Below are 220,561 nucleotides of genomic sequence, written 5' to 3'. Positions count from 1 at the left end.
ATGCCATATTTACTACTCCTTACTTCTATTACTCCCCAGCTCTTTTTCAAATTAATAGAATATCTACACCTTTTTCCCCCCCAAGGGCTAGGAGGAAAGCTACTTGTCTTTTCTCCCTCTTCAGAAGATGTTTCCCCACTACCAAAACACTTGAGTATTTATGTATGCCATCTATGAAATATGAAATCAAAGAACTGGAAATCCTTCCTTTTCACCATAACTTGAATACTTCAAAGGAGCACAGTAGGAGCACTTCTCCAATTAACATTTAGCCAGCACATTCCACCTCCTCATTCCCTTAACATGTCTGAGTCACAACCACCAGCTCAAGTGACTGGAAATTAACCTACTAAAGCAATGATTTATAAAGTTACATTAATTTGGCACACAACTTCACAGAAACCTACATCTGGGAAACCAGAGATTCCTCCAGAAACAAGGGGATTTTACTTAAGCCAGAGAGGACCTAAAAAACCAAAAGCTTTCACAGAAACAACCTCTTTTATTAGATTTAGTCCTTAGAGAGCTTTAAATGTTATCAGACCATTTAGAGTCTCTCCCTTTTTCCAGCAGAATTGTTCTTTTCTAGGAAAACAAAAAATAAACTCAGTTCCCTTGGATAATTAGGGGTTGGGCTTGTAAGCAAAACCAGGACAGAATATTGCTGCCCTCCTGCTCATGAGCTGTACCTTCTCTGCCCATGTCTTATTCAAAGTCAAAGCCTGGCCCATAAAATAATCCCCCAAATCAGGATCTTACAGATGGGAAGAGTTCTGCCTACCTGTTGAGTTTGTGTTACACACAAGTTCTGTCAAACTCCACCTGGTGGATAATCTTAAAAAAGCCTAGGAAATAAACTTAAAAAGGCTTTAGCTCCACCAGAATTGATATACCACTCAAATACTAGGATAAAACTTCTAGAACTGTATATTTGGTTGCATAGACTTCATCCTTTCTGTTTCTCCCCAACTCTATGAGTGCTACAACCAAGAAAAATCTCTGGGCAGGTATTTTTTCTAAATCTCTTATTAATGGGTCATAGTTACAATTAATATCAATTTCTGGTAATGCAGTTATAGACAGGAAAAGTCACAGCTCCATGCACAGCTAAAGAGAAAATTACTCTTCTTGCTCTTTAGCCTCTGACATAGAAAAGTGGAAAGTAATGTGTTAATGTAATTTTCAACTAGCATTTAGATAAATTATCACTTAATTGTTCAAATCTTTTACAGTAACTTTTTACCCATATTTCCCAACTCAAAAAACCATAATAATTTGTATCTTTGTATTTTCTGATAGTTTCTCTTACAGGATGTCTCAAATACACCTTTACTTTTACAATACACTATTATTTATTATGATCTACTATCCCTGAGAAATAATTCAAAAATGCATTCAAGACATGTAAACCCTACCTGGAGCAGCCTGTGATACTGAAATGCTGAAAGAGGCATTTTTGAAAATAATAAAAGAAAGAGTTGAGAGTTGAATTGCTCTCTCAAAGATTTCAGAGAGCAAACTGCTCAAATATTTATCTAGAAAAATGTGGCACAGTACAAAAACCTCTATAGTGCATACTTTATTTTCATTTCAGGATGTTATCACTAAATAAGCACAAGTGAAGACTGTCTGCAATTAAAACTTTTATAGAAGTTTCAAGACAATTATTATTTCTGAAGAATAACTATTTTTTTCCTCTTTTAAGAAGTCCTTCTATTTTTGCCAGATCTCCAAATGAAACTGTTGCAGAACCTCGCTGGGCTGGTTTTGCCTAGGGAAAAAAAAAAAACCATATAGGGCTAATTTAAAATAAAGATATTTTGTAAAAAGCTTTTAAAACATCACTTATTTAAACAGTACCCTCAAAGACAAAAATAACAGCTCCACATTACCTGTGATTCATGGTATTTCCAGCCAATCATGTAGTAGATCTGAAAGGTGGCAGGTACAGAGCCATTGCTGTTTCCATACATTTCTGTTAGGGCAGGAAGGGAGAGAAAGTACAGGATGTCAGCTCTAGGAAACACTCAGTTCTCAGAATATCATATTCATCATAATGACTCCTGGTGAAAGATTTGGGACAATAAAAATATCTCATACTAGTGCATCAATACAGTTCAAATCCTGGCATTATAATTAAGGTTAAAAATAGCTTATGATAATGGCATTTGGTCCTGAAGTATTTGGGGTTTTTGGTTTTGCTATGGGTTTGTTTAGGTTTCTGGGTTTTGGTTGTTTTTTTTTTTTTTCCACAAAGGTCATAAAAAAAGACACAGAAAAAATGTTCTTAAAGTCATTTTAGATGAACTCATTACTCTCAAATACTGACCTTGGTATATTGCAGCAGCTGCCAGCATTGTCTCCCTGTGCAGCAGAGGTTTTCTATTCCAAGAGCAATTACTCTCCCCCATACCTAAAAATATGTTTTAGCTTTAAGAAAAAGAAGATATTGCAGATGCCATGAGTTAAGTGTCATGCACTAAGGACAGTTCTTACAAAACCACAGTACAGAATCCTCTGCTATTCACTGTAAGAGAGAATATACCACAGATCATTAGGTGAGTTTCTTATGTGTAAGAACCCAGAACTTTTAATTCCTATGCTTTGCAATTTACAGTTTGCATTGCTAGGAATCATTTCAAATTATTCCTTCTTCTTTGAACATTTAGGATTTTAAGCATAACTGATTTTAAGAATGAGTACAAAGGGTTTCTTCAGACACATGGCTATACTGTTTTAACAGATAATCATTACAATTACTAGTCCAAGAGATTTAAAAAACAAAGTAACCACAATTCTAATCTTTTTAATCACTTACTGCATCTCAATGTTTCTGCTCAGAATAAGAGTTGCCTTTCCATTAAGGAATTACTCCATACAGAAGTGGATCCAGATAAGAAATGCCCTGAGTTGCTGTCAGTAACAACAGACTGCATGTGAATGACTGCTTTACAATCCATGGCAAATGCAATCAGAGTATTAACAAAATTCATTACTCAATTGTTGGCTGTTCCTCAGCATATTCCAAATTAAGAATATATTTACTCTCATTCCAAAGCACTTTGCTGATTGCCCTAGTAATTAGAAAGGCTCACAGGAAAAGTCAGTGTGTGGGATATGGGCTTCTGTCTCCCTTTAAGGGCTTTTCTGCACCTTACACTGAACAGGCTCATGCAGAACGGGAACACCAGGGAAGCACAACATTCACAGCAGACCATGAAGTAGCAAATCTTTGACTCGGGCTTCCCAACACAAATCTCCTGACAGGCATAATCTCCTGACTCATTAGATAGCAGGAAAAAACCTAATGCTTCCCCTGTTGCAATAAGATTTATTTGTATTTTTTAAAGAAATAAATTCTTTGTGATGAATATGGTGAAACAATTGCTAAGAGAGGTGGTGGATGACCCACACCTGGAAACATCCAAGACCAGGTCAGATGGAGCTCTGAGCAACCTGATCTAGTTCAAGATGTCCCTGCTCACTGTAGAGAGTTGGACTAGAGGGCCTTTAAAGGTTCTTTCCAATCCACACCAGTCTATGATTTGGAGTTAAGAAACACACAGTAAAACAGTTCTGTGTCTGGTCTACCGATACAGAAAACATTTATGTTTCCACAAAGAATATACTTGCCTTGTAAGTCTTCCATAACCTCAAATAACCCTGGGTAGTTCACTTGGATTTCATCAGTATCCTAGAAGAATTGAGAAGTTCAATTTTAGAGCACATCACACTAAACCAACAGCATTATTTCAACCTTGCTGTACTACCAAACTATTCCCTGCCCATTATCATATTTGCAGGGTTCCCAGACGAAGGAAAGAATGATGAATCTGACTATGTTTTCAGAAGGCTAATTTATTATTTTATATTATATTAAACAATATTAAACTAAACTATACTAAAGAACACAGAAAGGATACAGAGGCTAAAAAGATACTAAAGAAAACTTGTGACTCTTTCCAGAACCCCAACACAGCTTGACTCTTGATTGGTCATTAAGTCAAAACAATTCACATGAAACCAATGAAAGAACCACCTCTTGGTAAACAACGTCCAAACACATTCTAAAGCAGCAAAACACAGGAGAAGCAAATCAGAAAATTGTTTTCCTTTTTCTTTGAGGCTTCTCAGCTTTCCAGGAGAAGAAACCTGGGCAAAGGGATTTTTCTAGAAAATATGACTGTGACAGCCCATGGCAGGAGGGTTGGAACTAGATTATTTCTAAGGTCTCTAACCCAAACCATTCTACAATTCTATTCATCTGCCTCTTCTGCTCAAATAATGTATTTCTAGGAAGAATGTACTATTTTAACATTTCTAACAAGTTTTGCTTAGTAGCCCAAATCAAATCAAATTTTAATTTAAATGCCATTATTTTCTTCTTGGTTTTAGAAGAAAGAGCAAGTGTCTATAAATTTTTCATGCAAGTGTAACATTCTCTGACATTCCTCCAAGAAAACCATCCAAATTCTACTGGGCCACGAGCCAAAGGTACACTTCAGTGTACACTACAGTTAATCCCATTAATTACCACAAAGCCAAAACCAGTAGCAGTCCAGGCTATTTCTGCAGCCCCTTCAGCGAGATGCACCACATGCAGAAGGAAGCAGTATGTCATTACTACATCAGCAAACAGTGATTTTCACATTCCAGCAGCTCTGATGTTCTGGATTGTTCTCCCTGATGGCTCTCTTACTTATAATTACCACAGTGAGGGTGTTGAAGCCAGCCCTGGAGAGGAGATGTCCCAGATCAGCGACGGCGGTGAAGGGCGACACGTGAGGAGAGAAGCCCCCTTCCCTCTCCAGCTCAGCCAGCTGCAGGGAGCAGCGCAGCTCATACAGAGTGTCCCCCCCAAACATGGCTCCAATGAACACTCCGTCAGGCTTCAGCACTTGGTGGATCTGCAACACACACACACACAGGGCATGGCTGTGGGATCACATTCTCTGAGCCTGGGAGAAGCAGTGAGAAGCAAAGAATGATCAAAACAACTCTTATCTCATTTACTGCTCCTGTGTTGTTCACAAGTGGAACGCATTGTGGAAGATCATTTACCTGAAGGGAATTGGTAGTTGGATTCTGGGAATTGCTAATTGGATTCTGGTGTGTTTTGAGTCACTGACCAATTGAATCCATTTTTTGTGTGTGTGTGTGTGTGTGTGTGTGTTAGGACAAGATTCTGTGTAGTTGAGTGCGTGGCAGATTCAGTTTAGATGTAATATACAATAGATTCCGTTTGGATGTAATATAGTATAGAATAATATAGTATTATAAAGTAATTAATTAGCCTTCTGATGAGATTGAGTCTTCCTCATCATTTCTCCCTGCCACGGGGGTCAACTTGTTTCTTATATGTAACTAAGTGGTTCTTAGACTCTTATCATAAAGAATTCAAAAGCAATCATTATAAGAGCTATGAATGGCTTTTAATATTGACTGTATTCTGCAGGGCAAACTGTGACAGCTTCTGGTCACACTGCAAACAAATACTCTGGCTGAAGAGAGACCACTTGATTTTTAAGAAGAAAACCTCAAATTACACTTACAGTCAGGAATCATGGAACAAACCGTAGAAATTGAGGGTAAAACTATTTTCAGCACAATAGTCCTAAAACAATATTCTAAATTAATTTACTTCTAAAAGGAGGGCAGATGAAGTAAGTTTGCTATTTACTTTTACTTTCTGAGAGCAGCAAAAGCACTTTTTAACGGCTTGATTTAACTTCAGTTTCCAGTACTGATCTCTGCACTTCTGAGACAGAGTAATGCCATTTTTATTATGTTTACAATGACTAATTATTAACTTGCCAAAACAGCAATTTCATAATTCAAACACCAAGGCTGACAAGCTGCTTTCTGGTCTCCTAAGTTCTAGCCCTCTTCCTAGTGAGGAATAAATTCATTTCTTTCTTTCTCATTTCTTTAAGAGCTGGAAATGATCTCTGGTTTAGACATCCAGAAGAGCCTGATTATATAACTGGGCTAACAAGACAGCAAGCCTTTCCAATGCCTTTGAAAATAAAAAACGAAATTAAACACTTTTAAAATGAAGTATTAATCAAGCTACCTTTTCTGTGTTAGTAAAAACCCTTTAATTGACAGGCAGGAAAATGAGGCAGTTAAAGGCAGTTTCCTTTGGTTAAAGGCAACACAGGAGATCATGAAAGCTGGCTAAGAAACCCAGTTCCCTTGCCATTGTGAGACAGCATCAGTTTTATTTAGTGTGGAAGAAAGTATTTGACCCTCCATGAAATATTTAAATTCCAGTGAAAATTGTGTATTTATTTCAAGTTTTTTTTTAAGTACTGAATGCATTTCACTTGATCTTTATTTCAGTAACAGTAGAGTAGTCCTATTCCTACCAACAGGTGATAGGACAGCACTACAATGACTGATCAATTTTAAATAAATGAAAGAACAGCAAACTGGTTAACATGTTTGACTTGACTGAAGTTTACACCTGCAGGAAAGAGCTGAAGTAATCCAAAAAACCCAAAACTGTTAGTGAAAATATTTTTCTGTCTTAAACAAGTATTTGTTTAATTCCAATACCAAAAAGTCTTGGTCAACGCAAGTAATGGCAAGTGCTAACTTAAGAGTATTAAAAAACAATTTCTTACCTCTTTGAAAGCTTTAGGAAGGTCATTCACCCAATGCAAACTGCAATAACAGAAATGTACATTTTATAATTTCAGATTAAATCCAAATTAGGGAATGCCAGTAACTACCTAATTAGCTAACTAAGTTTCAGGAGCCAAGCCACAAACTGATTTCTGAAGGTGCAACCATGCTGAAACATCTGCTTGGAACCAACACCAAACAAGAACAGAAGTTTATCCACACAGCACTTCTTTTTGGTGAGAAAACACAAGTCCTGGAGACTAGTTTGTCAAAATGCAGGAAAGAGAGAAGCTCCAAGTGTTTTGAGGGAAATTAAACAAACAAAACAGGAAGAATCACCAGAACAGCAGTTTTTCCTAATGGATGCTCATATTAACTATGAAAATACTTTGCTTATTCCTTTTTAATGGACTCATAATCTTTGTTGGATTCCTTTTCTTAAAGCTACTCTGAAAAGAACATTACTAACAACTTAAACAAAACAAAATAAATGAATTATGAATACACACCTTAAGCTGCTGACAACAAGATCAAACGTATCTTCTTTGAAAGGAAGGAATTCCTCATCAGCTACGACCCTGACTGTCGGGATTTCAGATTCTACAGCATTTTTCTAATGTAGGGTTGGAAGAAAAACAGTTCATCAAAACCACACTTCTTTTGCTTCCCAGTATTACAGAATTGAAGCACTTTAGCAGTCAAAAAGCTACTTACTAAAGCATTCTCTGCGATATCAACTTGAATAAGTTTTTCAACTGTTTCCTGAAATAAAATTTTAAAAACCTATTAAATCTGTGAATTATTTTGTAAATGGACGTAAGTAATTTTTTGGCACTTACACCTGTTTATAATAAATTAGAAAGAATCTTTTCCACTCTTGATAGAAGCTTTATTTTCCCCACCCAATGTGGCACTTGCTCCCAGGGAGAACAGCTGAGGCAGAAGTGGTAACAGAAAACACATTCTGTAATTTTAGGCATAAGTTTAGTTCAACATAAACCATGGAAGCATCTTTACTTAGAGTGGTTCATGAATGGTAAACTGTTAATGGCTTCAAGGCCTCTATAATGACACTTCTCTTTAACAACTAACTGTGGCCAATGGATTCACCAAAAAACCAGGCATATTCCTACCCCAAACTAAAAGTTAACTGAATCATCAGAGATAACTTCCCTTGCACATTTGGCCAGTTTTCAGCAGCAATAAATGAAGAACAGCCTGCACAACATGCAGCTTTGAACTATAACTACAGGTATAGGGGGAGGGGGGAAGATTTACCTCATCAAGACTCAAATAATTGCCTTAAGTTGTAACAGAGCCCTATTTGAAAGGGAGGCACACGTATGAACTTCCCCTAAACATTCTCAAGTATGAAGAGACAGTACCTTGGTTAAGTGCTGAGCTATGTAACCTCTTCCAGAGCCAACATCCAAAGCCAGAGGAAACGTTCTAAAGGATAAGATTAGGAACACAAAACATAACCAAGTCTTAAAATATTTTTAATTTTAGACTATATTAAGTTTCCCTTGCTAATCTTTAAAGGCCTTATTGAACTCAGCCCACCGAGCATCCTTTTGGTACCTCGGGGAAAGGGCTCAGCATCCAGCCTTTTCCCCAGGGGTCCCGTTCCCTGGGGATGAGGGGAGGGCTCGGGACTCGGCGGGGCTCACCTGGTGATGTCAAACACCCGGTCCGCGATCCTGCCGCCGACCTGGGGGGAGAGCCGGCGGTCAGAACCACAGGATCAATGAGGCTGGAAAAGACCTCTAAGATCATCAAGTACAACCTATTAGTAACCAGCACCTTGACAACTGTGAGAAATGGTTACTCGCTTTTCGTAATTTGGAAAGGTTCATTAAACCTCATCAAAAATACAACAGAAGACTGAATAGAGAAAAAGGTTACGGCGCCGGCATCAAGGGATTTTCCCCACCCTGTGCTCACCCACACAATGGAGATTTCGCCGTTTAACCCTTTAAGCCCTCCCAAAGTTCTGTCCTTCTTCGCTGTCCAGGGATGGAGATCTTTTCCTCAAATCCTGATTGGAGTTCAGATGTCACCACAGTGACAAGCCGACCCTCCCAGACGTCCCAAACCCAGCTGTCCCTTGGTAACTACGCCAGGGGGTAAAACATAACTATAAATCTATAAAACTTTTTTAACCTATATACAAGCTATTTGTCTGTTAATTGTGAGAGTCAATCATCTCATTACTCATCTATCGCATCAACTAAACCACGGTACTGAGTGCCACGTCCAGTCTTTCCTTAAACTCCTCCAGGGAAGGTGACTCCCCCACCTCTCTGGGCAGCCCATTGCAATGTCCGATCACTTTTTTCTGTGAATAAATTCCTTATGTCCCACCTAAACTTCCCCTGGCAAAGCTTGAGTCGATACCTTCTTATCCTGTCGCTGGCTGCCCAGGAAAACAGAACGACCTCCACCTGGCTACAAGCTCCATCCAGGGAGTTGTAGAGAGCGATAAGGCAAACCCTGACCCTTCTTTTCTCCAGGCTGAACACCTCAGCTCTCTCAGAGGCCTTGTGCTCCAGCCCCGCTCCAGTTCTCAATATCGTCCCTGAGCTGCAGGCCCAGAACCGGCCACAGCACTCGGGGTGACCCCGCCAGCGCCCCCGGCCCCATCCCCGCACCTCCTCCCGCAGGTAATCGCACTTGGCGGGCTCGGCCTGCAGCGCCGCCCAGTTCTTCTGCTTCCGCTTCAGCCGCCGGTCGAAGGGGTTCAGGGCGCCCGGTGAGGCTCCGGCGGGAGGAGGAGGAGGCGAAGCGGCGCTGGCGGCGGCCCTTGCCGGCAGCGCCCAGAGCGAGCGGCACCATTGCGCCCTCAGCGCCGGCCGCGCCAGCCCCCTCATGGACTCGGCCTCGCGCGCCCCTCCGCGCCTGCGCCGTGCGGCAGGAGAGCCGTGTCCCGCCGCGGCCGCCGTAGCGGCACCGGAAGCGGCCGCTCGGTGGCAGCGTGCGGGCAGCGCCGTGAGGGAGCGCCGGCCACGGTCGGTGTGAACGGAGCGGCCTCGGGGCTCCTCCCTGCGGGCGCCGGACACGGTCGGTGTGAGCGGAGCGGCCTCGGGGCTCCTCGTTGGGGTTGGGGACGGAGCGGGTGTGGGGGCTGAAGGCGTCCTGGCGCACCTGGTGCTGCTGGCGGGCTGTAGCTGCGGTGCGCACTGGGTTAATCTTGTGGAAGGACCCGTGCGGAGTTACGGGGGGATGCGTCTGCAGCCCAGGTGTATCGTAGGATCATAGAATGGCCTGGGCTGAAAGGGATGTTAGACACACTCTCGTTGGAAACCCTGTCCCATGGCTAGGGGACCTTCCACGAGGCCGGGTTGCTCAGACCCCCATCCAACCTGGCTTTGAACACTTCCAGGGATGAGGCATCCACAGCTTCTCCGGGCAACTTGTTCCAGGGCCTCACCACCCTCACAGGGAAGGATTTTTTCTTCCTATCTAATCTAAACCTGCCTTCTAATAGGTTGAAGCCATTCCCTTTTGTCCTGTTACTCCAGCCCCTTGTAAATAGTCTTTCTCCATCTTTCTTGTAGGCTCCCTTCAGATGGAAGGCCACAGTTAGGTCTCCTGAAGCCTTCTCTTCTCCAGGCTGAACAATTTCAATTCTCTCAGTCTTTTCTCATAGGAAGGGAGCTCCTGTTATCTTGGTGGTCTCAGGACTTACTCCAACAGCTCCATGTCTTTCCTATGTTGGGACCCTACATCTGGACATGTTGTTATTATATTGCAAAGGTCCCATATTGCTAGAGTTTCATACTGCCTTGATGTTTCTGGTAGGCAGCTCCTCCAAGCACTGACTCTTCCTTCTTCTCACAGCAACCAGCTGACTCCAGTTCACCCTCCACCAACCAATCTACTCCTTTATAACACTCTTCTTATTATTGGCTACAGCTGTGGCCTGTTAAAGTCAGGCCTGTTCCTAATCTCTAATAATTGGCTCAGCTGCTACTCCTTAAGGCATAAGATTACTTTCTATACTAAGCTACTATACTATCCCAAGCAATCAGATAATTATTACTAACATTTCTTTTCTGAAGCTTCTCAGCTTTTCAGGAGACAAATCCTTGCAAAGGGGTTTTTCAGTAAATATCATAGTAACAGTGGCATGTGATGCCATGAAATTGCCATATGTGCTTTTGGAAAGAACTTCTTTGGTATAGGTTAGAAATCTGACTTTGTTAAGGTTTTTTTTAATCAGAAATGTTTGGGTTTTTCTACATTTTAGATGTCTAAGTCTTCCAAAATGGCATCAAGAACGTCAGCCCAGGAGGAAATACTGAACGATGGCCGGTTCAGCTGCGTTGCAAGGGATCCCAGGTTTTGGGAGATGCCTGAAAAGGAACGTAAAGTCAAGATTGACAAACGATTCCGAGCCATGTTCCATGACAAGAAGTTCAAGCTGAGGTACACAGTGGATAAAAGAGGTCGCCCTGTTAACTACACCTCTGCAGAGAACCTCAGGAAGTTTTATGCCTTGTCGGAATCTGACTCTGATCTTTCGGAAGGTGACAGTAAAGAAATCGCGTTAAAGAAAAAGAAGAAGAAGAAAGCTAAAGGTAAAGGAGAAGGAGATTCTGTAAAGGCCCTTGCTGGTGGCCTCCCAAAGGAGAAGAAAAAAAACCAACAAGAGGTGGACCAAACATGTGAAGCGGTGCCTAAACTAAATGACCTTAAAAAAGGACAAAAAAGTAAATCAAAGTTCAGTTTGAAAGAGGACTCGCAGAAACCTGTGGTGGAAGGTGATCCCTCTCGGGGGAACAAGGGCTTTTTACCCAAAGGGGAGAACAAGCAAGGAGGAAGAGCCATTTCAGTTCAAAACGAGGAAAGGTCTTCACAAGGGAGTGCTACCAAATCAGTCAAAGCTCCCAGGACTGACCACTCCCTAGGAGGGAAAATAAAAGAATCAGGTTAGTTGTTCAAATAACAAGGAGAATTCAATTGTGTTCATGTGGATGTTGATGCTTTTGTTTTATCCTTGGAAGATGTTTTGCAAGATGAGTTATAAAATAGCTGGCTGACTCAGATTCACTGCTGCTGAAGGACTGGAATTGGTCAGCTCTGGATAGAATCAGTTCTGATTCTTCAGTAAGATTGTGAACATCCCAGTTCTTTTGATTGTTGGAGCTGAAATGGTTGGTTAGGAAAGTAAAATTCATAACAGCATATACACTGCTATATTTATCAAACTGAAGAGCAAATATATGAACTGATACCATGAAGGCACATCACAGCTTGTGGACTGAAATTGTAAACATGGCAGCAGTGAGCCATTAATATTAGGGGAGATTAGAAAGAACAAGCTTTAGAAGAAAAACTTTTTTTATATTGCTTGTGTGTGTGTAGCCTCTGTTATTAAATTGATTTCTACCTGTTGGTTCTGTAACATAAATAAAATAGAAGAATATTTAATTACAGTTGTAATTGATAGTACAATCCTGGGCCTAAAGAGTAATTAAATTAGATTAGATCAGACCAGACAAAAGAGGAAACACTGATGTTTTCTCTTACTTGCTCCTGCATCATTTCACCTTTCAGGAGTCCTGTAAGTAGGTATGAAAAAGCCCTGAAGTTTTCCTTTTTGTAAAGGGTCATGTGTAATTCTAACATAAAAATGTATCTAATGTTTATCTTTCTGTGCTCAGACATCTGTGACCAAAGTGTAAAATGCAAAAGCCAGTTAGAGGAAGAAACCTCTTCAAGTGAAGATGCAGAATTGGAAGAAGAGGAGCCAGAAGATGATGAAGAAACAGGTGAGGAAGAGGAGCCAGAAGATGATGGGGAAATGGATGAAGATGACAGTGACTCAGAAGATGATGAAGAAAGTGACAGTGGGCCTGATCTAGCCAGAGGCATAGGGAACATTGACACGAGCTCAGATGATGATGAGGATTTAAATGAGCTCTTTCCAAAGGAGCCAGAGATCGAGCACTCGTGGCGTGAGCTGGATAAAGATGCCCCTCGTGGAGATGAGGTATGTGGAAAGCAACTTTCAGAGTTGCTTTTTATATCCTTTGCATGTAAAAAGCATACTTTGAGGTATGTAGCAACTTTCCACTTTGCATGTGGAAAGTTGCTACCTGACAAACTCAGAAATGTTATGAGTTCATTATAGACCATTGTCTATGGAACAGTTTATAGAAATGTTTTTCATAAAGGTTTTTCAGCCTTTTAGTGACAGAATGGAAGTGGTAATGAAATTGTCTGACAGTGAGAGACTTGCAGTTTTCACTGATATCTCCTCTTCCCCTAAGCACTTAGCTATACCTATGAATAAGCTGTCTACAGGTGAAAGGACAAACAAAACTGAGCCTTTCAGAGTTTAAATAGTACTGCTCTTGCTCATTACTGATTTTTTTCACTTTTCAAAAATTTAGTTATTTAACTCACACTTTAGGAAATTAAGGCATCATGAGACAGTGAAATAGGACTTTAGAACAGTCAGTGTGTAAAGAAATCACAGCACTCTAGTGCTGTCACAATAGTGGAAGTGGTTGCTGCTGAGACTAACAATGTTTGATAATAACAAAATCCTAAGTGATGGTGTTGTCACTGCAGTTCTAAATCTGTGATTGTTGCAGTCCATTCTATGGTGCTTCACTATTTATGTCCTTTTTATGTGCTCTGGTAATTGATGCTTCTCATCTTTGCTACTTTCAGTGATAAAAACTCACTATGACGCTGCTGTTTTTATTTTTTTCAGCAAAGTTTATTGCTGACTTTGATTTTTACCACTGAGTTATGCTAGAAAATTGTGTATTCCCCACAATGGTCAACAATTAAACCTATGACTTTTATGTTCTTTCAGATTACAAGTAGATTGGCTGTTTGTAATATGGATTGGGATAGGTTGAAGGCTAAGGATTTGTTGGCTCTATTTAATTCTTTCACACCCAAAGGAGGAACAGTGTTTTCTGTTAAGGTAAGGTTTCTAAAAGGAGTGCTATCTTTTACTGCTAAAAAAAATAGACTACAAAATAAAAAGCAAGACAGTACAGTGGAGAACCAAAAGAAATACTAATGTGTTTAAAGAGAAACTATGTTGCAGTTTAACTGCTGTAAAGGGATGTATTTGGCAGAGTTAGAGGCCAAAGCCATTGACTTCTTGTGTTTATGAGGCTGCCCCTTAGTGTTGGTTTTCTCTAGTAGGAGGAGAATACATTTCCTTGATTAGTTTAATATTCAATGGTCTGTATGGCAGATAACCCAGCCTTAGACCTTACTAATAAATTGGTTGTATTCTGGCCAGTTAAGTTATATTTTTCCATTATTATTGCCTGCCTCAGCTCTCTGAAATTTTAATCAGATACCTCTTTCTGAAAAGGGCCACTGTGTACAATGAACAAAGTCAGTTGTTCTTCATCTGCCTCACAATTCCTAGCAGGCAGTTTGCTTTTCTACTGTCTTTTCCATAAGTTAAAATTAAGCTTCTTAAGCTTATGGAATTGATCCCTTTACTGATCCTAAATAAAAACTTTAAAAGTGTAAAAGCTGAAGATATTTTTTTTTTTCTTAGCATTACACCACATTTAAAAATGAAGTTTTGTGTTGTTGTATTTGTAGATTTATCCTTCAGAGTTTGGAAAAGAGAGATTGAAAGAGGAAGAACAAAAAGGACCTGTGGAACTGTTTGATCTTCCAGAGAATACCACAGAGGATGATGGGTATTAATTTTAATTTTTGTCTTCAAATGAGAGATATAATATGTTTAATTCTTAGTGGAAATCCCAATCAACTCCTGTTTCCAGGAGTTCATATGTGATAGTGTCCTGTGGACACCTTAATTTTTTAGTGTTTTTCAGAGAGTGTTTTACAACAGGCACTGGTTCATTATCAGTGCATTTAATAAATGTATGATGATGAAACTTCAGAAGATTTGCTTTTTAATGTGAGCTCAAAATTTTATGATGTAGCTCATTGGAATAATCAATGGAACAAATATGTGGGTAGCTAAAAACCCAGCATTTCTCCTCTACAAATTTCCATTTGTGCAGTAAACTCCCTTTTGGTGCTCACTGTCAAAATTCTTACCTGTGAATCACCAGGGACCTTCGTCCAAGCATTCCCAGACTGACATTTCTTGAGTGCCACCAGCAACAGCCCTGGCCTCCTAGGCTGAGTTCTTGAGTCCTACCATTGTCCTGGCTTCTTCAGGCATGTCTTTTTTGCCTTTTTTTTAGCTTTTGTTCAAGGTTTTGCTTTAATATTTTTCCAGAATTTCCAGATGTTTGGCAGCCTGACTGGGGCCATATTTGTATAATCCATCCTGCTGGACTGCCCTGTATTTATAAGTGCTTCTAAAATAAGGGCAGATCCCTTTGAAGGCATTCTCTGGTGCATCAGGAGAGTGTAAGGTGGATGTAGAGCATGTTCTGAGGTCACCTGCATTGTGTTCATCAAGGTGCATCCTGGAGTGTTGGGTTTACTGCTCAGTGGGCTTGAGAGCATCTGGAATCCAACACAGAGAAATCCAGGTATCCCAGAGGTGCCTCAGTGATACCTGTGCCCTTCAGATTCACTGCACCTCATCCCTGTGACCTTTCAGTGGAGTCATGTACAAATTTCACACTTAATAAAACTGTCTGAAATAGTCTTTTTACTTGAAGAAAACTCAATATTATTTACTTGAAGAAAACTCAATAAGGTGGAACTTTGCGCTGTTTAACATTTAATCTTACGAGATTAAGAGAGTGGTTGATTGGTGCATGTTTTTAATGAGTTGAATTAAAAGATATTGTGAATAAAAAGCTGTTGAAGCCAGCTCACCTGACTGGTCTTTTCTCCACTTCTGCAGGATTTATAGGGAAAAACTGAGGGAGTACCAGTTCAAGCGACTGAAATACTTCTATGCAGTTGTGGAATGTGATTCTCCTGAAACAGCCAATAAAATTTATGAGGAATGTGATGGACTGGAATTTGAAAGTAGCTGTTCTTTCATAGACCTGAGGTAACTCCTCTGGTGATATTTTTGAATGTTGGGCCAGGGAGTTTATAATAATTTGGAGTAAATATTACTTTATTCTGTAACCAAAACGAGATATGAAGATAAATTGGGCATCCAGTGAGTTGTAAGGTTTCCCTTTGGTTCCTCTTTCTGCTTTTTAACCATTTTTTTTGTAATATGGAAAGTTCAAGAGGATCTCTGCATAGAGAGTCTATTCTCACAGAAGCCAGATAAAAAGTTCTGATTACATCTTCAAGCTTTTGGTACAGTTAAGCAAAGTGATAGGATTCAGCAAATGAAGCTTTTTTCTTTTTCTCTCCCCAAGGGTCCAGAAGTGGATCTTTTTTGTGATTCCTTACCACAGGGCAGGGTTACTGCTGCTGCTGTCACGAAGCTGCAATAGAAATGTTAGTCCTTGTGAATGAGCTGGATGCTCTGATATTTCAAAAGTCATGTTTGGGAAAGAAAGGATTTAAAATTATGGTTTAGTTTATTGTTAGCATTTCCTTTTGTTTCAAAAGCCCCCTTTCATTCTAAGCAGAAAAGTTGCTAAATCACAAAAAGTTGTAACAAAAGCCCTGTTTGTCTGCTGCCTCTGTTATGCAGTGAAAGTTAAAGGCTTTTTGCTTTGCATCATATTATACAGAAATAATAGGTAATTTGCTTTGAACCATTTTGGAGAAGACATCTTTGCTAAGGGAACATGTAACTTTTCATCATTTTAAACACTGATAGTGTTTTAAAACAAACACAGTTGTTTGAAAATCTCCAATGATTTTCCTAATCTTCTGCTTTGTTAAATTTTAATGTTGAATGCTATTTATCAGATTACATTTGCAAAGATTTAAAAAAAAAATCACAAGTAATTTCTCAAGTAGTATATCAAGGGTTTTGGGGTTTTTTTTAAACTAAGTTCTTCAATTGTCACTTTTTAACTTTTTTTTCCTTACTAATTATAATTTTCAAGATGTACCAAGCTTTCCTAAAAGGTTTGGAATTTCTTACTCATCTGTTTCCAAATCCTATTTTATTCACTTTTTTCTTTTTAATTTTTAATATTAAACTTTCTGAAAAGATTGTTCTTAAAACAAAGCCACCAAAAAAGCCACCTGTTTATACCAGACTGAAAATTTAAATATTTCCCAAAGAGGGTGTTGTTATACACTGAAAACCAGTGGAACAGATCTGCAGAAGCCAGGCAATAAATCTTCCATGTGTGGATTACTTGTCCATATCTTTTGTTCCCTCTTCAGGCTTACCCTCTTTTTATTGTAGCTAATTCTTTCATGCTGATATGCCATACTCAGGAAAGCTTAGGCTGTTTATACTATGCAATTTCCCAGTGTATTTGAAGAATAACATGTTTTATTTGCCTTCAAGATTTATTCCAGATAATGTTACATTTGATGATAAGCCAAAAGATGAAGCCTCAGAAGTGAACATAGCTGCTTATAAGCCAAAGTACTTCACATCTGCTGCTATGGGAACATCAAAGGTATCTTTACAGTGTTTTTGTAATGCTTTTCTTAGTTGTTTAGTTTTGCTGTCAGCTTATGAATGATATATGTACTGGGGAAAAGATTCCTGTTTATCTCCACCATTTCAAAATAAAGACATCAAACATATTAAAAGATTTAAGCATGCTATAGACGTACAAGTTGCAGCCCTGGTTTGGATTTTAAAGGAGATTGTGCTTCTCTTTTACAAATTAAATGCTGAATTTTGACCTCAGTTTATCTCTGTGACAAGTTGCACATAAAATTACTTTGTTATTTCCAATCAAATCCTTTAATTTGCCTAAAATGGATGCTCGTGTATAAATCAGTAAGAGCTGTTTTGGTAGTAATGCCAGGCTTCAACAGTTGCTTCCCTTCCTTGTAGCAATTCATTCCTACTCTGTCCTACTGAGAGCCAAAATTTCCATCTGGCCATGAAGTGAACCAGATTGGAGAAGTGATTAGTTGAGAAAGAAGCACTTTGTGCTGGATCGTGTTTCAGGCAGATCTGTTCCACGTTCTGGTCGAGGGCGCAGTTGCGCAAACGCTTTCATTGTCTCCATTGCAATCCGTGTGTGATTCCTGCTGTGAATTGCTGCTGGAAGAGGAAAAGAGAGGGCTTGGTGGCTGCTTCAGCTCAGTATCTGTTGTCACAAAGGAAATTTGGCTCACAGAGGTTTTGTGTTGTGGGACCTGCTATTACAGAACCATTCAGTGCATGAGATTTCTGCAGTTTTTCTTGTAGCTCAAACTCATTGAAACTGACTGTAGAATAAATTCCAAAATGTTATAATTAAATTCATGTTACTAAATGGTTATTATAGTGAGTTACTGTAGAGAGAATTGCTAACAGGTAATTGAATGGAAGGTATAAAACAATTTTCCCTAAAAGTGTTACAGTGCTTAGTTTTAGTGCTCCAGCTTCTACAACTGGCATTCTTTCTTTTAAGGTAGATATCACATGGGATGAGACAGATCATGAGCGAGTAACATCCCTCAGCAGAACTTTCAACAAAGAGGAGCTTCTTGACATGGATTTTCAAGCTTATTTGGCTTCATCAAGTGAAGAAGAGGAGGAACAGCAGCAAGGTACTTTGGTAATAAATATTGTACACAAAGTCATTGCCTGCAGGGTTTTGAATACAAATTATTTACATATTTAAATGTCATATCTATAGAAAATGCTTTGAATGACATTTTTTACAAGGACAATATTATATTTGTTGTATAATGATTCTGCCCCTGAGCAGAATCTTTAAATAGTTCAGACTGGAAGGGACCTTAAAGACCATCTAGCTCCAACACCCTGCCATTGGCAGGGACACCTTCCACTGGACTACAGTAGCTGCTTTCTGAATAGGAGCTTGCACCTCTGAGTGGAAAATCATTTTCTTGCATTTTGTTTCTCCTCCTACTCCCTCCCCCCCCCCCGAGTATCTTGACATCTCTTTGTCAAGTTTGGCAATATCTGCTTTTAATCTGTTCATTTCTGAGATAAGTTATAGGCCCACAAAATTTGAAGTGTTTCCTTTTCAGAGGAAAAGTCCTAGTTTGAAATGCAAGGTGGATAATGACTAAATGAACAGGAACATCTTTCAAATGCTTTTTGATTTACATACTTCTTAAGAATATAAAGATAATTTCATCTAACTTTGTAAGCTACGTGAGTCTTTTGCATATGGTGCAGCAATGTTTAAATTCCTGATTTAAATTGCTTGTTTTCATTCTAAAATTCATCCTGCTCTTAGTAATACATACAGCCTAGATTACAAGGCAAATAAAGTTTCATTAAGCCTTAATTAGGTCTTTCAAACAGATGTTAAAATTGATTTATACTGCATTAAAGCAGGTTGCTGCACTCAGAGATGAGCCTGGAGCATGCAAAAAAACATTACAGATTCTTCTGGTTATAGAGTTGAGAAATCTTGTGGGAGCAAACTCATCTTGGCATTATCTTGGCAGTGATATTGTCCACTTGTTTCTCACCTTAAATAAAACCTCACAAACTGCACTGTAATGCACTTTAGTTTCTCTAGCAATACTTGGTGAAGTCTGTAAAGGGGACCAGAAGATGCAGAGTAAAGCACATCTTCTCTCAGGTGCAAGGCTATCAAGTTGCTAAAGATAAGCATCTGTGATAGGGTGGTGATGAAAGCAAATATTCATGTGAACAACACTTCAGGAATTTTAAAGAGTAAAATTCCATTGCTGGGAAGGAAAAAAAACAAGACCTTAAATAATCTTACCACACTAATAAATTTTAAATCTGGAAATCTCTAGATTCAAATGATGTTTTGAAAAGTAAGTTGCTAATAGAGGAATTATGTTGTCAGGTCTTTAATATGTTCCTGACATTTTATCCATTCAGTTATGTGATACAAAACAGGATTCCATCTGTCAGGGTTCCATCCAGCAGAATCACGTGGTGTTATGCACAAATGGGAAAAATCAATGTCAGCTGCTTGAATGGAAATGTAGGAGTCTGATAAGGAGGAAAAAATGTCCTGGACTTCTATTTGTACTTTTCAAACTTAGTAAAATGTTTTATTTTTGAAAGAGTTTTTGTTGGCCAGTTCTAACATGTTTTTTCATGGAAATTTTTCAACTTAAAATATGTGCATCATGAATGTTAGTATTACTGTTAAACAGCAGTTCTGTAACATCAAGGATTTCAGTGATCTGCAATGTTGTGGTTCATAGCACAAAACTTCTCCTTTACGTTGCTTCTGAATTTTCTGTTACTTGGGTACATTTATCCCAGTTAGGAAGTGTGTGTGGCATTCATCAAATGCAGCCCATAATTGCTATTTTGACAATGTGGACCAGTGACTTAGTGCATGGCATTTTAAATATGCTTCAAATCAGGCATTATGGGGTTTATGTCTAAGCTTTTAATCTGGGTTTGTTTTTTTTTTTAATCTTTGCAAGAGCAACATCTTTTCTCCTCTTCTGCTTTGCACAGCACACAAATAGTGAAACAGACTCTATGCTAAATACTTTTATAGGACTTTTTTTAATTAGCTGGTCTTGATAGAATCATGGAATATCCTGAGTTGTAAGGGACCCATGAGGATCATTGGGTCCAAGCTGTGACTCCACAAAGGGAAACCTAAAAGTTAAACCAAAGAGTTGTCCAAACACTGAACACCACCAGGATTGTAGGAGCTTCATGCAGGTCCCTGCTCTCCTCAGTGGGAATCTGAGCAGGAAGCCCAGTCTCCTGTGGTGTTTGACTTCCAATATAAGACTCCACTAAGTCAGTAGGTCTTTTGTTTTGTGCTGCTGTCCTGACAGCAGAGGTGCACAAGTGCTCTGAAAGGAAATGTAGTGGTCAGGAGGGAGGAATTTTTGTTTAAATAATGCTGCTAAATCTTATTTTCAATAATTAAGGTTAGATAGAATCAGATTAGTTATCAAATCTTTTTACAACTTGGAAATCTGTTTGTTGCAGTAATGCATGACTACATATATAAATTTAAATGCATAATATAGCATTTTATTAGGTAAGGTACAGCCTTTTTCTCTTTAAAATGAACAGTATCCACATGTGTTTATATTTGCTAAAGCTATTACAGAAGGCTAAGAAATGGAGGGTGACACAAGTAGAACATGTGGTTATTTATTATTGTCTGTGGAAAGAAGAAGCAAGAGGTTTTAGCAGTTTATGAGTTGGCCAAGCATGGGTGGAATTTCATGGGAATTTCAGAATCCAAATACCACAACCTGATTATTTTCTTTCTGTGAAACATCAGAAACTTGATACAACTGATGCAGATGGTGGATACTTTACCAAAGCATCTTTGCAGGAGCTGCTGGGTTGGCTTTGGTTTGTAATTAAAGGTGCTTGTAAGGCCAAGAAGGGTCATGTCAGCATTCCTCCCAGGAAGTTGATACCAGCTGTTGGAGGTGTTCAGTAACATGAAGAACACATTTCCCTGTGCTTTTGCAGGCCAGTGAGTCCCTTTTCAGGACTGACTCTGATTACCAGAGGGTTAACCTTGCCTGAGGTCTGGCTGGCTCAGAGCTGTGTCTCCAGTGGTGCCAGCTCACCTCTGCACAGACGGGTGCTTGAAGGCTGCAGCTACAAAACTCACCTGGTTTGCAAGGGCAGGTGCAAAAACTGCACCCCTCAATACTTAGACTACACACACCTGAAGGAAAATGCAAAAAAAATCTTAAGAAAATGCCAGAATTCAATGTTTAGCATTCATTTACTGTTATCTATCTGTTTGAATTCTCTTCTTCCAGTATCTTTTCTCCCTGAAAAATCTTACAAAAAAGGCATCAACTGTGATAGGCTTTGAATAAACTTCTTCTTGTATTCTAATTTTTTCCATTTTTTTACTATCACTGATACGAACTAATGGGATTTGCACAAATCCTTGATCAGGCAGTGCTTTCGAATGTGGGGAAAATGGGGTTAAACCCCAGTGTTTTCTTTGACATTATTTTCTGACTCATGACTGACATCAACACATTTAATTTTTCATAGCATGCTGTAGTGTAAAAACCTCTACCTCAGACTTGATTCTTGAACACTGGAGTGTAAAGTTTTTTGGTTTTAATTCTCTGGGTCTACATGCATTGTATGTATTTTGTTGGGTTTTTTTTTAATCTATCTGAATTTGAGTAACTACCCTGAATAAAATTGAGACATTTAGGGCAATTTTTATGGTATGGCCATCAGCATCCAAGTCAGTAGCTGAATTTTCTTCTTTGCCATTACATCATGGAAAGAAAATTCCCCCCCCCCACCTTTAAAATAATTCAGCTTTGCAGCAGACCTCTTGTCAGATGTTATATCTGCTAAAAGTTTTCTACTGTCTTTAGTTTCTAAGGCTCAATTTTTTAAAAAAAAAGATTCATCTACTCAGCTATTGCAAGATAATCCTCTTAAACTAAGAGCATGATCTCTTCACAACCCCGTGATTATAAGAACATGATCTCAGCTAACTCAGACGCCAGTCACTGATTTAATATATTGAACCTCTGCATTTGGTTATATTTGGTATTAATGTCATCTTTTAAAAACAAATTGTTGTATTGGAATGTTTCTGACCAGCCTCACGATTTGAACTTTCTTTTTTTAAAATCTTTTAGTACTTCTATTGCTACATTCTTTTGAAAACAATAAGAATATGCTTGTATTTTATACTCTAAATTTCATCAGTTTTTGCCTTTTTCTCCTTCCCAGGTTGATTGTATTTCTCTTGCAGTGCAGAAGTTAATGCCCCAGAACTTTTTGGTTTGTGTGTTTTGTTCAAAAAGCCTTTGAACAAGCTGTTGGCAGAAAGCTTTGCTGCCTTAATATCCATCAGAAAGTGGTTCCTGATGTTGTGCAATACAGCTTGATACTTGAAAGTCACTGACAAGGTTATTTGAACTCTGAACAAACTTTGAGAACAAACTCAGCTCACTTTCCTTTCTTGCAGCTGTTGTCAAATGTGCTTTATTTGCTTACAGAATTAAAAGCTCCTACAGTTCTTTTGAAGGCAATGTTGAACATTTGTTTTAAAACTGTTTGTTTTGACAGAAGAAATACAAGTTTTATCTAAATGAGAAGGCAATGCATATTGTCATTCTACTTAAATTTCTCCTAGCAAAACAAGTGATAAAGACAAACTGGTAGCCCCTTGCCTATCCAGGTTTTAGGGATCCTCTTTTAGCTTAAGGATTTTTTCTTTTCCCATGCAGTACAGCCTCTTCTTTCTCAAGGCACTAGGAATAAGAAACAACCAAATGTCTTCTTTTTCTACTTGTCTTCAAAACAGACTTGCCTTCTGCTTTCTGGGTGAGCAGATGCTTCTCTCTTAGATCTCAGCTTCTGATGAGGAAAGTAGAAAAGCAGCTGCTGCTGACTTGTCCCCATGTGCCATGTGAAAGATGAACCAGCAGGGAGCAAGCCTGGCCTGGCTGAACAGAGAGCTTTGGCTGGAACTTAGGAAAGAAAGGAGGAGTTTATGAACTTGGGAAGAAGGGGCAGGCAATTCAGGGGGACTTACCAGGGTGTTGGGAGGTTGTGCAGGGAGAAAATAAGGGTCACAGTCAACCTAGAACTTTACCTGATTACTGCTGTGGAAGGCAAAAATTGTCTATATAAATACATTTGCAATAAGAGGAGAGTTAAGGAGGATCTCCATCCTTTACTGGATGTAGAGGGAAGCACTGTGAAAAAGAATGAGTGAAAGACTGCAGTAATAATGCCTCCTTTGCCTCAGTCTTTAATAGTAATGCCAGTTCTCTGGGTACCTGAATTGGGAGACAGGAACAGGGAGCAGAAAGAGACACAAAAGTCTGGGGGGCCAGATGGGATCCAGGATCCACCCAAGGGCTGAGGGAGCTGGGAGATATCACATATTCTTAGCCACTTGCCATCATTTTTGAGCAGTCCTGGATAATCAGGGAGGTCCCAGTTAAGTGGAAGTTAGCAGAGGTAATGCCCATCTACACAAAGGGCTGGAAGGGCTTTTTTTGGAGATTTACATTCTACTCTGCTGGAAGGGATTCTCAAAATACTAATTTTAAAGTATGGTGAAGGATGTGTGTCCAGTGAGTGATTTCCTTTGCAGGACAAATTGTCTTTTGTCTTTTCAGATACTATTTTATTTCATCTAAATAAGGGAATTCTTAAACTGGCTACTCTGTGGGGTAATGATAGATGAAAATATTTTATATTATCTTCTGGAAATAATGTGTGTGTCTTAGGTTTATTTTGTAAGGATTAACTTCAGTTGCTCATTTTCTTGAGGCTCTCTGTGATAACTTTGCTCTCTCCTCCTAGATGGTGATGTAGCTCATGAAATGGAAGATGACAAACCCAGGAAAAGCCAAAAAGATGATGAAGAGCAAATTGCCAAGTACAGAGAACTTTTGCAAAGTATCCAAGAAAAAGAGAAAAAACAGGAAGAAAAGGATATAGGAATGGAGATTAAATGGGTTCCAGGTAGGGTTTATTTTTTTTCTTTTCCTGCCTTGGCAGATATGCAGTATTGGTCTGCTGACAGGGATATAGTGTAAGGTGCTGAATTTATAGTAGGAGAAACAAATCCTTTTTTCCCCCCATAAATTGAAATCCATATTGTTTACAGTGAGGGAAATAGAAGAAATAACATGACAGGACTCTGTTCCTCAGCTGTAAGTTTCTCTTTATAGATCATTTATGACCAGGATTTTTATACTTGCTTTTTCAATTATCACTTTATAGACATTTTTAAAGTAGAATTCATGTGTTTGCTATAGAGTCATAAAATATACTTACACTTCTAAAAATGAAAATCAGTATGATTTGGAAACATAGTGTATAATTAGAGGAGAGTGGTTTGGAAGTGTTGCTTCATAATGCTAAAGATTTGGGGAGCAAAGAAGAAGAAGTCTGTCCTTCCAGTGAAACTGCTCTGGGAGAAAGCAAGGTACCAGGAATAGTTGGGGAACAGTGACATCCAGATTGACATCTGGAAATCAGTGAAAGGTGACTTCACCATGTAGCATCCCAGCACAACTCATCTGGAGAGCCAAACATGAGTGTCTGGTTCTCTTTTTCCTTTGTGACAAAAAGCCACTCAGACTGAATGTTTTCTGTGAGGTGCACTGGGGCAGTTTAACAGCTCACTACATCCACAAGGGAAAGGTTTGCACTGTGGCATCACCTTGATCCTGGCCCAGAGCTCATTCTGACTGTCTGTACCAGCCCTGGCACTTGGTAGGTTTCTGCAAGCCTAATTTTGTTTGCTAAAATAACAGAACTACTCTGGAAAAGAAAAAATCTGGATCTTTTCCACTGAGGTAGCATGTCAGATGGGCAGATATTCAGAGGGTTAAATGTGCAGCTGAAAGACTAGGGAAGTCTGACATTCCCTTTTTGGGAGCAGCAAGTGCAGGAGCTGTGGGACTGCAGCCTCTGTCAGGACACAGCCCTGTTCTGTTACTGTCTATAGCAAGACCAGACACATGCCAGGATCCAGGCCCTTCCCTGCTGATGGGTTAATATCATATCTAATGATATGATTTATCATCATTTATCAGACCTGTATCATCTTCATCAGACCTGTATTCAAAAGGATACATGGGCAATAAAAATTGTGTGCTTTCAATCATGCTTTTATGATTCCAATGATTTCTGGCATGAATTCTGTGAAAACCTTTTTGGAAAAGCATGTATCATGCAGCCAGGACAAGTGCTCACTGACACAGTGTTGTACTCCATCTGTCCACAGCACGTCAGTACTTGCATTCTCAATGTTGCTCACTCAGTAGTTAATTCATTGTGTCACTGATCATTCAAGGCCAAGGAGTTTTCATAGATAAGTAGCTTTAGAAGACTTCTACAGAGTTTTTTTTTTGCCACCTTTCAGAGTGAAGGTGGAAACCACAGGTGAATCCATTGCTGCTAGGAGTGTGTTTTGTATTTATATATGTTTGTATTTAGGTATTGTTAAAGTAACTGTTTTTTCTGTTGGTTTTGGAAAACAGGTTTGGAGAGTTTTTTGTTTATTATGCATTCTGTTTTTCAAATAATTTTGCAAATTGGATGAAAGAAGTTCTGTAATATTAAAAAAGTTTGAGCTACTTAATGTGGTATACTTATACTTAATACTTAATATTCAGGAATCTAGAGCAAACCATTCATTTTAGGAGATGGAAAATTGTTTTAAGAGAGACCAAAGGAAACTCTTTAGCCTTGCTTGCCCTGAGAGAGCAAAAACTTTTCTGAGGCTGTCCTTGAGACTGTACCTTGCATGTTTTGAGTAGATTGCATTCACATTTAGTGGCAGTGGAGTATTAACTGAGGTAGAGATGGAATCCAGTTCCATGTTGCATGGGCTCTTGTTTCTTTGCAATGGAACTTGACTTCAGAAAATTTATTTCTTACATACTTACACCCAGTCCAACCCCCTCCCTACTGCACCTTCTTGTAGGACTCCTAGGACTTCTGCTATGTCCTTATCTCTTTTGAAGGAAGGATGGTAAAAAACCCAGACAACCAAACAAAACCCCCCTGTCTTGATAAATTTGACTGATTTTGTCTAAACTAAGTTGGATGTCCATGCACAGGGTCAGGTTTGTTCATACAATTTTAGGTTCAATGTGCATGTGTGCACAATGAATTTTATATGGATAGTTTATAGTATTTGATGTTAATTTAGCAACTATGATTTTACAGTATATGTTAACATTTCCTCATTTCTTACCCTGAAAAATGAGAGGTTTCTTGAAGAGCAGAGTTCTGGAAATCATAGAAGTGTTCACTTGCCTTTGTTAGAGACTGTTCCCCTCCAAAGGCAGCAGTGCCACTTCTGGCTATTGACCCCTGCAATACAAGTCATAAAAGTGAAAATGGGTGTTTTAAGTTTGCTTTTGAGTGAAAAATTCATGACTTATTTCAGGCTGCATTTGGAGAAGAGGTCCTGCACACCTGAAGGGGATACTCTTTTATATATTTATTTTTGTATTGTGGAGCACAGGCTGCACATGCTGAACAGTAGTTTATAGCTCTGGCAATTTATACATGCTTGGGGCTGTGCTTCCTCATGGGAGGGAGGATAGTTAGTTGTTGTTATTTTTTCTTGAACAAATGTGCTCTTTTAAATTTCAAAATCATTTCTGTTTAGTTGGAGCATTCTGGGCATTCAAAAATAGTTTTTGTTGTATTCTCTGAAGACTCTTTAATTTTTTTTTCAGAACTAGTTTATGTCTGTTGAAATATTTTTATTATCAAGTTCTGCCTTAATGTGCTTGACTTATTGCAAAATCTTTTTCCTGCCCAAATGTTTAATACATGGAAGAATTACAACAGTTAAATCTAGGAAGTTTTTCAGTTGAAAGGCAGATATTTGAATTAATTTAAAATTTTGAGTTTTGGCAGAGTTATTTACACATGGTTATAGAAAGCATACTTTGTCAGTGATTCAGTTATTCTTGAATCATAATAGTTTTAAATAAACCAGCGTGCCAGCAAAAATAAATTAGATGTAGTTCCAACTCTCTTTGGTCTGTTTCTTCTAGGCACAAACTCAGTGTTATATTCAAGCATCCATCTGTTTTCTTAATCAGATCTGATTTAAGCAACAATTACTATGAATGCTTATCCAGTTCCCAAAGCTCCCCTTAGAAAGTGAAAAGAGAGAAGACCACAACTGCATTTCTTGATGATATCCAGCCAAGTTTTTGGGGGTGTTTTTTGAACTTAAAACCTTGTCCTTTGGGGAGAAGGAGTTGTAAATATTTAGTTAGGCTTAGAGCAAAATTTCAATTTTGTTTTGGTCAGAAGTAGAATAGAAGGCTGTGGTGTCCTCAAAGTGCATAGTAAAGCCCAAGTGTATAGTTAGAGATGGTGCTGAGCACAGAAAGGCTGGTAGGAAATATTTATTTCCATCTGGGTCATTGTGTGTCCCCTTCCTGGAGTGGCCTCAGCTCCTGCAGCATGTGCTGAGCTGTGTGGGGGCTCACACCTGACAGCTGCTACCTGTGGTGGGATCTCACAGGCACTTGTACTGCTCAGGAAAGCTTGGTTGACTTTAAATTTGTTATCTTTGGGGGTGACAAATTCTCATATTATCAGAGTACTTCTATTTGCTGTTCCTTTCAGCTACCTGCAACAAAGTGTTTCATTTTTCTGGTGAGGTATTACAGGCAAGATGAGCTTGCTTGTTTAGGTCTCCTGAGAACAGAAATGTATCTTTCTAACCTCTAATAACAGGGATGGTTGCAGGCTGTTAAACTTCTCTAAGTTTTCAGAACTGAGTGTTTTGGAGAAGTAAAAATTCTGCCTGCACCCATTCCTTGCTGTCCCACAGTGTGAACAGCAGTGTGTTTAGGTTTGCTGTAGTATTTACAACTCATTTCATCCTTTAGCTGAAGTATGATTTTGTTGCATGCTAATAGAGATGACCTTTTTCCTTTCTTTTCTTGCCCTCTTTTGTGAAGATTAAATAAAACTATTGGTTCATTAATTCTAAAAAAAATAATATATCAATAAGGGTATAGAAGTTAGACCTTTCTATGGCCAGCTAATATTTCTACCTTAAGTAGACAATTCCTTTCCCCTTCTGGAATCAAAAATCCTTTTGACCACTTAAATACACTCTTATTCTCGGGAAGTGGTCTGGACAGTAGTTTCTAAGCCATTTTAATCTGTGGAGAAACTCTAATGCCTTTCATGAGACTGCCAAATACCACAAGAAAGGGCTGGATTTTCCTCCAAGTTCTTCAGTGCCAGATGGATCAAATGATTCAATTTTCCAGGCAAATAAATCAGAAATATTGTAACTTCCTTTCAGATTTTGGGTCTCTCTTTTGCTGGAGATGTGACATAGATTTTTTTAAATTCTGTATTTACTATCTTCAAAGAGAATCTGCAAGGTTGTTACCTGACCATAATTTTTCCATAAAAGTACTACAAAGTATTCAAAGTTATAGTGGTTCAGTTTCAAGGAAGCTGATGACTCTGCTTTCATGGACTTTGAAGATAACTAAATATTTGTTCTTGTTGTATGACTGTTTCTTAATGGCATGTTTTTAGTCAATCTATGCAAAATCCTTCCTTTATTGTGGCTCTGATTTGTTTGCTGGTTAAGTACCCAATTTTTGTGGCTGTAACAGTTTGCCACTTTCTGTTCAATTCTGGCACCTTTCCAGAGTAGTAGAAGGATCCTTTATCTTGTTTTTGCTCGACTCTTTTCCTCCTACATTCTATGCTTTAATATGATTTTAGATCTTGTCCACCCTTCGTATTTCAGACAAGTTGTAACCAGCTCCCCAGCCTTGGAATGATTTTTGGAGTGTCAATGAACTCAAAACCAGGGATTAGTGTTTGCAGTTTTTCAGAAAAAATGTTCTGCCTTCTCTTCTGGGGATGACTAGAACTGTCCATGAACTGTTTATTCCACCACAATCATGGTTTTCAGTGCCTCCATACTGAGGAGAGCTGGAAGGAATGATGAGGAATGGGGACTTGGCAACTGAGAAATCAGGGAGAAAGATTGGGATCTAGTCTAGGACATCTGGGGAGGTCTGAGTATGATTTCTAAGCAATAAAACTGGGATGAGGGCTGGGACAGTATAATGTGGTTGGGTCAGGGCTGGACTGGTGTGGCAGAAGAGAATGCTGAAGAGAGACCACTAGAAGTAGGACAGGGGAAGAGACAACAAATATCAGGCTTGGAGAATGAAGCAGAAACAGGATTCCTACAAACTCCCAAGAAAATTCAGTCACTTTGTGGGAGACAGTGTTACCTGTAGGATATCTGACTGATTTGTTACCAAAGTTAAAAGCAAAGTTTTAGTGAATGAAGCAAGGAATTGCAGGTAGGAGAACAATACTTCATTGCCCAGGGAAGTCAATTCCATTTCTTCCAATGAATTGTGCTCCAGTGTATTGCCAGGCAATTAGGTCACTTAATCTCCTTAGATAATGAAATTTGTTTTTGCAAGTGCCCATCTTCTGAAGAGTGGGCTGAACATTTATGAGGTGCATCTGAAATCAGTTTTCATCCTCATAACATCCAAGTGCTCTGTGATAAAATGAACAAAATTTTAGAAAAGTATTCTTGATGTGTATGGAGCTTTTAACCAAAACTAGAAGATGGCTTTTAGATGAAGTGCATATTCTGAATTTAAGTATTCTACATGGGAATGCTTCAGATATTTAATGGATTTATTTTTAAGGTGATGTTCTTTCATCATTGGATGCATATTTTTAGAAAACTTCATTCTGTTGTATTTACAAAAAGCTTAAAGGTTAGGACACACTTGTCTATGCAGATGAAAGTGCTGGGCATGGAAACAGTGTGTGTCTGTGCTAAATTATGGAATTTAATGTAAACCTAATTCACACATCCAAACTTAGTCTGATGCTGTTAGGCCAGAATGATGTGTTGCACTTCTGTGGGGTTTACTTTTCTAGAGTGAAAAATACATTGTTCAGCAGAGATCCTACAGCATTGTCAGAGTATTGTCACAGAGGCAAAGCTTCAGCACTGTAACTAATGGAGAATCTTAACTAATGTACATTAAACAGAAGGGCTCTGTGTGTGTCTGTTGGTTTTGTTGTGTTACTCATCCTGACATCTGTAGGCTGCACAACTGAATGTCTGGAGAGAAGAGACCTTTCTGAGGAACAGCAGGAGTGTTGGGGATCAGACAGCACATAGCAAAAGCTTCTTCTGACTCTTGTACAGTTCTTACTGAAGGAACGTTTTATTTGGAAAAACACGTCCTGTAAAGCAATCTTCTTTATAAAGATTGGTTTTGAAGCAATATTTATGTTGTTTGCACAGACTTGTTGAATAAAAGCTAGATAGCTCTTTTTGCAAAGGAGAAAATAGTTTATTAAAAAAAAATTCGGATTCATCACATTTTTTTAAATTTACTGTGGCTTTTTTCCTAGGCCTCAAAGAAAGTGCTGAAGAAATGGTCAAAAACAGGTTGGAGGGAAAAGATAACCTGACTCCATGGCAAAAATATCTAGAGAAGAAGAAAGAAAAAAGAATTCTTAAGAAAAAGAAAAAGGTAATGTTTATATTGGCCATTTGAGGGGGAGTTGTTGTTTGTTTTCTTATTTGCTGTTAATGTTTGTTTCAGATAAACAAAATAAATGGTCCAGCTGCCAGTGCTATTTTAAGGTTAGAATATGCAGTGGTCACTCATGTGGAAGCACTGGAGTACTACATGAAACCTACAGAGGAAAAGGATATTCAGCATGCTGCTGACCATACATATGCTTACACAGAACATCTTTTATCTATTTGTGCTGCTGTAAAGATAAATTAGTCATAATAGTAATTGGCTTTAATTTGCATTTTTAATGCAAGAAGCAGTCTTTTTGCCACTGTGTGCATATCAATTCAAAGTTGTTATGACAATGATAATTGTAGTTGTTACAACAATGATAATTTGGAAACTTTGAGACTAAAATAATTCAGACTTGTTTCCCAAACCTGTAATAGCAAAGAATTAATAACTGCAAAGAACTATTCAAATTGCAAATTGCAAGAGAGGAAGAAAAGAAGCATGTGGCATGTAGAATCTAGATTCTCTAAAGTCTTAAATTACTCCCAGTTTAATTCACATTGCTGAATTACACTTCTGAGAGTAAACTCTACACCTTGAGTTACTCTGTGCATGTCAGTTAACTTCTTTAAGCTGATAAATGCTCAAAATGGAGCAAACAGCACTGTTCAGTAGCAGAGCAACTTTGTCTAGCTTAATATGCTTGTCCAGTTTGATAAATTAGGTCAAGGAGCAAGGTGTATGACACACTACTACCAGTAAGAAATATGTTCTTTTAAATCTGAACTGCTTTTTGAAATTTGCAGCACAAAATGAACTTTCTTACTCAGATTTGTCCCCAGGTATAGCTTTTGTGGAACATAAAGTAAGGACATAACAGTGCTGATCCTGCAATTTTGTTGGAATGGTTGTCTGATGTATCAGTTTGGGGATATGCCTAATAAAATGTATGAAATAGGGTTGAAATTGTCAATTTGTCTTTACTATCAATTTTTACTGTGCTCTGGTTTTTCATGATCCAAGTACAGTATTTCAGTTTTCATCCTCAAAGCTACTAACATCAGATCATTCCAGCTAGACTTAAATAGTTGATTGATTGAAACAGTGTTGAAATAATGTTTGTGCTTTGTTACAGGCTGCTGCTGAGAAAGAAGAGAGTGAAGATGAACTTCCACCTGATGTTGATCTCAATGACCCCTATTTTGCTGAAGAATTTGAGAAAACAGGTCAGTCAAGACAGGCAACTTCTAGAGTAAATCTGCCCTTTTGTTAAATACTGAGTTTCCAAAACAAAGTCAGGCTGGACTGAACACAGAGCTAGAATGTTCAGAATTCAATGAAGTAGGTGTTATTTGCCTAAAACTGCTATTCCTGTAAAATTGAGTATTGTAATACATGGGATGGTACAGAATATTCTCTTGGCTTTCACCAGAGACCATTAGTTATCCAGGTTCTGAGGATGGCTGTTAAAAACAAGCTGCTCCCCCAAGTATCCTAGGGAAAAGAACTCCATTGCTTTTAAAGTCTTTTTATTTAGGAAAAGCCATATATATATATGTGGCCCTTTGAAGCTTGGGTCAATTACAAAAATGTCAAATGTTTTTGCATCATAAACCAAGTTGTCTTTGAGAAGGAATCACTTTTCTCTTAGTCTGGTACACATTTTTACTGGAGTACTCTTGGCTGCTTAGAAACCCCAATACTGAAATGTAATATTAAAAAAAAAAAAACTTATCCAGTTTAGATTTTTAGGATACCTTTTTTACAAGCTTTTTATTCTGATGTTTAAATTAGCTTTTGCCATGGTAACAGCAAGTTTATTTTGAGTGATTTTGCTGAGTAAAATCAATAAAGGTTAAGTTTCTGATGTTCCATTCTTTTGGGAGCCAGATCCTAAGGGTGGCTCATATTACTGTATAATAAAAGAAGAGAAATGACATGAAAACAAACATAAAGAAGATAGCAACTGATTTACTCATATTGCCAGTCTGTTGTTTGGTTGGGGGTTTTTTGAGCATAGTAGTGCAGATCCACGTTCCATTTAAAAAGGGTTAATTACTTTTAATTTTATGCTTGCCAGCACAGGCTTCTGTCCTGAATATTAAAATCTGTCTTAGGATAAAATAAATAAATAACCCCCCAAATATGGATGATTTTTATGAACAGTGAGTGAGTTCTGTCCATGTTTTAGAAAAAAACACCAGAGTCCAGAGTGTCATGCAGTGCTGTTTTCTGCCGTGCTTTCTGGGTGCCCTGGGTATAGGCTGGAGTAATTAATTGTAGAGATAACACTTCCTTCCACCAAATTGTTTAATTTTTCTTTAATACCAAGATTACCTAGATATTCTCATATGATGTGTGATGTTCTCTGTGAAATCTCTGGAAAAATGTTTTCTTCTGCATTATGTGAGAAGTTGTGTCCTACAGGGGCTTGGCAGACAATGAGCTTATCTGCACATTTTTAAACCTTGTCCATAGCATGGAGAATAGACTTTAATGTTTGTGGAGTCTTTGAGGATAGTTAAATACACATAAAAGTTAAGAAAGTGAAGCTTTTGTCTTCAAGATTACTGATAATTACTGAGATACAGGAGAAAACCAGGACGTGGTTAGCCCTGGAGAAGTTCTAAAGGGACAGTACAGTGGCTGGCTGGGAGCCAGTTTACATTTTAATGGTAATTACACAGCACAACTTTGGCATTCACCAAGTTTACCCAGAACAGCCTCGGTCTCATAGCTGGGGTTGCTTTTAAGCACAACTTATCCAGTGAGGGGAAAATGGGTTACAGTCATCTTTGAACTTGGCTGTAATTCTGCCAACTTTGTATTTAGGGTACAGGCAACTTCAATGACTGTCATTTTTCACCAGCCTTCCACAATTCCCCTGAAAGATTGAAATTTCACCCTTAAATTGACTGTCAGATTATTTTAGATTATGCTGAAAAAGCATATGACAGGGTTTATTTGCAGACTTATGTGGACTAGTGCAGAAACTGAGGATGCAGTAGTGCTGGATTCATTTGTTGGCTGTAACATGCATGGGTCTTGTATAGCTTGGTTTCTGTCAAGCTGAGGCAATTGGAGGGAAGAGCAAGAGTGTAAGGAGATGCTAGACCAAGGGCCTAAAAACTCTGAGTGCTGTGCAAAGAAAACTGGAATTTATGGCAAGTCCACTGAAGCATATGTTCCTCAGGAATGTCTTTGTTCCTGATAAGCAGGAAATGATTCTTACACTGTGGGTGCTTCACCTTGGGAGAGGCAAGGAAGAACCAATTCTTTGTGCCTGCTGTGCCCAAAAGCTGTGTGTGTGGGGTTCATGGTAGTACTTGCTTTGCACAGTTTTCCTGTGACTTTTTAATAGTAACCCAGACTAAAATGTCAGATGCTGCAGATACATGAGCCTTGATGATCCATTCTAGAAGCTTGACTCTAGTTTCATATTGTCAAGAAAAAAAAAAAATTGTCACTTTCATTTTACACTGATGCCCATACTGTTTCAAAAAGCCTGGTAAGACTTGGGCTTGGCTTGGCCAGTTTCACTGTAACTGCATCACCTTCTGTGGGGTTTTAGAAAAGGGAAACAAAATGACTCTTGTAGCTTAAACTGTTGAAAAATTAATGGCTAAATAGTGTAATTGCTTATTAACATGAGAGCAAGGTCCTGCTTTTGGGGATCACTGAGCAGTTTCAGAACACATAAGACCATTAAACTTAGTTTCTGTTGAACCTTTGAGGAATTCTCCACACATTATTCTAACTCCTGTTAGTTCCAAACCATTAGATGCCTTCTCATGATCTAATTTATGATGTATGCAGGAACTGATGGCTCTTTGAAGCTGGAAGGGAGCAGTATGAGTGCAAGGACCTAAGAGCTTAACAGCAAAACCAGAGTATAGCTATAGCTGTAGAACCTGTACTTGAAAGATAAAGTAGATGAAAAGATCCATTTACCATGTGTCTTTGCAAGGCTTCTGAGACTGACTCAAGTTTTTGAATAAGGCAGAGGTCTTGTGAGAGAAGTTTTTAATTTGGGGTCAGTTTTTGAATCTCAAGTCCCAAAGGTATGATTAGCTTTTACTGTCAGCTGGAAAGTTGTTGATGTGCAAAGTTAATGTTGCAAACAAAATTCTTGAGCTGAGAAGGAGTCAAATGGCAGCTTGAGTGGGAATTACAGCAGAAACTGGACACTCCTTGTACTGGCTGGTGGCAGCTACCAATTAGTTCTGTGTCACACTGAAGTGTCTTCTGCTGTAGGTGGGACAAATCTGATTAAAAGATGGCAGTGGGGATGAAGTGCTAGGAAGAATTGCCATCAGTTTGCCATCAGTATGCAACAAGTGTTTGTGGCAGGGCTGGCAGAATGTATGTGGGAAGAGGGACTGTAGCAGGAGTGTGGTAATAATATAGAAAATGATGCATTTGTGAATGTTCAAGCAGAACCATTTTCAGTATGATACAAATTTTTGAGTCCCAAGGGTGATTTTTAGGTCCCAAGCTGGTTTTACTAGCTGCATAGTGTCAATGTTGGAAATAGAGGGTTTACTAATTTATTTAGTTTCATGGAGAAGAGTTCAGTTTGATACCAACTCCTTGTTCAGCCCCATCTGCAGCCTCAGAATACTCTGAAGGCATAAGGATCACTTCTGTGATTCCCCATAGAGTGAAAGAGGAGGGAAGGTGACTTGAATGACTTTCCTTTGGGAAATGTGTAGAAAGAAAAGAAATTTATTGATCTAATTTCTCATATAATTGACTCCCAATTTTATCTCTGTGCTCCTTTTCTGTAGTTTAGCCATTTCTGAAAGATAGATTCTATAGCTGTTGATGGCCTACAGAAGGCATTTACTTCTCCCTTCTACACATTAACTTAAATTTTGTTGTTTAGGAAACAATATCATATCTGAATCTGCTTTTCCTGCACATTTTCTGGAACTACTAAATCAATAGTTTAGTTTTTCAGCTGATGACATTGTGCATCAGGATAGTTTATTTTTTCGTGGTGGTGGTGGTTTGTTTCTTCTGGAAATCCATCTCCAGTTTGGAATCCATGTAGAAATAGTCAAGGGAGTAGTCAAGGCAGAAAAAAAACCTTTCTCAAGAAATACAACCTCTTCCAGAGTATCCTTAGTGATATAGCTTGACATGTGTCTGGCATGTCTGTATTTCTAGTCTGAGTACAAACCTGTCCTAACAAAATGAAGCCAAATATCTTCCCTAAGAGTACCCCCAGTGGACTGCAGAAAATTGCCTGGGAATGTCATTCCAAGCTCAAAGGTCAGAGTGTGTGGTTCAGGTCAGGAAACCTTCTGCTTTTCCTGCTTTTTCTTGATCAAGATCTACAGGCATTCCAAAGAGAACAATTTGATTTTGTAGGATTTATAAACAGGTCTGTTTTCATTAGAAGTGAGGTTTGAGTAATGTCTTATGCTCTTACTGTTCATTATGTCTGTCATTATCAGCACTGTGCATCTGAATGCTAAGGGAGCAGGGGAGCTTCCTCAGAACAATATTCAGTCTGAGCAGAGTCAATCATATTTTAATTTCCACTAGAAAATACCCTGGGAGTGGTGTGATGTCAGGGGTTTGCCTGCACTATTGTGATACTTCTGTCTACTGCTCTATGAAAAATAGAGTAAAACCATGGGTCTGACTTATTTATGCCATTTGGATGTTGCTGCCTCCTTAAATTGAACAACAATCAGTGCATTTTTATGGCTTTAAGTCTTCTTGGTTTTTCTTAACTTTGCAGCCTTTTTCCATATTTGACATTCAAAAACTGAGTGCAAGAAAATGAGATGTACTAAGAAGTTCTAGCTGTAGGGTAAATGATGCCCTCATGCATAAGCTTGGATAAATCTGTTTATGCCCTGTATTTGCACTTAGGTTTAAAGAAGAAGCCAGAATCAGTAGCAAGTACTTCAGAAGATGAAGATGAAGTTGAAAAACAGAAGGTAAAGTGATGTAAAATGTTGCATTGCATGATTTCTGCAAGTATTCGGTATGTGTTTGTGAGTAGAGCTGCAGAATTTCATGGGATGGCAATAGAATAAATCTATAGAATTTTAATATTGAGAGCTTTTGGAACAAAAACTTCCAAGGAGAAGTTTGTGTGTTGGGCAGTGCCAAGTTTTTATTTTTTTAACATCAGTACTGTATGAAACGTTTGTGAGTTCAAACCTTGTCCTGTCTATTTTTGTCCTTGAAGATTGAGTTTTTTGCTATTTTGTGTTTTCTTTTCATCCTTTCTCAGAACAAGTTAACTAAAGGAATTAAATCCAGATATGTTAGTTTTTATTTTGCTATATGAATATCAATATTAAATTGTATCCATTAGTTATTTCTGAGCTGTGGTGTACAATTTTCAGATGAGATTATTACTGTTTTTGAAAATTGAATGTACATATTTGCATTAATTTTATATCTAATAAGAAGGAAATCAATTTGTATTAATACTACACCTCAAAATGTTAAAAGTATGTTTTTATGGATGAAATAATACTGCCCTGATGACCCTATTTCAACTTATTTAAATAAATGTAGACTCATAAAGGCTTTATTAAAAAGATGCTGAATTTTTTAATAGAAAAGTTTCATTGTATACATGGACTTTCTTATTTTGTAACAGGCTGAAATGGCCCTACTGATGATGGATGATGAGGATGACACCAGAAAACATTTTAATTATAAAAAGATTGTAGAACAACAGAATTTGAGCAAGAAGAAAAAGAAACTTCTTATGAAGAGGAAAGAATTACTAGAAGATGACTTCCAGGTAATTGTGTAGTTCTTAACTTTGTGACTGGAGCACTTCCAGGAATCTCATGAGCTGTGATTTCTGAAGCAGTTCATGTTTTATTAGGCTCAAAAGCTTTGCTGTCATGGGAAAAGTTGACCTAAAATAAATGCTTCTTTACTCCCTTCAGGTTAATGTTGCTGATTCAAGATTCCAAGCCATGTTTACTTCTCCCCTGTTTAATTTGGATCCTTCAGATCCAAATTTCAAAAAGACAAAAGCAGTAGAAAAGATCCTTGAAGAGAAAGCTCGTCGAAGAGAAGAAAAGGAGCAAGACCTGAAGGAGGCAAACAAGGGCATCCAGAACAAGATGGCAAAGAAAGGAGAGGTTGCCAAGAAGGCCATAGATCCTGCCCTATCAATGCTAATAAAGTCTGTCAAACATAAAACCGAAGAGTTTCAGGCACGGAAAAAGCAGAAATTCAAATAACTGAACTTTGATTTTACTCAGCCTTTCCTTTACTCCAGGCCCTGCTAACTGGAGACATCTGTTAAAGTTACTGTGGCCTGCTCGAATTCCTGTCCACCTAAAATGTCCTGAAGATTCATGTAACTATGTTGGTGAATTGTGAACTGTTCAGAGTAATAATAACTCTTTTCTTATGCCACAACAAATACTGTTTTGCACATATGGAAGGAAATGATGGTTTTGGGGTGGTTTGTTTTGTATCATGTCATCTCTTAAAAATAATAGAAGCGCTGAAGATGGCTAAAAACATCATAATTATGGGTTTATCTAGAAATAATAAAAACCATTCTGCAGAGGTTTATTGCTGAAACTAAGTGGTTTTAAAGTTTTTAATGCCACAGAAGTCTGTAAAACATACCTGTCCTGATAAAGAAGGTAATAATATAACTACAAATGGAAGAAATTTTGTATACAAGTTTTTTGTAGATTTTTAAAAGATTGCATAAATGCTTTATTCATTTCTCCTTTGAATACTTGAAGGTCATAGAACTAATTCATGGGAATACTGCCATTTAGAAGTATTTCACTGACATACTTTCAAAATAAATATTTTAAATTGGCCTGAAAGAATTTTGTGTACTAGCTGTTTTTTTCTTTCACGCCTAAATGAAATTAGATCAAAATAAACTTTTTGCTATTGTTATTACATTTCCATGAATATAATACTTATGCAAAGTCTTCCAGTGTTGCAAGTCTTAAAAAAAAAAAGGGGGGGGGGGAAGGGGAAAGGAAAAAAAATCAAAGGCAGATCTAGATGATACTATTTTAGAAAACATGTTTCTCTCCACTACTATTTCTACAAACTATGCATTACTTAAAGATTTTGTTATACAGACAAACAGCTAAATAAAGATTATATCTGAATACTTATGATCAGTGCAAAAACTAATACATATAATGCAAAAGCCAATATCCTGTTGCGGTCCTCTTTTTTTTAACAACACCCTCCTTTTCTCTCTAATCAGTCTGTCCTACCTCAAGTGTACCTATTGCCATTTGAGAAAAAAGTACTTTGAGGAACCTCCTTGGTTCAGTTCAACACTGTCAAGAATAACAAGGGCTTGAAATAAAACAACAACAAAAAAAAAGGCAACTTGGATTTGGACCTCAGGTTAAAATCTGTGAAAGAAAGCCAAAGATTTCCTGAGGGTTTACGGAGTGCATGTTATTTCCTTGTAGTTTTGTCCAACAAAATAGGAAGCACCTGGTAATGTGGAAGACAAAAGCTGCTCTCCAAAAGCCACATAGTTTTGTGTGCCAAAAACTTGTGTTGAAAAAGACTTGCATTTGTTCCTGACATATTTTGCATTGTTAAAAAAATGTAAGGCTGGTCTTTGAAAAAAGAAGTCAATGATACAAAAGTGGAAGCACATTTTTATTGGGAAAAAAGCCATAGAAAGGTTTTCGGTGACTATTAGGCAGGAGCCTTCTGAATTCCTGGGGGAGATCCTGTGTAGGGCAATGAGGATGTGGTGGAGATGGAATAAAGTCTGGGGGTGAAAAAGTTAGTTTCCAGATGTCACTATCCACAGCAGGGGGGTTTGGATTAGATGTTCTTTAAAAGCTCCATCCAGCCCAAAATATTCCATGCTTCTACAATTCTTTGTGTGGTTCTTAGCAAGTTCCTGCTAATGTTTAATAAACAGTATAACCTGTGCTCACCACAAACATGAAAGCAAATGACACTTCTCTTGATGAAAGCAATCTGTTACTAGTTCTTTTTTACAACGAAATAGATTTTGGCTAGTGGATGAAACTGGTGTTATTAGGAAGCCCTATGCGTATTGTATAATTGGCTTTTTGCAAATATTAACGTGAGTATTATATGTGTTACATTAGAAAGTTATGTTGTATTAATTTTCTTAAGTAGTGTGTTAAATATAGTTTTAGGTTATAACAAAAGGTTAAAATAGAAACCATGCTATGTAAGATACTTTTTTTAAAGAGAGGACTTGCACTGAGACAGCAGCCACAGGACACCTAAATCTTTCAGAGGGAAAGAATTTATTGTTCTCTTATCAAGTTCTTCCCTCCTCACTCAGCCCTGAAGACGCTGTCAGGATTCAGAGGAAGAAGCTGACACTGCCCAGACAGAACCCTGTGTTTGAATGGAATTTATGCATCATGGATGAGGTGTGTGAATATGCAACAGACTATTGCTTTTAAGGGTTAATCCTCTGTTAATGCAGGTTCTTTTTCGGGCTTATTTTGCCCAAAAAGAGATACCCAGACTGTCTGTAACTCTTTGTTTCTATTGTCTCATATTATCCTAATTGTCCAAATTTTTATTACTCCAATTGTATAACTATTTTTATAACCATTTTATTACTATTAAACTTTTAAAATTTTAAAAACAAGTGATTGGCATTTTTCACACTGCAGAAATATAATTTGTCAAAATTTCCTTTAAAACTCAAGTCTGGCAGGGGAGCTCCCGCCGGCTGCTGGCTGGCAATGAAGGTCGTGGTCCATGGGTCAGCACCATGAGGTGGCCGTGCACAGGCTCTCCATGTGATGTCATGAGCCGCTGAGGGTGACGTCACGGGCCAGAATGAAATTGGTGCTATTAGGAAGTCCTATAGTAAGTGTAGAAATATAATTTGTCAAAATTCCCTTGAAAAACTCAAGTCTGGCAGCTGAGCTCCTGCCGGCTGCTGGCTGGCAAGTCTGCGGCTCACGGGGCAGCGCCATGAAGCGGCCGCACACAGGCTCTCCGTGTGATGTCACAGGGCGCAGAAGGTGACATCACGGGCCAGAATGAAATTGGTGTTATTAGGAAGTTCTATAGTAAGTGCAGAAATATAATTTATCAAAATTCCCTTTAAAAACTCAAGTCTGACGGGCGAGCTCCAGCCGGCTGTTGGCTGGGAACAAAGTCTGCAGCCCATGGGGCAGCTCAGGGACCTGATGGCAGCACCATGAGGCGGCGGTGTGCAGACTCTCCACGTGACGTCACGGGTTGCTGTGGGTGACGTCACAGGCCAGAATGAAATTGGTGCGATTAGGAAGTCCTATAGTAAGTACAGAAATAGAATTTGTCAAAATTCCCTTAAAAAACTCAAGTCTGGCGGGCGAGCTCTCGCCAGCTGCTGGCTGGGAACGACATCCGCGGCCCACAGGGCAGCTCAGGGCCCTGGGCAGTGCCATGAGGCGGCCCGCGTGCACGCTCTCCGGGTGACGTCACGGGCCAGAATGAGACTGGTGTTATTAGGAAGTCCTATAGTAAGAGCAGAAATATAATTTGTCAAAATTCCCTTTAAAAACTTAAGTCTGGCGGAGAAGCTCCCGCCGGCTGGGAAGGAAGCCCGTGGCCCACGGGGCACCTCTGGGACCTGACGGCAGCTCCATGAGGCAGCCCGCGCGCGCACGCTCTCCGCGTGACGTCACGGACCCCTGCGGGTGACGTCACGGGCCAGGCGGCGCCGCGGGGCTGCTCGGTCCGCCCGGGTCAGGCCTGGCTGTGAAAGCTGAACCCGCTCGGGGACAAACTGTGCCGCGCTGCTGCTGCTGCTGCCGCCACACGGACAGCGGAGCGTCGGCCCGGTCCGCCCCTGCATTGCGATCGCTCCGCGGCCACTCCTGCGGAGTCCCCCGGGCTGGAGGGGCCTGCGGGCGGCTGGGCGGCTCCTGCTGCCTCCCTGTGACCCTCGCGTGTGTTTGTGTTTCTCCCGGCGCCTGCTTAGCATTCAGAGTTACTTTTGCAGTGCAGTCAGGGCTTGGGGCAGCTTCCAGGTTGAAGGAGAGCAGGTTGCTCAGAGCTCCATCCAACCTGGCCTTGAACGCTTCCAGGGATGGGGCATCCGCAACTTCTCTGGGCAACCTGTGCCAGTGTCCCAGCACCTTCACAGCTCGGAACTTCCTCCTAATATCTAATCTGAATCCACTCTCTCTCAGTTTGAAGCCATTCCCCCTTGTCCTGTCACTCCATGCTCCAGGGAATAGTCCTTCTCCATCTTTCTTGTAGGCTCCCTTCAGGTACTGGAAGGCCACAGTTAAGTCACCCTTGAGCCTTCTCTTCTCCAGGCTGAACAACCCCAAATCTCTCAGCCTTTCCTCAAGGAAAGCTGCTCCATCCCTCTGATCATCTCCAACAGCTCTGTGTCCTTCCTGTGCTTGACCCCAGATCTGCATTATTATTAAAATAGTTTATTTAGAGAGACACCTTTTATTAGTAGTGAATGAATTCATTGTCAGGGAGGTACCATAGAAATTTTATTTTCAAAAATTGTGGTTTGGCTGAAGCAGGTGATTTTCTGATAACTTGTTTGGAGAGAATGAATGATACTGTTCACTGCTGCAAGAGCCAGCAGTGAACAGTATGATTAATATGTTAACTATATAATATGGTTAATATTACAAGCTACATGCTGGGCTTACTCCTAGGAAAACAAAACTGAGGAGTTAAAATCTACTTCATCTATTATCTTTTGTATAATATATCCTTTCACTTCTCATGGGCAGCTTGAGCAAGAGATTAAGTGAATTCTACAAACAGAACAACCTTATCTTGATGTAAAAAAAGCTTTAAGTTTGAAAGGCTGAGCTTTGCAAATGGGAATTTGAGATGTCAGCTAAAATAAATTTACAGTATAACTAAAGCTATAAGGACATCTGGACTCATTTCATGGTTCTATGAAGAAGAGGAGCAATGGGCTGGAAGTGTGGAGGTACTTTGGGAACATTTCTCTTGGATAAGGAGGGGTCTCACACATGCACAGCTGGTTCCCAGGACTGATGATCGTGACCATCAGAGAAGAAATCATGGAAATGGGCTTCCTTCCTTTACAGATCCTGGGAATGCAGCTTCAGTAAACAATGTGCTGTCTACACCACCTCTACAACAAAGTGGACAGAAATGAATGAAAACTTATTATCTCCAACAGAACACAATAGTTAAATGCTCATTGAAGCAGAAGGATGAAAAATATATGATTGTTACGAGAATTTCCTAGCAAGCCTGTTACGAAATACATGTATTTTTAATTAATAAGGTTAGTTTTGAGCAGCTATCAGAAGTCATATTTGTAGATATATATGTATCCTACATATCGATATGTGTAAATTATATATTGTATTATATAGTGCATACTGTGTTTTATATATGTGTAGTGATATTATACATATGTACATTGCATATTAATATATGTATATTGCCTGTTGCGTGATATATACCTACATTGTATCTTGATACATTTATTTATTTATTTTTATTGCATATTGGATGATATATATGTGTATTGATAAACTGTATCTGCATATTGATAGAAATATGTGTATTGATATGATACATGGGTATGTAGCATATTTATGTATTTGTATGATATATCACACATATATTGCATCTTGTATGATATATATATATCTATATGATATATATGTATATTGCATAGATATAGAGGTACATTGCATATTCTATCATATGCATATTGATTATGTATGGATAGGATATATACGCATATTGATAGGAGATATATATATATTGCCCTGGGGCCCACGGTAACACCACCGGAGGTTACTGTCCACCCCGCTGAGACACAGATGCCATCTCTGGGGCCGCGCTGTTTTGCCCGGAGCCGTGCCCGGCACCGATCGCGCAGCGGGCTGGGAGCGGGACCGCTGTCCCGGGCCGGGCCCTGCCACGGCCCCCGGCGCGCCATTGGCCCTGCCGAACGCCAATCAACAGCGCTGCCACTTCCGGCCGCGGGGCGCGGTCCGGCCAATGGGCGCAGAGCGGGGGCGGGACGCCTCACGCTCACCGAGGCAACGGGCGGGCGAGCGGGCGGTCCCGGATGGCGGCGGTGCAGGGTGAGTGCGGCGCCGCCGCGGGGCTGTCCCGACCCGCTGCTCCCGCCTCTCCCGGCACGGCCTCTCTGCCCGCGGGGCTGCGCGGGCCGGGAGCGGACCTGGGACGGGCCGTGCCGTGCCGCGAGGCGGCCGCGCGCGGGCTCGGGCGGTCCGCGCGTCCGCCGGTGGGGCTGCCCCGGGTGACGTCACTGCCCGCGTGACGTCACGGGCTGGGCGGCAGGAGCGGCGCGCCGCCGGGATCGGGATGGAGGCGCGGGAGCCGCTCCCGGCCCGTCTGCGGCGGCACCCGGGCGGGAGGAGCTGCCTCGCCCCCACCCGACCATCGCGCGTGTCTGTGTTTCTCGCAGCACCCGTTTAGGAGTCCGAATGCCTTTTACAGTGCAGTCAGGGCTGTTTTGGTCAAATCGTTTTGGTTGCTGTTGTCCAGCAGTCACGCTGTTGTGTGTTCTTCCACCGTTCCTGGCGCTGTACGGGTGGGGAGCAGGAAAGGGGTAGCAAGGAGGAATGAAGTCAAGAGTGGTGCAAGTATGACAGCCCAGGAGGGAGAACTGATAAATCCTAGAAGAGGCTTGAGAGGGAAAAGTTGGGTCCGGTGGGAGCTTAACAAGTGGAAGCAGCAGGTTTGTGAATAAAATGTAAAAGGACTTGAGCAGTTTGAGATGGGAAGTGTTTGAGAGAATTGCGTTGGTGTGGAGGAAGTGTTATAAACGGAAGCAAACGAAAGGGACGGGTTGCCTGTGTGTTCTCTGTAGAAATAAACACATCCTTAGACCCAGCTCCATGCAAAGGCCTAGTTAAGATTGTCAGCGTGCAGCTACACTTCTTAGTAAGTCTTCAAGTGACACCTCCATACTTATTTAAAAAAGCTATTTTATCATCATTATTGCTTTCCCTACTACCACACTATTTCTTCCATTCCTGGGAGAGTTTAAATTCCTTACTTGCTCCTCTGTGTCGTTACTGAAGTCTCTGCTGTTCCCTGGTTGAAGCAGAGACTTTCTGTAGGATGTTGCAAGATGCAAAAAAGAGGACCAATGGTGGCTGGAGCCATCTTTACTATTATTGGTAAAAAGGAAGTAAATGCAAGTGATGAATACTTAGCTCTGAAATTTTTTCAAGTGACCATTACAACTGGATGTAATCCATATACACTTTCTCTTTGTAGAGCCTATGTATTGTAGTGGCCTTTTGTTTTGTACCAGGACATATATAATTATAACAATAAGTTCATATTTAATTTTGAAAAGTTAATTTATGAGTGTATGAAGATTAGTAGGTATGTTTACTATTTAGGAAGGAATTAAGGTGAATAAATAACTTCCTGCAGAGCTGTGCTGATTCTTCTTATCAAAAGAATAGTTATGGCAAACCAGCCAGTTTGTTCTGTGGCAGTGCTGAATTATGCTAAAGATCTTTTACATACTTTGGGCCATTTAAGTGGAGTAAGTGGGCCATTTAGTTGCTGGAGTAAGCCATGTAGCATTTGAAGACTCAGTGGTTTAAGTCTTATGCATTAAACATCTCATTTTTCCTGTTCTGTTCACCTTCCAGTGTTCCTGGGTTACAAAGTCCTTTTTGAGATGGTAGGAGTGATAGACGTTATACTGGAATATAGAGGTGGAGACTCAGGGAATGGTTTGGGTTTGAAAGGACCTTAAAATTCATCTAGTTCTTAATATATAAGCTATCTTTATATATTACAGAGATTTTCTCCATTTCTGCATTAGCACTACATGCTCTTCACTTCTTTGAGTAATTGAGTGTGTCTCTGTTTTACCTTCTGAACTAAACAAATGGTTTTGTGTCAGGAGTAACATGTAGTAAGCAGCAGTAAATACAGACAGTTTGTTTGGCAACTCCTGATAAATACATCATTCTGTATTGTTATTTTTTGTTTCATGTACTAGACAATACTGACAATATTTCCATTACCTTTCTATAAGCATTAATTTCCTTAGCACCTTAAGAGTAACCATCAAAACCAACAGAGTTATTAAATTATTGGAGTTTGACTTAAGCATGTTGAGGTTCCCTAGTAACCATGGTAGCTCTGCTTACCCAGACAAACATTATTTGACTGTTTTAGGCTTACTTGGTTTTGTTTCAGAAATAATTTGTCATTTAAAAAAAACCTAATATTTTTTCTTTTCCTGCTGCAAATTAGTGGGGAATTATAAGGAGATGGGATGAAACAGTGTAGAAGAATAGGAGTTCATGATAGGATCTTAAACAGGTATTCCCTGCCTAGAAAGGAAAAGGTGTGGTGTTTTAAAGGGTTAGTCATGTGCCAGTTAGATGTGATGGGTGGAGAAGTTAGTTGTATTGTTGGAGAGCAGGACACCATGGAAAGCAAAACTTACATTAACAGTTCCTTCCAGTGTATGGCAAGATCATAAGGTTCAAGTTATGTTGGAGTGAAAAGGCTGCTTTCAGCTTGCAGCATGAGCTTTGATTATTTTTGGTCTCATTAATGCTGTTGGCTGGGGAAGATGCAGAACTTAGAAACCCTGCTTTGGAGAGGTGTGTTCCCCTTGGTTCAAACTTCTCTCCCAAAAGTTCTTTGGGAGGTTATTTGTGTGAAATTCATCTCTTGAATTCAGTGTCTAACATATATCTCTGATCTGGTTTTAGGATGATTTCTTTCCAGAGTTTATTTTTGAATGGAAGTGTGCTCCTTCCCAGTAGAAGATGGTGATCCTAATGTATGACCATGGAGAAGGGGATAAGTTCAGTAGAAGTGTTACCTTCCAAATCATCTCAGGTTACAGCTGTAAAAGTGGTGGTCAAAGAGCCCGAAACAAAGCAAACCCAAAGAGGGAAACGAGTGGGATTTGTGCTTGTCCATGCAGGTAAGATGAGGAAGCAGAACACCTGGAATGGAAATAATGCATATTTTGATATCAAACTAGATAGTAACACAAATTTTATAGGGGCTTTGGACTGCTAGTGTGCTAATAAAGTGACATTTACTCTGTGTTCACATCTCAGAATGAGGAGTTTGATTGGAAGTTGCACTGGAAGCTCTCAATCAAAATGTTGTTATTCGGGTGCTCTGGATGGTATTTTTGTTCTGCTTGACAAAGAAAACCCCTAAATGTAAATTATTATAAAACATGGTGTTCTGTACTTGTCTGCTAAGCTTGGCAAACCTACAAAATGAGGGAGGTATTTCAGTCTGTTTCTTTATCTATGGAAGGGTCAATTACAGTCCTTTCACAGCTGATGCTTTCTTGTCTAGCTTGTCCATGAGGTCAGTTCATTTCAGGCCTGCTGAAATGTCTTGGGCTGTTTGTTGCAGAACTCTTTTTACCCTTCTGACATTTTTTTTCCTGAGTCTATTTTTCTGATCTTGTTCATGTTTAAGTGAGTTACCATTTGTTCTTTCCCACGTGTAATGAAGGGCTCCTCTACTCAGATCTGATACAAAAATTCTGTATTTTGTGTCTTGCTCATAAATTCTTCTTTCATAGGTTCTTTATTAAATACTATGAATAATGAAATTAACAGTGCTTATATCTGGGTGTGTATTTGTTTTGAGCATCTGTGTGAGTACACAGATGAAATAGACATTTCACACAGGGGTGAAATAGAGCAAAGTGGCCTGGTCATCCCTAAAATATTTGAAAAGCCAACATGTTACTTACTTTATAAAATCATTAAGATTAAAAAAAACAGCCCCAAACCTTAGACAATTTATTCTGGGTTGATATTTGATGACCCTGGTATTCTATTTTAAGGGCAAATGAAATTGCTTAATATAGAGTCCTTTGCTGGGTCACTTTGGTGTTAGTGTTAAAACTTATTTTATTAGAGTTTCTCAAAACTAATATTTCTAAAGGTGAGATAAATACAAGCACTCTTGGTTTTTTTTGATGCTGCATTTAGTTGAATGGTGACATTGATAAACTTTTCAGGTATGGAATAGGGGCAGTGGCTTCAGAGTGGGCAGAATGGTTCAATACAGTGGGATAGATACAAAGACTGAGAATGAGAAAAAGGTGAAAAATCTGAATGATCTTCATTTGAAGGAACTCCTTGTACTAAGTCAGGAGTAACAAGCTCTAAAAACATAGCATAAACTTGAGAAAATGAGCAGAATTGTGGAAGAAAGGAAATCAGAATTTGACTTAAAATTGGGGGTTTTGCTCCATAGTGGACAGTAAGGAAAAAAGCTATGCTGTAAATCCTCCAAGAATGAGTGAAACTGGAATCTCTTGGAAGGTTTTTATAGGAAGAGATTGATGCTGATATTTATTCCTGCATGCTTCTGGATATATGATCTGTATCCTGTATTTTACTGAGTGTGTTTGATTCTGTGTTGGAATGCATAAAGTTGTCAATCATTGACAGAAAAAGGAAATGCCAATGTAATCCAGAGCAAGGAACACTGTATCTGCCTGTGTCTTAAATCTCTATGTGAGCTACAGGCTGGAGTTTGCCAGGTACTATAATATATTTTCCTTTTGTTTCCATTGCAGGTGCAGGTTATCACTCTGAATCCAAAGCTAAAGAGTACAAGCATGTGTGCAAAAGAGCCTGCCAGAAGGTATGTGTCACCAGCTCCACAATCCTGTACTGGGTACACAAGAAATGTCTGGATTTAGCTGCTTGGGCTCCATGTGTTTATAGAAGGAAATGAGGGAGAACAGAGCAGAAACAGTTAAGATGATACAGAGACAGGACAGTGTGTGGCCATGAGATACAGCAACATTCTCATCAGTGCTGGCAAATAGCAGACACCAAATGAACAGTGGGAGAGCAAGAGAAGGTCACAGTGGTACCTACAAGGAGTATTCCTACAGCTTCCTGCTCTTCTGGGGTTTCTGGAGCTAAGTATGGTGTCTGTATATTGATTTTTTTCCATGTCCACTCTTTGGAGTTTAAATAAACTCTAGCGTCCAGGTTCTTCTGGGTTTCTATAATTATTTTATTCTTGATGGCTCTTACCCTCTTAGTAGGAAGGGAGGTAGAAACAGGAAAAACAAAAACAAAAAAAATCAAAGTTGGAAACAGAAATGGCAAGACTTTCATTTCCATTGAAATTAATATGTTTTCATCTCTTCCAAGAACTTTGCTTTGGAACTGGCAGGTCCTGTCTTTTAAGTGTTGAATGAGTAGCTGGAAGACCTCTCTCTAAAATTTTTAATGTCTTTTGCTTTCTCCAGGGAGAAGGAGCTTGGGAGCTTGGCAGGATTTTTGAAGAGTCTCAGAGTTGGTCACTGATAATTATCACTTTGTGTTACAGTTTGTTGCTCAATCCTAATACCAATCTAATTTTGTAATGAGAGGCCTCGCAAATCATCCAAACTTAACACTGGCTTTTTTAGCCCTGGTGAAAGTCATTTTCCAGCTAGTTATGTGAAATGTGCTGTTGAATTCAAGTCCAATTTGAGATTCTGTGTAGCTACTCTTGAGTTGAGTAGCCAACATCAATAACTTCTGTGAAGAACAAACAATTTCATGTTTGTCTTGCAGCCAGAGTTGTTTTCTGGGGTTCCCTGAGAAAGTTTGACTGTAAGGTCTTGTTCAGTATGGATCTAATAAATACTGTTGAGCTCTACAAGTTCACTGTTGTGTGTGTATGTAATTTGAAGGTAACACTATCTTACATGATTTGTGTTGGCTTTTAGATGAGGTGGTGAAATTCTCTTCAATTTTATGGTAATTGCTATATGTGGTACTAGAAATTGTTGTTGAATCTTGGAAGGAAAAGTTGAAACTTGTTGACTGAAACATTTGGTGATTGAGGACATGAAGTATGAGAAGTTATTTTGATAGAAATTTGTCTGTGCAGAAATCTGCTAAATGCAGTGTCACAATGCCATAGTATAGTAAAATCATATCTTCAGATCTGCCCTCATATGGCTCATACTGACTTTTTCCAGTGCCTCTTGTTCTCACACCCTCTTCTATTTTAAACTAATTTGGTGAAGATTTTATTTTATACAGGAGTAGGAAAATGTAGGGCTCAGTCACAGAATAATAGAATTTCCTAATCATCAGCTAAAACTTGTGTTTTACAGGCAATTGAAAAGCTACAGGCTGGTGCTCTTGCAACAGATGCAGTGACTGCAGCACTTATAGAATTAGAGGTATGAATTTCTGACTAGTAGTAAATATACCTCTTGGGTGAATCTTGCCAGACCTTTCTGTAGGGGGGGTATTAAATGGGCTCATGTGGATTTTTGTTTTTGTTCTACACTGATTTTATCTTTTGCTTTTTCACTGTATGTAGGTGTAAATGTGTTTAATTACTTTATTAAAATGAAGACTGAATAAAAGTTTTCTAGTTGGTGCAATTTGGTTGTCATTTTAGATATGCCGTATCAGGTAGTCTTTACCCTTTAAGAATAAATGCAGTGATTAAAGACTTATTGAACACTTTGTAAGGAGCTTCATTTCTGGCATGCTGAGTACAGACAGGTTGTTCTGCTTCTGCTTCTTAGAGAGAGACAATATATTCTACTGGTTCTAATTATTATGACAAAATATGTGTAGAGGAATAGGGGAAGTCATGTTTTTATTTCAAAACAGTACTTGTTAATTAAGATGGAACATCTTGATGAGCAGCTGCTGGGGAGGTTTTTGGAAAAGTGTCTTTTTGGAGTGATGAGGTTTTTATAGCATCTGCCTTCAGTGAAGGTCCCCATGAAATAATGTAGAAGTGAGTAAAGCTAAACATTTCTGGGTGGTAAATGAAGCAGTTTGGTCATTGTCCCAGATCCATTAATCACTCATGACAGTAATGATGGAAACAGGTATTCTTCTTCTCTTGTAAGTAGTAATTGCTTCTTCTCTCCAACTTTATTAGTAAAAAAAAAAAAAAAAAAAGGAAAGCAAGGTACATGTTGTGCTGTAAAAATAATTTCCTGCACTTGGAATTTATGGTAGTATTCCAAGAGGATTAGCAGTGGATTTGCTTCTCCAGATGTTGGCAAAGTGTTCATTAATGTACTTGGTGGGGCTAGTGTAAGGCAGGCAGTAAGTGCATTCTTCAGTATGTGTTAGACATGCTGACTGGGAGCCAAGGCTTCAGTCACACTGTGAGCTTGGCAAGTGCCTTGGCTTTTAGCCCTCCTGTGGGTCTCCCTGAGCTGTTCAAATATGCTTTCATGTGTTATCTTACACATTAGAGTATAGCTCACAGAAAGCAGCGAGTATCTCTCTAATAGAATTATTTACCATGCACTTCCCTAAGCTCACTGAGGTGCTCTCACCCCATCAGACTGGTTTGTGTGTCAGCTCCCTCCTCAGTGGAAAACAAAAATAAAAATCTGCTTTGGGTTGTGATTTTTATCGTGTTCCTGAGCTACAGAGAAAAACATATTTTGAGAGGCTTAACCAAACAGTTGTAGATCTCTCTGTAGCTGTGTCTGGGGTAAATAGTTTGGATGTTTTTGTTATCCCCAAGAGACTTTCCTTTTTCTTTAGTAGATTTGAATACTCTGAAGTAGCTTCTGTAGAACAAGTTATGGCTCTAAGATGAAATGAAAAAGTTTTTTCCAATTACTCCAATCAGAAACCATTTCTTCCTTATCTGTCTTGCCACTACTGTGCTGATGCCTTCCATCATTCCCCTTTCTGGTTTGGCAGTTGTCTTAGGCAGCATTTTTATGTGTTCTGTTGCACAAAACCTTTTTTTTTTCCCCTTTTTCCTGTTTTTAGGATAAAATGTTATTTTGTCCAGGTTGTAGTGCAGTCATTAATGTAATTATTTGCTTGCTTTTATTCATTAAGTGATTTATATAATCTCTTAATTGAAGGTTCTGTCTGTTACTGGGAGTACTGGATTTGGGATGTGGCCTTCTTGTGGATTAAAGTAGTTAGTTATGCAGTTACATTGAGGAAAAGTCACATTTGTACCCCAACCAGAAAATGGTGTGGTTTACAGTGGCAGTTTTTTGGATCTGGTATGAGAAACTCCCAAGTGTTAAACTGTCAGCTTGCAAAATATGGAACAGTTTGTATCTGCTCATACCTCGTTCTGAACAGCACCTCTTGACATCTCTGTCATTCCTGCAGCTGCATCTTCTGCTTTAGTAGGGGTGGTTTTTCTGTTGCTCTATGGAAAACAAACTACACGTGGCAAGTTCAACAAAGCAATCAGAATAGTTTTTCTCATCAATTGCAAGGCTTCATGAGTAAAAATACAGATTTGTGTTGGTCTCTCTAGTGAGCTGTCACTCCCTTTTAGCATTTGAACTTGGCAAATAAATAACAAAAATCTGTGTGAAACTGTTAGTGTTCTTGTCTCCCTGTAACAAAAGAAGATGCAGAACAACAGAATATTGTATTAAATGATAACAGATTTCATTGTCAGGTATACTGACTGTAACTTCTTGATATTTTGGGTTCCACAGGACACATTGCTGTGAGTTTATCTGAAATATTTAATCACTTTTACAGTTCTCTCAGACTTTCAATGCTGTCTTCCAAACATTTGTAATCTTTGCAAGGCACAAATATGTTTTCATGGAAATCTCACAAAAGATGAATTTTTTTCCTCAGTTCCGCTCAATTACAGAACTCCTGTTACAGAGGATTGCAGCTCATCCAAAAGGCATCACTTCAAAGAGTTGTTGAGGCACAAGAGTTGCTCTTGATCTTTTATGAGCAAGCTGACAGTTTGCTTGTGGTATGCTGTCTGTGTTTTATTTTTCCAGGCTCTAAGTGCAGAAAGAATAGCCTTTCTTTGTTGGACTGTGCAACTCTCAAGTGAAATGGTGTTCTGTGAATATAAGAATAATGGTAATAGTTAACTAGAGGAAAAGGTGGGTTTCTTTTGCAAAGGAACAAGACTGACACAGAATATTGTTAAAACAACTGTGCTGGTCTTCATAAGCATCAGCTGTATTTGATGAGGTCATTAAGGCAGGTAGGTTTTGTGGTTTGAGAACTCTGGTATTGCAGAGAAACAAATGCACATGCTACCTCTATCAGCCTTTGGTAATAAAATGCTCTGGACAAGGTATTTCATAGGACTCATTATTTACTATGTTTACTTCCACAAAGACATTATTGCAGTACTGCTAATTTTTGCACTCTTGCTATCAGCCACCATATGATGCCTGGATGTTTCTTGAGACACAATGAAATTATTGAACAGGTGGTTTTTTTTGGGACGAGGAGGCGACCCCATACAACTCACTTAAATCATGCTGTTTTCAGCAAAACCACATGTTGATTTGCATTTATATCTGGCTGTGAGAAAATGATACAATTTCAAGCTTTTCTTTGACTATAGAGCACTTAATGAAGTCTGCTGGTGCTGGGAACATACAGTGGTTGTAAAGAATGACGAATACTTCAAATTATTTCTAAGTTTAGTGTAATCCTTGATTGATATGTATATAGATTACTTATTTCTTTATCTGACTTTAGTAGAACATTCTTTATGAATGTAATTTGAATTGGGAATTAATTGGATTGATGGGGAAGTGGATGTCACATTTTGGGTTCCAGTCTCCTTGCTACTGAAATTGCTCAGTTTACTTTGCATGTTGTTATTGTGGATCCATGGAAAGAATGTTTTGGATCTGTTATACTCAAGCAGTGTGTTTCTGTGGTTGTCAGCAAAATTTTGCAGTGAAAGAACCTTTTTCTTGAGGAATTGGTTTTTTTTTTATTATTATTATTTTCCTAGTAGTTAAGACTTTTGAATATACAATCTTAGTCCCAAGGATTGCTCTTTCAAGGAGAAGCAGTCATTAAGGCAGTCACCATAGATGAACTTGTAATGGGAAATGAACTGGAAGTTGTTAATTCCAGTTAAAAGCATTACTATGATGCTTTGCTGCAGAGTGAGCAACAGTAATTTGTGACAAAAGTGTTGTCTGAAAACATTTTTGCTTGTGTAATTGAAAGGGATGTGACTCATCCTTGTAGACTATTGATTGTCATAAAATTCTCACAGAAAATAACTTCTAAAATTACAGTATGTAGAAAGAAGTGCCTGTAGACTTTGGTTTTGTTTTAGAAGTTAAAAATAAGCCATGGCCAAAACTGTATCAAGGATGGATTGAATGTTTTTTCATGTTCATTGAAAACCAAGCGTTTTAACTGTTTGCCTAGATGTGTTACAGAGCTGAGTAACATCTTCAAGCATTCCAAATTTGACCACAGCTAGAAATTCCAGGATGCCTGTTTTTGCTGCCAGAACATTTATAAATAAATTTTGAAGGATAAAGGATTCTGTAAATAAAAATGATGCCCTCAGAAGCTTGAGAGTTTTTGCAAGATGGGTAACTTGGGAAAACAAAACTCTTATTTCGCCTCTTAAAGCTTTCTCTTACCTCTTTTGCTACAGGTTTACTTGGTAAGTTAGAGGCACTTTGTGGAGTCATTGCCAGGAAGTCTAGTGTTTTTCACATAACTGGAGAGCTAGATTTTGTTGAAATGCTTTGAACAGCCATTTGTTTGTCTTTTATCTCTTCTTACTTAGTGGTCTATGGTGGCAAGGCTTGCTGTTAACGTGCAAAGCTCAGGCTTGCCTTGTTTACTTGTCTTTTTCAGTTTCCTTAAAAACACAAAGGCTGATTGCTTCTGTGGTTTTAAATAAAAGTATATTCCTGAAGATACCTTTTTCTCTTGTTCTGTCCTCCCTTTCCCTGGAGAAGTTCGTTGGCTGGGTTCTTCCCCATTTTATGGTAGTCAGGTCTTGGAGTGCTGCACTTTTCTGTCTGAGGGCATGAAGAGACTTTTACTTAAGTCAGTTTGTTTCTTGCCTCTTTAAAGGCATTCATGCTTCTGTTTAAATGTTTCTGCATTCCTTGTAAGTTCTGAATTTTCATTTCAAAATACACCTTTATGTTCATACATTATATTTTTACGCTTGCATATCAGACTCTTGAAATCTTTTGGTCAAACTTCGCAGAGATTTATGTTTTCAAGTAGAGATTGTATTTGTGTGGTGTATTTCATGTCTTTGCCTATTCATAGAAGTAGGTGTGAAGGTCTTGTTTCCATTTTTTTATAAAGGTTTTCCCCCACCTTGTTTCAAAGGCTTTTATCTCACCTCAGAGAAACTCAGGTAGATATAAAAAATTCCAGGGGTTCACACCCAGTTTCTCTAAAGTTGTTTTCAGATTGTCTTTCAGATGTGTGAAGTTAAACCATCTTCCTCTTAGGAATTTTAAGCCTGTTTTCTTAATTGAATGCAATCTGATTCTAAAGCTAATTGAAACTCCACAGAAATTTTGAACGGATGCTTGGAATTTGGTCTTTATTTCTTTTTACTGGAGAAGTTACTCATGTTGTTGCTGGTAAGATTCCTTCTGAGTCCTAATATCAGTTACCCCACTAAGGAGACACCTGCAAATTGGTGTGGAGTTCTTATTTATCAAAAATTTTGTAGTATTCTAATAAATATTCTGTAGGGAGAAATGGGTGATGTTCTCTTTGTTCTTAGATCCTCTGAGTAAATTATGTCTTGGTGCATCCTTGAGGTTGTGCCAGTGAAGGTGCTATGCCGAAGCATGTAGCACATAGAGATCCTTAGAAATAAAGTGAACTCTGTATACTGTATTTTTTCCCTGGCCTCTTTTGATTATTACCTTTACCAGATGGTAGAGACCTTTGTGCCTTGAGTGCAGAGGGGTTCTGGACAGTGTTACCAGGACTTCTTTCTGGTGGGTCCTTCTTACTCTCTTGATTTGGCTATGACATCTACTCTTAGAGACAGCTGTTATCCTGCTTTGGCAGCAGCAAATCTGTGGAGCACAACATTTTCCTCTTTGCTCATTCTTTTAGGTGTAATGCACTGAGTGAATGTGTTTGGAACAGAACATGAGAGATTTGTCTCCAGACTCACAGGTCTTTGCACTCTGATTACCCAGGGGCAGAGGGCTTGGACAGCCCTAGGAACAAGCATTGGTCATCCTAAGCATTCCTGGTTTTACTGTGTCTTCCAAATACCTTTCACCATTTGCTTTCATTTCCTTCCACCACTTCTCTGCTCCCTTTTTTCCTAAACTTGACTGACTTAATTTTCTTCATATTTGTAGAGCCTGGGGAGCAATGAAGCCAGTTAAGCCAGCAGCTACTCTGAATCTTCTGCTTTTTCCAGACTATCATCTGTTTCTAAACATATTTTCCCCCACCCATCCCCTTTCTACAGAAAATTGTGTGTGCACTCTAAAGTGTCAATGTTTCATTATCCTAAAATCTTTTCAGATTTACTTACTTGCTGTGAGGTGTTGCTGTCATAATAAACAACAAAATGAATATACACAGTGAATTGGAAGAAGTGTTGTGGTATGGGATAAAATAGGATAAAATCTAGGATAAAATCAGCAGCAGCTGCAGAAAGAAAAAGCAGAAAATGAAGGTCAGTTTCATGATTATGTATTAATCAGGGATCTTGTATTCATGATTCCTCACAAAGATAGTGTTTTGGTGACTCAAACACTTAGAACTCTTTACATGTCTCTGTAAATTTGAATCAACATCTTGCAAAACAGATTTTGAATTTACTCACTACTTGCTGATTTGAAAGTTAATAAAAGCTAACTGACACCAGATTTATTTTTCATTTCTATGTGCTCACCCCTTATTTCTTTAAATTCATTGCAAATTCAAATGTTCAAGCCCCATCCAGTTAATTTTAAATGTAAGACAGAACTTTGAGCTGTTTCCAATAATTTGTTTCCTGGTTCAGCTTTTATTACTCATCAGTGAAATGGGATACCATACTTCTACAGTACTCAGGTGGTTTAGACAAACATGTTCTTTGTCACATCAGATTGCTACACTGCTGTAATTTAAACATAGGAAGCTCTGAAAGCATGCAGCATCTCTCTGAAATTTGATTTAGCTATTGTTTTTGTCCTATATTCCTTGCATGTAGAAGAGAGGATTATATTGAGCTGGCACTGAGACTGCTGAACCGTGCTGCTTTGAAATTTTGTGGCTTTAAAGTCATGGGGATGCTCTGATGAAATGGGACTGTAAAAATGGGGTTTAGTTCTAGCATGCAGAACTTACTCTTTGACAACCTTGGGTTTGTTAAAAGCCACAGAAGGTGTTAACAAAAAAGGAGTTAGCTTTATGATGTTGTTAAAATGTTGTTCCATAGTTTGTATGAAATAGGAATTGGTTTTTAGTCAAGAAGATTCCAGACCACAGTCCCTGTGCTAGTGGTCAAAGAGGAATTTTACAAAGTGGAGTTTAGGATGCCAGTTCATCATTTCTGCATGTGGAGCTGCAGTCATGGGCTTAGAATGTTCTGAAAAAGGACAGTTCTGTTTTACTGTAGTGTCATACTTGGGAGTTTCAAAGGTGGACTGGTCTGTGCAGTGATTACAAGATGTTAGTTGTTACATGATGGGTTAAGGACCAAGCCAAGTGTGTACTTTGGGGGAGGGAGAGATTTTCACTTGTGTTGTAAGGCTTTTGCTTGCTTAGAAATGATCATCTTTAATTGTTAGGTGATTGGTTTTTATATTAGTGCTTTATTACGTTTGAGATGTATCACATCCTACAGAGGTGAAAGCTGTCCATGGTAATAATTTTAGATGCTCTGTTCAAATTGCCCTTGTTTTTGTGGTGGAAGATTGAACTACTAAAATAAGAAAATACATTGCACCAAGATCAGTGCTATCAGATCAGTTACACAGAGGTTTGGATCTAATCTCTTATGGATGTGGCCTTATAATGTTCTATTCTTATTTTTAGGATTCTCCTTTTACAAATGCAGGATTGGGATCTAACCTAAACCTTCTGGGTGAGATAGAATGTGATGCCAGTATAATGGATGGAAAGTCACTGAATTTTGGAGCTGTTGGAGCACTGAGTGGTATGTTAATTATGTATTCTAAAACTAAATGCTGATTTAAGTGCAGAGATCAATTCTGGGGTTTTTTTACTGATTTGAAGAGGGGACACATTGTAAATTCTGCTGTGTTTAAATAGATTCTGCTCCTTTAAAAAAGGGGGAGGCATTCCTGCTCCCTGAAATGCTGGTTTGTCTTAATTTCTTTGTGTAACACGTTGCCTTATTAGTTCACTGATAATCCTTTGTTGTAGCACAATTGTGTGATACCACACAGTATTCACAGTGGGACTCAGTTTGCTGAGATGAATTTGAGGAATGATTTTTTTGTAATAAAATTCAATTGTTAAAAAGTATTACAAGTATTTAAATTAGACTTTTTGTTTGTTTTTGTGCTCAGGCAATTTATTTGCCTATGGGACTTATTTAATATGAGAACTTATGTTTTTCTCTCTTTTTTTCTAGTTTTAGCTTTCAGTATAAAACAAATACAGATATGAAGTCCCAAACAGGGATTGTTGAGGTTTCATTCAAAGTATATGAGCAGCCTTAGCTGTTACTATTGAGTAGCTTTTCTGACAAGATTTCAAGCTTTGTTCTTTATCCTAGAGTAGTTCTAAACTGTGATAATAGCTTCCTCATGTAGATCTAAATCTAAAATAAATAGTAAAATTAAGTGTTTCAAGCCTTGTTTGTTACAAAATGTGTCCTTCCAACCAAGGGGAAGGAGGCAGTTGAGACTGAGAGACAGCTAAGCCTGAGTCCTGTAGTTTCTGTTCTGGCCAGATAGATCCAAATGAAAATTCCACCTGGAAAAATTAATGCTTACAAACATCTTTTACCCTTAGATATAATAGATTTTACATGAGATTTCTCTGGTAGGAGATCACTCCCCTTATTTCAATATGGTTTGTTCTTTCTTTTAAAAAAAAGTGGGGGAGGTGTTGACCTGAAGGCTTGTCACTACCAGCAGCATGTGAAGGGAAAACTGAAAATGTTGTTGCTACATTGAAACATAAGGTGTCTCTTAATTACTTGACAAACCCTTGGAAATTAAATGAATCTGAGTTCCACTGCCAAAATGAACTGTATAGTGCTATGAGGGAAAATATTTTAATGTTTTGTTCCCATTTTTTGCTAATTTTTCTTTTTTAGGAATCAAGAATCCAGTTTCGGTTGCAAATAGATTGTTGTGTGAAGGGCAGAAGGGGAAACTCTCTGCTGGCAGAATTCCACCTTGGTAATTGCTTTGTTCTGCTTGACTTTCCTTTGGTCTTTCATCTCTACTGCATGGATGCAATTTTTGAAGGTTTTATCTCACCCAGGAAGGCTGGTGCTGTTTTACATACTAGTGATAGTGTGTCTTTAAAAAGTAAGATAAGCTTTGTTCTCTCATCTTGAAACTTCTTATGCACTCAGTGGAAGGAAGTATTAGATGTAGATGGCAACATCATTTTGTGATAGTTTCTGTCTGTCTGATTATTTCCAGTTGTCATACTTAATTCTTATGTTTGTTACTGTAGCCTTTTGAAAAATCCCCCAAAACATCAAGATTAAATAGAAATTCTACTGCCTTTGCCTCTGACTACCTTTAACAAAAAGCAACAGTTTTTAATAAGTATAGAAAAAATATCCTATTTTACTGCCTTTGTGGCTTTGTGGAAATGTGCAGCATTTAGTAACTTCCTCTTATTTTAAAGATGAATTTAATAGTATTTACAACAAAAATGAGAACAAACAGTCCCTCATTAAAATGGATATAAAACTTAAATGGAAGAGGTAAGTATTAAACACAGAATAACTCTACATGGTATTGCCTCACTTCGGAAAGAATCCAAGAAATGTGTCAGAGTTGATTGTTTTAAAATCACCTTATTTTCATCAGCAGTTTTCATTGACAGGTAGAGAACTCAAATAATTTATTCATATTAATTGCCATAATCAGTTATCATACCTGTGACAGAATTTGCTTCCTTTTGCCAACTGGTGGTCAGTATTTGCAAAAGAATTAAACCAGCATTTATGTAGTTTAAAAAGATGTATGTATTAGATTTACAAATTTTACTTTCCTGACTGTAGTGTTCTGTAAAGTTAGCCAAGTAGCCTATAGCTGGGTGGTGCAGTATTCCAATTTAAACTGTGAGGATTTCAGTGTTCTGTCATGTGCAAAAAAAGTTCAAAAAAAAGTTCATAGATTAAAAAAAAGCCACCTTAAAATCAAACCATCAACAGGCAAATTTTGCCTTTTAAACACTTTTGTTTAATGGATAAAGAACAGAGTAATTGTGGAGAGGTTTACTAAAGAATAGGAACTTTATATTCAATAGCTGTTAGCTGCTCATTTCTTTAGCTGACAGGAGAAAATGAGGCTTTGCTGAGGCACAGTAGAATGTGAAATGAGTGTGAGATGTGTTTTTTAGGTGTTCCAGAAGTATTGCTGAAGTCAGCTACAGGAGCAAGCACTTGGGATTGTGTTACTTGTATCATCAGTGTCTATAGAATTATTGGAAGGAAGAGCACTTGGATTTTATGCTGTGACTTTATGACCTAGTTTATGATGCTATTATTTTAAAAATACTGAGTGGAAAAGGAACTATATCCTCTTGCCTCCAAGGGCAAGACTAAATCTTTTGAGGACTATGCAAGACTAGCAGATGCTTTTAAAGGCAGGGTAGCTCAGATCTCAGGGTGAGAGATGAGCTGTCTTTGGAACCAAGGCATGCAGTTTATTGTGTAAATGTTGTGCACTTGGGTTACCTGATAAATATTTTCATTTCCTCTTTTCCCCCTTCTGGATTTTGAATGCACATCTTATTAAGGCAATTTTTTTATCCTGGAAACAGTCTATACTAGTGGGATATGATGGGTTATGCTTTGGGCTTGCTGTGGTGGATGCTTCTATACACACAGGATATGCCAAGGTCAGAGTGATAAAGTTCATGTGCATTAAAGGTGATGGAATGGAGGATTTCATGTCTTGCCTTTCTGGCTGGGGTTGGCATGACACATTGTTTTGGGACTGAAATACATTCCTGCCAAAGCTGGGAATACTTAGAGTCAATGACAAGAGATTAGCCATACTTTGGATTCCTAGGAAGTGATTTTTAATTGTAAAGAAACACGATTTTCATCTTGTTTCTCATGGCACACAGTGTATTGGGGAATCTTCCAGGTACTGCTTGGCCTAAGAACCTGCTTAAAGAAGCCTATGGTAGAGACTACATGATCTAAGCTAGCTTAATGTTTGCTGCCAAAAATGTTTGGCACATGACCAAACAGGAAAAATTCAGGAGGTGTGAGGTTAGTAAAAGTGGCATTAGGGAGTTCTTTCATTCTAAAAGAAGAGTGGAGATAGTTTGCTTGGCCTGTTTATCCCTGTAAATACATTTTCACAGTGGCAGTTCAAAACCAATTCAAAGTGGTATATTTCTGGTTTTCCAGAGCAGAATTTTCAATGAGTATGAATTAAGTTATTCAGAGATGATAAGCTTTTTGTGATGGAGGGATCAAGTGTCTGAACTGATGTATCTAATGTGCTGTAAATTGCTCTGTAGAGTGTGTCCTTCTGGATCAATCTCTTGTGTTATTTAAAACACAGAATCCCACTATCCAAATAGAATTTAAAGAGTTTAGAGAAACTCTGAATGCATGGTGCAGTTGTTGAAACCTCTGAGGTCCTGACATCTTTCTGTCATACTTTATTCAGCTTGGTGTTGTCAGGATTTTCTCTGATGAAGAAACAGAAAATAATAATGAAGGAAAAGTAAATATTGCATAATCTCCTGTAAGATATGTCTGTTCCTTGTATAACTTTTACAAAAGAAAGTACTTTGGTAATTGCATGGTTACAAATGAGATGAACCTTTGGAAGTGGTGTTTGAGCACAGAGTAATGGATTAGATGTTTTGTAGTAATAAGCTTGAAGAGTTTTTCCCTGCTGTGAAACCTTGACCTAAGGAAAAAGGCTTCTTTTCATCTGTCTGCTCTTAAATGTAAGATTTGGTAAGATTTGCAGTACAGCACAAATGCACCTAAATGTCTCCTCTCTTAGAACTCCTTAGTAGTACTGATCAACATTAAGTCCATGTTCATATCCCTTTCTCATTAATAGCTATATGGGAAAGAATTCCTTCTTAGGTTCCCCCCCTTCTTGGGATATGCAGAGATTTGTAATTGCTGCCCAGATTTACCCTGTTATGTGCAGGATACAAACCTTGTGTAACCAGTAGGGCAGTGCTAAAGTGCCCAGAGGGAATGAAGACACACCACCTTTTATTCCTCTTCTGTGTTTCTTCAGAACAATTTCTTCTTTGTAACACTGATTTCAGAGTGGTTGCTGCATTTTATGATAGAATGTTACAAAGTGTGTTTATTGCCATGCAGATCACCTTGACCATGACCCAAACCTTCTGACTCTTCTGTTGAGCTTGGAGCTGCCTGTTTCCCTACAGCCCATATTAAATGGTCCTGTTTGAAGTATTCAGCACCAGCATAATCATGTTCTTGGAGAAAATTGCCTAAAAATACCATTTTAGGGGCTTTTACTTATATTTTCCATTAATATGGCCTAGTGTGCCTGGCACTGGAAAGCACATCTGAGCAGCACCTCCTTGCTGGGAGGGTGTTTTCATCTTCTGTGTCCTCAGCCTGTAAGAATTCCAGAGTACTCTGTCTGATATATTTGCAAGAAAGATCTTTATGTCCTGTTTGTGCAGACCCAGTTTTCAGAGTAGCAGAGAATAAACTCATTCATCCTTTGTTTATGTATTTGTTTTCCCCCTCCCTTTGGAAATTTGTATTTTGAATTAGCCTGAAGGCTTTTGAAACTTGGGGTGGTTTTGACTGCTTTCTATAGTGCACTGGCTTTATTCCTTCTTCCCTCTCCCCCAGTAAATAAAGCTTGGTGGTAATTTTGTTTTTATGTGCAGACAAAAAAGCATTGAAATCCTGATGCAGTTTGTCTTGTAAACAGTTTATTTTAACTTTTCTGTGATTACAGTGTCCTTTAAAGATCCAAACTGAACAGTTTAAAAAAGGTGGATGATGTCTGTGGTGATATGGAGCCTCAAATAGTTTTCTGCTCTGATTTAAAGAGTCTTTGGAACTAAAGCTGTGTGTGTTCTGGGAGGGAAAGGAATCTAAGGATTAAGGACAGAAATGTGAATAAACTAAAAGTCACATCACATAAGTTAGGAGATGCTCTTGGGTGCTTTTTTGCACTCTTCATAGAATACTAGTGACATTTTCTGGTTTTAAGTATTAAAAAGGCAGCTGTGAAACTGCTTGTGGAACACAGTACTTCTGACTGACCTGTGCTTGAGTTACCATATATCAAACTCCCAATGTTGAGTTTGATGCTCTTCTCACCTAACCCTTCTCTCTGTGTAAATTATTTTATTGAAAAGGAAGTGCTTATTTACTTCCCAAAAATGTGTTGTTTGATAAAGACCAAACCCACCTTCTTTTAGAAAATGAAGAATACTAAATTAGGTTTGGATGCAGTTTGCGTTTCTTTTTAATGTTAATTTTGAAAGTTTTTTTATGTTATGTGTCAGTGCCAGGTTGTTTCTTGAGCACTAACTTATCTAACAGTAGATGCTTGAGTTCTGCCCAAGTACCCCATAACTTATCCTGCAGTATCTTGCAACGTGAACAATTCTTACCTGAAGCTGCACTAACAATGGTAAGAAATATGCATTTAACAATTCAAATTCTCATTTAGATCAACCTTTTTTGAAACTTTAGTAAAGAAGGACCAGGCATGGCTCTTGGATTGGTTAAATCATATAGAAGATAGAAAATATCCCCACAAAATACTATGTCATGAAAGCTTGATGTTGGATATAGCACTGTCAAGAAAACTTATAGCAGCATTAATGTCAACAAATTCACTATATCAATAGTGTTTTCAGAAACTGAGAACTGCATGGCCCCAGGGACTACTTTGGAGCTGGAATAACTTCTTTAGACTCATCTTCTTAACTCTGGCATTTCAGTGAAACACTTTCCAATTTGTTGAACATTCTTAGTCTTTGTTTCTGATGTCCATTAGGCAGTTGTGTTATTCTTAACTTTGTTGTCCATTTTTGAAATAAGATTGGAAGTCGTTGTAATTTCTCTAAGGGGAAACTACATGAGGCTTGCTTTTTCTTCCATCCCTAGAAGTTCCATGTGTGTGTATATTTTTTGCTCTTGTTTGTTGTCATGGCAGTGTGTGCTGTCTCACTATGGTAAAGTGTTCAGTACTGATTAGAAAACAGCTTCTCTGATGGCTGGAGTTTTTTTACAAGTATATGTAAAATTTAGTGGGCTAGTCTCATTTGCACATGATTGATAAAACTCCATGAAACAGACCTTAATCCTTCTAAATCAAGTTAGAAGCTGTGTTGTGCTTCTCAAAATACTGCTTGGTATTCCTTTGACACTGGCTGGCTTTACTGGAAATACCTTACCATTCTCACCTTTGTCATCCCATGTTTTTGGTCTTCAGGATCTTGCCAAGGTGTTATAGAGAGCAAGATTTGAGACAGCTCTGTCCTGTTTTAGCTGCAGTTGAAAGCTGATGCTGATTTTGTATTGAATTTCAAATTTAATAGCACTTGGTTTTTTGTCCAGTAATAAATTTAATGTCAGAGCTGCATAATCTTTTAATGAAACTACGTAAGGTTGCCAAATGTAATTAATAGCAGACAGTCCTGTGAAATATAGACAGCTTATGATTTAAAATTGACCAAACCAAATAGAAAAAATAATTGCAAGCAAAGGGGGATTTGTTATATGGTTTTGTTTAAACTCCCTCTTCTGTGTCTCCTAGCTTTTTAGTTGGTGAAGGAGCTTACAGATGGGCAGTTGATCACGGGATACCAGCATGTCCTCCAGGTATCATGGCTACAAGTGAGTAAACTGGTGGTGTCAGTAGGAAGAACAGGACAGAGTAACTTTAAATGGTGCCTCATCTTTTGAGGTGTACATCACTTCATTGTTCTTAACATTCAGCTAGCTTGTGGTGTTATGGTCTATAAGGGTTGTTTTGGTTTACTAATTTTCTAATAAGTACCTAAATAGAAAAAATTGTGAACTATTACTTTAGCTGCATTTTAGCAACATCTGATTCTATGATTCTATGATTCTAGGACTAAATCCAATGATGGACTTTTTTTTAACCAAAATGTAGGCTCTTTAAAAGCTTAGTGCTACAAGTCTCCAGTTGTGATCCATCTTGGATCCTGACAGCACCAGCTAGTCATGTATCAAAATTCAGCAGGTGCCAGTTTGTCTCTGAGATTGTGTAGTTACACCCATCTCTGGGTCTTTGTCCAGAGCTGCTCTTGTCTAAATGGGCTGTCAAAGTAATTTGCTTTTTTTTTTTTTTCCCCTCCAACCTAAGGCTTCACTTCACCTAATCTGATAGAATAACCCAATCTGGAAAACAGACTTGGATTATAGTGTATATTAACCCTAGTTTCTTAGAAAAGCTTCTTGTCGTAAAAAGAAGTACTTATGTTATATTGATACATCATCTATAAGCTAGGCTAAAAATGAGTGCACTTACCCATGGAAAGGAGGATGTGATTCTCTTCCTCCTCTTCTTCTGCCCCCCTCCCTTTTGGAAAGTGCCAGAACTACCAGTCTGCAGTTTGTTTTAGGTGAGAGCATGCCCTGTGCTGCCTGTTGAGGTTATGCAGGAGAAAAATCAGAAGTTATTACCCAAAGTAGGAGAAGACAGAAGATTAGGAATGTTTATTTTACAGTAAACAGTACTACTACTTCAAATACCTGACTCATCCCTAGATCAGAGGTTGAAACCCAGGGCTCCCATTAAGCCTTTTATTGGGTCTAATTTTAAATGTAGATAAATATCTAGAAACTGCAGCTCAGAATTGTTGATGCTCAGTGCTGAAGTGTAACCCCAGAAACAGTGGCACTGTTTTATTTGATCACACTGATTTTCACACACTTTGACAACACATTTCATTTTGAATAGAAAGTTTTCATCTCTAGCTCCACACAACTGAAACTTCTGCTCTATCTAGCTGCTGTCCAAAACAGCATTTGCAGAACTGCTATTTTGCTGAGTTGAGCAGAACACCTTTATTTCTGGGGCTCTAAAAAGAGTAAAAACAATGCTTTGATGTTTTTTCTTGGGGGTAGGAGGGTTGCCTTGTGTTTTTGGTTTGTTTTTTTTTTTTTTTTTAGGGAAGCATTTGCTACTTACATGCAGGAGATACTTCACAAAGAAGGTGCCTTGACTAATTCTGTTTGCATGCACAGATTTCAGCTGTTTCTAGTACCAGTGTGTTTTGATACATTTGCTAGCTACAGTGTACCCAAGTCAGAACAAATATGCACATTTAAAAATAGGGCTGACCACTGCTAGTTTGGTTTGCCTAATCCATACTAGGAATTTACATTGGAGAAACATCAGAAGAATAATCCCAGCCAAGGTATTTTCACACTCCTGCTCCAATAGACCACTACTTCTATTTAACAAAACAATTTGCATTAAAACAGTTGAAACAACCAGGACTGACAAGTAATTTTGCAGTATAGTTATTAATGGTAGTACATCTGAGGTTTTTTCTTTTCCTTTGACAAAAACAATGCAAGAGTAAACAAGAGCCTGAAGAATCAGTTCCAGATAATGTTACACTGATTCCCATCCCAGTCCTTAGCAAATGTACTTCAATGTACTTCATTGACCTCTGGATTGGAAAATGGGATTGTTACAAGTGAAAAGAAGTTGGAAACTCTCTCACAGGTGACATGTAAGAAGCCAAAATATATTTATCCAATGTTACCATGGAAAGGAAAATTAGATTTGCTTAAGTAACAATCAAATAGAATGTTGTTTCCAAGCAACCACAAAGAGATCTCATCTGAAGTCAGCTGTTTTGTTAAATAATGTTCCAATCTCCAGAAAAAGGGAGACTTTTTTGATTTTGCCTGCTACTATTGCTGTGGTAAAGTGTGCATGGAGAACTGGGAGTAAATTAAGTAGACATCATATCTCTTCTGAATAGCTCTGTAAAAGAAAGAACTGAACTAATTGCCAAACATCAGGAAAATATCTTGAGTAACTTACTTACAAAAAACAAATAGAAATCCCCTCCAAAAACCTCTAATCCAAATTTAGATGTGTACTTGCAGTAAATATTGGCAGGGAGAGCTATGTGCATGTTTTGGATTCTCTGTGCTGCACAAGGAAAATATATTTTTGAAGTTGTCTTACTCTGTTTCCTTTTCTCACACCTGAGATGAGAAGAGTAATGTTCTAGCTGCTGTCAGAAAGGCTGGGGATTGGGTGGTTTGTTTGCAGGGATGGAGCTTCCCTGTGATCAGTATCAAAGAAAGGGCCACAATCTGCTCTGTGGTCATGCTCCATAGTTCTCCCAGAACTGTCCAAGTATCCAAGCACCAAACTGGGAGCATGTTCTAAGCCATGTTACTTGTTGAATTACATCAAGGTTTTGTCAAGGCTCACGTGCTTTGTCATCTTTAGTTTGTCAAGTGTGTGAGGAAATGGGATTTCTACAACTTGTAGAAACCTGGTGACTTTCCAGTGTACAGAGTGGGTGGTTTAAAAAAAAAAAGTGATCTGGCTGTATTGTCCACAGTCTGCAAAGAAGCTGAATTTATTAATCCTTGCCCAAACTAGAGGCTGCCAGTTCAGAGCCCATACTGGCTTTTTTGCCCTGTGCTAGAGAGACTGCTTTGACAGTGTAGTCCAGGTGTTAAGGTGTAATTACAATTCAGAAGTGCTGAATTACTGTACATTGGAGTCTCTTAAAAATATTCAAAGTACATTTTAAATATGCAATGTAAATTTGAGGTCCATCCTCAACTGCCAATATCTGTGCCTGCACTAGTAATAACCAAAACACTTCTATCTGAAATGATCAACTCAGCCTCTAATAGATGTAAATTAGCTTTGACAAAGGTAACATGGTGTAAGACAGCATCTTGCATTTGTTTGCAATGTTAAGTCTTCAGAGGGAAAGAGAAAAAAGGCACCTACTCATGCAGCAAACTTGTAACTCTGACCATGTGGAAGTGACTGTAAGCACCTCAGTGAATAATGTTATAGAAGAACAAAAATAGCAGCAGTGGATCCACAGAATTTGTCAACTGCAGTTCAAGATGCCTATGGAAGGATATAAGAACAGAGCAAGTATTTGCTTCCCTTCCCCTATCCCTTATGTTATTCCAGACTCTAAATTCTGGACTTGTTAGTGAGTTCTGCATACATGGAAAGTAAACAGTTGCATTTTCTGACATGAAATTTTGGTTTCCTTTTGAACCCATATTAGTTTCCAGCACCTGCAAAAACCTTTAGAACTGTGAGTTGTACTACCTCACTGTCATTATTTTGAGACTTGCTGAATAAAAGCTGCTACTTCATTGTCAGAATCCTACTCAGAATCCTTCAGTCAAATTCTTAAATCACCTTGAATAACTTTGTGTTATCAGTAAAATCACATCTTGTTCATCAGACTCGGGTCTGCTGTGGAGTGGTTTGAAATTCTACTTGTAACAAACCATTTCTTTACTTGTACTTTGTTATTTTTTTTTAGCTAACTGTGTACATGCAAGGAAATCCCTGTTTATCCTATGGCTGCTTGGATTCTTTAATGAGGGAGAGACTTTTTTTCTGGATGAGTGTAGTATAGACTGTGCTATTTCTAGTGACACTGTGTCTCCCTGACCAGCAGTATTGCCTGCCTCTCCTCCAAAACCCCAAATCTCACTCCCTGTTCTCTCATTACTTCATTATTGTTGTATTAAGAAAAACATTTTCTGTATTGCTGGAACTGTGCTATGAATTTCAGGCAGTGGCTCAGGGCAGTGGCTCAGACCATGTTTCATTTGTTTTTAAGGGGAGAATGAAAGATTTGGAGAGAAACTCAAGGGTTCTGGGCATTTGGTTAGGAAGCTTGGTTAATTTGAATACATGATATAAATCTTCCCTGGATTTGGAGACAGTATTGTAGGGTCACTTTTTGTTCTGAAATCTGAACAGCTGAGTGCAGCCAGGAGAATGGCTGTAAGTTACCCAGGAAAAAGGTTGGGCCAAAGTGCCCAGAAGATATTTGAATGAAAATCTTCCAGGCTCAGGAAAGGCTGCTTGATGAAAAAGATTTCTTGCAGGAAGCAGTAAGAATTGCTGTGTCCAGCAGCAGTTTACCCTGAGTTTGTGTTGTAAAGAGCAGATCTACAGAGTAGTGCTCTGAGAGATAGATAGGTTATCTTTTTAATAGGCTTTTAAGTGCTTTTTTCCCCCCCATTCATTTTGCTGTTTTTGTCAAAGTATGGCAACATGGAAGCTATCTCTGGTAGTCTTTAGTCCCAACACAAGCCTAAGTGGTGTTAATCTGTCATTTAAAATAGCTTTGTTAAAAAGAAATTTATTTTCATCTTTCTGTTTTATTTTTTGTCATTTGTTTTAGCAACTGCTCAACAGAATTCTTCACAAGATCATTTGAATTCCTGTGGGTTAACTAATTTGTTAGTATATTCCTTTTTAATTCTCTTCTCCAATAGTTGCATTCTCTTTTAATATGGAATAGAAAGATAAATTGCAGAAAGCTTTTGCCAGCTGACTCTAAACATTGTCTGCCAGGGGGTGCTATATGATTGGTCAGAGCTCTTCCTCTACTTTAAAGATTTTAAAATATTCTTGGGGTTTTTGTAGTGTTTTCAATTTATAGTTTGATTTTAAACAAGGATTGCTGAACACTTCTAGGTTGTGTAATATTTAGTTGCATAATAATTTGTAATATGTGTGATTGAAAGTTGGTATTTGGGGTTTGTCTTCCCAGCTTGCTGTTCCACCACTGTAACCAGGAAAGTTTGAATATTGTCCTGAACTTGATTTGTCATTTAGTGGTGCTGAAAATTTGTATTTCCCTCCTCTGTTTGAAAATATAGTTGTTCACATAGCCATTTTCCAAATTTTCAACCTTGCTGAAAGTAAGTAAGGGAATTCATGTGGCTTATAAAAGCATGGGGATTTGAAGGAAACTTGGACTTTGTAGTAAAAATGTTTCGCATTAACTTTGTGCAAGAAATTCACAGTGTATTCTGATAAACAGCCTGTCATCTGCAGTCCTGTTTAAGGTACATAGGGCTAGAATTAACAGGTAGATATGTATCAATTGTACATTATTTAACAGATGGAAAGGTGTCTTAGTAGTGTATTTAAGTCAGTATGTACAATTCAGTAGCTTCAAAGACTCCATACATGGAGGACAAGTCTGCTTTTCATATGCCTGTGCTCTCTGAATCATTTCTACTGGGCTAGGAAAGATGACTGAGAAAAACTTCTGCAGAGCTGTGTGGAGCTGTGGGGAATACAGTTGTGTTTCATTTCCTTAGTCATTGTGTCATTATCTAATAGAACTGTCAAGATTTTTGGTTAAATTTTGACTTTACATGCAGGATAATGGTTAAAGGAGTTAAGGGGATGATCAGAGTACAGGAGGTGAGTAAGGGATGTGGAAGCTTTATGGCAAACAAGTGGCACAGATGAATCACTTCATCATTAGTCAGAGACTAATGATCTCTTCCACTGACCTGCTTGCTGAAAATTACCTTATCTCCTTGTTAGGTGATGATAATGATGAAAAAAGTATGTAAAAAAGGTGTATTTATTGTCTAGCAGTAATAGTTTAGGAGATGAATCTTGGGCTAATTAATGATGTAATTTGTGAGGTCTTGTGGCCTTTTCTCAGCAGGGTATCCAGGTACATCAGAACCTTTGGAACATCCACAGCAGTCTTAGCTTTGAACAAGATGAGCCTGTCAGACTTTTGATCTGCATTTACAGATAAATATTATCAAGTGCATGTTCTGATATCACATCCACTAATGCCAACCTCTCCTGCAGGCAATTGGTGTTGAGCAGGAGCTTCTTCCACCTGTTCTGTGCTCAGCCACTGAACCTTGTCCCAGGCAAACCCCTGCGCTTGTCCCAGCTCTGCTGTGGCCAAATATTCCACCAGAGCTTCCCCTGTCTGGCACAGTTGCACCAGATTGCAGAGTCCATGTGGGCTGCTCATCTTGGTACCTTGGGGGCTGAAAGGAGAATGTGGATGATGAGGAGGGTGTTTCCAGCTCCTTGAAGATTATTTTCTTCAGAGGCAGGGATGTGTGGTAAATACTGTAAATGAGGCTGGATTTATTTATGATACTTTGGTTCTGATGTGCTGTGGTTGTCATTCATTGAGTCTTTAGTCTGGATGAAGCCTGAGAAAGTGACTTCTAAACAAGAACAGTAATTTTGTAAAGCTGTGGGGCTTTTTTCTTTTTTTTTTCCTTCCTCTCCCAGCAGCTCAGAGGCAGTTGTATTTATGCCAGTAGGTGCACAAGTGAGGGAGCAGAAGAGATGGGCTGGTTGTACTCCCAAGACTCAATTCTCAATTCTTCTAAGCATGATGTGGAGTGCACATGCTGTTCCTGAGTAGGGTAATGATTGCCAGAGATTTTAGCTGAAAGTACTTTTTTGAATTAGATCTAAACTTTTAAGTTCTTGAGCAAAACCAAAGGACATTTTACTAAATACCTTTCCATAGATTTCAACAACAGTACCACTGGGCTGTGATCCAAAGCTTTTTCAATCTAAAATTCCATCAGCTCCCTTACCCCTCTACCCAGCTTTCTCCCCAGTGAGTAAGCTTTGCTTCTCTTGCTCTTCTCTTCCTCCTTGACCCAGGCAACATCAGGCTGATGTAGCTATATTGCATTTGTTTTAGGAAAACATGCCTGTCTTCATCACTGTGTTGTGACCCTTTCCTTTTCTCAAGCTTGGAATGCACTGTCTGGTTGGAGAAGGTGAGAGTGGTTTTTATACTGTCATTAAGGACAAATGAAATTTTGTGGTGTCCTTGCACCACAAAATTGAGGTTTTGTTTTAGATTTAATGTGAGCTACAAACTCAAATTGTGTCTAGGTGTTTTCTTTCTGTCTGGAGCACTTACTTGCAAAATAAATTTTCTGTGGGTTGTTTTTCCATGTTGTGTGTGTGTTGTTACCCAAGCATGTTTGAATCCTGGATTGTATTTTAGTTGATGGAATGTTTTAATTTGATGTTTTAGTGTGTTCTTTGTCAAGGACCAAACTTAGAGGGTGTTTTCAGGAAACTCTAGTTTCATCTTTCATGTGTGTAGTTTGGAGCTCACTTGTGTTCCTCAGTTTCTTTTGTCACTAGTAGACCAAGATGAAGCAATGAAAGTACTGTTAATTTTAATGGCATTTATAGTGGTTTTACATGTATAACCACATTTATAGGGGTTAATTTAAATGGCATTTATAGTGATAGAGAGCACATCACAAAGACAGGAATAAACTGAGGGCAGGCAGCCTGTCACTTGCTTTAGTCTTTATTCCCTTATTCTGGGGAGAAAAAAAAAAAAATTAAGATTCAAGTGAGAGTCAAGACTTTTTTTTTTTAACTGAAGTTGGACATAAAACTGTCAGTGGAAAAAATTGCCAGGTTTTGAGTTGTAACCTGGTCCTTTATTTCATGGTAATTTGGTCACTTTGGAGGTTTTATCTGGCTTATCCTACAAAGAGGAATTGAAAATTACTGGTAGTAATTATTTTCCTTAAAGAATGAAAGGCTGTTATTCATAAGTTCTTGCTAAAACAAAATCTTCACCTTTCATCAAAAGTAAATCCTAATAACTATTCTGAAGTTCAATGTAGCCTGAGCACAAGAATTTCCCTTCTAGGGGATGTCTGACTAGACTGACTTTCCCTCACAGGTTTGTGGTAAATGGAACAAGACTAGAAAGTATTAATTAATACCTTATTTATTTAAACCTGAGGTTAATCAAATATTGATGCAGAGGCCCAGAGGAGTTGTGAAATCTGCATTGTTGAAAATACTCAGAATCTGACAAATCCTTTTAAATTGGATTTGGGTTTTTTTTTGGAGGTTGGGCTCCACAACTTCCTAATATCCCTTCCAACCTACATCATTAAATGCTGCTAGAAAGGTGTCCTCATCTGTCTGTCTGACATGGCCCAAGAGATGTGTACTTCTTTGCTCTTAAAGATGTTTTTTTTCTACCCCATATTTGTCAACTTACTGATACCACTTTGAATTAGCAATGCTTATTAGAAGTTACTGTTAGCAGATCCTTCAGAGTAAGTCTTCAGGTTTTTTTCCTGTTTTGAAAAGACAAACTATCTTAAAGCACAGGGTAACCTCTGAAAATTAGTTGCTTAGCTAGGGATTGTGGTCTTAAGTGAGTGAAACATCTCTAAAGCTTGGAGAATTTTGTGTGTTGTGGAAAAATGGCAGGATAAATATGCTACCAAGGTATAGGTGGAGTGGAGATGCTGAGAGGCCATGTAGCAGCACTCTGTGCAGCTGGCAGGGCAGCTTGGAGCTAGTCCTTGTGTTCTGTGCATGTGATGTGATCTTTGTGCATGTGTTTGAGCTGGTGAACATGCAAATACTGCAGAAGCTTTCAGGACACTGCTGGCTTTGGGCTCTGAAATACAAGGAATCTGTTCAGGTTTGCATGTGTGGGCTCCTGCACCCTTTTGCTTCTGTAGGTCCATATTTTTTTCCAGCCTGGCAGGAGGCAGGGGCAGCAGCAGGAAACAGGCTTAGGCATTTTTATCCTGCTTTTGAGGAATACCAAGGCCAACACCATTCTTTGTCACCCCACATGGCTCTGCCCATAGGTGTTTGCTGAGCTTGGTGAACTTGTGTCAACTTACAAAGTTCTCCTGTCTAAAAATTCTCTTAAGAACAATGTGCTAGCTTAGTTTATTTTGGGGCACTTCTGTTTACAAAGTTCATTATCTGTGGGAGATTTTTGGTTTGTTTCTCCCCACTGACAATTGATACTTGACTAAAATGGTTCTTTGTCTGCTCCCTCTTATCAGGTATTCAGGTTTTACCTCTTCATCTTCATTTCAAACATAGAAATGTGTTGTCCTAAGTAGCTGCATTAATCAGCTTTAAATAGGAGAATGAATTCCTTTCTTGCTGATGGCTGATTAATATGGGTTTACATTTTTAAAGAACTGGTATTCATTAGGTTTTTGGGGAGAAATGCCAGCTTTCTCACTACTTTTAGAGTTATATATTTGAACTGACTATAACTAACTGTGTGTACATTAAGGTCCAGTTTTATATACTTTAAACATGATTAAAAGAGAGTTCACTAGGTGAATTTGACAGCTGTGTGGAGAAGTTTCAAAGTAAAATGCTCACTGTTTGTGTACTTTGTGAGAATTGTAAATGAAAGCTTTGGGTTCCATTGGCTTTGTAATACTGGGTTTATTACTAGACTTCATGTAGCTATTCCAGTCTTCTGAACAATAGTGATGTAACTAGGTTCAGAATGTCATTTAAAATGACATTTTTTGAAGTTTATAGAAAAACCTGTGCTTTTTAGTTTCCATTGAAAGTTTAAGTAAAAGGTTCAAATTGCTCTGTTCTCCCAATAGCTTGATTTGGTGTGGTTAAACAAGTGACAAAAGACATTTTCTCCCCACCTCTTTACATTTTACAGAGGATGTTAAAACAGCCTGGGGATGATATTGAGTCAAAACTAATTTAAACTAAATATGTCAATATCTGCAATTTGTTCATGAACTGAAACTTCTAAAATGGGAACATGTCATTTTGGTCTCTTAAGCATAACAATTTTATTTTTTAGTCCACTTTAGAGAGCACTTCCTTTCTTAATGTAGGGCTTAGATGTGGAAAGTAGATGTTTGTCTTCTTGAGACCTAGGTGGTCTTTAGACTGTGTTGGATTATGGAGCATAAACTACTGCTAGACTTGTGTGTGGCTTTAAATATATGGGTAAACATACAGATATGTGATTAAGGTAATAAAATAGTAACCTAATTTTATGGCTATCAGAATGAGCTCACATGGCATCTATTTACTTGTCAGCAGTCAAAAACAATTTTAACACAAGCCACTTATTCTGTTCTCTTCTGTGCAGTGCTGCTTCATTGCCAAAGATATTTAGACCAGCTTCCATGTGTTCATGCTGTGTTTCTAGCAGATATTTTACCCATCACCATTGCTGAACAATAGTAGAACTTTTAAGCTTAGGAAAAGATGTGAACAAACAACTTGTACTGAAACTTGAATACTTAGTTTTTTTTGCTTTTTATTGATGCTTTTTGCATCAGTAAAGAAGTGGGGGATGTGTCCTTCAAAATGTCGACTTATCAATATTTGCTTCAAATAAGTAAATTTTACTTAGTTACATGCTTTTGAACTATTTTTATAGGGTTTAGTTTAGCAGCTTTTAAGAGGAACAAGAGGAAGCTGGAGTTGGCCGAAAAGGTGGAAACAGATCTCATTCAACTAAAGAAAAGAAGACAATCAAATGAAAAGGTTAGCTCTTGTTTCAAATTCTTGTGTCGTCCTAAACTTACAGCTGACTGCTAATAAACCTCCTGTCTTATAAGACTGATGTAGCCTCAGAAGCCTGTTCTCCTTGTCCATCTTAATGTTTAGATGATACAATGAAAACTTAGTGCAGTTAAAACTTTCTGCCTTGCTATTTGAAAACCAAACCATCACTTTATATCTTGTTTGTGCTAAGAAAAATATTTTGCTCATTTTGAACTGGAAATAGGACAAATGTAAATACAAACAGATAATTATTTACCAAAACATTTTCTTTAGCTTGGGATCTCTGTCACTGTTTCCCACTTTTTAATGTCTCCTGAGCACACTGCATTATGGAACTGGAATTGGTGAAATTTGAAATATCAGGTAGGTAAACATGTGCATCTGTGCATGCATCTGGCATTGACCTGGCCCATATTACCTGTGCTACAAAACTACCAGGGATTCCCTCTGTTCCCCTCATTCTTAGTTTAAATGTAGAGCTTTGGTAACCTGTGAGAATGTCATTCACAGTATTTGTGTTTCATGTTGAGTATCAAATTATGGGTCATTAAATTGAATGCCTGTGCTTTATTTGGGGCCTGTGGGCCTTTGGATTGGCCATTGCTCTTAGCTGAGCTGTCTGACCACTGCCTAGTTACATATATTGATGTAAATAAGGTATAAATCCCAGAGAATTGTTAGCAAAAGTGTATTCTCTATAGTCTGCAAAGGCAAACAGTGATAAATTAGGCAATTTACATCTGTGCTCTTAGATAAGATGTTTTCTCTAGCAGGGAAATAATTTTTACTTTTTCAAGGAGCTAAGACTAGTGAAGAAATTAAATCCCCATGGATTGGGGATCCATGGAAGTTAGTTGTTAATTTTGGAACTTCTGCTGTTCACAGGATTTCAGTTACCCCCTTGTGAACCTGGGAGTGTGAAAGTGTGCCTGGGGAGAGGAGGGGTCCCTGTGCAGTATTGCTGCTCATGTAATAAGGGACAGGTCAATGCTTGGAACATATGCCAATGCATGAGCTTACCAACCTGCAGTTTGAAATTTCAAGGGCTCCAGAGTCCTGTGCAGAGCTTGTGGGGGATTCCCAAAGGCCACTGGTGGTAGGTAAAGGAGGTGATCAGATAGAGCTCTTCTCCTTGGTGAGTGATCCAGGGACAACATTCTGGTTTTGTCAGTCTGGGCACATCCTGTCCATGGAGCAGGGATCAAAACCAACCCATGCTCTCAGTATGGAATCTCGTGCTAGCCACGGAGTGTAGGATGATTGCAGCCTTACAGGAAGTAATGTTTTCAAAGTAGATTTTCCAAATGAAATAGAAATGAAAAATCAAATTCTAAAAGAAAAAAAAAAAAGTAGAATATATCTTCCCAAACTAGGAGAAAAGGGTTGTTTAGCAAGGATGAGGCACGTGATTTGTTGCCCTAAAACTCACACTGTCAAAGCTGTGCTCTCATAAAAGGTTTTAAAATAATTGGTTTAAAGCCATTTAAGTACGTGAGTAATTAGAAATTAATCATCTTGTCAAAGTTATTTTAATTGATAAATATCCCTGTAACTTTTTTATCAGCTGTGCTTCTCAGGAGCTGCAGACCATTCCTTACAGCAGGATTTTAGAGCTGTTTTATTATCTGGTTTGACTCACCCACTTCAGCTCTGTGCTGCTGCTGAGCCTGTGTGCCTCTGTCAGTGCTGCAGTGGGGAGAGCAAGGTAGAAAGGATGGTAAGAGAGGTGGAGTTGAATGGGATCAGAACTAATAGGCCAGTGTGACCAAAACAGACTGAAATTACTTGGAAGTTTGAGCTACTGATAAATATTGCCAGCTAAAAGAAAAATACAAGCTTAAAAGTTAGTTTTCAATAAAAATGTGATGATACCAACCTTAAAAAGTATGAGGCTGTTTAAATTTGACTAAGTTTGTATGGAAAAGCTTGGCAGTGTAACCTACTAAAGGAGTTTAATTTCCTGATAAATGGAGTTTTTTCTGTATTTTTCTTTGTTCACCCAATGTAGCATTTGCAGAATGTTATGAATTTGCATACAGGAAGATCCATTAATAACTTCACCAAATTTTGAAAGTGTAATAATTGTGTCTTTTTCAAGTTGCAGAGTCTTACTGGTTTACAATGCTAAGAAATAATTCACACACAAACAAAAATTAACTAAACATTCTCATGGGGGTATCTATGTTAGGTTTATTCAGCCAGATGCCATTCTCAAATTCTCCCCTCAAGCACCAGTAAATATCAGAAGTAAATATTTGTCTGCTTACTGTTAGTCTGTCTTTTACCAGAGGAAATTGTTGTTGAAAATAGCTTAGCAGAGGTTGGCTAGAAGCTTTAATTTTTCTTTTTCTTTTGGTGTTATAATCTTTTACAAGTGATCTCAGCATATCTGTAAAAAGTTGTTCTCTCTGGTTTGAATGACACTAAGAACCCCTAGTACACATGATTTTTTGGAAAGAGATTGGTGTTTGTAAGTTAGTGTTTTATAGCCTAGTTATTTAACTCTATAAATAAGATTATTTAGGTTGAGTTTTATTAAAACTGGCTTGGTTTTTATCTAGTTCAACATAGGTACTGACATATGTATACTCCTGTTGGAATTATATGCATGGAATCAACAGTTCCATGTGCTTCTGTTACTGTATTAAGACTGAACATATTTAGAAAATATTTTTGTCTGTGTGCAGGTAATTTAAGTGTAGCAGTCAGCTATGGCACTCCTGGTGTCTGTCTTATTTAGTCTTGCAGTTTGGAAATGTCCTTAAAAAAGAAATAAATGTTCTCTCTCACATTTGTGTGCAAATGGTCTTCGATAATAAAACCTTAGAGTTTTCAAAAGTATCCTTCAAAATCCATTCAATATGGGAAAAGAAACTTAAATAATTTTCACCCATTCTAGTTAAGTTTAGTTGGTTTGGCTTTATCTGTGGAAATACAGTATGGAATAATTTCCTCATCTTGCACATGAAGATCAAACAAAATGTTTTGTTTTACACACCGAACTGTGAAACTGGCAAGGCTGGGATTGTTCATCAAGCTCTGTATAATTTAGTAGTTGGGTAATAGCAAATGAATGTTAGTTGCTTCAATCTGATTACCTTTGTATTTTGTCAGTTATACTCAGAGATGAGTTTTAGTGGTAATTACTTTCCATGGCATTTCAAAACTTTCTCAAGTGGAGAGGAAAAAGCCCTGTGTGTTGAATCTCTCAGTGGGCACTGGGTAGAGCTCTCCTAATCTGCTAATTGCTTCCTTAGGGGCTTGTAGTGATGAATATTTGCAATTTTTTAATGTGCAGGAGGGAAGGAGGGTTTTTTAAAAGTGCTTGATAGAACTCTGCGTTTGTGCAAGTGAGCATCTTTTGGTTTTGTGTGCATGTTCCTAGCAAAATCTTGAGTGTTTGGACCATGATTACATAAATTAATTTCATTTCCTTAATATGCAAGGTGCACATTAAGTAATGTGAGGTCTGACTTAAAACACTGACTTTCAGTTTTTTCCATGCAAAATATTAACTACATAATAGATTATATTTAGGTTGCAATACTGCACTGTTAAAAACCCGAACTGCATTTGCAGTGGGCAAGTATAATTTAGTAGCTGAACTCAGATACAGAATTTGGTAACAGATACCATCAAGTTTCCTTTGGAATCTGCAAAATGTTAAAATTTAAGTAGCTAAGTAAATCAGTCAATAGAAAGGTAAGGCCAAGCAAGCTGGGTCTTGTTTAGTCCCCATTGGACCTGTATAAAGTTTGGTCTTATTTTAGACTTCATGAATTTTAGTATTTACCATACTTTCTAAATCACACTTTCTAATATTTTCTAAATATGTTTTTATTGTCCTGACCCTAGCTTGACAGGATCCTCTGCTTCTTCATGAGATTTGAAGAGATGCAATGTGTGACACTGAAAGTCCTCTCAGCAGGTGCAGTCTTGCAGTGACTCCTCAAGCACACGATGCTTTTCCACAGGGAGATGTACAGAAAGTTCCTTTGTTGAATTGTGATCAGCTCTTTAGTTACTGGTCCAGAAATCAAGGTTGTCAGTACAGTTCACATATGTAAAAGATGCTGACAATGTATTTTTTCCATTGGATGTGGAATAGAACAAGGACAAGAAAAAATACAGCATCACCTATAATCAGTCACTTTTTTTTTTTATCACAAGCCAGTCCTGTTCCCCCCTGCCCCAAAACTATATTACTGAGAAAAAAAATACAGAATTCCTTTGCTTCAGAGGTACAAATTTCCTTCAGAAGGCTGTGTGGGCCAACTCAACCTTCCCTTAGCAAATCTTCCCTTAGAAAAGATGTCCAGCCTCCAAGTTGCCTCATTTAAACAAACTTTGATAGGCTAGACTTTTATATCTGTAGCTGGCTGTTAATTAAGTTTTTTGTTGTGGGAATAATTTCTTTGATAAAAGAGGGCAGGAGGTAGATAGCAGCACCTGTATCATAGCAGTTCTTCTCTAGAGAGAAATGATAAGAGAATTCATGTTGGGAAGAGCTTTATCTGCTCTGGTCTTGGAAACCTCCAAGGATGGGAATCTGCACGTCCCATGAGCAGCCTGCTCTGCTGGTTAAGGTCTTTGCAATCCACTGTGTTTGAGCTGGGTTTGTTTTAGCTCAGGCTGTGTCTGGGAGTTCTGGGAGCTGGAAAATACATTGGCACATGAGATGTTAAAAAAGGGTTCCTTAATTTTCTTTCACCTTTAGAACTTGGAAGGGCGCTGTCTCTTTTCTTATCCCCTTTGCTCCCATCATCAAAACCCCTTTTGTTTCTACTTTTCCTGCCCTCCCTGATCCTTCCTTCCTCTGTTTTTCAACTTACCCTTCTTCCCAGTACCAGTTGAACTGTGGATCTCTAGCTTCTCACCCCTGTCTGTCTTGAAGCAGTTTTCTGCTTTATTATTGGGACATCTGCCCATTTGTTTTCATATTGAGTACGGTCAGTGCCAGCATCTGAATGCAGAACTTGCCAGAGAAGATCCAGGTGTAGGAGCAGAGAGGAAACTGTTTCTCTGGGTGAAAGCCAAGGGTGAAATTCCTGCCTAGGAGCTCCAGTTGCTCAAAAAGTTCTGTAGAACATGGTAGCACTGTAGTGCATTATTTTTCTTTTGAGACTGACACAGAATTAACCCAAGTGTTTTCTCTTAAATTAAGTATAGCCAGAGTATCATCAGCATTACAGTACTAGAAACCATGCTTGATAAGTGACATAGTATGCCCAAGGGAATTTTAATTGATGATGGGAACTTGATAATTAAAGTTGAATAGTTAGGGTTTTTTTCCCTTAATTCCTCCCTCTGAATTCTAGTCCAGAAAATTCATATTTATATGAAAAGCTTAATAACCTTTGGCATTACTTCACTGGATAAGTCTATGTGAGAGGCTTGAGGCTTGCAGCACTAGTGTGCATCTCTGGAGTTTGTGATGGATGATGGATCAATTCTGTTCATTTGGTTTAATTTCTGTGCACTGCATGCTCTGTGTGTGTCATGGAGCATGAGGTCTGAGTGCCTTGCCCTGGGTTCTGCAGAGAGGGAAAAACTGTTCCTTCTCTGAGAGGGACTCAGTGTGGTGCATTAAGGGAGGGGGAGAAGGATATAAAGGAAGACCCCTTCTCCTGCAGGGAGTAAATCTACCTCAGAAGTCATGGAAGGAAGGATACTTTTCTAGTTACCCTCTAGTTACAGGAACAAAGGGTAAAATTGCTTTACTCACTAAAGATTCCTGAGCTGAGAACAAGTCTGGCAGAAAGAATCTGTCCTAGGGGGGTTTTTTCCTTGAGGCATCTATTTATTGTCTTGCTCAGAATATCAGTATTTTCTCTTTACATGGTAAACAGCTGCTTGTTTTTTTTTGTGGTGGTGCTTTGTTGGTTTGGTTTTTTTTTTTTTTTTGGGGGGGTGGTGGTAGTTGTTTTGGTTTTGTTTTTTTTTTTTTTTAAATTTAATTTTTAAAAAAATCACACATCTTCAAAACTCAGAGCCTCTGAAAATGCTTTTTCAGGCCTTTTAGGAAAGGCTTTTTGATGTGGCATCAGTTGCTGAATCATTTCTTAGTGGGCAAGTGGCAACCACTAAGAAAAATGACTTCTGGCACTTCTGTGAGTAAAAGCAGGTGATCTGAGCATTGGATTAATTCTGAGATGTTTATTACCTTCTTGTTACTGTAGAAGTTTTATTAAGGTCCTGTCTGAGGCAGAGCAGCATTTGGGGAAGATTTCTGGCAGTGAGTACAAGTGCATGATAACAAATCCATTTGGTTGCTGGGCTCTCACTTGCACACTCCTGAGGAGTATGATCTGACTGTAATACACTGTATTTGCTAGGATTTTTTTCTCTTTGTGTGTTTTGCAGGAGAATGACTCAGGAACTTTGGATACAGTTGGTGCAGTTGTTGTTGACCAAGAAGGAAATGTGGCTGCTGCTGTCTCCAGTGGGGGTTTAGCACTGAAGCATCCTGGAAGAGTTGGTCAGGTGATCATTGCACATTGTTTTGGTTTTTTTTTTTGTTGGGAGTGATTGTTCAGTGTCACAAGCAGGTGTAGTGTAAAACAAGAGCTGTGACAGCAAATTTGTGTTCTCCCTTCCTTCACCTTAAATGCTGAAGGCATTTTTACTGCACATCAGTGCAAGTATTCTTAGTGTCCTCCATCAGTGTAATAAAACAGTGATAGGAAGATGTTCTGTAGGTACCTTTTGACAGAGATATCAGTAAGTTAATTTCTTGGGCTTAAATACATCCTTAAATGGTCTCTTAAATGCTTAGAGTCTTGAAAAAAGATTTCTCTCAATATTTAGGGAAGCTCTCCTAATTAAATTTTAAATGATCTTGTGAATTGGAGAAAGTGACAAAAGTAATAAAAGAACATATCAGGTGTTTGTGATGTGTTATATATAATTATGATTATGTTTATAAATTATGTATAGTTCTATTTATTATCAATGTTAATAATAATAATAATAATATATTTATGATGTGTCACCTTATTGTTGTTAGGGGATTTTGAGGTGCAGCAGAAATTTTGTACTCCATTGCTATACAGCTGTATTTTGGTTGACGTTTTCCACTGTCCAAAAAGCAGTTCTCTTTTGAGATGTAGTTAAAATTCTTTGTTTGTTTGTTTTTTGAGTAGCAGAGTGAAGGAGACTTTATATGAACAGGGTTATATCTTTACCCTCATTTTCTGTTAAGCTAGGCTAAAATGCTGTATCTATAACACACTCAGATCTCAAGAATAGTAAAAGGATGTAGCAAAATGGATTGGAATTACAATAGGGTTATGATATTCATCTTTTGTCCTAACACTTGCATTTTTCTTGGGTTTCTTTTTTTGTTATTGTTGTTGGTTTGAGGTTGTTTTTGTATTTTAATTTTTTTAAAGGAAAGGAAATAAAGCAAAAATCTCACACACTTACAATTTATGAACAATGTGCTTCTTTCCTTAGGCAGCTCTTTATGGTTGTGGCTGCTGGGCTGAAAATACAGGAGCTCATAACCCTTATTCCACTGCTGTGAGTACTTCAGGTATTTACTACTTTTATAAATATTTAATGAAGTTACTATCTTCCTCTGTAATCAGTTTGCAAACTTAAAATACCAACATAATTTCCAGACTATATTCTAAATTTGTATCATTTATTTGTTTCATTTAACTTGTATCATTTATTAGTGTCAATATTGTATTTAAATCCATGAACTGATATCTTGTTGGTTGCTTGTATTGCCCTTTTTAGTTAATTAGCAACCATGGGAATTTTTATCCTGTTTTGTATTGCACTGAAAGGATATGCTGTATTTCTTAAGTATTAGGGAACCTGTCCTCCTGTGAAGAAGTGCTTATTAGCCCAGTATTGTATGAAATGCAGAATGCCTCTGGGAATGGAAGCCTTGTAAAGGTCTGAGATAATCAGAAGGCCCTTTGGATACAAAAATGCTACAAGCAGCATATTTTCATCAAAAATATTTAATTACTGTTTCAGATGAGCACCTAAGTGCATTCTTTCTTCATCTCTCTTTTCCTTCTGAAAGGAAGGGAAAAGGCAAAATAAAAATACTGGAATAAATGTATCAGGAAATATTTCTTCAGCAATTGTGAAAGTGATGTAAGAATTAGGAGAGCTTCTGTTCTCTTTGGAAAGCTCAGAGTCCTTGACACACAAAAATATTGTGTTCATTTGATGCCTTGCAGAGCACAAAAAGGTGAAGTTATGTAGGATTTGCTTTGACTTTTTTTTTTCTCCCCCTAGTTGTAGGAACAGCCTCGATGAGAAAAACTGCTTGTGTAACTCTTTTTCATAAGTGCTTGTGTCAGCTTGCTAAATTTATGGAATTGCCTACTGCTCAGGGGTCAGAGCTACCAGCATTCAGTGTAGGGAGAGATGAAGAAAACCTGCAGGGTTCAGAGTAGGTGATGTCAGCTGTATCCCATGGGCAGTGCAGAGTTGGAGTCCTGACACAGAACTTGTGCAAAGTGACAGATTGCAAATTAAAATTTGATAGAGGCTGAAGAGCATCAGGAATATCCTGTATTGCTTTTATTTCCCCTCTCTTCACATCTGCCTGCACCATTGAAAATTGGTGTAGAGGTTCACCCATAAGTTTGCTGTCAGTAAAAGCAGATGTCCTTTTTGGTGCTTACTCAGGGCATGGTTTTACTGAACACAGGAGTGTCAGAAGACATTTTTACTCAAGGCATGCCACACTGATTTTAGCTTAATAAATGCTTACTGAGTAACCAAATATATTTAAGTATTTGGGACCATGGTCTAATTAATTAGTGGAGCATAAGTCCAATATTAGAGATTGTTAGTGGAAGAGCTGAAGTGGACAACTTGATTTACTTCTTTAAAGCTGTTCTTTGCAAAGTCAGCTGGATTTGAAGTCTGTGTGAGCCCTGACCAGCATCCTGGTGATGGCCTGTGATATTAGCCTCCTCTCTTTTTGCTGGTACCACTTTTGTGTAGTGCTAAATACTTTGATCTTCTACTATTTGTAACTGTCACAAATGCACATATATGGATATTTATTTGGTTCAAAATTCTGGCTTCCATGACATTACCCTGATCCCAGTCCCAGTTAATTGGAGTGGCCTGCTGGTGGATTGTGGAGTGTGGCCATCTGTTCATTCATGGATTTGAAATTCAGACTAGTGGTGTTTAATTAAACTCTTGTTTCTGGTTTTCCTTTAAAGTATGTGTATGTCTGTGAGAGAGAGTGAGATAGAAATGTTTACAGGAAGTGAGAACTCCTCTGTAATCAATACCATTCTTTTTTCCATTTCAGAAGCTCATAATGTTTTATTTTATAATGTACTTTATGTTTAGTGCAGTTCTAAAATGTATTGATGCCTGACTCTTGTTTAAAATATGAACGTCCAACAATGTGAACCATGAATTTAATTAAGGAGTAAAGGGATGGAAAATTAAGTTGTAGGAAAAGTTGAAAGAATGGAACTTACAGCTTGGCTGGATCTCAACAAGAGATGGGAATGGGGGCATAAACATCTGCAAACATTCAGGTGAAACTGCCATGGCCAAGGAGTAGAATAATGCATTAAGATATATCATTGTTAAAGATTTAGAAAATAAATGTACTGTCTAAATTCTAGAAGATGCCTTGATTTAGAAAGCTCCAAGATGAACAGTGCTTCTCAAGAGAATATCACCACTGTCCCTTGATGTAACTAAACCCAGACTAGACTGTGTTTGTAATAGTGATTATATCCCTCTCTTGTACGTTTCCAAATGGGTTTTATGTAAACTTTTTTTTTTTAAATCAGCAACAAATGCAACTTGCATTTTATGTATAAATAAAAACTGTGTACATTGACATTCATTTTATGTTTCATTTTAATTCAGACATTTACACCTGTTGGTAAATGTATTTTAAAGATGTACATAAGAGAAACCTACAATCAGTTTAAATTTCTGTGGTTTTCACAATATAGCATTTTGTTGTTTTAATTTCACATGTCTATTTATTTTAATTTTTCTTTGAGTCATGAATTTGGCACAAATCTAATAGTTTCTACAGGGAATTTTTTCCGTTTTGTGGGAAGAAGAAAAAAAAGAATAAAATTAGACAGTGGTTGCTGTGGGCATTGAGTAATGTTTAATGTTTATTGTTACAGGACTTCAGAGAATAGCTGACTCATCAAATCACTTTTGGAATTAAAAAAAAATCTTGAATAAAAAGTTAAACTCTAATTCTCCTAAAACTTTATCAAAAATATCCTCAAAATTATTTGGTATTAGTGTGTGTTAAACCAAATAATTTTAGCTGAGTAATTCTTTGGGAAATAAAAGGTTTCTCTTTTGTGCTGGTTTACACTTTTCAACTTCTTTTTAGTGATCACTGTGAATAGAAATTTAAGCCTTGAGAGTTGGTTCTATCAGGATCTATATTCAGTAATGAAAAGGGATATTCTTGGCATCAGTTTCATACAAGCAATTTGGAAGGTCAGGTTTTGCAAACTCTTTGCACTCCATACTTTAGAAGTTGTTCATCTCTCTGGGTCTTGGAAGTGCTGATCAACTAGAGACTGAACAGGTTAGGGAAAACCTGTGGTGTGGGGAAAGTAGAGTTTGGAATAGTAATTCAGAGTAGGCAGAGTACAAACTCCTGCACCCTGAAATCCACCTGGAATGGACACACTGGGTTGGACCTGAGCTCCAGGCACTTTGGTGCCTGTCTCAGATAGAGGCTGTTTGCAGTTCTCCAGGGGAAAGTGCAGGACTGGGAAAAGCATCTCCACTGCTTTATCCAGGCTTCTGGCAATTTGTGATATTGAGACTTTATAAACTAGAGATATATTTGTTCTAATAGGTCAGGGTGACTTCTCAAGATTTCTCATTTCTTTTTGTTCTTAGAAGACCAGATATTTCCATTTTGCTGGGAATGGTTTTATTCTGTGATGACCTTTGTAGAAACTTCCTTAGAATAGGAACCTTTAGTTTAAATGCCACACTTAATAATACAGCAGGCTTTATTCTACAACTTTTATTAATTTTGTTCTAAAATCCTCTAATTGAAACTTCAGTGTCTTTCAGGACCTGCCTCATCAAAAAAAAAGCAGGCTGAGGGAACATGTCAGCCCACAAGTACTTAAAAGTAATTCCAAGTTCCTGTAGCTTTCTTTCAATGGTTGTGTATTATTTGAGGAAATCTTGGATCTTCTGTTGGCCCTGTAGCTGCTAGGAGGCTTCCTGCTTTTGCCTCTTCAGGAAGGATTTGGTATTTAATGCCTTTTAGCAAGTTGTTTCTTAAATATTTTGGGCTATTCAGGACTTCAACTTTTTGCATGGTAATTTCATACCTCTAACAGTCACTTGACCATTTTGTTTGAACACAGTGTCTTTGGTGGTTTTGGTGGTTTTTTTTTTTTTTTTTTTTTGGCTTTTCAAAAGTTACTTCAAGGTTTACAAAAAACAGCATATTGTAAAATATTTTATGGTTATGGTTTAACAGGGCCCAGGACAACTGAAAGCAAAAGATGGAGACTTTCTAAAACCCCAGTGGGGGAGATGGTGAAACTTAGGAATGACTGTGAGTTTAAGGGGCCCTAAATCCAAGGTTTATTCTGTAACTCTCTGTCTAAATTCAGTTTCTGTGTAAACAAATAAAGCTTTTCTGATTTTTTTCCCATCAACTTTTTGAGACATTTTGATGTATAAACTCTGAATTATATTAAAATTAATATTTTGGTTGGGAAAAAATAGTTATGGGACTTTATTGGCAGCTGAAGGATAAACATTACAGGAATTTAAGTATCTCTAAAGCAGTATTAAAATTCAAGAAATTGAAAAAATGTTGCATTTGTGTTGGGGGCACACCCAAGATACCTGGGCAATATCAGTGCAAGGGCCATTCTATGCGGGAATGATGGTGGAGATGGAGTGACAGCTTGTTCCATGAGATGAGCATGACCAATGGCCTTTATTTAGTATAAATGTAATTTACAGCCAAACTGGGTTTTGCATTAATGTAGTAGAAGCCAAATCTGTGGTGTTTAAAAGCTTTTCCATGCATGTGTGCACACAGACACAAAAAAAAAAAAATGGGCTCCCCTTTAAGCACCCCCACCACCTCCCCACAAAAAGAGGCCAAAACACTTGTAAGGCTGCTTGGAACTTTTTAGTGGCTGTATTGTGCTGGTATACAAATGTAAACACAGGAAAATGGGTATTATTTGGAGGGAAAACATTTGTGAACCAAACCCAGCCACAGGAGAAGCAATAGTCCATTTTTTTGGCTGTACTTTAAGAAAAAAATTCCAATTTTTTCCTGAGCATAATAAGAATCAAAGACTTTGTGCATATTCTTCTTGTTCAGAATAATATCAAGTGTGACACTGAATTTCCTATTCAGTTGGAGTCTCTGTGATCATTGTGAATATTCATTCACTAACTGTGCCAAAAGTAATACTGCTGGTGTAAGAGGCAGGCTGTATCTTTCCTGTGAGATAAATTGAGAAATCCTAATTCTCTTTGGATATGCAGAACCTTAACAATAAATATAAAGATAAATATAAAATTACAGTAACAGCTAATTCAGGACACTTTGAAAATTTAAGCCAAGTGGAATTTTTGAGTAAAAGTGTAGAGAGGGAAAATGTCTTGCATTTCTTTCATCTTAACAACAGCAGGAAATAGAAAGCATGCAAAGGATGGGTGTGTGTTGTTTCTAGGTACCAGCCATTGAAGCCAGCAAACCTTCAACATTGCATTTCTTGAGATAGAAGGTCTTGCATTATTTACAAAATGCAGAAATTCTGTGCCACAAAGCTGCAAAATCTTCAGCTTTTACTAAAATTTATTTGAAGTGACTATTTGATACAAGAAAGGCATAGGTTATCCTAGGGAGATTTAAAATACAACCTAATTTATGACCCCAAAAGAGTAGAAGCTTGACATATGTTGAAGTCATTCAGAAAAATTAAATATGCTAACAAACATCATTTGGTTTTATGGCTGAGCCAGAGTTGTGTTTTGTTGAGAAGGTACAAGGGATGTCAGATTTCTGGAAATACCAGATTTATTTACGGGGTGTAGTTGAGGATTCTGTCTGGGAGAAGTCTCCTAGTGATGTCTTGCTCTTCTCTCCTGCCCAGAGTCTTTTCTTGAGTGGAATGAAAATCAGATAGAGAAAACAGCAGTGTTTTAGGAATACCTGTACAAACTGTATTTATTCTGTGTGAACTTCCTTGCCAGTTTCTGGTGTTGGTGAATTCACCAAGATCCTAGAAAACTGTTAAGGTCTCATGACAAAAGCAGTGGTCTCTGTTCTCATAAAGGCATTTTAGAGATTAGATCACAATGCTTTAAGAGCTGTGTTGGATGTACATTTGTACACATAATGCATCATTCCATGAAGGATAAATAGCAACTTTGTGTTTTGAAGAATCAGAGAATTATTTAGTTTGAAAGGAACCTCTGGAGGTCTCGTCCAGCCCCCTGCTCAAGGAGATTTCTCTTGCTTTTGAAGTCAGCATCAATAAGGGAATTAATATATTCACTTTTCCTTGTCCCACCTTTTCCTGCTCTAATTGTCATTCTATGCAGTCCCTTGGGTGTCTTATGGGTGCTTTTGCCAGCAATGTGGAATGGATAATGTGGGATGGGATAGAATAGGAGTGACACCTGTGCAGAGGTGGGCTGTGATTGGGAAATTGTTTGTTGACCTATGCCCTCAGCCAGCATTTTGGTCTTCTTATGGAAGCCACTGCTCTGTAGATTCCTACTGGAAAACTCCTTTTGCAAACAAACCACAGTGATGTGCAAATCTGCAGAGTAAATACTTTTCAGGGAAGCTTTATTGCAAATAAATGGACTTGTAATGCATAACATTGGCTTTGTGATTCCTTTCTGTTGAGGGCAGTAGTGGCTGTGTTAGGATCCTGTGAATGAACACCTGGCCAGTGCTGTTTTGTAGAATCATGGAATAGTTTGGGTTGGAAGGACCTTAATGGATGGAATCCCTCTGCCCTGGGCAGGGATGCCTTCTCCTCTAGACCAGGTTGCTCAGAGCTCCATCCAGCCTTGCCTTGAACACTTCCAGCAGTGGGCCTATCCACAGTTTCTCTGAGCAAAATAAATGTATAAATGTAATTATCTGCCAGTGAATTACATTTATGATGTGATGATAAAGCTTCCTTTCATGTGTTGTTAGCCCTTATATAACACACAAGTGCAGCATTGTCTTTCTGGCTTGTCCTTCTGAGTCCCAATGCCCAGAGGAATTTCACATGCACATTTTGTATCCTGTACAGATTGCTTGAGCTACACTTTGTGAGATAGATATTATGATACAGTTAATCTCTTTGTAGACAAATGTATTATCTCTCAAAATCAGTCTGGTCCTTTAAGATTTGGGGAATAAGAGGTAATTTAATGCATCACAGATGAAGCAAATAGAGAAAAGTTCTGACATTGTTACTGTGAACCAGAGGGTAGGGTGGAGGAAGAGGAGCTCTATCTCCAGACAGATCAGTATTTACCCATGAAGTGAATGTTTCTGTCAAGAGTTCATCCAGCCTGTGTGTCCAGATGCAGTTGGGAGGATTCAGTGCTGTAGCCTGTGCTGTGTGAGCTGACTCAGCACCACCATGAGTCTGGGAGAAGAGAGAGGAAACCCAAGGCAGAAATTATATGTGGGGATGGTAGCATGGAGAAGCTAAAGAATTAAACACTGTACTGCAGTGTCCCCAGCTGAGAGGTCTGTCCTTAGAATGATCAGAATGCTGGTTTGAATTGCCTCTGGAAGGCTTGCTGGGAAGCAGAACTGGATGGATACAAGAATCAGAGGGTTTATTGAAATTTGAATTTGACTTGATGTTGTAATACCTATGAGGCTTGAAGGGCACAGGCTTGTGGAAGTTGTAGCTTCCTGCAGAAGGCTCAGTGCTTGCTGAGCAGCCTTTTTGGAACCAGGGCCAGCAGCTGTGCAGCACCAGCTCCTGCTCTGGACACTTGGTCCTGTCCCTGCTGCTGTGCCTTGTGCCAGTGCCTTGAAATAGGTGCAAGGATAGAGAGTGAATTGGAGATGGTGGCAGACTGAACTCCCTTTCTATGTCTTAAAGACTTTTCTGGGATTTGAGAGTCAGTGGTTTTATACCTTTAGTTAGCAAACACATTGGCTACTGTCATGGTTTCTTCCCCATAGGTTTTGTATGGCAGAAGTGATGTAGTTTAGAGAGGTGTTGGGTTTTTACAGAGATCAGTAGCAGCAAAGCTTCTGAGGAAGGCCTAGGCAAAAGTGTTTGCTTCTTTCTTTACAGCTTAACTGAAATTTATCTTTCAAAATGTATTAAATGAAATGAAGAAGGTAAAAAGTACAGTCTCTTTAAGGGACCTATGTTTTTCCTTCATTCTAACCTCTCTTGGAGATACATCTGAAATTGTTTTTGTTCATAGTAAGTTAAAAAGCTTTTAAAATAAATTATCTGCCATTTACCACTGTTTAGAACTTACAGTGCCAAATGAATGAATCCTTCTCTCTCTAACAATTTCTTTTTCTTATCTGTAAAATTGTAGAAAAGCTGAATGAGTTTTTTTTTTTTTTGCAGTGATTTTAGTTTATTTTTTCCATATTAAAAACTTAGAGATGTGTTTTCCTACCTTTCCTTAGAGAGGGTGCTTTAGACATGAGTGTGTCTGCATGTTGAATTTCATTTGTTATCTTTGAAACCTGCCCAAATTTACTAAAGTTTCAACCTTTTGGAAAATTTCCATTGCATTTTCTTAGTAGTTAAATCATCTATTCGGTCTGCAGCAGGAATGTGCTCCATTGAGCCCTGTAGGATCCATGCTTTAGGAATTGGACAGGACTTTGTTTGCAGGTGTTTTTTCTGGCAGTAAAAATTTCCCTTGCTAGCATGAAGACAAGATACAGCAGCTGATAGGAGAAAAAAAAACCTTAAAATTATGTTACTTTTATATAATACTGTAGTATTAATGTATTACATTCTGTGTAGTGCATTCTGCTAGACTGCAGCATTTTGTCTTTTGAGAATTATGCATTTAACTTTTTTTCAATATGTATCCACCTGTATCAGTGTCTTGTCAACTAAATATTTATATTGTACTGTATTTTGTTTTTTTAAAATCATTGCCATGCAAGGTTTTAGTCAGCTCTTTCTAGAGATGCTGGAAATGATGAGCAGAGCTTACTGAAATACAGGTTTCACAGTGTTTCCATCAGGCATAACTAGAAGGAAACAGAGCAGAAGTAGGAGTTCTTTAACCTGTTAGCTGATACTTTAGGGACTACTATTGAACTGAGAAGAACATCAAAGCTTAACAGGACAGAAACACCAGGGCCAGGTTCAGACTCTGCTGCATAGACTAAATGATAAAATACAGATAACCTGTAACTTCTGTCTTTAGCTTCTGTAAAGCAAAGAGTCATACTTTGGCAGTGGAGTAAATTAGATGAATTTTTCCATTCTTGACTGTACATGAATAATACAAGTTTCCATTCTGTACTCCTTTAAAACAAGTTCCAATGCTTTTTGTTGAGGTACTGTGTGTTTCAGAGCTAGACAGGCTCCTGCAGCCTGTCAGAGCTCCACAAGCTCTCTGCTTGTGGCTCACAGAAAGCAAACTCGATTTTCATTTCTCCTCCCATTCAACAGGAGCCTCTTTCATGTCTGAAAATTGGAAACGTGTGTTTTTCAGTGTGCTGCATGGATGTGTGTGTGTGTGTGTGTGTGTGTGTGTGTGTGTGTGTGTGTGTGTGTGTGTGTGTGTGCCCTCTGGCACACCTGTTTCTAATTTCCTGACTTGAAAGCATCTCCCATCAAAAGAAGCAGAGAAACAATTTCTCTCTGACATTTGCACAGGGCCCTCCTTTCCTTTGCCATCTTGGTTCCATCGGAGCGGCGTTATAAGATGCAGAGCACGCATTGGAGGGGATGTTCAGCTTATATTGTGCTGGGTTCTTTCTCCTCTTGTTGTGCTTCTTTCAAGCATTAGAAATCTTCTTGAGGAGTCACCGTGCTGAGGAAAAAACCCAGTGATTGAATCCTTAGTTTTATGCCTGAAGCTCAAATGAAAAATCCAAGTCTGTGAATTGAATGTTAGTTAATGTTTGTTATGGAAAGATTAACATTTAAAAATTAGAGCTCAGATGTCTTACCTTTTTTCAGAAATGTATGCAATGTAAGATAGTATCTAATATAATACCTAAAAGTTGAAGATGTTAACAATCTTACAAAAGCATCACAGCCCCTCCTTCCCCTTAGTAACATGGGAGTTGTGCATAGGCTAACTATCAAATTACTGCTGAAGTAGGAACTCATCCAGAGCAGCTAAATTATGGTAAGATAGCTTAAGAAAAAAAGACAATAAAAAAAAGGTTGTAGATTCCTAGACTGTTCTTGTGCAATTCTTGTACTAATCAATGAGAAGTATTTGAATTGGAGGTAAAAGTGTGTTATTATCAGAAATTACACATTTCAATACCCACAGAAAAGGGAAGTTCTGTTTCACTGCTGGTCTGCCTGGCACTTTGAAAGAAACACTGCATTGAAACTGTATTGTGGCATGATCCAAGATATCTGTCTCTGAAAATCAGTGTGGGTGTTTCTGCATGATCTTCAAGTGATTTTGAAGATGATCTTCAAGTAATTTTCAGGCAGGAATAGAAGCTTCTGGTTGAAGACAGTTTTTCTGGGATCTTTTAGAATTTCATTTGGGTTTGTGGTTTGATTACAAAATAAAGGTATTGTGGCTATTAAGCCTCATTCTTCTTTCCTTCCCTTGTCATGGGAATCTGTTGCCATCAATGCCTGGAGCCTTTAGGAATCTGAATATTCTGTCCCCTTAATCTAGGAGGCTAGAAACTTGCATCAAAACATCTGTCTGTTTATTTTTTGTAGGATCTTAAAGTGATCTTAAAGATCAGACCTTAAAGTTTCTGCCATGGGCAGGAACACCTCCCACTAGAACTGGTTGCTCAGAGCTCCTTCCAGCTTGGCCATGAACACTTCCAGGGGTGGCACATTCAGAACTTCCCTGGGCAAGCAGTTCAAGTATCTCACCACCCTCATGGTACCCTCCAGTGCTGTAACCTCATTGTAGGAGGTCGCCAGATTTGTCAGGCATGATTTATCAAAGTAGTCTGTGTAAACTCTTTGTTTTCTGTAGAAGGGTTTTTGCCTTTGCCAGAAGCAATCCTAGAGGAAGGCAGTTAATTGTACTTAGCCCTGCAAACATGGACAACAGCAGTTCCAACAGTAGGTTTTTTTTTGTCAGCAGAGGAGTTACAAGTAGGCAGTTTGGTGTTTGCAGAATATTACTGTGTTAGGAAATTAATTTGTTTACTATATGAAAGTTATTTCAATGTGAAGCTCTAATTTAACCCAGTCAATTTTTCCAGCTAGTCATCTGCATTTGAGTCACTCATGTGTGAAATCTTAGGGAAGCATTTGTCTGTCATTGCAAAATATTCATCTCTGAAATATAATGAGCTTCAGGATACTGAAAAAGTCATCATCATAACTGGGAAAGGATAATAAAATGATTTTAACTCTGTTTATTGGAAAGTTACTAAAACAAATGTGTTTGAGACTTTAATGTAGAATTGGCAAATTCTTAGTGGGAGTCCCTCTTGGTTTGGTTGAACTTGGTAGTACTATTCAGGGAAAGAAATGCCAAGTGTATTAACACTTGCAGTGAAATGTAGTATAATGTGAGATAGTTATGCACATTAATCAGATTTACATTTTCATCCACTTGTGTTCATGATTTGGAAATGTGTTTAAGTAGCTTTCCCTGGAGTTGCTGTCTTGAGTCATGTTAATACAACTTCTTTGGAAGTTGGCTAATGCTGGTGGTTAGACTAAAGTGACTGGAACTATAAATTTGAAGCCACAACTTTATATTGTAGGTTGCAAATCAGTTTGGATTGCTCTAGTAATGTATTCATTAATTTTGTGCCTAGTCCTGGTATTATCTACAGTGTGTCCCCAGTTTGAGGCTATACAGACATACAGATCTGCTAAACCTGCAAGAAATTTGGTTCTGACTTGAGATAATAGAAAGTGTATTTCTTTTTCTTAGCCTGTATCTGGTCAAAGTATGTGACACACTGCTTAGATTTTTTTTTCTTCTTCAAAAATAGATGTTCCTAGATCAGAAACTACAGTAACAAATTTTTCTTTTACAAATGGGGGAATTGTTTTTCTTAGTTATCTGTCCCTGCAGACTGCCAGCAAGTGATGTGCTGAAAGATTTTTACATACCCTGCCAGCAGCAGGCTGTAAGTTTGTTGCCTTATAGGTTGACATAAATATGACAAAAAGAAATGACTTTGTCTGTGGGGATGTAGAGATGTGTGATGTGTTAGTAGAATTTCAAAGCTGCTTTCCTTGTGGTTGATCCTGAATGGGGATGTGGGCTGCAGCTGTTCTTAACCCGTATTAAGTTTTCTCTCTCTGAATTTTTTTTGGAGCAGACTTGATGCTATGGGAACTCTTCAATAAAGTCATTCTCCTAGGGGGGAAATAACATTATACATCATGCTAAAAAATAGCCATTGTTGTTTTTTAATTCCAATTTAGGAAATACTTGAAAATTGTGAAGTAGTAACATCTGGTTTTATTACTTGATGCACTGAAGATACATAGACTCACTCCGATTTCTGTGTCTCATTTGTTTGATTCCTCTTCTAAGTCCCCTGCTTCTTATTCATATAGTTATATTTAAAGGTGTTACATGTTTTATTTTAAAGGTACTAACAGGTTTTTTCAAGAAAAAACCCAGCTTTCTCAGTTTTTGCCAGAACATATGCCTGTTTAATTTTATTCTTTACAGCAAAACTTCGTAGTGAATAAAGTTTCCTAGTTTTAAAAAAGTGATGTCCGTGTTGTGATCTATGGGTAAAATGTTTCTTGTGGGCTTTTTTTTATGTTCTTCATCCATACTTTGGAATAAATAGTAGATAACTCACAGTCCTACTGTGTTCAGAAGTTTCAGAGTGTGGGTAATGAGGCAGATGAATAGACAGACCCTCCTGTAAGCAAATGCTGGGGTTGCTGTGTTGCATGAGCCTCTTGAAGATTATCTCCTAACCAGGACACTTCTCTCATTAACTTGAGAGCTTGACAGTCTCAATGAAAACACTTTTTCCCTTGTGCTCTCAAGAACAACTTCCCTTGGCTGTGTAATTGTTGTAGTATTTTGGCTCTTTCATTTTCCTCTAAATTTGTAACTGGATTTTACTCAGTCTGTTTGCTATACAAAGAATTTTTTGTGTTTCTGTTGTGCCAGTTGGATGTAGATTCAATGCCAAAGTGTCCCACTTCAAACAACTCAGTTTAGCTGAATTGTATTAATCAGGAGACACTTCCCATTAGCAGGACACATAGCTGAAGACCAAGGTATTTTTGTGAACATTGAACATAGCAGGATTTTGGGACATGTGTACACAATTTTTCAGCAATCTGGTCTCTGGGCTGATTCTCTGACCTCTAATGCATCCATAATACTCCAGAGGGTATTGTTTGGGGTTTCTTGTTGTGTTTTTTTTGTTATGTGTGGGTTTTTGGTTTTTTTTGGGGTGGGGGGGTTGAATTTTTTTTTTAATCTTGAAAATGTGGGGGATAATTTTTTTTCCCTTCTGTATTAGCAATCTTTGAAGAACAGTGGAAACTCACTGTGCATTTAAGGGGAAGGGTATAAATGTGTGTCAAGTAGCCAGAGAGGGAGATTGTTTGAGCAGGTTGCCATGTTAGGGTTTAAAATGATGAAAAGAACTAAAAACTAGTTTGTGAGTCCCTGCAACACACAGTACCAGACCTATTTGTGCCCTGTTGTACCCACAGCAGTCAGTGCTCTAAACTCAGCATATGCACAGTGATGAGAGACTCAGCAGGCTGCACTGGAGCCACTTTGGGTTGGGTTTCATTATTAAATTTTGCTTTATGCCACATCTAGGCTGGCTTCAGCCAGTCTCTCTGTTCTGGGCTTGTTAGTGCTTCCAGTAGAGTGTGAGTTACCCATGGAGACTGAGCTGCCTTTGTCTGGTGCCAGCCTAGGTCTGATGTCTTACCAGCTCCTGCTCCCTGCCACTTGGAAGCAACTAGATTGTTTCCAGCCAGAAATTTGTTTCTGGAGGCTGTGTAGGTGTATTTATGTAGGTCTGTACCTCAGCTAATAAGTCCAACTGTATTATAGCACATTTTCTTTTTATGATTCCAGTACTTGCATCATCTGTTGTATTTAATGAGAAATATGCTAGAAATATTTATATATCATTGTGAACGGACTGCATCTGACTTCTCTCTGTATATTCTGGTGTCTAATGCAGTTTTAGGTCCTGATAAGTTACAAATCTGATCAAAATGTAGTCTCTTACATTTAGATAACTTGAGATCATTGTTACTTCCTAACTCTTATGTTAGTTGTGGTTTTTTCTTTCCTAACTGGATAACACAGTTCACCTGGCTCTTGGTTAAGCCTCTTGTAGCTGCTTTGTCTGCCTTCCTGCCATTAAGGAAAAATGTCAATAAACAGGAGGAATAAGTAGTGTAGTGACCTTGGTTTATTTGGAGAAGGTATCAGCAGTGAATTTTCTGCCCAACAACCCCAGCTGGTCCAGTAAACAAAGCATAGCACAGGAGGGGAAAAGGGTGTAGGAGAAAAAATAGGTGTGAAAGTGTTCCTACAGAGCAAGAGTAGCAGTAATAACCTGCTTGTCTTCACCAAAAATAAGTTTCAGGGGATAGGTACAGAAAGCACTTGAGGCAATAAGGAATTGTTGGCAGAAGCTTTTTAATTTCTTGAAGACAAACCTTGAAAAATGACAGGAATTTGTATTAGGAGTGCAGTGACCAGCCACTTTGGCAAAAAAGCATGGCTGAATTCATGTATTCCTTTGTTGCAAAAAGGCTGAATCAGATGGACTGAGTAGAAGATTGTCATGCAAAAGGAGTTACTGTGTCACTGAAGTTGTTCTTGGTTTGAAGAGTTGCATGCAAGGATCATTCCCAGGAGAATGATTAGTAAGAGGATTCTAGCTGGATAGAGATGCTAAGTCAGAGGCAGTGTTGCTGTTTCTTCTTTCTGTAATTTTTGTTTCATTTTTGGTTGGTTTATTACTTTGTGGAGTCAAAATTTCAGGAAAGTTGTGAAAGAACCACTGACTTACTTGAATTTTTGAGTGACTTTGTGTCAACCTTTTTAAGAAATAAAAATGTGTGGCAGAAACTTGTCCTTTGCATCACTGTGAAGAAACTATCATCATTTTGCATCATCACAGCCTAATTAATGGGATGATATAAATTAATGACAGGGTTTCTTCAAAGTGATAGTTGTATTTTGACTATCCTTAATATTTCTTTAGGTTGTGGAGAGCACCTTGTCCGGACCATACTGGCCAGAGAATGTTCATGTGCTTTGCAAACAGAGGATGCCCACCAAGCTCTCCTAGAGACTATGCAAAACAAGTTCATTGGTAAGTGAAATTTGCCCAAATTGCCTAAAGGCAAGTTAGTTGAAAATTCAAGTAACTCTATGAGAGATATTCATTATTGTGATTTCTGTTGAAGCCTTGTGTTGCAGTTGGCTTCAGATTTCGTCTTGTGTTACATCTGAAAAATGTTAAACTACAGAAGAATATATTAGGGTATTTAAAGGAAAACCCTTGGAAATACCTCAATTGTTATGTGAGTCATAGAATACCCAGAGAGGTTTGAAGAAAGAATTTCCTGTCTGAATCACGGGCTGTGGTGTACAATTGCATATTTTAGAATTGATGGGTTAGGAGCATTAGTAAAAATTATTCATGATGTTAACCCTTTTAAAAATAGTAGACCTCAAAACCATTTCATGTTCTAATTAAATGCTTTGGACAGACAGATTCTGGTTTGCTATTTACATAATAAAATTAATTTCTTGGAAGAGTGAAATATACTTTGTTAAAAAAATCAGTTTTTTATTTTATTTAAGATAATTGTGTAATAAATCCTCAGTGCCTTGTATATATAGATATTTTTTTCTTTCCTCAAATCATAAGTAAAATATGAAAGTGGATTTTTAAAATAACCATAAAATCTTGCACTTTTGAAAATTCCAGTGAAGCTTCTGGCCTTTATGTTGACTTGCAGTGTTTTCATAACGCCTTAAAATTTTTCATGCTTTAAAATCCACAGACAATTTTCATCTTGAAAATTTCTAATGGACAACATAATACTTGTACACTGTGTTGGCAAAGGTTGTTTTGTGATACTTTAATTACAACTGAAGGGGGGTATATCCACACCTTTTGGGATGCCAGGGACTGATGCACTTGGTCTTGGCAAGCAATGCATTGCAACTTCTTGATTTCTTTTTCTAGTGTTGAATCCCTGTTAGATTCTGCTTCTGACATTTGCCTGTTTAAAGGGAAGTCACCTTTGCATTGGAGACTGCACTTGATAATCTGCTGCTGTACTGCAGTCATTTCTAGGTGTTGTAAGAGTGCAGAACCCTCTGTGTGTTGCCCAAAAAGATTCCAATCCAAGCAGCAAAAATCTAGCTTTTTATATTTAATCACTCATTCTAGAGCATAGTGGCACAAAATTAGGAGGTTTTGTACCCAAAAGAAGCATTTAGGAAGGATGCATGTGATAGCTTTTCTAATTTCTAACCTGCTTTGCAGATGTTGGATGGAAGTGGCCTAACTTTAGCAAAGTCAGATCTTTAGTCAATGCTCTTAAAATTTATTCTGCTGTTTGTTCTAACAATGCTAAAAGCAAGCCCAAGTTGTGTGTAGCCTTCTGCAATTTCATATTAATGCATGTACACACACAAGATGGAAAGCTACTGATGAAGTAATTCATAGAGACTGGCTGATAAAAGCCCAAAATTTAAATTGTTTTAGTTAAAGGTGCCTTCTTTGAGTTGCTTTGAGTTTTCTGGGTTTTATTTGTTAGGTTTGGTAATGGTTAGCAAAAACACAATTCTCATTTTGCTGTTTAATGCAAATGTATTTTGTCACCACTTTGCATGTTAAATGTTAACTGGCTCTTGTGATAGATGCATTGTGTTCTTTAGTGGAAATGTGCAAATGTTTCTGTTGGAGGTAAGAGTTTATTAAATGCTGCTGAAGAATTGGTTACCCCTGAACTATCAATTCCAGAGAAAGAGGAGCTGCACAGACAGAGGTACCAGGGTATCAGTGTGGTGTGTTATTGCCTTGGGAAAGCACTAAACCCAGCTAAACAGCAGAAAGTGAAAAGAGTGAGAGACAGGATTAAATCAATGCTCTTCATGAAAAGAAAATTTGAAAAAAAGTTTATACAACACTTTTATAAATGCTTTGCAATTCCTTTTTAAAGTTTTAACTCAGGGCAGGTCTGGCTTGTATTTTCAGAAACTTAACCACTGCAAGCTTCTGCTGCCTGACAGCAGGACTGTGTAGTATCTGCTCAGTTATATACAGTACAACAGTTAAAAACATGCATTACACTTAAAACCAGTAGGTTTATACTAAATGGGGTTTTTTGCTGTGGCTTTTCCTAAGTGATGTGCAAGTTGATAGCACAGGATGTGTGGTGTGGTGCAGAATTCCTTACTGTGAAACATCAGGATAAAATGGGGTAGTAGACTCCTTGCTGATGGCATGGAAGGCTTCCCTTGCCTTCCTTAGAGCCCTGATTTGTGGTCTTGTCAAGCTGTCACCAGAATTAGAATGGACCAGGGCATCGGGAAAAAACCCAGCTTTAACAAAGCTGAGCTAGAGTGTTTTATCAGAAGTCAAAATGTGTTACTTGTATCAGAGGGATGAGCAGCTGATTTTGGCAGTTGCCATCAGATTGGTGCTTCCTGTTTACAGGACTCTGAGTCTCTGCAGAGTCCTGGGAATCCTTCCAGCCAGGGAATGCCTGGCTTAGACAGTGAGTGCTGTTTAAAGAGCAGGTGATGAGCAAACTCATGTCAGATGTGCTTCTCTCATCCTTTCTCAGAGCCAGCTTACTGTGGAGAATGCACAACTGCTGGTTGAATCAGAGGTGAGAGAAATGAGCTATAGACTTTTTGTAAATGGAGTGGGTGCCATATCTTTAGTTAAAGAGTGCAGAAGGCTTGGTTCACAGTTAAAGAATGGTGTTCTGTAAACACCAGTACCTTCCAGACAGAAGAAGGGAGGATTTTGTTACTCATCATTCCTTTCAAATGCAGCCAAGTTTGTGTTTGTAGACTCTAATGTAGACTTAGAGTAAATATTTGTGTCATCTCATTGGCAGGAAATCTGGGCTTTTAACAGTGGCAGCATTACCAATGGTACTTTGAAACTTCTTATGAAGTATTAGAAAATAATGAGCTGAAAGGCATAGCTGGAATCTGATATTTGTTCTTTCCTTAGCACAGATCTGTTTCTCTATTCTTGCATTTTTAAGCTGCAATTCAGTTGAGTCAAGTCTGCAGAAAGGTAATAGCAGAAGAATAATGCTAAAACTTTCTCTTCTAGAAATTTAGTGTCAAAATCCTTTCTTCTGAGCTGGAGGTTGGACAGCTAGGAATCATAGAAAATGAATTTCCTGATACTTAGTTATGCTTGCTGGGGAGGAAAAAGCCTCATACTTTAACAATAACAAGACTGTGACTGGCATTGCACAGTGTTATAGTTACTTTATAGTACATTAGAGTTTCTTTTGGTGCTGCATCACTCTAAGCTTTGTAGTATCCTTTGTGGCTTCTAGCAGAGGAAACAAACTATGGAAGCATTATTATGCTTCTCCATGACACAGAAAAGGATGTCAGAAGGGAATGAAGTGATCCTGAAGTTTCATAAGTACAACGTGGTGATGTTCCACAAGGATATGTGTAGGTCCTCCATGCCAAAAGCATTGGGATTTTACTGGTCTGTGGTATCCTCAGTTATTTCATTTCTTAAAATCTTACCTGTAAAGTTTTAAAGTGCAGGTGTTTTCTCTTGCAGCTTCTTTAAAAATTCAATACAGATGTTGTAACTCAATGTGTCGTGAAATATAAAGACCTCTGACTTGAGACAGCTTGTGCTTAAACATTCACCAAATAATGGTGCATGAAATTAAAAGCAGGCTTCATTTAGTGCTTATTCTATTTGGGGTTCAGTGGGATACCCAGCAGAAGCAGACTGGCAAACAGCTTCACTCCCACCACGCTCTGCACACAAGCTGACAGTCCAGTGGCAGAGGTGATCTGTAAGTGTTGACCTGAAAAAGTCAGAGTTTGACTCACACAATGCACAAGAGGGTTTGGAACTTTTTAACTGCCCTCTGTTAAAACTGGGGGATGCTGAAGCACATAATTGGTTACACCACACCACAGTCAGTATTTAGACCCAAGTTCTAAGCCTTTGAAAGCTGATGTAAACAATGAAGCTTCTGTGCTATGGAAGAGTGTGAATGTAGAACATCTGATGAGCAGCTGGGTAAGTGTAAATAAAACACTTCATTTACAGCTTGGTGTTGAATCTCTGCTAGAATGGCTCTGTGCAGTAACTACAAATGGGGAATAAAGGCACAGGATCAGAGGTGAACAACTTCATTCCCATGATGTGGAAACAATCTTCATCACAGGAGAGCTTTAATTTACAAGAGACACCACAGAAAAAGTGTTCTTCACTTGTAACTGTAGCTCCTCCAGAGCAAGGCTGAATGTTGAGGCCATTGTTTGCTTTAACATTTGCAAAACTCTCAGTTCTGTCCCTGATCAGCAGCTGAACCTGGCTCATGATGTTCAGCTCTGGCTGCTCTTGCAGAACTTCATGGGATCAGGGAGTGTGGTGTAGCTGTGATGACCTGGTTGCTTGTGTTGGAGAGACCATTGCTACAGATTAATAACATACAAAATTCATAAATAAAAAGGTAGTGATGCTTTCTGTATGTCACATAGCAATAACAGAGCAGCTGAGCTTTGAAGGAGAGAAATGTGTTTTGTAAAATGTAGTTTTGTGACTAGGTAAGGTAAGGATTTGACCAAAACTAATGAAATATGGGGTTTGTTTGGTTTTGTCCTACCCCTTTTCTCTGCTGTGGCCAGTCAGTGCTAACATGATTAGTTAATGCTGCAGTTGGAGTTTTACTTTGGATTTTTCATCCCACGTTCCTCAGTGGTTCTGCCAGTGTATCTGGGAAAGGAACACTGGACTTCATGAGACTTAAAATGGTATTTAAAGCCCCAGGTTTTTGTAATTTTGTCATTAGCAAGCTATTAGATCAAAGATTTATCCAGCAATTCTGTTTTATTGCAGTGGAAAACAATATTTTTGGGTAGTAGGCATATTTTAACTAAATTTGAATTTGTACAGGAAAACCTATTTTTCTGAAAAGTACAGAGAGATCAAAAATGGTGTAGGAGGTGGGAGCCAGATCACTTTTCCCTTCTAGTGAGAAACCATTCTGCCTTTAATATACGTGGCAGTATTTTAGTTCCACTTTTCCTCCTCCTCTTGAAATACTAATTAAATGTGTATAGAAAAAAGTCATTACCTACATTGTTATTTTTTACAAAAATCTGCTCTGTTATTCTTTTTCTCAATGAGTTGGCTGTAACAAAATGAGTTTTAGAACTAAATTAATGAAATATGTTCCTAACCTTTGAATTCACAGTGTTTTGAGAGCAGTCAAATTAATTCATGTGTATGGTACATGGATTATCTTCAGTAATAAATTATAAAACTGTAAAAAAAAAAAAAAAACTTTTGTACCATTATTTTTACAGATCCAGTGATGGATGCATAGCATTCAGTTGTCTGGAATTTTACTTACCATAGACCTACTCATTTGCACTGTCTAGTTTGTTAAAATACACTCTTTAGCATAATTGTAATCATCATCAGTAGGTCCACATATCTAGAAAGATCCTTGTTTAAAAAAGCTATTATATCTGAATCCCTCTTTTAATATTTTTGAAAAATTGCTTTAATTGGAAAATAAGAGACTTTTTAAACAATATGCTTCTCAGCATGTATTTAATTTGGCTTTGGGTCTGATTTTTAAGAGCAGAGAAACAGCCTGAATTTCCTGTGACATAGAATACTGTCAAATTATTATTGTAGGCAACTCATTTTTACACTTCTTAGAGGTTGATTCTCCACAACTTAGGCAGTGAACTGGAGACATAGATTGTATTGTTGCTGATTTTGCACTGAGATGATTTAGATGAACTTGCTGCTGAAGGCATCTGGGATGGGTGAGGGTGGAGTCCCACAGTTTGCTTCTGATGTTTCTGGGAATGGCAACATTCAACAGAAACAGGGAGGCAGGGTGGCCATGGGTGGGAAGATCCTGAACCTTTGCAGGGTAGTGCAAGTGACTGTGTCCTCATTTGCTGCTTGTGTTTGGAGATGGAAACAAGGGGGATGTTCTTTTTCAGACTTCTCCCACCATTCCAGAATAAAGCTCATTCTGCAGGTGATGATGTAATGGTGTAGAAGATCAAAAGGGCAAGCAAGGCTATGTTTTTGTGTGTAGGAGAAATAATGTCTCCCATCATCCTTGCTTTGTTTGCATAACACATTTTTTAAAGACATTTGGTTCAATGTTTCATTCAAATTACCTGCTAAAAGTCACATCAGGTAATTTTATTCATCTCACACCAGTAGTACTGTTACAAAGTTACTGCAGTGTGACCTGGTTTCATGTGGCATAAACAGCATTTCTTCTTAGTCCAAGGGCCCAAGCTGTGTCATTCTTAAAGAAGTTAGTGTCTTGCACATCTCTTGTGTTTTATGGGTGCTGAAGTTAAGAGTTTTATCACACTTTCTATCAGGTGCTGTGCTGTTAAGTTAATCCTCTTCTGGAGTTTTCCAGTTGCAGTAGGGTGGCAGTGTACCTCAGCAAAGGCTGAATTAATAGAGTCAGTTTTCCAACTTTTGAGTGGTCTTCAAAGCCTTTGAGTTTTGTGGGCTGGTAATAAAGCTTCCATGGTGCATAATCATTGAAGGAAGTAATTTGTTCAGAAAACAATTGTGTATGTACTTAGGGCAGAATAATGGACACCATGTTTAATGTCAATAAACAAATGCTATTTATGCTGACAGAATTGGGGCTCTCAGTTGTTCATGTAGAGGTTGAGCATCTTTTTGGATTAAGTTGCAAGCTGAAGACTTTGTCTAATGTGCTTGAAGCTCAATTTTTAAATTACTTATTTAAACCCTTTTTCAAAAAAACACTTGTTTAAGTGATTTTTTTATTCTGTGTTTTGCTGAAGATGAATATTTTATTCTTGCAAAGAAATCCCTGTAAAAACTGAGGCTTTTTGGTGGAACTGCAGTATTACTGTTCTGCTGCAGAATCTCTACATGGAAAGAAATATACTGCTAAGCCTTGTGAAATTTCAAAAGACCATATCCAAGTTACTCAGATTGCTGACAGTTTGGTCAGTCATGATGGCATAGTTGACAAAAATACTGGGAAAATTATGAAATATATAATTAGCTTATTTACAGACTTCCCTTTCATCTACTTTTTTCAGAGTGTGGGAGAAACAAAATCCCTAAAGTGAGTGATTAAACTAATGGGAGCATTTCTAGAACAAGACTTCAGTGGAACCAACTGTATAAACTATAATCAGTAGTTGCTGTCTGGTATTATGTGCACTCACACACTCCCAGTGTTTACTGTGCCCTTGAATAGGCAGTCTGCTGTGAATGCTGTTTGCTGGCTGTGTTCTGGTGCAGTAGAACATTTTTAGCCATTCTAATTAAAGAGATAATTAATATTTTCCACTAGACCCTTGGAAGAATCTTTCACAGGTCTTGAAAGGGAAAGAGAAAGTGCTTATTAAAAAGAAACCAGAACTTTTTCTGTCTCTTTGCCATGACTTTTCACCACAGCTTAGAGAACTTGGGACTTTTCACCATGGCTTAGAGCCTAAATCATTTGTGCAGTTTAGTGTAAGATTAGGTCTGCAGACCAAGTTCAGGTAGAGGCATTGTCTTTGAAGTGCCTGATTTTGACTTGGGTGGTAAAACTCTTCACAACTTTCCAAGCCTTGTGTTTCTATTTTAACCAAACATATTTTCCTGGTTTATCTACTACCTTATCATGGGCTGGATTCTTGTTTCACAGGGACTTGGTCACAGTCAGTGAGTAATACAGGAGGTGCATTACTAGGTGTACCTAGTAATATTCTTTTACAAGCAAGTGGTACTTTTAAGATAATAATCTGTTTGCATTAGATCTCAAATAAGATATTACTGTTTATTAAGCATACTGCATTTATTATTTTCCTGCAATGTGGGCTTCTGTTTGCAATGGCCACCTTGTATCAGTTTTCAAGGTGGCTGCTTTAATGTTTGGAGAAAACATGATAAAGCTTTTAGTTTTCCTTATGGTAATGCTCAAAGTTGGTTTTTATTGGGCTGTTTTGTTGCTATGTGCATTAAAGGAGTAATTTTAATCATACAAATAGTTGTGGGCAAGTTAAAGGAGGCTAATGACTAGATCTGCTCCCAAGTTCTAGTGGCTGGCAAATTACAGTGCCTGTACACTAATTTATTTAAAAGAAAGAATTGAAAAGAATTACATTAAATGGCTGTTGCAATTGTATGTTCAGTTTTAAATGACAGTATAATGCAGATGTGTAACTAGGATGTCTGTGGACCTAAGTGCAAGAATTAGATTAATTTTGTGGCTCAAGACATTTTAAATTGCATGTAAATGTTATCATTGTTTCCTCATTTAAAGCAATAGAAACCTTATTTCATATTGCAGACCAGATAAAAAATACTTAGGCTTGGTTCAGCTACCTTTAAAGCTTTTCCAACTTCTGATAGAAGACTTCTATATTCTATGTCTTAAATTAACAACAGAGGAGCCATTGTGAAAAGGATGTGCTCAGGCTTTTCTGTTAAAATTCATCAAACAGCAAGGCAGGCAATACAGCAGTTTGATGATGCCTCTGTACAAAGGGCTTTAAATCAGCAAAAATGAATAAACTGTAAAAATGACCTAAATTTGCTTGATGTTTTAAGGTATGCCTTTATATAATTTATAAAACAGAAAGAGCTAAATATTGAGTCACAACTTGACACTGCATTTTTCATCATTATATTTTTCTTTATCCATCCAAATAACATTTGAGGTTTGCACTCACAAATGCAATTTTTAATGTTTTTGCTTTATTCCATGTAGCTCTTCTTTTTTTTTTTTTTTTTTTGATTGCTGGTGAATTAGTAGATTAACATTCCAGAAAATTATTCCTTTGAAACAGTAGGAAAAAGAGAACGGATGCTTTTGTAAAAGCACTGTTTGATCTGTCTGTCTTTTCAACCCTTAGTGACAAGATTAAAGAGAAAAGGCAGAAATTCAAATTAAAAAAAAAATGCCCAAGAAACTGTCCCTACTGCAAGTAATTCTGCCCAATGGTTTTGTCCAGGTTCACCTTTCCTGGCCAATGAAGATGGTGTCCTCGGAGGTGTGATCGTTCTGCGCTCCTGCAGGTGTTCAGCAGAGCCTGAATCCTCCCAGGAAAAGCCAACTTTGCTAGGTAAGGAATTCTTACTCATTTTTTAATTCAGCTGGGTGCTGAATAAAATAAAGGGTGAAAAACTCCAAATGAAAAAAGGGTAAAACTCCAAATGAAGGGTGAAATGAAATCTCTGTGCGTGGTTGAAAGCCACAGAGAAAACAAAAAGGAATTGACATTGAAATAATGAAAATCTAGAAAATGAAATAGGGAACAAACAAGGCTAATATTAACAAAACTCCAGAAAAGAGCATTCTTTCTGACTCATGATTTCTAAGCAGAATTGTCACTCAGAGGATTGTGTGGGATCCTTCTGAACCTAACACAGATAGAACAATTGCTTGTGGCAAGGTGGGATGTGCTCCTCTTGGAAAAAATTGCATTTATAGGTGGGAGTAATGCATGTGGCTGTTTACTGCTTCTCAGGAGCTTATTTGTGAAAAATGCTTTATTACTCCTTTTTGCAGAAGAAAATGTGTGAATTTGGAGAATGCACTGAAAAATTTTAAAGAAAGTTGTTTATGGTTGTTTATTCTCGGTAATGGCCAGGAAAATCAGTTTAGATAAGTCACAGTAATATTTGCATTTAAACCAAACAGGACTTTCTGCTGCTCATACTGAAATCACCTGAACTTTGCCTCTGTCAGTAGCTGTCTGTTCCAAAAGGGCTTTACATCCCTTCATCCCTGTTTCTGTCCTGGAAACACAATCCCTCTCTTGCTGCTTTATGGCAGGAAAGTGTATTATGGAAAATTGTCCTGTGGTTTGTGTGGGAGAAACAGATGGGAGCTGAGGGGTGTAGGCTGTGAGCAGAACAGGGTGGAAATGCAACCCTGAGACAGTAGGGCCTCTCTAAGGGAAGGATTTGGGATTGGGGGCACATGAATTACTTCAGGGTGACACTTGTGCCATCTCCTTTCCTGTGGTGCTCCAGATGTGCAGCTATGTGCATATTTATTGGGTCTCATTGACCTGTCTAATGTTACCACAGTTAGAGTTTTTCCTTTCTATAATACTCTGCTTTGTTATTATTTACCCAATTGTGACATTATCTAGTGCAATAGCATCCTGCAACATAAATTCTATCCTTAAAAAAGAGTTAAGAAAATGAAAATACAAGTCTGATTGAGTAAGAGCAAACTAGATTAGCATAATCTTCAATTCCCAAGATTTTGAAGTGAGAGAATTTTTTCTATTAATTTAATGCTTGTCATTCATGTAAGAGAACATATTCTATTAATGAAGATTTGGCTTTTTTTTCCTCAAAAATTAATCTATAAAATCTCCATATATTGTACATCATAAGCAAAGACTATTTGTCCATTGATTTTTTGTTTTCTTTCCACTGAAATAACAGAGATAAATTGTAACACAGTGCTTTTTCTGTACCATGGAAATTTCCTACGTTATAATGAATGCAGAGATAATACACAATTAAACATTGGTAGTATTTGTGTTATTTGGACTGAAAATAAGTTGGTTAATACTGAAAAACTCCATGTATAGAATAAAGAACTCTCATGCCTTTGTTACAGGGATCATCTTTATTTATTTCTTTTTAATATTGAAACAAATGGCAAGGAAGTGACTTATGAAATGGTTGAAAATATACTTTGGTGACTTATTAAATGGTTGAAACTTTACAGTATAGCTCACTACCTGTAATGGCTAACAATAACTAAGGTTTGTGCTAGTACAGGCTACTTCTGGTAGTTTACAAATGCAAAGAAATAATATTTTGATGCTGTTTGTTCTGAACTGTTTCTCAGCTTCTCAAAATTGAAAGATGGGGATTAAATTTGAATTAAATTAAAAATAAATTAAATTTAAATTTAATTAAATTTAAAGAGAAATTTAAGATTTGTCTTTGAAAACATGCTTTCACTGGCAGTGGAGCCTTTGGGATGCCATGGAGAGGTTGGGACCCTCCAACACAACGTTGATTATTTCACTCTGTGAAATCTTTTGATTCACTTTTGGTGGTATCAGTTACAGATCTGTTCTGGGGGAGCAGAGCACACACCTCAATGAAGTTCATTTTTCTTTTATGATGATATCTGCAAATCTGTCAGAATCTTCAAGGATCATCTTAACATTTGATCTCCTGCTCTGGTTTAATTGCTATGCAAGGAGATGTGGTTCAAAGGATAAGTGTGCTCAGCAGGCTGTGACCTTCATCCTAAAGGAACCTGAGGAATAGGAATGTGTAAAGGTTTTACAGTGCATTTTTTTAAACCTTTTACAGAATTCTGTGAAATGCCTTAAATTCTGATCAGCTCTTTTTTTTCTTTTCCCCCTTCCAAATTACAGACTTTATGATTACAAAGAAAAATGACCATGACAGAGAGCAGGAGGAAAACAGTGTGGCAATTTCTAAAGCTCCACTGAGAGAGAGCTGAACATTTGACTAATGTGCTCTTTATCTGAATTTAGTGTTGCAGCTGAGTAGGAGTGTGTTTGTGTGCATAAAGATACCTGCATATGTATCAGGCAATTAGAGATTACTGGAACAGGCTGTTGAACAGCTGATAAATCAGAACACTCAGGCTTCAGGACAGCACCTTACTGGATTAACAGGCATTATCAAAACTTGTGAGCAGTGATTAGTTTTGTTAATCATTATCACTGCAAGCATGGCAGTTGCTTTCTAACACTGATATCCTAAATTAGCTGGGAGTGCAGCACCAGAGAGCTGATGTTGTTCATCTTTCTTTCCTCTCTTACCTTTAGTGCTCCTTACACTCTCCACAAAGAAAGAGAGTGTTTGTATCTGCTGCTGTAATTCAGCATACTTTTGAATCCAGCACTTCCTTAATTTTGCCAGAAATCTTTTCTTATTGTGCATGTTACTCTGTTTCCATCATACACCTCTCCTCCTTTTTCTGCAGGATAATTTTGCTTTTACCAGATGTCTTTCTTGCCTGATCTATATCTTCAATTCCCATATTGCAAACTTGACTACTTCTGCATGTTTGCTTGTATCCTGCTTGGGCAGCTGAGCCACAAATCCCCCTTTACCTGTTGATAGTTGGCCATCTGGCTTTATGCTTTTGTCTGGGTTCAAGGCAGGCAAATACAAGTTCTGTCAGCTTTTACTGATGGGTGGAACAGGCCACTGGTCCAGTTTTTAATTGTATTTGGAGTTGATGTATTTGTCATCCTGGATGCTCCATATCATCAAAGTAACATTCTCATTGTGGGTAATAGTTCTGCAGTTGTGACTGTGAATACTCAGGGAAATCCTGTTTGTTTGATAGCTGTTTCTTTTGAGATTTATTTGCTCTGGTAAGAAGTTTTGGGTCCTTTGTTTTTTATCTTTGCTGTATTTGTTCCTCAAGACACTGTCTTGTTAAATTGCACCTTGTATTTTAAACCAAGGTCTTTTTGTAACTTCTTGCAATTAACTTTATAGTGGAATTTCTGTGGAGCCATACAACAGAGAGCATGTGTGTTGGATACATGTCTGCACAGGATGGCAAAGCTAAGGTAAGCCATGAGGAACAGGCTGTAATACAGTTGGATGACTGCAGAAGCTAAGGAGAATTTAAATTAATGATAATGAAATATATAAGAAATTTCTTTCTCTAAGAGAACAGAAGAAGTAATGGTTGCATAAATGTGTCAATTGATTAGGCATTGCTAATTTCTTTTTTAATTGCAGCAGTTAACAACCCTATACTAACATATGTTCCATGTCAGGATAAGGTGCCACAAACACATGTCCATTCCCTCTGCTGACAGTATTTGTATTTGAATAACTTTATTCATCTTGATTCAGTTATGCTGGTACCATATTTTTCTGTGGACATGTCTTCCTTTGGATAAAGCAATTGCACCATCAAGGAAGATATAAAACAAACTTCAAACAAGTTCCTAGAATACCCTCTGTGATAAATAATTCCAGTATTACCATCCATATTTTCAGTTTCCTGGGGCATTATAATTGATTTTTAATGAGAGAAATATTACATTACATTTGAATTTAACAATGAAAACTGGAAAATTCTGTCACATCATGATCAAGGAGCAGGGATTAACCAAGTGGATGAGCCATCCATTCTTAGGAAAAGAGCATGGAAGGGAGAAAAAGGAGGGTACTGTAGTGGAGCAGCTAGGAGAGATGTTTGGAGAACAGGAATGAACATGGGAGAAGCTGCAAGCAGAGACTGTAATGGTTTCTGTAGACATTCATGCAAAGGGGGATGTGACCAAGGTAACACAAGAATATACATATATATATGTATATATATAAGAATACACATAGATAAAGAAGAAAATCAACATCAGATATTTTACACAGCAAAACTGGTATAACACTCTGTTTCAAGCACTAGAATGGATGAGTTAATCTTCAAGATGTAAAATGTGCAGGAAAAAAAAAAAAGACAAGAATGCTCCAGAAAGACAAGGAAGATAACAAGCAGCTGATGAAGGAAGTGCTGGTAGAGGTGTAAGTGAAGTATTTGCCTCACTTTGGAATAACTTAGGTACAATTCTTTCCAGATAGCTGTACATGGAAGAGTGGGGTTTTACTTCTTTTCTTAATATTTGTTTCAGATTTAGTTGAAAAAAAAGTCCAAACTGAAGTTAAAAGCTCAGATTGAACTGAGTGGAACTAAAGCAAGTTCAGGCACAGATGTTCTAGGATTTGCTAGTTAGCTTTAAAATTGTTGTCTTGTGTTTGCAGTGAAAGAATAACTGGGAACAAAGGATGTTAAATGTTTGCAGTGTGCACACCTGCCTCTGACTTACACTCTGAAGCTCAAAATATTATTGTTTCTTCCTGGTAGTGTCTAATTAATAAATAAATGCTAAATATGAAATCTGTGCGGTAATGAGTATGAACATGACAGTGCCTTGCCCAGAGTTGCTTTCCTACTCACAGTTGCAACATTTGACATCTGGTGTGCATTGTTTTCATACTGCTGGTAAATTCTCCAGCTGGTAATCCTGATTGTGCTGACAGACACAGCTGCTCTTCTTGGATCACTTTTAAATTATGTTTTTGACCTTCACTGAAGAGTTAATCCCCCTCCCTTTCTTCCTTCTTTGAGTCTGTGGCCACAAATGCTTTCCAGAGAAAAACCACAAACGCTTTTGCTGCTGACTTCTATTGATCAAAAAAAGTCTTCTGTCATAAAAGCTGGAATTTTGTTCTGCTACAGCTAGGACTAAGTTATAGATGGAAAACTGGGCTTGAAATAGAACACAATGTATTGCAAGTGAAAAAAAAAATCTCTGTTCTTTAATAGAGTGACTGTTTTGCTACAGTTAATTTTGAGTGCTTGCCATGAAAGAATAATGGGATAAGAGTTCATAAAAGTATAAAATATCACTTGTTTATGAGGACCATAGCAAAATGATTAGGCAGCAGCTTGTAAGGAAACATTTGCTTTCCTGTTTTTCTAGGGTGGTAAAGACCTTCAGGTTTTATTTCTTTCATCAGTCTAGGACTTGAGTTTTGGTCTTAAACTGAGGAGTTGTCACAGTGCCTGATTTTTGAACTGGTTTAATTTTTTACTAGACTAATATTAGAATCATATAAAGGGGTAGATACTAAAGAGAAAAGGAGCCTGCTTTACTATCTTAGTGGGATTCTTTGGGCATGGGAGGTTAATGCAATTCATAACAGGAACTAGCAAATGGTGCTTCTGAACACCAGGTGGAAACTGGAGGTACAGGATGTTCTTCTTACAAGGCAAACATAGGGTAGGTGCAGCTCACCTGCAGACACTGGTGTGCTCAAGACTTACAGACAACCAGTTATCTGTCAGCAACTCCTTAAAAGAGGAGTGGGACAGGAAAGTGGAATCAGAGACTTGAAGTGGTTTGTACATCATGAACTGCTGGTGCTTGTGGCTTCCAGCAGCATGAGCTCTCCAAGCACTGCTTTGGGTGTAGCCTTGCACCAGGGGTTGGTTTGCTCCCAGTTTAGGCAAGGCTGGGTTCTGCAGCTGGCCACTCACCTTCAGATCAGACTGGATCACCAGCACCAAATGGCTGAGCCTGCAAGAGCTGTGCACTGACAGTGGTTTGATTTGAAGCATACTTTCTGCAAAGGTGTCCAGTCTTTTTTGCAAAACCAGTTGCCTGGAAAAGTCATCATTTCTTGTTGGATTAAAGTGTTTAGTTTAGAATGTTGCTTTAAGAATCCTGCAGTTCAGCCTTTTCAGATGAACTCAGTTCACACCTTATTGCTGACACAGTCCCCTCTGTTTGTGTGTCCACTCAGCTCTTTCTGGATGCTGGAGCTATTTCAGCTCCTCCATGGCTCCTAACTCTGGAAGTGTCATCTCCAGCATCTGCACAGTGGATGTCCCAGTGGCTTCCCTCAGATTCTTAGGCCACAAACAGCTAATCAAAGCAGATCTTAGCTGGTTCAACTGTGCTTTTCTTTCTTTCTTGTCATCCTTCTCAACACAAGCAGCTTCAAAATCACTTGTTTGTCACAAATTTCATGTGACAAATTTTTATCTCAGCATTTTGGCTCTTTCCTATAATTCTTGAACTGCCCTGCACCAGCTGGTGCTGCACCTAACCCAGGCTGGTGCTTGGGAGCCTCAATTATCATGAGTTTGGGGGCAGAGACACTGAAGTTTAGGAGTTGCTGGAGCGAAACCTTCCTGAGGCAATACTGTGACAGGTTGTTTCAACATCAGCCCTGTTCTTTGGAAGACCAATGGGCTTCCCAAGATCTCTTGAAGCAGGTCTTGTATTGCCGCCTCTGTGATGGTAGAATTGTCACAGCAGCTGATGCTCAACTCTTTCTCTCCATTCATGAGGCTGTTGGAATATTCTGGGCTGCAGCAGAAGTTTCTGGCTGCGGCTGTGAGAATACATAGAGGCAGATAGAAAATATTAGTTTGTGGGTTCCCTCTGTATTCACACAGCTCCTTTTGTAGCAGTTACTCCTACAAAAGGTTACGACTTCTAGATTGAAGGACTGGGGGTTTAAATAACTGCATGAACTGAGGAGCTGAGGAGATTTTTTTGTTGTTGTTGTTATTGTGTTGTTGACTCATGAATTATTTGATATGAATTTAAGCAATTATTTCTTTTTCCAGTCCAAATTTTCATCTTTCTGAGATCTAGTTGGTCATCAGAACAACCTTCCAGATGCTTGGGTTTTTTTATGGATCCATAATAGATCTAACAACTGTTCATAGCATCAGCTAAAAAGGTCACCCTGTTACTGGGGCTCTGACTTCTTTAACATTACTCTGGAGGGTTCAGTTATCATTTCCTATTTTCCTGAACTGACTGGGTTATGTTCTGACAGCTGATGCATTTTTGTTGTCACCACTGGGGAAGTAGCTCCACTCCAAGGTGTTGCTTCTTGCAGCTCTGTCCATCCTGTCATGGATGATGTGCAGTACTTTAGGTCTTGACAGTTTATGTAGCATCTGGTAGAGCAATTTGAGTGTCAGTTTGCACAAAGGGCTTGCAGACCTTCTACCATGTAATTTGGGGTGGAAGAAATGATTCCTCAATTCACCCATAACGTGATTTTAGATTAAAATGAGGAATGGGAAGGAAAGGTGATAATGGTTAGGTTGCACAAGTTAATTGACTCTTCTTGGTTACAAAGACTTCATATCTTCTTGTTCCATGTCTGCTCAATGGAAGATGCTTCCAAGGAAAATAAATTCTGCAATCTGAAATGAGAGTGCAGTGTATGCCTGCAATGCGAGGTCTCATACCATCAACATCTCTTGAAGGTTCTGGCTGTGGGTAGGCAGCCTTTCCTTGATTTCATGTTGTGTGTCTGGGCACAGTCAGACAGGAGCCCTTTCATCTCAGGCAGGGTCTGCAGAGTGTTTGTTTACTCAGGTCCTGCAAGTATTCTGTATGCAGAAAGTGTAAGTGGGTGGGATACTCACTTTTTCCTGAATCTGAGCAGTGTCTGGTCATGGTGATGGAGAGTAGTTGCTGTGGCTGATGTTTCTGCTGAAGATAGGTAATTCCTCACTTTGTTTTCAATAGTATTTGAAGTCAAAGTCCTTTTTTCCAGTGCAAGATCCAGTCTCAATACCAGCAAAATGCAGTTTTGGTAATTGATTTTGTGTCAGTATTTGCAGTCATTTATCAGCTCACTATATTTCTTAGTATTTATAAATCTGCTATATGATCTCTATAAACATTGCAAACTTTGGCAATTACTGTAAATGTTGCAATATTTTTGAGTAGTAGTTCAGACTTCTAGGTTTCAGTTCTTCTAACAGCTGGATGACTTAGGCAGCAAATTTAAAAAGCCCAGTTGCAATATTGAATATAATCCAATTCAGTTGCCAGTTTAAATCTCATTTTGGCAGCTGTTCAGTTACTATAACATGAACTGCTAAGCTTTATGTTATGGCAGGTTTTAATAATGCAAAGTTACATAAGCTGTTCTTTCCATTCTCAAATGAACCAAATTCAAATTGCTTTGCAAGACACAGTGCAGCATTAGTGGGGAGTGTTGCATATTGCTGTGCTTGCAGCAGCTCCTGTCCACACCAAACGTTGTGGTTGCAGTGCTCAAACACATTTTTATCTTTGACAATTCATTTCATCTGCCAGTAGGAGCAAACATAAATATGGTGGACAGGGAGACCCTCTCCAGTTCACTTTTCCTGTGGAGATGTAAGCTGTCATCATCAGATTTACTTGCCTTTACTGACGTTGTAAAATTCAGCAAAAGTCCTTCCCTCTGTGTTTGAAGTGATGCACGTGACAAACATTGATTGTAGTGATTGTTGTAGGTTGTCTGAGGATGAGCTTCTGTGTTTGACTTTGGGAGTGAAAGGTCTGTGAAAGCCCTTTGTCAGGAGAAGGGCAGCTTTCCAGTGCTCACTGGGTGAAGAAACACATCTTGGAAGAATCCTAATTCTAATTTGAAAATTAGTGGAAAAACTTACCGAGCCTGTTTAGTGAGCAGCAATATGAAGTCAAATAATTCAGTCATTCATTTCAGACTACAGAGACAGTCTTTTAACTTCATGAGACAGGAGAAGTATATGTCACTGTTCTTCTTTCCTTTAATCTTCACACTTGTCTGGAGACTGGGGAATCAGTCAGAAATATTCATTTGAAAACTTCTCTTTGCATACAGTGGACCATCCAGTTCTCTCATAAAAATAAGATTTTTCTATTTGTTGGAAATAACCTTCAGTGCTAAAATACCAGTTTAATTTCAGTTAAAATGTTTGGCTCATAGACCTTCATGGAAGTTAAATGGCTCTGATATGAGAAGAGAAAATCACTTTTTGGGTTGGGTTCTTGCATAAAGCCAGTAGTTCTGGAATTCTCCCTGGATTTGGCTGACAGGGTGGAGTAGGGAATATGGGACTGTGTGTGCAGGTATGCAAATATAAATGCAATAACCTTAGCCCCTTCAATTCACAATGGTACAAATCACATTTGATGATTCATGGCAGGATTTTAGGATATCTCTGCAAAACCCTGGGATGCTGAGCTGATTAGATGTGTGGTTGGTATGTGTCTTTAGGCTGTCTTGATACAGGTACAAGTGATTTAATTTGATACATGAATGAATTTGAGCTTGGAAAACTGGTAACTTCCTAAGCAACCTGTATGTAAAATTGTTCTTTTCAGTGCAGTGAGACCAGATGTACCCCATCACTGTCTCTCTGTTGTTTCCCAACAAGGACAATATTCTGGATCCTTTCTTTCTATTTGTTCCCCATTTTTTTCTTTATTAAGGTTTCACCAAACAAGATGCACGTGGCATTTTCTGGTAACAGCAGCTGCCAGTATTTAGTGGGGCACCTTCTCCTGCTCTACTACAGGTGTACATACAAAACATGGTGGAGGAGAGATCACCAGGAGGCAGAGCAGCAGAGTTGCTGCCAAAATGGGCTCTTACTGCTTAGAAAATAAATTCAGAATGTGTGGTCAGATGGTTCTGATGGTGGAAGTGTGTTGCCAGCTAGAAGACTCCAAATTTCTAAAGAATATGTGAGTTTGGTGGTGCTCTGTTTTGAGTAGCAAAAAGCTGTAGAAAGCAATTTCCTTAAGGATATGCTGTCTTTGGTCTTTCATTATATTTCATCTCTATAGTGTAATGAATGGAAAAAGTTTGTTTTATAAATTATTCTGTCTAAAGCACATCCTGAGTGTGTAATAAGAGTGCTAAACACATGAAGTACCTCCCTAGATTTGCTTAAGAACTGAATGTGCTGCCATCTGGTAGTTGTACTCTGTCCTCTTGGCAGTGTTTGATTGATTTCAGCTTTCTCATGCAGCACTGCCTGTCTCCTGGCTGAAATTTTATATATTCATTTTACACTGTATTTGTGCTTTTAATGAAAGCAGAATTCTCTTAAGTTGTTGTGACAAACTGATACTTTTATGTGAATAGAAGGAGGAGACTAGTTCTTTAAAATAAAATGTTTTTCATATTCCTTGGTCTCAAGGTTGTTTCAGATTCCTTGTTTATGACACATGGAGTAATAGAAGTCAGTATATTGTTCCTGTAGGTGCTGTATTCCATGAATTCCAGAAAGAGCCATTACTTTTGTGAGTAGGGAACTTTGCAGTGTGCATCAGAAAGCATTGGGAGAGAATAACATTCCAGGGTCTGCAGCCCTGGGACTGGGGTGTCAGTAGTTCCATGATGTTGGTTTAGTTAGGAGGGAAAGAGGGAAACACTGAGTGTTTGGATGCCAAGAACACAGAGCAAGAATCAGCATCAGAAGGTTGGTTAGCTCTTGTGGGCTTTGTAGAGGGGTAGGAAGCAAAAGATCAAATGTTTCTTCCAGCATTTACCTTTTTTCCTGTGGAACTGTGGACAAGAGGTTCCTCTTCTAAGCTGCAGCAAAATCTGTGACTGACTGGTGTCCCAGATGTTGGAATCTCATCTCCTGCTGGACCCTCACCAACCTTGTTTTTCTCTGGGAAGGCAAAGCAAATCAGAATATTCTTGGGACTGGAAAATGCCTGTATATGAAGCTGAAGATGTGGATAACTCATCATTCCTGATCTACCATTCTTGGACATACTTTCCTCAAAGAGAGCTTTCTGTGGAGTTGAGTGGAGGATTAATTCAGGAAAAATATTTATTTTCCTTTTTTTTTTGTGGTCCCAGGCACAATTTCTTCCAGGTGTGGGTTCATTCAACTTGTAAAGCTGACAGACTAATTGAGTTCAATTAAAACCTTTCCAGTGCTCTTCTTTTTTGTTTGCTTTTTTATTTTTAAGTTTGTAGACTCTAAACCTAATTGACTATACAATCTGGACTTAATGTAAAATATGATGTTGGGAAATAAAAATGTAACGAATTTACAAATAAGTTCTGTGGTTCATTTAAAAATATTCAGTGTTCTTTGATGTTTCTTTTTATTTACTGGACTTTGTTCTTATGGTTAAGAACAAGGGAGATATAAATGTAAGAATTCATTTGGGAGTTTTCTACAGTTGTAGAAAACTTGACATGGCAATGTTACCCTTTCAAATTATTTATTAATTAACATCTTAAACATTATCATGCTAAATCTGTCTCATGTTTGTTCTACAGAAGGCAGCCATTGGTGAAAGTAATAAAAAGTAGTGAGTGTAAACCAGATCTGTATTTACTCCATCACAGAAAGTGTGCAAATAAACAGGATGCAAGTAAAGGCTTTAAGAAATGCTTTGTTATAATGTGGTTTCAGTGTTTCTGTACATGGAAATCTTCAGATGCTGGTGTGTAGTGGTTTGGGGTCTTGTGGATGGGGAATGTGTTCCTCCTGACATAGGAAATGAGGTTTTCTATAGGAAGTGGGTTTGGGGTGGCTATTTAAGCATAGATACTTGCTAATGTATTAATAGATAATGACTCCCTGCTTATCCCCTCTTGTACATTCTCCTCCCCTTACTCAAAACCTATTAGGATTAACTTACTGGTTTGCTCTGATTGCAGTACCTCTCTGAACAACAAGTGGCATTCTTCCTCTGAGGAAACAAATTTGCTACCATGCCCATCCAACAGTGCTGGTTTTATGCTGTCATCCTTTTAATTTAGAAATTTTTACAGACCTGGGAAAATATAATGGATCTGTCAGTCATAGAATAAAAAATACCTTTCTTCCACTTGATTTTGTTCCTTTTATTTTTTTTTTATTTATGAAATGACATCTACAGAAGAATTGTCAGTTACATTTGAGGGAAACTGTAAGAGATTTGAACAGATTATTTTCTTCTTGGAGTGGTAAATCACCATTGTAATTGAAATTGTTCTGAAAGTAGGAACATGTTCATATGTCAAGCAGGAAAGCCAAAGACCAGCCAGAGTTTTAGCAATAAAATGAAAACATTGAAATGTTTTAAATTTAATCTTATTCTGTGATTTAACTGAAAACAAGGCCACCTAAGTGCAGGCAGCAGCATGCCCCCTTATCAAGAAAGGAATTTTAAAAAGCTGCTCAGGACACAAAATGTTTCTTCAATGTAATAACCTGAGTTTAGAGTCTCAAATCACTTTCTACTCAGTTGATGGAAATTCTTCTTACTGAGCTTTTACATTTGTACTTTTTTGACAACCCCTTAACAATGTTAACAAACATTGCCTTATTGCAAGTTATACACTTTGCAACTACTAAATCTTTTAAATGGGATAATGTATGTACAAACAAATCTGTGGTGGGCTGCACTTACAGGAAGCTGCAGTTTCTAAATACCAGCAACATTATGTTGTGAGCTTTATACCATAGTAGGAATCATTTCTAGTTCCCAGTTTAATAGAACAGGAGCAGTTTTCAGTGTAAAAACATGTGCAAAGGGGCATAAAAAGTCATTGCTCTTAACAGTAAGTCAAAGTATCTTTCCATAAGCAGATGCTTTTGCCCATCAGTAATAAAACATACCCCAGTACATAAAGGATCATTACTAGATTTTTAGGGTCACTGAGTTACAATTCAGTTGTAAACTGGAGTCCTGTGTACACAGACAAACAGACCCACTTCCTGGCTGAAATGTTCCAGTGCCTTCTCAAAGGCTTTAAAAACTTTCTGTGGAAAAGATGCCTATTGGCAGAAACACAATTGGTTTTTGGGTTGATTTATTTGGTAGCTGGCAACAGGAAGTCTTTGGAGTTTTTTAGGTGGATGTGTAGGTATTTTATGCAGAGAAATTTCTTGTTTGCATCCTGATCATTGCTGTTGCCTTATCCTCGGAAGGGTTACTTTGTCAAGTATTTAATTCTGTCTGAGGTTTCTTGAAGGTGTATTTCTGTATGTGGTAGTAAAGACTTCTGAATCACCCCAAGAAATAGACCTGTAAACCATGAAATGCCACAAGTATTTTCTTTTGTCTTCACTCTGGATATTTCTTTCTACTTTCAGTGCATTGATTTATCTAATTTGCCTTTTCTATGCATCTGTCATGGTCTTTCTCTTCATGTGTTAAACATTAATGCAAACAAAATGAAAAGCAACTGAGATTCTTTTTCTAAGTTGCTTTGTAGTTTGTCCTCAGACTTCAGTGAGGGAACAGCTTAATTGTTCAATACTTACCAGCTTACTTTGCCCTGCATAATTTTGCCTTAGTCCATAATATTCTCTTGACTTTTCCACAGACTCACATTTCAAGACTTCCTCCTGGAGCTGTGGCAGGACAGTCCGTGGCAATAGAAGGAGGGGTTTGCAGGCTGGAGAGTCCAGAAAGCAGCTGATTCTTCACTTCATTGCAGAGAATGTGAATGACTCTTTGTACAATAAGGGTGTTTTTTTTTTGTGTTTTAACAGATGTTGGAAATTCTGCTTTTGTTTTTTATACTCCGTATTGCAACCATGTGCACCACAACTTGAGACAAGTGCTGCTGTAGTTTATGTTCTCACTCTGTGAATGGGGGTTGTGTGCATGTTCATTTTGTCCCATGAATAAAATAGGAACACTCCCCAGTTGTGCAAAGATCATGTATAATTAATGATTGCATTTTCATTTTTCTGTGTTGAAAGATAACCAAAAGTTAAGAAAAAATAATTTAAAGATAGGGTCACAATTGTCATTCATATTCTAAATTTAAAAGTAACAGGCCTTTGAAGTGGCTTTATAATTATGCAAAAAATTATTATGGTTTCTAAGTTTCTTAGTGGTTTAAGGAAATCCAGAGGCGATTTAAACATGAGTTGGTTTTTTTCTCTTCAGTAAGGAGGATTTTTTTGTTGTTCAAAGAATGGTTTCAGTGAAACAAACTAGAGCAAAATTAAGGCTCAAATTGTTTTTGAATAGTCTTATAGGTCATATCTGTGTTTCCCAAACCAAGATGTTAATAGCTCCAAGCTGTATGTATTGCAAAAAGCTCTATGAAGATAATGTATCGTTACGCAGTCTTTATGTATAATGGAATATTACAGTGTAAATAAGAAAACAAAGTTTATGGAAAGATTCGATATTATTCTTCACTTCTGCTTTAAATCTATTTTTAAGAGAGGTACAGAAATGAACATATTACTGGATGGGAAGTGCAATGTGTATCAAGTGGCTGGTGGGAGGTCTGATACTGAGCTTTGGTGTTGGTAAAGCAACTTCCTGGTGGCCAGCATGGGTATTTATATAACTGTGTGTAATATGGATGTACTGTGCAGAAATTTACTGTAACTCTTTTGATACCTTGAACAAACCTGCAGTGTAAAACAATGTAATCCTTGTCTGCCTCCTGAAGCTTTGGCAGCTGAACTGTCATTTGTCACCGGTTTGGCTATGTGAGCCAGGTTGCCCAAGTCCTAAAAGCGAGTTCTGACGTGAAACCTTCCACTCAGTCCTTTTTCCTTCACAGCACTGGCAGCAATAGAAGACTTTTGTAATTGATTCATTGTCCTGATAAGTATGCCAAAGAGAAACTAAAATAGTTCATCCTTTTCCCTGGTGGATATTTGATAATTCTGTTTTCAGAAATAGTGGATGAATAGATATTCAGACTTTATTTGCTTAATCAGGCATTGTACTTGCCTGTTTTGTAATATTGTGCCTGCCTATAACAGACATACTTGACTGATGAAATGGTTATATTGATTGTAGTACCAATCTTTCATGGAAAAGAATAAAATTTTTTTAATGGCCTGAGTTAATTTTCACTATTACACTACAGCATACATTGAGATACTGTCATATGTGTATGGTTTTTAAATTGTGACCTCAGTGTAGCCCTATAGTTGAAGATATTTCAGTACAGTTCTGTAAATAATATAAAACAGCAGCTTTCCAGATTGCACAACAACAGAGTGGAATGTGCCTGTCTCGAAACAGTTTGTGCTGAAATACAATGCTTGAGGTTGGCTCCTCAGTGGTACACTCATGGTCTGAGGAAGTGAAGGACCCTTCACTGTGCAGTGAGTGAAAAATTGAAGATCATGTATATGGGTTTGTACATAGCCCATTTTGAAAATGGCCTTGTTGTTAGAAAAGCTAAGGAAACAGTGTTAGCCTGCTTTTATTCTAAAAGTGCTTTTCTGTACTGACATCACATAGAAATTTTGGCATAAATTCACTCTTTCATGCCATAAGCTTGTAAAACGTAAATTCAAAATGCTTTCTTCCCCTTGCTTGCCTAATCTCTCTTTTTGAAGGTTTGGATTCCAGCATAGGATTGTTGTGGTTTGTTTTTACTTTGTTTTTGTATCTATACAATACCCCAGTCGATTTTTTTTTTCTTCTTTTTGGTGCAGAGTTTTCTACCTAAGGTGGTACATATGAGAAGAAAATCATGTTAGCATGTATGACTTTGGTATCAGTAATTGTGGAGACTGACAGGAGCAGAATTTCCTATCAAACTCCCACTTAAACCAATGAAATATCTTACATGACCTTAATTATGCATCTAATTGTGCTACTAGTTCTATTTTGAGCTTAAAAGTGGGTGATGAAATATAGATGATGAGGAGGGGCACTGCAGTGCCATGTTCTGTAAGCCCTGTGTGTGATGAGTAACCCTTGCCACTGGCATAGGCAGATACAGCCCAAGAGGAAATGACACAGTGGGCAGCAATAGCTGCTGAAATTATAAAGGAAGGGTGAGCAAGTGAAATACACAGAAATAAAATTTGAATGCTGTCAATTTTATACTCAGAGGCACAATTACGTGTCCTAGAGGATCAGCAGACAGGTTGGTGCCAGACTAGTCCTGTTCAGTCTTCAGCCATAATAAATTTTCTTGCTTAAGTTTCTAATAGGCTAAACCAAACCTGACTCATAACCCAGTTTTGTGTTACTTTGCTCCTGTGCCTTAACAGCATGAGCCTGCAATGAGTGATTTCAAAGGGCTCCTACTGAGCAAGTTATGGAAGACAGGCTTGTTACACTAAAAAAACTTAGGAGGTGATTTGAATTCCAGTTGTGGGGATTTTTTTTCTTTTTGTTGTTGGTTGGTTTGAGTTTTTATAAATAAAAACCCTTTACAGTTCTCTACAAATGAAGACTATGCTTTTCTGCTTGTCAATTAACCTCTGGGAATGCTGTGGCATTTGAGAGATTTGACTGAGGTGGAGGATGAGAAGACTTGGGGAACTGCAGCCATTCACCTGTGAAGGACAATACAGAAAGTGCTGTGAAAAGAAGGAAGCCTAAAAGAAAACAAAACTGGTAATAAATCTAGGGTTACTAGCAAGGTTGGGGTAACTACTGTTGTTGCTTAAAATGTGAATTAAAAGCAGAATAGAGGAAAAAGTAGCCAAAGGAATTGGTGGTTATGGCATGGCAGGTACAGTATTTCACAGTGGCACATGGTTATTGTGCAGCTGAAGTCTTTGTAACCCAGTTTTGAGCAGAATGATGCAGGATTAATAGGAAGCTCTCAAGTGTGCTATGAGACTTTACCATGCTTGTTGAAGTGAAGGCTTGCAATTTAATGATTTCTTTTTCTTCCAGTTGTGGTAGTTGTTTGCTTTGAGTCAGTGAGATATATCAAGAGTTCTGTCATTCAGTGGTAGCAGGATTTATCTGTTGAAAGACACTGGATTCGCCAGTTTTTACAGCTTTGTGTGTGCAAATAACTGAGCACCATCTCCTCAGTTTGTACAGCTTTGTGTGTGCAAATAACTGAGCATCATCTCCTCTTTCACAGAAGGTTTGCCACTCTAACAGAATTGGGATCAGTGTAATTGTGGGTGGCTGACAACCCATCCTCTTAGTAGAGAGTCACTTTTTCATATTCAAATATGATTTAGGCAAAGAACTTGGTTTTCAGGTCAGCTTGGTTGATAGGAGAAGGTTTAGGAGAGAATTGAAGAGTTGAAGGGAAAGTTTATACTGTAGCTGGGTAGGGAAATCAAGGCTCTTGTTAGCAGAGGATACAGAATAAATTTGCCAGCAGGGGAGAGCAGAAGTCAATGGAAAGTGGTGAAGGGAAAACAAAATTATTTTGGAGGAGAAAAAGAATAAGAGACTAACCAAGAAACCTGGGTTTTCAAGGAATTGGTAAATCCTTCACATGTTATTAGGGCTTGCCTTCCAAGGGATATTTGAAGAGACAAAGCATGAACTGCTCCCTTACACTTGGTTTTCATGTGAAAGATTTGTTTTGGTTTACAGCAAAGGGAAGACAAACACAATTTCTGTGGCTTTTAGCCTCCATGTAGTGTCAGCAGAGGTTTTGTAGATTCCTTGCAGGAGGGTTGGGACAGGGCCACTGTCTCATAGCAGAGGCCAGATCTGCCAAGAAATGCTGAGAATCTGTAACTTTCAGGAAATTGAGTTGAGATTTTAAATGGAAGCTTGTGGCAAAGGACTTGGGTAGTGGGTCTGAGGACAGCATTACTGATTAATTAAACTTGCCTCTTTTCTTTTTGCTCATTTTTTACAGGAAAGCTTGTGGGAGGTTTTGCTACTGTAAGAGCCCCCTGCTTGATTATTCACTCTGTTGGGAGATAACACAGAGATAAGGAGGACTTGTACACTGTCTTTTACTGGTTTAGATTTTACAGTGACACAGATTAGATTGTACACATTCCACATAACCCCGGGCCTAAATCCCCATAAAGAGCATTAGCATCACTTGACAGGGATTTAAACACAACAGATGTGTCTTGTTACCCACTCCTGTGTGCCTAATGAAGCAAAGAAATTGTGTTAGCATGAGTGGCAGGTACAGTGGGACCTGCTTTCCCTTGGCCTTGTGCCTAAACCATCCTACCCTCCCTTACCTCTGAGGTCTCAGTGATGATGTGGTATTGCTGCAAATATCCACTAAAGCATAGGGATAGAGACCAGCTAAGCTCATCCTTCTGAAACAAAAAGCCTTTCAAAGTGAAATGCCATTTTCAGAAAGTGTCACTTTGGAGCTCAGCCATCAGCTTCAGTGGAGCCAGGATGTCATCCTTGAAGGTTTTAATCTTAGAGCACTCCAACTTTATGGGTCCCTTAATGTCAATACTGAAGGCTTCAGAAATGAGGTTGTGTGAGATGTTTTGGTGACTCATTTTTTGGATTATCTGGGAATATCTATTGGGTGTGTAGGGCTCCAGCAAGCCAAATGGAAGAACCAAACCACAGACTCCTCTGGGCAAACAATCAGCTGTAGCTGAGCAATGACTGCCCTAAAAGGAGCTAAAGACCTCTCAGCACTTCATGATTTACAAGTTTTCCTAAAGATGATAATTTCTGCAGTCCTGGTTTCATTTCAGGTACATGTCTGTGAGTGGTATCAATAACAACCCATCAGAGCACACACAACCTTGGGCAAGGATTCCCATGGTACCACTCACCTGTGGCAAACCACTGTGCCCCAGGTAAGTGCCAATGAGCCAGGAAACCAGCCTGGATTGTAACATCACCTGTATGTACTGGACCTGTGATAGAAATCCTTCTGAACATAGGTTTTGGAATTTTTTCCTTCAAATGTGAGTTGTGACTGATAACAGCCACACAATGCAATTTTGTGTTGGAGATCTCCCAGTCCTGCTCCCTGTCAGCTTGAGATTTGACATCAAATTGTCCATGCTTGAAAACACTGCTGCTTCTGGCAGCTAAGAGTAAACTCTTTTGTCCCTGGTATTCTGCTGTGGACAGGTGCAAAGGCCCTGGCTGTGAGAAGCAGGATGGGTAGAAAAAAATGTGAGAAACAGCCCCACAAGCCCTTCTTGCAGGAGGGTGCAGGATTTATGGGTGAGGGAGTAACATTGAGTCTGGGGAAGAGAATATGGGGGAAGGTGGTGTTTAAATTTGTCTTTGTCTATTGCTATCCAAACCTATTTTAATTAGCCATACATTCAATTGATTTTCCCCTAGTTGTTGGTTTTACTCATGATGGCACCAATATCAATTATATCTGCAGCCATGACTCTCTTCAGGATTATATCCAAAGGGTAAAATTTTGCAGGAAATATTCTTCTGGTAGGTTAATTTTTGCTGGGGCCAGGAGGCTGAATTTTTTTGGGCCCTGCAGCTACATGACTGTGTAAAGGAAACACAGGAATGCATGGCTGGAAGAGGGATGGGGAAAACAAAAAGACTTGTCTTTTGCTGATGTTAAACTGGGTATAAAAATGAAACTGCTCCCATCATCCCACTCACTGATTCTTCTTTGTGTTGGATGTTGCTCTTGCTGCTTCCACTCCACCCCTGGCAGTAACTGCTACAATGCACCATGGATCTTGTTGGGAAAATATTGCCATGTTTATAAAATTGAATTTGTGGCTGATTTCATGAGAATCAATCCTAGTGAAGTACAATTCTTGATCTGATGAAGAAACAGTTTGTAAAATTTGGAGGCAGTGAACTCCTCTGGGGAGATAAGAACAGGCTGAGGCTTGAGGTAATTAATGATCAGTGTTGTGCCATGATGGCCTTTGAAAATAATTGTGTGTCTGTGGAGAGGAGAGATATTGTTTCAAACTCCATTTTATTGTATCAACATGTCACCTAATGTCCATGAAAGAAAATTTGTCCAACCAAAAGACAATGCCATGGCACAGCAGAGAATGCTGTATGATAGAGGATTTGTAATCTGTTGCAATTAGATGACTGCAATTCCATTAATACCTCAGGAAAAAGGTTTAATGGATAGAAAAACCATTATTTTGAGTATTTTATTTGCATATTAAAAGAATAGTTATTCCCAGATAAGTTTCAAGAATCTTGACCAGCATTAGGGAGGTACCTGAATTAGGAAAGAACTCAAAAATAAGGAAGCACCCAACTAAAAATGATGAACAGAAACCAGGCAAAAAGTTCATTGTTAATTCACAAGGGGCAGAAGGTAAATGAATTGCTCTGTTCTCCAAAGTGTGACAGACAGAGTTTTAAGCTCAGGTATGAACTAATGCTGTTTTCTTCTTCTGGTACTTTTCTGTTTTACTTGTTTTCAGTTTTGAAACTAAGATGCCTTTGCTTTTGCCTTGCTAAAGCATTTTCACTTCAGATATCTCCAAAGTCACGCAAATGAATTTAAAACAAAGATGCTTTTCCTTCTGTGGGGATGCCAAGCCCAGGTCAGGCAGTCAATAGGAACTAACCCTGCAGAGAATGGCACCCAAATGCATTCAGGTGTCTGAAGAAATGGATAGGCTTTCAACACTTCCCTGTGCTTTGGCTTCAGACTAGTTCAAATTGCAACCCTTCATCCATTTCCCTGCAATAGAACAAGCCCATGTTAGGTGGTCCCACAAATGGCACACACAAAGTGGTAAAAGCCTTCCTTTTACTCCTCCTGGGGGGGTGATGAAGAAAACAAGAGCTGTTGATTTGTTTTTTCTCCCAAACTGAACTGTACCTCTCACCTTGCCCAGGCCCTGCCCCCAGGACATGTCACAGTGTCCTTGGGATGCTCCCTGAGTGCCACAGTTTGGAGATTTGCTCTCAGGTACTGGGAGTACTAAAGCCTGTATCCATCACTCTGATGCTGTTGTCCCTTCTGCATCACTGCCAAGAATCAGCAGAATAATTTGCCTGGGAAAATGCTTGAAGTCTCCACTTATAAAAAGTATAAGACTCAAAAAAACTTCATTTTGATGGGTTTTTTAGTAATAATGGTGGCCAGGCTAGCTAGTCAGTGTGATTAACTATTCCTTTGGAAATCCTAGGTGCAGGTTCTTTCAGGCCACTGGTCTCCTGAATTGTATGTGCATGTGTTGTTTTTATTCATGTCCACTTTATGTCCTGTTCTCTCTGCTCTTTTCTTCTTTATTTTCTCTTTCTCCAGCACCATCACTTGTTTCACTTGAACACTCTTAACAGAGGGTCAATAATTAAATTTCCCCTGTGAAATGAATGTGTGTGGCTAGAAAGAACAAGGAAACACATCAAGTTCCTGAATTGAAAGGAGACTGAGGAGTCCCTTGAGGATCCATGCCCAAAAAAGCCTTTGTACAGGACTTTTTTCCCAGTTAGGGCTAAAATGTAGGTGGCTGTGAGCTCTGTTGGCACAAATGTGGAAGCAACCAGGCATTGTTTGATCCAGTGATTACAGAAGAGCTTCACTCACAAATGAGAACCTTTTAAGCTGGTACAAAAGTTTTGGATTTTTATTTCTATTTATTTTCACCAGCTTTTTGCCTGTTTAATTTCTCAGATTTTTCCTTTCTCAGATTTTTTCACAACTGGTAAAAATCACCCGCAAAGTAATGTATTGCCAGTCTTATACTGAATATTACCTGTAGAAGACACTGCATCCCTGCTGGCAACAGGGGAGCTGCTGAAGGGGGCACAGGAGTCATCCCTGCTTTTTGTACTTTTTTTGTGAGTTTATTTTTTTCTGCCCTGAGAATTCCCCATCAAAGGTGTTGTTTCATGCAGTCCTTCTGCAAAGACCAATACAATGTTCATGTAATTTTGCCATGGAAAAAAATCCTTTATTCATGACATAAAAGTAGATACAATGACTTTTTTAACAGGGCTTGTAAGAGAAAGACCACACAAGCTTTTGCTTCTTCTTTGCTGAAACCTTTCATGTGGCTGGAAAGAAGATACAAACCCTTTTCCCTTCCTGCTAACTAATTCTCCTCACCTGAAAATACTAAAAAGGAAAAATTCTTTCAAATGAGAGCTGACATCTCCTCCACATCTTAAGTATTCTAATTATTTTTATCTCCCATGCAGATAGGCTGCAAGACCTTGTTCTTATTAGTCACGTGCCAGTGAGGATACCAAGGACATTTTGGTTTAGTCCATCTTGTCTAACTTGGCAGTGGACTTTATAAGTTTAGCTAAACAAGGTAAGTTTATTTCTTGGTGAAACAACGCAGCTCTCAAATTCACTGTCTGTGCATACAAATCCAGAAAGGGTCACCTGCTGTTGACTCTTCCCTTTTTCTGCCCTCCTGATAGCCTGCTGCTCCTGCATCCCTGCTTTCCTGGTTGCTGGTGAGCTCTGGAATCTTCATATTGTGCTTGTGGCTTCTGCTTAGGTAAGGGGGCTCAGCTGAGAACTTGGATCCATCTCCAAGGAGATGATGGGTGGAAGCTCTCTGCCATGCCCTTCTGTCCAGGCTTTGAAGTCTGGGATTAGGCTGGGGAAGGTAGAAGTCCTGCATGATATATCCTTTTGCTGTGAAGCTCTGGTGGGTGATGGTATGAGTTCAGCTCAGGACTTTGAGGCTCCAGCCTGTGCTGAAGGGCTGTGATGAGCCCTTCCTCTCTCCTGGGACAGAACATCCTCACGTGAAGGGATGGAGAAATCCTGGCATTCCCCCATTCTGAGCTATAGCTTTGTTGACAGGCTTATTTTTCACTCGAGCATAGTAAATAAAGCTTGTCTCCTGCTTGGAGATGATTCATCTCTCATTATGTTTAATAATTTGAATTCCATGCTTGGCTGCTGCTTCCCCTGCGCTCTGCCAAAGTGCTCTGCACAGCTCCATCTGTTGGCACTGCTTTGCCATATCAGAAAAAGGCTAAAACACAATAACCCTTCTCCTCCTTCCCCCCTTTCAGCAAGAAGTGCAGCCTTTTTGCTGGGAACGTGAAGAGAAGTTAGACAGGGTGCATGGGGCACCATTTGCTGGGATCTCCTGGGAAAGTTCCTGCATCCCTGGGCTCCCCTGCATCTTCAGCATCCTTCAAAATCAGGAGTGCCCAGTGCCTGCTGAGCATGCTGCAGCTCTGAGCAGTGATGGGTTGCCCCCACACAATTTCCTTTGGTTTTCCAGCCCAAACTTGCCACAGCAGGTGCAGCAGCAGCTGCCTGCCAAGGGCTGACAGGGCTTGTGCTTGCTGGAAGCAGAGACAGTGGCAGTGGCTGGTGATGTGGAATTGCTGTGGGAGCTCTGAGCCCTGCCCATGCACACAGACAGCTGGATCACAAGAGAAAAGAGGCAGGAGCCATCCCTACACAGTGTCAGGCTGGGAGCTATGGAAAGGACAGCTCCAGTCCTCTGGGCAGCCTCCAGTGAGCAGCAGAGCCAGGAGATGCTGAGCCCCGTGCCAGACCCTTGGGAGCTCCAAAACCAGGGGCCAAGGACCAAGCTGGTGGGGAGATTGCTGGGGAGGGAGCAGTGCTGTGGGTGGCTTGGATGAACACAAAGGATGGTGATCACCAGGGGTGAGGGATTGCAGGGCAGGGCAGTCATGGATGAAGGTTTGGTCTGAAACACTGGCACAGGTTGCCCAGACAGGTGGTGGGGTCCCCATCCCTGGAAACATTCGTGGTGAGGCTGGAGGGGGCTCTGAGCAGCCTGATCTGGTTGAAGATGTCCCTGCTCATTGCAGGTGGGTTGGATCAGACCTTCCTGAAGGGTGGCTGTAGTCAGGTGGGGTTGGTCTCTTCTCCTGGCAGCAGCTGACAGAACCAGAGGACACAGTCTCAAGGGAAATATAGGTTGGATATTAGAAAAAAGTTTTTTACAGAAGGGGTGATAAAGTTCTGGAATGGTAGAGTTACCATCCCTGTCTATGTTTAAAAAAGACTGGATGTGGCACTCAGTGCTGTGGTTTAATTGAGGTGTTAGGGAACGAGTTGGACTCGATCATCCTGAAGGTCTCTTCCAGCCTTGTGATTCTGTGGTTCTGACCTGTGAAGATCCCTTCCAAGCCAAGCCGTTCCCGATTGCCCAGCTCGGAGCGCAGGTGTCCGGCTGCTGCTATGTCAGACCTGGCCACAGGAGGGTACCACAGGCAGGGACACGCTTGCGGCAGTGCCACTGACACACGTCGGGTGTTAGCAACACCGCATCCTGCCGCTCATCCCTCTCCTGCCCCGCTGCTGCACCACTGGGAGCGAAGCTGAGAGCGGGGCTCCTGTCCTGGGCACAGCATCAGCCTGGTGTGTCTCATGTGCACATCAATCCCAACAGAGTTTTCTCCCGCGGCTGCTGGGAATCTGCATGGTGAAGCCATTGGTTTTGTGGGGGGCAAGCCAGGAACTGGGACTGCCTGCCTGCTTCCCACCCTGCCCTGGCTGGGAAGAACTGAGAAGAGGGACTGAGAGTAACATGGGCTGTGCAAAAACAAAAAACCAAAAAACCGATATTTTTTGGTTTTTTTGTTCAACAAGAATGTTCAACAAGAATGTGTTGAATTTCAACCTCTCTGTTGCTTGGGGAGGTTGAAATTCAACACATCCTCCTTTCCTCCTAATACCTGCCTTAAATCAACCCTCCTTCAGTTTAAAATATACTTTGTTCTATTGCAACAGGTTCTGCTCCAAAATGTATCCCCCTCTTCTTTAAAAGCCCCCTTTATTTACTGGAAGGGACTTGAAGGCTTCCCTGGAGCCTTCTCCAGGTGGAGAACAAGCCCACCTCTCTCAGCTTGTTTTCACAGCACAGGTGCCCAGCCCTCTCTCTGATTATCTTCAAGGCTCCAAGTCCATGTCCTTCCTGTGCTGAGGATCCCAGACTTGGATGCAGCACCCTAGGTAGGGTCTCACCAGAGTAGAAGAGCAGAAAAGCCCCAAATTTTTCTCCTTCTGTGCTGAGCTGTCCCAGCCAATTTGCAGCAGCCTTCAGATGTCTTCACAGTTTGAAGCAGAGCTGCTACCAGGGCTTGGGAAATGTGAGTGAGCCTGACTTCAGCTATGGAAAACCTACAAAAGTATGAAAAGCTTGCTGGTAAATAATTTACAAGCAAATATCTTGCTCAGTGTGGGGTTTGCAGTGAGGGGGTCATATTTAGTGACCTGCTTCAAATGTTAATATAAATCATTACTTCCTCCCCAACTAAATCAGGGCTGCCTCACACTCTGTGTGCTCTTCCCTGGAAATGTCACTGACTTGTGAACATGCTGGAGTTTGGAGCCACGTGGCACCCAGGGATGGAGAGAAGGACAGAAAATATGAGGGGCTGTCAGGCATCCCAGGGGGCATGCCCATCCCTCACTCAGCTGTGCAACTCCCAGGTTTCCACAGCACCATCCACCTCTGCAAAATGCAAGAATTTTGGGAACTTTTTGATAGGCTGCTAAACTCCAGTAACCTGCATGAAGCTGTGTCTTGGTTTGGAATGACAGGTGTCCAGGTGTCTGCTAAGGAAGGCAGGAGCCTCCCCTGAAATAGAAAATGTAAAACCCTCCCTCTGAATTGCTATAAATTTTATATTAAGGGGCTCTCAGGCAAAAAAATACAGGAGCAGGAATAACAGTTCTTTATTAGGGAAGAAAATAAAAAGATAAAATCAACAATGCAGTAAACCAAAACAACACTGACAGAGTCAGAACACAACCTGACACCCTGTGGATCAGGGTGTTGGTAGCAGTCCCATTGGAATTGTGGCTGCAGCCCTCCTGGAGTGTCAGGTGTGGTTCTGCTGGAGCAGGGATCCTGTAGAAAAGGGTGTAGTCTTCCTCTGAGGATCCAGGGGAAGAAGAGGCAGCTGCTGCTCCTCTGGAAAATCCAGTGGAGAAGCTGTGCTGGTGTTCCAGAATCTCCAGATTATATCCAGGTAGGAATGTTTAGCTCCTCCCTGTGGGCTCACAGCTCCCAATGGGATGCTGTAGTTCTTATCAGCCATGCAGTGACATTCAATGGCCTCTTATCAGCTGGTGTCTCCTTGGAGGGAGGAGTGGGTGTGGAAGAGATAAGGACAACTGCCCACTGAACAGAAGACAGCTGCCATACAGATGGCAAACAGAATACAGTTTGCTTGGCACATCCAGGACAGCCTGTGTCCCTGGTGCAGGAGCAGGGACAGTGTTTAGGAGGATGTAGAAGGGAAGTGTTTGGCTTTGGTGGAACGATGGCCGTGAGTTATGCAGGGAAACTTCTTTCAAACTGCATCTCAGACCTCAGGCTCACCTGGGCCAGTCAGCAGAGCTTCTCAGTGGAGCCACCTCAGGCAGAATCTCCTCAGGTCAGGCACAGTGTGCATCAGCTGGGGGTGCAGGGGTGGCAGCCTGTGAGTGCATGGCCACCTGAAAGGCAGCAGCCACTGCAAACGTGAGTCCCACGTCTATTTCTGGGCACTGGATACACTTGGTGTGGAAGGAGGCTCTGAGCTGCTTTCACCTGTTTATTTTACACAGAGGAGGGAGGGAGAGAAACCTCAGAATGTCAACAGACAATTGGTAGCTCATTGCTTCTTTCCTGCCTTTAGATCAGAACTCAAAAAACATAAAATGCATGGCATACTCTTTGTCCTTGTTGCCTGTGTGAGAATGTCAGTTCTGTAGGTCATTCAGAGAGATTTAATGGTAACAATAGGCAAGTGAAAGCAGTTATTGCTTTTGACAGATATGTTTAACACAAGGATGTTTTTACACTTTAAAAATTGAGAAGAAAACTTTAATCTCTTCAGTCCATAGTAAGCACAAAAAGCAAAGTGAAAGCATGTTTAAGGTGTTACCTTTTCTTAACAGAACTATCTTAGCCAAGGAGAGGAAGCAGGAGTTGAGTCAGTAAGACTTCAAAGTAAATGGATAATTTTCTATTCATGGTGAAGATGCAGTAAGGAGGTGTGGATTACTGTGTAAATGGGAAAACAAAATTGTAGCAGAAGCACAACTGCCATAAATATATCTGTAAGATTGCCCAGAGAGGGATTTACCCTGGCTGGGCTGTCTTAATCCCCACACAGAAACCAAGACTGGTGTTTGCCAAGTCTGTGTACATCGTGTTTTTCTCAGTCTCCTTTCTTTTCCTCCTTTATGCATGAGTAAGATTTTAATTTTAGCAGAAATTCTGCTAGGCTTTTGTGGGCAGGTTGGGGAAAGGAACTGAAGGATGACATTTTTGTTTCTCCATATGAAAGCAGGGAAGTTCATCTGAGCTCAGCTGGCAAGGCCACCATCGGAGAGGTGTCACAAGTCTGGTTAGCATTTGATTTCCCAGGGAAGTTATTGAGAAGAGAATATTTGAGAATGTTTGAAGTCACCATGCAGGGGCAGGCACAGAGCACAGAGCTCAAACCATTCATACAGAGTGGTCTGCATGTCAATTTTACATGGTGTGACTCACCCAGGTCTGTCTGACCATGCACAGGAGGGTTCCCAGGCCCAGCTCCTGCTGTGATGTTGCTCCATGCAAGCAATGCCTGTTAACAAATATAAAACTCTGCTCATACATTCTGCAGTGCTGATGGACTGGCATCTGCCTGGTTTGTAAAGGAATCTCACTGACCAGATTAATTCATCCAGGGGCTGATTTTCCTCCATGTTGTGCTCCTCCAACAGCAAGGGGCTCCTCCATGAGTGGAATGATGCTTCAATGGGTTTAACCACAGGGAATCAGGAAAATGAGCTTATCTCACCTGGAGTCCAGATGGGGACCCCAGGCACCCCTACCAGTGTCTGGTGTGAAAGCAGGGAGAAAATAGCTCAGGGTTCCTCTTCACTCCCACACCACTGACCTACGCTGGAGTCCAAAGAGCCTCCCTTGCCTGCTGTTTATTTGTTTGTTCAGCCCTTGTTTATTCACCAGCACTGGGGACACTGGCTCATTTGGCAGCCTCTAATGACAGCTTAGGGTTCACCACCCTGCACTAATTCTGTGTTGTTAAAAATACACTTTTTTCCAAATGAGTAATGGTAGCAAGCAAACACAGGGGACGGCTCTTCTCTAGTGCACAGTGTGTTTGTTTCATCCCACACCTTTGTTTTTGGGGAATGCTGTTTTTGCAGAAAATGAGTGCAGAGTTGTGTAAGTCTAACTCAGCTCTTTCTAAGCATGTTTTCTGGGGATTATCACGCTGGCTGAAAAACAAGCTCCTTCTCACAGCCAAAACTGTGAACTGAAAATGAGCTCAAGAGCCATTGATTGTGAGATAAGCAGAAGCCTTTCAACTGAGACTGGCTGCAGGGTTGCTCTAGGATGGCTGTTACTGGTTGGACACTTCCTGAAATGTGCTAGTGTCAGGAGCTAAAATTGCCAACATTTCTGTGGGGTTTTGAAAGTAATTCTTATTCTGTTCCACCAGCCCCTGATGGTGGAATATTTTCCCCTACACATATTGGTCTCGATAGTGGTGACCAATATTTTTCCCTACAGTAGTACAAGGGGAAATAACCAGAAGAATAATCAACAAGTTATTTATAAAGATGCAATGCAGTGCACACTCATCTGCTTCTGATGAGTGGGTCTGGCCATCAGCAAAACCATGAGGGATTAGAGGAGAAAGTGATGTTGTGTTTCTTCCTGCACTTTTTACTGTTAATCTGCAGCATTTGATCTGATGCTGTTCCAACATCTGAGCCTCAAAGCATTTGTGAGGTGAGACTCTCTTTGGATTCTCTCACCTGACTGCTGAGGTGGAATGGATGGATGGAAAGGTCCTGCATGACACATTGAATGATCTCATTGACCATGTCCACTCACAGGCAAAATATCTTTTATTTAACAGAGGATTTTGTGTGCCATTCCCTTTAACACCCCTGCAACTGAACAGCAGGCATTATTCATTTTCTGTGGGCTGCTGAAATTGTGATCATTAATCACTAATTTCACATTTTCAGTCAATGTCTGCTCTATTGGTTTGGTGGTCTTTAACACTTTGAAAAAACTTGGGGATATTTAATAAGTTTTTCTAAAAATGGAAATAAGTATTAACTTCAGTGGGAATAGACAGCCCTCTGTGCTGTCTGAAGTTGATAACCCTTTTATTTGCTAAACACTATTTGAACTCTCCTCTCTGGTTTACCTGAGACAGTAATTTCATGTTGTATCCATGTTAGATAGTTCAATCTGCATCCATCTGTAAAAGTAACTCTTTTATCCATTCAGGGAGTAATTGGTTAAACCAGGTGGATGTTGGTGGTGAAGAACCAGTGGGGGTTTGCCTAGTGAGGGCCCTGCTGTGCTCTCATGTTTATGCACACTCAGATTTATCAAAGAACAAATCAAAGTGTCTCTTGGCCTTCAAGTTGTGGTATCTTCTCATGTGAGATGGAGAGGCTTGGATGGTTGCTGGGATTTGCCTCATGCCCACAATTATCACTGTGTGCAGTACAAAGCATCATCTTGTGTCTGTAATCAGGACACAGCCAGGGCTGCCTGTTACCTCTGCTCTTAGGGAACACAGCACCAGCCAAAGCACCTGAGACTGACACCCTAAAGCAGAGTCAACCCTAAACTGACACCCTAAACCTCTGTCTCACTCACTTTTCCTCAGCTGGGACATGGGGCTTTCCACACTGCAGCGTGAGCACAAACTCCTGCTCTGTGAGGCCACTAAGCCTCATGTATGCACACATGTCAATTCTCTGGTGATCCAGATGCCCTCCTCCAGACAGCTTTCTGAAAAAAATGACTTCATATAGGAAAGATGTGTTTTTCACGTCTGGCTCTTGAACATTGTTTGTCAGTTACGTGGTATTTTCTGTAATTAGCAACAAAAATTCAGGCGCAGGAATATAGAGTGTGTTTGTTCCATGAAGAGCTGGGACCATTTTGATATTTTGCAACCAAAAAAAAAAAGAAAAGCTCATTTAATACCAGCCCAGCTATTTATACCTCTTGCACAAACTTAAACATAACAAAAAGTGCAACATAACTCATGAAGCAAAGGAGCGTCTCTGCCAAGTGTAATATTTGTATTTGGAAACATGGTCTATATTGTATGAAGCAGTAGCCTTCTAACTGCCTCCAAGGTTTCTTTTGGCTGATGTTTGTCCAAACAGTCTTGCTCTTCACTCATTTTAATGGCTGGAAGGGAGCTGAGTGTTTTTACTTGGTGGGACTGGCAGGGCTCAGCCTCTGCTCCTTCTGGTGCCCCCTCTGAGCCCCTGTGCTGCCCCTCCTCCTCCACACATCAGCAAAGTCTCTTCTTCTGCCTTTGATTTTGCCCTGGGTTTCCTGCAGATCTGTCAGGATGGGAATGAGTCACCAGCACCCCTGTTTAAAGGAGACACTGCCCTTTGCTGTCATGGCCATGGGTGACTTGGGCAAACCCACTGCAGGTGGGACAAGCACTTGCACCGGTGCCATCAGGGAGTCTGGAACTGGGAAACATCCATGAGGTCCTGCTCTGAAGATGACAGTGCTCAGGTAGAAAGTAGGAATTGTGTTTTCCTTGTGTTTTAAATCCCCTCCTTGTGTTTTAAATGTGTTTTAAATTTTGTGGAATGGGGGTGCTGCCTTATCTGACATGAGAGGCTGATGTCCTTGTCCTTCTTTCCCATTTAGAAGATGTTCCCAGATTCACAAAATATTCTGAAAGGACCTACAGGGCTCATGGAGTCTGATTCTTAAGTGGGATTGAACTCACAACCCTGGTGTTATGAGCACCATGCTCCAACCAATGGAGCTAATCTTGGGTTAAGAGATGGTTCCTAGCTCTTTATTCCCCCTTTTGTGTTCTCTTTTAAAAATAATAATAACAATAAAAACAAAGGTAACAACAGCAACAGCAGCAATAGTTGTAATACTAACAACAGCAGCAACAACAATAATATTTCTTCATCATCATCATCATCATCATCATTGCATACAGTTGTCTGGACTACCAGGCTGCACTTAAGCCATACCCTTTGGGTAAGCTGAATTAACTTAGGGACATACAGATTAAGCTAAGTTTATACCTAATGACTGAAGCACGAGCTTTCCAAATCCATGCCCTGAAGAGCCCAGGACATCAGGATTTACTAGAGGAATATTCTAGACCACAAAGTAATAAAACTTGTGAGAATGGTGAATGGAGCTCCAGCACCTAGCAATAAGGTGCAGTTGATACTCAAAGCAATGGGAGCAGGGAGTGGAGAAGATGCAGTCATTCAAATGTGAGCCCAAGGGGCATATTAATAATGGAATATTAGGAATAAACAAAGACCAAGCCTTGTTTTTCCCTCTACTTTTCCCATCTGTCAGTTATGTAGCACATTAGCATTGCCTCACTGTTCAGGACACTATCACTGCAGACATTTTTTCATGTGGATGAGTTGTTCCTGAAAAATGCAGTTGGCACAGACCACTCTTATTTTTCACACAAGGAATGTAGGTCTTCCTGTTCCACATATTTTTCTTCAATGAGTGTAGTTATTGTTGTCACTGGGAGGAAAATCCTCTGTCTGCCTGCTAAAATACTTGAGAGGGGGAGATAAAGCATGAAACCTTTTTGTTGTGGCTGAGGATTTCCTCTACAAGGCTCCACTTCAGTGATTCACAGCCCTTCTCCAAAGGAAATGCAAAGCTGGGATAGGTATGAATTATGATTTGCAGTCTGGGGCTGCATCCATGGTGCCACTCAAATATCCACTGGCACCCATGGAGGAGATTTAGGTTGGATTGGGGATGGAGCTGGAGTTAATGCCACCTCCTCACTCTGCTCTGGGCTCAGGGATGTGCCCTCATGCTGCCTTGGGAGCACTGGATGCTATCGGTGTCCAGGGGCATTGCCAGGTATGGGGCATCATTTGGGCCTTCCCTTTCAGGGTTTCCAAGGCAAAGCTCAAGCAATTACCTGGAAAACTGTCTTCAAAAATCTCCTCCCAGTCCCTATCACAGCATGGAGTCTGCAAGAAAAGATGCACTTTTTCCACTGATGGAATAATAATAATAATAATAATAATAATAAATTTTGGCAGTTTTGAAACAAAACAAAAAAAAAAAAGGGCAAGCATTCTGATTTTTCTCTGAAGTTAGAGCTATTGTTCATCTGGGCAATTTTTGTGTATGAAAAGAGGGCAGAGATCTGTGTTTTGGGGGAGAGCCACTCTGTGGATAAGTGCAAAGGAATTCTGCCACAGCTTTGCCATGAATTATATGTTGTCTGAGGGATTTAACAATATCACAAAGTTCATTGAGAACAGGAACAATCATTTTCCTATCTTTTCCTGCCAGCAAAATGAACAAGTGATTGAGCTTCCTTAAAGAAATTCCACCCAGCAGCCGTGCCAGCTCTGTCTTCCTCATGTTAGTGTGCATTTGCTTTGTTCCTGAGTCCCAGATGGGTTTCTGAAAATGGCATGGGGTTGCCAAAAGGCATCTGAAGACACATATCATCAGTATGCACAAACTGTAAAGAATGCAGCCCCTGGAGCGATGGGTGATTTCATCAAAAGTGACTTTCCAGCTACGCTGAAACCTTTCATGTCTCTTGTGCAATCCTCAGGGCTAAAGCAAACAATTCCAGTGCCAGATTGTCATAAGGATATGAATGCTTCAGCCTATTAAAGGGCCACAATCTTATCAAATCAGAGAATAAATGAAATCTCAAAGAAGGTGAAGCTGCTATAAATACAACCAGGTAGATGTAATTGATTTCTCTCCCTGCAGATAAAATTCCCAGACACACTTTTAAACCTCTTAAGGATTTTTAGTCAAAGCACCAAGACCTATTTGCCAAACCTTTGGTTTTCTGGAGTCCTTGAGCCACATTTTTGGTGCAGGGCTGTGCTTTTCATCAGGGGAGTTTTTCAGTGTCTCACCTGGGAAAGAGTGGGGACATTTGGGATTTTTGAGAGACCGGTATTGTGTTTGATTTTTTTGTTTTGTTTTGGGGGTTTTTAATACTTTTTTATGGTTTTTTTGGATATTTTTTGTTGTTTTTTGGATACGTAAGTCTGTATAGCCACTAGTTATGACAATAATAACAGAGGCAAATGGATTCTGAGGGACTTGTGGATAGTTTTCCAAAGTTGACAGCATGAGGGCATGAACTGAACCTGAAACACGTGCAGGAGTGTGTTGGAGTTGTGGTGCATTGGCACAAAAACCTGTCCACAAAAGTGTACCCTGGCAGAGAAAGCCCCAATAGGTTTGGGCTCCACATTTTGTGGAAAAGGGATAAAAATGAGGAAGTGAGGAGAGAGCGAGAGAGGAAGTGCAAGGAGCTACAAGATTAAGGGTGTGGGACAGTGACAGGGTCCAGCTCCAGAGTGCATGGAGAGAGGGAAGGTGCTGCCCACTGTGTCTGTCACCTGTAGGAAAGGTGCCTTGGGAGCAGAAAGGGAGGAGGCTTCTGCAAAAACTTAGTGGTGTGGAAGATGGCTTGCTCAGGTGTGGGGTAAAATCTCCATCCGTGGAAACTTCTCAAGACAGCTGTAAGAAATCTCTGCTAGAAACAGCTTTAAGTTAGGATGACTGGATCTCCTTGTGAGGACCACTGGAGCCCAGTGTTCCTCTCCCAAGCAGCACTGCTGCTGCAGCCACTGACCCCTGCAGTGTCTGAAAGAAGGCAGCACCTCAACTCAGGGATTTGAACATGGTGCCTGCATTTCCCCCCCTTCTCTCATTTTCCAGGCTTTGGGAACAAATTCTAAATTCTCATCAACTTTCAGGACAACAAATTAAGTAGGTCACATCACAACGTTGCCAGCTGATTTATTTTAAAAGAGTGAACCAGTGATGAATTCCATACAGCCTCTTTTGGTAAAGGCATCATCTCCTCTACAACTCAATTTATGGTGTTAGAAGGTTGGTATTTTTATGGCACTTCTCTTCAACATAAAAGGAAATTTTTATGAAGACACTTCAATCACTTTTTTTCTTCTATTTTTTTAAAAACAAATTAGGAAGGTTTTCTTGTGTGTGTGTTCAAAGGCAGTGCTTATATTCTGGTTGGAAGCTTCTTTTTTTTTTCTCCCTCGCTGAGGATTTCAGCTGGATCAGCTTCCTGAATTGAATTGCTGAATGAACACCAGGGTGAAGGCAAAAGCCAGCAGGAGAGAGGCAGTGAGCACATCTGGCTGGAGGCAGGGGGTAAGGAAAAGAGACAGTCTGAGTGAGGAGAACAAAGGGCATCCAGCCCCTGGTTGCTTTTCTGAGGGTCTACCTGCATCATGAAAGGCGTGATGGAAACCTGTGAGCGATGGGGATGTAAAGGAACAGCTGGCCCTGGAAGCTGATTTTAGGTTGTAGGGTTTTTTTTTTTTCCTTTCCAGACCCTGTGGGGATACAGCAGGTTTCTCTCTGAGGTCAAGAGATCTCTGCCACAGCAGCAGAAGCAGCACCTGCAGGTGTTTGCTCCCTCTTTTCTCTCCCCTGGTGCTGCTCCACGGGTATTGTGAAATGCAGGGCGCCCCCGACGAAGGAAATGATTGGCATCTGACTCCATTGATTCACAAGGCTGAACAATTCCTTAATTAACATTATATTATATTCCATTATTGAAGAGATACTACACTGTACTATCCTAAATTCCAAGCTAAAGAAAACGTGACTGTCTGAGACAGCCAGGACACAGCTTTGACCCAACTGGCCAAGGAATCAAAACAATCCTCAGCAGAATCCAACTGAAAAATCACTTCAGGTAAACAATCTTCCTAACACTTCCCACATGTGGAGAAACAACAGGGGCAGAGAATAGAGATAAGAATTGTTTTCTCTTTCTTCTCTCTGTGCTTCTCCAGGGAAAAAACCCTGAGAGAGAGAATGATGTCTCTCTCTGTCCAGAGAATGGGAATGCCACACACGGCCATCCTTGTTTTTCCCAAGCATGAGCCAGTGGATCAGCCCAGTGCAGAGGAGAGGCAGGAACCTGTCCTGGCCAGCAGCCCCCTGTCCTGCTGTGGCTCCCATGGCCAGGCAGGTGTTTAATCCCAGGGAAGGCTTTGCAGTCTGCTGAGCAGAGGGGTCAGGAGAGCACTGCCCAGCTGGAGCCAGGACGTGCTGCAGCCCTTGCTTCCGTGGGCTCTGCATCCCGCTGGCAGCACAGCTTGCAGGCTGTGTGCTGCAAGGTGTCCTGTGCCTGCAGCTGCTCTTGAGGGAGCTTTAGAAGCACTCATCCCCCTTCCCCTCTCTTTTTTATTCCCTAATTTATCTTTTAGAAGAGGCTGGAGGACAGCTCTGCCTGAACGCTGCCTGGCACCAGGTGGGAGGTGATGGCTGTGTCCCAACCCGTGCCCATCCAAAGGGACCTGAGCAATCTCCTGTGATGGAATACATGTCCTGTGTGCTTCCATCACATGTGTGCTCACACATGGCTCTGGCTCTGTGCCTCACCCTTTCAGCTTCTGCCATTGCATTTAACAAACTGAAGGCTGAAGTTTCACCCCAGGGAGAACAAAGCCCTCCTGGATGCAGGACAAGGTGTCCTCTGTGAATGGCACATTGCAGAGAGGCAAACCCTGCACTGTGTGCACTGCCTGCATCCACCCATTCCCACTTCTTTGAAGGTTTTGTCTGTGTGCTGCTTTGAGGTGTGGACAGTGTTTAACGTGGGCACAAACTGGTTTTTGCCTGTAACTCCCTGGTGGCTGCTCAGTTTCTGTCTAAACCACTGGTGGATATGAGACTCAGTTACTGGAATCCTCAGAAGTATCAGCATTACTATCATTTATGTTCCAGTGATCTTGGATAGTGGTGCTTATGCTTGTGGAAGTAAAGGGAAAAGGGATTTGCAGTCAGGTCCCAGTTTTGCCACAGCCCTTCCTCTCTGACTTTAGCCAGGATAATTCTCCTGACACCATGAATTTTCCTGATATTACTATCATGCTTCAAAAGCTATGGGGAAATTAGGTAATGAATATTTGTTGAGTTGAGATCCCAAGAGGGACTTAGAGATGTTTTGTAATAGTGGCATAGAAACATTCTGAGTATGGAGAACCATACCAAGATATGTTTGTGATCCTGCTGCTTAAGCCTGTCCTGTCCCACTGTGTAGGGGCTGACTGTGGCTCATAGGAAGCCTTGGTGCATCACTGATTTTGGTTTTAACATTTGGAGAAAGTGTTAATAGAAAGGTCTTAACTCCTTCCCCATTTTGACCAGAAATCCTGCCAGTGGTGGAGGATATGGTCTGGTGGACATGGATATATTCAGCTGAAGATTGGACTTGATGATCTGGGAGGTCTTTTCCAACCTCAGTGATTCCAGGATTCTGTGAATGATCTCAGGAAAGGCTCTGCTCTAGGTATATAGTTAAGCTAACAGCTTAACCCTGAAAACATTTGGTTGTGTGCTGATAAACTAAGGAATCTGAGTAACCATGGCCTATGGTTACAGGCAATTTCCTCTGCATGGAAGTACAAAAAACTCCCCCACACGTGTGTGGGATCCCCCCAAAACCAGCCCAGCCTCCTGTCTGCTCAGGCTTTGAGCCCTTTGCCTGCAGTGCTGGTTACAAAGTGCTGGCTTTTGCAGCTTGTCCAGGGGAATTGAAATGGGACCCCCAAATGATCCCACTGAGCTGTGATCTGCTCAGCAGACAGTGGACACTGTCTTCTTCCCAGGAAGGATCTGGAATACTGCAGAATGTGCAGTGTTTCCCTTCCTATGTTTTCCTCCCTCAATGAACCCAACTCATCCTTCTTTCCTCGTATCTTTCATTGCTGGGATGCAGTGCAGCCAGGACATGCATGTGAGGAGCTCCAGCTCCAGGTGAGGAGGTCTGGTGGCTGTCAGCAGTCAGCCCAAGGATCCCTCCTGCCCAAGGAGGACACGGGATCAGGGAGCCCAGATATTGAGATGCTGCTTTGGGGGTTTTTTTAATAAGCTCCTCTGTGACCACCAACAGCTTTGGAAACTGCCCTCTATTTCCAGTTCATTGCTTCCTAAACCATTGCCTTTGCAAAACTATTGCAGAGGTTGATTCACAAAAGTGCTCTGAGGCCTTGGGTGTGAAATATTGTGACAAAAGAAGGCATTCCAGCTCTTCATTGCATCGCACATTTTAAATCATGGAAAATTGGACTAAAATACAGTAAATTTAGCATAAAAAGGACTGTTTTCCAATTGCCTGTCAGGATCCCTTCAGCCTCATAATTGTTTTCGTGTGAAGCAATGAGTGTAATGCCTGTTGATAGTTGTTTGTTCCCTTGTTGTCTCGAAGTTGCTGGAAGCAATTTACAAGTTACTCTTGCTTAACGTGGAGGAAGAGAGGAGGGTGGAAAAATGTTTACTTGTTTCTTCTCAATATAGAGTTGATTCCTGAAACAACAGATTGGGCTAGGGATGGTTTGAGCCTTGCTGTTGGCTCTGGGGGTCGAAGGTTCTGGCCCTTTGCATGCCCACTGCTTGCCATGAGCAGAAATTTGGGTGTCAGGCTCGAGTTCCCTTGGCTGCGCCTGCGTGTTTCAATGCCATCTGTGCCACTCCCACTACAGAAAAGGGTGCTGTTGAAGGAAACATCACCTGAAGGACAGAATCATTTACTCTTTGGTACTATGTGTCAGTACAGAGTGTTTTCCCTCTGGTGTTTGGTACAGCCCCACTCACTGGATCTGCTCCCCAGCTGGTTGTGCCGCTGTCCCTTCACTGCCAAACGCAGCATTTTGCCCACCTAAAGCAGATTGGAAGATGAAGTTCAAACACTTTTTGATCAGTCAAAAAGTGTTGATCACATCTTGTCTTCCTGGCATTGACTGGCCAGGGTGGATGGGGGCCTGAGCAACCTGTTCTGGGGGTGGTATTCCTGCCCATGGCAGAGGGGGTGGAACTGGATCATCTCCGAAGCCCCTTCCCATCCAAACCACCCTGTGATTCTGTGACTGAGGAATGGCATTGGAGCTGCAATGCAGTGAAAGAGCTTCTGAGGGTTTTCTAAACCACAGCCTCCCTTCACAACCTGCTCAGGGATGACAGCTAATGCTGTGGGGAAGGTGTGACCATCTCCTGGGGACTGCACAGCTCCCACAGCACCGAAAGCATCACCATTTGTTCTGTGTGACTTCCAGCAGACAGTCTAATTATATGAAAAAGCATTGCTCTCCATTTGGTGAGAAGATGTATTCTGAGCTAAGTCTACCTAATGCTTTCCTGATTTGTGTGGTTTTTGCTCTTTTTTCTCCCTCCCTTGAGCTGGACAACAATGTGGTCTTAGTCCAGCAATCAAACATGAAAGTGAGCCCATATGTATAAAGTACATTCCTCTGGCTGGAACTCACCCAGAAAAGACAAACTGTCTTCATACAGGGGGTCTGGATTTGTCTCTCTTCCCGTTAAAAAAAAAAAAAGATAAAAATCTGGCATGAGAAGTGTCTTGATGGGCAATGCCAGTGGTGCTGAGCTGTGCTGCCAGACCTGGAAGCTCAGGGATGCAGTGAGACCTTTGGAAAGCCAACGCAGGGCAAGCCTGTGGTAGAGAGGGGCTGTCACTTGTCCCCTGTGCGCCAGGGTTAGCAGCAAGCACATTGGATGAGTGTCTCCTAGAGAAGGCTTTCAAGCCTTTTCACTGAAGTCCACACCTGGCCTGACCTGAAAACCTCAGCCAGTGGGCAGGAAAGCTGGGATTGATGGTTCAGGAGGGGGCTGGCAGCTCCTGGCATTTTTGGGGGTGCAGTGACAAGGTGGTGACAGAGCTATGGGGAAGTCATATTGCTGCTGTTTCCCTTCTGGGCTGTGCTGCCAATGAACCTTTCAAGGCTGGGTTAGATGGAGCTCTGAGCAACCTGGTGCAGTGGAAGCTGTCCTGCCCATGGCAGGGTGGATGGAACTAGATGAGCTTTGAGCTCCCTTCCAACCCAGACCATGGTTCTCTCTAGAGGGCTCTGCATTTGAAGATGCTGCAGAGCAGCTCGACATCTGCTGAAAGCATTGGGAAGTTTTGCAGAAGGCAGTCTGTGGGAGGAACAGGTGGATATTCTTGGGAAGAAAAAAACCTCACAGTTTCTAATTCAATTTGCTCTACCCTATTCAAGCTCTGTTCAAGATGACTTCTGCAGCTCATGGTAGAATTGCCAGCCTGGAAGTGTCAGATGGAGCAGATAGCCCTGTGGGACTCCCTGCCATTGCAGATTTCCTCTTCTAAAGCTGGAATTGTCTGGCCTCGCCTCCTTTCAAATGCAGACCAAACCCACCCTGACAGTGACTTCATCAGAGCTGGGCTCTCCTTCCATGTGCTCCTTTGGGCCCAGCTCCCTGTCTGTCTCTGGGTGCTGCTTCCACGCCAGGACTGCGATTCAGACTGGCACTGCTGGCTCCTGCATACAGCTGGAGCTAAAAGTGCACAGCTCTGGGGCTTCCCACCTAACTCCTCCCCAGCAGCGCTGCACAGTCAGGCAGGGAGCCCACACTGCCTTCCCTCTGGCTCACAGAGGGAATCCATGGGGCAGCCCCACGGCGGCACAAGCAGCCCAGCCTCTCCAGCCAGGCCACCCACCCTAGCAGGGATGGATGCGGTTGTGTTTGAGGTTGAGTCAGCTTCCTCCCCACCTCCAGCCTCTGCTGCTCCAGCGGCTTGCTGCCTCCTGTCTGTGTGCTGGGAAGAGTAGGCCAGGTCTCCCCTTTTTTTGTGGGAAGAGAGACCCAAGCCAGGGCTCCTTTGTGCTGGCAGCGGTGCTGGGAGGGGGCACCCGCTGGCCTGGGGGGCTGGTGTGGGGGTCAGAGCAAGGGGGCTGGCTGGCCTTGTGAGCAAAAGCCACACTAAATTACAGGAGTGCTGAGAGCTGTGCCACTATGGGCAAGGGCAAACACAGCTATTTGTCAAGGTTAACCACCGCCATGGAGCTGCAGTGGGCAGCTGGAAGCTGCGGTGCAGCCGCCGCTGCCGCGGCCCCTCCGAGCACGTGGCCATGGGCTCTGTCACTTGGGAAAACGGCTCAGGAATGTTTCCTACCCTTACACCTACCAGCTGCACCTCTTCATTGGGCTTCTCTGGGATTGTGTACCTAGTGGTGATTTAACACATGGTGAAGTATCTGGGGAATGGCTCTGTCAGTGGACAGCCAGGCAAGGGAAATCCTCAGCCTGCTTTGGATGTAGACACTGCGTTTTCTTTGCTCCTCTCTTTGTTCCTCTTGACCTGCCCCTCTCTGAGAGCACCCTCCTTCAGGACATCATTATCCACAGGCTGATTTAAATTGGGATCACCCTTAATGAGGCCACGTTGAAATTCAATGCACTGTTCTTTCCTCCCCACACTGGCCAGAGGTTCTTCCCATTCCTGTCACTGCATCCTCTCAACCCAAAGAGACTCCTCCTGTTTCCACACTCCTTCCTGGTGTTTCCCAGGCAGCCTGTAAGATGACAGATGTGTAGGAGGAACTGAATTCAGGGTGTTCAGATGTGGTCACTGCTGCAGGGCAGTGGTGGCAGACCTTGCTGTGTCTCCAAGTTGTCATTTGCTGGTTGTACTGGAATAGCTGGGACATTTGCACATGAGATGGAGCTGTGCTTCTGCCTCCTGGTGAGAGCTGACTCCTGGATGGAGATGTCATGCCAGGCTGGATCCCCTGGAAACAGGATAGCAGGATATCCTGTTTTTTGGGGTACCCTGTTTTTTTGGGGTAACAGGAGCTGCAGCAGTGCTGGAACGCTGCTTAAGATTTGCCCTCATTTTTGGCAGGCAGGAGGTGCACGAAGCTGGGCTGCACTGTGATTAGAAGGTGCTCCCTGTTGAGTGCTTGATGGTAAACACTGCCAGAAGCAGTGGGATACAGGAATCCCTGTGTCTGCATGGTGCAGCTCATTTGCACTTCTCCCATTTCCCTGCCCAGCTCAGGGAGCCCTACCCAGGCAGATGGAGCTTTTCCAAGGCCAGCTGTGTCCTGGTTCTGTGTTTCAAGGCTCAGCAACATCCCCTCAAGAGCTGCCCCCGGGAAGTGTGGAAAGGGGAATGGCTGCAGCTTGGATTTGGGGACAAAGGAATGGGCTAAGCACAGCAAATGGGTTAAGCACAGCTGTGTGAGAGGCAAGAGCCAGCCTGGAATATGGTGCCTGGCCTGGGAACTGGTTCCCAAGCCTTCTGTGCTCCCCAAACTTTCTGAGTCACATCCTGTATCCACCACCATGGTGTGCACATGCTGTCTCTTGCTTCAGGCATGTTTCAGAGTCTTACCAGAGTCCTCCTGAAATCCATAAGTGAAGCACTGTTCCACTGTAAGCAAAGCATTGGTCAGACCCATAATAAACAGCAAGCTCTGACATTTAACACATGTATTACTGTTTGCCCAGTTTTAAAAAGGAAATATTATCTAAGCCCTTCTCTGAAGACTAGAGCCACCCACGCTTAGCTGTGCTCAGTTTGGCCAGTCTGACCTGTGCACTACTGCTATCACTTCCAGAAAATAACATTCTGAACCCCTTATAAATTGTGCAAGGTACTGAATGAAAAGTTTCTCTGTATGCTTAAAAATGCCCTCCCCCCCAAGATCCTTTTTGTGATAGAGAATAAATAAAGAAAAACTTTATAGCTCCCTGAATTGATAGAAAATTAGCACGGTCATAAAAGGCCTCTGTGGCTTTAGCAGTGCAGCTGAAAAGGAAAAATGAATAAACTTGCCACTCATAAAGTAAGAGGCAGAGCTGAAGAATGACTGCTGCCATTTCAGCCTCCTGGCCCTTCTCCCCCCCTGTGCAAGTGCAAAAATAGCCTCATGCCCTGTGCAGGAGGCAAGGAAATGCTCTGCAGTGGGACCCTTCCTGTAGGCACCACTGCACAGCACATGACTAGAGGATATCCTAAATTAATTTACATAGGCATATAAATATATGCATGTGTGTGTTTTCTGTATGAAATACGAAACCAGTGATTTCTTAGCCAACCCCTTAATTTGTCTGAAACAGCACAGGCACGATGGAAACTGCCCACACATTTTTCCGTTGCGAGTTACAAAGGTAAAGAAGCGGGAAATTGGTGATAGGAAAACACACCCTCTTTCAGCTGGCACAGAAATGCCACGGAGCCAGCTGGCAGCACACACTCCCTCCAGTTTGCTGGGAAAAGTGTCATGTTTATTCTGGGGGTCTTCCTGCTGATGCTTTCCCTCCTCAGCGTGCTGGGCTCTGTGTGTTTGGAGGGGAGGGACGTGGCCGTGCTGGTGCCGGTGCAGGTGGATGAAGAAATTTGAGTTTGTCCATGTCTGTGTTGCAGGGGTGAAAAAGAGCCTTGTCATATCACTGCCCCTTGTGTGGTGCTGCGTGGTCCTGTGGGTGACAGTGGAGCTGCAGAGTTGCTGTGCCTGGCTGGGTGGTGGGCAGGCTCCCTGCCCTGACAGCTCTCCAGGAACAGCAGGGCCAGGTTTCTGCGTGCTCTGTCCAGCCTGAACGGGACTTTCTCCAGGCATGGGTGAGTGTGTGACTCTGCTGCTGAGCCTGAGCCAAACTGCTGTGAGCCATGGGGGCTGCTGGGTGGTTCCAGCATCTCCTGTAGGAGAATGAAGGAAGGGGAGAAAGGGAATGCCAGGGGGAGCCCCAGTGGCTGCTCAGAGGAGGCAGCTCCCTGGGCCACCACTCAGCTCTCCCTCGCTGCCTTCCCGCCACCAACAAGTGAGACCCCACAAATAAGACACCGTGGCATTCAGGCAGGGCAGATTCCTCAAGAGGAAAAGATAATTTTCCCCCTTTCCTGCCTTCAGCTGGCGTGGCCCCACTCAGATGTAAGTGTCAGGTGCATCAGCAACTCATTGCAACCAGCCCAACACCCTCAGTGTGATCGCTGTGTCTGGAACAGCCCCACGAGCTCACCAGCATTTTTCCAAAGAATGCCTTGTGTTGACAGTGCTAACCAGTCTGCACAGCAGGAGGGGGGAAAAGCAGCTGGTAACTAATGCAGGGCTGTGGGGATTCGTGGATGTGTGCATGGTTCTGGTTTTCTCTATATTGTCCTATAACCCATATGCATCACTGTGGGTTGTGTTAGTGGAATTTTGCTGCTCAGCAGCTGTCCGGGCAATGTGAAGCCAGGCCCACTCATCCTTTTAACCATCAAAGGTACAATTCAATCCATTTATGGCTGCCTCGGGGCACTGCTCCACACATCTTTCACAGCAGCTGTGCCAGCTTGATTCATTCCCACCAACTTGACTCAGAAGCAGTGCTCTAATCTGGATCTGCTGATTGATCGGGGTTTGTTAAAAATAAGTTGGATGACTTGACTGGTTCCTTGTTTCAGTTTCCCTGTTCAGCTATGCTTGTTCCAATCCCCCCCCCCCACCATGTCTTTGGTTGAGTGTTCCAATATGTCTTTTCTGTGGTAATGTAAGAAACAGAACAGCTTTTCCTAACCACCGCCCTGTGCCTGGGAATGTCAGCCACAAACCTTTCCTTGGGCCTTGCTCTTGTATGAAGAGATCTGTACTTAAAAGATGGAGCTGAATTTGGCCATGGTAACCTCCATCACCTTGCTAAAGTCTACGACACAACAGCACTTAATGTACAGTTTTGATCACTGGAAAGGAGATAAAGAAACCAGAAAACAAAATAAAATAAGCAGCCCAGCTCTGAACGGATCATAATTTATTAGCACATAGGACAGACTTTGTTTTTAATAAAGACTGATGCTTGGGAGAACAGACTATCTCAATCTGCTCTCCCGGACTCATCCAATGAAACACCTGGTAGGTCCTATCAGAAGTTATTTCGCTCCCTCAGAGTTTCCAGCCTTGGCAAATTAAGAGTGGTAGGACTTGAAACTTTGTGCGTCATTTCATTTATTAGAATAATTTCTCCTCTTCCCTGACACTTTATGTGCTATGTTCTGTATTAATAGTGTGCTAGTTTCTCAATAGCACCATAATTTACTAATCCACAAAGGGCAGGGATGTGTTTTATAATTCAAGAATTGTGACCAATTCTCTCATCTCTCTCCCAGAGAAACCTGAGAATGATGTTCCCCCCCAACACTGGTAAGTAAGAAGGAGAGCTTTCTCCCTGAAAATACCTGTCTTCCCTGTGAAGTGATCCTGGAGTTCCTTTCATCCATCTGCTGTCAATTTAACTGGCTCCACGAGCTAGCAGCGCCTTCGTATGACCTTGCAAGTATTTACAAAATCTGGTTTCTATAAAAAAAATAAGGGGTGATCCCTATGTTTACCCTCTTTCTCAACTAACCATGTTTTGTTACTACCAGCTTGTGCTAGAACATATCCACGTCTTCCCCACCAGCTCAGGCCTGGATCTGGGATGCTCCGAAGCCTTGGCCAAGTTTTCCAGCTGCCGAGGTGACCTCAGCGGAGCCGTGGCTGGCGCGGATGTGCGGCGGCTCTGCCCGGACCGCTGCGTTTCTGGAGACCTGGAGCGCACTGCTGGGGCTCTGCAGATCTGGCAGAGCCTCCAGCACGGCTCAGACTGGGTGTGCAGAGCCCAGACTGCCTTTGGACCCGTGGCTGGCACCACCTGGGCCGACCAACGCACAGCTGGACCTGCCCAGGGGCACCTCGCTCGTGTCCGCCCGCGAGCTCGCAACCAGCCTGGCCCCAGAGGCCAACAGAGACACAGAAAGGATCTACAGGAAGCCACAGAAGGGTTTGGGTTGCAAGGGACCTTAAATGTCATCTATGTGTGCCTGTAAATAGCAGAGGGAATGGCCTTCTATGTCTGTCTCGAATCTTTGAGCTCGGACTGCCTGCGACGCCGGTCAGCTTTAACTCTGTGTGAGGTTCCACAAATGTGTGTCAGACCCCATGACCCCAAAATAGGCATTTCTCTAGTGACATTTAGCCTTGGCTTTCCAAAGGAACACACTGACTTGCAGCAAGGCAGTCTTTCACAGGATGGAACTGTAAGTATTTATTTACCCGGGGTGCAACTTTAATCGTTCACCAGAATGCAGACATGAGCTGCTTTATGACAGTTTGTAAACTTGCACTTTATAAAAATTTGGAAATAAAACCTTTGCCTAACAACAGTTGTGTTCTTGGAAATCAAGTTCCATCTACAGAAACCTTTTATGTTAGAGATACATCCCACATGTGAGTCATTGTTACAATTCAATAAATACTTTACAAAAATAATGCTAGCTTTTTTTAAAAAAATTAAGACACTTTAAGACACCAGTAGTTCCTCCCAGAAAGCTTCCCCTAAAGAATAGCTTCTGCTGTAGGACACTGCACTCAGCATGAGAAAAATGGGGGAAAAGGGCTGGTTGCATCTTTCATCACAGGGAACTTGTGGATTCCAGTTTTACTGTTTTCTAAAATAATAAAACTTCCTTTTCTTAAAAGAAAGAAACAAGCAGATCCAAACATTCTTCATATTAAAAAACTGGGAAGGAACTGAGATCTTTTTGGTCCTTTGACATGGATTCCTTCTCTGCCCTCACTCCTCCAAAGACTTGCAGCATGCTCCGCTCACAGGTTCTCAGCTGCTCTGGAAGCCCCAGCAGCTGCAGCTCCGTATCAGAGATGTCTCCAGGAGGGGGTTGCTTGTAACTCTTGCAGAACCACTGCACCAGGACATTTTCTGGCCCGTAGGAAAACCACAGCTACATCTTCCTGCAAGCCTACCCCAGGTGGGCTGCAAATACCTGAGCTAGAAGGTAACAGGAAGAATTCCAAGAGGAAAAATTGGTAGGGATTTTCTATATTCACTTTTGACTATTACCCTTCCAAAAAAAAAAAAATTCTTCCCTCCATAGATATGACTGGTCATGAAACCAATTATAGAGAAAACTGATGCTGTAGGTGCATTAATCTTGTAAACCATTCCCATATGGAAGAGTACATTCTTCAATCCTATTGTTTATAACAACTTTTAAGTATGTGCCTCCTCAGCTGGGGCCTCGGGGCCTGATGGTGATGGCAGCTACCCCCCACCCCCTTCATTAGGTTACAGATGGGAGATAAAATGAAATGCACATTATTACACGAACGTTATTGCGGTATAAAATCCTATCAGGACGAGACTTACGTATGTCTGTATGCAAAAATAGGTGTGTGTGAGACAGAGAGATATGTGCTTATAAATTACACACACTGTGAAAAATACTCACGTATTATATTACAGCTATGTACATTCATTAGAAAGGAACTGACCGACCCCTGTGGAGGAGCCAGTGCAGCAGCCATCACCAGTTCTTTGGCATCCAGGAAACGAATGCTATTTTGCATCTGAAGAAAAGGAAAATCTTCTCAGTATTCCCTTGCTTCTTGAAACTGCTTGTAGTAGTCCTCGTCCGAGGGGTTTTCTGTACACTTCTGCCCGTTGTTGGGAGGCCGGGCTTCGTTGTAGCGGCTCCAGTCCCCTTTGCATATGATCCAAGGCAGAATGTCCACTTTGTAGTGCAGCTCTGCTGAGAATTCGATGCTGATCAGGTTGGGTGTCCCCGCCCCTTTGCCCCTGGTGATCAGCTGCATGCTGTCGTCGTAGCAGCAGTGCTGGGCTGCCAGCGTGGTGCTCTCCAAGGACAGCATGGAGCGGATGCAGTACCGCGCCGTGGGCTTGTAGATCTCCAGCTTTTCCTTCGGGCCGCTCGCGTCCTTCCAGCGGAAGTTCTTCCTCTTGAGCCGGTCAAAGATTTCAGCAGTGCTGTAGGCAACTTCTCTGGGGTAGGAGCAAGGGCAGCTGGGGAGGTCGTTGACCACTTTGTGCATGTATTTCTTCAGGAACTCGCTCTTGCAGCTCATCCATCTCTCACAGCTATCAGTATCTGTTTCGGGGCAGGAAATGGAAACTTTAGGTACATTAAGCAGCATCCCAGTTGGTGTGATCAGTGACAGCAACTGAGTCAAGTGTAGCTGTTCAGCACTGTCACCCTGATTTTTTAAGATTTTCTAAGCCTTCTGATGTTTACATTCTTGTAACGAACTTTCTCACACACCTTATGTAAATAACTTATTGTTTTGCACTCTTTCATGGAAGAAGAGAAACTTAGTAGAATGTTGGTTTGCCCAGTGTCATTGGAGAGGTGGCACTGCCGCCCTCCAATCCACTGTCACTTTCAGAAATCTATAAATGTTAGAGGCAGAAATTACAAGTTCTCTTTTTACCATCAGAAAGCTGCTTGTCCACATCGTGTTATTTCGAGTCCTGTAGTGACAGAGCACCAGTGCTCAGCTGCAGAAAGAGAGGGCAGTCACAGTTTGCTGCCCTGCCCCCAGGGTATTACTGAGCTGTCTTGTCAGATAAAGAAATCAAGTGTGACTGACTAGTCTCAGTTTCAGTGCAGAACCAGGCCAGGAGGAATGTGTGACACTTTTTCTACCCGGCAAATTCTCATTAAGATGTTGATGTCTCCATGTGGCACATGAGACACTACCATGGGTTGGTAAGCAGCAGAAAAAGGGAAATCAGTGATTTGGTGCCAGTCTCCAGTTAGAACCCTTAGTCAGAACACACTCAGCAGGAAAAATGGCAGTCAGGTGATGAAGGATTAAGTTTCAGATGATGCTAGAGATTCCAAGATGACAAGCAAGGCCTGTATTACACTTTCTGAAGTACATTTTAGACCCTAATTCAGTCTTTCTTTAAAAAACAAATACTTTTTTCTATCTGATATTCACTTTTCAAGCATCAGCTTCTCAGACATGGAGACTGACATCTTATCTGGCAAATGCAGCCAAAAGTGATTCAGGTTCTAAAAGGGCATGTGTGACATAAGATCAGAGTGGCTGTACATCAGCAGGAGTTTATGGTGCCAGAGGCATGATGTATAGCTGGGATTAAAGAGATTTGTAGACCAGTAGCACATTTAATACCAGCACTCCATTATTTTTCAAGACTCTTGGGAGAATCCAGGTAAACATCTCCTGCCTAAAACATTATTTAAGGCATCTACATCATCCTATGGGCTGTCAAAAACCACCTGCATATCTTGCTCCACACTTACTTTAAGAGGACTCTGCAGGAGAGAAACTGACTGGGACCTAAAACTCTCACAGCACACATTCTTGCAAAATATTTACTTAGTGATCTGTGTCCTGTTTTTCTATCTCCCTAAAGAGTCTCATCCTGGCTGTCATTAACTATTGTGCTCTGCTGCCACAGTAGGGAGGTGCTGGGTTACACTGTTTATTCAATTAATCCAGCATCCAGGGTCTCTGAGTGGCCACACTGTGGTTTCATTGAGGGGACGAAATCAGAACTTTGCAGATGTTGGACTGGGTTTTAGATTGTTCAGAATCAAGCCATGCCCTACAAAATTGCTTTGGCTACTCCCACTGCAGCACACAGAGCTATGAAAGCAATGCATGCTCATAAAGTCATTGTCTTTTTTTTTTTTAATTTTTCTGATGTGACAGCTGTATTCTTTTATATGAAATGAAAATGCTTTTATAGGGTCTTCCATTCGAGGCTATTTAATCAAAATAAAAAGAGTGTTTGATTTTCCCCCCCTCCATTACTGTGGAGTCTTACAGCTCTTTTCTGAATTAGGACAACAAATAACCCTTTTATGATGAAACAAGCACAGGACTTGAGGAGAGAAAGATTCTGCGACCAAAGCAAATTTTCAGATCACGAACATGAGCAAGATAACAAATGGCTGTTACTTAAATGCTAAACTCAGTATCTCGATCCCACAGGACTAAGAAAACCCTAAGGAAGTCCCTTATCTGTTACTGAAGGATTGACTAGGCTGCTTACCCACTTCAAACAGTTTGGTTGCATTGAAGTCCTCGCTCCCTGCAAGCAAGCTGACTTCTGTGGCAGCTGTCCGGAAGGTGTCTTCGATCCCTAAGACAAACTCGTGTTAGTGCTGCTGCTGTTTCCCCACTCTAACACAACAGAACCAGCTGCCTCCCCTTCTTCCCCAGGCTCTGCAAGGTGCTCTGTTTGGGCAGGGAACTGTTCTGAAGCTGCTGCTGGACTGTTCCTTTGAAACCATAATGACCAAGGAACCTGTGCTGTTCACAAGGTAAAACAGAGTGACAGGGAGGTGAGCAGGTGAGGAGGCAGCAAGGCAGGTGAGGAAGCTCATCTCTGCATGTGGGCAACCATTTCTCAAGGAAGAATGATGCTGTTACAAAAAGACTGAGCTTGTTTTTCTCTCCCAGTGCCAGGGAGTTAAAAGGTGTGAGCAGGCAAGAGATAACCAACCTCTCCAAGCAATTTCATCCCCACCACTTACAGCTGTCAAATAAAAGATCAGGATCTCAACATATCAGGATTTACCAGCAGCCTCCAGTTAATTGTTTGCTACCAGCTGAGAGACACAGAGATTGCCAGAAAAATGATCTTGCCAAAGTAAGCATCCTTTTGTTGCTGCTTTAGTTCAGCCTATTGATGTGCCTGGCATTTCTGTGCTATGTAGGCTTAACACAAGCAGGTTTTAGGGTTTTCTTTCCCTTTCCTCTCTATTGAATTAAAGACCTCTAAAGAGAACTGAAACATTTTTAATATGTGATAACTGTATGGTTAATAATGAAGTCTACTCACCATCCACCTTGCCAATGAACTTTTTCCTGATCTCCTGAACTGGGGCATAATAGTGGCTTGCAAAGCTTCAAAACAGCCTCAGGCCAATTTTCAACAAAATTATCATAAGTTTTGCCTTAACTCCAGCACTAGATGTAGAATAATAGATACCCAAGAACCCATTACAAGGCAGTAATTCACTGCTGGAATTATAAACAGCAGAAGCTGAGCTTTGACCTTGTAATTTTGAAAATGTCAGCACAGCATCAAAGAGTGAATATATTTTGCTTGCTGATCGTTGGAGGTCTGTTGTATGACATAATATATTCTTTCAAGTTTGCCACTTTTTGGTGCTAGCTGGTAATAAATACTAGAGAATATAACTGGGGGTTACTTGCTTTCTTCTGGAACTAACTCCTTATTATTGAGGTTTTAGGATGTATGAGAGCATGCAGAAACGTTTTTCCCTGAACTGCCTCGCAGTTGTTGCTTTGCAATGGAGTCATGGGTCCATCTGCAAGTCAGAAGCTTCTCTCCAACTCTCTCACCAAGTCTTCTAAGTCTCCTCTCCAGCCCTGCTGACATTTCACTTCCCATTAAAAAAATCCTGACCTCCAGTTTAAAAATTTCTGCCTTTCTGAGTCATTAGGTAAACTGAGAGTAATGCATGCCACCACGACTTGTGTTTTCACTTCTCTCTGATCTTGGGAAGTAATGAACTTGCACCTATCCCCTGCATTGTGGCAGCTACTGCATGACAAATTGGTCTAAATTTAAACACACAGCAACATTTAAAAAACAGTTTTCCATAGCAGCTTCAAATTTTTATGATGTAGGCTTGAGTGCTCAGCTCTGATTTTGCCAAAGTGAAGATGGTAAGTGTGTGGTGGTAAGGACACTTCAAAATGTCAAATCCTGTGAATGGACAGAAGCTAAGGCAAGGCTCCTTGACCATATTTTCTGAATATAATCAAGCTAAAACTATACATCCCTTCATCCCTGCTCACAATGCAAGCAATGCCATCCCCTTCACAGCAAACCAGGAGCTCACTGAGGCGACAGCACAGCCGGTTGGAAATTCTGAAACAGCTCCAAATTTGTTTCAAGGGAGTAGATCACACCCTTTAGAATACAAAACACCCGTGCACCAAAACGACTCCCATGACCCAGAGAAAGCCTGTACTTGTCTTTTAAGTCCCAGGGGATGATGTCTTTTAAGTCCCAGGGGATGGTGGACTGCATCTAGCAGTGCATCACTACTATGAATAAACGGCGCTGAAAATCTCTTTTTCCCGCCGGCACCCTGACCTTGCCACGGAGCACACAGCCCCCAGGCCCTGTGTGCAGGAGGGCTCTCTCCAGCCCTGCCCACCCATCCCTGCTCCCCTGGCAGCAGCTGCCAGGAGCAGTTCCCACCTGGGCAGTTGGGCCTGTCGCAGGTGCGGGACTCGGTGGCGGTGCAGGCGTACCCGCAGCTCCTGGTGCGCTTCTGGCTGCCGCCGCCGCAGGTGACGCTGCACGGGGACCAGGGGCTCCACTCGCCCTCACCATCCATGTAATCTGTTCACAGGGCAAATGCCAGGAAGGAAATGAGGAAACAAAACTCCTGCTACCCAAAAACTACTGTGTGGTGGTTTTTATTAAGCAGGCAAAGCACGAATGGAATCCAGATGTCTCTACCTGAAGCTCGGGCGGAGTGCCAGGCGTGAGCCTGCTGCTTAAATGGTTTTCACACTTGGTGCTCCTCAGGGAAATGCACGCAACATTATTTGAAAAAATATTTCCTTTCTCTTTTGACCTTTTGGCTGCTGAGGATCCTCAGCTGCAAAGCTCGGTCATGAACTAACAGCGCACATCTATTCACGTCATTTCCCTGCATACAGGAATGTGTTTGTGGACCACAGACTAATCAGGCAAAGGATAAATTGAGTTTTCTTTTTCATCTTTTCAAAGCACACAACGGTTCTCAGTTTTTGGGCAAGATGCATGTTATGGGAAGCTAAGGGTCATGAGTGAAAAATCACAATTTTGTTTTTCAGTCCCTTCAACGGGGAACAGATATTTCAGGAATACTGCTATGAGAGCAGGGAACTGCATGCTTTTCTTGCACCAAGAACAACATGTAATATTTAGTGTCTCATGTGACTTATTAAATAGCATCAAATCTGACTATTTACTAGAAGTAACCTTATGAAAAAAGAAACACGATTTTGTTTTCTTCTGGCAGACAGACAAAGGCACTGGACACCAAAACAAAGAGCTGATGTGCTGTGAGTACCTAAACCCTCCGGAACCAGCCTCCTTTGTGTGCTGCATAAACTATTGCACATCCCACCACCTGAAGCCCACCAAACAAAGCCCACTAACCTGTCCCAGCTTTCTTGCCTCCCCACTGGCCTCCCTAGCTGAGGGAATATTTGGCTTAATGGTTTTCCCTGCAACCTACAGGAGATATTTTACTGTGATCATAACTTGCAGCTGTAGCTCCTTTGGGTTACCCCGCCACTGACAGCAAAGCAAAATCTGGTTTAGTGGCTCTGAGGCAGCCCTGCCCTACAGCTCTAGGTGAGAGTACCTAAGCTACAGCAAGAGCCAGGGAGGATCCCTGCCTTGCCTGGCCTCTGTGCTACACGCTTTCCCCCAGGGCCATGCTGTCTGTGGGCTTCCTGAGCTGGTTAGCAGAACACGTAACTTGATTTGTTCCATATGCAACGACTGACAACAGCTCTGTGGGGTGCTATTAAACATTTATTGCCAGGAGTATGGGGAGGTTATGGATCTCAGAGCAAGCTGCCTCGATGTGAGTTCCTCATGGCAAGGACCTGATGTGTTTCTCCTCCTTTTCTGACAGGGCTGATGATGGGGAAGCCACCACGCTGGAATCAGGTGTCTGCGGTGGGATGAGGGTGTGAACATGGCTAATGTCAGCGTGCAAGACCTGTGGTTCTGGGATTGGCCAGCAGGCAGGCACCACAACAGCCCAAAAAAGGCATCAGATGTCTCAGGAAAATGTGATCTGCCCACTATGCCTGGCTCTGCTCTTTTTCTCAGCTCTTTTCCAATTCTTTTATCTCCATGTGGCTGGCGAGGAGGAGGGCAGGTGAGCAGGCACAATGCCTGTCAGACAGCCCAGCCCAGGAGATCCAGGAAGGGCCGGGAGAGCCCTTGGCAGGGGCAGGAGGGGAGAGAGACACACAGGAAAGGTCAGTGGGTGGAACATCTACACCCCTCATGGGCAGGATCTGCTACTGCATCCTCCTGGACAAGGCCAGCATTTTAGGCTAGCCAAAAGGCCAGGAGCTGATTCTAGTTAGCTGGATGCTCTGGTGTGCAGCAGGGAGCTCTAGGATAATTTTTAGACCTACCTACCTAGTGTTCACAGTGCACTAGGAAGCACACTACTGATACATACCACTTTATATTTTCAGCTGCAGCTCAACCTGCTCTTCCTATTTTCATATTTGTAATTCTTACTGCGATTTTTCTATCACAATTAACTTATATTAATAACTACCTAAGATATGAATTCTTGGCAATAAACCCTGCCCACAAATAAATGTAGGTGCAAAAAGAAGGGATAGATTAGACTTTGTGGATCTTCTGGCCACAAAATTTAATACACATGTATGTGTTTAAACACACTATTCCATAAAAACTCTGTCTTGATTTCTAAGATTCGAGTACTTCAAGTTAGTCAAGTCATGGAAGAATACCCAGTGTGTTTTACCCAGGCACTCTGCAGCATCTGGGGAATAACAACAGAAATGCCAGGGTAAAAGCAGCATGGCTCTGACACCTTGGTTTGACCAAAAGCAGTCTGTATTTACACACAACTTAAATTCAAGGGGCTCTTCCTGTGAGCACAGTTCAGCTCACCTCCCTTGGGTCATTCCCATGTGGACAGTCACAGCCTGTCAGGGCAGTGAATAGCTGTAGCTCCTCTCTGTTTCTAGTTTCTGCAACTATTTCATACAACAAGCTGAAAACAATTGTTTTCCCCATGACACATCTGGAAGAATATTACACACACAAATACACAATGTTCCTGCTGCACACGCCACTCCCCACACATGCACCAACATAACTCATCTTATTTGTGTATCCACCAAATACTACCACGTTTCAGATCCTGCTTATTTATCCAACAGTTTTATTCTGGTTCCCAAACCACCACACGATTCTAAATTTGTACTTACCCTTACTCTAAAAATAAATATGAAACCTTGTTTCCTCTACTCTTTTTTAAAAAAAAGCACACGTTGGACTAAAAAAGGCCCTCTTCTGGGATAACTAGTATGATTTTCAAGATTATAGACTTACTAGAGGAATGCAGCTACCACAGCACGGCTTGTGCATTTGCACAGATTCCTATTTGAAAGCTGATGAACAAAAGCCACATGCTGAAAAACTCTTGTTTTGCTTGACTCTCAGCCATGCCTCACCATTCTCGTTTCCCCCCACGCTTGTTTGTGACAATCCCAAGATGCCCACAGGAGGCCTGGAAGAACACAAACCCACCGTACTCTGGCTGCTCCTTGGACTGGAATGCCCGGTGGCTGGGGGCATGGCTATCCCACCCACCCAGAGGGTTCAGGAAGTTGCTGTCCTCAGTGGTGCTGTCGTATTTGTAGTCCTGGTCGCCGCTGCTCATGCGAGTCAGAGTGGAGGATCTCTGCCACCAGCTCCTCCAGTCGGGCGAGGGGGCTGGCCAGCTGGGCTTGCTGCTCTCCTTCTGCAGCTCCTTGTCTGCCTCTGTCTCAGGGCTGTCCACCACTTCAATGGTAACCTGTGGGATTCAAAGCAGACCAGCCCGACTGTCAGTGCCTCCTCCTTGTCAGGGGGAAACTTTGCACACAGCAAAGACAAGGTGTGGGGTTTGTGAGGGTCCCCAGGATGAGGGGAGAGATGAATCTGGCTCTGTGTTCTCAGAAGGCTGATTTATTATTTAATGATATTATATTAAAGAATACTATACTAAACTATACTAAAGAAAGAGAAAAAGGATGCAGAGAGAAGGCTTAGCAAGAATGAATAACAAAAACTCGTGACTCCTCAGAGCCTGACACAGCTGGCTGTGATTGGCCATTAAGTTAAAACAATTCACATGAAACCAACCAAACATGCACCTGCTGGTAAACACTGTCTAAGCCACATTCCAAAGCAGTAAAACAGGGAGAAGCTGGGGCTTTTCAGCTTCTCAGGAGAAAATCCTGGGCAAAGAGGAATTTTCAGAAAATATCACAGTGACAGACAAGGTGGTGCCTGGCAAAGGGGCTGTGCAGTACCAGGGGTTTGGCATGCTGTAAACCATGTGTGGATTACTGAGCCCAGAGACATGCAGAGGCTGAGTGATTCCTCCTGCTACCTCTGCTGAACCAGACCTCGGAACCAAGGCAGGAAAAATCCTGCACAAAATAATAACCCACGCTGTGCCTAAAACCCTTGCAGCAGAATTCTCTGCCTTATGGGGAAAACGTGTTCAGAGCCCAACATATATGACCAGGAAAAGGAAAACCAAACCTGTACTCTATGCTGAGGCTGAATTTGAGGCCAGCATGAAGCACACCAGTGTGCAGAGCCTGTTCCAAGGACTTGGGCTGACTCAAAATGAGCAAGGCCACGTGTGTCAAGGTCGAGATGCAGAGCCCAGGTATTGCTGGGTTTGCATCTGTCTGGCCCCTCTGGCAGCAGCCCAGCCATTACTGCTGCATGAAACCACACCTTGTGGCAGTGAGGGGAGCCAGCAGCTCCTCTGACCATTGCTGAGTAAGCCACTTGCTGCAAAGCCCTTTAAAGTAGGTCCTTTTGTCATGCTGGAAGAGTATAATGGCCTGTTATGGTCAACCTGTTTATGGTTTCTAACAGAAGCCCAGAACCAAAATTCAGAGTTTGCTGCCCAGTTCCCTCACAGACATCACAAATGTCAATATCATTCTGCATAGGAGCAGCCTTTGATTATTGCCTTCTGTGCTGAACAATGTGTAATTGTAAAACTCTTGGATAAATACTGTGTGTGCACATAGGTGCCCATTTAAGCAGAAGCAGGGACTGGCCATCAGAAACTTTGGCTCTGTGAGTCATGCAAGCATTGCCTGGCCACAGACAGATCATAAAATGCTCTGATGTTTCATGCTAATATGGTTCAGTGATTACACTGGACTGGCTAAACAACCAGAAGTGACTGTCAGATGTATCTACAATGTTTAATAGGCACAGAGGCATTCTCAGCCTCTCCTGATGGTACACAATGAAAATCAGGTTGTATGAAACAGAAATCATGCACTGCTATGCTAAAAGTAATTCACACAGCTCTGTGGGTGTGCATTGCACATAAAAGATTAGTTTTATACAATTGTTATTGCTAAGAAATAAAAGAAGAGGTGACAGCTACCTGTGATCCACAGGCTGTGACACAGGAAGCAAAGCAGAACTGTTTTATCTTCAGAGCTGCAAACACAAACAATGCCCACACATCCTTTCTTTGGAAACAGGAGATTTTGAACCTATTTCATGCTTTGCATTTTACCACAGACCAGGCCATTGAAATGAAAAAAAAAAAAACTTGCAGGCTACTATGAAGCTCCACTGGGAAAAGAGCAAGAGCAAGGGAAAGTGCAGCTGTCAGCCTAACAGCCTCTCCACACAAAGGGTATTTCACTCCCAGCCTAAATATGGACTTGGAATGGTTACTTCATTAAACCTCAGCTTCTACAGACCAAGAATTAAAATGGATTTCATAAGCTTGAAAACATCAGAGTCAGTTCAGGGATTCAAAATTGTTACCTCTATCCAAGCAAAACAGAGTTTTCACAATAAATGAAAGGAAATCTCCTTACTGAGCAGCAAACACTGCCAGTGGTGGGGCTTTAGCACTCCCCACCTGGAAATCAGCACAGTTCCAGTACTTTAGCAGCAAGTATTTTTTAGACCACACTAACTCTCTGAGCAATGACTCAGCAAAGTGGAAAAAAACAAACCCTCTGATTTAATAAAAATGAAAATTGCTCCATATGCTTTGATAATCTGCAGCTGTATGAAAGTCAATCAGCATGAACTGGCATTATTTCAGCCAAGGACAATTTGAAGAACCATAAGAACTTGATTTTAAATAATGGTTGATGATGCCAAATCAGCTTAAGGAAAAGAGGGTTTGCAGGGACAGAAAAACATGTGCTGAGCTTGGTCAGGAAAGGCAGGTGGAACACACACACTTCCAGTGTCACCAGACCCCACCAGACCTCCAGCAGTGCTGCCACTAACTGGCTTCCAAGACTGGAATATTTGTGCAATCAGCCCCTTCAGTCTGGTTTTACCTCTGAGGAAGTTTATTAGAAAGGCCTCTAAAATGAGTTTTCCAGCACACAGCCAATTTAAAAACCAAAAACAGCAGAAACAAAATCCAAAATGTCCAATGTCCAACAAAATCACGAAGTTCAAAATGTGGTAGTCTGACTCATCCCTATGCTCCCCTCTCCACTGCTTCAAGCTTTGATTACCAAGGTGTTTGTTGTGGAATAAAAATCATACAGTGAAAGAAATTCTGTAAGGAATCCTGGGATTGCCTGAAGTGCCACTCTTGGAAATCAGAAGCCAGCTTCAATTCAACTCTGGTGTTTTCAGGGACTTGGCTGAATGGCCCTTCCAGAGGCATAATCCCAGTAATCCCTCCTCCACTCTATGACCCAGAAGTTAGTGCAGAATTGTGAGAAGAGATTGCTGTTTCAGGCGAGCAACTGCTCCCTTATCCCAGTCTAAAATTTTGAAAAATGAGCTTTCAGTGAGTTCCTCCCAGGACCTACAGACAGACCCACAGTGTTAGCCCATGACTGCACTGACACAAATGCTTGTGCACATACATGGCCCTGAAATATGTAACTTGTGGGATCAGTTTCTATACTGGGGGCTGTTTATAAAAAGGAATAAAGGAATCGGGAATTAGAGAATTTTAAAGATCAGGAACTAGAGTAATACAAACCAGGCGTTTAGAGAAGCTCTGGAAAAGCTTTCATACTCTGTAAATATTCCAACAAAAACATGTTCTCTTAAAAATTGAAAAACAGATCTGGTTTAGCAGTTCTATCTTGGAGCCCATTTTAGAGGCTGATTTCTTCTTCCAGTGATTATCAAAACTGTAAAGGTTTTTCCCAAGTCTCCCAAAATGTCTGTGGAAAAAAAGCTCTTGTATAAATCCACAACCATCCCCAGAAGTATTCAAACCTAAAATAAAGCCACTTCTTTTATGGTTGTATGAGCTAGGAATAAAGACATTCATCTGAAAACTGTTAAAAACAATTGGCGTGGGCACATTAAAACAACAGATTTGCAGGCAATTTCTAATGAAACAAGTGTATCATGCACAGATGTCTCCAGACACCAACATCCAATTTTCTCCTGGCCAAAAATATACAGAAGATAAATATTATCCCAGCCTGCTAGAGTGCACAAAAAGTTCTGTGTTCTTTGTCCTGTTTACTGAGACAATGTTTCTGAATTCACTTTACTGGTGTAAACATTGCCCTAAGTGACCAGAAGATTATGTTTCAGGAAGAACTGTGTTTGTGATGTTGTGCAAGCAGCAGATCCTACAATATTTCTATCCTATTTTTTTTTTTTTTCATGCAATTGATGCAAATTTTCAACAAAGAATTTGCCATCTTGGGTAAGATAGACGTGTGCAAGTCAGCAATGAGGAGAACAGAAACAAGTTCAGTACGAGATTGAAAAGGTACATCTGGCTTTACATCACATAAATTTAATTAAAATGCTGATAGCAGTGACAGTAATTTACTTCTGGGTGTGTCACGTCACTTAGAACAGTTTTCTGGACTTGAAAAGTGAAGGTCCCTGAGGCTTTGTTGGGAGCAGAGAAGACAATGTGACTTGAGACCTGACTTCTATTTAATGCTGTCAATCCAGTTTCCAATCTCTGATGAGCCCAAGTGAACCCCAGAGACAAAAATGGGTTCCAGCCCTGAATTCTGCATTCTGCAGCGAGCTCTTGTCACAGCATGGCACAAAGAAACCTGCACAGCTCTGCTGCTGGCAGGGGTTTAACCCTGGGCTCCCTGGATTTAGGCTCTGCCTGCACAAGGCTCTCCAGCTGGAACAACCAGCTCCTGCAAGGCTCCACCGTGCTTCCAGGGCTGCACCTGGCAGCAACTGCCCTGCTACCACCTCAAGGCATTAAACCTTGAAGGCAGTACAAGAAACAAGCACTGCTGGAGCCCTCTGGCTCTTCCTGTGCTAAATTAAGAGATGAGACTGGTAGGACTGGTCAGACACTGCTGAGTCTTCTGTGACAACTCCAACAGGGGGCTGCTTCCCAATGCACTGAAACCAGCAGCTTCAAAGGACAAACATAAACCATAGCTAAAAAGGACATCTAAAATGTGTGAGAAGTGACATCATGAGGCAGGTGGAGGTGAGGGGTGAACCTGGAGAGGAGCTGGGGGACAAGAGCAAGAGTTCAATTGCAAGCTGAAACATCTGGCTCCAAAGAGAGGGCTGGCTGCAGATGTAAAGGTTGTTTGGAACACACAAAAAAACTCCATCAGAAATGGAAAACAGGCAGGTTGAATGTCACACCTCCCATGTGACTGCATTCTGCTGCTCAGGGGAAAGAACAATTCTGGCTTTGAATAATAACCCTGACCAATTACAGGGTCTGCATAGGCATCCCTTGGCTGGTCTGCCCAACAAGTGCTAACCTAGACAGCAGGGGTTTTCCACTTGTGAAAGGAACTCAAAAAAAAGTGTAATCAGTTTTTGTATTCACCTTCTCATCTAGAAGGCTTCCAGGCACTGACAGAACCATTAAAATGACAAAAACCAAAATACCCCAAACCACGCAGCCAGTCTGTGCTCACTGTGGTTACTCCCAGCAACCAGTGTGGAAGCACAGCTGAAGCACAAAATGCCACTTTAAATGGTGGGAGATTTTACAAGGCTAGAACACCACAGGAAGGCCAATAAGGGTTGTCCTGGTCATGTATGCAGACTCATATTCATCTGGATTCCTGCAGCCCTGACTGTTGCTTCTGAGGGTTTCTAGAGACAGTCTGCTGTACTTACATTATCATCTAATAAATATGGCAGCACCTGGGGTAATCTGAATTCCTCTGATGGTGTTCTGATACTCACTTTTAGCTCATCACTAAAAGAGCACATACCAGGGCATGACACAGCAAGCACCATCTCACAGGAACCAGAGAAGAAAAGGCCCTAAAGAGAACTCACTGGAGTATTTTTTTCCACCTGCTTCTTTGGAAGAATTTTATGCCTCCTTCTTGGATTTTTAATTCCCAGGTATAATTTCCATTAAAAAATGTTATTTTTGGTTTGTTCAGTAGAAGGAAAAAAGAGGTTTCGAGTCTTTGAGAAGAAAATGTGGCCATTGTGCTATCTTAAAACAGAGGCTGTTTTCTCCTATCCAGCCTCCCAGTCCTGGGAGGACTCTTTAAATCAACACTCCCAGAGTTGTAACTTACAGAGCTGGGAGCCATTGTGCTAGAGGAAAAATAAGCATCAATTCTGTTTTCACCTGCCAAATAGCTGATGAGAAATTTGCAAGTCAACAAGTGTCTCTATTTCTGTTCAGGTCAGTAGAGAACTGTTTAACAAGCAAGAATTCACTATAATCCTGTTCTTTGGTATAAGAGTAGGCCAACTTTTACAACCTTTAGGCAAAAAAAAAATAAACTTTCTCTGACTCTGTAAGGAATTAATGGGAGTTTTATGTCCATGAGGCTGGACCAGCTGTAAGACTGTCAAACAAGAACTTAAAGAAGCTTTGTGTAATCACTATTTACTCACCTAAATAAGCAGAGTAAATTCAGAGTAAATAAAATGCAGAACTTGGGGAGCCTCTTTCTGAAAGGGCTCATCCATGTGCACAGGAGCTCTGGGATCAACATTGCCCCTTTCCAGTTTACAGGACCAGTCTTCCCAGGTCTCAGAGTCCAGCAAAACTGCTGACAGAGCTGCTGACATATTTCCAAGACTGGGTGGTGGAAAAGAGGCCATAGCAGCAGCAGTAACTATGAAAACACGCCAAGGAACTGTTTCCATCTCTTTTATCCCTGTGTCTAAACCTTGTATGCTGTCACCACTCAGGAAAGGTTTTTGTTTCCTCCTGTCCTCCTCTGCAGTTTACGAACTGTTCAAATAGTGATGTTGGATGATTTGTCTCATGCCACAGTCTGGGGTCCCTACAGCTTCCAATCTTCCCTTCTGGCTTAGGTCACAAGATGGGACTGGGGGTGTGTATCCTACTGCCACCTGTTAGGGGTGGGGCAGTTCTCTTCTGCTCATTTTTCTTTATCTCTCCCACAGCCAATCCTCCCCCTGAGAAATATCTTCTGCTAATGTGCCATTGAGTGACACTGCCTGGCTGATAAAATTCCATCATCCCATTGGGAGATGCTCCACCCAGGGGGAGGAGCCAAGCATTCCCACCTGGATATAATCTGAGGTTTGGAACACCACAGCAGCCTCTCCCACTGCATTCCCAGAGGAGCAGCTTTCTTCTCCACTGGTCTTCCAGAGGAAGACCAGGCCCATTTACACCACCACTGGACCTTGGAAGGAAAATTCCACCCCTCTACAGGATCCCTGCTCCAACAGAACCACGGCTGAGCCACCATGGAATGGGACTGCTGCCAAGACCCTGACCCACAGGGGGTCAGGCTGTACTCTGAAAAGCACCCTGTCAGTGGTTTTTTTCTGTACTATTGCACCTGTATTTTAATTTTCCTAGTAAACATTGCTATTCCTATTCCCATATCTTTGCCTGAGAGCCCCTGAATTTCAAAATGATAACAATTCAGAGGAAAGGGATTTACATTTTCCATTTCAAGGGAGGCTCCTGCCTTCCTTAGCAGACTCCGGTCTTTCCAAACCAAGATACTTTCCTAAAGCTTTCTGGAAGGGTTCTCCTGGCACAAGAGATGTGTTCCATCACCAAATGTTGAACCTGTTTATTCCCTTGGCCTGTCAAGTACTAGACCTGCCCTTGACCCCAAATCTGTGAGATTTCTTAGTGGCCCAATTCATCCGTGGTGAACGCAAGGGAGCGATCCCGTGGAGGCAGCTTCTTCTCACCCAGTCATGGCTAAGAGTCGTGCACTGGTTTGGGCTGGAAGGGGTCTGAAGGATCATCTCATTCCACTCCTTCTGCCAGACCAGGTTGCTCAGAGCCCCATCCAGCCTGGCCTTGAACACTTTTGGAGATGGGGCATCCACAGCTTCTCTGGGCAACACCTGTGCCAGGGCCTCACCACCCCGAGAGTAAAGAATTTCTTCCTATAACTACTTGCTAAAACTACTAAACTTATCCTCTGCCTGTTTAAATCCACTCTCTTTTGTCCTATCACTCCATGCCCTTGTTAAAAGTCCCTCTCCAGCCTTCCTGGAGCCCCTTTAGCACTGGAAGGTGCTCTAAGGTCTCCCCTGAGCCTTCCTTTCTCCAGGGTGAACATCCCCAGCCCCCTCAAGCATGTTGGCCTCTCACCAGCAGATCTATTACATCTTTACATACATACTTCTTAGACATATCAAAAGGATGGTAATTTTGTGGGCTGGGGGACTATAAGAAGCCAGGAATTAATTTAACCAGAAAACCAGATCTATTAGTGCATTGTTTTTATAAGCACATCTTAGGCAGAACAACATTTGAATTTATTGTTTTGGTTAAAAAAGACTGCTTATTAATGCCAATTTTGCTTTAAGGCTCTGAATTAAAAACAAATCACTCATTTTTTCCTCTTTCCGATCCTTGAAGTTTCAAGATGCAAGTGGCTTGTAAGAGGCCGTTCCAAACCCAAGAACTGTTTGAGGAATAACATATAACAAAGTTTTTTGCAGACAAATTTTTTTTTATACTACAAGCAGCTGCTACAGAAATTAACTCTAAGTCTCACTTCCATTCAGAGGAATGCATTTTGAGCTGAAACTAAAATACTTGCTCTCCGTTAGCCTTTGGGGATGGTTGCATTTTATAACAGCATACAAAATGCAGATCTGTTCACAAACAAATTTTACAACAGTAAATTGAAGGCAGAAATTAAAACACCCTTTTATTTTCAGTGAAGGCAATATGCTCCAAAATGGCAATCACAAAGGTGGGTCTAGTATCACAAACGGGTCTACACTGATCTCCACACTTATGCAATCAACACTAGTCAAGAAGAAATTCAGAAAAAAATTGCAATATGTGCATTAACTTAGAGAGAAAAGGTATGTATCCTATGTATTTTATCTATAATACTGTATTACATTATATTGTACTATATACATTCCCTGTTGGTAGACATGGATTGTTCTGGCTGCACATCATGGAAGCCTGGCTGAAAGTCATCTTGGCTCAGTAAAATAACTTTGTGTAAGCTATGAAATAGTCAGATGTTAACATAAATTTGTACCTGAATGTTGGGATTCTGCCCATTGATATCTGCTTTTGACAGGTCAGGGAAGTTTGGGAGGTCCAGGAGAAAAGACCTGGGTCCATCTCTCTGCAAGGCCGTGTGCCCGCTCTCCTGCCTGAACTGCTCCTTGGGGAACGGCCGGTGGGCAGCCTGGAGATTGGGGTATTCTCGTGGCTCCTCGGGGTTCAGGGTGAAGCTGTCTTCAGGAGAATGGTCCTCTGCAGTCAGTGTGTTCTGGGGAAGAAAAGCAAGGCCCAGTAATGACAACTGAGAGCGTGCAGTCCTGCCTGTGCCCCCATTCCTCCAGTGGCTGCAGCCTTACAGCACCCAGACCCACGGCTGAAACACAGATCTGTAACCAGCTGACACAAGATAAAACTGAGTCAGACTGGGGCACTTATTTCTTCCAGGCTCCTGAACCATTCCAGCCTTGTGGTGTGCACCTACACATGGACACAAATATCAGACTTAAAACAAACCTGAGGCTCTGAAGAAACCCCTGGGAAATCAAATCTACCACATTAAACATGTCCCCAAAAATGCTGAAAGGAATCCATCTTAAATCATTTGAGTTTGCTTTGTTCCAAAGCAAAGCAAAAATACTGACTGCTAAGGCCATGTTGAAATTTATGGTATTAAAAGATCCTACCGCCGAGCTGGCAACCTCCCCTTCTCTCCCCTCAGTCTGCAACAGCTTCCATCTCGTCTCTGTGTTCTTCACCCAATTCCTCTGGTCTTGAACATCTGAACCTTCCTTCCTCTGGGATCTCATTTTCATGTTTGCCTAATGGTGGGATTGAATTTCACCAAGCTGTGGGTCAGTGGTTAATGCTGCTGTTATTGCTGAGCGTGCTTCTGGGTTTTGTAGTACATTACAGCAGGCTGCCCCTGAACCAGGAGCGCTGCTGCCACTGCCTTTGACCTCACCAAGGAGACACATTTAGGATCAAAACACTGGCTGCCTGGGTTAGGGCTGGCCTGGGGGACTTGGGGGAAAAACAGCAGAGAAGTCCAATCTTCTTATGGGTAAAAAGGAAAAAAAAAGCACGGGGTAGATTCCGCACAGGTTTTGGGTTTGACTCAGCTGAAAAATTTTAGCTTGAGGTCTTAGTATGACTGCCTGGGGAGTTTTTATTTTCAGTTCATAAAGAGACAGCAAGCATGGAGAGGGTAAATGTTAAAGAGCTATCTTTTAAAACAAGCACAATTAAAGTGGAATGGCCACATGTGGTTCTGGCTCTACTGAAGCATATTTTTGCCAGCATTTCTGGTTAAATGCAATCTCCATCCAGCTCCCCTGGTTCAAATTAAGCCACAGCATACCTTTAGCTAAGCTCTCAGATAGATAACAGCTCCAATGCTTTTTCTTTTATTTTGTGTTTATTTGCTTAGAAGGTTCTAAATTGACCTTTAAAGGGATGTTACAATACAACCTGTGCACATTACAGAAAAATATTCACTGAGTTAAACTAAGCTTGAAGAATTAATCTCGGACTAAGTGAAATTGTCTCGAGTAAAAATGAAGGTAGCTCTCCTCTAACCTCCTCTCTGCACCCTCTTTGTAAAGAGCAAAAGCAATTTAGCAGAATTAATATTGTTGTTGCATTAAGGGTAATTTTATACATTTATCTATAGCACAGATCCAAATTCTGGGTTAGTGTATGTGTGCAGAGCTAAAAATGTGTGTGCTCCTGACAGTCAGCTTGGCTGGAAGGCTGAAAGAGGCTCTTCTGCTTGCTGGAGACCAGGAAGGACTTTCAGATGCCTTTGGTGGCCCACCCCTCATTCAACACAAAGTAGAAAGCAGATCACACAGCAGGAGGCTCTGGGAAATTAAACTGACGGCCACTTAGCTAACTTTGTGTTCCTTACTCATATGCTGCTGCTTTAACTTAACACTTTTCAGATAGAATTTAACATGCTTGGTGCACGAGGATTAAATGGCTTTTCAGTAATGTCTGACTAACAACAGGGCGTCGTAGTGCTGTGATTAAATGACTTCAGTTAGGAGGAACAGAAAAAAATGTGGTACTTTACTATTTTTAGTGGGGTATCATGCCCATAATCTTACCTTTATTAAAAATAAAGTAAGATTTTATTAAAAACTAACAAAATTCTCACATACGATTCCATCCTTTCCCTATCTGTCTGCTCCTTCAGGAGCATCCTGCTTCTCAGGATGTTAACATATCATGCAGCTAGAGCTGGCCAAGGCTTTGGAGACCCAGATTTAAGTCTCTGACAAGACTTGGTGTGTGATCCTGACAGGTCACGCTCTGCTGGTGCCTCGGTGGGGATAACAGCACTTCCCCTCCTCACTGCGATGTTTGCGGGGAGCTCAGCAACTACAATAATAAGGGCTATATAAAAAGTTTTTAATAGTGTCAGACAGATGGAATACCACATGGAGTCAGTTAGGGAATTGTCATGGTGAAGTAATGACATCAGGCTGATCGGGCCCACTACCAAGCTGCTTGGGGCAGGGGCTGCCATTAATTACAGACTGGGCGAGACGGGGCTGCTCCACATGGGAAAGAAAAAGGGAGGGGGTACAAGATAACTGCTCCATCCCAAAGGCTGCTGCAGGCAAGGGAGGATGGGCCACTCTGCTTGCCCAGGATGGACACAACCCAGAGACCCCCGGGACACATTTCTGATGGCAGCGAGTGCCGAGCCGCAGAGTGGGACACGGAGCTTGACTTCCAGAGCAGGGCTGGCTAATGCCTGGCAGGAATGACCCAGGCTCTGCCCAGAGGTCTCTCAGTCCCTTCTGCACTGGGAAAGGACTTTAGGAGCTCTTGGGCCTCTGTGTTGCACTGCAAGTGGAAATGCTCAGCATGGGTGACCGTCCCAGTTATCTGCTCGTGGTACGACGGCGGAACGGACATTTGTTTCCAGTCAATAAAATGAAGAGGATGTCCATTTTGTTAGGAAGACACTTCTTGGTGTCACGTCTAATCTGACCTGAAGTATTATTAGAAATGTGCATTTCTGGTGAAAAGATTAAAGAGGCTGCCAAAAATAAAAGTGAGCTTGAACTGCACGTGGAGAGAAGACTGTGCTCACCCTGTGCCACTGCATTAGCTCTGCAAAGGCTCTTCCAAGACCCATCCAGAAGGAAAAAGTTTGTCCTTTTTGCAATGCCAGCACCCTTTCTGAAGAAAATAGGGTTTGTGTTCCAAAGCTAATAGATGAAATTTGATTTTTTTTTTTTTTTGAGGGGGATATTCTTCTTTCCTTACTTTTACGTTATTTCCCATCCCATGTTTATATTTCACACTGTTTATTTTTAGGTGTACACAATTTTATTACTGATGCTTTTGGGAAAGCAGTGTTGTTTGCCTTCCTTTAAGAGCTATGTCACTTCATTCAGAACTACTGACTCAGTTTCTTTGAAGTTATGACATTTCTAATTGAGGCACACTGGCTTACTCAAATGATGCATCTGCTCTAAATATTTTAAGATAAAACACTTTCCCCCTCTTCATTTAAAAGGATTATTCACCATGTTTAGACTTTCCATTAAGATGATTTTAAGAGGTTACTCATACTGGCTGTAACCTACAGTTCTGCAAGCCCCATGAGATCAGATAAATATAGAAGTTCTTAATACAAAACCAGCTTAGGATTTTTGAGTGTTCCAAGTGTGGACAGTATATAAAGGCCATTGTTATGGGTTGTGTGACAAAGCAATGAAATAAACCCTTGAGAGAGAATCTGACACATTTTTTTGCATTACAGAATAACACACCTTGCAACACCCATCTCTGAAAAATGGAGGGCAATAGGTCAGGACATACCAGTGTCCACCTATAAACCACAAAAGAAGAGCAATTCACAGGATCTTGTGAGGATAATTTTCAGTGATCCAGGTGGGACCTGTACTCTGTCAGGGTTTAAAGCCCCAAGGGACAGCCCTGCATGCAGGAAAAATGTTCTGCCTGATATTGCAGATTAACTGTGCAATAATCAGGTTGGTATTTTAACACCCTCCTTGGCCTTCCCATCCTGTTTCTCCTTCTGCCACAAGAGACATCAGGAGCAGGGAATGTACTGTTTCTCTTCCCCACAGAGAAGCTAATAAGAAATGGGAACTTGTAAAAATACCAAACTAGGGGAGAAAAGGGAATTTCTCTGCGATTTTGGCAAGTGAGGAGTCCATCTCCCTCCTCTCTTCCTTATTTTAATACCATTTCCAGTTCTGGAAAAACAACCAAGACAGAGAGTAAGTGAGGAATGACTGAAAACACAGAAAATATTCTGAAGCAGTTGCTCTTTCTCTGCCCTTCATATTTATTACTCTCCTTTCACTCCCTACTTGCCAAAGCAAGGGCACATTTGCAAGCACTGCTAATTGTGGAGTTGAGAGGATTTTAGAAAACTGATACAACTTATATTCTAACAGCTCCCAGGCAGCAGGGGAATCTATTGCTAAATCCCTGCTGCAGCCATATTTATTTATTATTTCTTGTCTACTCCTTTGAAATATCTTGCAAAATGATCTTGGCAAGAGGTCTTGAATTGAAAACCCAGGGTCTGTCACTGCACTTTCATGACGCACCTGTACAGCATCTTCAGCCACCAGCAACAAAGAACTTTAATTTATGAGGGAACTTCACAGATGCTCTGTTGCTATCAGAGACAGAATGAGGCAGGAGGCTCAGGCCTTCCCAGAAAACCATCACAGCCATTAGGGCTGGTTTCATTTCCCACCTGCCCACACAGATTGTTCTCATTCTGAAGGCTGTTGTGGCTTCTCAGGTTAGTGCTAAATGATCCCTTTAAAATTAAGCAGCCTTGGGAGGCTGAGTGGCACACCAGGACACGACGTGAGACTCTTACAGGCACAGATCCAAGATGTGTAAGGAACTTGGGTGATCTAATTCCTGGAGTTTATTTATGTTTTTTCATCTATCAGGAGTATAAACAGCACGGGACCTATCAGGCATGTTCAAGGAGCAGGCAGTGAGGGAACAGCTGAGAAACATTATCAGAGACACACAGAGAAAGATTTATGATTAATGCCACATCCAGTCCAGGCAGTCAGACAGGAACTCAGACCAGAGGGGTGTTACATCAACCACTTTGCTACCAAGACATTTTAATTTTTCCTTAAAATAAGCTTGCCCCTCACTCACATAGAGCAGTGAAGTGAAAAACTTTACTTCACTTTAGAAAACTGCACAAATGAATTGTTCCAATAATAAAGAGTGCATTTTAGATAATCACTGCTAATAAGTGATTTAAACCAGATGGCATTGGTTTGTATGCACACAATTGTTTTCACTAAGCAGGTCCAAAACAGAGCATCTGCTTTAAACATCGTGCAAATAAAAGATGAATCACTGATAACAGCTGATAATATAATGACAATCCTAACAATAATAAAGTTCTGGTAATCATGGTCTGTGTTTTAACAGCTCTCTATTTTTCTCCAGTTCTCCAGCAAAACTGGTGAAATGACAATGTAAGCAGCTCTAACCTGCACTACACCTGCCTGGGTGACTCTGTGGCCGTGGACAGACCAAATCCAGCCCCAGGGGCTGTGTGGCTCTGGCAGAGGTTTTGTCTCTGTGGAGAACAGGATGGAGTCACAAATACTGCTGCAAGTAAGGAGGTCAGGGCAGACATCAACCCACAGTCACAGCTGAAGGAATGGTCTCTGCAGATGCTGCTGCCAGTGGCAAAGTGAGGTGTCTGGGGTGCCCAGCCCAGCTGGCTGTCTGCCTTATGCTGAAATAGCTCTCAGGAGCTGCATACAGCACAACCAGGATCTCAAAGCAGCTGGGCACATTCATCACAGAATCAGCTTTTGAGTTTCAGGCTTTCTACACTCTCAACCTGTCTGTGCAGCCCTCATGGCTGCACAGAAAATCCTGATGGCTGACTGTGTGGCCAGGATTGAGTTATGACTGCAGAGATGCTCAGGCTGTAGGGTTGAGGGCCCATCACATCCAGGAGGTACCAGACAGCTCTTTCCAGGCACGGGGCTAACACTGGCTCAGCACCCTCTGCAGTGGGGGAAAAGGCTGGTGTGGCCTTGTTGAACCTTGTGAGCTGATCCCTCCTGAGTGCCAGAGCAGCTCCAGCACCACTCCTGCCCTGCTGAGCCAGTTCATTCCCTTGCTGGCATCAAGCTCTGGTCCATCCTTCCTTCAGATTCTGCCTGGGAGTTTTTCTGTCCCCTCCACACCACTGGCAAACAGTGGGTCCACATCTGAATGGTTCTGGCAGACAAGGGTTATAACTCTGGGCTTGAGGAGAAAACCAACCATATTATACTCAGATCTTTTTGCTGCATGCTGTGGACACACATTTCACATCACAGCTATTTTTTTATGCTCTGTTGTTTGCTTGTATTTCATGTTTTCATTCAGCTGGAAAATACAAACAGCATGGTTCAGCGTGGAGGTGAAGAACTGCCAGTTTGTATAAACACTTTGATAACAGAAACTTGGTGGTGATTACAGCTCAATGTCTGCTGGAAAAAAACCAGAGGCCCTTCAGCAAATTTTCTAACTTACCACAACACTGGTGCTTTGTTCTTCAGCCTATCTGCTCAGCCATCCAGGGGACAGCCAAGCACACAGAACTGAACTGTGCAGGGCTCTGACAGATGCTCAGTGCCAAATTTTGCTTCTAGTTAACAGGTATTTTCAGCTGCCTGAGCTGCTGATGAACATTTAGTTATCCTTCATGACTCCAAAGATCCTCCCTGTGGTCGCTGCCTGGCTGAGCTCTCCACACAGGGCTAATCCAGGGTTTAGTGGCTGAACAGGTAAAGGCACAGCTGAAGAGCAGCCCAAGCATTCTACACCAATGAGCTGTGGTGCCTAAATGCAAATTCTTTGAAAGTTCAAATTCTTTTCTTATTAGAGGCTTGCATAAAATCAGTAGTAAAATAAAGCTTTAAAATAGAATTTACTTATACCCTCGATAAATTCAATTAAACTAGTTTAATCTCACCCATCAAATCTGCATCATAATTTACACATTAGGTTCCAACAGAATGGGAAAAGCTGCCTTAAGGTGCAATCAAAAGTGCAAAGGAAATTCAGAATATTAATACTTTTTGTACACAACCCTTTTTTCAGGCTTTGCAGGTCAGCACACAAAACATCAGTGTAAATGAAAGAACAAACATACAACTTAAGTTATTTTCCTGGGTTTTAAACTATGTCCTTTTGCAAGTTTATTCTACTAAATCACCACGGCTAGGATTTCACTAGGTGAACCAGCTTTAATAAGTGATGTTTTTATCTCTCCCTAGCTAAAAGAGTAACCTTACTTGAAGCCTTTTCCATTTCCAAAGTTGCCTTCAGCTGTTAGTTTCCAAGAAACAGCTATTCCCAGCCTCCATGTCTCCCTCTCATATGCCACTGAATATCCACCCTATGCTTTCAGAAGTGTCTGTGACTCTGGCTGTGTTAACTGGCAGATGTTTTTAGAGACTAGAAAGTGTTTAGTCCCTGTGGGCTAAAAGTTACACGATGACTTCATCACATAAGCAAAAGCTAATAACGGGAAAGCAAGAAAGCAGACAAGTGTTATATTCCAAAAACATGATGTTTCCTGTGCTTCTGGCAAAGCTGCTTCTGTGCCTGAAAAAAGGCAAATCACTTTAGCCTTGGTGCTCAAAACACACACACACACACCACCAAATGGCTGTGAGATAATTTACGTGCCTCTCCCTTAGCTGCCTTCCCCACTAAAGCTCACTTTCCTTGGGATGGCAGGGAGGGGCTGGAGGCAGAGGAAAGGCAGGGTTTGTTCACCCTCAATGTCTGTGCACCAGCCATGTGCTCACAGCCCCCACTGAAGGGGTTACTGCACCCAGGAGCTCACAGCCAAACAGCAGCAGAAATCTGAGCAGCAGCCCCAGCACCTCAGCTCCTGCAGGGAAATGCTCTTTCAAGTGCACAGCTTCACCCTCTCTGCTTGGAAAACCTTGGACACTGATACAGGAGCAACTGCAAGTGATGTCAAGCCATCAGCAGGGGACATCTGTGGAAACCCAGGGCACTGGGAATATTTCCCTGTCTGCTCTGGGGTGCCCTGACCCCCAGGGGAGCACTGACTTTGACCCTCACTCAGGGAGAAAGTTTCCTAAACTCCAGAATAGACCAGAATCCACTAAAGTGTGAAGCAGATTGTAGAGAGCAGTGTAGGTGTATCACTTGGGTGGGAAATGGAGGTTTTGGAATTATGAGTATGCTGTGGATGGAAGCAAGATGAAGGGCACAGGGCGTTGTCCTAGGCTTCTTCTCCCTTCTTCTTCATGGGTTTGGGTGGCATTTTGTAATTGGGCAGAAAAGCCCACATTGCAGCTCTTTGGGATCAGTTATTGGGTTAAAAGGGAAATAATCTAGGTGTCAGTCCTTACTTGGACAGTTTAGCTTTAAAAGACCTTGTAACAAGAGATTGTTGGCCATTCTTGCAGGGCTTTTCCAGTGCCCTGAGCCTGGTGTGGACAGCGTGTAAAACTCTAGATAAGATAACAATAAACAAGAACCTGAACACTGAAAAAATCCAGTGGGTCTCTCTTTCCTGGCACAGAACCACTCCAGGAGGGTCTCCCCCAACAGGGGAACCCCTGGGAGGGCCCAGCCAGAGTCCCAGAAGTCGGGGAATCAGCAGCAGGTACCCCGAGGGACATCCTGCTCTCTCTGTCCCCCTCCCTGGGCTGCCTGAGTGACAGATCAAGAAACCAGAGGACAGGGACTCACAGGAGAAAGGCCTCCCTCCAGGGACATGGTGGGGAAGAAGAGCAAGTGGGTGGCTAGGTGGCACACCATGGCAAGGCACTGAGGAGACCCTTCTCTGCCCAAGAGGGGAGAAAGGCTGTGCCTGCAGAGAAGCACGGGCTTTTTGAATTCAGTGCATGTATATATAAATTTTCCTAGAGCAGTTAGGGAGGGGGCTATTTCCTAGAGCTGATTAAAGAAGCATGACTGGATTTTCAATTTCTGACGACTCGGGGGGCATTCCAACTGACTGCAGGCAGGAAATGAATTCCATACATGCACTGCACAAGGCAGATGCTTTTGGATCTGACACTTACGTGAAATGAAAATATCTTCATTTCTGTCTCCCTCCCACCCCACGATCACTAGTTAGTTCTGAGCTATTTTTAGGGGAAATGGTTTTGTTTTTTAAAGTTGTTATAGTTCTTAGCATGTGCCTGAAGCCACCCAGACGCCACTGGCAATAAAATGAATGGGAGCAGGCAAAAAGCATCTCTAGATTAGTCCCAGCAGCTCAGCAGAGCAGCAAGGTAAGAGAGGAAAGATAAGAAGCTCAGTTTTGTGTATCCTCACCTCCTCTGGTGAAGAACAGAGATGGGACCCTCATGGATAAGCCATAGCCAGGGAGGGAGAACAGCTCTATCCCAAGAGAGATCCAAAAGCAAAACCAGCAGAGAAACTGAAGGCTCAGAACTCACTTCCAGCTACTCAACCCTGCTAAAGAGATAAATATATACATTTTCTCCTCATAGAGCTCTCACCAGCAGACTGCAATAATTGTCATGGTAGTGTTATGGGGTTTATAACCCAAAATAACAATGTAATTGCTGCTCCTTTTGTCAATGGCAGCAGTGCATTTCAGGGAAGTGGCACATGCATCTCTTTCCCCCCTCAGTCCATATGTGTGCAAACACATGATTTCATCTGCATGCTCCCCTGGTATTTCGTTGTAGGTAGGACAAAGGAAAAAATAAGGAGAGGGGGAAAAAAGGAAAGGGAAAAAAAATCAGAGAGGTGGTATTAATCTGGCCCTTACTCTGATGTCATGCAAATAATGAGTTTGTTTTATGTTGATGTTCAGACAGCCAAAGCTGTATTCCTAAGAACATGAAAAAATGATCCTCATAGGAGACAGAAGAAGAAAAAGGGATGGGAAGGTGAGAAAGGCAGCTTTGATTTACATTATTCAAAGGGCCATGAATGCCAGATCAAAGAAGAGCAGGGATCAAATTCACATCCACTGGAGGATTTCAGCAGCTTTTTCAGAGCCATTGATCTCTCAAGGGCAAACCCTTTTAAACACTAGGTGATGCCTCTCACTAGCCAGAACTCTCACCTTACACTGGCTGAGCCTCATGTAGTTTGCTTTCAGCAGCTGAGGAAAACAGAAACAGCCAAGCCAGCTCTGTATCTGGGCTGGATGCAGAACACACAGAACTGAGCACAGAAATGGAAGGTGTGCATTTTCTGCACCTGATGCTGCCTCACTCCATCTGCTGCAGAAAATGGCCATCATGGTAGATGCTCACTAAAAACCAGGTTCCCCACTGACAAGCCACGTGCTTGGTCTGAGGACAGACTGCTGTCACCCTGGCGAGAGCTCTGGGCAGGCTTTGTTTGCTGAGTTGCTAAAAGAATATAAATTCACCTCGTATTTTGTGCAGGATGAAGGTGCAATAAGACCTCTGAGGAGCTACTGCAGCTCAGCTGGCAAGCAGTGACTTGTTCATGAGTTTGGACTCACAGGTCTAATCTGAACCCCTAGAAGGCACAGGATCCAACCCTAATTCAAGTGCTGAACTGCCAAATGCATCAGGGATTGGCATCTGCCCCTCACCCCTTCCCTTCCTTGGGACAGGTGTCTGTGGAGTCTGGCAGACAAACCTCCTGGTGTTTTGATCTGACCCAGCCCCAGATCATTTCCCAAGAGCTGCCTTTGGATCCCCTTGCAGCAGGCTCCTTGCTGCTGCCATCTTCACATCCCTGGGAACACTCCCTTCATGCTGCCTTCCACGTTTGCCATGCTGCACACACATTATGGCTGCAGCAGCACATTATGGATTATCTGTCTCTTTCCAAGCTCTGCTCACATTCTGAAGCCTGTCTGCTCCCACCAGCACTCAGCACATCTTGGTGCCTTGAACATTTCCAGGAAATGGATGACCCTTTTCCTCCTGCATGTTTGGATTGAGAGCTAGTGCTGACACCACTTCAACACACACCAACTTTCCCCAGGACTCCACCAGGCTAGGAGCTCATCTGCCACTATTCTTCTGCTACACCTGCAGTCACAGCCAGTGTGGCTGCCCTGGGTCCCCTTTGAGATATAAATTCACAAATGCTGGACACACACATCTCAAGTCCCCCATTCTCTCCCAGTAAAATCCTGGACTTGAAAGCACAAGGTGAGGAATGGATCCTCCATTGGCCAGCTGCAGTGAGGCTTTCATAAATAATGTGGCTATCAACCCCCAAAATGGAAAGTGATACTCCAGAAGCTCTGTCCTGCCTGACAAACATCTGTTTTCCTCTTGTAGAAAGGAATAACATGACAGAACAAGTCCAGTGCTGAATGCCTAAACAAACTGAATTAAGAAGAGATGGTAGGAGTAATGATGGATGAGTTGTAAACCTGCAAATGTTAAAGTTGCTGTACTCCTCTGCTGAACATTAAGCCTACACTGCAAACCTCTAATAGACAGGGACTGTGCTCTATAAAAATCATGATGAATGCAGGCTTGTTTTTATATTATGGAGGTCCTAATCCTCCTCCTCCTCTGCCTTTGCTCTATTGTTACAACATCAAAGACCAACTGCTGGCCAAGATACAGTCAATATGAAAAGGGCGACCAGCAAATTTACTGCTTGACTTCATTCCCTTTAAATGGAATAGGCACCATGGCCCTTTTTCAAAGTCCAATCACAGACATATATCTTTTTTATTGGACATCATGTACAATAAAGTGAAGCTGTAACTTGGAAAAAAAATAGAACACCTTAAAAAAATCCCATGAGGTGAACATTCCTTTATAAAAATATCACTGTGGTTACATGTTTTGAAAAACTCTGGGCACTCCACAGGGCAAAAGGCATGGACTGGGCTAGGTTATAGTTTAGCTAAGATGCACACCCAGGCCTGATATTGAGTTGGTTTCAAAAAAATCACTCAACCAACTAATAAAAAATGATATATTTAAGATAGAAGTCCAGCATCATTCAAATAAACTGTAATGGCAGCATTCATGTCACGAGAATCATTAACTGCTTTGTTATAGCCTGCTCCTTGCAGTGAGCCTTTACAGACTTCTTCAGTCCAGGGAATCCTAAAATCAGGAGCAGAGAATGCTGATATACAGACTGCATCTTAAACAACTCCAGTCTGATTACTGAGGTAACTTCCAGAGGCACTTTCAGATGAGAGTTGTACCAGCAGACATTAAAGACAGCAGCACTTTTATTGCTCTCATGTTGCTAAACAGAAGAGAAATAATTTCTGGCTATGAAATTAAATAGTGCATGAACAATTAACATGATGTAGGAGGCAAGCAGAGTGGGGTGTTACAGACTCTGTGCTGGACAGCTATGGTTCTCATTTTCTGTTCTAAACTATTCATCATGTTTGTTTCTTTGGGTGGCTTGTGCAAACAGACATTAGTAGATATCTGGTGACTAATGTTGTATCAAGACCAATCTCATACTTATTTTAAAATCCTGCACTGATGCATATGGCAGGTAAAACTAAGCAAATTTATTTTCTATCTTTATAAACTTCAGCAGCTGCTTCCAGTGGAGTAATGATGGTTTCTTCTGGCAAAAACTGCTGCTGCTGGGTTACTTCTAAGGCAATAAAGATACCAAAGCTGTGTCGCTGATTTTTGAAGCACTAGCTTAAAAAAATAGCTGTCTTATCCCTATGTCCTCTTCCCTGCTATTTGTGTTACAATTTCTCTGCCGTCGCCTCCTGCCATCCCACATCTCTTTCAGTGCAAGGACTTCCCCTCCTAATCAGCATTCCTGGGCATTCCTCTGTTTGAGGAAGTGTTTTGAGTGCCCAGCCACAGCACCTGAGCACCCAACCCAATGGGAATGCAAAGGCAAGATGCCTGAAAGGAGTGTTCAGGAAGTTAAACCTGTCCCATGGATGACATGGACCCAGTGATGGCTCCTTAGAAGAGGAGGAATCCACTTTTCTTAGAGTGGCTCCAGTGGCAGAAACAGATGGGCACTCTTGGCTTTTATAGGTACTTACAGAGAACTCCCTGGTTTTGTCATCAGAACTGATCTCAACAGCCATGCTGGCAAAGAGCAAATGTTAATCTGCCTAGAAGAAGGAAGAAGAACCACTCTGGAACAAACACCTGGATTTTTCAGTGCAAAGGAACACAACAGATGGAAGTTAATTCATGCAGCATGAAGAAAGCCACACGCCAGGGCCCAGCTCATCTTTGTGGACAGCACACAGGATGACATGTGTTGTGTGCTTCTCAGCTCTGTGGAAAAACTGAGCTGTGAAAGATTCATACTCAAGAGGATCTTGGCTCTGCAGCTGACACAAATCACTGACTTGCCTTGCTCTGTGGAAGGAGGTCAGTTTAAACACACTGAGAACGCAGATCTAGCACAGAAGCATAAAAGCCAAGGGATGTTTGCACTCCTCCTGCCTTTCAATGTGCACTGACTCCACCAGGAGTGTGAGAGAAAGATTTCATCCCTGATTTTCCCCTCTCAACTTCAGGAGCACTTCCCTTCTTTAAAGGCTTAGAGATGAACAACTCCAGTCCAGCTAGACTGCTGGAAGAGAGGAATAAAAAAGATGTGACCCATGGCTGTGAGTTCTCCAAGCACTTGAAAAACAAGGACAAAAGGATAAAGGGACTGCTTACCAGTAACGCCCACACCAGCTCCTCTAACCAAGCATTCTGGTGCCACAGAAGTGACCACTGTGGCAAGCCACCCCTCATTACAATAATAAGTTACATTTCACTTTGTTTTCTTTCTTTTTCTGGTATTTCAAATCAAAAGTTCATGGAAATACCAACACTGGAAATATTCTGCTCTTGCTGATGTACCAGTGAGCTCACTGCGCTGTTTCTTGGAAATGTTTTTCATCTCTATGCTTTGGACTATGAATTTAGCCTGGCATTTACTGTCTTTAAAACTTGTAAAAGAGGCACAATGGTCTTAAAGTGCAACAGCAACCAGCGCATCACTGAGTGCTTCCTTCTGCCTTTTACTGAAGCACTTTGTATTTTTCACTTTAAAGTTAACACTTAATCATTCGTCTCTGACAGTGCCTCTATTCAGGCTGGAGACCCACTGCACTGCACATTGCTCACAAGCCACACCACAATACTGAAACCTCAACCTCCATAAGCTTGGGTTGACATCTGAAAAGTAAAATAAGGGGAGAAAAAAAGACACCACTGAAAAAATAATACCTTTAAAAAGTCACCTTTCTGATAAGTGAGTGTTATTCAGTTAGTTCAGTGGGCTTTTATGTAGTGTAGTCTTAAAGCAGACAGCAAGGTAAGGGTAGTAAAAAAAGGACCAAATAAGCACTAACCAAGACCATGAAGAGAACAAATGAGGCACAACTGGGCACTACCACATCTGTTTGCAAGGAACACTGGCAAAGCAGGACCCAGAAGAGCAGAAAGCAAGCAGAGCTGACAGCTCAACCTGCCAAAGCTGCTAAGTCAGCAGGCAAGCACCCAGCAAAACTACAAGGCTTCAACATTTTAGGTTTGCGCTTGTGTAAGGAAACATCTCAATTGTCTATCTATAGATTCAAACTATGAGTGCCTTTCAAGATTTTAAAGTAATGCAGAAGAATGTAAGCATAAGAGAAGAATGGCAAAATTAATTTTCTGGCATTATTAAAAGTGCACTCTGTGCACTTTTACATAATAAAGGAAAACAGAGGAGAAAAGCATGACTGTTCACAAACCAGTGCATCTTAGAAAACATTAGAGATTTGCAAAGTGATTTTTTCTTCCCACTGGGATACCTAGCAGTGACTGGGTTTTCAGAAGTCATCTCCATCACACAGGATTTCAGAAAGTTTTCAAGCACACACATGATGTTGGCAGGCCAAGCCTGCAGTGTCTGTATCTTTATCAACACTACTGCCTTCTGGACTTCACTTTCTGTGAAGCTCTCGGGTGCTGTGACATAACACAGCCTCTGAGAGCATCACACAAGTGTTTCCACCTCACCAACAATTCTTTCCTTGCTTTCTTTGATGGAATTTTCCACCACTTTGGAACAATCCAGCACTGGTGACTGACACAGGGATGCTGTAGATCTGAGCAGAGACAAAAGAACAATGCTGAATTCAAACCACAGCTCCCAATTTACATCCAACACAACCTGTACTGGTTAAACAGATGTCTCCTCAGCAAGGGAATTCCACAGCAGAGCAAGGTGTCAGACAGCTCAGAATGCTGAACCTCTGAGTACTGGGAACCTCTAAGTACCTGCAGGTCATAAGGGGGATGTTACCAACCACAGGGAGCAGCAGCACACAGCACAAGGATGAAGAAATTGTTGAGGCCACCAGCAGAGCAGCAGCCCTAGGTCTCCTTTTTCTTTGAGCAGCTGGCACTAGGAAAGGGCAGAAGAGGGAAATGTGACTGAACCAAAGCAGGAGAAGCAAAGGAGAGAGCTTTGTACCAAGCAGGTAAGAGCAAGGGGTCAGTGGCAGAGTGGTTGTGTCACTGTGATAGCTGCCGTGACCAAAATTAGCGAAATGTGCCCCATCCAAACATCTTGGGAAAATTTAACTCAGGAGGTTACATTCACACCTGCCTAACATTGCTCCTTGAAGACATAACTAAAATATTCTTGGATAGCTGTTCTGAATTATTGCAGTAGTCTAAGATACTAAAAACCTTGCCACATCCTACCCTGAAGGTGCAGTAGCACTTCTCCACCAAAGATACTTTGGTTTGCTGCGAAATTAATCAAAGTGATAGGTATGAAGAGAAATTTAATTAATGCTTCCTGGAGATTTCTGGAGTTTGTTCTTCCTGTGTAGAACAAACTTCTCCACACAATCAACAAGAGTTAAAAATAAAAGCTACTCCAGAACTCGTGCTGGCTGTCCACCTTAGATGAAACAAAGTGGAAAGCACCAATGCAGCTCCAGCAGAATCTCTGCACCTGCCCCTGGCCTCTCCACTCTCACCAGGGCCATCACTGCACCTCTAGACTGGCCCAGGAGCCAGTTCCAAAGCTCCCTCCCCTTGCACTGCCATGAGTCTTCTGTTCAGCCACTGTGTTTTGTGCTTGGCCCCAGGACCATGGGAATGAGCAGGAAGACCCTGTGATGGCCCAGGATGAATTTGGAGCACACACTCTGCTTTTTTTCTTGCAAATAGCCCAATACTGTAAAGAGCTGGAAAACAATCCTAAATCTTGCTCGAAACAGAAATAAATAACTCAAAGAGATTCTTCAGTATGAAGCACTAGGAAAAAACTGCTCTGATCTGTAGTTACAGAGACAAAATAGAGAGGCAGCTTGTGATTTCATGCCAGGTCTTTATCAGAGATGATCCAAGATAAGCTGTACAGTAACTGTTATTTGTTGAGCTTAAGAGATGTTTGGCAGAATGTGCCCCACCTAAACATCTTGGGAAAATTTAACTCAGGAATTTACATTCACACCTACCTAACACTGCTCCTTGCAGCCATAACTAAAATGTAATTAAAATATTCACCTGCTCTGAATTATTGCAGTAGTCTAAGATACTAAAAACCTTGCCACATCCCACCCTGAAGGTGTAGCAGCACTCTTCCACCAAGGATATTTTAGTTTGCTGTGAAATTAATCAAAGTGATAGGTATGAGGAGAAGTTTAATGAATGCTCTCTGGAGATTTCTGGGAGCTGGGTTTGAAAGGAGAAAGAATCTCTCCTGGGAGCAGTGGATGCCAGAAAATGATCCTCTGCTCACTGCAGCAACCTCAGCCCTTCACCCTTGTTTCCCACCTCATCCTTTGCTTCCATGCAGCAGCAGCACACGTGAAGCCCATCACCCTTCCTTCCCCCTGCATCCTGGAAGGAGCCACAGCCCACCAGCAAAACCACTCAAGAGCACACACAGTTCCCTCCCTTGGGAGCTGAGAGAATGAGCTGCACATGGTCTGAGCCATTGCTGAATCCAGGACATAGCTGGAGGAACACATGCCAAAGGGAGAGCCTTAGATCTACACAGCAAAGCTGAGAGCAGGTTCCACTGTCACTGCCAAAAAGCACAAAACAGCATCCCCTGTGCTGAGGGATCCCCTCACCAAAAGAGATTCTGGGGGACAGAGAATCAGCCTGCCCAGCTCACAGGCCACCTGCTCTGGAAGCTGTTGATGGAATGGATAAATGTCTCTTAAGGCAGGGAAGATTTAGGGTTCACGGTAAATGCACAATGTGCATCCACTTAGTGGCACCTTCTACAGGCTAAAGGCAGTCTGGAAAACAAGAAGGCAGAATGTGGGATGGACAGGTTTTCAAAGATGACTTAGACAATCAGCTCCTAATAGAGCAAACCAAATGGAAAGCTCCAGAGCTCACGTTTACCTCAAAAAAACTGAGTCTAAAACGCTCCCAAAGTAAACAGCTCGAGTCCTACTTAGCTGAGGAGGCCAGAAAGCTGAAATCTGCCACTGTACCTGTCTGGAGAGAGTTTTCCAAATTGTCTGAATGCAGTACAAGGGTCAGCAGGAACACACAAGCCCTGGAAAGACTGAAATGCACCCCAGCAAAGACAGCAGAGAGCACACCATGGCCAAAGCACTCCTGGCACTGAACTGGGGATGGTCTTGGGAGAAAATGATGAGCTCAGCCCTGTAAAGGGCTACTCACACAGCCTGGAGAGTGACTCCTGGGCAACCATTGATAAGCAGCAGAACTGGGGAAACCCAGGACACTGGGAATATTCCTCTGTCTGCTCTGGGGCGCCCTGACCCCCAGGGGAGCACTGACTGTGACCCTCACTCATGGAGAAACTTTCCTAGACTTCAACTAGACTGGAATCCACAAAAGTGTGAAATAGATTACAGAGAGCAGTGTAGGTGTGTCACTTAGGTGGGAAATTTGGGGTTTTGGATTTTTAGGATGTTGTGGATGGAAGCAAGATGGAGGGCACAGGGTGTTGTCCTGGGCTTCTTCCAGAGTTTGGGTGGCATTTTGTAATTGGGCAGAACAGTCCCCATTGCAGCTCTCTGGGATCAGTTATTGGGTTAAAAGGGAAAATAATCCAGGTGTCAGTTCTTAATTGGATAGTTTAGTCTTAAAAGACCTTGGAACAAGAGATTGTTGGCCATTTTGTGCCTTCTAATGAAAAGCTGCCAAACTCACAGTAATGAGACTTTTACTGATAAGAAGACACCTGAGTCCAAACATGAAATATTGTCTCAAGTGCCTTCAGTCCAGACCCAGAGAAACCCACAACTGGTACCCCCCCACAGAATGTGTTTTTTCTGGTAGGGCTCAGACAGCATTTCCAACAGGGTGCAATTGCTTTGCATGCTTATTGAAGAGGGGCACAAGGGCAGGAGCAGGGGGATTAAAAGGGAAAAATAAATCTGCTTACAGTATTGTGCTGCTTTTCCAATGATGTTTTCTTACACAGCTCCGGTTTTAGGCACAACTGCTGAGTTCCAGGCTAATGTAATACTGCTGCAAGTATTGCAGTGGAGAATCTGACTTCATGTGCTGTGGCATATATTGTTGGTGGCTCTGTTACTGCATTTTACAAGGTCATTTTTCTTGGTGTGGGAACACTGTTATTCTTGGTGTGCAAGGCTTGCTATGGAAAAATTAGAAGTGAAGGGGATAAACTTCACGATGAAATATTTTCTCTCAGAATGAAAGCACAGATTTTAGAGCATCGTAAAGTATTAAAAATGCCTTCCAAAATTTATGTTCAAGCCTTCCCTTGGTTTTAGAACTATGTAAAAAGATAAAAACATACCCAAGCTGCTTTTTTCCATCTCTTAATATAGCTTCATTTGCTCTTCTTCAGAAAAGAAAGTTTGTACTTCTTAATTTCATAAATATGCTCCAGAACAGCTTCTGGATGATAATTAAATTAGATCTAGTAGAATTCTCAGCAGAAAAAATCTCCCCCTTCCCCAAGTCTCCAATTCTTTTTTTTTTTTCCTGTTGGAAGAGATGGAAGGAAGGGAATAAAATCTGACTGAGAAAAACAAGGCTGATTCCCTCTCATAACACAAGACTGTGAGCTGTTTTACAACTCCAGCGTGGATTTCCCATTTTGTGCCCTGCCACAGCCCAGTCCTGAGAGCAGCCTGGAACTGCAGATGTCCAGCAACCATCCCTGCAGAGTGAACCACGGGAGCCTGTGCTTGTACCTCCCTCCTCCCAAAGAGGACCCCAGGGGTACATTGGGGTTTTCTCCTCACTGCTGCTCCTCTGCAGCCAGTCACAGCAGCACAAGGCAATCCCAGGCATCTGGAATCTCTGGAGACACACACAGCGTGGGGAAGGGCACCAAAGGCAAAAAACAGGAGGGAGGAAAAATAACTTGCTTAATTTTAGGGTGGAAAGGGTTTTTTTTTTCCTATATTTCTTTCAACTCTCAGTCCAATTAATTGCAGGGGTTAACCCAGCTGAAAGACAAAAGAAATCAAAACCTATCCTACAAAAACCTTCCTCCATTTGAAGGAGCAAGGATGGGAGAAGGAGAAGCTTTTCCTTCTCTTACTGAATCAGACTTCAAATGCTTACAAGTGTTTTGGACTATTTAAATCACTAAAAATATTTTAAGGTTACTAAGGGTTCGTCCTGAATTCATTTTATGTAAAAAGGACCCAATTGTGACTACCTCATTTGTGCAAACAGACTGCCTAAGTCCTCACAGACCATATCCTCTGTTTGATTATTGCCAGGGGCTTTTGATACAAATTTGTCAGGTCAAAAGACATCTATAAACATCTTTGTTACAAAGATTACTCTTCCCTGGAGTTGCCACACTTCAAGAGAAATTTCATCAAATCCAACACCGATCTACTCACTTCTCACAATCAATCCTCTCCACAGATGTACCAGGACAGAAAAACCCTGAGAGATGTCCAAGTGCTTATATCAACAAGTCTGAGTTTGTGCAGTTTCATTTCCCACCCTGGATACTCTCCCTGTGAGTGCAGTGCATGAGGATTTTGCATTTACTTCAGCATGTGCCATGATACAGCCCAAAACCTGCCAAAATCAGAAGACCCCAGTGCAAACTTCTCACTGAGGGTTATACTGTGAGGCTCTGAATGGGAGCATCTGCCTGCTTAAGTGAAACTTTCTGAAGCAAGAGAACCCAGCTAGCTATAGAATCCCTGGAAGCTATAAAACCAGAAAAATTGAGACGTCCATCTGTTTAACCAATTGCTCTAATCAATATCCTTTCTCCCTGTAATGTTTTGTACAGGCATGGTACAAATACAATGCATAATCTCAAATACATAACTGCAGAATCAATGGAGTTGGGAAGTATGTAAGAATTTCAACTCTACAAATGGCAAAACATTATGAAAATATGAACTGCTAAAGCTATCACAGTGCTTAAAGGCACAGAGTTTACTAAGGTAATCTGTAAAACATCACTGAACAGGAAAAAATCTTGAAGCCAACAATCTACAGGTTTTCATGAGACAGCAAACTGCAATGATAATAATCCAAGATAATTATCTGAGGATGATTTTCCTCTTGTTTCACCCTAACCTTACAAGAGTGCTCTAAAAGGAGCTCCACAGGGAAATGGCATCACCCAGAGTTCCCACTTGCCCAGATGTTTCTCTCATTATGTTACAAGCCTGTCAAGAAAAGGCAAATTCAGGGTTATTCTAATGATAGCAAACACCTCATAAAAAAACCCCTCCAAATTTACTTTTCCAAGGAACATCATTTAAAAAGGCATTCCCAGTGCCCATGAGAAAAGAAAGCATCATTTATAAAACATTATTACCAGAAATGTTGCAGATATTAAAAAAAAACCATCCTGGAATGTCAAGTGATAAAACTGCAGCGAGAGCATGGTGGGGCCTGACCCGCAGTGCAGGGCTCAGCATTCCTCAGCACGACTCCCACCAAGTGCAGCAGGAGGTTTTCTGAGTTTGGGGGGACCTGACTCCAGGCTGTGAGTGGGATGTTGAGCCTGCAGCCCTGGGTTCCCTCCCGTGGCAGGGGGGTTCATTTTGTGGCCCAGCAGCTGGGGATCCCATGCATCCCGTGACCAGCACAGCCTGCACTCTCCTGACTTCTGCTTGGCTTTTATCCTCTGCTGGTGCTGTGATTCTTACCCAGATGATGGATGGTTTACATAAATTTATGGGGATAGTAATTACAACATTTTTTTGTCAGTTTATCGCATGACTTGGTAGTTGATTTTATTTTGGATGGATGAGAAGAGAGCTGGCCAGGGCACATGCAACTGACCAGAGATTTACAAGCTTTGGCTGCGGATGTTGGTGATTCTGCAGCTTTGATCACTGTCTCCAACCATTATAAAGGAATGGCAACATGTGATACTGAATAAAAAGAACGACATGCATGAATACTGAAGCAGAACAAAAAAAAGTCCTTCACCTCTGTCGGACATAATACACAGAGGAGTTTTATGGGAGAAGTTTTTCAAAAGCCTGGAATGGGCTAGCTGTCCTTCACATCACAAGCACTTAAGACCCTGAGGTTCTTGCCTATTTCAGGACTGAATGTCAGCCTGTCTCTTGGTGCTTTCCAAGGAAAGCCATACACTTAGTTCCAGTACTTCCCGAGACCATCCACCTGTCACTTCCCCTCTCACTCTAGGCAATCCTGTGCCCCCACCAAGGGATGATGCCCTGCGTGGGACACGCCGTGCCTGACACGGCTGTTTCCATCCCCTGCCTGCCCCACAGGCTCCCCAGGTGCGCTGGCCGTCCTCCGCTGCGGGAACACGGCATCGAACCGCACGGCATCGAACCGCGGCGGCGGAGCAGCTCTGCCTTTGCCACCGCTGCCCCGACAGCTCCCCCCGAGGAGCGCGGGGGACACCTCGTAAAAAAGCCCCGGGAAAGCGCCCGGGGCCGGGCCGGGCCGGGCGGCGTGAGGAGCAGGAGGAGGAGGAGGAGGAGGCGGACGGGGCAGGTGCACGGCGCCGGCTCCCTCAGCTCGGCCAGCCCCGCGCTGCCCCCGACGGCCCCGGGGGACGGGGAGGGTGCTGGGGAGGCGGGGCGGCACTCACCTGCCGCTGGCTGTGGTTGCCGGCAGCCGAGGGGGCGTGCGGCTCTCCGCCGCCGCGCAGCACGGTGATGTGCAAGGTGAGCAGGAGCAGCCCCAGCAGCAGCAGCAGCTCGGCCGCCAGCCGCACCATCCTCTTGAGCCGGGCGGCTTTAGGGCCCCGCGGCGGCGGCGGCGGGCGCGGAGGAGGCGGAGGAGGAGGAGGAGCCGCGGCGGCCGCCGCCGCCGCCGCCGGGGCCGCCGCCGGAGCGGCCCCGGCCCCGGCCCCAGGAGCCGCAGGACGGGCGGCGGGGACCGCGCCGCTCTCGGCGTCGGCGGGGCGGGCGGCGGGCGCGGGGCAGCGGCGGCAGCAGCAGCAGCAGCAGCAGCAGCGGGGGCCGCCGCACCACGGCGGAGCCACGTCGGGGCGGGATGCCGCGGCGGCGGCCAGAGTCCCGGCGCTGCCCGGCGGCGGGCGGCAGGTACCCGAGGCCGGCGGCGTCTCTGCGGGCAGCCCTGCAAGCCAGAGGCACCGCGGGCCGTCGGAAGGAGGGAGCGGGCGGCCGAACCCCCGCCGCCTCGGGGAGCCGCGGCCGGCGGAGAGCAGCGGGTTTCGGCGGTCGGCGGGGACACGCTGCGAGCACGGGGGGAGCCGGGAGTGCGTGTGCGAGGGAGAGGGAGGAGGGAGGAGAGCGGGGCGGGGGGGGCCGGGGGACGAGTCTCACATGGCGGGGAAGCCGGGACGCTCCGAGGGGAGGAGAGAGCTCGGGGCTATCGCCTCCCTCCGCGCTCGGGGATGGGGGTGGCCCCCGCAGCAGCTTCCCCCGCCGCCGCCGTGTCCTCGCCCGCCCCGCCGCTCCCCCCTCCTCTCCCGACGCCCGTCGAGGCGTCGCCCTGCCCTGCCCTGCCCTGCCGGGCCCCCGCTGCCCCGGCCCCTCGCCGTGAGAGTGGGGCGCGCCGCGACCCCCGCCGGCTCCCAGCTCCCCTCGAGCTGCGAGCTCCCCGGGGAAAAAGAGGGGCAGATTGCAGCTTCCCTCTCCCGTCCCCCTTCCTCTTTCTCCCCTGGCTCAGCCGTGGGAAATGGGATAGGGGGCGAGGGGATGTGAAAAGCCTCAGCTGCCCGCTGCCCTCCCGGGGAGCTGGATACCTGGCTCCATCTCTCCTCTCTCGTCCCTCCAGTGCCCTAGGGCTGCCAGGGGTAGCGCCGCACTCTCTCCTGCCACCGTGCGTGCGTGTTTGCAAGCGGCTGCCGCTCCTCCTGGCTGCTGCTGCTGCTGCTGCTGCTTCTTCCAGACCCACTTTCTCGCCCCCTCGCTCTGTGTCGGGAGAGGTACGTGTCGGATGCTTTTATACTGCCCTGCCTCCTTCCCCTGCTCCCCCCCTTTTCCTTCGCCCATTCTGCAGCTCCTGCTCCAGCCTAGCGTCCCCCCCCAAGGATGCTCCCCTCCTCCCCGTGCCGACCTGCTCCTCTCCGTGCCCTGCTTTGCCAGGACACCCCACTGCTGCACCCGCACCCCTTCCCACACACGGCTGCACCTTGCGTCCCGGCTGCCATCTCTGCTCGGCTGGGATGGATCTGCGCTGTCCCTTTCAGTTGGTCTGTGCGTCCCTGGTGGGATTCCACCGGGATTTGACACTCCTTACTCTTCTTCTTGGTTGCTGACCTGTGCCAGTACTGTGGAAAAACCTTCCTCTCTCAGATGGGAGGCCCTCAAATTTAAAAGTAACGTGGACTTGAGAATATGTGAAAATGAGGGTTGGATTATCACTTGCTGTAAGTCAACATCTCCGTCCGGTCTGAGGGAGCTGGACCGCTTTGTGGGTGCTCAAGTTGCAGCTCAGTGTAACAAGAACAAACACAGCTCAAATCAACTTGAAGCATAATAAAGCCACCTAACAAGAAACGGGAGTTTTGGAATCTTTGTTGTCATTCTTGCGCAGTTGGGAATGTTATGTGTAAAAATGAGGATACGGACGATCTGTGAGTATGTGACAGCTGAGAGGCTGAATTGGTCTAAAATTTATAAATTGGGGAAAAAGTATCCCCCAGTCTGAAACATTTTCTTCTGGAGACCAGTGTCCTCAGCAGGGTTTCCTGCAAGGTAAGGGTGAGATGTTCTTCCAGTGTGTGGTGCCAGCTGAGACAAGGCACATCGTGGGAGCCTTAGCCCGCACTGTGCCCTGGCACTTTTGGGGCATGAGGAGAATCAGAGCTACCCAGAGGTTCTTGCAGGTCTTGGAGCATCTGAAGGCTGTGGTCACAAGTGAGTCAGAATGATGTCTTGTACTCTTCCAGTGATAACCACTGTCAATGATTGCACAGGAATCAGGCAAGAATATAGTTAATATAATTGCACTGGGGTATCATTAAAGATGTGACCAAAAGCCACAAGCCCCAAACCTTCAGATTTAACGATTTTTAAATCCACAAACATACTCCATGTTAGCAGTGAAGTAGGAATGGTCAGCACAGATGATTGTGCAGGGTAGGGACTCCTGTGGGTCTGCCCTGAGTGTGTCAGAGGTACAGCTCCCATCCCGTGACATCGCTTGTTGAAAATTACCCACTATGGCACCGATGCTCTTGGATCATACAGAGCTACTCAACACTGCATAAAGCCAGAACAGCCTGTGGGACTGTCACATGGCTTTTAAAAAATGTGGTGCTTTTTTTTTTTTTTTAACCCAAACATTCCTTGGGCTAATCAAAATATTGAGAAGATAAAAACACTGATTGTACTTGGGGTGTCATCGCTCGGCCTTGGCTCTCCTCCTGCCATCCTGGTGGCAGTGAGCAGAAGCAGGGCAGCTACAGGAGGCAGGCTTGGCAGCCAAGAGGCACAAGTGTCCTCCAGGTTTGCCAAAGTCTGGCCATACCTAGTGGCTGTTGAAGAAAAGTGGAAACTTGGCACATGAGTTCTGCATTTCAGAGCTTAATAGCACCAGTCGACAGGCAGAGCAGGGCTGAAGGCTCCTAATGCGAAACAGTCTGAGTGACAGTCTGGTTTGAAACACACACATGGCTCTGCCGCCGAGCTCTGGGTAATGCAAGCCCTCCCTTGCCTTATGAAACTGAACCCAAAGACATCTTTAATCCAGATGAGATGGGCCTGTACTGGTGAGCATCTCCTCGTGGCACATCAGCGCCTTGAGCTGTTGTGCAAAGCTAGGGAGGGACAGAGCAGGGCTGCTCGCAGCTGCAGGCGGGTTGCAGTGAGGAGCCAAAGCCTCTTCCCACTGGAAAAAGTTGGTGTAAAGGTGGCACTTGGGAATGGCACTGCTGTCTGGGCAAGCGAGGCAGGAGTGGCCACACACATCCTCCGGAGATGCCCCTTTAAATTCACAAACACTCTTCAGTCAGCAGATGAACTTCATCGATGAGTCCAGACAGCTGAATAATGACCTATGGGGAGATGGAGATGGATTGAAAAGAAAGGGGAAAGTTCTTTTTTCCCACCTGGGTGGACACTTGGTCAAGCAGCCACCATTTAGTCCCTGGAAGATGAAGTCAGGGTTCATCAGGAGGAGGAGACCATAGCTAGCTGGAGGAGATACTGCTCCTGGGATGTGGTTGTGGGCACTCAACAGAGAGGTGGGTCAGCAAGTGGGTCTGATGGTGGTGCTGGGATCAGAGAGGTGTGTTCCTGTGACAGCTCCCTGTAAAGGTTCACAGCTCACACCTCACCCCTCCACCTCCAGCTTTTACCTTCCATTTCTCCTCCCTCCAGTGATAAAGGCAGACTCAGCTCCTGTGCGCTCCCAGCTTCTTGCCAGTGCCAGGGAAAATAGCAAGAGCCGTTGGGAAAAGAGCCCAAGCTCTTTGATGAGCACCATAGTGCCTGCTCAGGTGGTGGAGCCCAGCTCATGTCTGGCAGTCAGGAAGCTTTGGGAGCTCCTCTGCCTCTCACACACCTCACAGCTCCCATGTTCCTTGTTGTGCAGCTTCAAGAGTGAGTAGGGGCTGTCCACATTGCAGCCTCCACCTCGGGGTGAGGGCTTTCTCCTGGGAGGTGTTTCAGGAGCCTGTTGGCTGCAGCTATGACACTGCCAGAGGAGGGACCTCGGGTCTCCCTTACACCAGCCTGCCAGCAAAAATGCCACTGTACCACCTTCAGTGCTCCAGGCCCACAAACTTTGTCCAGGGCTGAATTTGTCGTGTCCTTGCTAACCTGTGCTCGTGGTGATGCTCCTGTCTCCTGCTGTAGCCATCACAGCTTATCACCCCATGAACTGTCCCCCACACTGCCTGGGGCCAGCCCCTCTTCATCGCTGTGCAGGCAGCTACACTTGGTGTTGAGTCCTGAAAACCAGAGTATTGCCTGAGACACAGCACATTGCAGGGGCTGGGCGCTCCTGGGGACTGAAATGAACATTTTGGTTCCTTCCATTGATTGCACCTGGTCAAGTGTGAAAAATTCTCACTTTGGATGAGTGCCAGCAGGTGACAACCTTCCAGGCCAACATGAAAATCACTGGATAAGAAGGGGAGAGAAAAAAAAAAATCAGTATGATATAATACAAAGTGACATAACTCGCTTTATGTGCTTTATCTCAGAAGTGAGAAGGACCGCTGGGTTTTATGTCACAGCATCAAGACTTCCTATACTGAGGCAGTCCCAGCAGCTCTAAATTATTGGGTTTACCTGGTTGTCCACTTTACCCCCTCACTGTCCACCCTGGCCTTGCTCCAGGCCTGTGAAGGTATCCTGTCTGTGAGATCTGACAGCTTTTCAGAGAAGCATTGCTGCTCCTCAGCCTGCACCCACTGCCAGGATGCCGTCGTTTCATCTTTAAGCCTAGGGGTTGCTTTAAATTTATCAGGGATGAAAACCTGGCTCCACTGAAGTCGTTGGCAAAGCTCCCATTGACTTCAGAGGAGCCAGGATTTCACCCTAAGATGCTTTGTAGATTATTGGTGAATGGAAAGCATACGTCTGGCTTCTCCAGGGTTATTATTGTTGGTGGTGACCTCTGCTCTGGCAAGCATTGAGCAAGGCTGGGTTGAGGCAGATGCTTAAAGCTTTCCCTGCCTCTTCCCCTGCTTCCTCACAGGGGCTTTGCTTTATGGCTCATCATCTTGGATGCTGCTTATCAAGGAATACCTTCCCGTCGCCTGCCAGTGGAATTTAATGCCTGTTTGCCCACATTCCCCTTCCCCCAAGGCCAGCAGATCAGCAGATAGGAGACAGAATGGCTGATTAGCTTTCTAGCCCCAACCTCTTAGCCATAAGCTGCAAATGCACACACAAGTGTCTTCTCTCAAACAGAAAAAAAAAAAATAAAAGAAAAAAAAAGAAAAGAAAAAAAAAAGGAAAGAAAAAAAGAATAACATTCCCTTGCAGGCAACCTAAGTCTTTCTGTGACTCATGGTTCCTTTATCTCAATAAATTACTACTTGAATAGTAACCACCCTCTTTTTACAAGAGCTGATTAGCTTAGACTTCTCAATTTTCCTGCTTCTCCTAGACTGGTGCTTTTCTTCCCGTCTACGTATTTTGCCACCAGCTGGGGTCAAGATTTCTGAGTTCTGCAGTGCCTGTGTGACAGGCTGGAGATTCAGCAGCCACTTTATTAAAACTTGAAGCCAAACCAGAAATGTATAACAAAATATGGAATATGGAAATGGAAAAAACAGAAACAACAGTCCAGTCCAGTTTCCCAACAGCTAGTTGGGTTTTTTTTAATACCAAATTCTCTTTATTTCACACTCTGCCACATTTTCACTTTTCAGTATGCTGCACATTTTTGTGCTGATGATGTGCAACTGCTCTGGAGCATTTGCCAAGCTGTGGCAGTATGGGACTGTGGGAACCAGCGTGCCAGGCTGGGCTTTTCAGAAGTGCCCAAAGACTCCAAATTCTGCTGACTTTCATGAGAGCTTGCCACAAGGCAAATTTGCCTCTTTGGAGAAATACAGTGAAACCAGCAAATGCTTTTCCTCTGAAGAGAGTTTTAGCAGTGCAGAAGTGCCTGGGTTGGTGCAGTGGAGCTGAGTGTTTCAAAGAGAGGAAAGGCTCCCACTCTGGATTGATTTACCATCACTCCTGGTGGTTTTCTGGCAGCAGTGACCATGTGGCAGAGATGGTCCCCTGGCCCAGAGCAGGGAGGCAGCCCCTGTTTTGGCAGCAGTGAGCCATTAGATTGGCTCATCCACTAACTTGACTCAGCCAAATTTACCACTAAATTCAAATTATTACATAAACTAAATCAGGCTGCAGCTCACCCTGTGTGTACACAGGCTGTCTGTGGGTGCACAGCAGCACCCAAACAGGTCTGGTGGGTGCTAAATACAGAGGAAGGAGGTGATTCTGGCGTAGCTGATGGCTGAAAGAGATGTAAATTACCCTAAGGTATTGTTTGTCAAAGGCTTGAATTTCTTGATTGCTTCTGACAGGTCTTATCCTATGTCCAGAAGTGTAGCAGCCAGCATTTTTGAGAGTTAAAAAAAAAAAGAAATAAACTACAATTCATACCTTCTGAACCTATGGTTTTCAACTCTTCACTTCTGCAGGGAAAATATCAAATTATTGGCTTGCAATTGGCTTTTTTCAAGGCTGCTTTTGTGACTCTGGAGATGAGAAACAATAACGATAATAACAATAACAATAATAACAATAATAATGACAACAACAAAACAAAAATAGCAATAACATTAACAACAACAACAACAACAACAACAACAACAACAACAACAACAAATAATAATAAAATAATAATAATAATATAATAATAATATAATAATAATAATATAATGGAAGCATAAGGCCAATTCAGGCTGAAGGACAGCTCTGCAGCAGCTCAGGAAAGGGAATGGAGGATTTCACAGTGAATCCTGTGGTGGTGGGTGAGATGAAGGGCTGTCTCCTAAAAGAAGGCCTTTATTCCCAGTGGAGGAAATAGAACTCATTTCTGAATGAGTTTAGGTTTTAAATGTCACCTTGCTTCATCTGGGTGATTTAAGACACCTGTAGCACAGCCTGTGCAGAGGGACTTGAACTCCTGCTGGTGAGTTGTAGTGGCACAGGTAAGGATCTGCCTGGTCCAGTTCTACCTCCTGGAAAGGGGATCAAGGGGCTTCATTTTATTGGTTTTGCTCAGTCAGTTCCTCTGCTTGGTAGCCAACACTTGTGTGTTTCCTAATATCTCTGTGCAGTGCTTGGTCAAGTCAAAATTGTGCCACATCAGTGAAGCATTTGGTTTTGAAACCTGCATATTTTAATGCTCCAGTAATTAAATGCTGAAGTGCTGAATTGACACTGAAGTTTCTCAGCCCAATTTGGAGCCAGTGCTGTAGCAGTACTAATGATAAACACTCTCTTCTATGAAGCAAAAGTTTCCAGATAAGAACTGCACACCACAAGCTGAAGTAGGAGGAGAAATGCCACAATCCTGTTTCAACAAAGGTGGCAGAACCATGGAGAGTGAGGGCAGGTTCTTTCCCTGCCATTTGCCTCTCTCTGAGGGCCATTGGTACCCCAAATCAGAGCCTGGTGACAAATGCTGTATCCCTGCAGAGACATCTGAATGATCTGTGACTGGCCTTTAAAACACACATTTTTCTGAAATGCAGGGGAAAAGCTTTTATGGGAGGGAAATCTTTGTTCTGTAGGGATTGTGACCATGCCCAGTAAAGGTGTTTGCCTGTAAGGAAACACCAAAAATAGGCTCAGAGTTACTACAGCAGCTGAAGAAATAATTTAAACTAGCAAATGTGTTTAATGCTTTTCATTAAGTTGCTGAGGTGTCAAATGGATTCCTCCTGGAGTAAGGATGGGCAGCTGGGTTGGGTGCTCCCTCCAGCAGGGTTGGAGTGCAGGCTGTGTCTGTGCCCTCCCTTAGTGCAGTGCTGCTCACCTAAAATAATCCCAGTTCTAAATAGTGAGGGACTCCCTGGGGAATGTCCCAGCTAGGAGAGGACAGGAATAACTGGGGAATGTGGAGAATGACTTTATGTCAAACAAGGCAACAGAGAAACAAAACAGAATCTGGGATCTCTCATGTAAAGTATTTAATTCTAAGAAAACCATTTTCTGCTACTCGACTTCCAGTGCTGTCTGGCAAACAAATGTGCACATTGCTGGTGCTCTCAGGCTCACTTTGGATAGCAACAGCTTCACCTGCTGTCCACTGTGGGATGCTGGAAGTCTGAGTGGGTCTGAATGAGATGGTCAGAGCACAGAGAGAAGCTGCAGAGAGCCAACCCTGATTGCTGGATGCCAGTGAAGAGCAGGCAGGGAGCACAGACACTCACCAGGCACTGGGGAAATCACACAAACATCTCTCCTGGTCCTGCCAGAGCAGATGTTCTGGGCAAAGTGCTCTGGCTGCATGGAGATGCTGTGGTCTGGGGTGGCTGGAGGCTCCTCGGGAGAGAGGAGGGAGAATGGTTTGAGTGTGCAGCACTTTGGTACCTGACTGGGGCAATCCCTGCAGATCAAAGCAGGTGTTTATTCGAGGCAGCTGCCCTGTCTGTAGGAGATTTTCACTCCTCCAGTCCCCTGAAGACAGCAGCAGGTGTGAAACATGGAAGAAGCAGCCCCTGGAGCTGCACCTTGCTGACAGAGTCAGTCACTTGCTGCTAGTGAGCAATGAAGGTTTTCCTTCTCTGTGCATTAGTGGCATCCTTGTGCAGCTGGCACTGGCTTCAGGAGGTGATGCAATGCTGCACACATCCTCCTGGGAGGGTTTGGTGCAGAAGAGGGGCTCCCATCACTGCAAACAGCACAGCCCCCTCTGCTCAGGCCTTTAGACAGTTGCTCATTTTGTGCAGTTCTATCACATAGCACTTTATACATTTCCAGTGCATTTTCTTACACATAATGCCATTCTTTCACAATGTGACATTTGTGGGCTTATTGTTGCTGCTGGAGCTGCTGGTGGTTTTTTTCTGGATAGCCAAGCAGTCTGTCCAGCTGGCAGAGCAGTTGGGCCAGCTTCTTGCAGTTCCAGTTCCACAGTCACCATTTCACTAGACTGAGGCAGTTTCTAGCCCTAGATCCACAGTGCAGGTTGTTGATAAGATTGTTGGCTCAAGAAAATAGGAAATTTGTGTCTGGGCCCACTCTAAAAGGAAATTCTTTTCCATGATTTACAAATAAAGGAGTTTCAGTGCAGGCAGGATCAGCCCCTGTGTATGAAGAATCTTTTTACTGTATATGGAGATAAATACACTATGAGACATATGAGTAGAGAGATCTTTTTTAAACAAGAAACTACTTGAAACAGAATGAGAAAGGGAAAGCAAATGAACCCTTTTTTGACTTCTGGTTCTTAAACTCAAGTAGCTTTTTAGTAGATCCCCGGGGGAGTTCTTCTGTAAAATGCTACAATTTACAAGTGGGTTTAACTACAACATGTTGCTTCTCAACCACAGACAGACAGGAAAAGATCCAATTGACACCTGCATCAGAGAACAAATGGGACACAAAAGATGGAACTCATTTCAAAGGGTCTATTTGTTTGGCTCTTGTCATGGATTAAACCAGGGAGGCTACTATTTCAGGATGGATTCTGCTCCCTTTCCAGTCAATGAGGGAAAAAAGCCTATTTGAGTGAAAAATGCAGAACCAGCCCCTTGGCAAAGAAAAGAGTTGGTCTTAGCTGAAGTTTTACTGACAATTCTGCAGTAAGGAGGGATGTAGTACTTCTGAAATGCTCGATTTTGAAGCCAGATGTTTGAAATTTGAATATTCACACTTGCAGGACTTTAAACAGACCGATGAAAGTTTACTGAAAAACAATTGGGAATACAAGAATTTTTTTTTTAAGAATGCAAAGTACCACAGTGCTTTTTAAAAATAGGTTCTCAATTATTTGATTCAAGTCTAACTCAATTTAGAAAATTCTTCCTGTCTAAAGCAATTTCTTCCTGTCTAAAGCAATTTGTGTGTGTGTGTAAGAACAGAGAAAAATTGCTGAAATTATGCTTTTTAGAAATTCAAACCAAAGGGAAAAAAACTGACTACCTCATTGCCAGTAGTTTCATTAAAGGACATAAAGAGATGCCAAAGCAAAAACTCCAAATCCTGAATGTGCTTAACAGTTTGTGTGCAGGGGTTGTGTTTGCAGAGCTCCCCTAAACACACACACCCATTTTTGCACTTTTTGTCTTGGCTGCAACCCAGCTCTGCCTGCCCAAAGCAAAGAGAAAAAAAAAACCAACCCTGACACGAACATTTTGGCAGCTCTTTGTTTCAAGGAGAGCAGAGCTTTGTCTCCTCCTTGCTGTCCTTTGATTTCTGTGGATGTGGTGGTGGCCTGGGTTTCCAAATCCCTGTCCTTGCCAAGCAGCAAGCCAGGGTTCATCCTCACATCCCTACCTGCCTCTGATCCCCTGGAGCTGTGCCCAGCTTGGTCCACACTTAAGGTTTTGGTGTTTAATCCCTGGGGGGCTGTGGGAGTTAGAGCCTGGACTGTAACCTGCTGTTCTGCTCTCACCATGAACCTCACTACTGCTTTTTGGTTTTTTTTGTCCTTAAAACCTGAGTGGGATGGTTTTTAAGCTGGCATTGCCCAGGATGACATGTGTAGAGGAAATAGTGAAGTCAAAGGGGCTCCAAAGCAGAAGGCAAACCCTGCTAGCTGCAGATTTTAACTCCCAGCTCTTCAGCACTCCAGCTTCAACAAAGAGGACTGGAAGCTGAATTTGGGAGTGTCACTGCTGGTGGCATTTGCTGCTGCAGAGCACCGAGGGTCTGGAGACCACCCCCGGGAGGAGGCTGCAGAATCTGGGCTGTGTAAACCCCAAAGGTGTCCCAGAGCAGCGGCCCCAGCACACACGAGGTGACGGTGCACGGGTGCTAACTCTGAATTTCCTGCCTTTTGTAGCCAGTGTTGTGCCCCTTCCAACCACATTAAAATGCCATTAGGAAATAATTTCATGTTAAAGGCTAGGATTTGGCATGCATATAATCACATGCTTGAAATCTGATTTCTGCCTTTTTAACTCCCAATTGCTCCTCGAGGCTAAAGGACACCGGGGTTTCACATCAGCTTAACTCTACCAGTTTGAAACTGGAATGACTGGGGTGTAGCTGCCCTCTCCCTGCAGGTAGGGATGATGCAAATTGCTTTCCAATCTGCAGGAATAATCAATACCAGTACAAAGCACCTCTTGCTGTTCACCTCCCTTTCCTTATGGATTTCACTGACAAACTTTAGTTTCAACTAAAAAAACCCCATACCCTCCAACTGAAACAGAGAATGTGTGTGTAAACCAGAGGCAGGATGTAAAAGGACTGGAAGGCTTAAAAATGCAATTAGAGACATTAGGTGTGAAGAGATCAGTGTGATGGGTGTGAAATTCAAGATTGTAGAGTCATAAACAAAAATAGCAATGGTTAAAAGTGCTGAGTGTGCAACCTGCCCCAAGAATCCCAAGCAAACTCACCTATGTTTATAGGACTGCCTGAAAAACTGATAACTGGGGGGAAAATGAATCTGTAAATGTTTAAATTGCTCTGGTTTTTCTCCTTCTTGTGGCTATCAAACCTACAGCATCTTTGCAAATGAGTTGAGGATGGCAGCTCTAATTCTGTCTCTAGTAAATACATGGCAATCCTCTCCGAAGCAGTAGGACTGCAAACAGTTTTGGTTTGAGTGGTTAAATCTGTAGTGGTATCTACTTCTTGTAGAAACCAGTATCAAACCAAATAGCTGATACAATCCTTAAAGAAAGAGAGGACTTGCAAGGATAACATAAAAAGATATTTGATACCTCTCCAGTTCCCTGGCATTCTTTGATTGTTTCAGTAAAATACCAGACAAGGGTTACCTGGGCTTGCAGGGAGACTCCTGCTAGAGCTGATGGCATGAACTGAACAATCAGGGCTGAAAATTCTGCCACTGACTGAAAATTATTTAAACAGTACATTTTAAAAAAAGTAGACTAATCAGAAAAAATCACACACACATATGTGTCTAAATAAACCTAAGAAGTGATTGCTAAATTTAGCAGGCAACCCAAAAGTGACACAGCCAAACAAAGCTGAAGGAAAGGAGGAACTTTCCCCTGTGAGGAGGGACCTAGGCAGAAAGGAAGGGAGGGAGCAGACAGACAAGTGGATTGAAAGCAAAACAGCAACACAAAGGGAAATGACCTCTTCCATCCTATTGGACAAAGGGAATGCAGCATCATTAGTTGGCATGAATTCTGGCAGCAAAAAGGACCATGCTTTTAGATAAACAATGCCTAACACTGTAGAAATGAGTAGTGGGATTCAGACAGAAAAGTGTTGAAACCAGAAGGACAAAAAATTTCTCAGCAAATCTAAGCATTGTTGTGTGACCAAAATCTCTCCCTTGTACAGCATAATATTAGCAAAATCAGTGGTGTTCCATCTTTTTTTTTAATGTGGAATGCTGCATTTGTTTCACAAGGATCCCTGTGCAGTTCCTGAGCTTACTGACTTTACTTTTGCTTTCTTCAGCTGCCCCACAGATTCATAAACTGCAGGCTGAAAATCTCTTTTCTAAAGGACTTCAACCCTTGTAGCTCAGGACCCAGTCATCTCAGGACCAATTAAAAAAAAACCAACTACTGATGGGAATGGAAAGATTCTGCATTGGCCTTAATTATCTAGGGCAAGGAGAAAACATCCCTTTCATCCAGGAATTTTGTAATTGTCTGTTATGGGCTACAGTCTCTGCTTTAAAATGAGTGACAAAACTCATCTTGAAATAAACAGAAGAAGGATTTGACCCATGAGGGTTCAGACATTTTGAAGTATCTGATTTGCTGATTGCTGACAAAAAAGACCATGGGAAGAACAATCCAGTCCTTAGACAATGTACTTGCAATGGCTGATAAGGCTCTCTCCCCTCCAAAAAACCCAAACCAAGCAAGAAACCTGAGCTGATGTCTCCACAGTGCACATGTGCATTTATGAGAGTAAATGTGCTTGTTGCCCAAGTGGAAGTCCAGGCCATGCAGAGAAAATAAATTTTGTATGTAGTTTGGGGGTTTCCTTGAGCTCAGGAACATGTTTATTTATATATTACTGAATAGAGGAACAGTATAGGAAATGACCAGCACTCGAAAGACTGGTCAAGGCATCATTGCTAATAAAGAAACTGGGCTAAGAGACCAATGTGTTAGGCTGACAAACTGGATTTTAAATTAAGTTTTAGCTGGAATGAGTTTCTAAAGCTATTTTTAGCCTGAACCATGTGAGAAGCACATGGCTCCATAAATACATTCCCCTCAAGAATAAGTTAATGGGGGTGGGGTGTGTGGAAGGAAACAACCTAAACAATTCATTTAAAGTTAATAACTGAGTCAAGAACTTTATAGCTTTGTTTTGGAAGCATTTGTCATTAAAGTGTGATTCACTTTTGCAGTTACATCCATTGACAGAGCAGCAGTGCATGGGACAGTGGGGAGAAGGGAGGGCTGGAGTGGGGCTCTCTCAGCCTCCCTGGAGCTCAGCAAGAGGGGAATTGCTCAGCATTTTGGTGCAGCTGGGGTAGCCTCTAGCTCTGAAACACCTCACAAAGGAACCTGCCTTTTCCTCTGCTCTTGCAGAGAGGGCTCTGGGAGAATCAGCCTGCAGGAATCCCTCCAGGCATCGCTGGGGAAAACTGCACAGAGTAACAGTAAAGAAATAATAGTCACAAAATAATGCCCAGACATTTTCACCAAGTACACAGGGAGGGACCCACTGGATGCCCTGAGCACATTTGGTTTTCCAGCAGGAGAGAGCACTTCCAAGAGAAAGGATTTGTGCACCAGAGTCTGTTTTCCCAGCTACATCAGCAGACCTCACATAAAGGCCAGAGCTCCTCTACAAACCTCCTCTCCTCTGGGTAGAGATAAAGATGACAGAGGACTTGTGCAATTAAAGTGGATCATTATGTCCTCAGCCTTCAAGCATTTCAGTCAGGAGATGCTCCTTAGCTTTAGAAAACAAAATGAAGAGGCAAAAAGTAGAGAGAGAGAACTGGGACTCACTCTAAGGCTTGTTTATTCTGGTTCATCCCCTGACCCAAGAGGTCACAGGCCAGTTGCTTTGGTGCTGCAGCTCCCTGGGTCTGTGGATGGGTAAATCCAGTCCTGGTATGAGAGCAGACATGGAGGGCTTGCCTGCTTCTTCATTTTGCTTGTTTTGTTAAGTCCCTGTAGAGACCAAATTGCTGCTGTTGTGGGGAATTTGGCTCCCAGTCTGGAGGTGACCCTCTGAGGGATCTCCAAGACCATCTGTGGCCAACAGGGTGATGGAGGAAGAGCAGCTGGACCTCTGTGCTGATGAAGGATCTGGAGGAGTTAGCTGTCTGTTCCAGCTCTGCAGATTTATTATTGATTTTTGTCATGTTGGATGGGAGATGTAAAGGTCTCTCCCTCGGTTCTCCTGACTGCTTTGTTAGGTGGGATTTTCTCTGGCCCATGATCCACCTAAAGGTTAAAGTAATTGCAGAAATCCAGAACAGAGACTCCATTAGCTGAAATGGCAATGAACTGTAGTTTTTGGCATGCTGAATTTGGGTTTCACCTCCCTGCCCTGCATGTTCAAGTGTGTATCTCTGACTGTGGACTTTCTTAAACTGTACAGAGAAGTTTATCTTTGGTTATTTCTACTGTGGATTACTGGCTTTGCCTCTTTTCAACCTACAGATCAAAGCCATTATGTAAAAACAGTGCAATTATGATTCAAATAAACACTTTAAACTCTGTTACTGTGATTTCATCCAGATATTTTTTCCCCCCTAGGTTTGTATTAACACTCATGTGCCTCAATCAGCTTTGGTAGCAATCCCCTGCTGATCCATCATTTGTACCAGGAAGACTTAACTGGTGCAACTTGGATTTTATTTCCTTTTTCCAGCCTGTCAAAAGTACATGCCCTTATGAAATGTACATGTGACACTTAGAAATCAAAAGAACAGCTAATTAATTACATCCCACCTCCTCATATGGAAAATGGATCTAAACTAGCATCTAAGACAATGTGTTTGCTTTAAATAGCCAAATGCTGAGGGACCAGAGAGATCTGTGGGGAATTTTTGGCACCATATGAAGATTCTTTCAGCCCTCGAATCCCCCACCCTTGAATTCTGTGGTGGGTTAGTAGGGAAAGGATATAAAAATGTGGAATTTTTTTTAAAAGGCTTTTCTCTTTGTTTTCTATTCTCTTTGGCTGCACTCTTATATTTTAATACTGTATAATAGTAAGGAACAAGGAGGGTCGTTCAAAAATATTTTTTAATCTTTATTAGAAACAGAGCTGCCTTTTGATGCTGCTGGACCACATTTACCTACAAAGCCCTAAAATGGCTGAAAGAACTGCAACCATAGCTTCTACTTAGGGGTTTTGAGGGGTGCCCACACAGTCTGGATGACTGCTGGCAGTGGGGAATACCAGGCTCTCACTAAGTTTGTACGTGGTGCTGACCACTTCAGTTTGAGGCATTTCCCTGGGGTCCAAAATTAGATACCAGCCTTGCTCTTTTGCTTCAGAAACAAAAAAGATGCTTTGCTCAGGCCTGACTTTTTTCCACTTAGCCCCCCTGTCATTAAGGCATGTTTGACTTTCATTTGCCATGATGGGACAGTGTGATGAATTTAAGGGTTTTGGTGAACAAGGAGGGGATTGCTCATGTATTAATAGCTATGAAGTGGAACAACAGGGAGAAATGGAGTGAACTTTGGTCTCAGCTGTGATGGGAGTTAGTTCTCTTTCCTCCAAGAGCACATGTACATTTGGGCTTCCTTATGACTCTATACCTTGCCCTTTCAGACTTCATTCAATGGCCTGCACCAGAAAGGAAATCTGAAAAAAGCTTCTGGAAGGAATAGGAAAGGTGCAGGGAATATGAGGGTTTAGAATAGAAGGTTTCATAATTCAAAAGTAGGAAGGCTGCCCCATCCTATTCCAGTAGTGGAGGTGGATGCCTGTTTGCTTTTCCTTCCTCCCACGTGCTGTACAATTCCAGCATCTATTGCCATTTGCACAAATGGACAACAGAGCCTCCTATCACTGGAATTTACAGATTTCTTCCACCTGCAGTCACTTCTAGTTCTTGCCCACTTTGTAAAGCATAATCCAGCCCCCAATTTCCATGCCATGGACAAGATCTCACATTTCCATAAAAAAGAAGTCAAACTTGCTGCTAATACTTATCCAAACTGATCAGATGATCCCAGTGCCTCACTGAGGCACAGAGGCACAGCTCCTGTGAATTGAGCTGCTGGCATCACCTCATATCCCATATGGAATGTAACATCAGACTAGTAGGAACAAGAATGTAAACTAGCAGTCATTCTTAAAAACAAGTAAACAAGAATTACAGAAGACCATAAAAATTAGAAATCTGCAATTTTACAAGGAGGAAAATGTGAATGCTGACATATATATATAAAAAAAAAAAAAGAACAGTATGAAAAGAACAGCAATCTGCCTTGTATAATACATGAAAATGTCTGGGCTTCTCCATTCTTATTTTTGAGCTTGAAAAAACATTCTCAGATGATTAGAGAGAAAAAAAAATCACTAATATAAAGTAAAAACTCCATTTTAAAATCCCATTAAACATTGCCATTAGACCATATGCATGCTACCTCATGCTCTTTGGTGAAGTTACAACAGATTTTTTTTTCTCCTAAAGAATGGGGAAAACACAGCTCCAGTAGATACTATGTTCCTACCAAAATACATGGATCAACAGCATGTCACCCTGAATTAGCTTGAGAAAAATATCCAGCAGAAGTTACAGAAAAATCACAGATACACAGACCAAGTGTCTTAAACCAGTCAAAGTATCTATTATTCCTTGTTTTTATCTTTCTCTAAAGGGAAGCTATGTTTGACCTCTAAGGAAGGTCAACAACTTAATTATTGTACTCAAGACAAAGCTACTCTGTGCACAGGAAATGAAAGCTAAAGAGGAGCACTTGGAGAAGAAAGACGTTTTACTCTCTTAAATAAATGAGACCTTAAAAATTCAATATTGTTTTCATCCTGACCAAGCCTTCTGGGTGGATGCTAAGTGATGTTCATTGGGTAAAGACAGGAAATCCAGGAGCCTTCCTGCCTTTGCAAGACAAGAGTCATAGCAGGGCAAATCTGCTTGGAAGATGAGAAAAAAAAAGAAAAACGTCCATACTGGGAGGGCTCTCACAATCACAGTCTTTGGTTAGAAAGCCAAATCCACTTGCTTGAGAAATGAAGACATTGAGGGATTTTGATTAAAAAAACTCCTTTCACTTCCAGCTCCTGGACACCATTTAGCAGTGGATAGCTTGGCTCTCCCAGAGGGTTGGAACTGGAAGAACAAGGAGCAGGCAGGAGCAGTCAGGCCCTGTCACTTGCCCCTTTCTGACAGAGCCCCTAACATGAATCTGAACACACCAAACCAGAGAGAAACCCAACCAAGCAGGCAAAGAGGGATGTGTCACCATCACCCATGATGAGCACTGTGCCCTGGTGCTGAGCTCTCCAACCAGCCCTGCTCTGCCACTTTGTGCCTCTGTCCTTATTTGCTGCCACACACAGGAGCTACGAGAGGTTTGGTTGACCTTGGAGGTCCCTTCAGTGAAAATTCTGTGCTTTTGTTCAGGTCTGAGCTGGCTTGTGCTCATCAGGCCAGAAGGAAGGACAGGCTGCAGCTCACTGAAAGCAAGGAAAGGTACAGCAGGAATGGGCAGCTTTAGGACTACAGAGGGAATCCAGCTTCACCAAAAAGCTCAGAAAAGGGATGCTATTCACCAGGGCTGGAAAGACATGAATCTTTTAACAAGGAAGGGTTGGCAAATGCTGTAAATCACCAGCCACAAGCATTTTCCAGAGAGGAAAAGATGGCATTTGATTAATGCAAAGACTGCAGCCCTGCTCTGGGTGTGGTGGTGGGTGTCTGCTTTTTAATCACATGAACATTCAGATAAAAACCATCTTGGAGTGCTCCTAGTGAAAGGAACGTGGGCAAGTGTGTAAGTGTGCACTACCTCTTTCTAGAGCTTGACAACACATCTTTCCAGTGTTGTGCCAACAAGCAGGAGCCTCCACAGAAAGGGCTGGATTGTCACCAGTGCAGTGTTGCAGCTTCTCCTGTGGTTAATGTGCTTCTGGAGAATTCCAGGAGGGTAAGGAAATCCCTCTGACTCTCTACCTGCCCTATATCCCCAGCTGTGGGGCTGGCTGATGTTCATTTTTGGCAGTTTACCTGCTCAGTGATGACTCAGTGGGATGTTTTCCAAGAGCATCCCAGTGATTTACAGACTGTGTTGCATTCTCAGATGTCACATAGAACTTGGCAGCCTGTATTAATTATGAATGCAAATGGCAAATAATCAATTTTCCCACAGGGGACTTGTGGGAAAATCAAGCAGTCATGTGATGAGAAGCTATCCTCATCCCCATTCACAAGGAAAATTACTGTAGTTTGCATAGATAACTTAATCCCGGCATTTTTTACCATTTGAATACCTGAGAAATACTTTCTTACCTAAAAGGAAGAACCATATCAACTGCTCAGTCTTGCAGGGTTTATGAGATTCAAGAGTGCAAGAGTGACCATTTCCAACCAAACATCACCATTTTTCCATTGGATCTTTAGTGATGCTTTGACTTTGATTTCCACAGAACCTTGCTTCTTCTCTCAAAATTGGCAGAGCTGCCCTAAAACTTGGTCTCTTGTAGGTGATTGGTGTGATAAGTGGCAACCTTCAGGATATTCACTGCAGATGATAAGGCAATTCAGAGGGAGAAGAAACATTTAAATTTCAAGTTCAAAATCAGATATTCCTGCCTTTTTCCTGTGGGAAAATGGGGAAAAATTGTCCTAAGCAGGCAAATTTTCACTGAAGTCTGCACAGTGGGTGAGAGGAGAGTGGTCTGGCTAATGAGAACAACTGAATCCAGGGATTTAACACAAACAGATTTTAGGAGGTCTGAGATTGGATTTAATCTGTTCTTGTGCACGCACTGACAAAGCCCCCAGCCTGTACCTGGGCCAAGCTGTCACAGTCACTGCTTCCAGGATGTGAACTGTCCTCTGCACTCTTTGTCCTCAGATCTATGACCTTGCCTTTTGCTGGTTTAAAACACATGTTCACAGGAGTTCACTTTGCCAAGTGCTGCAGTTTGCCTCACAGACTTGACCTGTCTTGTTTATTTACCACCATGGCATAGCTGCAACTCTTCCAGCAGCTGATTTATTTATTTTTTTCTTCTAAATCCTTGATAACAATAATGAATAGCTTGGGGGCAAGAACAAATCATTGCAGGACCTTGATGAAAATACCCTCCTGATACCTTTCTGTTATATCAATTTACTCACTTAATATGTGCTGCACTTTGGGTAGTGACATTATTTTGTACCACTATAGTGTCACTAATAGTGGCACTATTTTGTACCACAAAAATTATTTTGTGCCACTATTTTAATGATCAAAACTATAATGACTGGTGTCATTTATGCCACAGTCTCTGGAACTTCATGTTAGCCCCTTTGTGCACCTGATTTTCTTGCAGTTGTCAGAACTGACATCAGGTTCACTGGCCTGTATTTCCTTGGGGAACCTGGGAGAAAGAGGTCACCTCCTTCATCCTTCTAAAATAGTGAAGCATTTGCTCAGTTCTAGTTCTCTGGAATTTCCCATATTCCTTATGAGGTAAGAAAAAGAAATGTTGATATAGAGTAGAGCATGCTATAAACAAGAGACAAAAATCTCATCCTTGAGCCTTGGACACAATGTTGTAACACTTGGCTTCAGCCAGATCAGGATGGGAATGGATAATATTTGTTTCTGTGGAATAGTAATCTGTCCTGGTTTTAAATCTGATGTCCTCAGCTTCCTTCTGCAATTCAAATCCATCTAAAACCTCCAATGGGAAATTCCTGAGTGGTGCTGGTTACAGTAAATTTCCTGCACTTCCACTAAACTCTGCCCCATCTTGCAAACAACAGCACAACTAACTGAATTGCAGGATTTTATGAAACCTCCTACAGCAGGCAGTTTATCTGGGTTTGAGTTTCATTAAGAAAGCTTTGCTCCAGCTTCCACCATTTTTAAGGATACCTGTTAAATCTGGAGACAATGATCCATCCTTTAGGAGAACTCCACTGCATGGAGACATCACTAGGAGAAAGTCTTGGACAGCAGACATATTTCTCTAACTTTCTGTCAACCTAATTTTAAAAGCTGACCTTTAAAATTATCTTACCTAATCTTACCACAGAAAAGGAATTGTCTCCTGTTTTGCACTTGTGTATTTTAAGGCTGTGCATACATGGGACCATTTTAATGGGACAGGAGAGTGGCAGTGAAGTCACAGAGTGCTCCTGAAGGCAGATAAACAGCAAAAAAAGGAGTTCCTAGGCAGTGAGGAGCAGCAGTCAGTAGATAGAGCTCTGAAAAACAGCATGAAGCATGCCCTGCAGTACATGCAGCTATGTCCAGCTGACATTTCTCCCATAAACACCAGAGAGAAATTTATGCTACTGAAAATGGAGCCTGTCTTTGACATTAAAATGATCTGAAATAAAATCCTAAATTGTGAAGGGAAAAGGGTACTTAAACATTTATATCAAATTAGGACAAATCCATCAAGAGAGGGCATTTTGGGTAATGATCCATCTTTAAGAGACTCTCCATAAAATTTCAGAAAACACAGATTCAGCTGCTTTAGCTCATTCTTCTGGTGGGGAGGAAGAAAAGAAAAAAAATACTTTGCTAGAAGTTAGAGATCCCTCTTGTCTTTTTTTGTTTTCTTTTTGTTAGGGTACCTCCTATCTGTTTGCTCAGGATATTATTTTCCTTTCATCAAGAAGTATGGTTTTCACAGATACTCTGTTTACATGGGCACAGGGTCAACTTCTGCATTTTCTTCCACCACTACTCACAACAGAAAGAGAAGAAAATTGCATAATCAGGGAAGAGCTTTCACCACTACTTTTAGGGCTGATCCAATATCAGCAATCCACTTTCAAGAATAACTCCCACTCTCAACACCACTGATGTAGAACTGGTCTTGATTCTTCATTAAACATCCAGAGGGCCAGATATGCTGCAGGAGTGTGTTAGGATAGAGGAAGCTGAGCTCAGAGAGAAAGAGCTCCTCTGGATCCATAGCTCCTTGCAGTTCTTGTGGACTCTTGGTGTTGGTTGCCCCAGATGAAGCCTCAAATGCACCCACAGAGACAAATTTCTGAGCTGGAGAGGCAGTACCAGGTCCACATCTTCATTTTCACACCTATTTCCTAAAAGATTTATTTTGACTGATGCCTTTGTGTAAATCAGGGGTACTCCTGTTCAGGGATTATCCATTGCAATGTCAAATTGACCAAAAGGTTTGGTGAACCAAGAGTTTGTGAGGCATCCCAGTGGTTTAGACAGGGTTGGAGAGCTCCAGCTCTTATGATTTGCTATAAATAAATTTATGATTTAAAAGGTTCCTTCTAATCCTTATATGGCATTTCAGGACATACCCTCTATCCACTTAAACTTTTCCACTGATGTTCCTCAAAACTGGACTGAACAGTGATGCAAAAATTCAACCAGACCGCTCTGATTCTTGGCATTTCACACAACACAAATTTGGGAGCACCAGATATGACACACAGCAAGTGCAATCCAGCAGTAGCCAGGCAGGGATAGCCAGCCTCTCTCTCCAAAATGACAGCAGTGGTGTCCCCACTGCACTTCCCCTCAGGTGTGTTATTGGAGCAGGAGTAGGAACCACCTGCAGCAACTGCCTGGTTCAGCTAATTTCACTGTAATCACAGCCCACATCTTCTCTGAGCTAATTGGGTGCAAGCTGTCAGCAGAAATATGCTGGCTCTCTCTGGCAGTATTAATTCTGTAAGTCATTCAGATATTATTTCAAAAAGATGGAAGCCAGCTAAAAAGAACATGTCTTTTGTCTCCATTAATAACAAAGGGTGGAATTTAATGTTATCTTGATGCATTTGCTGCCAGGAGAGTTTCTTCTAAAGTACAAAAGGCCACTGAAAATCAATCAATGTGTTTCATTGGCATAGGCCAGAGAACTTTAAGAGGTTTTGCCATGTCTGTAGAGACATGGGCAAATGCATCAACTTCTGTCCTTAGCCCATGTCTTGGGCTGCAGCAAACAAGCACTGCAATTTATACCAGACATTGGAGAATATGGATATTTTCTCTACTACTCAGCTCTGGGAAAGGATAATTATTGTAAGCAAAACCAGATGAAAATCCAAGAATATTTTATGATCCACTTTCATTACCCCCCCCAAAAAAAAAAAAAAAAAAAAAAAAAAAAGAAAAAAAAATCTCTCTTAGCCTTAGAACAATGGGGCCAAATTCACACTTGGGGTAACATGACTGACATCAGTAGAGCAGAACAATTAATTTGGCCCATGGGATCTACTTGAAAATATAACATACTGTCATAAGGATGACAGCCAGATTCTGTGGAGAAAATCTTTCTATACCAACTAATTTGGCTTTAAAAAGACAGTGCAGCTGTACAAGCAGCAATCCAGTGGGCTGGATCTTCAAGTGCAACTCTGCTCACATCTGTACAATAAAGTTCAGTCATAACCATATGAGAATTTGGCCAAGTGCCTTTTCCAGACCAAATGGGAGATCAGAATGTAAGTATCATAAGGCACCAAAATGATGCTTGCATGCCATTCATAAAAACAAAGTGAAAGATACTGGGAGGTAGAATTCAAGAATGACCAGGTAGCCAGAGATCTAAGTGAAATGCTGATATCCCTTGCTAATCCTCTCTTATCCAGTCTCCTCTCTCTGCCACCCAGTAGTCTCCTGAAGCATGTTAAGCTGCAGGGAGGATCAGAAAAAAAGAAGCAGAAGGCTCTTTGGCTGTTTCTGTCGTCATTTATTTATTTTTAAACAGAAAATTCTTGTCCCTTGCAGTGATGACGTTTTAATGAATCCATCAATCACTGCAAACTCCAAACTAGGATCCTACATAAAAGAGACCTATTTGTAATACGTGACCTAAGCCCATACCTAGCAAAATTAGTTCTCAGGGAGACAATGGAGGTCTTTCACTGCTGTCTCCATGGAATCGTAGATGATTAAGCTGGACAGGGCCTTGTGGGTCCTCCAATCCAACCCTGCACACCTAGCATCACTTTATCCCTGCCTTGTTCCCCTGAGTGTGTTATCTAATCCTCTGCTGACTGATTGTGACCCACCCTACAACTTCTCTTCCATGGGAAAATTTCCATTGTGTCTTGCCTAAGCAAGCTCTTGATTACTCCTCTAGGTCTACAGTTCCCCTGTATCAATTAGTTTTAGGGTGTTTGGATCCAGGCTATCTCCCCTCCCTTCAATTATTTAAAGTATTTCCAAAATTGCCTTTTATTTTTCCTGGTTTCTCATCCATATTCTGTGTACATCTCAGTGCTGCAGGCTGTGTTTCATCACACCTCTGCCACCACGCTGGGCTCCTCAGGGCACATTCACAGTCAAATCTTTGACTTTATTTTGACTTTATATATTGACTATATTATTATTTTGTTGCTGCCATAGGCAGTAAACTTCACTAAGTCATGATTCAATTTTTTTGCCTCTCTTTTTACAGCTAGCAGACCCATTACAATTTGCTTTCATTTCATTTGCACCATTTCTCTCAGGCAGATGTTTCAGAGCTCTCACATGGTGTTTTCTTACCACAGCATTGTTTTTCCTTGCCACTTGTCCTGTGCCTACAAGATCTGAGCTTACTTCTTATCTCAGACTGAGAGGACTACATAAGTTGTGAGGTCAAGAAGATTCTCCCTGCCCACTCTTCCCCAGGACTCTCCCCAGTGACATCACTGAGATGCAAATCCATAAAATTGTCATGAAATTAAAATCTGACTTAGAGAAGATCCTGAGCTTCTGATCTCTCCACTCTTCACTGACTGTTGATTTGGCTGCTGGTGATTTAATTGTAGATGAGAAACATACTCAGTGTGCTGCATCCATGGGCAACTCCATGGACAAATATTCCTGCTGGCTTCAGAAGTATCAAAGAAAGCAGTTGCTGCTCCCTCGTGGTCATCAGCATCATCCCTGTTTTGAAAGTTGCCATCACCTAAACTTTGCAGCAATTTTTGATCTTCCATCTCCTGTCTGCCTGCTGAGGTGCTTTTATCCATAGCTTGGTTAAGTCAATGCAAACCCAGGGAATGAAGATTTATTATTGAAATGGCTTAAGCCAAGCCATGTCTGCAGCCTCATGGGATGACTCAACATGACTCAGACCAGGAGATTGTTACAAACCATAGCTTCCAAAGCAACTGAGCAATCCTGAACTCAGTGATTCCCCTTTGTCCTTTGGCACTTTCTTTTTCACCTCTTGGTAAAGTGTTTTCACTGCCTACATCTCCTGTCAGTACTGTCTAGCATGACTGAGCAGCCACTTCAAAACTTAGGTGGCCTCTTAATTTTTAAAGAACAGATAGAGATCAGAACACTTATAGTGTATACAAAGCTTAGATGTCACCACACAGCTGAACTCCTTGTGTGCTCACTATGGATGGCATCACACAGCAAACCTGCAATTTTAAAAAGAATGGCAATTCCAAAACCTTTAGGGGAAAAAACCCAATCTTCATGTATTGGGACCAGCACAGAATGAATACCTTGTTGCCAGTATTCCTTTCTTCTTTTGGGGTCTGTGGTCCCTTGCTATATTCACCACCAGGATATTCCTTTACCCATCTGTTAAACCCAGCATGAAAATCAGACAGGGTTCTTGTGCCTGTTTCTCACTGTTTTACACTTTAACATTTTTATTAGCTTATCATTTTCCATTGGGACTGAAAGAGTTTTGTGGAAGAAAATCCCAGAGCATCTGTAACTTAAAGCACTGTCCTCTCTCTGCTGGGGTTGTTCTTCACCTGTTTCCACAGTATCACTTGTCCTGAATAGAAGACAATTCTTAATTCCACCAGTTTTCCTTATTTCCTCTGCCCTTGGTTCACATCTAACATTCCTACTCATGGAAGAATGAGGCATCTCTCTGCTTTTTGGCTCCACATTGTTCCTCCCATGTTCCAAACCACCAAGGAACCTGTCTGCTGCCATGGACACCCCTGTCCATGGACACCACTGGTGCAGTGGGATCTTTTCTCCCTCTTGTGTGAAAATGTCTGTCTTTTATTTCCCCCTTCATTCTCTGCTGTGGAGTCTCAGTCCTGGCTGTCTCCACTGTCTTGTCATTTGGTCTTTGGGGGGTAGTTTCCCTTTCTTTCTTCTTTGCCTCTGAATTGTCTTCCTTCTCTAGCTGAATAAATTTGTTGCTCAGCTTCATCTCTCCCACAGCAGCTAATTTCATCCTCTCTCCTGCCCTTGGCTAGAGTTGTCCTATGGATATCCCTTTTCCATCTTTTTGTTCTCAAGGCCACCTTCTTATTGAGGAGTTGAGTGCTAGTGTTGCTTCTGCTCTCTCCTCAGGGTGTTCCTCAATCACATCTTTGAATTTCTGTCTGAATTTCAAGTTATGTCCACTTGTCTTTTTCACACTGGCATCATTTTGTCCATGAGTGTGGTCAAATTATGTTCTATATTTAGATACCTTCCATCTTGTGCCACACCACTCTAATGTGAGACTGGGAGATTCTGCAACCATCCATCCTGTGAACCCTTTCCTCTTTTGTCCCTTTCAAATTATTCTTCAGAAGAGCATAGCTGAATTAGGACCAAAATTCCATGGATTCTTGGTAGGTGCACTGGTTTATAATACACATTAGAGAAACAGAAGACTATCACAAGCTGTTAGACAATACAAATCCCTGCAACATAATCTGTTGTGGTTGGACATTTTATTAAAATCCTGGATAGTCATTTACAAAAAAAGTTGAGATGCAGGGTTTGGATTTAATCTTCACATTTCCACTGAAACTGTGGCATTGTTTGAACACAACAGCTTTGGGATCCTGGCAAAAAAAGAGTAAAACTGTCCGAGCTGTTCCACTCTGGTTTGAATTATCCCTCTTTTTATTTATTTGTTTCTAGCTTTGAAGTCTGTGTACTTTAAAAATCAATGAACATTATATTAACAAGCAGACACTAATTACATTTTAACAAACTGGAAAGGCTTGGCTACAGACCTTTGAAAAGATAGATTCACATTTTAAAAAGCTTTCTAATCCAACTGGCATCGTTGTCGTAAGACACTGACAAAGCCTGCACAGAATGGAAATGTTAAAGGAATCTGTTTACCAGAATTTTTTTTCTATGATTTATAATTAGTCTTCTTCATTGTACTGTTTCATACTCTAGGTCTTGTAAACAGAGTACTTGTGACTTTTACAGGATTAATGGAGACATTCTGAGATTAGAAATTAAAAGATCACTCAGATAATAGCAACATTTCACTCCTGTGGCTCTTCTCATCAGTTCAACTTATTGTTTTACAAACAAATTAGGATTGCTATCAGAGTTCTGTAGAGGGATAGAAATGAGGCAAGGAACACTAATGTTTCTCATCTGCAATTGCTTAGCAGAACAGAGGCAGATCAGAACTGGGTCTCTTGTTTAGAGCAGTTTAGAGCTCTAATTCTTAGGTTACAGTGGTTCACTGAGCAGCAGATTTTAAAATATGAGCATTGCAGTATGCAGTAGAAGCCAGAGAGTTTGTATCAGGATGTTCAGCACATCAGGAAATGCCAAAAGTGTAAATAGAACAATTGGTCCTGGAACAATAAAAAATATCATGCCTGTTCTGGCCACTCTGAGAGTAGCTGTGTCCTTGGTGTGAGGGCTGCTGGAAAAGCAGCTCCCACATGAAAGTAGGATCCCCAGCAGTGCATGGAACAGTTCCTGCACAGATGTCCTGAGGTGACTTTATGATGCTTGTATCCCCAATTGTCTGCTCTGTTTATGCTGGATAATAAGTTTTGCACCTTTAAGGCCGTTCCAAGAGCGAAGTGGGGAGAGAAGCACAGCACAGTTTGTTATCAGAACCTGCACTTGCTCCCTGTGCATGACTGGATCCAGTCCAAGTCTCCAGGTCTACCACATCTCTCCAGATCCTGTGGCACTGCACTTAGGCTTTTCATTTGGTTAGCACATGATATAAATGCACTTATCTTTGCTTCCTTATGCCCCTTGTCAGTGACATGCTACATATCTGGAAACACACTCCCCAAGTGCTGAGCAACCAGCCTGACTCAGACCCTGGACTCCTGGTGCTGAACTATTATTTTGTGTGGCCAGGTGGATGGTGGTTTTGGGACCAGCTTGACAAGCTCTGCCTCTGAAATGGATAAAGTGAGTTCTCATTAGCTTGTGAGTGATCTGCAGGGAGCACAAACCACCCTGGATGTATGAGAAAACGAGGGAAACACATAGATGATGTTTTTGAAGGCATCTAATGTCCAGCTGCCAATCATGGCATGACACCTGCATGGTAGCTAGCATGGTTTCTTTAAAATTTGGTCCTGATCAATGTTTTAAATTGAAGAGCAGTTAAACTTCATGCACAAATAAAAGCAGATCATATGTTAGAGAATCTCTATTGGATTTCAAAGTGGGCTAGAAAGTCCATAAACACCTCTAGTACAGACTGCTTTCCTTACATCACTACTTTGTTCCCTGTCACAGCAGGACAGGGCAATGTGCACCACAACTTCAACCTTCAACCAAACATTTTGGAAAAAAAAAAAGGAAAATAAAACCCAGCTGAAATCCTACCTTAAATAGATCCACTTCATATCTTGGTCCCCTGTGAAGAGCAGCAGCTGTGAAACAGTTCAGAGACACCAGTGTTCAAACCCCTCTGAAACAAATACAGGCAGCTCACCTCACACTGACAGGTTCCTCTCACAACTGTACTATTTTTAACTAGCACTAGTTGTAAATTGTGCTAGTAATTACTTGTACTAGTTTTAAACCAACAGTATTGACTTTAAAGCAAGACTTAACTTGATCTACACTTGCATAAAGAACAGAACAAACCCATTCTTGGTTCAACAGCTTGGGCAGTTCAGATTTGGTTCATCACTGGAATTTATCACCATCACGTTGAATTTATCGACAAAAAAGAAAACTTTTTTTACTTGAAAAGGAAAGATTGAAGTCTGCAAGAGCTGATGAGAATACCAGGGAAAGCAGGCAGTGAGGCTATGCCCAGAAAGCCAACTGTTGCTCTCAGGTCCACTGCAGCTGCCTGTGTGTTTCCCCTAACAGAGAGCAGCAGAACAGAGAGAGCAATAGAAAAAGACAGAAGTGGAGGGGGGAACCACCTTGACAAGTTTGATAAGCTCAGGAGATGAAGACTTTCTAAAAGATGAGAAAGGATAAAGGTGCAGGAAAGGGCAAACAATTCAGTTTCTCTGTCAAACAGAAACTCTAGATATATATTTTCCCATATCATAAAGGTCAATCAAGATTTTACATAGGATAACAGGATTCAGCTTGCCCACAAAAAGTTGGTGTAGTTATACTTAATGTATCCACTGGATTAAAATATGACAACCTGAACATCTCTTTAATTTATGGAAGGCAGCTCTTCAAAACCTTCTAAATTAATTAGAGAGAACTATGTTTTCCAAGAACACACGTGCCTGAAGAGGGATCACATTCTGTGATCTTGTGGTAGAGGTGCAAATTCCCTAATGGGTACTCTATCAGATTTATTCAGACACCAGCTAAAATAAGGTCTTCAAATGCTGATCAACTCTAAATCTATAAAAACTGAAGAAAGCCAGGAAAAACTCCACACTGTTAGAAAAGCAAGTGCCAGACTATAAACCTCAGGAGGAAAATCTAGAAGAATGAAGTTCCTGGGAGTTTTATTATTGCACAAGTGGAGCAGAGATTTCTCCCTAACTGTTCCCCAAACCCAGGGGTAGTCAGTCTGTACTTTCTCTAGTGTTTAAGGGATGGAAGAAATCAGAAGAGAGCACATAATAAATCAACTGACAGTCTCTAAAAAAATAGCTGTCCTGTCTCCTTAATATGAGTGAGAGTAATGTTCTGAGGGAAGGAAGAATTCAGCTTCAGGCTGAAAACATTCCCCTTTTTGGATTCAGAAAGTGATCACTCTGTAGTTTAATCAATCTCAGGCCTCTCTTTGAGAGAAATAATGTGTTGCCTGCAACAGTACATGTAATAATGTTTGCTGAAATATAAACTGTGGCTGTATACCCCAAAATGGAAGGTCAGAAGTCAACTGAGGATCTGGCCACAGAAGTTCAGCAATAGAGATCAAAAAGCAATATATCAAATCCAGCACTTTTCCTCAAGGAACAGGTTGCAGACATTTCTCAACCCATCTCCTTTCACAGTAAGTGCACTCACCCTGCATGTGCACCACAAACTGCAGGATTACTCAAAGATGAAGTTTCCTAATTTCTCCTTGTCCTGTGCTTGAGTATTTAAATATTTATACAGGGAGTTTGCTCTTATCCACAAACACAGCTCCCCTGAAGCTCTGCAATGCTTTTCCAGTCCATCTACCCCAGTGAAGAATCACATGGCACACCACTTAGTCCTCCCCCAGCCCTTGATAGGTATTTCCTAAAGCCAACATTTGGGATTAGGGAATGTGTTGTAATCAATTCTTAAAGTTATAGCACCACTGGATTTTTATTAACTTGCACAACAACAGCAACAAAAATCCAACAAAAAATGGGCCCTCATAATCAGTCAGCCTTGTTATATCCTGAAAGCTGCTTTAACAAGCAGGGAGTAATATAGTGTAATTGGTACTCCACAATTTAATTGTTCTGTTCTTAAATCTAATATTGCAGCTGTGGGTTAAGTTTACACCACAGCTTT

General features: G+C 41.3%; 4 protein-coding genes across 7 annotated transcripts; 2 read left to right on the top strand and 2 right to left on the bottom strand.

Annotated features, from left to right (window-relative positions):
• Nucleotides 1–1,566: 1,566 nt before the first annotated feature.
• Nucleotides 1,567–10,329, bottom strand: NDUFAF5 (NADH:ubiquinone oxidoreductase complex assembly factor 5). The gene is made up of 12 exons (XM_009093832.4): nucleotides 10,316–10,329; nucleotides 9,279–9,816; nucleotides 8,298–8,338; nucleotides 8,013–8,076; nucleotides 7,342–7,389; nucleotides 7,137–7,240; nucleotides 6,627–6,666; nucleotides 4,710–4,907; nucleotides 3,634–3,694; nucleotides 2,330–2,413; nucleotides 1,893–1,975; nucleotides 1,567–1,771 (listed from the first exon to the last, which is right to left on the bottom strand). The coding sequence occupies exons 1-12, from the start codon at nucleotides 10,327–10,329 to the stop codon at nucleotides 1,685–1,687; spliced, it is 1,362 nt and encodes a 453-aa protein (XP_009092080.3). The 3' UTR covers nucleotides 1,567–1,684.
• ESF1 (ESF1 nucleolar pre-rRNA processing protein homolog) lies at nucleotides 9,568–38,766 on the top strand. Its single transcript, XM_030236342.2, has 14 exons — nucleotides 9,568–9,687; nucleotides 10,877–11,558; nucleotides 12,294–12,622; nucleotides 13,457–13,570; nucleotides 14,212–14,312; nucleotides 15,443–15,595; nucleotides 16,973–17,087; nucleotides 18,039–18,177; nucleotides 23,870–24,031; nucleotides 30,473–30,594; nucleotides 31,730–31,820; nucleotides 36,478–36,545; nucleotides 37,220–37,366; nucleotides 37,518–38,766. Exons 2-14 carry the CDS (start codon nucleotides 10,877–10,879, stop codon nucleotides 37,815–37,817), a joined length of 2,523 nt encoding a protein of 840 aa, XP_030092202.1. The 5' UTR covers nucleotides 9,568–9,687; the 3' UTR covers nucleotides 37,818–38,766.
• A 4,808-nt stretch (nucleotides 38,767–43,574) lies between these two features.
• Nucleotides 43,575–121,300, top strand: TASP1 (taspase 1). 4 transcript variants are annotated; one of them, XM_050972339.1, is made up of 14 exons: nucleotides 43,575–43,661; nucleotides 46,293–46,510; nucleotides 48,140–48,207; nucleotides 49,685–49,753; nucleotides 57,333–57,453; nucleotides 58,585–58,669; nucleotides 64,244–64,308; nucleotides 74,691–74,797; nucleotides 81,182–81,301; nucleotides 82,274–82,352; nucleotides 97,170–97,280; nucleotides 106,172–106,282; nucleotides 109,674–109,747; nucleotides 119,814–121,300. In XM_050972339.1, exons 2-14 carry the CDS (start codon nucleotides 46,366–46,368, stop codon nucleotides 119,907–119,909), a joined length of 1,251 nt encoding a protein of 416 aa, XP_050828296.1. In that variant the 5' UTR covers nucleotides 43,575–43,661; nucleotides 46,293–46,365; the 3' UTR covers nucleotides 119,910–121,300. The 4 variants fall into 4 exon arrangements, with proteins under 4 accessions (XP_050828296.1, XP_050828295.1, XP_050828297.1 ...); XM_050972338.1 differs by having other exon boundaries at nucleotides 64,244–64,323; XM_050972340.1 differs by lacking the exon at nucleotides 119,814–121,300 and adding an exon at nucleotides 117,022–117,528 and having other exon boundaries at nucleotides 64,244–64,323.
• Nucleotides 121,301–150,118: 28,818 nt separating this feature from the next.
• Nucleotides 150,119–192,750, bottom strand: ISM1 (isthmin 1). The gene is made up of 7 exons (XM_050972337.1): nucleotides 191,996–192,750; nucleotides 190,874–191,364; nucleotides 168,900–169,136; nucleotides 160,000–160,267; nucleotides 156,898–157,041; nucleotides 154,711–154,800; nucleotides 150,119–152,776 (listed from the first exon to the last, which is right to left on the bottom strand). Exons 1-7 carry the CDS (start codon nucleotides 192,243–192,245, stop codon nucleotides 152,259–152,261), a joined length of 1,998 nt encoding a protein of 665 aa, XP_050828294.1. The 5' UTR covers nucleotides 192,246–192,750; the 3' UTR covers nucleotides 150,119–152,258.
• Nucleotides 192,751–220,561: the final 27,811 nt, after the last annotated feature.

This window comes from Serinus canaria, chromosome 3, assembly GCF_022539315.1.
Source record: "Serinus canaria isolate serCan28SL12 chromosome 3, serCan2020, whole genome shotgun sequence".
Classification (NCBI taxonomy): Eukaryota; Metazoa; Chordata; class Aves; order Passeriformes; family Fringillidae; genus Serinus; species Serinus canaria.
This window is presented reverse-complemented; position numbering and strand designations above follow the sequence as displayed.

Excerpts from the sequence above, each read along its gene's own strand:
- NDUFAF5 (XM_009093832.4), bottom strand. Across the intron at positions 3,695-4,709 it reads GCTTCAACACCCTCACTGTG|GATACTGATGAAATCCAAGT; the intron begins GTAATTATAAGT and ends CAATTCTTCTAG. Across the intron at positions 1,772-1,892 it reads GGAAATACCATGAATCACAG|GCAAAACCAGCCCAGCGAGG; the intron begins GTAATGTGGAGC and ends TTTTTTCCCTAG.
- ESF1 (XM_030236342.2), top strand. The coding sequence starts at position 10,877 with ATGTCTAAGTCTTCCAAAATGGCATCAAGAACGTCAGCCCAGGAGGAA. Across the intron at positions 17,088-18,038 it reads CTGCTATGGGAACATCAAAG|GTAGATATCACATGGGATGA; the intron begins GTATCTTTACAG and ends CTTTCTTTTAAG. Across the intron at positions 30,595-31,729 it reads TTCTTAAGAAAAAGAAAAAG|GCTGCTGCTGAGAAAGAAGA; the intron begins GTAATGTTTATA and ends GCTTTGTTACAG.
- TASP1 (XM_050972338.1), top strand. The coding sequence starts at position 46,366 with ATGACCATGGAGAAGGGGATAAGTTCAGTAGAAGTGTTACCTTCCAAA. Across the intron at positions 57,454-58,584 it reads AGCTGTTGGAGCACTGAGTG|GAATCAAGAATCCAGTTTCG; the intron begins GTATGTTAATTA and ends TTTCTTTTTTAG. Across the intron at positions 109,748-119,813 it reads CACAGGATGGCAAAGCTAAG|ACTCACATTTCAAGACTTCC; the intron begins GTAAGCCATGAG and ends ACTTTTCCACAG.
- ISM1 (XM_050972337.1), bottom strand. The coding sequence starts at position 192,245 with ATGGGCGAAGGAAAAGGGGGGGAGCAGGGGAAGGAGGCAGGGCAGTAT. Across the intron at positions 169,137-190,873 it reads GCAACCACAGCCAGCGGCAG|AACACACTGACTGCAGAGGA; the intron begins GTGAGTGCCGCC and ends TTTCTTCCCCAG. Across the intron at positions 152,777-154,710 it reads AACCAAACTGTTTGAAGTGG|ATACTGATAGCTGTGAGAGA; the intron begins GTAAGCAGCCTA and ends GCCCCGAAACAG.